At 44.9% G+C, this 235,095-nt stretch overlaps 1 protein-coding gene across 1 annotated transcript; it reads left to right on the top strand.

Moving 5' to 3' along the window:
- The first annotated feature begins 29,500 nt into the window (after positions 1–29,500).
- Positions 29,501–224,564, top strand: APBA1 (amyloid beta precursor protein binding family A member 1). The gene is made up of 13 exons (XM_081103992.1): positions 29,501–29,527; positions 159,952–161,217; positions 186,362–186,457; positions 190,868–190,907; positions 194,953–195,098; positions 204,318–204,350; positions 205,354–205,440; positions 205,997–206,182; positions 209,843–210,022; positions 211,128–211,340; positions 217,233–217,352; positions 219,725–219,865; positions 221,053–224,564. Exons 2-13 carry the CDS (start codon positions 160,021–160,023, stop codon positions 221,122–221,124), a joined length of 2,511 nt encoding a protein of 836 aa, XP_080960118.1. The 5' UTR covers positions 29,501–29,527; positions 159,952–160,020; the 3' UTR covers positions 221,125–224,564.
- The last annotated feature ends 10,531 nt before the right edge of the window (positions 224,565–235,095 follow it).

The following is a 235,095-nucleotide window of genomic DNA, read 5'->3' as shown; positions in this document are numbered from 1 at the left end:
TGGAAGAATAGTAGGCCGTAGTACATCCTGTGGATCATGTATACTACTGACATGCAGAAAGCAATAAGATTGTCAAGATCTTCATCACTACCACTAACCCACCTTTTTTTAATATACCTATTTTGATAATACAGTGTTTTCAAATTCTACTTGCACATTGTGAAGGTTTGATAAATATGTATTCAATTAATGAATGATTAACTGTTTGAAGAGGGGAAAGATTGATCATGAGTGATAGGGTGAGTTATGATTGAGAAATTAATGAATTAAAGCAATGGGCTGTGAATGGATGATATATTCTAGCTTCATGATTCTTCAGTGGAGCTATTGCATGTTGAATAAGTTGATTTTATACAGCTGCTTTGTTTATACATCCAAGAAGTATAGTTCTGTAATTACCAATTAATTGTAGTTTAATACATATTAAAAAATCATAGGACTAATGAAGCCTGCTTGCATTAAGAACACTATTTTCTGTTATGATGTTGCAGAAAAATCTTACCAGTACAGCCAGAGCCACTGAGGGGCATCTGAAGAAATTCTCTAATTTTAAAGACTTGTTGATCTGTACCATGAATGGATAGTCATTTTGTACTTCTCCTTTCCCCTCCCAAACCTGAACTGTGGACCTTTTAGATATTTCTTAAACCTCTGTAAGTCATTTTTTAAATTTAAGGATTTGATACTTCGTGTTCCCTTTTTCTTTTCTAGGTTTTAGCATTTTATTACCTTTTTGGAAACTATGGACACAGACTTTCAGTCATATTTCTTATTCTTATGGTACAGTTCTAATTTTAAGTTAAAGGCTTCATGATTAATAGGACTAAATGTACACAGAATGTCACTAAAAGCCACTTAAATTTTCAGATAAGGGCTTATGTAACAAGATGTGGAAACACAAGTTCTTGGATTTGTATGTGGCATTTTGTAGGAAAGCATATATGGGGGTAGACTGTGTGTCATTTAGTAGATATATTCAGGTCATATCAGCTCATGCTTGTTGAGACACACACACTGAGTGTGTGTGTGTGTGTGTGTGTGTGTGTGTGTGTAAAGAGAACTTTAAATATTGTTGAGAACAAGTTATCAGTCTAGTAATTTTATATAGCACAGATGGTATCTGACACAGGCGCTAAATACAATTTGGGAGTGCAACTACCACTTGTACAATAATCTGTCTCAACCTCAGTTCCCTGAATTACAAAAGATGCTAAAGATTCAGTTAACAAAGGAAGTAACATATAATCTTTTTTTCCCATAAAGCTTTTCTAAGCTTAGTTATTTTGTTACTAGAAAATTGTATTTTAAAACTTAAATATTTAAATTATGCTAGGAAATTTGAACAGCATTGTAACAACTGACCTTTTTGTCTTCTGAATAAATTTCTCAAATAAAACCATTGCAAATGCTGTCACTTCACAGACGTGCCGCTGCTTCCCGTGCTTGGTGAACTCTGTCCCGGGCTCCTGTTTAATGAAGTGATTGAGGCCCAGGGATCTTAGGCAGATTCAGTGTGATGAAGGCAGTAAGCAGGAAAAATCAGCCCTGAGAATTCTACTTAATGTCACACAGTGTCTTTCAAAAAATAACTATACATACTGTGTTAATCCGAGTGCCTTTCTTACTTTTGTGGGGAGCAAGATTATATTTTAAGTCTAATGTTTAGGTAGAAAACAGAGAACAGAAGTTTTATCAAACTGTTGATTGTGACTCATTCCAATTGCTAGGCATGGTTCCCATGGAGTATTTTATCTAATGAGATACTGATAATGAGCAGATGTTATGATTTCGTTTGCATTTCATTAGTTACCATGTTTAAGCACCCTACAAGAAGAATCATTCTTCTGCGGGGTTGAAGGCATCACATTTAAAGTATGGTATGTGCATAATGAAACATCAGCCTGGAACCCACACAGCCTGTGTTCAAAGGGAAACTGGCTCCCTCCGCTGAAAGAAATGCAATATGATTTTCCTAAATGAATCTTTGGCCTCACTTTAAGAACTTTTAAGAATTACCCCCCCAAATCCAGGCCTATGTTAAGATAATTGAAAGGAAAATAAATGGCAACTTTATCCTTTCAGATATCAGAGGAAAAGAAGAAAATACTGAGATGAAATTTCAATTGTGGCATTTTATGTACTTTGGGTATGGAAAGGGGAGGGATGGGAATTCCATATTTCAAAATAGCAAATAATTTTTAATTGTAGTTTTATAAAAATAGATAGCTAAGGATTCCAAAGTGCTTTTCAGAGGACTGTTGAACATATTCCAGTAATATCTGTCATGTTCATAGTTGAGACAGAAAACCATTGTGTCTGTTGGGATCTGTGGTCAGGGAAGCCTTTGGCTCCCAACTTTCCAGGCCATGTTAACGCTGTAAAACCAAACTCTTTGCTAGGAAAAAAAAGAGAGAGAGAGAGAAAGCAGCAGCTTCGTCTGCTCATGAAACCTTGTGCTTCCAAGAATATTCGCTATATATATATATATATATATATATATATATATATAGTTTGTGCTTTGGGGCAATAATATGGTCCACAAAACTAACCCTGGCATTTTTTTTAATTAGTCTATTATTATTCCTCAGGGTGTAGAAGATTTAGTAAATTTAGGACAAAATTTTATATTCAGTGGCAAAAAAGAAAAGGCAAAAATATACTAGATATATTACTACTTCTTGAAATTTTAGTGTACATAGTATTTTTTATGAACCACTACCAGTGCAGTAGCACGTAGATGCTTCGTGACTGCCTCATTGTTCATCGTGCTGCTTCAGTCCCTATGGCTCTATTATGAATGTTCTCATGTGTCTTCTCTGGAAACAGTTATTTTTCATGTTTGACAGAGATAGGGGTGTTTCAGTGGACCTTTTCAGTTTTTGAAAATCCTATTGAAGGAAACGATTACTGTTTTCAAACTAACTGACAACTATTTTGCTTCTTAAAACTTCAGGTTCCCTAAAAGAGTGTTTTTGTGCTGACCCTGTACCTGTTCAGTACATTGCATAGTACTCTGTACCTTGTAGGAATACAACAGGTCAGAATTGTTAAAGGCCAGAAAATTGAAACTAGCTTATCTCTGTCTTCTCACCATTGTCCATATTTTTAGTTTTAGGAGAAATAAAGTGCATAAGATACATAATCAGGTTCAAACATGCAAGGCAAAGATTGCAAATGAAACTTAGGTACTTTGAAAGCATATGTGTATGTGTGTATACATATATATGTATGTACATTTAAATGAGATTTGGAACTTGAATTTATATCGTGGTTTTACAAAGAATTTTATCTAAGGATTTTTATTTTCATATTTGCTTACAGTGCTCCTGTTTAAAGACTTTTTTTATTAGACCAACTCCCTCAAGCAAAGTTGGGACCCTAACACAAGTACCCATTTGCCAGAATTAATCAGATATTAGTGTACACGCTATTAAGTCTTTGGTTGCTCACAAACCATGATTTTCTGGCTTTTCTTCCATATCATTAGGGAATCAGCCTTAATTTTATGTATAGCAGTCATTTTCCTCAAAGTACTATGCACCATACTTCAGATGGCTGTTTTTGTCTTTACAAAGTAATCAATAATAAATTTGAGGTTTCTTAATGTCATAGGGATGAACAATTTTTCACGTCCAGATGTTGACTCATACAGCATTCTATAAAAAGTGCTCATACATTATCCTCCCTCCCAAATGTCATCTGGCATTTGGAGCAGGTCTTTTTTTCTTATTGGTTAAAGAATGGGAGTAAACAGTGCAGTCATCATAGGTGCTCGATAAATAGTCATTTATTGATCTATCAAAAGAACAGCTTTCAGAAAGGAGACTGTTGTCATCTTTCACTGAGGAGTATATTTGTAGAGTAATATATGTTTGAAACTGAAAAATTACATCATTGGACATGAATTTTCAGGCTTATTTAAGTTGGCGTTAGTAACGTAATGAAACTATTGTTCATGTACATTGGTCTGAAGTTAGGGGATGTGAAAAGTTTAAGTAGTTGTTTGTGCAAAGCACAAGAATAAATGCAGTTGTCTTCGTGGGCTGCTGAACTCTAGAGAGAACTGCTGTAGTCTTCTGCAGTCAGCGTCTATGTTGTTATATCCAGTATTACCTGGTTTAGATTCTGCTTATTTCTCCCTAAATCTTGGTTGCTTTCCAATATCTTAAAAGTGGTAATGGTAAGATATTAAATAATTGCTTGCTGCTTTTCTCAGAACATCTTTAAAATAAGGGAGACATTTTTATGAATGAGAGAGTAGCTTCAGAATCTGCTCATTGTGGCTTTCAGAGTGTTTTTGGAATGCTCTGTAATTCCAGTGGAAATTAGAAACAGATTTAAACAATTAAACATTCCAGCCTGAGCTGTGAGGAGCAGAGTGTGTAGCATAGTTGTAATTGGGTATTGGCTCCCGAAGAGGTTCCTGATGCATGACTGTGAGGCTGGCTTCTGACTGGGGTGACCACAGGCAGTATTGTGATTTGGTGTGTGTTGTTCCTAGGGGAATAATGGAATGTGCACTAGATTAACTTGTTTTTAAGTTGGACAGAATAAAAGTTGAGGTATTATAAGTATGCCAAATATTTATACACTCAGTTATAAACACTAAAAAATGAAAGAAGAAAATGAGGAAGGGTCAATTTTTTTTTATCGTTAGCTTCTAAATTTTTTTAAATGCAAGTCTCTTGAACACTAGGCAGTTGCTTAAACACTGGGAGACTTTAAGGGATAGTTCTCAGATACTATATTCTGCTATTAGCATTCACCATGCATATTAATTTTACATTGCTTGAATATTTTTTCCAAAAATGGAGTATTTAAATAAGGTGCAGTCAATATTGTGTTAAGATTCTGTTACAGGTTATGGTTAAATAGACAAGTTACATATAGGATCTGTGGTGCAAGGTCAGATCCTGGGCATTAAATAAATGTTTGGCTAATTTATTTTCCCGAAGATACTAATTGTCTTCATTCTGATTGCACTGCTGTTTAAGAAAATCTGCCCTTCTCCACCCTCTAAAAAAGTCATGGAATTTCCTTCAGTTCTCACCATATAATAATTGACACTTTTAAGGTTGTTTTATGAATTATTTTTACACTTGAACTGTATACCTTGCAGAAGGATAAAAATAAATTCTGCAGTAATGTGTGTGCAGAGGGTGCTTATGTGTTCTGGGAGTCGGTACTCCACAGGGTTTAAAGTATGCTGAGTTCTAAGGCTAATGTCATAATTAGATATTGCCTACATCAGCTCTGTCCAATAGAAATAAACGTGAGCCACATATGTAATTTTTAATTTTTTAAAAGGTGAAATTAATATTTTTATTTAATCCAATATATTAAGCATGTTATCATGTAAGTATGTAATCAATATACAAAATTATTGAGATATTTTACCTTTTTTTTTTTTTAAATTCAGCATTTGTACTCAGAGTGCATCTCAGTTCTGACTAGCTACATTTCAAGTGCTCCAATAGCCGCATGTGGCTAAGGGCTACTATATTGGACAGTGCAGACTCATAGGGTACAAAGTATGACTTTATTTTAAATGGGGAGATGGTAAGGTAGGCATGAAATTTTGGTACTTTATTTAGTATATGTAGAAAAGTATCTAATACAATTATCCACTCATTTTCCTTCATCATTTTATATTTGCTCTAGAAGTAGACTTGCCCTGTTTCAGTTTGCCAAGCATTACATAAGGAGGAAGAAATTCCATGCCATGTAAAATACCATGATATGCTACTTATAACAACACGTTATCAATAACACATTTTTCAATGTGTTCACTAAATTCTGTCCTGTTTCTTCAAAATAATGGCTTAAATTGCATGTTAATTGTATATCGGTACCTATTTTATTTTTATATTATTCTTACAATACAATAATGTGTATTAACAAACAGCCCTAGGATTCTGACCTTCCTATGCAGCTGTCTTCTAGTACTTCCTAGTATACTTACTAAGTTGTGATAAATGGCAGAAAAGTAGAATGAACCTTTTTTTTCTATTAGATTTGTTTTTATCATGTGATCACCATGTACCAAGCCAGCTATACATTACTGTATTTCTGTAGAATATGGAAAATAGTGTTTATGTCTTATCTTTGCTAAATGTTTGCAGTTTCTTAGTAAACTTCTCATCTCCTGAAATGAGTGTTGTGTGATTTTATTGTTATTTGCGGTGGTGGTTTAAACTCCACTCCCGTCCACCAGCCTGTCGTGTGGAACTGCTGTGATGGTGGAGTGGGGAGGCTCTGAGCTGTTGTCTAAGTGACCAGCGAGTTCATTACCAACATTTGCAGAAAGAATAAAAAATGTCATTTGTGTCTACGATATAACAGAAATGTCAAAGGCAAGTTAGAAAATTTGTCACCGTTTTTAGAGTGCATTAACAGTGACTAATTGACTTATGCAAGTCATTATAACTAGATATGCTCTTTCAATATTTCAAATGAAGTTACTAGCAGGGAATGAGTTAGTTATTTTAGTGTTACACCCCATGTACTTTTAATCTGGAGTCTCACTTCTATATACAGGGTGTTCCCCAAAAAATGTCTACACACTTTATTACAGCTGATAGCTCAGTTTTGAAAATGAAATATAGTTTAATAAACAATGCCTTTATAATTGTTCAAACTTTGTGTATACTTTATTGAGACACCCTATATTAGACGTTAGATACACAGCATTCAGAATTACTTAGGTGGTAGACTACATGAAGAGACTGAGAAGTATTTGATAAAGTTGACACTTATTTATTCAGTTTTTAAATGTTTTAAAAGGATGTTTTGTGGGAAAGACCTTTTATAACTTTGTCCCATGATTATTTACGATTATGTTACAAATAATGCACTACTATTATCTGCATCTGTTTTTGGTAGGAAACAGGATATAGAATGTATTTTGCATCATCTCAGAGTATCACAAACAATGTTTAAAACCACTATGTTTTTGCTTTGATCCTCGAGGAAAGGGAACTACCTTACTAAAGACAGTCTTGATAGTAACCAGATTATATAAGACGCTTGACTACAATTAATATTAGTCAAAGCTTCTCTAGGAAATGGGATGTTTTCTAAAATGAAAGATAAACAGTAATAACAGAGGCAGGATGATGCACTGGCCAATTAGCAGTTGTCTACAGTTAGTGCCACTTTCCTCATGTTGGAAGCTCAGGTTTTTCTTTTGATGCCTTTTTTTTTTTTTTAAGGTGAAGAAGTGGTGCTTTTTTTTTTTTCTTTTTTCTTTTTTTTCTTTTTAATGGCATGGCACCTATATTCTCCCACTCTAAAAATGGCTAGGTTGGGCATCAACTTCAGTTGAAGTTACAGTATGCTGTCTTTTTATGAAAAGTACAGTATCATTATATGTGTCTTGTGTCAAACTAGAAGTTGAAAATAGAAGCAATAATGTCTGTAGTATCATTTCATAGATTCCTAGCTGACAGGAAGAATTTTTTACCACTCCTTAATTATACGAACAACAGACAAATAATATTTTTGAATTTACACTTTGATTAGAATCCTCTGATATAAAAAATTTTGTATTCAATTTCTTATATACCTCTCACAGTAATTACAGTCTGCTTTCAGTGTAGGGGAGCTAACTGGGCTGAAATGGCCATCCATCATATTTTTACAGTCTCATATTTCTTAAATTGCCAGTGATCTCCCTAGACACGCTGTTGAGAACATCTGAAGGGGGTAAATAAATGGGATTAGTGCAGCATCAGTCACCCCATTTGTTTTATTTTCAAGGAAATTTTGTAATCCTACCATCTAGGAAGGTCCCCTGAAGCAAAGTTAATCACCAGTTCTCTTTTGTTTGTGAGTGGGGACACCTAACTTGTGGCATTGACCTCATATGTGTCTTACGTTATTCCATGTAAAGAAAAACTTTAAAGCAGTTTGTGTAGCACTTATAGGGATAAAAATCAAAATAAGAGATTTGGTAAATTGGAATTTTCCTACAATGATACACTATGAAGTCATAAAAACAATATAAGTACATGTAAAAAGCAAATTAATTTTTATTTATTTTTTAATCCTCACCTGTGGATATTTTTCCATTGATTTTTTTAGAGAGAGGGAAAGACAGAAACATCAGTGTGAGAGAAACACATTGATTGGTTGCCTCCTGCAGGAGCCCCATCCAGGGCCTATGCTGGGGAGGAGCCTGCAATCCAGTGCCCTTGACTGGAATTGAACCTGGGACCTTTTGGTCTGCAGGCCTACGCTCTATCCAATGAGCAAAACTGACAAGGGTGCAAATTAGTTTTTTAAAGCAATTTATAGAGGACTATGTAAAGTAAAATTCTAATTTTAAATTTTTAAATTCCCATTTCCAATATGTCATGACCAACACACCTACTGAATACAACTAAAAATGTTGGAAAAACTACTAGATATAATCAAAGTTTCTACTGAAATTGCATAACACCAATAGAAAAAGTCTTAAAAGTAACGGGAGATAAAGGACATTAAACCAATAGCTGACTTCTTGTAAGCAACATTTAAAATTAGAAGACAGTGAGAATGATACATTCAGTGTGCTAGAATTGTGTAACTGCCATTAGAGAATTCTAAATACAGTGAAAAAAATTCTTTGAGGAAAATAAACACATATATACCTATATATGATGTCGTTGATGTAAAGTGTTAAAAATGGTAAAATCTATGAAGAAAGCAAGAACATGATTATTGTAAAGATCCGGACAGTGGCTGCATCTAGTTGAGAAATGACACCATGATTAAGGATGGGCATAAGACAGAATTTCTGGGATGCTGTCAGGGTTCTCTTCTTGAACTAAGCCATGGGTGCTTGTTTTACCTATACATTTTATCTCACTGTTATAGTCGCAATAAAAAACATGTTTTAATTTAGGGTATAGAGTTATTTTTAAATTAAGTTACCATATTTATGGACTAGACAGCATATAAAATATTTCTCCCGAATTGATACATAGTCAACATAATCACGATTTCAGTGAAATTGATAAACTATAAAATTTATATGGAAGTGAAAAGGATTTAAAATAACCAAAACAATCTTGAAAGATGGTTTTCAATAAAAGTATAGTAATCAAGATTGGTTTGTTATAAGAATAGACAGACAAATGGGACAGAATAGACTTTAAAACAGTGATTTTAAATATGTGCAAAGAGCTAAGGACCATGTTTAAAAAACTGAAAGAAAATGAGAACTATGTATCACAAAATAGAGGATATCCAGAGATACTTTAAAAGGAATGAAGTAGAAATTCTGGAAAGCTGTGTTGAATAATTGTACAGTTGTACTAAAAAAAAAAAAAAGCATGCAACCTACCAATTAAGCTTCTTGGTATTTGCCAAAAGGATTCAAAAACTTAATGTAAACACAAAAACCTGCACATAGATTTTTATAGCAGTTCTATACCATAACTGCCAAAACTTGGAAGCAATCAAAATGTCCTTCAGTAGGTGAATAGATAAGTAAACTGTGGTATATGCAGACAATGGAATATTTGTACTAGAAATGAGCTATCAAGCCATGAAAAAGCATGGAGGAAGCTTAAATGTGCATTGCTAAGTGAAAGAAGCCAATATGAAAAGGCCACAGAGTATAGCCTTTCAACTATATGTCCTTCTAAAAATGGCAAAGAGACAGTAAAAAGATCGGGGGTTAGGAAGGATAGAGGGATGAATAGGCAGAGCACAGAAGATTTTTAGAGCATTGAAGCTATTCTGTATGATAATATAATGGTGAATACATATCACTATACATTTGTCAAAACCTGCAGAATGAACACCACCAAGAGCGAACTCACTATAGACTTTGGGTGATTATGATGTGTTAGTGTAGGTTCAACAACTGTAACAACTGTACCACTCTGTTAGGGGATGTTGATAATGGGAAAGGATATGCATGTGTGGGGGCAGGAAAATCCCTTAATTTTTATTTTTTCTCCTTTCCCCCATTGACCCCCTCCAGCCCGCCCCTGCGCTCCCCTCCCCCACCACCACAGGCCTTCAGCATCCTATTGTCTGTCCATAGGTTATGCATATATGCATACAAGGTCTTTGGTTGATTATCTCCCACCCACTCACCCTCCCCTACCTTCCCTCTGAGATTCCGCACTCTGTTCCATGCTTCGAGTCTCTGGATCCATCCACTCTGTTTATCAGTTTATTTTGTTTCTTAGATTCCACATATGAGTGCAATCATATGATACTTGTCTTTCTCTGACTGACTTACTTCACTTCGCATGATAGTATCCAGATCCCTTCATGCTCTCTCAAAGGGTAATAGATTCTAAGGCATCCAAATTGGAAAGGAGGAAGTAAAACTCTCATTATTTGCAGATGACATGATAATGTACATAGAAAACCCTAAAGACTCCACCAAAAAACTAGATTTAATAGATGAATTTGGCAATGTAGCAAGATACAAAATCAACACCCAAAAATCGATGGTTTTTTTATACACCAATAATGAATTCTCAGAAAGAGAAACAATCCCATTTACCATTGCAACAAAAAAAATTAAGATACTTAGGCATGAACTTAACCAAAGAGGCAAGAGACCTATACTCAGAAAACTACAGGACATTGAAAAAAGAGATTGAAGAAGATAAAAACAAGTAGAAGACTATACCATGTTCATGGATTGGTAGAATCAACATTAAAATGTCCATAGTACCCAAGGCAATCTGCAGGTTAAAATACCAGTGGCATATTTCACAGAGCTAGAACAAATACTCCAAAAATTTATATGGAATCAAAAAAGGCCTGGAATAGCTGCAGCAATTTTGAGAAAGAAAAACAAAGTTGGAGGAACCACAATACCAGATTTCAAGTTACACTACAAAGCCACCGTAATCAAAACAGCCTGGTACTGTCATAAGAACAGGCATATAGATCAAGGGAACAGAACATAGAACCCAGAAATAGACCCAAGCCATGATGCTCAATTAATATTTGACAAAGGAGGCAAGAGCATACAATGGAGTCAAGAGAGTCTCTTCAGTAAATGGTGCTGGGAAAATTGGGCAGATACATGTAAAAAAATGAAACTAGACCACCAATTTACACCATACACAAGAATAAACTCAAAATGGGTAAAAGACTTAAATGTAAGTTGTGAAACCATAAAAACCCTTCATTTCCTTAAAGGTGATTTTTAAAAGTACACATGTTTCTGGATTATATTTGGCTATTAAATATACCGTTTTTGTAAAAAAAAAAAAAAAAAAAAGACATGGTCCAACTATATGCTGTTACAAGAGACACTTTAGATTCAAAGACAGATATAAATAGGTTGAAAATAAAAGGACAGAGGAAGATGTACCATGCAAACCATAATCAAAAGACAGCAGCAGTGGCTAAGCCAGTATCAGTCAAAATACACCTCAAGACAGAATTTGTCACTAGAGACGATATTTTTTTAGGGATAAAAGGTTTAATCCCTCAAGATGATATATCAGGTTTAAACATATCACCAAAATATGTGAAGCAAAGCTGACAGAACTGAAAGGAAATACACAATTTAACATTAGTAGTTAGAGACCTTAAAACCCCACCATTCATTATAGATAGAACAACGGGACAGAATATCAGCAAGGAAATAGGAAAATTTAGTCACACTTCAAACCACTCATACCTAACAAACATCTGTAGAATACTTTACCCAACAACATCAAAATACACATTCTTCTCAAGACCACATGGAACATTCTCCAGAGCAGGTCATATGGTATGTCACGAAACAAATCTTAATAGATTTTAAAAGTTAAAATCATGAAAAATATGTTCTCTGACCTTCATGAAATGTTTTAGAAATCAGTACAGGAAGACATTTGGAAACTCAAATATGTGGAAATTGACACACTCATAAATAACTAGTGGGTTAAAGACAAAATTATGAGGGAAAATAAACTCTTTGACACAATGGCACACACACACACACACACACACACACACCATACTAAAACTTAACGGGATGCATCTAAAACAGCACCCAAAGGGGAATTTTTATCTGTAAATGCCTATTTAAAAAGAAGGAAGATGTTACCCTGGCCGGTGTGGCTGTTAGTTGGGCATCATCCTGCATACTGAAAGGTTGCTGGTTAGAGTCTCAGTCAGGGCACATGCCCAGGTCACAGGTTACCCCATCGTGGGCGTGTGCAAGAGGCAGCCGATGGGTGTTACGCTCTCACAGAGTTGTTTTTCTCTCCTCCTTTTCCTCTCTCTAAAAATCAATAAACTATTACTAAAAAAAAAAAACAAAACACACACACACACACACACACACAGAAGGAAGATGTCAAATCAACAGCCTAACTTTCCACCTTAGTAAACTAGAAAAAAGAATAAATTGAAACCAAAGCAAGCAGAAGAAACAATAAAATTACAGTGGAAATAGAGAAAAGAAAACAATAGCAAAAATGAATGAAAAGTTGTTACTTTGGAAAGATAAAAAATAATGAAAAATCTTTAATCTGACTGGCCATGAAAAAATGAATAGAATCTCAGAAATGAAAGAAGGGACACCATTACCAACCTTATAGAAATATAAAGGATGTAAGAAATACTATGAAAAACAAATTAGATAACCTAGATGAAATGGACAAATTCTTTAAAGGACACACACAAACTCCTGAATCTGACTCAAGAAATAGAAAATCTAAATGGATTTTCTATTTCCTTGCTGATATTCTGTCCCGTTGTTCTATGAACCATGCAAACCATAATCAAAAGACAGCAGATTGAATGAGTAATAAAAAATTTTCCCACAAAGAAAAGCCAACCATCAGAGTACTGGTGAGTTCTACCAAATGTTTAATAAGGAATCTTTCATAAAATATTTCCAAAAATAGAAGAGGAGAGAATACTTCCTAATTCATTCTAAAATGCCAATGGTACTAGTACCAAAACTAAACACTCAACATCTCATGAAAAGAAAATCAGACCAATGTCCCTTATGAATATAGATACAAAAAAATACCCTATAAAATGTAAGTAATTCAAATCTAGCAGTATATAAACAGGATTATATACCATGACCAAGTAGGATTTGTCCTAGGAATGAAAGGTTGGTTCAACATACAAAAATCAATGTAATACATCATGTGAATATAACGAATGGGGGGACAGTACACAATCATCTCAATAGATGCAGAAAAATTGTTTGACAAGACCCCAAATCCTTTTCGGTTAAAAAAAACACCCTAACAATCAGCAAACTGGGACTAGAGGGAAACTTTCTTAAGCTGATGAAGGGCATCTATGAAAAATGTACAGCTAACTTCATACTTAATGATGAAAGATTGAAATCTTTCTCCCTAAGATCAGGAACAAGACATGCTGTCCCCTCTTGCCACTTCTTTTCAACATTGTACTAAAATTTCAAGCCAGAGCAAATAGACAAGAAAAGGGAAAGACATCCAAATTCGAAAAGAAGAATAAAACTATCACTCTTGCCCTTACCCATTTGGCTCAGTGGATAGAACGTCGGCCTGCGGACTGAAGGGTCCCAGGTTCGATTCCGGTCAAGGGCATGTACCTTGGTTACAGGCACATCCCCAGTAGTGGGTGTGCAGGAGGCAGCTGATTGATGTTTCTCATCGATGTTTGTAGCTCTCTAACTCTTTCCCTTCCTCTCTGTAAAAAATCAATAAAATATATTTTTTTTAAAAAAACTATCACTCTTCACAGATGAGAAGCTTTTGTGTGTAGAAAATCCTAAGGACTCACTTTAAAAAACAAAACTGTTGAAAGGAAAAAACCGAGTTCAGTAACGTTGCAGGATACAAATCAATTGTATTTTTATACTTGCAATGAAAAATATAAAAGTAAAGTTAGGAAAACAATTCCATTCGCAGTAGCACCAAAAAGAATAAATACATAGGCATGAATTTAATAAGTATAAGCATATGCTCTGAAAATTATAAAACAGTGTTCAAATAAAGAAAATCTAACTAAATGGAAAGTCGTCCTATGTTCATGGGTCAAAACACCTAGCATTATTAAGATGGCAATACTCTTCAAACTGATCTACAGATTCAGCATACCCCCTATCAGAATCCCATCCGACTTTCTTTTTAGAAGTTGACAAGTGGATTATAAAATTTACATGGAATTGTAAGGGATCAAAAATAGTTAACACAATTATGAAAAAGATCAAAGTAGGAGGAATCACAGTTCCCAATTTTAAAAATTGACTCCAAATCAAGACAATGTGGTGCTGACCTAAGGATTGATATAGAGATCCATGGAATAGAATTGAAAGTCCAGGAGGAAAAGTACAAGTATGGTCAATTGTTACATGACAAAGGTGCCACAACCTTCAGTGAGGGGTGGGGAAACAGTCTTGTCAACAAATAATTTTGGGACAGCTGAACATTGACATGCATGCAAAAGAATTAATTTGGATCCCTACCTCACACCAATCACAAAAATTAACTTAAAAAAGATTAAAGGCCTAAACCACAAAATTTTCAGAAGAAAACATACGTGTAATTCTTTGTGGCCTTTTATTGGGACTTTTTTTTTTTAAGATGTGACATCAAAAGCACAAATAATGAAAAAGTAGGTAAGTTGGACTTCTAAATTAAAAACTTTTGTACTTTAGCCCTAACCGGTTTGGCTCAGTGGATAGAGTGTCAGCCTGCGGACTGAAGAGTCCCAGGTTCGATTCTGGTCAAGGGCATGTACCTTGGTTGCGGGCACATCCCCAGTAGGGAGTGTGCAGGAGGCAGCTGATCGATGTTTCTCGCTCATTGATGTTTCTAACTCTCTATTCCCTCTCCTTTCCTCTCTGTAAAAAAATCAATAAAGTATATTTAAAAAAATATTTAAAACTTTTGTACTTCAAATGATACTATCAAGAAAGTTAAAAGGAAAACCACAGAACAGGAAAGAATATTTACAAATAATATATCTGATAAGAGATTAGTCTCCAGAATATATTTTTAAAAAGCCCTTACAACTCAACAATAAAAAGCAAATGATCTAGTAAGTAATGGGCAAAGGATTTGAACATTTCTTCATGAAAGACTACAAATGTCCAATAAGCACAAGAAAAGAAGCTTAACATGATTAGTCATTAGAAAATGTAAATCAAAGCCACCCTGTGATATAATTTCATATTTACATGTACACCTATAATTTAAAAAATGTTGGTGAGTAGGTGGAATTCTGACTTTAATTTTCTATTTTACCTTTCTTATGATGTTTATGTTCTTAGATGAGTGAGTGTTTAAATAATTTTTTGAATACTCTAATTTTGGGTTGTGGGAGAGAGGGAAGACTCACAGTCCAGCAGAGTTTGCTACTAGCCAATTAAAGGTTCATATGTTAGGCCACCTGAAAACGCAGCGTTATTTCTCTAAATAAGATACTCAGATAGCTATTGTGTATCCAAATTAGGAATCAGGGAGAATGATGGCTAGACCCAGGAAACACATCACAAGTTGAAAATATAACTAAATAGGAACAAATATGCTTTGGGATTTGTTGAGTTGCTTAAGTCTATATCAGAGTAGACAGAATATATATATCAAAGCAGAACAAAGGATCAGAAGGAAAAAAATCGAAGTTAATATAGCAAAACCACATATCTGGCTTGTGTGTTGGTCTAACCTTGAGCAATGTCATAATTTCAAATGACTGCAAGAGTGTACAGTCAGAGTAAATGTGTAAAGCTGGCTGCATGTAAAACACATGCTGAGCTCCTCATATTTAAAACACGGTGATAGCTGGCCAGCAGGGTTCAGTGGTTGAGCATCCACCTATGAACCAGGAGGTCAAGGTTCGATTCCTGGTCTGGGCATATGCCTGGGTTGCGGTCTCAAACCCCAGTGCGGGGTGCGCAGGAGGCAGCCCATCAATGTTTCTCATCATTGATGTTTCTAGGTCTCTCTCCCTCTCCCTCCCTTTCTGAAATCAATAAAAATATATTTTTAAAAAACTGTAAATCTGACTTTTCCAGGTGGTATATGATGAATCTTCTAGGACACAGATGGCTTTTTGTATAACTATTTCACCCCAAATCTTTGTTACACTCTTTACTACCATGTGAAGAAGTCTCTAGGGACAACATTAGACTATCCAGTGGTTGGCAAACTGCAGCTCGAGAGCCACATGTGGCTCTTTGGCCCCTTGAGTGTGGCTCTTCCTAAGCCTTAGGAGCACCCTAATGAAGTTAATAACAACATACCTACCTATATAGTTTAAGTTTAAAAAAATTGGCTCTCAAAAGAAATTTCAATCGTTGTACTGTTGATATTTGGCTCTGTTGACTAATGAGTTTGCCGACCACTGGACTAGACCATTTATTTTCATGCCCTGACTTATGATTCCACAGACAGGAATTGGTTCTAGGCCAGCTGCACTCACATATCACAGGCCCACTGAAGAGTCCACCCTGTTGATTACTTCAAGAGTCACATTCAAAAGAAATGGTCCCTTCACAAATTACTACATTTTTCCAACAGGATAAAATATGGTTGCCTTTTAACTTGTTTTTAATGTCTACCATTTGTGGATGAATTGAATGTAATAGATAAAAGAAAAAAGAGCATTCTTTGATGTGTAAACACTATGACTATGATTCGAGCTCAGACCAAAAGTGACTTTAAAGACAACTGACCCTACCCTACCCAGTTTGGCTCAGTGGATGGAGCGTCAGCCTGCCTGCAGATTGAAGGGTCCCAGGTTTGATTCCAGTCAAGGGCACGTACCTCAGTTGCAGGCTCAACCCCAGAGGCAAGCAATCAATGTGCCTCTCTCACATCGATGTTTCTCTCTCTGTGTCTCTCCCCGTCCCTTCCACTCTCTCTAAAAATCAATGGAAAATATCTTTGGGTGAGGATTAACAACAACAAAAAAATTAAAATTAAATAAATGAATAAGTACATAAAAACAACTGACCCTACTCCCTAATTATTGAAGGACTATAGATTAATTACTCTGGAACAAAGTTAGTAATTATGGAAGTCTAAGCCAACATTTACCAACTTTAAAATAATAATCCTGTTATTTTAAATAAGTTAACATATTCAGTTACCTGGAGGTTCATTATACAAGTTTGACCTTGAATAATTCACCCAAAATTAACATAGCTTAAAACTAGGTGTTCTCTCTGTATATTTTAAAGGATCAAAAAAACTTTTATTTTATTTTTTGGTATATTTGTTTCATGACTAAAGCAGGCACCTGGTTTTACTGCCTTAAAAATATTCAGACTGCCTTGGCCCAGTGGCTCAGTGGTTGGAGCGTTATCACATACACCAAAGGGTGGCTGGTTTGATTCCCAGTCAGGGCACAAACCCAGGTTGCAGGTTTGGTCCCTGTTCTAAAATCAATTAAAAAAAAAAACCTAAAAATATTCAGACTAAAAATATAGTAGCCATGAAATAAATAACAAAACCTGGGACCAACGGTCACCCTTTTATCACTGCCTTAAAGAGACCCAAAGCTCTATGTAAGCCAAAATTTATATGTATAAATAATCTATAGCCACACAATCCTCCACAGAAACAAATTCATTAAAATTAGAAACAAAATCAGTATATAACGCCCACCATTATTATTTAACATTGAATTACAATTGTGGCAATGCAGACAGTACACAGAAATGAGATCTAAATTTTGGAAAAGAGGAAACAATTACCATTACTTATGAATGATATTCTGCATGAGAAAAGCTATGATTATAAAATGAAATTTCTGGAATTATTTAAAGCTCAGTAAGGTAATAGACAGACATAAAATAGATATGCAACTGGCTTTCTGTTATTAGACAACATTTTTGCTTGTTCTTAATACAGCAGCAGTTACAAAACAATAAAATACAATGGAAAGATTCTATTTGCAATGTATTCTAACATCCTAGGAAATGTAAAGGGCTATATTTAAAAAACCCACAAAACTGCTGAAACATAAAAGGAGAGGTATGTTCTTTGATAGAGAGACCACATTTTGCAAATGTGTTAGTCTATCATATTTTATATGTATAATTCAATGCCAAATAAAGACACAATTTTTTTCTAAAAAATAATTATAAAGCTTGGGAAAATAAATGACTATATTAAAGGGGAATAGACTTACCCAAAGCTATAATTAATTAAGACATATAGTACAGGCAGGAATAGGTAGACACATGCACAAAAACAGACTCTACTTTATGCAAGAATTTAACATGTGATCAATAGAACATTGCAAGCCAATAACAAAAGGAAAGATTATTTAATAAATTGTTTGGAAAACACTCTAAGTATTTTGGGGAAAATCAGTTCAGATATTCACCTCATATTTTGGGCGAACTAAAGGATAAAAGTAAAGTAGATCAAACCATTTAAAAAAATCTTGACAAAAATAGAAGTCAATATTTAATTTCTCAAGCAGGGAAAGCTATCTACCTTAGAAAAGATTAAATAATTCAGATAAAAATTCCCAGTACACTCCAATTTTAAGCCTAAAATTAAAACTAAATCCTAATGAAAAGTTAAACTATGAACTGGAGGCAACATTTGCAGGAATGCCACAGGTTTAAAAAAAAAAAAAAGAATGTTGTTCTTTATACTGAACTTGCAAATATTCTGTAAGTTTATGATTATTTTAGAATTTAAAAATATTTATGAACACCCTTGACATATGAAGAATTATTGCAGCTTGGTAAGAAAACGACTAGAACGCAGTTGACGGGTGGGTAAAGGACTTACTAGGAAGGACACACACACACACACACAAAAGAACAAAAGGTGGCTAACAGACATCGCAGAAAGAAATTCAGCTTGAGCAGCAAAGAAATGCAAATGAAAAGAAGACTTCAGCTATGCCTATCAAAGTAGCAAAGGTTTTTGGTTTTGTTTTTAATAATAATATCAAATGTTTGCAAGAGCATAATAAGACATGAACTTTTTCTTAATTTCTGATGGGAGTGTAAGTAACAATAAGCAATTTAGTTGTTTGTATGAAGAGCCTTGACACCCTTGAATACAGTAATCCACTTCCAAGAATTACACTAATGGGAAAATCCTGAAGAAAAAGAAAAAAGAAAGGGCTTTATGCATAGAGATGTTCACTCATGAAAATTTAGAAACAACTTAAATGTTGAGCGATAAAGAAAATTATTAGAAAAATTATGAAATATTTTATAGCCATTAAAATAGTGTTTGCAAAGGAATTTTTTAAATGATGTGATAAGATTTGCTAAGCGAGGAAAGCCAAACACAAAATTATTTATAGAATATGATCTCATATTTGTAAAAAATAGAGAAAAAATAATTTTTTAAGTACACGCTAACAGTAGTGTCTTTGAGTGGAGGAGCTATGGGTGATTCTGTTCTTTCAACTTTTTTTATATTTACCCAACTTGCTGTAAGGAGAATATATTAGTTTATATTTTTATAATATACGAGAGGCCTGATGCATGAAATCGTGCAAGAGTAGGCCTTCTTTCCCCCGGCTGCTGGCACCAGCTTCCCTCTGGCACCCGGGACCGGGATTCCTTTGCAGCCCCAGCTTCGTCCGGAAGGACACCCGGTCTAATTAGCATATTACGCTTTTATTATTATAGATAGGCATGATTTTTCTCAGGGTTTCTTTTGACCTTTTGTTTTCAATTATTTGGTATAGAAATCCTTCAAATTTAAGGTAGTTATATGAATCAGTTTGTGTCATGCATAGAAAAGCCTTCTCCCTCCAAGATTATAAACAATATCCACTTATGTTTCTTTCAAGTATTCCTAAGATTTCATTCTATTAGATATTTGTTTTTGAAGCATCTGGAATTTACTTGGATGTAAGGGGTGAGATGGAGATCCAGTTTATTTTGGTCACAAATGGCTAGTCAGTGGCCTGGTGTCACTTATTAAATAATCCATCTTTTCTGCACTAACTTTAAATGCCGCTTTTATAATAAAGTGCTGTGTATTTCTAGGATCCGTGTAGCTTTGCTCCTGAGCCAGAAAGTGGCAATTTATTTTTGAGTAAAGATACTTCTAGTAGAAAAACAAAACACATGGTTCTGCAGCTGAACATCTCCAGACAATAGAGAAAATTCCCTTTACTAATTTATCTTTCTGGATGAATCACCAATCTTTGGTGAAGTCAAATTTGGTGTCATGCCCAAGTCACTGTGAGCCTTCCCCACAGCTCCTTACCCCAGTTTAGTTATCAAGAAAGTATTCATGCTGCTCATTTTTCATCCTCTCTGGCCAGTGAGGTCACCATGACAAAATAATAAAGCCACACATTAAAAATCATGTATATAATAAAGGTTGGTGACATCCAGCTAAACTATGGAACTTTTCCTCTCAAAGATGCCCTGAGTGTGAATGGGTAGCTAGATTCATAAATAGAAGTGAGTAACTAAGAATCTATTTTTTCCAGCTAGTTTATCTAACTCTATAGATTTATACTGAACGTGTAAAAATAGATAAGAGTATTTTAGTTTAAGGGAACATTTCTCAATGGATCGAGTTCACATAGAAGTAGTGACATGGAGGTTTGCCACAGTCGGCTCTCCTGCCATAGTGTGTGTGTGAGTGTGTGAGTGTGTGTGTGTGTGTGTGTGAGTGTGTGTGAGTGTGTGTGTGTGTGAGTGTGTGAGTGTGTGTGAGTGTGTGTGTGTGAGTGTGTGTGTGAGTGTGTGTGAGTGTGTGTGTGTGAGTGTGTGAGTGTGTGAGTGTGTGTGTGTGTGTGTGTGTCTTCTCTTTCATTTCTTCAGTTACAGTAGCATGAAGGAAAGGAATGGCCTTGCAGCAGCCATCTCAGCGCCTCTGATGGAATGCCATATTGTGTCTCTAGAGCCCCCTGGGTATGTTTTGTGCAGAGACTCACTCCTGTGTAAAACCTGTCCCCAGGTGTCACTTACCTATTACACACAGTAGGCACAATACCTAGAGTCCACAATGCTTTTAGGGGCTCACAAAGGTATTATAATTTCTGTTAAAGTTATAAGCAAAAACATGTTTAGGTAAGATAAAATGTTTTGTTATATAATATTCTTCTAAAATAATTTTTTATTGTTGAAAGTATTACATATGTCCCCCCTTTCCCCGCATTGACCCCTTCCTGCCCCCCCCATCCTATTGTCTGTGTCCATGGGTTATGCATATATGCATACAAGGCCTTTGTTGATCACCTGCCACCCACCCACCCTCCCCCACCTTCCCTCTTAGGTCAGATAAGATGTTTTGTTATATAATATTAATATATTCAGCTTTCTACCAATACAATTATAAAACAGAATTCTTAACACTTGCTTATGAAAGAAGGGAAGGGCACATGAAAGTCATAACACAGCCTTGCCTGTCCCTCAAAAGATGTCTTGTGAAGGGAACACTCAACATTTTAGATCTTCCATCTCTATTGTCCTCCTGGAAATTCATAATTAAAGATTCGTAGAAACCCTGCAACACATAAAAACAAAACAAAACAACAACAACCTATGAAACTCAGTTTGCTGCAGGGTTCTCCAGGCTCACTTGATCCTGGAACATTCCCCCCCACCCCATAATAGCCACCGTCTTCCCTCAGAACTAGTGGTCCATGGAGGCCTTTGGGAAATACTTAACTTTCTATTATATTAGGATTCACCATTGATCAAGAGAAGCTAAGCTGAAATCTCTCAACCATCTTTTCTTTTTAGAAGAGCCTAAAGGATTTTCTTTGTTTTATGCAAACGGAATTAAAATGCATCCCAGATGCTAGCAGCACAGCCTGTCCTAACCACTTAGCAAGATAATGTTATTGATGCCCAAGATTCAGATTTATGCAGCATAGCTCACTGAGACCCATTTCAATTCGGTTTACTTGTTCAGCTTGCAGCCACATGAGGATGAAAATAATTCCCCAATGGTAAGGATGGGCGAAAAGCTGCTTTCCTGGATCCTAGAACATGTTATTCCTGAACCTATCAGACCTTATTAAGAGTGACTTAAAACCTGTCAGCTCTCAAAAGGTTTCTCTAGTAACAGATTTCTTGGTTCCGTCTCAGTTCCTGTCGTTCCCATAACCACAGCCTATTCAATTCAGCCGTGCGCGGCTGCGTGGATGCTGAAATGAAAATGTGCTTTCGAAAGTCAGCCCACAGCAAAACTGACCTAGCTTAGCAGCATCTCCAGGGTCAGATTTAATTAAAAAAAGACACGAGTCGGAGGCAGAAGGCCGAAGGAGGATACATTTCTCTGAGGAATAAAATAAAAATAGACAATTTTTCTTTTTAAGTTTATGCCGACTAATGTTCCTAAAAGTCAGTTTTCTGTTTAACAGAAAAAGCCAAAGACCCTAAGGCCTCCCTCTTCAGCGTTCAGAAGGCTTGTTCATTGAAGAGATGACCTCTATTATTTTTCTGGGAGCAGACACCTTTGTCTACCCATAGTGCTTAAAAATACACATATTTCTCATCTCGGAGAAATTCACAAGCCTTTTGGTTAAAAGAAAATTATTGAATCTAGGTGTTCATAATTTTTCTTTTTTTACAATCAGGAAACAAAACTTAAGGAAAATGTCTGCTCATTTGCTCATTTAACTATAGACCTGACTCCTAGAGTAGAGAACCGACTTAATTCTCTGAACACATTGTACTTAGCCAAACAAACAACAACAGTAACAACAAAAACACCACTTGTACACCTTTTATTATAGCTAATGCACTTCACTAAAAATACTTGTTTGTGGATCTGTCTGCCTTTCTTAAAGCAGAAAAGACCTTGAAGATAGAGAATTTGTGATATTTGGCTCAGTCTTTCAAATGCCTACCACAGTGTCTAGCATACATTAGGAGCTTAATGTAGATTGTGGAATGAAGATCTAAAAATTTAGTGGCCTTTTGATAGTGCGAGCTATTGTAAATCTTCAATTTGGCCATGATTTAGTTATATAGTTATTGCTCATCCTGAATAACAATACTGAATCAGCATATATGGGGAAATCTCCCAATTTAGGCAAAATTGAATTTTACAAAATCTCACTTCTGTGTGTGTGTGTGAGAGAGAGAGAGAGAGAGAGAGAGAGAGAGAGAGAGAAGAGAAGAGAAGAGAAGAGAAGAGAAGAGAAGAGAAGAGAAGAGAAGAGAAGAGAAGAGAAGAGAAGAGAAGAGAAAGGGAGAGAGTAAGAGGAGGAGGGGAGGGAAGGGTAAGGAAGGGGAGGGGAGGGGGAAAGGAGGCAAGAAGGGGAGGGGAGGGGAGAAAAGGGAAGAGAAGGGAAAAGAGAAGAGAGACACTTTGGCTGGCAGAGAGGATGAAGGTCTGGTAAAATTGCTTACACTGATTTTATTTACTACTAGAGGCCGAGTGCACGAATTCGTGCACCAGTGGGGTCCCTCGGCCTGGCCTGTGGGATCAGGCCAAAACTGGCTCTCCGACATCCCCCGAGGGATCCCGGATTGCGAGAGGGTGCAGGCCAGGCTGAGGGACCCACCGGAGCACGATCAGGGCCCGGGACCGGATGACCGGACACTTAGCATATTAAGCTTTTATTATTTAGCATTAAAGCCTTACCTGGACTCCTTATTTTTGAGTCATCTATAACTTTTTCCCAAAGGCTATTTAATGCTAATAAAAGAATAACAAGACCAAAAGTTATTTGAAAGGCAAATCGCTTTGACAATCTTCTAGAACAACTTAACTGGGGTAATTGGAAGGATGGTTAATTTATATATAAACCAGCCAACAAATATTTAATGCGTGCTTCCTGGATACTCTACTATATACTAGGTGTTTGGAGGAGGGAGCACAAAGGTAACATAGTTAACATTTGGTCACTAGCCTTAAAGGGCTCATGAACTAGTTGGGGAGCTGATACTAACTAACATACCTGAAACAAAACACCTCACAGTAAACAGGAGTAGAGCAGTGATTTTCCCATAGTTCAGTGCTATTCTAGAAACAGCGCTGAGGAGCCTCCTGACAGAAATGAATAACGGCAGCCTATTTCTTGGTTTATGAACTGATAAAGAAAAAAATTGGTTATTAGAATTTTCTCTATTTTAGATTTTTATCCTATACATCTTCCTTAGCCATTGGTGCTTACTACCATTTATCTATTAAATAAGATGGCAAAAATATCTAAATCTGTACGAAATACATATGGAGGGAAAAATTTCTGAAGTTGGCGAGCCCTTAATTTCATAGTTTCTTCTTTTCAAGGACATATACTCCCGGTTGTAATGTTATGTTTGATATAGTGATTGTTTCTTCTGGTAAAACTGCTTCTAGTTTGTCGGGTGAATTAAATATATCAGCTTTTATGGTGTTCTTACCAGATGACCACAATTTTCAGTTCTTTTACTACCGAAATAAATTGGGAAACAACCAAGTATATAAGCACACGTTAAACAGAATGAGCAAACAATTTTATCAGTTCTGTCTAGTTATAGCCTGACGTTGCTTAGAGGCTGTAAGGCTGCTATGCTACAAACAAATGCTCAGACAATAGGTACATCAATGAGAGCAACACGGTATGAAAATGTTTTCCTGAAATAGCCTGGAAGGACAAACCAAATCTGGGAAAAGTACTTTGAAAATGCAATGGTGGCCATGTTAAATGTACAGCCATATTTTAAATAATTTTATTTTTTTCAAGTTGGTAAGGTCATCTCTATGTACCTTGCAAAAATGAATGAATAAATAACAAACTACTAAGACACAGAAAGAGGAAATAACCCTACTACTTGAGTGGAATACTACTAACATTTTGATGTATTTTTTTTCGTGCGCATTTTGTAACAGTTTTGATCAACTGCCTATATATAATTTGGTATCCAGGTTATTTTCAGTTAAGGTAAGAACTTAATTTTTTCTCACGTTAATAAAATCTGTGGATCTGATATCTTTAATGGCTGCATAATATACCACTGTAAAGATACAGCAATCTATATGCCAATTTCCTTATTACTGTACATTTAGGTACAAGTTTTTCATTTTTCACTATTATGAGCCTGAGATGAACAGGGTAGTGAAACAACTCTTTTTTAAAAAAAGTATATTTTTATTGATTTCAGAGAGGAAGGGAAAAGGAGAGAGAGATAGAAACATCAGTGATGAGAGATGATCATTGATCGGATGTACCCTGACTGGGAATCAAACCATGACCTCCTGGTTCATGGGTCAATGCTCAACCAATGAGCCATACCAGCCAGTCTGGAACCACTCTTTGTGGCTTCTAGGTCTTGACCTATCCTCGATTGGTTCTGTGGTCGGGGAGGCCTGACCCAGTGCCAGGAGTGGGAGCCATACCACTGGCCTTCAAGGTTGATTCAGGGATGGGCATATAACTGTTCAAAAAAGACAATATTTTCCCGTGACACTCTTAATTCAGAAATTTCCTTTCAGAGGTAGATTTACTATATGTGGCACCAGAATGCCTCCCAGTGTGACAGATAGACATAGCACAGTACAGCGTTCTGGTTGGAATCAGCAAAGGGCACAGGGAATGTGACTCAACACAAAGAGAGAGAGGGAGCCTGATCTGTTTGGAGAATGGAAATGAAAAGAAAAGATCTATCTGAAGCCAGGACAGAATGTATGTCTAGAGAAAAAGCTGGTAAAATAAGAATCAGCATAAAAAAATAAATGTATTGAGGTTTAGGATAGGAACATTTCATAACTGTTTATTTTGTTGAGACATTTTAAATCCTGTGATAAAAATGTTTATTCTATAGATTAGAACGGTTGCTGGATCACCAAATGTTGGCAGAACCGAAATCCTCAAGAAAAACCTCATTACCGGAAGGTTGTTGAGGCTTTGGCCTACATACAGCCTCTGCTCATACGTTTAAATGCAAGGACCAAGAGGGAAAGAAGGTCGTCTCTGAGGGATTTGAAATCAAGGAAAAGTATTTACTGCTATCAGAAGAGACAAGTCCAGTTTGGCTTGTCCAGAATCACGTGAAAGGCTGAAAGATAGGGTCACGTTCTCATGACGTTTGAATGAATTTAGTGAATCCCGGAATCTTCGGTTCTTTACGGGCAAAATTAAACCTAAATGAATAAAAGTTCATGGATCCCCTGCTATCTTACCAAGTGACAAACAGTGCTTGTACCAGTGAGATAAACTTAGAGGGACAGGACAGGCTGAAGGGATGTGGGACCCCAGAGATCACACTGAAGGAAATTCCCTCTGGGCCCGTGGGGGACAGACTTGGGTCTGCCTGTCATAGGAGGCTCTACACTGGAATGCACAGAGACTTCTGATGCACACGCAATGCTGAACCAGGCTTTAATTTAAAGCCAAGTCACTTGGCACCGTGCCTGTAGTATTGTTGCCTGCTACAATGGCTGGCAGGTTGCCCGTATTTTATAGACTGCTTCTGAAACACCAGAAAGTAGTTTGACCCTCATTAAAAATAAGCAAGTGGATACAAATATTTGAAGTGGCTATAAGAATACCTGCAATAAAATAAAATACCAATAACGCAGGTAGAGGAAAATTATAGATAGCAGAACAAGGTCAAAGGAAGAGCTAAGATATAGAAATGACTGCCATAGGGATCCACCCACTCCCTACAATGATCTGCAAATTTGGCTCTGAGTTTCCTGCCGGCCAAGGCACTAAAAGCAACATAAGCTTTTAAGACAACAATTCATACTGTTCATGAGGCACAGGCATATCTGGGGGTTTGTGGGAGGGCGGGGGAAGGAGGAAGGAGGGAATTTCCCAGATATGAATATTTAGTAACGAATTCATTTTGGATGTCTCTAAGCTGCTATTATAACAATTATTACTTTTCTTTATATGGCACTTAATACGTTGCAGAGTAATTTCACATACTTTCTTTAATCGGCACAAAATCCTATGCTGCAAGATTTGAGGGGAAGGTATTATTAAAGCAATAATGTAACTTTCATTCAGCGAGGAATGTTGCCTCGCTGGAAACACAGTGCAAAAGTAGAAAATAAGCAGAAAGGTCTCTGAGATAAATAACTCCAAGTGCATACACAGAAAAGCGCCTCTCTCTCAGAACCTATATTCCCTTTTGGAACCTGAAATTCTAACGAGGTTAAAAGACACAGCAGATTAAAAGTCACAGAATAGGGGTTATTACAGAGAAGCATTCGGAAAGCCCTCCAAACTAGTACGTACCGAAGCAGAGGCAAGAACTAAAAGAAAAGAAAAAAAAAGGCAAAGGAGCAGGTAATGTAGGAACTGAAAACGCTAAACACTCACCAACTAGCACAGGCAGGGATGTGTCCTGGGCTCAGTCGCTCCAGCCTAGACCCTGCCCTTCCTGAGTTTTTTATGTAGCTACCTCACCGACCTTTCAGAAACTGAAATGTGATCAGGACCACCCACCAGCTCCCAGCTCCTATGGCCTTCAGTAACCTTCCAAGGCTTATAACTAGTAAGAATTAAAAATCCCTATTTAAAATGGCCCACAAGGTCCTGCAGGTTCTGGCGGCTGCTGCCTACCTCTCCCGCCCATTGCACACTCGTTCTGACTTCAGCCCCACCTGGTGGGCTTCTGCACATTTCCTTCTCTCTCTCTGGGCGCAACTCGCTGCTGCCTCTCTGGGGCAACCTGAAATGGCACTTCCTTGGAAAGTCTTACCTAACCCTGGAGTCCAGATTAGGTTTCCCTGTGAACCCTTAGCCCCTTTGCAATTGGGAATTTATCATAGCTGCACTTAATTATTAGTCTGATAGGTTAATACCTGTTTCCTCCAGGGCACTGTGGGCTCTGGGAGAACAAGGACTGTCTCTGGAATACCTGCCTAGTAAATATTTACTGAAAAAAATGAATATGTAATGTCACAGGACAAGCATGATACATCTGCTTAAAATAGAATAGTTCAACTTTACTAAAATATCTTTTGGGACAAGGGGAAGCTGTGTTTTTGTTTTTGTTTTTCCTTATTAGAGCAAAAAACAAATAAGATTTATTATGGAGTAGAATGCAAAATTCATATGAATTTAAAAGCTAAAACACATTACTTTGAGAATGCTTCAGGCCACGCCCTCGATTTTTCTGGAGGCATTGTGCTTAAAGTAATATGGAAAGACGCGCCCTGGTTGGTTTGGCTCAGTGGATAGAGCACTGGCCTGTGGATTGAAGGGTCTCAGGTTGATTCCAGTCAACGGCACATGCCCAGGTTGCAGCTCGGTCCCCAGCAGGGGGCGTGCAGGAGGCAGCCAATCAGCGATTCTCTCTCGTCATTGATGTTTCTCTCTCTTCCTTTCCCTTCCTCTCTGAAATCAATAAAAATATATTTAAAAATATATATGGAAAGATGGTCTGGTAAAGATCCATTTCCAAAGAGATGTGGATATCAAGGCTCATCTTCGTTTTACTAAGTAAGAATAATTTGTGCATGAAGAGGGCTTTGCAAAGTATCAGGCTTTGTGTAAATATACTAGTAACTTATTATTACTGAGAAACCTGTGTCCCGACGAGGGGGGGGGGAGCGATTTGGCTCCTATTACCCCGCCAATTACAGGTGAGGCTGGCGCCAGAACCCAGGTCCCCCGTGGCCTGTCCAGCACACTGCTTTTCATTAAGGCACGGCACCTGCCACCCGGTCCCTGCGGCAAAGGTCCCCTCCCTCCCTCTCATCCACATGGAGGGCTGATGCCCTAAGCCAGGCTCACTTGCACGTTAAGTTCCGATCAACCTGAACTGAGAAGTGGGCAGAAAAATCAAGTCGAGCTTTTCCCGGCATCAGCATCCAGAGGCGCTCTGCTTTGCCTGCAAGACTGGGCAGTTCCCCTGGAAGGCTGAAAACGCTACCAGCGCTGCTGCGGCCCAAACCCAAGAGGCTCGCCCCCTGGCGGCGGAGACGCCCGACTGCAGCGTGTTCCAGGGAGCACGCCAACCCCCTTTCGGAGGGCACTCCCGGGCCGCCGGGCCGGGAGGTGCCGGCAGCATTTAAGGAGCCCGGGAGCGGGAAAGCTCCAAGTAACTACGGGCTGAGAACACACCGCCGGAGGCGACGCGGCCGCCCTGCTTCGTGGTCCTGCAGCGGGGTCTGTCCCTGTGCTCAGAGGTTGGCCACAGCTGCCGCTTCAGAAACCGGGGACCCCCTTAGGCTGCGGCCGAGGAGGGTGGAGGTCCCCGTCCATCCCCTCGGGGGCGCGGCCGCCTTTCCCGCCGCGTGCTCCCGGCCCCGAGCTGGAGGAGGGAGGAGGAGCTCAGGCACCAGGCGGGGTGCGAGGGGCGGCGAGAGGCCCCAGCGCCCCGGGCGCACGCCCACCCGCACCGGGGCTGGGGCTCTGCGGGCCGGCGCGCCGGGGAGGACACCGCCCCGCGGCCTCGGGCTCGCGCCGCGCGCGCACGCGGGTGGGCGTGGGAGGCAGGGGCGCTACTAGCGCCGGGCGTGTGCGCGCGCTCCCCCCGCGCGCCCTCCGGAGCAGGCGGGCCGGCTCGCCCGGGCGCGCGTCACGCGGGCGGGAGGGTGGGGAGAAGGGGGTGGGGCCGCGGCACCGGAGGGGCCGGAGCGGCGGCTGCGGAGCCGGAGCCGGAGCCGGAGCCGGAGCAGGGCGCGGGCGGCTGCGGTCCCGGCGGCGGCGGCGGCGGTGGCGGCGGGAGAAGATGGTGGTGCTGGAGGTAGGAGCGCCTGGAGCGGAGCTTTATTCCCAGGCTTGGCACCCGCGCTGTCAGTAGCGCCGCCTGCTCCCGCGGGCCCGCGGACCCAGCTGTCAGGCCAGGTACCACCGCCGGGGAGGGGTGGGTGAATGGGGGTGCCCGGCCGTGATGCCGCCCCCGACGGAGCCGGAGCCCTCTCTGAGAGCGCCCACGGGTGCAAGAGGGGCTACGTGGAACAATAGTGTCCGCGAGCGGGGACAGCCGGCGGCATCCAGGGGGCAGTTCCGTTAGCCACCGAGCCCGCCGGGCGGGGGGGGGGGGCGGGGAAGGGGGAGTTGGAGGTAGGAACGCCCGGGGTCCTGGAGTCGCGGGGCTTTGGGGGCAGCGGGCAGGCATGATGACAGACGTGGCCGGACTGTGTGTGTGTGTGTGTGTGTGTGTGTGTGTGTGTGTAAGGCTGGGGAGGGGGGACCGAAGGTGTTGGGGGATGGCGTTTCAGGCATCCCTGCTAGGATCCCTCCTCTCCCGCTGACTCTCCGGGAGCGAGAGTGTGCGGTGGCAAGGATGCAGCGGGCAGGATGCACTTGGCGTGCGAGTGCGGAGGCAGCCCGCAGGGCAGGGGCGGGTTTGTAAAATCCCGTGTGAGAGTGTGCGTACTCGTGTGGTTGCATCCACGCTCCCCAAACTGCGCTCCGAGCCTACCGAGCTGCGGGAGCCCTGACTTGCTGCCGCCGCCGCCGCCGCCGGCTGTGGGACAGCGTCTGCTATTCTGACCCTGCAACTCTGAGCCGGGTCTCGGTTCCGCTTCTGCGTGTGGGTGGCCGGGTGTAGGGATTCCCACTTCCCTTCGCTCTGGCCTCTGGGCGCGGGGATGTGGAAAGTGTGCATGTGGCGTTGGGCGCCTGGCTGGGAAATGGGTAATGGTTACCCCTTCTGGGCTGGCAGGTGTTGAAGGGAGCCTCCATCCTGTGACACTTCTCTCCATAAGGGTTTCAGCCGCCCTGACTCTGCAGTTTCTATTGTTTATCTTGTGTCTGAGCTGGAGGAGAAGGGTCTTGAATGGCCACAGTCCTCTCTCAGTCCTCACAACTTTCAATGTCAGCTAGACCTTCCCGTTCCACATTGAAATGCTGGAAACCTAATAATGTCTGAAGAATGGGTGGTCTTTCCGTTGGTTCTTGTAGCATGAACTCTGGAGGTTTGTAGAGACAGATTCGGTCAGGGTGGAGGTGTTAAAAAGAAGGAAAGGATCGTACTGAGCAATGTTTGGTACGCCCTCAGTCATCGTCACCTAGGCAGGGCAGTTTCCTCAGGAAAAGGGATACTTTATTTCTATTGCTTGAGACATACACTCTCCCAGCTTTCACAACGGCTAGGTGGTGCCATATATCATTGGAGAACTGAAATCCCCCAAGACCCAAGGTGATGGGGTCCCGGGTGGGTGACCCTGCTTTCCCATCCGTGTAGCCTGTGAATAGGGAATTTGGCAAATGGCAGGCCAGCAATAAGTCACCCAGTGGGAACCAGGACCAAGAATTGAACCTAGATCCTAACGCTGTTTAATTGTCTCTGCGTAATAAAGATAGGCTTGCGTGGGGTTGGGAGGTAGGAAGGCAGAGAGCATATGCATATGTGTGTCCACTGCAGTTTGACTTCCCAGCGCCTGTGTGTCTCCTGTGGTATTTGTGGGAACGAATGCACCTTTAATTTACTATATTGATACTTCCTTATTGAAATGCAGTGTGACTAGATTAACCTGTGTAGCACACATCTGAACTATAACATCTGAAATTCCACCGCATTGCTGTCAGAGTCCAAACTGGCTGCCCGGGTCCTCTTGGTAGCAGTCACAGCCACACAGATAAATACCCAGCACTTTGGTACCAGAGGTTCCTTTCTTTTTCTTTTAAAAAAATTTGTTTCATTTTAGCAAAAGTTACATGATATCATTCTTACCTTGAAAATAATAAAAGGAGGTCTATCCACATGTGTTTTTTTTCTTCCCAGTTATCTTCTCTTTATTAATGATGATGGATAGACCAGGTGCTCTTGAAACTGTGAACATTAAACTTCCCTATGTCCTTCAAGTCAAACCTTCTAAAATTTTAATGTGAGGTTGTTGGAGCTCATCCAGGATTTAAGGATAGATTTATAAAAATGAATGTTGAATCTTAGTTCTTTACTTTCTTATTTGTTCTGCCAATTTCTTTCTGAGAAAAGTACTTAAGGAATTTAAAGGCACTCTAAGAGGTTGGCTTTTTTTTTTTTAAGTTATTGTGTTTATATTTGCATGTAAATGTCTGACAAGAAAGCTTAAGAATATTAGAACTTGCCAAGGTAAATAAACTGTATAGAAAAAGAAGAATTATACAACAGCATAACCGATGACTCAGGAATTAGTGGTTTCCTTTCTAATGCAAATGTGATGATTGTAAAATGCAATGCCTGCCTTTCCTAAAGGTTGGACTAGTAAGGTTATTGCGGCAGCCTGCATCCTGTAATTCAGTCTAGTACACAGTCGTACCTTTTGCTGTGGCCCGCAGCCAGCCATTTGTTTGAGATGGATGTGTTCTCTTCACCTAAAGCAACTTTAATGCGTTTCTTTTTCATTATTGCACCTCTTAAAGAAGTTTGTGCTTCAGAAGACTTGGAAATAAAAGACATTAGAAAATTGACCTGTGGGGCCCAAAGGAATACACTATGGGGGAGATGGGGCTTGTATCCTATAAGGGAAAAGTGATTGTTGCTAAACTTGAGATAATTTCAAGCCTAAAAATCCATGGTTAACCCTTGGGGTTACCATCATGAACTTGCAAGTGTTTGCGAATTGCCTACTACATCTCAGGCACTGCATGCCTTTGGAAAGGGTTTGGGAAATGTTGGGAGAGCTGGAGATTTGAAGAATGAGGAAACTTAGATCCTGCCCAGAGGAAGTTCATGGTCTGGAAGGGGAGACAGGGCATGTTGCATATAACTATCTATGGAAATGTTGGAAAATGCTTAGAAAGCCATATTTCTGGAGTGCTGTGGGAGTTCACAAGGTACGCAATGTCTTCAAGTGGAAGAATCAGGGAAGGTTACATGGAAGAGATAGAAGCTGAGCTGGACTTATGCAAGTGGCATTTGGGGTGGCAGGGAAGGAGGGCATACTTGGGGAGGAACCTGTAGCACAGGCCTACTGGTGGAAGGTGTGTGCCTGCACAGAGAACAAAGAATGGTGTGCTTTGGCTGAGCCCAGGAAATATCAAGAGATGTAATGAGAGAGGTAATGAGGTGAGGAAGTGAGGTTCTTTCAAGATTGTGGAACAACTTGCATGCAGATTTTATTCAGTAAGTACCAGGGAGCCATGGCAGGTTTCTGAGGAGGAGAAGGAGGAGGAGGAGGAGGAGGAGGAGGAGGAGGAGGAGGAGGAGGAGGAGGAGGAGGAGGAGGAGGAGGGGGGTTGACAGGATCAGATCTGTGCTTTAGAGTGATGAGCTTATAGCATTGTGTTGGGTGTAATGAAATGGGAAAAGACTGACAGTGGCGAGACCAGATGGACTCCAGTCAACTAGGGATAAGAGGAAATGAGGCAGTGGGAGTAAAGAGGAAGAGACAGACAGACTCAAGAGACGGGGTGCAAGAATACTCTGAGCACTTAGCAGGGAAGTCAAAGGTCATTGTCAGGCTCAGCTGAGAGCATGATTGGGTCACCGTCCGAAGGTTCAAAGGAGGGTGAGAAAGAGAGGGGAAAAAGAAATTTCATTTTGGGCATGACAGGTTTGTCCAAATGAAGGGACTAGAATTCAGGTGTTGGTCTTTGGAGAGAGGTTAGAGTTACAAAGAGAGGTTAGTAAGTCATTACTTAAGAGCAATTTTGATGTCTCAGGAATGGCCAGAAAAGAAAATGGAGAAGAAGCAAAGGGTAAAGTTGGGGTCCTTGGGGGATGTCTATATGTTGGAGGGAAGAGAAGAAGCGGAGAACAATATTAAACATGGGGCAGTTAGGAAAAATGGTGGGAGTAGTATGTTGCCGTGGAAGCTGGGAAAGTGAGGGGAGCTACTGATAGGAGCAAAAGGGAGGCCAGGCATTATAGGCATGTCATTTGGGCAGCTTCACCAGGAAGCTGCAATTTTGCACTCCTCAGGGAACCATTGGCTGGTTCCCCAAAGATCACCAGAGGAAGGCGTCCAACAAAGGGAAGATATATGCAAGCACGGTGAGGTTGGGGTGACTAGGCAAGGTGCCTGTTGGTCAAATCTGGGAACAGAGCTCATTGGCGAGAGTAGGTGGAGCCACTGCAAGTGCATGAAAATTTGGGAATATGTAGTCCCCTAAACAAAGGAGTTCGAACTCTTGTTCCACTTGACTCTTGGCTCACGGGGCCCTTTTGTTCCTGCTTCCTTGCATTTTCCGATGTTTCCTCCATAGCCGTGTGGCCCTGCGGACCGACACGCAAGGGACTGGTGGACTGCGGTGGGGAACACAAACTGTGCTAGCCTGATGCTGGACTGGACACTGCTCCAGACTGGAACGGAAACTCTGGACACTAGCTTTTATTCCAGCCCCACTGAAGGCCCAGCTGCACTTCTTTCTTGGCAGAACTAGGGGAAATGGGACCTTGGAAATGCAGGGACATAATTCCACAGGAATAAAGCCGTCTACAACACCTCATCCTTCTGTGGGGTCCTCTGGAGATTCTTATTCCAGCGGTACACCAAGAACCCCACTCCCACCGGTAGCAGTACCATCATTCATCACTCATAGAGCAGGGGTGAGGTTGCAACAAGAGAAAAACCATTGGCTCTGATGCCTGGCTTTCCCTAATGATCTCTGAGGTAGGTGGAAGTGGCAGCCAGGCTATGAGAGGTGATGGACATGGACAACAGTGAAGACAGACTTCTTTTTAAATTAGTTCAATGGGATGGGGGAAGGAGAGTTTGATGTATCAAAGCAATGGCATATGGAGGGAAAGTAACGTTTGTAGTATAGGAAGACTTGAGTCTACATTAAAAGTAGAGGAGAAGAATCTGTTGCAGGGAAGAGAGATTGAAAATGTAAGGGAGAAGCTCAACTGATGAAATGGAATCTTCAAGGAGGTGGAAGAAGCACAGTGGATAAAGGCAAAGGAAAGACGTGTGAGACAGAAGCATGGGAATTTTGAGGTGGAGCTGAAGGAATTTGGCCATAGTATTCTAAGTATAACGTCAAAAGAAAGGTGGGCGGATGAGGAGAATCACAAAGACTGTGGAAATGCAGCAGTGAGTCAGTTAAGGGTGAATAAAAGATTATCAGCCAACAATGAGGATCTCCTGCACTTGGAGAGCATGGGTTTGTAGTCTGCGTAATTAGAGTTTGTCTCCTTCTTATGTAATTTCTGTGATAGTGAGCATTAAATGTTGTTCAGTACATTTGTGGCTCCTCCTTCCCTTAAATTTAACAAAAAGAAAAATATTTACCTTTAAAATTAGCCGAATAAAAGACTCTAGCTGTGGAGCATTCCCTGTGACTATTCTCTCTCAGGAGTTGCTGACCTAAATAAATAAAACTTATGGTAAAATAATGGAAAAAAGCAAAAAGATGAGCTTTCCCTACTTATAACAGCAGGTTATAGCTTTACAGTGAAGTATAAAATCTATTTTTCAAAAGAAAAAATCAAATATAATGCCTCATCCAACAACATATCTGTCAATAAATATTTTCACATAAATATATAAATAAATTCATTATTTTAGTAAGGTAGGTATAGTGTCTAAGATCTAAAATTTCAGGATTTCTTATTTACACTGTGGACATTAAATTAATTGCATCCTATGGCCTACACAAGTCTATGATAGGATTAAATGATTTTATTTTTTCATATTTATTTTACCCGCTATATATGTTGTAGTTTTGCCAAAACAAAACAATTGTGTGCACTTTAGACCCTCGAGTTAGGGGTTGTGTCATGATTCCAGATGAGTTTTTGGAACTTCAACTATGATGAGTGATGATTTTGAGGTTCTAATGATGAGATCATTTATTCATTCTTCCAACAAATGTTCACTCAACACCTTCTCTGGGCCAGATACCCTTTTAGGTGCAAGGGATGCAGCAAGGTGCAGGGGACATGCGAGGGAGGGTAAGTCCCTACTATTGCCAACCTCTTCGTGGGAGGAGATTTAAAAATAAATAAGCCAATATATGTATAATATGTCAGCTGGTGGTAAGTGCTCTGAAGAATAAAGCAGGGAAGGCAATAGAAGGTGAGAATGTAGGAGGCGATTCTACTTTACATGGGGTGATGAGGGAAGGCCTGGGGCAGAGCTGAAAGATCTGAAGGAGTGAGCCATGCGGGTAACTGGGGGGAGGGCCTTCTAGACAGAATATCAAGAGCCAAGGGCCTATGCACATGTATAAAGTACCCTCGATTATAGAGTGGTCCCCAATTTTCCCAGGAGAAGGTGTTTTAAAAGGTTTTGTATCAACTGGAATATATACATTTTCAGGAGGTAAACAGCAAAATGTCTACTTACATTTATTAATTTAGTAGCCTATTTTGAAAGTCACATTATATAAAATTAATTTAGAAATTTGGCATCCTTCTACTGTCACATTTTATGAAATCATTTATTCAAATGTTTCACACACTTCTTTGACTTAAGAGTCTTTTCATTATTAGGCTACTTTTGGCATATTTGTTTCTGTCTAACATTTGAAATATTTTTCTTCTTGAATTTCTGTATGATGCTGCTACTACAAACTTTATTCCAAGCCCTGTGTGCCCATTCACATAACATAAAAACATTTGGTGTGTTTTTTTCTTCTTATAGGTGTTTATTCATGATCTCCACAATCCAGTAGTTCTGTGTGACTTGTATAAGTATGTACAATGCAAGCAATTGGCAAAGAATGTTTACTTAAGCTGGTATTGAAATCTTGACCTTCCTTCCTTCCTTCTTTCCTTCCTTCCTTCTTTCCTTCCTTCCTTCCTTCCTTCCTTCCTTCCTTCCTTCCTTCCTTCCCCCTTTCCTTTCCTTTCCTTTCCTTTCCTTTCCTTTCCTTTCCTTTCCTTTCCTTTCCTTTCCTTTCCTTTCCCTTTCCCTTTCCCTTTCCCTTTCCTTTCCCCTTCCTTCCTTCCTTCCTTCCTTCCTTCCTTCCTTCCTTCCTTCCTTCCTTCCTTCCCCCTTTCCTTTCCTTTCCTTTCCTTTCCTTTCCTTTCCTTTCCTTTCCTTTCCTTTCCTTTCCTTTCCCTTTCCCTTTCCCTTTCCCTTTCCCTTTCCCTTTCCTTTCCCCTTCCTTCCTTCCTTCCTTCCTTCCTTCCTTCCTTCCTTCCTTCCTTCCTTCCTTCCTTCTTCCCTCCCTCCCTCCCTCCCTCCCTCTATCCTATTTCAATCATGTGACTTCCATAAGCATCGCTGTCTAGTACTGATTGAGTTTGTTTCAGGCTATCTTCTCCAAATAGTTCTCAGGTAACCTTTGAAACAGACATCCCCTCTTCATGAAATCTTCAGTCTTACCAGGTAATATGTTTTGACATGGTTTCTTTCTTTAAAAATAGTTGCCAAAAAAAAAAAAAAATTAGTTGCTATCACATCCAATGTCAATGACTTGCTTGATTTTAATTTCAGGTATCTTGGAGATAATAGGGTTTTTGCTTTTTGGCGTTCAGCAAAAGTAATTGAGAGAATGCCTCATAATATGGGAGACTTTATATGGATTAACATATAAGGCAACTTTTTTATGAAATATAATTTCGGGGGGAATAGAAATATCTTATTTTTATATATGCAAAGCGATCATGGAAGGTTGTTAAAGTGTGGTGGTGGTAAAAGCCATCGCTGCCCACTGTGTTTCCTCTACAGCCTCCTCCTCATCTACTCCAGGTGGACTAGTTAATGTGAAAAACACAGCAATGGTTTATTTCATAAAGAAAATGATTAGCTATCATTCTGAACACTGTAATTATTTCTGTTTCTGACTTTTGGTGAATTTTGTAACTGGAGATCAATTCTGTATTAATTAACAGGGACACATTATTTTAAAGAGGTGGCTTAGTCTGTTTTGGACATGGTTAGACTTCATGATCTCTAGTGAGAATGCAATTTTCACCATGTCCTAGCAATATGGATAAGTGTATGCAAACAAACACATGTGCACATACACGCATGCACAAATCACTGAAACAAACGTTATAAAAATACATGTCCTTCTATATGTAATACACTCTGATATTTTCTATTCTACTAGAGGCCTAATGCACAAAATTCGTGCAAGAGTAGGCCTTCCGTTCCCCGCCTGCCGGCACCCGCTTCCCTCTGGCACCCGGGACCCGGGCTTCCCTCGAAGCCCCAGCTTTATCTGAAAGGTGGTCCGGTCTAATTAGCATATTACGCTTTTATTATTATAGATGTGGTTGTCGATCCACTCAACTGATTTCAGCACTAATGAACGAGTCCTGACACGCAGTTTAAAAACACTGTTCTATTGTATTACCTCCACCAGAAGAGCGCTCATTTCCTTAGAGTGTGAAATAATTTCATGTCAGAAGGGACATCCCCCCCCCCATTTGTTTCAAATTGTTAGCACATTTGGATATTTGGTGGTGTGGGTGTACAATGTCACAATAATCCTAAAGGGAACGTTCTTTCAGAGTAAATATTTTCTTTCCAACAGAAGAAATTATCAGTGTGGAAAATGGAAAGCAGGGTAAGATGAATGGATCAGTTCTTAAATCTGGTGGCTTTGTTCCCAGAACCCCAGGGTTTTCCCTCGGGCCTGCCTGCCTGCACACACTGGCCCAAAGAAATGCGCAGGAGGGAGTTCGCAGTTTAGAAGGAAAAAATTAGTTTAGTACTAAATTGGCCAATATGGAGACCCGGAGCTTGTACTCTAAACAAACCGACTCCCTGACGGCGTGTAGCTTAGAGATGATATAGGGCAAAGTCACAAAATACCACGGGTTAGGGGTTTGGGGGTGAGCTGGGAGCTCACTGGTCAGCGGTGAGGGAAGGGTAATAAATCATTTCTTCAGGTCTTGAGGACAGCTCCGAGGGTTTTCCCAGTGTCCCTCTGTTGGTCTCATGGGAAAGTGGTCAGAGGGTCCTTTCACCTCAGGGCTCAGGAGCTAAAACATAACTTAGGTCGAGATGTGACCTTTCACCTGCCAGAGGTCTAAACTGTGTGACCGTTAGTCAGGTCGGGGTTACTGTCTTCTGCTGCCTTGGGGGTGGCTGATTATCTGGGGCAAGGCTAGGTCTCTGAGGGACGAGCGGGGGTGGGGTGGGGTGGGGGGGGGCGGAGAGAGAGAGAGAGAGAGAGAGAGAGAGAGAGAGATGGTTTCTAGAGCTAACATTTAAAACTAAATCTAACCAAAATCATAAGGTCCCTCAGTTTTAGTTTTAATTCCTTCCTTTCTTTTGCTCATTCCTCAATCTTGAGAGAGAAGGGGTGACGCCTGCTCTAGCTGCTTCTTGCTGAGAAGGGACACAGTTTGGGGGCTAGATGAATGAAACTATTTTACATGTAATTGAAAATTTACTGGGTCCAGGCCAAGGGTCTGAGGTTTGAATGATCATTGGGTTGGTAGTTTTAACTGCCCTCAGGCAGCACTTGTAAACATAGCAACACCCAGTTAGTATCCCAAAGAAGCCACAAAGAAGCAAAACTAATATGGACATTCCCCAGTGGCTGGGAAGGAAGAGAAGTGAGCCAGTGAGTGAATGCATCCACATAGGAAATGTTACCAACCTGGTCTATGGTTGCAGTCATATGGATTAACAGATCAATAATATTGGCCTCATAAGCAGGGATATATGTACAATATTCTTGTTGGATTAGGGGCGTGTGGTCTCCTGAAAGTGGAGTTGGGGAGAAGAACCCCAGCTTATCTTTGGTGACTTGCTCCATCCATTGTTGCCAGCCTGAGATGTTGAATGTGTGTCTGATCCAAGGCATCCCTTCCACACTAGACCCAGGCAATAGTCCACAGACCCAGCGTTAGACTGGTTATATACTAGTATTTCTGCATAGGTGGCAGCCCATGGCAGAGAGGCATCGCCTGTAACAGGTAGAAACTGAAACAAGAAAGTTAGAGATTAAAAAACAAACAATAATCTTGGATCTCAACCAGAGGGTTTTCTTCATTTTGGTGAAGTCTAGCTTGGGTTTTCAGATGTTTTCCTTCTGAAGAGTTTCCTACAGTCTGCAATGGGCTCGCAGGAATCCTCAGGTGGTTGAGTGGCAGTTTCTGATGATACGGTCGCTTGGGTGGTAGGTCTAAGTCTGGAGCCTGCCTACCTTGAGGGTGGTGAAGCCAGGGCTTGGCTCCCAGTTTCCCAGAAGAATGAGTGGTTAGTAAAATCTGATAAGGGCTCAACCACATAGGTTCAAGTTGGTCATTAGGACGTTTATTTTTCCAGGATTTTAGATACTCAATCTCTGGGGTTGAAATGTTGTAATGGGACATCTGTGGGGTACTTTATCCTGTCAGAAGAAAATTTATGAACAGCAGTTAAAGTTAAACCCAAGGATTACCGTAGAGTGTCTAATTCTTTAGTTGTTGGGTCATGAACATTTCTAAGATTTTCTCTAAGACAGGAAGGGCATTCCATATAATATTTCATAAGGACTCAGTTGAATCCTGCTCTTGGGGGCTACTCCAATCCTAAGCAGGGCAATAGCCAATACCATTTTAGGCCGGTCTCTTGGCAAAGTTTAGCAAAGGTTTAAAGTGTGGTGCATGTTCTCTGATTTTCCAGTACATTGTGGCCTCCAGGAAGCGTGAAATTTCTTTTGTATTCCTGAACGTTGAGAAACTTTCTGGGTCACGGTGACAATACAGGCACTTCCATTGTCACTTTGAATAGAGGAGGACAGTCCAAACCTAGGAATGATTTCTTTTAATAAGGCTTTTATTGCTTCCGAGGTCTTCTCTGACTTGCAGGGGAATGCTCCGACCCATCCTGTGAAAGCATCTGCGAAGACTAGCAGATACCGATAATTTACAGTTGTTTAGGGCATCAGAGTAAAGTCAGTTTGCCTACTGTCTTTCCCCAGAGCCTAATCCTGAGCTCTGGAACCCTCTGGGTGAGGTTCTGTCTTAAGGTTACTTCTGGCACACATAATGAATTTTTGAATTATCTGTTGAGGAGTTCTCTGCATATCTGGCCCAGTAACATATTTCTGAATCCATTGGCGTGTGGCATCCTGTCTGTAATGGGTGCTCTGGAGCTGTTTCCTCCATCAGGTGTTTTGGGATCAGAATGATTTCCTGTTCATTGCTAATCCATCCACCGTTCTGGTGAGTAGAAAAGCCCTATTCTTTTGCTCGTCCTGAGTTCTCTGAGGAGCATTCAGGCTGGTCTAGGTTTAAGTCCGTGTCAGGAAAGGGCTGCTGACACGGGCACGGGGAGTTTAGTCTGTGCCATCAGTTTGGCAGCAGCTTGATCTCCTTTATTATTTCCCTGGGAGATTGAGCCGTCGGCCTCCTGACGACCTGGCCGTGTCTGATGGCAACCTCATTAGGTTCCAAAACTGCCTTCAGGAGACCCACTGCCCCCACTTTTTGGTTTCCCATGTCCATGAAGCTGCTTCCCTCCTCAAACGTCTCGAGATCAGGATTCTTTCGGGATCAGCCAGTCAGAGCTGGGAAGCTAGGATTGACGTGTTCAATTGTTTGAATACAGTTATGTTTCAGGTCCCTCTGGCTCAGAGGGAAGCAGGGTGGCTGGATTTAGAGTAGAGATAGTCCTGAGAATGACATCAGGATTGCCTAAAAGAGCGTCCTGGTATTTTGTTCTAGTAAGGGCAACACGCAGGCACTGTGATGGGCTGTCCCAGGATGGGACAGGTGGAAGGTCACCTGTAGCTGCCATGGCCCGGCCCTTAGACAAACTGGCCATTGCTGAAACACGGCGTCCCGCTGTTTGGAGAAGTAGGTCACTGGCCTCGTAATGTTCTCTAGATTCTGGGTCAAGACCCCCAGTCCTGTTGCTTGGCTTTCATGTACAAGCAAGTCAAGCAGCTTTCTCAGGTCTGGGAGGGCTAGGGCAGGGGCCGTCAATAACTTTTCCTTAATAGTCTGGAAGGCCTTCTGGCATCCCCAGGCCAAATCAAAGGCTCTCGATCTGTCCCTCGCATAATGGTTTTGCAACCAAGCCAAAGTTTGGAACGCAGATCTTACAAAAGCCAGCCATTTCCTGGGAATCCCCTTAGCTGTTGGCAGATGGTGGCATTGCCACCCTAGCTACGGCTTCCCTCCTGTCTGGGAGCAAGTTTCTTTGTCCTGGAGATCATTCAAATCCAAAATCATCACAGAGGGCTAGGATATTTAGGCTTTCTTTTGGGAGATGTCATCTCTGTCCAACCAGAGAGTATAAGTATTTTTGTCAGAGGGTTCTTTGCTGAGACTGGCGATGCTCATCAACAGACTGGGGTGGCTTGTCATTATGCAGCTGAAGGGTAGGGGGGCTCTGAGAAGTGTTCAGCAGTACTGTCCTTACCTTTCAAGTCTGGGTCCTCCCATTCAAATGCAAACAGCTCCTGAGACTCAGGGCTCAGAGGTACCCGGAAGAAGGCATCTTCTAAAGCCAGCATAGAAACCAACAGAATTCCCCAGGCAAAGCGGTCAGCAGGGTGTAGGAGTTAGGGGCCACCAGGTGGATGACGCCCACTCTTTGGTTAATGGCCCACAAGTCCTGGACAAATCATTATGTATTAGTGCCTGGTTTCTGCACCAGTCAGATGGGAGCTAGAATTTAAAACTAAATATAATTAGTCGTAAAGACCCTCGGTTTCAGCTTTGCTGGGGCTGTGTGAACTGTGCCCGCTTGCAGGGCCCTTACCTCATGGCTGGGCTGATTAGTCACCGGCCTGGCTAATCTCTCCTCACATTCTTTCCCGTTCTTTTCCCTTCCTGCCTCTTTCCCAAGACGCCACCCCCAAAACCCTGCGAGTTCTAGATGTTCAGTTCAGTTACTTAATTCTCCGTGTTAACCTAATGCATTTCTCCCCAAATGTGAAAATAGTTTTTACACCCAATTAACAATGTTCATCCCAAATAACTTGAGCGTACAAGAATCTTTTTTCCTGAGCCTAACACACAGGGGAATTTTGTGCTAAAGGAGCTAGAATTTGTTCCACAGATGGAATGTCTTCATAGTATTAGTATGAACGTCTAACTAATCTTACGTTCAGGTATGAGTGCATCCTTTATGCCTTGCTGGTGGTCTAAGGTAAACACATATCAGTTCTCGTTTTAAAACCTCAGCAGGTTCCCGATCCGGTGAATGAAAACAAGTTAACGTCACAACCACAAAGCACCAGGCAGTTTGCTAAGTACCATACACAGCTAACTCATTTGCTTCTCATCATGATCCCATTTAGTCTTCAAAATCTTATCAGGAGCAGATATTGCAGACAGGACACTTTGAGGCTCTCAGCATCCTCTCAAGTGACTACAGGAAGCATAAGTGTGACTTGCCTCAGGCCCAGAAATAGGAACAGGCCAGACAGCTCCCAGCCTCAGTCTCCTTTGTCCTGGGCCCCGTAGCAGCCCCCACCCCACCTGCCCAGCTGGACTGGCTTGTTGGTGGTGCCCCTGTCCCGTGGGGGACGTCTGTCTGTGTGTGTTTCTGTTGCACTGACATCTTTCTAGTCTCTGCACCAGGAGGAGGTGCAGGCTCAGGACTGTTGTAATTGGGGGCTGCCATTGCTTAGCTGCCAGCCTTGAGCAAGCATCTGCATTGGGCAGAGCCTCAGTTTCCCGAGCTGTACAAGGGGGAATGATGAAACCTGCTCTTTCTCTCTCTTCCCACATAGAGCTGCTGAGAGGGTCAAATGAGCCGTAAAGGGTTACAGAGAAGTGAGATAGATGTGTCACGTCTTTACCGCGGGCCTGGGCAGAGGTGGCGTCCCCCTCCTCTCACCAGGAGTCAGCAAACTAGGTCCGCATCACACTCTGAGCTCTGCCCTTGTAGCGCAGAAACAGCCGTAGACATCACGTAAGCCAGTGAGGGTGGCTGCGTTTCAACAAAACTTTATTTATGGACGCTGAAATTTAAATTTCATAAGACTTTCTCATGTCACAAATTTTGATTCCTCTCTTGATCCTTCCCCCCAACCATCCTGTATAATAAAGAGCTAATATGCTAATTAGACTGAAGAGCAGAGTGGCTGCCTGAGGCTGTGAGGGCAGCCGAGGCAGCCAGGACTGAGAGGGCCAAGCCCCTTGCACAAATTTTGTGCGTCAGGCCCCTCAGTCTGTCTATGAAGGTAAAGCCGCTGCAAACTCCCAGGCAGCGTAAAACCAGGCGGTGGCCAGAGTTGTCTCACAGACCCGAGTTTGCGGACTCCTGGGGTAAATGCTCACAGCAGTCTGCACCACAGTGCACTTTGGACTACAGCAATGCTGCCCACTTTATTCCCTATCTCTCTTCCAAAATATACACCCCAGCTACATATTTTTTAAAAATCTCCTTTAGCACCAGGAAGGATAATAGCACAGAGCTAGTATCCACATGCACATGTATGTATATGTATATGTGAATACATATTTATTCAATTAATGGAGATAATGAAATCTGTTGCTTTCTATGTATCCTATTTCTCTATCATGAACAGAAATTCTGCCTTTTCTTCAGTAAACCTTTGGGGATAATTGGGTTAACATTTTGTAATTAAATTTAAGGGCTTTAAGATTTATGCTTTAAAGTCCCCCCCCCCCCTCCCGCCCCCACTCCCATCAACCCAACCTCAACCCCACCCACCCATTCACCACGAAAGGAAAAGAACTGCATGTAAGAAAGAAGGGGAAACAAAACCAACATCTCAGCATAAAAAAGGGTTATGAGAGAATAACTGAAGTGGCCAAACATTTAGCCTTGGCCCCGGGGCTTTCCGCAGCTGTAGGAGCTGAGAAGGCTGCGTGCTTTTCTGTCTCAGCTGCCCGCAGCCCTGCTATTTGCTGTGCTTTCCCCAACATTGAACTTGGGGGCAGAGCTCTGTGCATTTGGCTATAAAATACAGAGGACCTGGAATACTGTATTTTATCATTGCACCACCTCTTTTTACGTTGTTTTTAATCCTCACCGGAGGATATTTTTCCACTGATTTTTAGAGAAAGTGGAAGGGAGGGAGGGAGAGAGAGAGAGAAAGAAAAAACATCGATGTGAGAGAGACACATTGATTGGTTGCCTCCTGCATATGCCCCGACCAGGGTCGGAGATGGAGCCTGCAACTGAGGCATGTGCCTTTGACCAGAATCAAACCCAGGACCCTTCAATCAGAGGGCTGACGCTCTACCCACTGAGCAAAGCAGCCAGGGCTGCACATCTCATTACCTGTGATGCACGTATTTCGCCAACATGTATCAAGGAATCACATCTCTGAAAAGCAAAGCCTTGATCACAGCTCCTGTTTTACTTCTTAATAAATATATAAGCCAGGAATAGAATTACCAGGAAATATGTAAATTTAAAACGTTCTTCTCAAAACGAGGTGGACACAGTTGGATGGTGGAATCACAGCAGTGTGTGTGTGTGTGTGTGTTATTTTTCCAAACATTCTGTGACAAATATGTTTCTCTGTGTCCTATCACGCGGAAATTATATATGTGTATGCACATGTGTGTGTATCTAAGGGGTGGGAGGAAAGGAATATGCTAGAAAATTGGAACCAAAATCATTGTCAGCATATAATCCTTTTAAAAATTGTTAAGAAAGGGAACCATGCAGTCAGCTTTCGAATGAGCACTTGACTTTTTTAGCCTGCCAAAGTATATTAATTTGCTGTAACGTGGAAAAAAGATGCACAGCTGGTGTAAAATAAATTTATAAAGTGTGCTTTCGACTTGGCATAAATGGTTAGCGCTCTGGAAGATGCTGTCTAGCCTGGAAGATGGAGTGCTAAGCCCGTTTAGAAGTGCGTATTACAGTTAAGTCCTGTGAGGTCTTTGAGGCCCTCCTGGGGAGGCGTGAAGGCGGAGGGGCTCAGGATTTTATGCCTTATTATGTCTGAGCAGGTGAGACACAACACATTAGCTGGCGATGCAAAGGCTGTTTTCAAAATTGCCCTTAGTGGACGGAGGCAGAGAGAGTGGGATGGGGGCAGGCTTCACCCAGAAGCGCAAGGTGGTGGGAGGTAATGAACCATCTGTCTGCAGTTTCTCATGTGGAACCAGAGGCTCCCCTGAAGCGGAGAGGCTGTGCTTATGAAGGAGGAGGATTAAAGCTTCCTTCATTATGTTATCTGCGCGGTGAGTCTGATTTTTGCTTCTTTCTGTTGTAACTTTCCCCTTTCTTACCGCCCCCCCCCCCCGTGCTTTCTTGCACCTGGGGGGTTACAGTGGGCTTGTCCCATCGCGTGGCTTGGTGGGTCGCTCTCCCACGCTGGAGGTTTTCAGCAAACGCCTGGTCTCCGTCGGTTGTCCGTTGGCATGTAGGGCTGTGACACTGAGGCCACGCGCCCGGAGGTCTGCATCCGTTGGCACGGCTCCTAGAGGTCTGGTTGGGCTCGCTGAGCAGACGCTGGGTAGGGGGTTGGAGAGTAGGGCGCTGCTTTAGTAAGAAGGTGCTGCCAGGGCGTGTGGGAAGCCGTCAAACCTGGTGTGATCTCAAAGTCCTGAGTGGGAGCTCTGGGCTGTAAGTGGGCCTCAGGGTTGTCCCCACCTGAGTCAGTGGGTGGGGGTTTCATGCTCCCTGCCTGTCAGTTATTGGCTAAGGGCCTGGGGGTGAAAGGGACTGTGTGTGTGTGTGTGTGTGTGTGTGTGTGTTGGGGGGGATAAATTTGTAGGTGTCTGGCTCTTCACATGAAAACGCAAAGCTAGTGCTGGCTGTTGGCCCAGTGAGGCTCTGGGCAGGACCCTGACATTGTCCACAGCTGACCAGAGGCTTCTCTCTGGGGCGGTCAGGCAGAGAGCCATCCATTAGCTTCACTAGGAATCCCCAGATGCCAGCCTCCTTCCACCAACCCCCCCACGCCCCGCCCCACACCACCCCAGGAGGACTGCTGGCTCCTGGGGATATGTGTGTGTTGCATGGAGCAGAGGGCTGGGATCCAATTTTCTGGTTACAATGAAGCTCCTATTTCCAGAGCCTTCTCCACCCCATGGTGTGTTAGAGCTGCATGCCTGGGGTTTCACAGTCCAGTCAGTTCCAAAGAAATGTGTTGAAATCTCTAGTTGGTGGATCTTCTCTGTGTGGGTTTATACCCTAGCTTTGCCTTTTTATGCATTTAAGTGGGGTCTTGAGAGGAAAAGGATAAACATACATGTGGTCATTTTACCACCTTTAACCCCTCAAAACAAAAGCTAAAGGAGAATCTTGGAAGGAATTCATATATATATATATATATATATATATATATATATATATATAATTATTCCTGCAACTTCATGGAAATAGGCTAATAGTTGAGAATTAGCTAATCTAATCATTATCTAGCAAAGTGTTATATTAGCCAAAAGAGTTCCCATGTTATCACACAAGAATTAATCTGGACAGTTGACTAGTAAACAGAAACCTAAGCAATAACTTTGGCAAACTCCAAAAACGCTGTCTCATTCAGGGATCTCAAAATAAAGAAACTGCCCTCTGTGTGTAGCAGGCTTATTGACGGACTAGTCTCAGCCCTGGAAATAGCTCAGCAAATAGCACCCATCCCCAGTTCTTCTCACACCAAGTCTTCCTAACACTAAACAGTCTTGTCTTCCCTATTAGAATAAAAAATTCTTGGGCAAGTCTCTTAGATGTTTTAGGTACTCTTAAGTGGTGAAATGTTCAAGCCAGTCTATTAATCACCTAATACAGTCCAGAGTAATAATAAAAATTCCACACTCCCACCTAATTTTTGATTTTTCAAAATTATAACTTGAGCATAGTGAAGAGCAGAAATCTCAAGTGTACAGTTATTGGATTCTCATATATCTGAAAACCCAGACAGCTAGCATGTGGATCCAGGTATAGAACATTTCCTGCCCCTCCCTGTCCTCCACCCCCATGCTCCCGCAGGTCCCTTCCCAGCCACTGTGAACCAGCAAGCCCCCTGAGGGGTAACCACTACTCTGACCTCTAGCACCATACAGCAGTTTTCCTGGTTTTTAACTTTATAGAGATGGAATCATAGAGTATTTAACCTTTGTGTCAGACTTTGTTCAATATATTTTTTTAAAAATTTGTCTTTATTGTTCAAAGTATTTCAGATGTTCCCCCCCCCCCCCCCCCATTGACCACCTCCTCCCCAGTCCCTCCTCCTATCCAGGCCTTCACTGCACTACTATCTGTGCCCATGGGTTTTGCATATATTCATATAAATTCTTTGGTTATTCCCTTCCTGCCCCCCCCCCCCTTCCCTCTGAGAATGGTTAATCTGTTGCATGCTTCCATGTCTCTGGATCTATTTTGTTTGTCAGTTTATTTTGTTTGTTCAATACTATTTCAGAGATTCATCCATATTGTATTTATCAGTAGTTCATTCCTTCTTATTGCTGTTTTGGAATCCATTGTGTGACTATCCTGAGTTTATTTATCCACCCTTCTGTTGAAGGACATTTAGGTTGTTTCTCTGTGAACATTCTTGTACGTTTATTTTGGTGCACATATGCACTCATTTCTGTAGGAATGGAATTGCTGAGTCACAGAACAGGTGAATGGTTAGGATAGCAATACTGCCGAAGAGTGTTTCAAAGTAGTTTTACCAGCGTACACTCCCTACAGCAGGTTACAAGATGGTGGTGCTTCCACCTCCTTGTCAGCACCCGGTTTCATCCAGTCAGCTCAAGCCATTTTGGTGAGTGTATAGTGGTGTTAAACACATCTAATTTTAAACTTCACCTCCTTCCGCTCAAGCAGGCTGCCTCTGTGGGACCCACATTATGACCACAGGAAACACCCTCCCCATTCCATTGGCAGCAGAAGTGCCTTTTGCTGCAAACACATTCCCCCCTGTCTTTGACCTGTTAGCACTGACTAGCTTTTATATTTTTCGCAGTAAGATAGCAATACCCGGGCCCAATAAACTCCTGAGGACCTGTGTCAAGCTCCTGGAGTGTTGGCTGAAGACTTCTTTATTTGGCGTATTAGTTTGCTAAGGCAACCATACGAAATACACCCAGACTGAGTGGCTTATCCAACAGAAATTTATATTTTCACAGTTCTGGAGGCTGGAAGGCCAAGATCAAGGCATTGGCAGGTTTGATTTCTCCTGAGGCCTCTCTGGGGCTCTGTGTTCACATGGTCTCTTCTCATGGGTCCATGTTCTTGATGCCTCTTTCTCTTCTTAAAAGGACATCAATCATGTTGGATTAGGGTTCCATCTTTATGACCTCACTTAACCTTAATTACTTCATTAAAGGCCCTGTCTCCAGATACAGTCATGTTAGGGGTTAGGGCTCCAACATATGAATGGGGGTGGGGCAGAAGACTCACTATTCAGTCCATAACACTTGGTTTGGTGTGTGCCAACTCCCAACCACACATGAAGTACTCAAATGGTAATAAATTTTGTTAAATTGAAGTACTGTCAGTCACGTTTTAAACTACTAGCTGGGAAGATATTTTTTATAACAGTGGTAAAACATGTACAGTAAAGTACATCTTTGGTTTGAAAATTTTGCATATGTATATACCTGTGAAACCACCACCCAAATCAGGATATAGACCATCACCAGCACCCCATAGAGTCCCTCATACAATCCCTAGTCTAGAATGGTCTTCCCTGCAAAGAGGTAGCCACTGTTTTGAATTGTGTCCTCACTTACCAGGTTTGATGATATACACTGAGTAGCCAGATTATTATGACCACCCCATCAGTATAATGAAGTGAATTAGTTATGCAAATAATAATAATAAAACCTTGAGAGTATTCGCTTGGGAATTTTTCAATATTCAGTATTTTTGGAAGTGTCAATGAAGTACTGATGGGGTGGCCGAAACCGGTTTGGCTCAGTGGACAGAGCGTCGGCTTGCGGACTGAAAGGTCCCAAGTTCGATTCCGGTCAAGGGCATGTACCTGGGTTGCGGGCACATCCCCAGTAGGAGATGTGCAGGAGGCAGCTGATCGATGTTTCTCTCTCATCGATGTTTCTAACTCTCTACCTCTCTCCCTTCCTCTCTGTAAAAAAATCAATAAAATATATTTAAAAAAAAAAAAAAGAAGTACTGATGGGGTGGTCATAATAACCTGGCCGGTCATAATAATCTGCCCACTCAGTGTATATATGTAATATTTTTTATTTTTTATTATAGTTGACATACAATATTATATTGGCTTCAGGTGTGCAACATAGTGATTAAGCATTTATATAACTTACAAAGTGATCACTCCAGTAAGTCTAGTACCCATATAACATCATGCATAGTTATTACAATATTATTGACTACATTCCCTGTTGTACCTCACATCTCTGTGACTGTTTTCATAACGGGCAATTTGTGTATCTTTGTCCCTTCCCCATTTTCACCGTTCCTCCAAACCCCCTCCCATCTGGAAACGATCAAAATGTTCTCTGTATCTATGAGTTTATTTCTGCTTAGTTTATTTGTTTATTTTGAGTTTTAGCTTCCACATATAAGTGAGATAATATGATATTTGTCTTTGTATAACTTATTTCACTTCACATAATACCTTCTAGGTCCATCCATGTTATTGCAAATGGCAAGATTTCACTCTTTTTTATGGCTGAGTAATATTTCATTATATATATATATATACACACACACATACACACACACTTTTTTCATTTCCATTTGCATGAAATATCTCTTTCCATCCCTTTATTTTCAGTCTGTGTATGTCTTTTGATTTGAAGTGGGTCTTTTTTTTTTAGGCAGCATATGTATGGGTCTTGTTTTCTTATCTATTCAACCACCATGTGTCTTTTGATTAGTGCATTTAATCCATTTACCTTTAAAGTAATTATTGATAGGTATGTAGTTATTGCCATTTTATTCATATTTTAAAATATTTCTTCTTCTTCTTCTTCTTCTTCTTCTTCTTCTTCTTCTTCTTCTTCTTCTTCTTCAGGAAGACCCTTTTAACATTTCTTGTAATACTGGTTTGTTGGTGATAAACTCCTTTAGCTTTTTATTGTCTGGGACAGGTTTGATGATTCTTGAACTTAATATAAAGAGAATCACATATGTACTTTAAAAAATTCTTTTATTGGGCATAATATGTATGAGATATATCCATGTTATTGTATGAATCATACAATAATCATTGAGTTCTTCTCAATGCTGTGTAGTATTCAGTTGTATATGTACATGATGATTTGTTTATCCAGTCTCCTGTTCATTTTCAGTTCTTGGTTATATGAACAAAGCTGCTATGAACATTCTTGTAATGTCTTTCTGTCTTCATTAATGTTTCTTTTGTATATATTTAGGAGTGGAATTTCTTGTTCATTGGATAGTTTGTGTCTAGTTGAAAACATTTTAACCATTTTCATAAGTACCTTTCTGTTTGATGTAATCTTAATATATACCCTTGACAACTCAAGGATGGATATAGGTAAACATGTTCCACACAGAGGTAATTTTGTTGATTTTTTTCTGATTAATTTTATTGTCTAGGTCAGTTAATGGAATGTAATTTTGTTACTTTATATATCAAGAGTAAATGAGGCACATGCTTGTGAATGCACTGAATACGGAACAGATTATTCATGCATATTTGAGGCCTGTTTTTGTCACACTCTGTTAAGAAGCCAACAACCATCCAGTCGTAGGCATTTTGTTTTATCTGAATCAACAAGGTTATGCATTCAGAATATTTTCATTAAAATAGTTTGATGTACAACAAAACTGGCCAGTGCATATTTTAACTTTTAATGTCATCGTTTTAAACATTAATTTAGTCCCATTTTAACCAAAATATATCAGTTAATATATTAGCTAGAATACTGTAAAGCAGCTTTAAAAAAAACACCTAGTAATAATAAAATGGTGAACATTTATATATTGTTCATTATAAGTAATATAAAACATGGCCCAAAGCACTTAACATACATTCATTCATTTAATCCTCACAACCACACTCTAATGTATGCTAATAGCATCTTCGTTTCACAGATGAGGACATTGAGGCACACAGAGAGGTCCAGTGACTTAACTAAGATCACAAAGTCAGCAAAGAGCCAGGGTCCAGACTCTGTGCCCATCTCACTACTGTACCACATGCCTTTTACCTCTATCTCTCATCTTCCTATTTATTCATGGTGGGGACCTGTGGGAAGGAGCATTCCTGATTCTCAATGCCCAGACATTTCCTCAATTTAGATGGAGGCTGTAGTAGTTAAAATCCTTTCACAGATTCCACTAATCAGATGCCTAAAGGATGCTAACCTGTTGTCGCTGTCTTTAAAAAAAAAAATCACATTAAAAGTATACCTCGCTCCCCCCTTTTTATGCCCCGAGGTCATACTGGGGAGATCTGTTGGGGACTTGGGGGTCCTGTATGTCCCTCCATATCTTCTGAGGCCCTGAAACACTGACCCTTGTATGACACGAGAATGACCCTAAGTGAGACAGACCTTAACCATTGTGATCTGAGCACGAACTCCTTTCTCAGGGTTCACCCTCGGTTGTGTTCACTCTACACACACTTGCTAGGCACGGACAGTGTGCCAAGCCTGCGCAGGCCTGAGGGTGGATGGGGGCGGAGCCCTTGTCGCCCTTTCTTCAGGGACTCACACAAGCCACACAAATGTCATTACAGCTGGTACGTGCTGTGCAGGAAGTGAGGGGGCATGTGTGGGAGGGGGAACCCGATTCTGTCGGGGCCACTCAGGAGGGGCTTCTCCGTGTGAGGGATGATTGAGGTGAAATCACTCAGGGAAGAAAGGAGAGGGTGGACCTCAGGAGGGGAGGGCATGTCTGGAGGGGGCCGAGGGGGCCAGCTGGCTGACCACGGAGCCAGAGCCGGGCTGGGCAGGAGCTTTGGGCCACTGTTCATTCTGAGGACAATAGGAAGCCATTTAGTGTTTCCAATGTAGGAAAGACATGATCAGATTTGTGGTTTTCTATGGCAGCAGATTGGAGAGGGAGCAAAGGGAAAGCACATTTGTAATCATTTTGCAAATTGGAAGGTGATTCGCCTTCGAGGCCACTGCAGAGCTCCCAGTGGGAGGTGGGGAGTTGGAATACTGCTGGCAGGAGACCTGGGAGAAATGGATGGGCTGGGAACCTATTGAGCAGGTACAGCCATCAGTGGTAGGGTGGATTGCAGGTGGGGGAACAACAGGCATTGTCGCTGACTCTCAGGGTTCATTTTGTGCTGCTGGAGGGGTGGGGTTTCCGGTCACTGAAATAAGGGGTGGAAATGGACGATGACTCGGCCGGAGGTGACTGGGACAGAGGGGCGGGCAGTGAGTGGGGAAATCACTGACTTTAAGGTGCCTGGGAGACCTGTGTGTGAGGTGGGCACTTGGACATCGGCATTCAGAACTCTGCGGGGCGGTGTGGACTGGAGATGATGCTGACCAAGCATCACGGCTGTAGAACCCAGGCTCACTCATCCATAGGGACGGCTCCAGCGCTGGTCCATCGAAACCGTTCGAAAGGCAGCGTGGGTGAGGAATAGAGCAGGGAACCAGGAGTTAGGCCAGTTGAGAAGCTTTCTCAAAGCTTCAAACCCTCTCTGAACTGCCTCTGGAGCTCCTCTGCTGGGGTCTGAAAACCATACGGCTCGATGCTGCTAAATGGAAAACTTCCCTATGGCGTTAAAAATAATTTTTATCCACTGTGAAATGGGCACATCGGTTGAAAGAACGATGCCCAAACAGATATGGCTTACAAATTCCAAAGTATTTGATCAGTTTTTGTCTTTACTATGGATGCATAGTCTGTGGGGAAATGTTTGTAAATATGTTTACATGTAAACTTGGCTAATTAGTAAAGGTTACAGTCTCAGCGGCTGATGAATTGGAAGAGTTACTTCTGGCTCCTGAGCTTTCAGTGTATCAGGGCCGATTATTTACATGCTTCTTGTAACTTCATTGTGAAGCGAAAGCCATTTACATATTCTGACCCAGTCCCTGGCATAGCTTTGTTCCTGTCCTTGTCCTCAACTCCCTTTCGAGTTGCTCTTGGAGAGAAATGGTGAGGTCAGGGTTCTAGTGGCCAGACCACGAGGAACCAGCGAATAGAGGACTGTTAACCATGCTCTTCACTCCCTGGCAGGCGACTAGCCCTTCCTCTGTCCAGACACCGTAAACAAGGACCTCACGCGCTGCAGGATTCAGGCCCACACGGCAGGCGGCAAGGCGGCCCAGCCTGGGCAGCAGTAGCCGAAACCCACTGGCTACACAGCCCTGACCTTCAGGCCTTGTCCTTGTCATCTGCCTGCCCCAGCCCCCTGAGAGGCCAGCCACCAAAACCGCACTCAGCAGCCTGCCCGTTTTATTACAAAGGACTGAGCACGAGCCTCGTCGGTCCTGTAAGCACCTTTTGTTTGATTTCCTAGGAAACAATGCTGTTGGAAGCATTTTATCTGAAGATTTCTAGACACCCAGTCGTATTATTCTATTTTTGTCTATGTGTGTGCACTCAGATCTTTACATTTTGATAATGTATATTCTGGTGCATTAAGGAAGCACTCTGAAGGCAGGGTTAAGGGCGGTTTGCTTTTCTGTTCAATGACACGCATATCCGAAATTGCTTCTTTCATGACCTTGAATGATAACTGAAGCACAAATTTGAGGACAATATTGTCAGGAAAACTGGGAAGCGATCGACTCTGGCTGTTGTTTACCCTGAAAGCTGTCAGATAGAGATTACATGTAATAGTTGGAAGTTGGCTGGCTACTTTACTGGGACTTTTCATGAAAATGCACTTGCCATATCCAGCTACTTTGCAAAATGCTGATAAACTCGGGAAGATGGACATGTTTTTATGACTTGATTTTAAGAGTAATGACTTATGGAATTTAGGTATTTTATCTGAGGGAGGCAAGGAATAAAAAAATAGCCGAAGAAGAACTGTAGACTTGAGACTCCAGGACTTGCTTCCTTTCACATACTTTGTGAAGGAAACGGTTAAGATCGGTAGATAAGTTTCCAACAGAGCCAGCTTTCTGAACACAAAGAGCTGTAATCCCATTAAAATGTCTTGTTGCTAATGAAACCCCAGGACCCAGCTTCAGACATTTTATTTGATGACACAGGTTTTATCCTCCGTTACTAAGCCACTGAATCCTATCCGGGGTTCTGAATATTAAGTAATATTGCATTTCCCCGGTAAAGCAGCTGAGAGGGAGGCTGTAGGCCGGATTGGCAGTGCATCAGGGGTGGGGTGTGTTCCCCCCAGTTACAGGTGATTGACAGGAGCTGGCCACCTCCCTGTGTCCCAGGATTAGGGCATGGAAGGCACTGAGAAGCCTCGAGAATTGCATCACAGGGCCCTGGGTGCCTGGATGTAGCTGCAGCCACTAAATCACAGCCCTGCGTTCCCCTCCCACCTTGGGAAGCTGACAGAGAAGCAAAAGGCAGGAGACAAACGGAGCTCTGTTACTGATGAAGCTCATTGGAAACTGTGCCTTAGGTGTGTGGCTGCCAAGGACAGTCTGGAATCCGTCTCACTCACTCTCAGCCCCCACAGTAGGGGCAGGGAGCCTGGTAAGCTCACCTGAGGGCAGAGAGTAGACCAGGATGCACGCCCTGTGGGCACGCAGAGGGAGGGAGGAGTGGTGGAAGCTGGGCATGCTCAGGACTTCCTCCCAACTCCCTCCCACACCAGACACACTCCCTCCCAGGAGGAGGGCGTCAATGTTGAGGAGTGAGGTGGGGCCAGAGAGGCCAGGAGAGTGAACTGCAAATCCCGAATCCAGGAATCCTTGTGGGAATATCAGACCAAAGGAAGTTGTTCCTAGAACATTCCAACGGAGGTGGAAGGTAAAGACCTGCATTCCTGCAGAAAGTAAGCAGACATGTTTCTGTATGCTTTAAATAACTTTTTACTGTGCAAGAATTGCATATGCCTGGTGAAGAACTTACAAACTGTATATAAGCAAAATGAAGGAAATCAATAGCACCCATCCCACGAGCCCAAGATAATGGCGGTTAGTATTTTGGTGTAATCTTTTCTTGTGCGTGTAACAAAAACACAGCATCTGTACTATTTTATATTCTTCCTGTTTTCACTTAACAATATCATAAAGAAGTTTTAATAAGTCTAGAAAATGATGCCTAGAAGCACATCAAATAAAACTTTTCCTGTTTTCAGCTTGCTGATATGTTAGAGGACTTGCTTTCAACTGGTTGTAATATTGGTGAATGGATAGTAAAGTAAAATAAAACATTTACAGTATTAATGTGCATCGGTCAGGATTCTTAGATGCAAGCAACAGAAAGCGACTCTGGGTGACAGAAATGTTACTGGGTAGCTCATAGAGTTGTTGGGAGGACTGGGGAGCTGGGATGAAGGTTGAGCTTCCTGGAATGGTATCCAACAGCAAGCCTCAGAACTGGTCTGGCCAGAAAATGCCCCCTCTTCTCAGCTCCGATGACATGCGACTCCTAGGCCAGAATCTTTTTATTTTATTTTATTTTTATTGATTTCAGAGAGGAAGGGAGAGGGAGAGAGAGATAGAAACATCAATGATGAGAGAGAATCACTGATTGGCTGCCTCCTGCACACCTCACACTGGGGATCGTATCCGAAACCTGGGCACGTACCCTGACCAGGAATTGAACCTGACCTCCTGTTTCATAGGTCGATACTCAAACACTGAGCCGCGCTGGCCAGGCCAGATCTTTTTTTTTTTTTCATTTTATTTTTTAATCGTAGTTTAGATTTATTATTATTTTGTATTAGTGTCAGGTACTCAGCTTCCACCTCTCCTGCCACCACTGAAGAGAGAGTGAGCTTTCCTTCTTCCCCTTTAGCATAACGAGTGCCTGTGTCTGCAGGTTTGTTTGGTTGGCAGAGCCCAAGTCAGATGCCTTTTCTTGAGATACAAGAGAAACTGGCCAAGCAGGTCTCTAGTTTTTTCTCTGGTAGCAGGGGAGGCAATCTTGCCTTGTCTAACCTGAACTCAGAAAATAGCTAACTCATCAAACTCAGAATGAAGTTCAGGCAGTGTGTAGCCAATTGAAAGAAAAATGTTTTGCCTATGTCATGTTACTGTGAGCCCTTGCTTGAACTGGTGTTTTCAAATAATTAACCAACTTCCCATCCCAACCATGTTAGAGAAATTGACTTCCATTCTGTTGGCTCCTGTGGCTTAGAGAAGTTACAGTGTTTCTCGTTTGTTTATCCCACAGGTCAGTGAGGATCAAATACTGTGAAAAATGCTTTGGGAACAATAAAGAACATATAAACTATAGTTATTCCATCCCTTAACCAATTTCTTTATATTTCCTTTGCAATCCGATCTCCATCAGAAACTGTGGTCTTGACCATTACCATGCGTCTCCTAATACACAACCTAGTAACTTCTGGCTTGATTCTTTGGCAGCATCTGACTCCGTCCCCACCCTCACACCCAGCTCCATCCCCAAACTTCTAGTCACTTGCCAATCCACATAGATTCTCCCCCCACCCTTTGCCATGTTACTTTCTAGGGATCCATTTTTAGAGCTTTTTTTTTAGGCCCTCTCATCTTCTACCCCAACCAATCAGACATTATCATTCTACTTATTGCTGCCAGGTGTCTTCTTGAAGCACAGGTTTCATTACTTACCCCTGCTCCCTACTACTCACAGAATAAACTTTATTTCCAAGGGACTTCCCCATTAGGACCCTGACTCTCATTCAGCATTATTTCGTAATTCCCAAGAGACATCCCCAATGTCCGCTACTCAAACCAATTACTTGTGGTCTCCCAAACGTGCCCACCACTAGGCTTTATTCAGTGTGTCCTACTTCTGGAGTGCCTTCCCCCATCTCCATCTGTCAAAACTTGTCTACTCTTTTATTTCTAAATCTCTGTTGCTTCTGCAGTAATTTCTCCTTCTTCATTTTTTAAAATTTCTTATTGTCCTGGTCAGTCTTAGCAGATGTCTGTGTTATCAAATAGTTTTAAAAATAGCATCTTTTGGTTTTGTTAATTTTTTAATTTTGTTTTTGTACCTTAATTATTTCTGCCTTAATTATTTCATTCTTTTTGTTAATTGGTGTTTGATGTGGGTTTTTCCTCAACTTTTCAATTTGAATGCTTTGTTCATTTATTTTTAAACTTTGTTTCCTAATAAATGTATTTAAACCTATAAAATTTCCTCTAAATTCTCTTTTAGCCATCTCTCTCTCTCTCTCTCTCTCTCTCTCTCTCTCTCTCTCTCTCCATATATATATATATATATATATATATATATATATATATATATATATATTTTGCTTGTAATGTTTACATTCTAACTCAGTTTAAATATTTCTACTCTCCATTCTTCAGGCTTTTTTTTTTTTTACATGCTACCCCCCCCCCATTACACATCCAGAATCTGTTTTATTCTACATTCCTTGACGATATTTTCCCCCCTTAGGACCCTTCATATAATTTGCCTTATTAATGATCTGTGTGGATGTTTTAATCCCTACAATGAACAGTCTGTCCCTTGACAGTTCGTTACTTCTGGCTTCAGCCCCAGTGCAGTGCAACAATAGTATGTATTTATTATTATTAAATTGTCTGGTACAAAGGCTCTTATTGTTAGCTCCCATGCACTGAATGATCGTTCAGGAGTGCCAGTCCACACGTCCCTGTGACAAGTCCTATGGTGAGTTTAAACAAGGTTAAACTCTTGAGGTTCCATCTAAAACATATCCTAGGTGGGAAGAGAAGAACAGGATTTCTGGACCTCTAGAGACAGACTTCTGTAGTGACAGCAATATGATTAAATGGCTAAAGAGGAACTGAGTTGAGTCTCTGATTGGGAACTAACCACAGAATTTCTTTTTGTTGTTGTTGCCACTTTGCACTGGCTAGGACCCACAATACTGAATAAAAGTGGGGATAGAAGTGGCTTTCATCATTAACTGAAATGTTAGATGTAGGTTTTTCAGAGATGCCCTTTATCAAATTTCCTTCTATTTCTAGTTTGCTGAGAGGTTTTTTTTTTTGTTTGTTTGTTTTATTATGAATGGGAGTTTAATTTTGTGAAAAGCTTTTTCTGCATATAGTAAGATGATTATATAGCTTTGATTGGTTAGTCTATTGGTATGGTAAATTATGCAATTGATTTGTGAATGTTGAAACAGCCTTGCATTCTTGGGGATAAACCCTACTTGGTCATGATGCATTATCCTTCTTTTATATTGCTAGGTTTGATTTGATAATATTTTGTTTAGGATTTTTATATATGTTGATGAGGGACATTGGCCTGTCATTTTGTAGGTTTTCCTGTGTTGGTATAATATCTTTGTCTTGTTAACTATCGGGATAATGCCAGCTTCATATGAGTTCTACTCTTCTATTTTATGGAGAAGGTTGTATAGAATCAGTATTGCCTCTTCCGTAAAATGTTCAGTAAAATGAACCAGTGAAGTCACTTGGATCTAGAATTTTCTTGTAGGGAAGTTTATAACTATGACTTCAATTTCTTTAATAGCCAGAGGGATGCTCACGTTATCTATTTCTTCTTGAGTAAGTTTTGGCAGATTGTATGTCTTCCAAGTAATTTGTCTATTTTATTTACATTATCAAATTTATTGGCATAGAGTGTTGACAGTATTTCCTTATTACCTTTGTAATGTCTGTAGGATTTGTTTCATATCATTTCTGACAGTGGTAATTTGTGTTTTCTCTTTCTCTTTTTTGATCAGTTTAGCTAGTGTTAGTGAATTCTATTCATTTAAAAAAAACCTTTTGGTTTAATTGATTTTTCTCTATTTTCTTCTGGTAGGCTTTAATGCACTGTTTCCTCATCTCTTAAAATCTATGCTCTACCAAATCCTGGTTAAATAGAATATATATATTCTATCTACTTGTATACCCAGAATCCAACATAAGTTGATCCAGCTTTTCTTCAGGCAGATGGCGAGGTAGCTAAAAAAAAAATCACACAATTTTTGGAATCATGTATTGGATCTACCACTTACTAGCTATGTAGCCATGGGCAAGTTACTGCCTCTCTTCTGAGAAATAGGGATAATAATTTCTTTCTCATGGTTATTATGCAATATATACAAAGTGTTCAGCATGGAACCTGACATTTGTTAAGAAATCAATAAATAGTGACTCTTTATAATATTATAAACATTAAATATTTTCAATTTTCCAAATATAAAACTTACATTATTAATATAATTTGCAAGCACCCAGAGGGTGCTTGTGCCTCAGATGAGGATTACTTAAATTTGTCTTAAGTTTTCCAAATTTGTTTTATTTCCCAAGTGTGAGGGCTCACACTAAGTTTTATGGTTACCCAATTGAAAATACTATATTCTACAGTTATAATAGTTTCCTAGTAATTTTTAAAGCAAATTTTTGTTTATGTATGCATATAGGATATGTGTGTGTGTATATGTAATGGTTTTAGAAGTAGTACAAATACATACTGTACAAAATAGAGTGGCATCAAATCTGAAAAAAGCTTGCTATCATTAATATTTCCTGTCCTGTCTCTCTTCTCTTTGTTATTTACTTGTTGAAAAAACAATCAGGTGGATTTTCCTGTGAGATGTCCAGAGTCTGGAGTTTATTAACTGTCTCCTGTATCATTTAATATGCTCTTTAGTCAGAACTAGATGCTTCATTAAATTCAGTTTCAATTATTTTTTTCAAGACTGTTTCATGAATGGTTTTCCTAAATATATTAATCTATTGGGCATTGAAAAATGATGGCATTTTAATTTTACCATTCTCTCATTTATTAGGTGGATGTTCTCTATAAAGAGAAATTTCTCATCAACTGTCTGATTACTTTGATTGTCTATACTGACAAGGCTTGATTTTTTTCTTGTTTACCAGTTTTCAAAATAAGGAGTTGGTTTGTTCACACTCTCCAGGGATAACCAGTGAAGAGAAGTTTTTATTGTTCCTGTTGACTTTAGTGCCATGAATTTAAATACGTTTGATGTGTTTTAATTCATTACAGCTTGGCTAGTAGGAACCCATTCAAGTGGGCTCCTGAATTTTTTTCATATAATCCTAATGGTCTGATGGCTCCCTTGCTTCTGGTTTAATGAAATGTTCCAGGTTCATCTTTCATATTTTCTGCTCCAGACCTGAAATCATGATTTCTCCTAAGAATCCTGGCTTCTTTTAGTGAAAAACGGTAAAGATCACAATCTATTAGGGCTACTCATTGCTACTGGGTGGCTCAAGTTTTTAGGCCAATTTAATGGACAGAGTTGGGAACATATTTTTTAAAAGACAAAAGACATCATACATTCATGCTGATCCTTCCCATTCAAATTCACCACCACAGGATTACAACCCCCTTTTAAAAGAGAAATGGTTGCATAGAATCACTCAATTTCAGTGAGCTCCAAACCTCATCTAAGGATAGACAGATGAAAATACTATAAAAATGTCTTTTAATTACAAACTGTCAGTGCAAATTACAAACTTTAGTGCAAGTGACGGGAGAAGGAGATTGGATTATCATAGAAATTAAAACCTCTATAAATTCTCCTGCAGCTCTAGGGATCCTGAGAATAGGGCATGGGCCCTCCTGTTTGAGAATGCCTATCCTATGCCTAACGTAGAGAATATCTCTATGTTATTCTCTATGGCTTCATTAAAGGTTACACTTTTTATCTTTTTTCCATTAACCTGAAAGAGCACCGAGGCATCTGAAGTAAAAGATTTTTCATATCGTGGCTTAGACTGATTCTGAGATTATTTTTTCTAAGTAAACGTTTGATGGGACTTTTAATCATGTCAGAGTCTTTTGCGGACTTGAAACCTGGGATTTAAAGAAAACGATCTAAATATAGACACACACACACACCCACACAAGCCCATACACAAACCAACTTTTAACCTCAGACACATAAATGAAGAGTCAGCCATGGGCGAGGGCTTCACTCACCTTACCATGTATTCATTTGAGAGATTTGTCCCTACAGCCAGATCCCTGAGCTCATTTGAAAGATGATTCTCTGTGCAAAAGTCTGAATGGTACGCCACTCCTTGAGTTCCTAAAACTGCAGCTCATCAGTTGCGTTGTGTTTTGGAAGAAACAACAGCATCTTCAGAGGTTGCTAATGCTGCTTGGTGGTGGGTTTTGCAGGAAGGCATTCGTGGTGATGTCCTGACTCGTGAAATACATGCCACGTTCGAACAATGCGGTCAGCCTGCTTTTCCTGAATTTTCTTCCTTCTCTATCTCCTGTGTCCTGGCTCCCTTTCTCCTATGTTGAATACCTCTTCTCTGGTTCTGTTTTTAGACTCTTTACCTATTTTTTTCTAATAAAGTATAATTTTTTGGCATTACCTATTGGTTATAATGATGCTTTTTAAAATAATCATGATAGTATTGAAGGTCTTAAGGTTTTATTTATTTATTTATTTTTAAATATATTTCTTTATTGATTTTAGAGAGGAAGGAAGAAGGAGAGAGAGAGATAGAAACATCAGTGATGAGAGAGAATCATTGATTGGCTGCCTCCCACACGCCCCCTACTGGGGATCGAGTCCACAACCCAAGCATGTGCCCTTGATCGGAACCGAACTTGGGACTCTTCAGTCTGCAGGCCGATGCCCTATCAACTGAGCCAAGCTGGCTAGGGCCAGGTCTTAAGGTTTTAGATCACTTTTGCTCTTATGTGTTTCAGGTCCACCTAAAATTGACAGAAAGTGTCCCAAAACACAAACACAGATTCTCTGCATCGAAATGTCTTCCTATTACAACAGCCTCTTAGCCGGGGTCTGCTGCTCCAGGGGATTGAGACATCCTTTGCCCGTTTTATTTAGTTGGGCCAATGGTTTATCACTAAAGCAGCCTGTAACATTTACTGAGTGATTTTCTCATATAGTTTATGACCTTACGGTGAAATTACTGGTTAATTCATGTTGTGAAGCTGAAAACTGCTGCTGGTGTCACCTTCTAAACCTGAGCTTCTGGTTATAATGGAGAGCGGCAGCCCTGGTGCTCAGGGTTACTGCTGGCTCGGTTGTGACAGGGAGAGAGCTCCAGGATGTATTCTCTCTGCAAAAGTCCAATCGATACGCAGCTGCACTAGTGTGTTCCACCAGGCCAGCTTGGAGGAGGTAAGGGAGTGGTAGAGAAACTTGTATTTGAACTTGTTCTCAAGGGCATGGTAGCAGATGCCTCAGTGGACTGAATGTGGATGAAGAGGAAACTGACCATGTAAGAGGTGGAGTACCAGCAAGTCCTCTTCTCCTGAAATAACATTTACCTGAGCAGAAGGGAGGCCAGTAAATGCTGAGAGGGTTGGGGTGCCTCCCTTGGCCCTCCCAGCTGGAATGGCAGAAGAGTTTGGGGTGACATGCTTTGGGTGAGAACCTCAGCCTTCTGTGCTGTTTTTCTCACACTAATAAAGCATTCAAAATGCTACCTTTCCTTCATGCTCTGCATGGTCATATGTCCCAAAGCTTGACCTATGTGCCAGTCAGGTCCCAGTAGGAAACGATCAGGTAATTTATGAGAGTTTAACAAAGAGACTATTTGAGACCATATGTTCAGGGTTATGGAAAATAAGAGATGTTAAAACATCCTGGGGCTTGGAACCGTGGGGAGCCTTGACCCCTCCAGGCCTGAAGGGGCTGAGAGAAGGAAGATGATCAGACTCTGGAGAGAGGAGGTGTAGCTGAGAGAGGCCACCTGGCAGGAGCTGGGGCCCTTGGGAGAGGTCAGTGCTGGTGACCCAGCAGAGAGGGAGCTGGAGGAACAGACCCCAGATCTCTCTTTCCTTCATCTCTCCTACCTCCTGCCAGTGCCTCCCACTCGCTGAATCCAACCAAAGCCAGAGGGTCAGGAAGCCCATTGAGGCAGAAGGTCAGCTTTCTGGAACACAGAACAGAGGGAGAGTAGACCCAGAGAGGCAAATGGAAAATATCTAACAATAAATCTATTTCCTGTCATGCACTACTATACAAATGTGGACTGCTTTATACAGGAAAAATGACAATTATGGATGCGTAATACAGATACCTGATTTCAAATCACTGTGTGGGTTTGAAGTGAGAACTCCAATGATAGTTGGTCTGAAAATAGTAGTCGTCGTCGTCAGTGTGCTTATCTCAATATTTATTAGGAGCAGCTCACTTTGTGCCAGGCACTGTTCTAAATACGTTCTCTATACCAGTGATGGCGAACCTTTTGAGCTCAGCGTGTCAGCATTTTGAAAAACCCTAACTTAACTCTGGTGCCATGTCACATATAGAAATTTTTTGATATTTGCAACCATAGTAAAACAAAGACTTATATTTTTGATATTTATTTTATATATGTAAATGCCATTTAACAAAGAAAAATCAACCAAAAAAATGAGTTCACGTGTCACCTCTGACACGCATGTCATAGGTTCGCCATCACTGCTCTATATTAACTCATTTAATTTTCAAAACAATCCCCTGACATGCATACTGTAATTTGTCCCAGATTACAATTGAGGCAACTGAAGCGTAGGGAGCTTCAGGTATCTGGCCACAGTCTCAACCAGGATGTGAAGAGGAGCCTGCAATCCAGGCGCTCTGCCGGGAGCCGGTCCATCCTTGCTGTTTCAAGGGACCTGGCATATATGGCATACTGTTCTTAATATGTTTGCTCACCTTCTTGGCACTATGTGTTTTAACCAAGGTCGCCTCTCTGAGAAAGGTTGTTTCCCCAAGTAGGGATTTTCCCCTGAAGTTAGGGAGGGAATAAAATCCCTTAACTAAGTGCCAGGCGGGTAATTAATCACTTTAACTACGAATAATCATGCTTAAGCTACATAATCTTTACTCCCTGGAATGGAGATAAGAAACGCCCTAACCTTTGAAATAGAGATTGATAGGATTGGAATCAACTGGTATAAATACAGTTGAAACAAGACAACAGCAGACAGAACTTAGGAGAAAGAGAAGAGAGACAGAAATTGGCACAGAACCTACACAGAACGTTCTCTAGAGACAGAAGAACTTCGCTGGAGAGAACATGGCAAAAGATCCTGGACTGAACCTGACTACAGAAATTGGCAAGAGAACCTGACTAGAACCTGGTGACTGAACCTGGCTGGAGAACCTGGACAGAACCTGGCTGGAGAACCTAGCGAGGGAACATGGCTACAGTACCTGGCTGGAGATCCTAAACAGAACTTCGCTGGAGATCCAGACCAGAACTTTGCTGGAGATCCTGGCTAGGCTGCTGATCAACTGAACGCTGTTTCCGTGTCATTCCTTCTTCGCCGACTCCGTCCGCACCTTTGGGGACCCCTCGACCCGTTGGGGTTGGACCCCAGCAGCGCTCCTTGCGCTCCTGCCCCATGCTGCCCCTCACTCAGTAGCCAAAGTACATAAAGTAAATGCACCGGGGCGAGAGGTTGCAGTGTTCAGTAGTGATTAATATGTGCTTCCAGTTGATTAATATTGGGAACAGGCTAACATTAACATCAGCTGTTTAATCATAATATGTAGTGAAAACTCAACTAATTACTAAATATTCCAAATATTAGCCAGATAACCTTGTTATTAAAACCAAATACTTGACATTAAATAAGGGAAGGAGAGGAATCCTGATGGAAGCCTGAACGTATATTGGATATACTTAAGTGTGATGGGCACACAATGTAATAAACAAAGCATGTGTCATAGAAATGTACACTTGAAACCTATATGATCTTATGAACCAATGTCACCCCAATAAATTTAATTGAAAATTAAAATAAAATAGAGAAGAAAAAGTTATACATAATTAGTTTCCATTCAGACTTTAGCTGTACTTTTAGCATTTATGCGCCATATTCTGAAGTTACCTTGTACAGTTTTATATAAGCAACCTTATTGATTTGTTTTTGAAATTTTCATCCTATAAAAAAGGGGGGGAAGAGAGAAAAGCCAACACTAACATATTTGAGGTGGAGTCACTGCTAATGACCCACAAACTAATGAACTTTGCCTTATAAAACTATGAAGAAATTATTAAAAGTCTAAGAAATGTAATTAAAATGAACATAGGTAGAGATTAACACATGAAGTTTTACAGCCCTGTAAACACAAAGTAGAAGAGGGCCACATTAGGCACTCTTTCCTTATAATTCAATTTTATTCTAGAGCAATGATGTGAACTCACAGGTGTAGAGATCTAATGGAAACTTATTTGCAAAAACATGAGCTATAGGCAGATGAAGACAAATGGACTATGTCTCCGGTTCTGCATTTCTAGGAATTTTAAGTAAAGCTACTCAGAAACGCTCTATCTACACTAATAAAAGACAAAGATGGTAATTGACCATACCTTCACTACGCCCTAAGCCACACCCACCAGCCAGTCAGAGCAACTATATGCAAATTAACCCAACCAAGATGGCGGCCAGCAGCCATGGAGCTGGAGCAAGCAGGAGGCTTGGTTGCCCGAGCGATGGAGAAAGCCAAGCTTCCCGCCTGCCCTGAGCTGGCTGTGGCCTCTGCTCATGGCAACAAAGTTTCAATTATAGAGGATAAATAAATCCCAGATATCTGCTTCCAGCCAGCCTCCACTGGGAGCTGGGGTGGCTGGGGGCTGTGGCCAGCCTGCCAACAGCCATCAGCCCCTCACCCAGGCTGGCCACACCCTCATGGGGTGAGGGTCCCTGCTGGGGGGCTTAGCCAGCCTGAAAACGGCCCTCAGCCCCTCACCCAGACTGGCCAGGCACCCCAGCAGGACCCCCACCCTGAAGGGGCTGTGGCCAGCCTTCAAACAGCCATCAGCCCCTCACCCAGCCTGGTCAGGCACTCCTATATAATAAAAGGGTAATATGCAAATTGATCCCAACAGCAGAACGACTGGGAATGACTGGTCACTATGACACACACTGACCACCAGGGGGCAGATACTCAATGCAGGAGCTGCCCCCTGGTGGTCAGTGTGCTCCTGCAGGGGGAGCTCTGCTCAGCCACAAGCCAGGCTGACTGCTGCTAGTATAGCGGTGGTGGTGGGAGCCTCTCCCGCCTCCTCAGCAGCGCTAAGGATGTCTGACTGCAGCTTAGGCCTACTCCCCGCTACAAGTGGACATCCCCCGAGGGCTCCCGGGCTGCCAGAGGGGTTTCTGACTGCCAGCTTAGGCCCAATCCCACAGGGAGCAAGCTTAAGCCAGCAGGTGGTCATCCCCCAAGGCATCCCAGACTGCGAGAGGGTACAGACCGGGCTGAGGGAACCCCCCACTGAGTGCACAAATTTTTGTGCACTGGGCCTCTAGTATAATATAATAAGATTTTAGAACATGTCACAATACTCTTTTTTAATTTTTAAATTGTCTGCTTAAGAAGCTTCTCTGGTTAATAAGCTTTGCATTGTAGACCAAGAACATCTAAGAAGTTAATAGGCACCCTTTGGAGTAGTTGACATACATTTGGCTGGCTCTCTCTGGCACCGAATGTTGCTTCCTGTGATTGTCTGCAGAGAAGGTGCATTAACAGAAAGCTCTGGAGCCAGACTTAGAATGACCCTTATTCCTTTTCACGATGGACAGAAGAGGGCTTGTGGCCCTCATTTCTCATCTCAGTGAATTACTTTTCTATTTCTGACTAACAGATCACCATACACTTAGCAGCCTGAAGCAACACACATTTCTTATCTCATGGTTTCAACAGGTCAGGAGTCTGGGAATAGCCTTGCTTGGTCCTCTGTTCATGGTCTCTCAAAACAGCAATCAAGGGTCCACCAGACTGTGTTCTCATCTGGAGGACTGACCGGGGAAGAATGTGCTTCCCTGCCCCTTTAAGTCTTGGTAGAATTGATTTCCTTGGTGCTGCATGACTGAGGGCCCAACTTAGTTGCAAACTAGACATCTCCCCACAGCTCTTTGCCATGTGGATTTCTCATTGAGGCTGCTTCCTTCATCAAGCCAGCCAGGATAACCTCTCACTGTATAATGGAGTCCTGGGTGTGACTTTGCTGTGTTCGGTTGGTCAGGAGCAAGTCACGGGTCATGTCTGCACTCAGAGGGGGGGAATTACACAGAGGCATGAACGGGAGGAGGCAGGGTCGCTGGGGTCATTGCAGGCAGGGCCTGTCCACCATGCTCAGGTAGCTCATTATGACGTTGGTCCTTTTGCTTTTTAGCCATCGTGTCATGTCTTTTGCTGAAGTGAGCGGTGGCATAAAATGAAGGGATTTCGACTTTATTTTTCCTAGTTGTGGGACTAATTTGTGTTCCTTTCTCAAGCTTCTCCTGTGCTGTGGGATCTCTTAGTTACTTTGGAGTAAGGGGAGAGTCCCTGAGGATAATGGAAGGATAACAGAGAATTTGCTCCTGAGAAAGGGGAAGGTTGGTTCCAGAGGAGCTTTGGTGCCTCCATCATCCCTGTTTCACGTGGCATTAAGACAATTTTCACTTGGTTTTTCATTGCTTCACCCAGGAAAGTCCTTTGGGTTATAGCAATGACTTACCACCCTGATGGCACCTGCACCGTCAAAGGAATTCTCGCCAGGCTGGGAGCTGGTCCAGATGAACTCAGTGAGCATGTCCCACCCACAAAGACTCTGTATTTGCTATAAAATTAGAAAGTCTGCCCTTCCCGTGCAGGCCAGTTAAGAAAGGACATATTCCCCAGAGAGCTAGTTAGCAGAAGAAATGTTTTTCAAAATCTGACTGAGAGAGAAAGGAACAATAAAAACCCCAGGGTGAGTCTGACTGCATTGAACTATAATGAACCTAAAGACGGTGTGATCTGATAACAACAACAACAACTCTTCATAGTTTTTTTCAAAAAGAGTAATTTTGAGATATTTTAAAAAATTATCTCTCACATTGAAAGTGCCCATATTTTCGCTAATTATAATGCAGCTTATTTCTGTTTACATTTTTACTAATGACTTGCGTTTGAAGTGCTGTAAGAAAGACCCACGGAGTGCATTAGCTTGATTCAGAACAAAGACCAGGTCCGCAGTGTGCAGCACTGCATGGAGGGTTTGGAACAGTGACTTCAAGGCACTTTTAAGTACTAACAGCCAGAATTACTGAGGTAGAAATCTACGAAAGCAAAGGCACTATTTAAAATAATAATTCCGAATTCATCTAAGGTTTTTTATTTTTCCATTTCCCATAAGTGCTGTTTTTCTCCCACAATGCCCTCAGGGTTATAAACTTTCGGGACTTAATGGCTGACATTAGCAGGTAACTAAATATGAGACTAGAAGTCATTGGCTTTTATGGATATTGGTATGCCTTAGGACATGAACAGAAAATCTTAATATTTCTTTCTTTTCTTTCTTTTTTTTTTCTTAGGCTTTGAAAGTTTGTGTTTCTATTCTGTTCTCTCAAAGAGTTTGGCCAAGTCTTAAAGAGTAAATTCATGTAAATGGCCCAAAGTTCCAGGTGCTTCTCAGAAATCAGGTGATAGATAAAGAGGACAGCAGGTGTCATCTTTCCCAGGCCATATAGTTGAGGAGGTGCTTGTTTATGCAGTTTAGCTTACAGCACTTCCTTGCTCTCTTGCGTGTTATAATAAAATCTGTGGCTCCTAGTCCTTAATGGGGAGGGTAAGAACATATTAGAATGGAGAAATACTGATTTGAGTTTTATTTACTGGATCTCCACTGTTGCCTTTTATGTCATCCTTTAAAAGTACTAACAGCTCCTAATGTACATTGGTCAAAAAAACAGTTTGTTTCCATGCAACAGAAAGGCCTCCATGGCCAAAATCTGGGCCAGTACAGCTGCTCTTCACCTTTTGGTAGACACTGTGGCTGAAGCTCAATTTGTTACCCGCATAGGCACATACATCACCAGCATGCTTGCTGCCCTTCACTGACCTTACAAGCTTGTGAACTATATTTAGAATCTACCAATTGGTTCTAGAAAAATAGGATCATCATGTGAAGGCTTGAACAAAAACTCAACATAACCTGTACTTAACAAATTGCTTTTTACCTAGAATCACATTTAAATGGTAATGTCTGCATCCCCCCTAGTATCCGAGTTAATCCCTTTACCCAATAACTCAGATAAAACCTTTTGAGATGTATATGATTGGGATATACTGCCCCAATTATGTTTTTAAGAATTAATCTGCTGAATTTATTTACAGAGAGTAATTTAGGCTGTGATGAAATTCAAGCCCAGTGACATATGTTGCACTCTTGTATATTCAAGTTCATGGTTGTGCATTGAGTCAAAATCTCTTAGAGTTGTTGGGATATGCTTCAGACTTTCGTAGCACATCTCTAATAATAATTATGGTTAGCCGAAACCAGTTTGGCTCAGTGGACAGAGCGTCGGCTTGCGGACTGAAAGGTCCCAAGTTCGATTCCGGTCAAGGGCATGTACCTGGGTTGCGGGCACATCCCCAGTAGGAGATGTGCAGGAGGCAGCTGATCGATGTTTCTCTCTCATCGATGTTTCTAACTCTCTATCTCTCTCCCTTCCTCTCTGTAAAAAATCAATAAAATATATTTAAAAAAATAATAATAATAATTATGGTTAATATTAAATTTTACAAAGAACAAAAAAAATCTGAATTATGTTTTAACTAAATTAGTTCCAGCAGAGGATAGCAATTTAAACTAATTAGGTCTATGAGTGACACATCTTAAGTCCAGTTAATATGCTGAGCCCTAAAGTCAGGCAGCCTCGCCATTTCCCATATTTACTTATCCAAGAAATATCTGTGGGTCTACTCTGCCAGGAGTAGTTCTAGATAGTGGGCATGTCGTAGTGGTCAATACAGGCAAGATCCCTGCTCTTATCAAGCTTACATTCCATTGGAGGAAGAAGACAATAAGAGAAATGTTCCAGAAAAATATCAGCTGGAGAAAAGTACTTTGCAAAAAACTAAGTAATGCATCATGATAAAGAGTGATTGGACAGCCACATCACAATGGATGCTCATGGACGGTCTCACTGAAAAATACAGACTCTAAATGGTGATCCCGTGTCATAAAGGAGCGTCCTGGGAAAGACAGGGGAGAAAGCATTGAGGCAGAAGGAGCATCTGGTGCCAGCCTGGTGGGCTAAGGCTGGGGAAAGGCCTTTGTGGCAATAGCACAGCGTGGCCCGATATCACCGGGAGCAGACTGGACTGAGCCCGGCAAGGCAGAGAGAGGAATTTGAATTTATTTTAAGCACAGACAGAACCTAGAGATCCCTGGAATGTGGCCTCCACATGAAGGTTGTATGACGGCAAGAGGCCCACTAGGAGACGAGTGCTGTGATTTGGTTGTTAGCAATTACTTATCTGTAACAAGAGCTGGCCGTGACCTTTTTTCCTTTGAAAAATGGGAAGAAGAATTTGGAAAATTTTGTCCCAGTTTAATAGTCGAGAATTTGAAGCATTTTAAATTTATTGTTGATGTCTGTTTAAACTCAACTTCACATCCGTATTTCTCTACATGTATGAAAACTTAAACTGTGTAGATTTTGCTTCATTTTTTAAAAAAATCTATTTTTATTGATTTCAGAGAGGAAAGGAGAAGGAGAGAGGGGTTGAAACATCAACGATGAGAGAGAGTCCTTGATTGGCTGCCTCCTGTAGGCCCCCACTGGGGACCGAGCCCACAACCTGGGCATGTGCCCTGACTGGGAATCAAACCGTGGCTTCCTGGTTCATAGGTCAACACTCAACCACTGAGCCATGCTGAGTGGGTGATTATGCTTCATTTTAAAACCCTTGCTCAAGAACCAAGTTTTGGTCACACCTTTTAATTTTGTTGAGAAGATTAATGTAACTTCTTGGAAATCTGACTTCAGTGGGTCGCTCTGTAGAATTCAGAATACATGTATCCTTCCGCTGAGACAGGTCTAGTTCAAGTGAGAATGTGAGACCAAGTCTTTTGACCTGCTGGGCACTTCCCCTGAGCTCTGTGGGGTTGGGTGAGGGTCTACATTCCATTCCAGTGAGGACATCAGCAGGACTAGAGAAGAACCCTCCAGTTCTGAAAGGAAAATGCTGTTCTGTGGGTATTTTCCTTAATACTTAATGAGAAGAAAATTAAAGAAATTATTGGATCTATAAAAATTGTTTCAAAATTGAATGTGTCTTGACTCTGTCTGAGAAAATTGTTTGGTTCAGTAAGAATGAGCATTATTTGCTCAGTAAGAATGTGGGATGTTCCTCTCCATTCATCCTTATGCAGAGCGGATGCCATTTAAAATTCATTGTCTTGTAAATCTATGTTGCTCTTTATTTATATTTAGAGACCGTTTGCTTTTGATTTTTACTGAAAACTGGCTCAGACTACAGCACCCTAATTTGGGTCCCCAGGAGCTTTCTGTTTCGTATCTGGAATCCCTCAAAAGCAGTTTGCCAGCATGTTCCAAATATGGGCTATAAATGAGTGCGAATGAAAGAAATGGATTATGATGATTTATGTATTACATTTATGTTGCTTTACATTTCTAAAAATACATTCACAGCTACTTTATGTCATTTACAGGATATCACATGGGGGAGTATTACAACACATGAAGGGAGAACCAGAAACATTAAGGTGACCTATTCAAGGTCACAAAGCCAGCAACAACAACACTGTCCACCCGTTTTGCTTTTCACATTGTGAAGGGCGTCGGGCTGTGTTCCCCAGTGCTGGGGCCAACCATGTGTATACAAATGGCCAGGAGCCTCTTAGTATGCAGGTTCCTGGGCCCCACCCCAAATCTGAATCTGACTCTTTAGGTTTGGGGTCTGGGAATCTGCATTTTTAAAGCACGCCCCCCCCCCCCCCCCCGCCCAGTTTAATTTCATATGCAGTTAGCAGATCTAGCCAGGGTCAGCCCTTGGCAAAATACGAAATTGGGGAAGATTATCTTTGACCCATCTACTTACTGCTCTAAATCTTGGTCTTCCCTTCAGTACTTCAAACTTACTCCCTGTTTTTTTGATCAAACCTCTTCTGAGAAGATGTGTGAGAGCTACAAGCACCACTCCTTCATAGGATTTCTGTCTTTCAACATATACCAAGTCTTAAGCGGGGGGAGCAGTGGGGGAGAAAGAAAGAAAGAAGAAGAAAAACACACACCAACATCTATTGAAGAAGTGGAGGAAGCATGTGGGAATAAAGGAAAATGAGGCCCTCCTGGAACCCATGAGCCACCCCTATGTCATCTATTTCACTGCAGTCTCAGGACAGTTCTGAGTACAGCATGTACCTACAAGATGAACATTTCAAAACAACTGGAAATTGAAAATGTAGGTTTTGGGTGGGGTGCCTGTGAGCCTCTCTTGAACTTGTTGTTTTCTAACTCTTCAAATACCACTTGACTATTTGAGCCAAAGATCATGTCAAACATTGGCCCTTTAGTGTTAAAGCTTGGACCTTCTCTTTCTAGGGGGACCCCCTTGGGGAGTCTTCGGAGAGACCCCTGGCTCTGCCAAGGGTGTAGACACTTGAGTCATGAGGTCATTGTTTCAGAGTCTGTTGCTATGTGCTGGGGTTGCCAGAATCACAGCTGACCGTGAGCTACTTTCCAAACATTAGAGGGGTTGTCATGAGCAGTTAGGAAATAATGTCTTGACTCCCTTCTGAAGCTTGCAGAGAGAAGTCTTTAGCTTGGCAGGCGTTTAGTTCCTGGGCTGTGGATCGGTTGCTCCCACAGGTACAGAAGAACCTGCCTCAGGATGATTCCAAAAGGCCGCATGGTATAAAAAGGTATAAAAACAGGGTTTGGTTTCATTTGCACTGGCCTTAGATGCCATGGTTACTGAATGGCTTCATAGGCCAGAATCAACCATCGCTTGTACTTCTCTCTGCACATGGAAGACTCGTGAAACCTAGCCATACCTACCTCTCCTTGTAAAGAACTAGACACAGACATGCTTAATGACGTTTAGAGATTAAGCCTTCGGTGTATGATTCATTCCCTTGTTTCACTTTCTAGAGGTGTCTTGGCTGTGACACGTGCAAGCCTTGCTAACGCCTCTTACTCTGGGAGGTGGGATCAGTGGGCTAACTCTGCTGGGTCTTAGTTTCATCCGTGACAGGAAGGATGCGGCCTGATGTAGTGGATCCCCAGTGTGGATGACATCCCCAGATGCCTGGGACAGTCCCGGACCTGATGCAACAGTCTCAGCGTCTGAGCCATGGGAATATGTGCTTTTGGAAAGCTCCCCAGGTGGCTCCCTGCTCCTCAGGATGGGTAGTCCCTGTACCAGGTGATATTTAAGAACCCTCTGGCTCTGAGAGAGTAGGAGGCAACATCTATCCTATTTGTGAGGTTGCCATTTGGGACAGTAGAATATGGTTTAGTGCTCATCGTAGCCAACATTGGTGTTCCTGTTGCTTTGTTCCTGCCAAACACCATGGTTTATTCATTAGTAGAAAGCAGATTAAAGATCATAAAGCATTTGCCTGCAAAGCCTGTTGAGCCTAACTCACTAACATTTTCTTATTATATTCATGAAGAATAGTTGTAATGATGGCCAATACTCATTTGTGTGCCAGGTATGCTTCTAAATACTTGAGATATATAAACTCATTTGATCCTCACAACCACTCTCTACTGTGGGACGACTTTTATGCCTTTTTGCAGATGCGGAAACTGAGATGCAGAGAGAATAAATAACTTCCCATGGTCCTTCAGCTAATAAGCAGTGTGGCCAGGACTGGAACCTAAACAGTCTGACTCAATACCGTGGGCCACTGTGCTAGGCAGCCTCCCCTTGGATGCATGATCTTCACTGGCTTGTCTGCTTTTCTCAGGATGTCTAGGCTGTTTGACTGAAGGTTGGTCAGGTGTGACTCTAGATAGGGCAGCAGAGGGGTCACTGGTTTTCCTTGAAAGTTCTGTTTGGCAAATTGAGTTTGAGGAATGTCATGGACATTAGGCAGATTTGGGTCCCATGCTCAGAAGAGGAGACATGGCTCAAAAAACCAACTGGGAAAATACCAGAATAGGCACAGATGCCACAGGCAAGGAGCAGCGTACAGAGTGCCAGGAGGCCAGGGAGACAGCTAAGGGCAGAGGAGCAGTCAGCGTTAACAGGAGAACCAGGAGGCTGTGGGTCCAGAGAACCAAGAGAACAGATTTTCTCAAATTAAGGATAAACAGGGCCAAATGATGTAGCATCAAGTAAATGGAAAACTAGAGGGAGAGAGTAGTTTGGGCAACTAGGACCTCATTGGTAACCTTTCAGAAAGAAGTTTTAGTTGAAGACCAGACAAGGACATGCGACGTGAAGCAGTGTTAAATGTGCTGTATTTAATTGAACTAATTTGTGGAAACCTACACGAAGCTTTCCGTATCTGTAATGAAGCTCATGATGCTGGCCATGATGATAACTACCATTTGGTGAATGCTTACTCTGTGCCAAACACTGATCATTACCAAACATCCTACCCACCCCCTTTTCACAGATCAGCACACCGCAGCCTGAGGGGTTACCCTACATCTCATAAGTAGTACCAGGCAGAGTTCACATACCCGTGACACCCCAGCAATCCAACCTCATTCTGCCACCTGTGCCCTCCCGCTCCTTCAGCCTGCCTCTTCCTTTCTGGAACCTCGCTACTGTTTGCCTGTGCAGCTCCTTGGTGTGGGAGGGCACAGGTGGCAGAATGAGGTTGGATTGCTGGGGTGAGCAGATACACTTTAACCCCTCCCCTGGTCATTGCCCTGTGAAGATGGAGTGGGGATAAAGGACTGCACAGGGCCCCTCAGCCACTCTCTGACCCGGGGGTGTCTCCTGGCCAGCCCGAGAAGGGAGAGGTGGTATGTGGTCTCGCTTACAGTCTCTGGGGACAGCCTCTCAATCTCACCCATTTTCTCCACATAGCATGTACCTTACAGCCTCTCATTTTCTTCCTGAGGTCTGCTAGTACCGATTTACAGGGGGGAAGGGAACTAGAATTTATGCCAGGCTTTGCCCTGGCTTACAGAATCACTTTTTTAAAAACCCAATAGACCATCCTCAGGGAAGTTGCAAGCCACCAGTACTAACTGCCAGATCTAATTTGGGGAGAGAGAGGAGGAGGCCATGCTAGTGACTAGGACCTAATTTTGCAGAAGACAGACAGGGCTTTGAGACCAAGAAGTCAAAGGAAGACTGTTTTCAGTTCAGTATTTAATTGCTTGTTTTTCGAGTGTTGGGAATCTTTTTATTTTTTTTCCTAATGTTCTAGAAATTTCATGTCACTTTTGACACAGAAATCCAAAATAAGAATTTTTATTTTTGCCAGGGAATTTTGTGGGCTGTGCAAACAAGGAATAGAAAAATTGCTATTTGTGTTATTAAGCAGAACAGTGTGTGTGTGTGTGTGTGTGTGTGTGAGTGTGTGTGTGTGTGTGAGGTGTGTGTGAGTGTGTGTGTGTGAGTGTGTGTGTGTATGAATATGTGTGAGAGTGTGAGAGTGTGTGTGTGAGTGTGTGTGTCACACTGCAGGACAGTCCGAGTACCTCTGTCAGTGTAATTAGGTCAGAACACATCCATAAAAGCCCAGAATTTAAGAGAGCAGTGTGTGTCAGGCTCAAACTTTTTTTTAAAGCAGGTTTTTAGTATTTCGCAAGCAGGTAAGATTTCCTCTTGGCTTTTCTGTTTGTCCTCATCTAAGCACAGGGGAGCTGGGAGGAGGCCTGGGTTTTAATAGCTAAGAGATTGCATTGTGCTCTCTGAGATGATGGCAATAAAGACGCCGTGCCTTTGTGTGGCTCCTGATGGCCGGCAGGGCTTGCCCATGTACATTATTTTGTTTGAGTCTCATGACACCCGAGTGAGATAGGTAAGAGAGATATTAATCTGCCCTTCACGGTTGAGGGAATAGAGATTCAGAGAGGTTAAGCAATTTGTGTAAGGTCACCCAGCTAGTAAGCAGGAGGGCTGAAGTAGCAAATGTGTCTGCCATATTTATGAGCCTCCGATTTCCTTCCCTTATTTATAGAGCGCTCTCCAGTTCCTTCGCTGGTCCTCTCAGCCTCCACGAACAACTGCTGTGCAATCACTCAGAGCGTTTGTTTCTAAAGTAATGTATGGGCACCTTTTCATGACCGTCATTTCTTTTCTTACGGCTCCTTAAGATACACATTTCCTTTTCTTCACCAGTAGAGTGGGAACCTTCAAGACTTCACTTTCTTTTGAATTGCCTCAAAGCAACAAATACTGTGTTTGTTTCCATAAATGGCGACCCACACAGGTTTGAAGTCCAGTATGCTACTCAGAACGCTCAGATTCAAGGGAACCAAATGCATCCACCACCTGCCATGTGCTGAATACTTTGCCAGCTGCTCGACAAACTGCATCTCAGTCAACGTCCCACAGCCCATCAAGAGAGACACTGTTATCCCTGTTTTGTAGAAACGGTGTTCTGAGAAGTTTGAGGCCTCACCTAAGGTCCCCCAGCTAATAGGAAGAGGGTTAGGATTTGAACCCAGATCTTTCTGGCACCAACATGTTTATATCTTTTTGTCTATGTCGTATATCCTTAAAAACAAAGGCTGAAAATATTTGCTAGAAACTTCTGATGACAAATCTGGAGCCTTAGCCTCTCTTTGTGTCAGTGGATCTGCCCTCAGCCTAGGTCCTTTTCTGCCGGGAGCCATAGATCACACGTCTTCCTCCACCGAGTCTATCCGTCTCTCAGCCTGCCTGCTTCTACCTGCCCAGATCAGCCTCTGTCAAATATAACTGGCGATCTTGACCTCCTTCATACCTCCGTTTTTGTTTGTCTGTTTCCATGGAATGGGTCATATCCTTCCTCTCATAATAGTTATTCAAGCCCCTGCCTTAACCTCCTTCTACATTATAAGCTTTTAGGGGTTTGGAACATATCCCACTTCTTCATCATTACAGCATCTGGAACAGTGCCTCTCGCACACAGCAAGATTATACTATATCTTGAGTGAATTAAGTTAAATCAAGAGAAGCTCGGTGGTTCCTAGAGAAGAAGCTGGTGCCAGGCCAGCTGCTTTGCCGGCTGCTGTGGAAGAGGCTGAGCAGTGCTGGGGAGGCTGCACCGAGCTCAGATCTGGGGCTGTGTGCTGGTCAGAGCTGGAGCCCTGTGTTGCATTTTTCTGACCCTGTACTAAAATGGCCAGGCCAGGGACAATCAATATGTAGCATGCACGCTGCCATTCCTGCCTCCCACACATTCCAGCAGACACTACCAAGCAATGAAGATAGCATTTCAGAAAATATATTTGCTGCTTCTGTGTTGGTCTACATAGGTAAATGGGTGTGTGTCTCTATGTATTTAAGCTTGAGAGTAAAACATCTGGAGGTTAGAGCCCTAGCATTGCCTGTTTTAAGTATGTCAGCACACAAACCTAGATACAATCTTCTAATTGGCAAGAAAGCAGGACTGAAAAGGAAGGATAGTTGCACAATAGTGGAAATGTACTTAATACCACTGAATCACATACCCTGAAGTGGTTAAAATGATAAGTTTTATATTATATATTAGTAGAGGCCCGGTGCACGAAATTCGTGCACTGGGGGTGGTGTTGGGAGGGGGGTCCCTCAGCCTGGCCTGCACCCTCTCGCAGTCTGGGAGCCCTTGGGGGATGCCATGGAGGCAGGAGAGGCTCCTGTCACCACTGCTATGTTCACCAGCCTGTGAGCCTGGCTTCTGGCTGAGTGGTGTGCCCCCTGTGGGAGTGCACTAACCACCAGGGGGCAGCTCCTGCGTTGTGCCCCCTGGTAGTCAGTGCACATCATAGCAACCAGTTGTTCCGCTGTTTGGTCGATTTGCATATTATTATAGAGGATACCACAGTTAAAATAAAAAGACCCTAAGTCTCAAATATTTGGTGTTGATAGTTCCATGGCTGAGTAATAGGAGTGGGTAGAGTTTTGGGGAGAGTGGAGGTATAATCCCATTTCTTCTCCATTATACTCTCATATTCTCAACAATTCCCCAAGCCTACAGCAAATATGTATCATGATCTGGGTTGAGTTGATTATTAAACCATACTGCTGGCTCTTAAAGTGGGGCTGGGTATATAGGGAATAACCAACACGTATGTGTTGATAATAAATATTTGAATCTAGGAGGATATACACATGCTCACTAGATTAGATTCCGTTATTAATTATCAAGTGTGACTACAGTTCTCAGCCGGTTTCTCCAGTATGGCCTCGTGGTGGAGTGTCTTCTCCTCCTCCCGCAGCGTTGGGCTCTCTGCAGTCAGGATATGCCAACCGCTAGAATAAGAACCCAATGAGGCATGAATTATTGTTACTTCTATTCAGCATCATTTCTTTTCCCAGTCCTCAGTACAGTGCCCAGAAAGAAATAAGCATAAACATTAAAAAAACATACCAACAAAAAGATATTGTTGAATGAAAAAATAGAATTGACAGCTGGTTTGTTTTTGTATTCATTATAGTGCCTGGCCTAGTCTGTCACACATATAGTACATGCTTATAGGTTAAACTGGTGCTTTGATTACAAGCAGATTTCACCCTCGCTGGTGTGGTGCACTAGTGGAGCGTCGGCCCACACACCAAAGGGCTTCGGGTTTGATTTTCAGTCAAGGGCATGTACCAAAGTTGCAGGTTCATTCCCTGACCCCAGTCCCAACATGTGCAGAAGGCAACCCATCGATGTGTCTCTCTCACATCAATCTCTTTCTCTCCCCCTGCTCCCTCCCTCCTTTTCACTCTGTCTAAAAATCAGTGGAAAAGATATCCTCAGGTGAGGAGTAACCAAAAAAAAAAAAAAGTGGATTGCATACCAGAGTGGGTATCACCTATTTGCACATAAAAAGAGCTAAGTGGCTATTAGTTATTAGATTATATTGAGAAAATATTAAAACTAACAAAGTGGCACAGGGTACAGAAAAGCCACATGTATGGAGGAGAGACAAAAGAAGATGGAAACAATAGATAGTTGGGGCTCAGAGGTGGGAAAGTATACTTAATGGAAATATGACCAAAACCCAAGTTCTCAGTGTGGGTGCTCTTTAATTCAGTTTGGAAGGCGGCTATGCTCACCACTATACCACCAACGCAACCTAATTCAGTTTGCTCTAGGTAACTGCATGCAATTATCCTCTAGGTCTGTATTACTGCTCCTGAGAAGGAAAGGACCCAAGGGGGCCTCTTGAGGATCATGGCATTTACATGTTCCTTTGTGCCCTCTTTTCCTGCGTGTGACGAAGTAGCATGCTGGAAATACCATCGCTACGGAAACCAGTGCCTTAAATAGGGCTCGCCCAAGCAGTAGTCCACCTTCCGTTCTCAACCTGTCATCATTCTTCAACTCTGAATTTTCCGTTTAGCCCTTTTGATATCATGAAGTTAGCTGTGAATATTGGTTATAGTTCTCTCTCTGGTCCACCTTCCCACCTTTCCTTTTGAGTAATTTGGTGATGGTATAGATTCAAAAATTTCTATCAATTAAAAAATAAAAGAGAAAACAGGATGTATCTAATCTTCTGTGGGTGTAATAATTAAACACTGTAGCAGTTCCTGCATAGGTAAACATTTCTATTGTTTTTACTACCGAGCTTTTAGCCAACAGTGCAATTGTTGTAATTAAAAAGATTTTGTGATTTCTTTCCCAAACTCGGTACTAAGTATTCTTGGGGGAATACCAGTGAGTAGTGGGGTATTTTGTGGTATGACATACTTCCAATTAAGTGGTAATCTACTGTGGTCACAATAATCTAAAGAGAGTTGATGTGGCCCAGGCCAGGTGGCTCAGTTGGTTGGAACCTGGTCCCATGCACCAAAGGTTGTGAGTTCGATCCCTGTTCAGGGATCGTAGGGGAGGCAACCGATCAATGTTTCTCCTCTCTCGCTCTCTCTTTCTCTCTCTCTCTTCATCTCTCTCTAAAATCAATAAACATATCCTCTTGTGAGGATTAAAAATATATATAAAAATAAAAATAGTAGGCGTGGCTTATTTCTACCCTATACTACTTTGTTAGTGCCAAAATTTTCTAGGCACGACATAATAATGACTAATATTTATTTATTTCTTATTATGTGACAGGCATGGGACTAAGTGCTTTACATGTATGACTTCACAGCGGCTTTTGGAGGGAGCCATTGGTAATACTCCCATTTTACAGATAAGGAAATTGAGGCTTAACAACTCATGAAATTTATCCAAGGTCAAACAGTGGTAAGAGTCAATCCTGAGATTGGAGTCTGCCTCTGGAGGCATAGCTCTAACCACTAGTCAGCCCTGCCTTCCATGAGCCATTGGTTGGCACAAGGAGACCAAGTTTTGTCCCAAACAGACCAGACCAGACATCTCCACTCACCCAGTTTTGAAGCAAATAGCATTCTCACTGGGATTATTGGGGTTTCTTTTAAGAAGCTTCTACTGTGTTTCTTAGAAGCAAATGGGCCTGTATCGTTTCATATTTTAATTTATCCATGTGCCTCCAGGACAGGAAAGCTTCTCTTCCTCTGCTTCTCACCACTTGCTTCCTCGCCCCCTCATCGCCACGTGTCACTTCTTTGAGGAAGCAGCGTGGCCCGAGAACAGAGTGAGGACTTTAATTGGACGGACTTGGGCTCAAAACGCAATTTCCCACTCACTCACTCACTCACCGTGGGAACCTTGTTTAACTTCTCCGAGCACCCGTTCCTCTCTCTGTGAAAACGTCAGCGCTGCAATAAAGCTATCTCATGGAGCTCATGGGGTTTAAACTTTAAAGTAGGCAACATGTCAGGTTCCCAGCACAGTGTCCACTGGCCTGCAGTCGCCGCTAGCGCAGGGTGATCCAGGCCCCTTCTCCCCCTCCCCTGTCCTCCTCCATTGCACCACCAGGGACCCGTGTTGGATTGTGTTCGTTCAAAGCAATTACTTGCCATTTGCCAGACGGCAAGGAGCACTCTTTGCTGCACCGATATTCTTGAGGGAGACCAGTCCATTTGCTTATACACCAAGGTTTCCTTTCAGAGAGTTGGCTATACCAGTAAAATCTAGTGAGGATACCTGTGGACTCTTCCTGTGTATATTTGTAGTTGTTAATCCATTTGGTGGAACTCTTTGCCTGTTCTTCCTCAGGATCCAGGGGACTGAGGAACATGGGTGTGTTTCTTATGGCTACATGAGCCCCCCTTGAAAGATTTCCATTCACTCACTCATTCATTCATTGAATAGATATATGAGCGCTTTCTATGTACTCTGCTAAGTGCTGGGAACACACAGTCCACAAAGGACCCCCAAGCCCCTGGTCTCATGGAGCTTGCAATTCCAGTGAAATGCATTTTGATGATAATTTTAAAAAGGCTTAAGGTAAGCATGCTCTACACTCTGTGGGCGACCACCTTGCAACTAAATGCTGCTGGGCTGTCCCAGGGCCAACATAGGCGTGTGCGTTATTAGTGCCCTGGCATCAAGGGGTTTTTCTTTAATAGTGGCTCAAAGGATGGAGGTGAGTATAATTACAGATGATGCCCCCCCAGGCGCGGCAAGGCCAGGTGACAGCATGGGGCAGTGTTTGTGACAGTGAGAGCTGCACGAATAGGAAGCAGTGGTTGGAGAATTGAGTCATCACATAACTGACAATTTAACGGGGAGGCCAAACGTTAAAGAACCAGACCACAGCAGAGAAATATGATTTCAATAATATGTGTCAAGTTAGTTAATGTGATTCATTTGGATGTTATTAGCTTTGTGCATTTGTTTGTATTATCGGTTATACATTTGTTCTGATTTTATAGCTGTGTAAGAGCTTAAAACATAAGGAGTTTATAGCCTTATAATAATTTTTTTTTTTACTTAGCCTGAGGGAGGGCTGAGATAATGCTTTTATTGTAAAGGAGGTCAGTTCCATTATTCAGGTGCAGAAACATTGTTATGAGAAAAGCTTCTCTGCAGGTAAAATTCTTCAGAAATATGAACAGTTTAGAAAAACTAGTTATACCCTTGATTTATTTGAAAAAAAAAAATAAGAAAAGGGCTGTGAAGAAAGGTTATAGTTATTGTTTTTACCAAAAAACCCCCACATAAAACCCAAAACAACCCTTCTGTGTTCTGTTTTGCAATTGTGAGCTATTGTTTTATGTTAGTCATGACTGAGTTGTCATGCTTTTAAGTATTTCTCATTAATTCTTTTTGGAAAATACAATTTTTATTGATTTCAGTGAGGAAGGGAGAGGGAGAGAGAGAGAAACATCAATGATGAGAATCATGATCGGCTGCCTCCTGCATGCCCCCTGCTGGGGATGGAGCCTGCAGTCTGGGCTTGTGGCCTGACCAGGAATGGAACTGTGACCTTCTGGTTCATAGGTCTATGCTCAACCACTGAGCCACACCAGCTGGGCTCATTAATTCTTTTAAAAGAAAAAAAAAATCACACCAATGTCTTTCTTCCTTACTGTGCCCCGCCACTTACCTACTTACACACACAAATGTTGACCCGTAACATCTGACTGACCTATACTGATCACTTGTTTATGTTAGACCCCAGGGCAACTTGAGTCTCTCCGAGGAGCATGACAGAGCCATCATAAGAGGTTATCTCTTTATAATCATTAGCACTTTCTGACATGTAATATAGTGTGTCCGATCTTCCCTTCCAGAGCCGAGGCTTGGGGACAGGGCGGGGAGGTGGTTCTCAATTAGGACTGGCACGAAGCCCGCACACAGAGTGACTGCATGTCGATCTGCATTTGTGTGGCACTGTCCAGACTCACCCCGCTGTCTCAGCTTGTTAAACGTGCCCCTTTCACTCTCAAAAGTATTTCATTTGGATGATAAATTATGAGGTCACTCCAATTACACGAAACACTTTGGTCTCGTGGCCTGATTAGATCCAAACAAAAAGGCTGTTTCATAGACTCAACCTAGCCACTAATTCTCTTTCTTCACTTTCACTTAACTATGTTTGAGTTCACACAATTGGGGAGCGTTTATGTATAAAGAAATGGTGGTATGTGTGTACCTCTGGGGAATGTCTCTTTCGGGAATTACAGCATGTCTATGATGGAAATGCCAGGGATGGGTCAGTTTGGAGCAGCGTTTGAGCTCCAGCAAAACTTTTTGAAATGCGAGCTGGTCGGGACATTTCACATCCAGGCGGTCCAATCCTGCAAATCCAGTTCCTGTGAACTCCTGGGACCTAAGCACACTCTGCCTTCAGAAATTAAAAGTGAAATTGCTTCATTGTGTCCCGCCTGACACAGCTCTCATCGCCTGGGTGGGGTCCAGAAGTTCTGGTTGGAAACTGCTATTTTGGAGGATGATTTGGCCTTGGCCAGAAGCTTATTCTTTGGGGGTTCAAGCCGAGGTCTGAAGCCAGTGATTAGGCTCAGATGGTGGTTTGTGGAAGGAGGCACGTGAACTCAAAACCAGGAAAGAAGCTGTTTGACCATGGCCCAGGCCCTGCTTCAAGCCCTGCCTCTTGCTCTTCAGCTCTTGGGCCTGATTCTTGCAACCCCCCCAGAGGAACAGGAGCAGACAAGAAGGGGAAATTCTCATACATCCGTTTTCTAGAAAAAGTCATTGGATAAGGATGATGGTTGAATGGGTTTCGCTTATTGGATGGTGTGTGTGTTTGGGTTCTCCTATTTGCCAGACTAAGCATATTGCATTTTCTTGCATGTATTACCTCCTCGCTAAATATACAAGGTGGGGCAAATGCAGGTTTATGGCTGAGTACGCGAAACACAGAGTTTACTCTTGTATTATTCTTTATTAATGTTTGCATTATTTTCCATGGGAAGAACTGTTAACCTACTTTTGCCCCACCCTGTATATTATTTTTAATTCAGTGAAGTGCGTAGTCACTAGAAGAAAAGCTCCATCGGGGGAGACTCAGCCTGTTTTGTTCACCTGTCTGTCCCTCGTGCCTGCAAGGCCTGGTGCTGAGAAGGTGCCCAAAAGTAACAGGATGAATGAATGCCCCAGAGACAGACAGTCGGTTAGTTTGTGTCAGGGGCTGCGGGGGGTGGCGGGGGTGGGGAGGGGGGAGGGAAATGTGAGTGACTGCTAATGAGTACACAGTTTCTTTTGGGGACAATTAGATAGTGGTGATAGTTGTACAACTTTGTGAACATAAAAACCACCGAATTATTCATTAAAAGAAGATTAATTTTATGGAACATTACCCATATCTCATTTTTTATTAAAAAATAAAAAAATGAATAAATTATGTGTCTTATGAATAGTCATAGTTGGTGCTTAATCAGTGTAACTTTTGGATGAAGGAATGATTGTTTTCAATGCCAAAATAGGCTAAGTATTTCACTTCAAGTGTGGTGTGGGTGTAGTCTTAGGGCCTGGTAGTTACCAGCTAAAATCATCTGCGTTTAGGAAGTTTGCAGCTGACTGTGGCACCTGGGGATTAGGGGGAAATGGAACAAAGTTTGGAAAATGTAGTGGAGTCTCTCTGAAATGGAGTTTGGTTTGTGAGTCAGAGATCAGAGTAATTGCCTGTCTGTTGGCGGTGTTTTCATTCGAGCGCTGCCAAGGAAGGCTGCTGGTGATGGTTTTTTAATATTGTTTAATATTGGAGGAGAAAGACCTCTGTCAGAGGCACTTTCAGTTCAAATCTTTCCAACTCTTTCATTCTTTGTTCTTGTTAAGTCCGTTTAAGGTTCCTATGAATCTGCGACTCTTCGGAGAGGGAAATCGGTCAAAACAGATTCATGCCGTCACCCCCAAACATGTGGCTCTACGGTGACCGCTAATCTGGACGGACTGATCAGCATTGGTGTAATTCGGCCCCTTACTGGTTCCAGCAGGTGGGTATTGGGTCATTCAAGCCAGCAGATGCAGGTATGGAGGTGGGATGGTCGCAGATCCCCCTTAGCACAAGGTCATGGGGAATTCTAAAAATCACACCGGCCGTGCTTCAGGAGATGTCCTTGTGTTATCTTTTCTCTGAGGCAATAGATATGAAATTAGTTAAAAGAGTGTTTACTGTTATATGAATGTTAAATAGTATCCTTTATTCCGTCTGAAGAGCTATGTTCAGAGACTCCGACCTCCTTACCAAAAAAGGAGTCTGAGAAGCCTTGGGTTTGGAATATATGAATGTTTTGCGTTTGAAACTTTTTCTGAAGGTGAATATTCTCTCTTGTTCACATGAATGAGCTCAGCAGCTCGCATCTCTTTTGTTGTTAGAATATGTGACTCTGCTGCACATAGTTATCAATTTTCCTTTTCTTCGAGCTCTAAAATTATACTAAGGAGACCTGATGAGCTATAAGCTTTCCTGTTATTACTCCTATTCAACATTTTATGATTTTTTAAATGGTTTTTAGGAAATGCACTATGTCCTTTATTTAGATTACCTCATTTAATCCTCCCAACCGCCCTCTGAGATGGGAGATGGGTTGGCATCCCTATTTTAAAGTCGCACGGAGCTGATAGGTGGTAGAACTGGATTCTGACTGTTTTCTCAGTACGGCTGTCACTCACCTCTCTTTGGACCCCAACAAGAACCCAGCCGCCCCCGTGTTACAGGTGGGGGACCTAAGGCACACAGCTAGGAAGAGGACCCCCAAACCGGGGTCTCCCACCCCCAGAACCTGGCGCTGTCTCTACAGAGCCACGTTAACCACAGTCAGTGGCTATCATCGGCAGCCACGGCTGCACCCTCCGGCCCTCCTCTGAGTTTCCATGAAGATGGCAGTGGTGAAATATTCCCTTCCTTTGGTCCTGACCAGGAGTCAGCTCTCCTGAGGCAAACCAGCGGGTCAGTGGGGGGAGCTTTGGGCTTGTTTCCTGGGGGACACGAAGGCTGCCAACAGATGAGAGGTTGGCAGGAATGCCACAGGCAGAGCAAACCTTTAACTAGGAAGCCCTGGTGAAGTTCGCACTGGCACTCCGACTGCACTCACCTTCCTGTGAACACACTGGTTCTCAGTGTTTGGGAGGTCACAGACCCCTAAGAGCAGTGGTTCTCAAACATCAAGATCCCCTAAAGGACTTGAGATCCTACAGGCCAGGGGCCAGGCCCCCAGTGTCTGGTTCAGGAGGTCTGGGTGGGGCCTGAGAATCTGCATTGACAGCAGAGTCTCAGGCCATGCTCCTGCCGCTGCCCGCTGCCCGCTGCCCCAGGGACCTCACTCAGAGAACCCCTGAAAGCGCTGTACCTGCTCCTGGCGGCCGGGGAAGGGGGGGAGGGGGGGAGGGCGCGGTGTCCCAGGTTGACAGTGGGAGTTTACAAATGATCAGACTCCCATGAGCTGGTGTGAGAGCACCGATGAGCGGTTTGGAGTTTTGGAGGGAATATGTGAGGACGTAGGTTACTAAGTGGTTTGCAGTTGGTTTGGTGAATCCTTTAGAAACTGCGCTGAGGACACTGTGGGAGGCGCCTGTGGAGGGCCGGGAAGGGGCACTGCCTGTTGTCGGTGAAGTGTAAGAAATGCTGAAGAACCACTTGTAGTTTTTGCCAAGTTGCTTTAGGCTATAGTAAAAGCACTTTTTAAAATATTGACCTTAGGAATGAAGTGCAGCTCTCCAATATATGAGATTAATATTTAGGCGAACTTTTTTATTATAAAATATATATGACATAAAATTTACCACTGTAATCATTTTTAAAATATGTTTTTATTGCTTTCAGAGAGAGGAAGGGAGAGGGAGAGAGGGATAGAAACATCAGTAACGAGAGAGAATCATTGATCAACGGCCTCCTGCATGCCGCCTACTGGGGATCGAACCCACAACCCGGGCATGTGCCCTGACCAGGAATCAAATCATGACCTCCTGGTTCCTAGGTCGATGCTCAGCCACTGAGCCACGCCGGTTGGGTCCATTTTATTATGTTTAAGTGTACAGTTCAGTGGCATTAAGTCCATTCGCACTGCTGTGCAGCCATCGCCAGCATCCATCTCCAGGACCTGTTCGTCTTCCGCCACGGAAACTCTGTGGCCTTGGAACAGCGCCCCCCCCCGCCCCCCCCTCCCGAGCCCTTGGCAGCCACCTGCTACTTTCTGTCTCTATGGATGTGACTATTCTAGGGCCCTCATGTAAGTGGAATCATGTAACATGTGTCCTTTTGTGCCTGGTTTAGGCTACTTTTTGAAACAGTTAAAAAATTCAGTAACAGTAATCCTAATGATGAGAGGAATATAAGCTAAAACAATGCTTGGGGGAAGGAATCGTGGTAGAAAGCTTGAGCTTTGCACTTTTAAGAATCCTACTTCACTGTCCACTACGACTGGAAACCTATTCCTCAGTGCGCAATAGGCCCAATGTGAGCTCCCCCCGCCCCCCCTCCCCCCCGCCCCGGCGCCTCCTGCCAGGTGAATCTTGCTCTTTGCTCTTACAAGAATCCTGTCAGCTTTGAAAGCCCCCCTGGCAGAGCTGAGTGTCAGGCCCCCAAGCTGGTCCATTCATGCATTCAGCACACACAACGTGCCAGGCCCTATTCAAGGTGCAGGGACCTAGAGGGGAGCCAGATGCTCTCTGTTCCCCCCCCCCCCCCCGCACCCCTCCCCACCCCCAACACACACTAAAGCTTCCCTCAGAGGCCTGTAATGCTCAGAGAGTGAGATATGCTGCACCAGGCAGATTTCCCAGGTGGCCAAGCTCATGACTTTAAATATCTTTAAAGACTTTTAACCATGTTGATGGGACTCTTTCCATAGTGTATCCGTCCTTCCATGCCTTAAGTAGAATATGCCAAACATAATTTCACCTTCCCCCCATAACCCAGGTCCTTGTTGGCCTGTAAATATTGATTCGCTCCCCCGGTAAATGGCTCTGAGCTGCTGCATGTACTTCAGCAGCCACTGCTGTTTCAGCTGCCATTTTTCAAGCTGCCTTTATAGCCCTTTCTAATCCACTAGCTCTGGGGAGATCTAAGGAGAAAATCAGATATTCTAAGCTTTGAGCCCAGGCTAACTGGGCTGAAGATGGAGTGTAACAGAAGAGAAACTTTTGCCCTTCAATCTCTCTCTCTACTTCTAGAGGTTCTGAAGGCCCCATATTTAGCTGGGCGCACGGCCACCGGAAAGGGGGAGCCTCCTTTGCAGATCTGAGTAGCCACCATGACTGAGTGTTAGCCAATGAGATGTAAACAGAAAACAGCTTCTGGGGAGGGGGTGTTCTTAAGGGGTGGTGTGTACCCTTCCTTGTAACACGCTTGAGCACGGATGTGATAGCCATAGCTCCAGCTTGAACCATGAGGCAAAGGAAAATACATTTGGGAAGGTGGAGCGGGAAACTTGACGCTGTCCAGTCTCGAGTAACAGGTCCAGTCATGCTAGCCACAATCTGGATTTTACATGAAAGAGAAATAAACTTATATCTTGTTCATTCGCTCTTAGTTGGTGTCTCTGTTACGGGTAGCTAAACCCCATTGTATTGAATACACAGACACATTTAATGCAAGGATTTAGATGCCTGGAAAATAAAAAAGTTTCACGTTAGTGGTTAAAACGTTGCTGGCAGAGCCCCAACATATAAATAGATAAGAAGGAAGTGGTTCTGCCCGGGCGGAGGTATCCACAGTCCCACCGGCTTGGTTTTCCTTCCTCTCCACTGGGGCTCTGAGGCAATTCCGATCATGAGTTGCTGCAGAACACGGTTTGAAAACTGCTGTGCATGACATGAAGGTCTCTTCTCAAACTCAGATCCTGGGAGGGAAATAGAGCCATCCCCCAGACCACTGTGATCGTTGAACTCGACTTGAGATATCTCCCGAAGCGTCCCGGTATCATTAGTTACCACCAGCCTGCGGATCAACTCATGCGGATCGGACTAGATTTAGCCACAGGCTGGTGAACTTTCAGCAACTTCAACCATCTGGCAATAACGTGGGAACCTACGAATAAACCAAACGTACCCTTGAATATGAAGGGAAACGGTCATCATCCAGCCATACCCTTTATTGCATAAGAGTGAGGGAGCTACCCTCCGACTGCTGGCCATGGACATAGAGTGGCATTTGAATTCGAGAGCCACTGAAATATTTATTCAAAGAGTGACATAGCCCCAAGCCCTGGGGAACAGGTTGGACTAGACCAGTGGTCGGCAAACTCATTAGTCAACAGAGCCAAATATCAACAGTACAACGATTGAAATTTCTTTTGAGAGCCAAATTTTTAAAATTTAAACTATATAGGTAGGTACATTGTTATTAACTTAATTAGGGTACTCCTAAGGCTTAGGAAGAGCCACACTCAAGGGGCCAAAGAGCTGCATGTGGTTTGCCGACCACGGGACTAGACAGTCTCAGAGGTCTTTGCATGTTAACAAACCGTGATGCTATTAACAAGCAGGAAGGCAGAAGTCGGGACGAGGTGGACGTCCTTTAGCATGCTTCAAAGCTCCCCGCAGTACAGATTCCCATGGAAACCAGACCAGAAGGGAAGAGAAAGGAGAATTCAAATATTAAATATTTAACTATAAAAACATTCATGGAGGATATTTATTTAAATACGTCTTTAAACATATTAAATATTAGATAAGTGTTCCTTTGACTTACTGCCTGCTTGGTCTGTGTTAGAGCTCAGGCCAAAGGCAACATTACAGACCTTTCCTGGGCGCTCAGTGGCAGCTTTTGTACACAGGTTATGTGAGACTTCGTTTTCCGACTCCTCATCCAGATTATCACCTCAGGAGTGAACTGTAACAATGTCCGTAGAACCTATATTTTACTATTAATGGTGTTTATAATAGTTGTCGTGAACCATGTTTATGTTATGCCTGCTTTTGTATTCAGTACTTCATACCGTACTTCTCATTTAACTCTTCCAGTGAAACTGTAGGTGTGAATAGCCTGTTTGACAGGTGAGGAAATTTACGTGAAGAGAGGTGAGGTCACTTGCCTGACGAGTAGCAGCAAACATGATTCTGGCTTGTGCGACGCCAAGGCAGTGCTCTGAACCCCTGTGTCCGCGCCAGAAAGTATTACATGGTTGGTCTGGGTCCCACCTGGTCATCAGAAAAGAGCCAAAGTGTCAGGTGGGAGGCATCTCAGAACTCCTTGGGCTGTCAGTCCGAGGGGCCTGTCCTGTCGGTGTTTTGCTCAGCAACAATCCCCAACCATGTCATTTTAAAAAAATTATTGATTGATTGATTTGAGAGAGAGACAGAAATAATGATTTGTTGTTCCACTTAGTTATGTATTTATTGGTTGATTCTTGTATGTGCCCTGACGTAACCTTGGGCTGCCGGGGACGGTGCTATAACTAACTGAGCTACCCGACCAGGGCCTCTTTTTATATGTTATTATAAGCCCCAGTCATAGCATAATCATCTATTATTATCCCAATCATATTGCATTCACCACAACCACCCTCCCTTCGCAATCTCATCCAGATAACTGTCATTCTTCTTTCCTCCTCTCCCTCCTTAATCCCTCTGACAGTCCTTGGTGTGTCTTCCTCTGATTACCTCTTTCCTGGGAAATAATAATCCGGGGACATCAGGCCTGTTCATTCAAGGGCTGGCTTGACGTTGGCTCCCTAGGGGAGTGGGGGACTGGAGGCCTTGGCTGTGTGCCCAGGCTCCTGTGACTCCGTGTGGTTTGTGGGTCACAGCAGCAACAGCAGTACCTGGGCGCTTACTAGAAATGCAGACTCTTGGGCCCCACCCAAACCTACTGCATAAGAATGGGCATTTTATTTTTTCATATGTTTTTATTGACTTGAGAGAGAGAGGAAGGGAGAGGGATAGAGAGATAGAAACACCAATCCTACTGGGGATTGAGTCAGCAACCTGGGCATGTGCCCTGATGGGGAATCGAACTGGTGATCTCTGGTTTTATGGGTTGACTGACGCTCAGCCACGGAGCCACACCAACCAGGCAGAATGGACATTTTTATGACTACCCCCCACCCAGATAGTTTTAGGCAAGTTAAAGTGTGAGAAGCACTACCCTTACCCATTGCTGCAGCCATGATAGGACATAGATAATCCCAGAAGCTGTTTACAAGGGCAAAGAATAGGAAGAACCAATAGGAAAAAGACCCAAAGCCTGTGTGCCCCAGCTCAGGGGAAGAGAGAGCCGAGGCCTCCTCAGCAGAAAGAAGGAACATCAATGAATTTAATATGAGAAGAGCCAATACCTATATTTTGCACAAATGCACTAAAAACATTCAGCCCAACTCGGAACTACTGAGAACTATGTAAGAATTGAATGTTCAAGGTCATGGAAGTTATTCAAGAGAGCTTCACTGAACAAAATTTCTTTTGCTAAGTAATGAGTCCTTCAGGGATAAAAAGAGCTGATGAAACAAAGTATTTCCATTTTGAAAAGTAAGTGTATACTTTGTATATTTGCTTAATATGTTTTACTTTAATCCTTGCCCTCTTATCTACTTTGGCTTTTGTTGGAACCAATAGGAGTGTGAAAGAATTGACCTCATTTGAAATTTCCTTTCAGCAAATGGCCAAAGCTTTGTTTTGTATGCCATTGTTTTCTAAACTGGCGCATAAAAATAATGCTTGTGCTTCAGGCATGTGCTTGCAAGGTTAACTCCCTGTAATTTCCCAAAACACGTATTCCATCTATTCTCCGCTCACACATGAAGAACCTCGGCTCGTTACTGCTTCGGGGTCTCTTGAATGTTTTTTCTTTCACCCCCCTTGTTGGCGATTGTTGGACAGCTCTTATGTTTATCATTCTTTAAATATTTTTTGGTGATAATTGGATGAGATCTAAGAAGTTATTTATCACACATGCCATTTTTTCCTATCCAAGCAACTGCATATCATATATGCATGATAGTGTGGTTGCTGATTTAAAAACCAATTCTAGAAGGAAAGAAGAAACGCTTCCCACAGATTAAAAATGATGAAACAAAGATACGCACAGGTCTATTTACATCAACTTCCGAATGTTGTGGTAAGGACTTTCAGTGGGTAAATTTTAAACATGTAATGGAAATGCAGACTCTTGGCGTTGTATTTTAAATACTTTATTTTCAGAAAATATTATGCTACTATGAGGGGGTAGAGCAGGGGTGGGCAAACTTTTTGACTCGAGGGCCACAATGGGTTCTTAAACTGGACCGGAGGGCCGGAACAAAAGCATGGATGGAGTGTTTGTGTGAACTAATATAAATTCAAAGTAAACATCATTACATAAAAGGGTACGGTCTTTTTTTTTTTTTAGTTTTATTCATTACAATCGGGCCGGATCTGGCCCGCGGGCCATAGTTTGCCCACGGCTGGGGTAGAGACATTGCAGTGCCAAAGGTTAAGGTCTTCTGACAGTGATAATTACTCTGCAGTATTTGAATGACTAGTAAGCTTCATATATGGCATTTTGTAACACTTCTGGGTTGCAGGTAAAATGATATAACATTCCCATGTACTGGTATATAGAAACCTTCAGGCCCTACTCAGGACTACAGTCATATTTACAGTTTGGTTTTTGGGTTTAAGACAACTTTAGTCTTAACAATAAAAAGAAAATCTTCTTTAACTTCTTTCTTTGCCACAGAAATAGTAAGCTTTGTGGATTCCTATGAATGAAGCTATCATAAAACACTGTGACTGTAGGATATGGAGGGACTTTAGTTTCCTGTTCAGTATTCTAAAAGGGGTAATTTAGGTAAATGGATTTCTAATTATTGAAAATGATGAATGTATAAAAAAATCACTCCTACAAGCAAGAAAATATAAGCCAGTGAGAATTAATTCTGCAGACTTAATTTCAGCATTGATTCCGTAAGGTGAGGACTGGTCACTAGCACTAAACACCCCATCCCACCAAAGTCGGTTAGGAGACATGAGCGCACATTCAGACCAGGCTCATTGGCACTGGGCATGTGGTGTCGGTGGCAAGCATGGCCCTCAGCTTTGAGGAGTGCACTCAGTTAAAGAGACGGGGCGTCTTATACATGAAGACCTTTAAGAATGTTTGTGAGCCGAAACCGGTTTGGCTCGGTGGATAGAGCGTCGGCCTGCGGACTGAAAGGTCCCAGGTTCGATTCCGGTCAAGGGCATGTACCTGGGTTGCGGGCACATCCCCAGTAGGAGATGTGCAGGAGGCGGCTGATCGATGTTTCTCTCCCATCGATGTTTCTAACTCTCTATCCCTCTCCCTTCTTCTCTGTAAAAAAATCAATAAAATATATATATATATATTTTTAAAAAGAATGTTTGTGAGGCACCTACATTTGAAAGTATAAAATGCTATTTCTCTGGAATATCTTTGTATTAACTGTGGATTCAGGAGTCCACAGGAGAAGCCCGGAAGGAGAAAGGCAATCATAAAGAAAAGGAAGGAAGACCTGCACGTGGAGGGGAGGGGAAAGGCAGTCAACCAGGAGGCATCAGGACTTCAAACGGGATGCATTCTCTCCTCGCCTAGGCCTGGCTTGGCTGCAGGAGGGAAGCATCACATGAAAGTTGTCACCTCCTCTCAGTTTGGGACAGAGGTACAGGCACCCTCCTGGAGCCCTGGTAATGAGGGGGACCCGTTTTCTTCAAGGGTGTGTTCAGATTTGCTTTGGCAAAACACTTTCTGCTGAAACCCCTGGCATTCTTTAGGACGTTGGTCTTAATGCGGAGTTTAGAACCAGATTTGGAGATTAAAACGTGCAGAATACTCTCTGTGCTGTTTAGCTGTCTGCAGTGCATGCCAGGGACGAGGACCCCACTTCCCCCCAGCACCCAGGCATGTCCCCTGCCCACCGCACCTTGGAAAAGCGAGGGGGGTGGGGGTGGGCAGGGGAAGCCTGTGTATGCTCTTGGCTGCAAGAGGACGGGCACAATTAGTAGACATGAGAACACGGTTCTCTGTCTGGAAATTGAGGGTGATTATTTCTCCTTCATTGTGTGCAGCATCCTTTTGAGATCGTTTGGGGAGGGATTTTGTCAAACTGGAGAATTGTGATTAATGGTGAAGGCCTTGCAGAGCCAGCTGTGTGAATGCATTATCCTCACTTGCTTTCCCATCTGTGCACAAAACACCGCTCAGTTCCAGGGCTGCGAGGCCTTCAGAGCTGAGCCGGTTCAGCCCCATTGTTTTAGCTGATGAACGAAGACCCAGAGAGGGCACAGCGCTTACTCAGCAGCACACGGGGAGTCGGGCCAAAGCCAGGACTAGCACCAAGTTTCCTGTGTCCACGGATTCCTGTTCTCCTGGCAACACAATGCCAGTCTGTCCACCATTCAGAGCAACAGCTATCTCTGGCACCTCCCTGTATCCCACCGAACTGGACTAATTCCTGGGGTTTCTAAGGTGGGTGAGAAGTATGCCTCTCCATGAGGAGCTCATAGTCTGTGAGGGAGAGAAAAAGATTGATGGCATATCTCATCATTAAAAAAAAACACACCAAGACAGGAATGAACACAAGCACAAAAGCACAGTAGAGGAGCCCTTGAGCCATCCGTTTGAGCTGAGGCTTAAAGGATTGGCAAGACCGAGTCCATGGAAGGAAGGAGAGAGGCCCATCCAAGAAGAGAGCAGCATGAGCCTATCTGGGCTTCCCCACCAAACCACCTTTATTGAGAAGCAGTATGAACTTCATTTTGGATTCTGGAAACTCATTTCTCTTAAAATTGAAGGGGGAGCATACGGTGAGTGTGTTTGAATTACACTTTTCCTATTTCATCAAGTGGAAGATTGGCCTAAAGCGTTTGGCAGGAGAGAAATAGAAAAGCCAATCCCAGTTTGAATTGTTTGAGTCTGATCCAGTTAGGATCTCAGATTTTCTTGCTTATTTTTTTTTTTTAGCTCTTTTTGGAAACGATTTGAGTTTGGTGGGGGTGGGCACAGGATGAGTTTTAACTTTAATGAACTAAAGACTGTCCCAATAACCTGAAGGCCTGATTGAAAACCATTGGCTAAATGAGCTACGAAATGAAAGCTGTATGCTAAGGCCACCCCCACCTCCTTTTCTGATGACTTTGTTCCCTGAATCATATCATGTTGTACTTTACATACCCCTCTGTAGTGTGTCCTAAATGCCCGTGAAGAGGAGGGTGAACCAATGGGTTGGAATCCCCTTGTTACATTGAGCTAAGGAATAAGGAAGTGAAAGAGCAGAGAAAAGAAAACTAGAGTGGAAACCTTCTCTGTTTGGGTCTACTGAGCATTTTCTTCATACAAAGCATTGGGCTGAGTGCTTTGAGAATTTAAAAAGTGAAAAGATACTGCCCTTCCCTCAAGCATCTTATATTCTAGTTCAGGAGACATGACCCACTTTGTGACAAGGTCTCATGCCATATGAAGTAGAACTCTACTATTTATTTATTTAGTGGCCATGTTACTGTTGACAAGCTGTCTTACCCAATCTAAGCCTCAGCTTCCTCATCTGTGAAAATGGGCGTGCTAGCTTAGAGGGATGTGGTGAGATTACATGAGATGATCTATGTAAAGCACCTCACACAATGCCTGGCATATAATACAGGCTCGGTAAACAGTAGCTGCCCTCATCATCATCGTCTTCATGGTTTGAAGAACTAAGATCTGATGTCTACATTGGTCTTTCCACATAGATCTTTTTTGGTTAAATATGATTTTATTGATTTTTAGAGAGAGAGGGAGAGAGGAGAGACAGGAATGAGTACAAGCACAAAAATCAATTGGCTGCTTCCTGCACATCCCCTACTGGGGATTGAGCCTGCAACTCAGGCATGTGCCCTGATGGGAATTGAACCAATGACCTCTTGTTGCATGGGTCAAGAGTCCACACTCAACTGCTGAGCCACACTGGCTGGGCTCCACATAGATCAAACTTAACATGTCAAAAACATGTTAAGATCAAACTTAACAGTCAGATCAAACTTAACATGTCAAAAACACATACAACCTGGTTCTTTTCTCATCTCACAATCTGATTAAATGGCATCACCATCTAACCAGTTGTTCAAGCCAAAAACTTAGGAGGAGACATCATTGATTTTTCTCCCTTTTTGTCTTCCTTAATTTCCAACCAACTGGCATGTTTTGTCTGTAATACTTCCAAAAGTATCATGGATTTGCCAACTTTTCCCCATCTCCTTTGCTACCACTTTGGTCTAAAGCATCATTATTTCTTGCTTCAACTACTGGCCCCTCCTAAACCACAGAACCCTTTCATTCTCCTGCTGTCGATAAGCTCTAGTGACACTGGCTGCCTTTCTGTCCCTCCAGCATGCCCAGCCCTTCCTTTGCACTGTTTTTGTTTGTTTTTTTTCAATCTACTGGGAACGTCCTTTCTCCCTCCCTTCTCCCCAGTAGCCTTATTACTTGCTTACTTTTGCAAATTAGGCCTCTGTTCCAATGTCATTCCCCCAGAGGTCTTCCCTGATACTGCCTCCAGCTTCACCCCTCACCCAGATTCTTATATCACAATACTCTGTTTTGCACCTTCTGGGACATCTCCAAGAGTGCTATGGAAGGGTTGGGGGGGGGGGGCGGGGAATGGGGGGGGGAGTACTAGACAAACTAATAGGATGTTTTTAGGAAATGGCTTAAAAGTGGCTTCTATCATTTCTGCACATATTTCTTTGGCCTGAAGTTTGGTCTCATAGACCCCACAAGGGAGGCTGAGAAATGTAGCTTTCTTGTGTGCTCAGGAAGAGGAAACAGTGTGGGGACATATGTCACTGACTGTCACAGCTGACGTAACTGAGAGTCCACGTGTGCAGTTTCACGTAGACACCCAACAACACTGGGGTCCTTTTGTCCTCTCTCCATCACTGGATTCTTTGTCAGTTTGTCCACATTCTCAGGTAGGCTCTCCCTTACTGAAGTAAGATGCATGCAGAACCACCACATCTCGCCGACTACAGTGTTCAGCAGTGAGTCTTTCCTGGAAGCCCACCAGAAGTCTCACTGACTCTGACTGGGTCACCTTCCCATCACACTACCAATTATGATGATGAAGGGAATGTGGCCTCAGACCAATGATATGTTCTCCTTGCCTGGATTTGGGGGATCAGGGAGGCAGTTGAACCCCAGTGAGTCAAGACTAGAGTAGAGATGGTTATTGAAAGGTCTCTTATGGGACACAGGACGAATAGATGCCCTTGGCAAAAAAAATCAAGCATCCACTATAGCAGCTCATGAGATTTATCAACCAACACTTACAATTCTAAATGCTCCTCCAATGAATTAATCGCAGGATCAATGGACCACATTTTTTTTTAAAGATTTTTCTTCTTAAATTACCTCTGGCAGCAATGGCCTCTTCCAGAGGCATACTACACAGCCACAATTACTTGTGAAAGTACATGGAAACTCCTGGTTCTTTCATTTCTCTTACTGTAGCCTGAATTTTTTGTTGACTAAGGATTAACCTAAATGGTTTCATTCCAATTACGTAAGTATTTTTAATTGTTAGTCGTAAGAGGCAGCGGGGACTTCCCTTAAATCACCCACCTCGCTGAGTTCACAGAGAATGCAGTTATAACTCATGATGAGGTTGAAGGTGATACTGAGTGGATGGAGTGAGGCAAGAACCAGATCATCAGAGGACAGGAACTTGGAGTCACAGTGTTAGTAGGATTATCTACATACATATATATATTGAAACCATCCAGGATTATGATGACAAGGAAAGACCCAGAACCCAAGGAATGAAGCTCAGAGATTATTCAATGAGTGAAACAATGAGGTGTAATGGATAACATACAGTTAGTAAGATGAGTTTCAAAGCTGAGGGAGTTTAGGAGAATGGCCTGGAAGCAACTTGGAGAAGTAAAGATACCCACTGTTCCCCCTCGTCCAGGCAAATGAGGCTGCAGGAAAGAAAGCTAACCATATTTGAGAACCTTACAGGGAAAGCACCAGGTTTGACTAGAAAAAGAAAATAAAAAGGAATGTTTAGCAAGAGGTTGACACTGAGATCCTCTGCCCTGAAGCCAGTTTGTCATGATTTCAGCTCATGGATGGGCTGAATCAAGGCTGACCTTGAGTCAGTCAACCAGAAACCCCCTTCTGTTAATGATCCAATTCTCCACTTGATTCAGTAGATACAGTCTGAGCAAAGCAGATGCATCCCCTGCCTGCATGGAGTTTACAGTCAAGTAGAGGAGATAGACATTAGTCATATAATCATGTAATTATCAAAACATAAGCTTTGATAATAGAGATGTGCAAATGTTTGGAGCATAATACAGGGAGATCTGGTTCTCAGCTGATTCCATGCAGAGCGGGCAGGAAGGCTCTAGTTGTCAATCTAGACACAACGCCTCGGTGTTTGGTGTTAACCACTGCAGTAAAGCCCTAGAAGTGTACTGATCTGCCTTTTTCGTGGTTGTAATATGCAGGTGAGGTGTGGAGTGATGGTTCCCACTGCTTGCCCCAGGAGAAATCCTGTTGAGCAGCCACAATGAGATTTCAGGAGCTCCATGGCAACAGAGCAAAACTCATGGGCCACGCCATCAGTCATTGTGGAGGAAGGCAGTCAAGTAGTCAACCAGACTACAGGAAGGCAGGCATATTCCTCAGTAAGCAGTCCAGAAACTGGCCCAACTTGAAAAGGCTGGCAGCAGTTGCCTGTCAGTAGCATGGTCTAACCCAGGGTCTATGAGAGACTATGAAATGAGCATGAGTCCCCCAAGGGGACTAGAATGCTCAGCAGGTGACCAGAATCGGCTTCGGTATAGAGATTAAATCTATCACCAGACGTGTGTCCTTGGTTGGGAACCAAGTCTCATGAACAGGGAGGAAGCCCAATTTTCAGAGCATGAGTATATGTCAGAAATGGTCAAGAGGTCTGGGCACTGGGGCCTGGATGTCATATCAAAGCTCTAGAAATCCAACCACCACCAGGTCAGGACTGAGCTGTAGGGATCTGGTTGGGCTGTGCCTGCTGTCAGAGGTCAGGTGGTGTCACTAGGGCCTGGGGAGAGATGGGGAGGGGGTTGCGGGGGACGGGGGAGGAAGGACCAAAGCTAGGGCTGGTTCAGTCTCTGAAATGCTTCCTCTCTCTCCAGGGTTCTTGGCTAAGGCCAGCCTCCTGCCCTGGCAGGGATGGAGAAAACTGGCACACATTCCCTCCACTGTGCCCAAGGCCCTTCTCTTCACCTCTTCTGCTTTCATTCAGAGGATTCTGGCAGAGGATTGGGGTCAAGGAGCTGAGTTAGCGGATCTAATGTGTTATTATGGTCCAGCAACTGTTATAATCTTTTCCCTCGACTTTCAGTATTTTTTGGAGCGGGTACTTTTGCAAATGCAAATTTGCTAATTAGATATGGTATTATCACTACCTGACCTGACATGTTATGTGCTTATCTGCTTGCTGCCTACCTCACCTGAAAGAGTGCACACCCCCAAGAGCAGGGACTTTGTTTCGTTCGTGGTGGGTCCTCCAGTGCCATGAACAATGTGTGCCACAGAGTAGATGCTCCACATGTGTGTGGAGTGAACAAATGTGAATGCATTCCCTTCTAAGTGGCATGTCTAGCTCAATTCTATCCATAGACACGTTATACCCAAAGGAGATCATTCACAAGTTTGAGCTAGTTCTCAAAGGGTTCCCTGGATATCACAGGTGAATGATGACTAATTCATCCTAGACAACAAATGACCATTCCTTTGTTTACCTGGCTACTCCAACAGTAATTCAGGTTTTTAAGTGTCAATTCAAACTTTGACCCATTTTCCCCCCATTTTCCTACAAGAAAAGTGAGCTTTGCTTATTTGTATTTATAAGCAAAGAAATGGATTTTACTTCAGAGGATGGATATTATTTTATTTTTAAATGGACTCATGATAAATTTTGCTAAAATTTACTGAACGTGTACTGTGTGCTTGGCACTATTCTAGCCATTTACATGTGCCAGTTAATCTTTATAGTAGTTGCACATGTTGTTGTTATGATTCCTGTTTTGTATATGGAGAGTAACTTGCCTAAAGTCACACTCTTAATGAGGAGCCAGGAGTGTTCTTACCCACTAGACTATCCAACCCATAATGGTACATTGATAACCATCACTTACTGAGTGAATAGAGGTTAAAAAACACGTGGTGACTGGCTTCTTGCGGAGATAAAATGAGTTAGTACATGCAAAGCACTTAGAACAGTGACTGCCGCATGGTAAGCACTCAACGGATTTTAGTCATTATCATCCACCACCACCCTTTAGGGCAGCGGTTCCCAACCTGTGGGTCGCAACCATCGGAAAATACATATAGCATATCAGATATTTACATCACAATTCATAACAGTAGCAAAATTACAGTTATGAAGTAGCAACAAAAATAATTTTATGGTTGAGGGTCACCACAACATGAGGAACTGTATTGAAGGGCCGTGGCACTAGGAAGGCTGAGAACCACTGCTCTAGGGTCTCACAATATTGTAAAGGTCACAAGCATGAATATATTTTCTGTATATATATCTCTCTATGTGCATATTTTATATATATGAGATATAAAGAAGTAGGTTTACATAATACAAATAAATAATATAATAATAAATAATAGTACAAGAATAAACTCTTTCATGTACTCATAACTGTAAACCTACTTACTATATTTATATCTAATATGTATATGAATATATAATAAACTTTCATTTGGGGTTGGTTAGTATTTTCTTTCTCTGGCAGAAGTTGGAAGAGGAGAGCCAGTGACATTAAATGACGTTTATTTAGCAAACACACAAGAAGGGAATGTGACTCACTGCTGGAGAGATGACAAATCTTAGCCACTCTTCAAGTGACCTGATAGAGAAACATTTTACAGTGAAAAGAAAGTGGTTGACATTTATTCAATGCTCACTGTGCGCTGGGCACTGTGCAAAGCACTTTCTACATGGATCCTTCAAGTTAGCTATTATGCACATTTGGGAGATGAAGAGAGGGAAGCCTGGAGAGGCGAAGTACTTGCCTAACCCCCACTCTCACCCTCATCCCCAGCTGACTAGCACAGACTATGGAGCCGGTGCTTTTAATGATTCTGCAGCACCACACATTATAACATTGGGTGAGGAGAGGTCAGTGGTCATGAAAGCTGCCGCTATCTAAGGCTTTTTATGAAACTCAGGGCGTAGATGGGATGGAAACCCTGGTAATTTTTTTAAACTATGTAATTAGAAATCTCTTTAAAAATGATTTTTTTCCTTTTAAATCCCATTCATTTGCTGGGTAATTTTCTTGAGCTAGCTCTAATAACACCATTTTAGTATAATTACTTGAGATACAGGCGCTTAAGATAGAATTCTTCAGAACAGTGTCTGATTGATGAAGGGTAATTTTGTAGTGCAGTAATAGGTTTAAAATAAATCTCAGTTGTCAAAACCATTAACACCCAAGATTTCTATACAGGCTGGTTGTATGTATGTGTCTTCGTTCGTTTGCTTCATTCTTTCATTTATTCATTCATCCAGCTAATATATTATTGTGAGTCTACGTAGGATCTGTTCTAAGTGAACATGACAGATTCCCTTGCACAGATCTTAACTCACTTTTATTGCTAAAAGCTGAGGAAGCAATCTAAGGCAGGAAATTTGGGCATTGGGGGAGCTAAGTCCCCAGTTACAAGAAGGAGCCCCTAGAGGTAGGGCTGGTGAAATGAGGTCAAAATGGGAACAGCCTGCATAGGAAGAAAAAGCCAAGAGGGCAGAAATAGAGAGGGTTTCAGAGGAGAGAGTGGGACGCATCAGTAGTATTTGCCCCATTTTCCCAGGGGGGCAACTGGGTAGAGGAGACGGAGGAGGTGGGATGAGAAAGCAGCATGATCCAGAGGAGAGTAACAGGTGGCTTTCTTGAAATCTGCAAAAATCCCCAGTTTACATATTTATCTAAAGTCTGTGGTTTAGTTGATGGGCTGATGCTTTACCAACTCCTTGTCTGACTGTCCAGGGTGGAGAGCCACCAGTCCTGATTGTGGGAGGGCTGTTTCATTGCACTAGAAGCAGGTGGGAAAGTATAAGATTTCACTGCTGCATTGTACACTTCAAATTTGGTGAAGAAGGTAGGTGTCATGTTAAATGTTCTTACCACCATTACAACCACACATAAGATTTTCCTTCTTTGTTTGGACCAAGACAGTGGAATCTAAAAGCAGAGCCTCGTTATTGAAGAGCCTCACACAGTTGGTTTACCTTACCTTGTATCTGATACATTAAGTCAGGAAGCAGGGTGTGGTTCTCCTTGGTCTGTTAGGTTTTATAGCCGCCCAAGGACACTTATATCTGTTGCTAAAAATGTAGCTCCTCCATTTCCTCTTGTGCAAATAACTTGATAACCACGAAAGGAAGGGCCTCGCACCTTTTATAAGAGTCTCACAGAGGGACAGCACATTTTATCTGCAGTAAAGAACTCTTGCAGTCTAATGAGGACACCTAACATAGACCCTGAAGCCAGGACTCCTTTTATCAACCGACTAGACCCTGCCTGGTACATGCCCATGTCACAGACCACCGCCTGCGTTTCTGAGAAGCCAGGCTCTGTCCTTGCTCTCAAATTACCCTCAAGAAAACAGTCTCTGAGTAAGGTGACTTGCCCCCAGCAAGGCAGTAAGTGATGGCGTTTGCATTCAGATCTGCCGGTCCTCTCTCTACCCTGCTTATTTCCTAGGACACTGTCAGGAATATTCTTGCTGCAGAGGGCATCCTCCAGACATTTAATATTTATTGAGTGCCGACTGTGTGCTGGGAACTGTTCTAAGCCAGTCATGTCTCTGCCTTCTTGTTCAGAAACCAGACTCCAAAAGGCAAGCTATGAGAGTCTCAAAGTATGGAAGTTTCAGGCTGTCAGCCCTCGCTCCCACCCCTGAACACAGTCTATTTTCCTCACAAAATGATTTGCCCCTTTGCCTCCTGTAACTTCTTTGAAGGAATCAGGACTCTTTTCTTTTTTTCTGCCCTCATAGCAGTGTGGCAAGCTAAGCTTTCTGGAAGCACAAAGGTAAATGTCAGGGATGTTTTCTCAGGGAATCGGACTGGCTGATCGTATTTTTACTTGCAACAGAAATAATAACCATGGCCCTGCTAACATATAATCCCAAGGCGAGGAAATTGCAGGGCGGTGTGAGGGGGAAATGCATTTTGACACTCTTCCTTTGACTGATGCCATTTATGTGGCCTGTTGTGAGCCTGGATTTGATTTAGGTCCGATGTACCAGGAAATTACAATGCCAGAAATGGGGGCGCCTGGAGATGACGCCATTCACAGGGCGGTTCAGCGGTGTCACTGATTGGAGCCATCTTTGATCTCTGTCACCTGCTGCTCAGGAAATGAGTGATTATCAATTATGTAAGCTCTCAGAGGCATGTCAAAGAGGGACCCAGGTCAGAATGCCCATCAGGAGACTGGAAAAGCAACTCAGCTCTCCAGTTTAAGGACATCTGTTCAGCTCCTAACGGGTCTTCATTCTTATTAACTGTCTGAGAACAACCCCAGGCTGCTGCCAAGGTGACAGGGAGAGGGAGGTCCATGCGAAGCATAGGCAGTGAGAAGCTGAAGTACTTTATATAGCCCTCAGGATTCTGTAGGCTCAATCAGTATGTGTCATGTGGATCCAGTTCCGTGGAGTGAAAAGCATTTCACGCTTTTGGTTTTGAAAGGAGGCCTGTCAGCAAGTTTCCTAGGGCAGAAAATAACCGCCATCGGTGGACTTCGCTAAGAGTCCTACCCAATCAGGGAGTGTCGTACCACGATGAGGAGGAATTTAGGGCTTCGCTAGAATAATAGGATACTAATTGCTGCCAATAGGACTTGTTGACACAGGGTTGGTCTCGACCACTGGCATATAGATTTTCACCCACCAGGCAAAGTCCTTCTTCTTTTATCAAGACCTGTTATCTGTCCTCAGGTCTTTGTCTATCCGGAGACTGGTATACTGCCGGGTGAGGAAAACGTTGAGCTCTAGTACTCGGTGTTCTGGTCAACATGAAGGGCTTAATTCACAGTAAAGGAAACAATACTTGTTGAGTATACACTCAGTGTAGGCATTGCGCTAGAAGCTTCCCCACCAGACACCCTTGGTTGACATTGGTAACTGACAACACTCACCCATTCAGCCTGGATTCAGGCATAGAATCCACAGCAAAGGACTCTGGCAGCCACATCAATCAATGGGGTTTGGGCAGGCAAGATAAGTCCCTTGTGCCACCTGGGTATGAAAATTATTTTCTCAAGGTCAGAGACCCAAGCTTCCCATCTCCTTACTTGTGCTTGGCTCTATTTGCTGTCCAGTAAAGCTCTGTTGTTAAACAAGGACTTGCATTTTGAGGATAGTACCTACAGGTGGATGGGGTTCTGCGTTTTTTTTTTTTTTATGGAAGTGGGGGGAAACTCCCTTTAGGGCTACAGAAGCTGGGTCAGAGGCTACTGATGCAGTTGGGCTTACACAGCTATCAAAACCACTCTGTGGCTAATTGGCTTTTGAGAAATGGGTTCAAATGAGCAAGAATCAAATTGGCCTTTTTCTCTGTTTTTCTCCGTCCTTTCCTTCCTCCTTCCCTACCACTCACTTACCTCTCCCTTTCCATCTTATTCTAGTTATCTACAGGACTCAGGTAACATCATTGATAGAGACCTACAACTTAGCTGTGAGCGCGGTGACAGGTTTGGGGAGATGCTTAAGAGCATTGGCTTGAAAGTCATGTCTGAGTCCGATTCTCCACCCTCTTCTCTCATTAGTGGCATGACCTCGGCCAAATTAACTTCTCAGAACCTCAAAATCCTCAGCAGTCACACAGGGCTCATACCAGCATTATTTTATTGTGAGGAAGGAAGGTGATTTTACTATTACATAGGTGATTATAAAATATAGCCCTGGCTTTGGCTCTAATTGGGGAACTCGATTGGTAAAGAATAACTACATCAGGAAAATACAGATAGTCCTCCTACAGTTGGAGTCTCCAGAAAGCAAATTGATACATGAGAGGCCTTAATCTGGGAAACGTGGTGACCACCCCATGGCCTCTGTGAATGATGACCGAGTCTTCCTCAGAAATTAGTAAAATTCCCAGAAAAACATGCGGCTCCAGGTGCAGCCCCGTGGCACTCCTCATGTGGCGTCATACATTATCGCCACAGTGTGGAGATTATGCTGGGCTGACGGTCCCAGCACCATGGGTGGGAGTTAGTGGTGGTAATATTGAGCTGCATGTTAACAAAACACTGAATTTTCTTACTGAAGCTTGGGATTTCTCTTAGCTGTACCCTTTTATCTACAAAAAACTCACTGAAATTTCTGTAGGAAATAAAATTCCGTTATTGCTAGAACTCGGTTCTCAAAGCCTCTTTAACTCATTGAAAGAATGGCTTTCTATAAAGTACTTTGACAGCCAATGTTTCTCATTCATTCATTGATTCATTGATTCATCCATCTATCCATGCATTCATCTACTCATCCAACAAATAGTTAGTACCTACGATGTGCTAACCTGGTTCTAGGTGCTGGGTATAATCGCGTATACACAGACAGAGTCCCTATCCTCATGGAGCTGTATATTTTTTCTGAAGTTCTGATAAAATTGCATTTGTTAACATGAAAATATCCCATGGTAGCAGATCAGAGGAGGTGCCAGTGGTAACCAGGACCAGGGGCTCCCTGCTCCCACAAAATCCACCACATTTTCCACATAATAATATGGGCAGTTGTCAGAGACAATTATAGACAACTGATTTCTCAAGCTTTGTAAAGTAGGAATAAAAGCACTTTTAGAAACTTTGCAACTTTTTTAAAAAGCATATAAACTAAAAAAAAAAAAAAATCAATGTACTTACTTTCCAGAAAGCCCTTCTATCCAGAAATTCTGGGTAAAATTTAGATAACCGAGAAATCAATGAAGTGAGAAGACTCAGAAAACCTTGGGCAGGGGAGGGTCTGTGAAATGAACCTCAAGAGGTGATTAAAATCTTGACGCTAAATGCCCTAAGCTCCCCAGACATAATCAGCACTTGCTCCCAGAGAAAACCACCGTGTGGTCGGGTGTGCTCTGGCTTGGAGTGGCAGCGTCTGTGAGAACCTTGGAAACGTTGTGGGGTTGGATTCTGTGTTTCAGTGTAAGGGCCGACTCTGCTTCTCACGCTGTGCTGGGCCCTGCTGCGGGCTCCCTTGACGCTGCAGCTGGGATAGTCTAATTTTGCTCGGTTGATTTAATTTCTCACTCTAGAGGAAGAAAGTGCAATCGATGTTTTCTAATTTGCCTCTAGACTCCTTTAACAGTTACCTTCAGCACAGCAAATGGGAGGCACTTTACATCAGCTAAGAGATGCAGGGAGAGTGTTTGCACAGTCACTTGCGAGAAAAGGATTTCTCCAGCTGGGCCAGTTTTGGTGATTGCCTGGGTTGCTGCCACACAGGGATGTCATGGTGAACAAGCCAGAGACGTGGATTCCACTGTGTGACTGTGGGCAAGTCACTTAACCTTTAGACATTTTTTTTTTAAGTTTAACGATTTTCAGAGAGGGAGAGAGAGATAGAAACATCAATGATGAGAGACAATCATTGATCAGCTGCCTCCTGCATGCCCCGCACTGGGGATTGAGCCTGCAACCCAGGCATGTGCCCTTAACAAGAATCGAACCCAGGATCCTTCACTCAGCAGGCTGACACTCTGCCCACCGAGCCAAACCAGCCAGGGCAAGACCTTATTTTGATAATCTAAAATATGGACAGCTTAAATTCAAATTTCCTTAACTGTGATAATTTAAATGGCAAAAGGATGAGCATTGTTGACTATTCAGACATGTTCATGGTCTATTCCATTTCTGTTAAGTGGTACTAAGTTTTCATAATAATGATAATCATGTCTCCAAAATAACTTTATTTGGGAAACATTTTCCTCATGTTGGTCAAAGGGAACGAACTTCCAGTTGTAAGATGAGTGAGGTCTGGGGGTCTCGCATGGTGACTCGAGTCAACAATATTATGTCAACTTGAAAGTTGCTGTGAGAGTAATGCTCTCATGTTCTCACCATAACAATAAAAACAAAAACATAATGATGAGAGGTGATGAGTATTAACTCACCTTACTGTGGTGAACATTTGATAATATATACATGCATCAGATCATCACTTGGACACCTTAAACATATACAATGTCATATGTCATTGTATACATTGTCAATTATATGTCATTTATACCTCAGTAAAAGTAGGGGAGAAAATACAGACTCTTGTGCCTACTCATGAGATAGGTGTGGGCCAGGTGGTCCTTGTATAGGTCCAGGGAATGAACCATGTTTTGAAGTTCTCCTCCTGCAGATAAAAACTTACCATTTTAAGCATCTTTGGTGAGGGGAGAATTGTGTTTTATCACTAGGATAGTTATCAACACTAGGAACATGGGAAAATTTTAATGTAATATTTATAACTTTTTCCAGTGTAAAACTGATAGACGTTCATTGTAGAAATGGAATAATTCAGAACAGTGATAATAAAAAAACAAAAAAACCCACTAATCCTACCATCCCCAAGTAACCCCTGTTAACATCTTGGTACACTTCTTTCCACCTAGGTGTGTGAGTATGTGTACACCTATGCAAAGATTAGGGTTGTAGATTGTATCGTTTTGTATTTGTATTTATTATTTAACATTTCCCCATGCATGCCATCAAGTATTATCAGAAAAGCATAGATTTTAATGCCTGTATAATTCATTTTATAGACAAGTAATTATTTAAATGCATAAAAGACCAGAATACAAAATTGTACGGACTTGTGACTAGAGCTGTATAAAATGGGCCTAAGAAACAGATAAACAATGCTGGGAGTATGAGCTATTTCTCCTTTTATTTTCTCTAATGTGGTTATTTTTATGACTTAGTTTTAATTTTTTTTTTCAGTCCTTGGCATTAATGTATTCAACAGTGAAAATTTTTTCATCATTTTATAGTTGAAAAATTACCAATTAATAAAAAAAACAACTGTGCTTCTGCTTGACATCCAGTCCTGGGTCTGTGCTTGGGGAAAGAGAAAGCCTCAGCAATGCCCCTCAGTGCCACTGCTTTGGAAAGCGCAGTGTGACCGTGGCGCGGTGGCCACAGAGCGGGGGCAGCGTGCTCTCCCGTGTGCCCGAGGGCTGCCGACAGCGTCCATGGTCTCACTCCCACCTGGGAGTCAGAGGATTACTCTCTCAATACAAAAAAATAGTAAAGCCCAGAAGACACTTGTTTTATTAGGCTGCTATTGTTCGTGTTGATTTATTGTCTAATGGGTTTTTGGTTTTTTTTTTACCTCAGAACAAAGTTACAGACAAACCAAGAGGGAAAACTGCGATTCTAATCAGAGGCCCTGGCAAGCCGTAGCTCTGAGAGTGAAATGTTCTTTGATCGATCACCTGCTCGTGTTTGTATATGGCCCTACCACATTGTGTAGGGAGAGAAATACAAACTCCAGCCCAAAGCTTGCTCCCTGGGTGAGAGGGAATGGAAAAGGGGAAAAGGGCTGCTCTCTCAGAGCCTCTCTGGAAGTTCCCTGAGAGAGCTACACACTGATTGGAAGATAGGTTCCTTCCTATCACAAAGGAATTTACTTAGTGCCTTCAGGGAACCATTCTCTCACACATTATATCTGTTTATACATCTTTAAATGTCAGAAAAACAGAGATGTTTAAAGGGGCCAAGATATCTTTAGGAACTCACTTTGAATTTAAGTCAGAGGACAGATTATCTATATATATAAAAGCCTAAGCCACTGTTATGACTGGTCAACCAAATGACTGGACTACCAGTTGCTATGATGATGTACTGACAGCCAGGGGGCAGACACTCAATGTAGGAGCTGCCCCGTGGTGGTCAGTGCATTCCCACAGCCAACCTCCCTCGGTCCCTTCCCCTGGCCTGCCAGCCAGCCCTGATCTTGACTGGCCGAGATGGCACCCAATTGGCCCCGATTGCCGGCCAGGCTGAGGGACCCCACCTGTGCATGAATTCGTGCACTGGGCCTCTAGTAATACTATAAACTGCCTTAAAATCATCCTATATGACAATGAGAAAACTTTATACCATCAAAATTTCATATATTTGTTAGACTCCAGCCCACATTTCCAGCAACAACTCCCAAGTATCTCCTCCCCTCAGACCAGTGCACTCTTCCAGCTGCAGAGCACGCAGAGCCACTGGGCACCTCAGTGCCTTTGCACAGCCATTGTCCCCATGTGTCCCTGCCTCCCCCCATCAAATACATCTGGAAAAATATTCTTCATCCTTCACAACCCAAGGAAGATCGCCACTTTTCCAGGATGCCTTCCTTTTTTTTTAAAAAAAATATATTTTATTGATTTTTTACAGAGAGGAAGGGAGAGGGATAGAGAGTTAAGAAACATCGATGAGAGAGAAACATCGATCAGCTGCCTCCTGCACACCTCCTTCTGGGTATGTGCCCGTAACCAAGGTACATGCTCCCGACCGGAATCGAACATGGGACCCTTCAGTCCGCAGGCTGACGCTCTATCCACTGAGCCAAACCGGTTAGGGTGAGGATGCCTTCCTTTAACTACCCCAGGTAATAATCTTTTGCATTTCATCTGGGATTCTTTGAACTTTGAACTGTTGCCCTTGTGACATGACACTGTTGTTCTTTTTGTTCTTCTGTTGTGCCTCTCTCCATCGTGAGCCACTAGAGGTCAGGGCTTGGGCCTCCCTCTACTCTGTGTCCTCACTGCCTGGCACAGAGTAGGTACTCAAACATCTTATAGTAAATGCTTTCGCTTCCTACAGCAGGCGGCTCTTATTAGAATGTGCTAAGGAGCCTTTCAGTCCTGAAACTTAGGCCGGTTCCCACTGGTCTGAATGCCTGCCCCACCCCCTTCTTGCTAGAAGGAGAGGCAATGAGTTAAGTGCCTTCTCAGAACCCTGATTAATATCCGCGATTCTCTATCTGAGAATACATTTAAACCTCTCCCTCAGTTCTGACCTACCTGGCAGGGGAACAAGAATTTAGTGTCGCTCGCCCACAATGGAGATTGCACGCCTGGCAATGGGATTTAATTATTTCTGGAGCTTGATTCAGGCTGTTCTTATCTGCCTAGGAAGGAAAAAGGAGTCTGGTAGGTTTCTTGGGCACCTTTGAATCAGTGTTATCCCAGAAGAAAGCAGGCTAATTTCTTCTCCATTGTCAGCCTGGCATTCACCTCTGCAGCTGAGTTTTATTTCACGAGAAGACTGTTAAATCTGTGGACCAAGCTTTCTGTTTGTCCACGTTACTAGGATTTCTAGTGTTGCCTCAATCCCCCTCCATCCCCTCCATAAGGATAGAAAGAAACGTTAGTATTTGTTCAGGGTTTTTAAAATCTCGGCACTATTGGGATTTGGGGGCTGGATAACTCTTTGTATGGGGTCTGTCCTGTGCCTTGTAGGATGTTTGATAGCATCTCTGGCCTCTACCCACTAGATGCCAGTAATGCCCCAACACACATACTTACGACAGTCAAAAATGCCTCCATGTATTGACAAACGTCACAAGGAAACAGGGGAGGACAAAATCATCCCCAGTTAAGAACCGTGGACACACACACACACACACACACACACACACACACACAACACACTTTCTCACACTCTCATGTAGTCCTATCACTGGGCAAATTCTGCTTACCTTTCATTTCTTATATGAAAATCACTTTTTTAAGAAATGCTTCTCTGGTTTGGGTCTGTGAGGTGGAGCCATGGTCGTGGGTGGTGTGTTAAGCCACACCTGAATGAAAACCTTAGTCTCCATGGAAAGGTGGCCAGTTAGCTAACTTGCCTTTTCAGGAGAGAGCGCCACAGGAGGTAGAGAGAAACGCTGCAGGACGTCCATTTCATAGCTAAGTAATAGAGGAGGGGGCCGCTCAATGTTTGCTCTTTCCGGTTGGCTCTCTATGGCTGTGAGCCTTCTTTTCCGTGGCCAGACTTGGGGGACATAGCATGTTGTAGAGACCGAGCCTCCCTGGAAAGTCCAGTTCTTGGTCTGCACTGGCTCACACGCACCTCTCACCTGCTTTGCTGGACATGAGAGAGCTACTGCTATTGCACTGCTTGCTGCACGCCAGACTCGATCCTCAGCCCTCCACCCATATGATTAGTCCTTGCGATAATTCTATCACGTACTGCGGTGAGTATCACCATTGGATTCGTGAGGAAACTGGCATAGCACGTTGAACACTCACAGCTGTTAAATGGCAAAGCTCACTCTTGACCACTACACTGTGCTGCCTTCCAAAGGGTTCGTGGGTTTGCTTGTCAGGAAACTCAACTGACCACATCGTAAAGTATGTAGATAAATGCCTTTTGCACTCTCTATGTGACCTCTTCTGTTTCTGGTGGAAAACAAGAGGGGGTGGAGGAAGCGGGGATGCACTTAAAGTTCTGGTAGAAGTGGCCAGAAACGTGGTCGGAGGAGGCTGGTTCTCCTACTGACTACATGTGGTACAGTGCATGCATCCTGGCTGTATTTTTATATTAATAAGTAGAAGATGTCATTGGTTTTCTTCCATTTTGAGTATCACAGTGAAGGCCTAAAATTCAGAGCGCCTGGTAAGATTATTTCTCCTCCAATCTACCTTTTCAAAGGAGAGAGCAATTCACTCGAAGGCTGGGAGAGGGCTTTGCCGCCCCCCCTCCCCCCGGCAGAAGTGTTATCACAGGTCGACTCTGAAGCGGGGCTTTGAGAAATGAGCACTTTCTCTGGGGGCATGTGAGACATTCTCAGGGAATCCCAGTGACTTCTGCTGTTCCCGTGTCAGGCAGAAGCCCTCCTGTGCCATCTCCCACTCAGACAGTCTGGTCGCCCTCCCTGCAGGCATCATTCTCTTACTTAGTGTGGTGGTTAAACAATTTTGGCAAAAGGTATAAAACTACTATTAGGAGGGCGAGGGTGATTTTCTGAAGGAGATGAGGTGTGGAAAGGAGAAGGAGGCCAGCCCTCCCTGGATTCTCCACACAAGCCCAAGGTCACCATGAAGTCTCCGGCCTCCCTTCCCTGAGCGATGCATCTGCCCCTGCAGGCTCCTGGGGCAGAGCGGCTCACAGTGGAGGCGAACAGCTCATTCCTACAAGCCCGCCTGTTAGGAATCCCTGCATTAGTCAGACAGACTCCGGAGGATGGAGTTCAAACCCGGATTCCAAGTTAAGGAGGAATGTTGAAAACTCAAAGGTGAACCGTTCAAGTTAAATGAATGACTACGTGGGGGTGGGGCTGGAGGTGGCAGGAATTGCCTTAGTGTTGGAAGAAGCTTGGTCTTCCCCTTTGTGGGTGCAAGTTTCTCTGTGGGACCCTCTTCTCTATCTGGCAGAAGCCTGCTCATCCTTCCAGAGCCCACTCCAGTAATGTTTCTTCTGTGTGGCTGATCCCTCCTATGGGCTCGACTGCTGTGTACAGAATCCAATAAATGATTCTGTTGAATCAATGGATAATTCCATACAAGAATTTATACCTTGTTAATATTATAGCAAATGATCATTATAAAATAATTCAGAAAGTACTAGTGCATATAAGCCCTTCAGTACTGAGATTTATCCATTCATCATTCATTCAACAAATATTTCTTGTGCTCCTACTGGGTGCCAGGCATGGATCAAGCAGCTAGCAATACAGGCAGGAACAATATGGACCGTTTCAGCCCTCACCAACCTGACACTCCATACAGTGAGGCAGACAGAAAACACAGAGCAAATACCCGATGGCAGGTAATAACGTACCATGAAGAAGTAGTAAGGAGGGAAGGAAGGTTTCGAGTGATGGTGGGCGAGGTGGGCCTAGTGGTGTTTGAGCCAGGCTGGGCAGGGAGACATCTGAGCAGAGGCCTGAATGCAGCTGGGAGCCGGCCATAGGGTTATGGGGGTAATGGGTCCAGGTGGGAAGCAGCAGGGGCAAAGGCCCTGCGGTGAGAAGGAGAGTGGTGTGTTTGAGAAACAGAAAGGACAGTTTTAGATGAAGTCAGACAGGGAGTCAGGGCCACAATCATGCAAACCTTGACTGGCCATGAGGAGGACTGAAATTTCTTTCAAGCAAGATGTAAAGCTATTGGACAGGAAAGTGACATGATCAGATTTCTATTTCTAAGATTGCTTTCAGAGCGCGTTCATTCATGCAGCACATATCAATCACTAGTGTGTGCTAGGCACTACCCCCGGTACTGGGGAGGGGCAGGTACAGACACAGTATGTGCCTTCAAGAGTGTGCATTCTGGTGTGGAAACTACTACCAGTGGTTCTCAACCTTCCTAATGCCGCAACCCTTTAATACAGTTCCTCATGTTGTGGTGACCCCCAACCATAAAATTATTTTCGTTGCTACTTCATCATTACATAAAAGGGTACGGTCTTTTTTTTTTTTAGTTTTATTCATTTCAAACGGGCCGGATCCAGCCCGCAGGCCGTAGTTTGCCCACAGCTGGCCTAGAGATTATACAAACACATCGTGGCCTTCCACCCCAGCAGCCGAAGCAAAGTCAGTCCCACCGTATTGAAATGCACATCCGTAACCATTGAAACTGATGAGAAAATGGGCCTTTCACAATTCAGACATGTTGCTGTCGAACATGAAGGCATACTCTTTGTTTTTAAATATTAATCTTTGATCAGGGCATTAATATTCATAAAGTTCTTGAAAGGAGGTTGTCATTCGGTGTTAACATCATCTCAGTTGTTAGTGGGTTTCAAAGCGTTGCCACGGGGACAGAATTGTGTTTCCACTGCTCTTTTGATGAACTGCATTCGGGTCTGAGTTCCATCGTTCAGCCGCAGGACGTGCTCCAGAATGAGAGGAGGCTGTTAGAAGTACAGAAGCCAGGAGAGGGTGCTTATAAGGGAGACTCTGGAATCTAGAGCTTGGGGAGTTGCCTCTGATGTACACTCTGTGTGGATAATGTCACTGGGAATGGAACACCACCACCAGGAAACACTCCCTTGCTGTCCAGTGAATGCCACCACACACACTTTATTGAGACTTGACTTTGAGGCGAGGCTGTACTGTTTGTTTCCAAAGTGGGTAGCTTGTGTTTCTTGACATTTTATCCCGGTGACTTTTACATTCACAAAAGTCAGTGGGTGCTACGGAGATGGTCAGTCTCTGGCAAAGCTAGTGACCTGCTGTACTCTCAAACATCGCTGTCCTCCTGAGTGTCAGGAACCACAGGACCCCACGCTGTTCATGTAGAAGGCCTTGATCTCTTCAGAGAGATCCGAAAGCTGACAGATGGGTGGACAGACAAGTCTCTCTAGCAATTTTTTTTTTGAATTAGAACCAAATAATCCGTGAACTCAAAATGATAGGAGCCAGTATATTTCTACCAATATTAGTCAAGCAAAGTAGAAAAGGTTAATATATGGGTTGTTGAGTGTCTTATTTGCTACCTTGCAACTCAGATATTGACCAATATATTAACCTTTTCAATGTTTGGATTTAAGAATGTTTTTTTATTTCAGAAAAGAGAAAGTGGATCTTAAGTTGGCTCTTGATGAAAACTGTGCTAATACGGAGACAGCTCTTCACTTGGAATCATTTTAGAAGAGGACTTTTGATGATATCTCTTTTGCTGGTGATAGTGAAGGAGAAATTTAGTAGCAAAATCTTTTTAATTTCAAAGTCCATTTTGAGTGCTTGGGGAAAACAAGTAATTTCTAGCTGAAAATTGCTAGATAGAGATATACATTATCTTAAACGTATTAAGAATGGTTTGTAACCAAAGTGCAAGAATATGTAATTCAGGTTTTAAGAATCTTGCAAATTTACATGACTCATGCGTACAGGATAAGATAGGCTGGAGACTTGTGTGTGGAAAGGGTTCAACTGACAAATGGACTGGCCCAGACTATCGGCCCCACTGAAGCCCAGAGCAAAGAGCCGCTGAAGGCTTTTATGTCTAGTGAAGTGACTAAATTCTGTTCAAAATCTAAAAAATAATCACTTTCCAAGTAGCAAAAGAAACTTTGGGATTGACAGTGAATTTTAAAATAATTTTCTATGGTGTTCAAGTCTATTAAGACTGTTTTATCAGAGTAATTGCTTTTAATCTTATCATTTTTAATTCGGTGTTTTAAAAGATCATTATATTATATTTTTAAAGGCCAGAATTAAACTTTACTATTTGAGCAGATGTGGTGTATTCTATTTGCAATAGACCAGGCACACAAAATGTTGTTGGGGGTTTTTTGCAGTCCTTAAATTAATCTTCTAATGTTTTGGCTAAAGCAGAAATTCAAATAGAATCAACAAAATCTGGGATGTTTTTAGTGTCAGTAATATTTACACTGTAAGGTTTCATTTTCTTGCTGTACCATCTCAAGCCTTAAAAAACTGCTTCTGAATTAAATTTAATGCTCAATTTGACCTTACAGTAGCAAGCCAATTTCTTTTGACAATACATGGAAAATACTATTAGATCTACTTTGGAAGTACAAGAAATCAGTCCAACCACTGAATTTTGGGGGGAAATAAAAAAAAACACAACTAATTGAGAAAAATTATCACCTCCTACTGAAACAGTTGTTAGAGACCAAATAGCAGAAATAAAAATTGTGGTGATCATAGACCACAGCTGATAAATGAGCAGATCCACCTAGATCCCAAACTCAGCTATAGTCAAGACTCCAGTGTAACTCTGGACAACACAGCAGATGGTGATTGGTTCATTATAAACCAATAATAAACTTTATTTATTATGTAGCATCAAGTAGCTTTGTTCTCTACATGAGCTGATTGTTTAACTCAGGCTTCCAGCATCCTTTCATGAAGAAAAGGCACTTTCCTTCCTATGTAACAATAATTCTACTTTTAGGATAGTACTAACATGTCCCTAAAGCTGTGCTATTCAAAGTGTGATCCTCAGACCCAGTCAGTGGGCTGTTTTTTACTGGTCTGCAGCGAGTTAAAGGAGCTCACACATCTTCACTGTGTAAATCAGCCCCGTCACTAAGCACACTGCTCATCTGTTTGTCACGGCAGCTTCCTCCACAAAGGAAGCCAGAGCTCAGACATACATTCTGGGAGAGGCAAAGTGGCAGTGTTCTCTCTCAATGTTCTCTCTCTGACTTTCCAGGATTTTCTCTAAACTTTGGAAAGTTCTGCTCAGAATGTATAAAATGTGAGAATGTGGCATTTTTGCTGGGCAATATTTTTAAAGAGTAACATTATATCCCACCTATACAGAGTATATATATGCCTAAGTGACCGTTACCACCAGCAACCGAATGACTGGTTGACCGGTCGCTATGATGCTCACTGACCACCGGGGGTCAGAAGCTCAATGCAGGAGCTGCCCCCTGGTGGTCAGGGTGCTCCCACAGCCAACCTCCCATGGCCGGCCAACCTCCGGTGGTCCCTCCCCTTGGCCAGCCATGATCCACGTGGATCAGGACTGGGCAAGACGGCCCCAATTGACCCTGATCGCAGGCCAGGCTGAGGGACCCCACCTATGCATGAATTCGTGCACGGGGTCTCTAGTATTATCATATTTAGTTATTACTTAGTTTAGTTCTTTCTCGTGAAAGATACTTTCCTATTTCTATATAGCATCAAGATGTAGGCAAAATTAGTAAGTTTAATAACATCATTATGCAGTGCTTCATAATGTTAATGATTATTGATGAGTGCTTACTGAGATACTGTGCCAAGTGCTTTATACTTATTAGCATATTTTAACCTCACATAACCTTTTGCAGGAAGAATTTTTATCATCCTCTTTTTGGAGATGAGGAAACTGAGGCTTAGAGAAGTTAGACAACCTACCCAGTATCAAACAGTGAGTCAGTAGTTAAAGCAGTGATTCAAAATCAGATCCATTTCCTCCAGAGCCCTGGCTCTTAGCCACTCAAAAGCCCAAAAGAGCCAATCAGATAAATGATAAATAAGCAAATTACATTCAGATCCTGGCACCATGGTGGACAAACTCATACAGAGTTACCTTTAACCATAAATACATAGGAAGGTTGGCTAAAGTATGCTTTTTAACAATGTCATCATAATTGAAATCAAAAGAAAGAGAATCACCAGGTGTGGGAAAGGAAGTGGAAGCTCAAAGGAACCAGATAAGGCCCGGCTGGCATGGCTCAGTGGTTGAGCGTCGACCTGGGGTCATGGTTTGATTTCTGAGTGCCCAGATTGTGGGCTGATCCCCAGTTGGGGGCATGAGGGGATGTGAGGGAGGCAGCCGATCAGGGGTTCTCTCTCATCACTGATGTCTCTATCTCTCTCTTCCTCTCTGAAATCAATGAAAAAAAAAAATATATATATATATATATTTTTTTTTTAAAGGAGCCAGGTAAGAAAGCTGTGATTAGGGCCCAAGGAGCTACTGGATCTAGAAGGAGACCCTGAGCTAATTCCCATGCGTGCAGAGTTAGAGGATGGGATCAGTCAGACCTGTGCAAGCAGGGAGCTAAAACTTAAACCTCGTAGAAAGCTGAGCTCCTCAAAGGTCACCCTTTTTTCAAAAAGGAGACTTGAAAAACTTCATCCATCTAACCCAGCGGTTCTCAACCTGTGGGTCGCGACCCCTTTGGCGGTCGAACGACCCTTTCACAGGGGTCGCCTAAGACCATCCTGCATATCAGATATTTACATTACGATTCATAACAGTAGCAACATTACAGTTATGAAGTAGCAACAAAAATAATTTTATGGTTGGGTCACAACATGAGGAACTGTATTTAAAGGGCCAGAAGGTTGAGAACCACTGATAACCCATTTCATGTCCTGGAGTGGGTCCAGATCTGCCCCAGTGACGGGGAAGTCTAGGGACATCATCTAACCCGAAGCGCCATAGGCCTTCAGACCATCACTTTTGTCCATTCTCTTAGCATTGCCCAAAGCAAGTCCTCAACTCAATGAAAACATATGGAAATTTTAGAACAAAGGAAAAAGGAGCTTTTTAAACATAACTGGAAGAGGGAAAAGTAAATAACAGAGAAAAGGTCAAATTGCCACCAAAGAAAAAACTACTCACCTGGCAGCAAACTTCTTTCTGGCAACAATAAAGATGAAAAGACATTGAAATAACATCTTCAGAAGCTGAGAAAAAATAACTATCACCCTGGGATTCTGTCCCCTGTAAACCATCACTTAAGGTGATAATGGCACGGAGTACACAGCGAGAGGGAAAACTACTGATCCAAACAGTAATCTCACAAACATTATGTTGAGGGAAAGAAGCCAGACACAAAAGAGCACCTGCTGTATGACTTCCATTTGTGTGAAATTGAAAAAATAGGGAAAATTAATCAGGAGTGAAAATGTCTGAATAGTGGGGATGAGGGGCAGGGGAGAACCTTCTGGTGAGATAGATATATTACAGTTCTTGATCTAGGTCAGCGGTTCTCAACCTGTGGGTCGAGACCCCTTTGGGGGTCAAACGACCCTTTCACAGGGGTCGCCTCAGACCATCGGAAAACATATAATTGCATATTGTTTTTGTGATTAGTCACTATGCTTTAATTATGTTCAATTTGTAACAATTAAAATACATCCTGCATATCAGATATTTACATTATGATTCATAACAGTAGCAACTTTACAGTTACAAAGTAGCAACGAAAATAATTTTATGGTTGGGGGTCACCACAACATGAGGAACTGTATTAAAGGGTCGCGGCATTAGGAAGGTTGAGAACCACTGATCTAAGTGGTATTTGCATGGGTATCTGCAAAAATTCATCAAGCTAAACCCTTTGCATGCATGCACATTATGTACCTCACTGTATTATTTTGGTCCCCCAGAAAATAATACTAAAAACAAAAACAAAAAAACAGACGGCATAGCCCTGGCTGGTGTGTTCAGCGGTTAAAGTGTTTGCCTGAACACTGAAGGATTTCAGGTTTGATTCCCAGTCAAGGGCACATACCTGGGTTGCAGTTTCTATCCCTGGCCCTGGCCAAGAATTGTGCAGGAGGCAACCAATCGATGTGTCTTTCTCACACCGATGTTTCTTTCTCTCTCTTTCTCTCTTGCCCTCCCTCCCTTCCACTCTCTCTAAAAATCAATGGAAAAAATATCCTTGGGTGAATATTAACAACAAAAACCACACACACACACACACACACATACACACACACACACACACACGGGGCATAATAAAGATTCTTCAAGTTGGCTTTTAATAAATATTCACTACAGAATTTAGTTAGAACCCAGAGGATCAGAGTGGGTTGTAATAATGAACAGTGTGAAAAGAAAGTGGTAAATAAGAGGTTTCATTTAAACAAACATTGATTAACAACAATAATAATGTCTCTGGGATGTGGGGGTTAAAAGCAAGGTGGAATTAAAACACTAGATAACAACCAGTGAGGGTGGTAGGTGGTAATTGGAGTTAAAACATTCTAAGATCCTTGCTTTTTTTCTGAAGGAGGGTAGAAATGTTGATTATGTTTGAGTGAATCTTAACAATTTAATGTAGTCACGAAAATCATAAAAACAGGACATCTAACTTTCATATTAGTTGATTGTAAAATAAGAAGGTATTCAATGTAATAGTAAGCAAGAAAGGAGAACACCAAGACAAGATAGAAAAAATAATGGAAGAAATGGGTCCAATTAAATTAGTAATTCTATATAATAAAAGCCTTATATGCAAATTGTCCCCTTGACCAGGAGTTCGACCAGGAGTTCAACCAGGGGGTGGGGCCTGCTGGCCAACTGCTTAAGGCACCTCCCCCCAGCCAGCCCTGCCCCAGCCGCAGCGGTGGCAGGTGGCCGGGGGAAGGGAGGCCCCGGCCAGCAGCTGGCAGTCAGTAGGAACCTTACCCATGCACAAATTTTGTGCACTGGGCCTCTAGTTATAGTATAGATGTAGTTTGTTAACAACATACATTTTTAAAAAAATATATTTTTTATTGATTTCAGAGAGGAAGGGAGAGGGAGAGAGAGATAGAAACATTAATGATGAGAGAGAATCATTGACTGGCTGCCTCCTGCACACCCCTACTGGGTGTCGAGCCCACAACCCAGGCATGTGTCCTTGACCAGAATTGAACCTGGGACCTGCAGTCCATAGGCTGACACTCTATCCACTGAGCCAAACCAGCTAGGGCAACAACATACTTTTAACTGTTAAAAGATAAAGATTCTACCTATTGTATGTAAGAGGGACTCCCGAACCAAATTACACAAAGCCAAAGGGATATAAAATGATAAATCAGGAAGATATTTTTTAAATGAGAGCCAATATAACCACATTAATATCATGCAAAACAGACTTTAAGGCAAAACTATGTTTTTAGGAATAATTCATCAGGAAGATATAAAAATTCTGAGCCTGAACCCCCAAGGTAAATAAAGCCAAATTTGATTAAATGACAAGGAGAAATAGACAAATTCATAATTACAATGGGAGGTTTTAACACACATCCCTCAGAAAAATGATACCTTAGACCAGGGGTCCTCAAACTTTTTAAACAGGGGGCCAGTTCACTGTTCCTCAGACCGTTGGAGGGCCGGACTATAGTTTAAAAAAAAACTATGAACAAATTCCTATGCACACTGCACATATCTTATTTTGAAGTAAAAAAACAAAATGGGAACAAATACAATATTTGTATTTGCATGTGGCTGCGGGCCATAGTTTGAGGACCCCTGCCTTAGACAAACAAAAAAGACTGAAGATGTAGAAGAGTCGACCAATTCTATCAATAAATTTGATATTTTGAATATACAAAGAATATTAAAAAAAACAGGCTTCATTTAAACAAACATTGACTAACAATAATAGATAGGCAATAGTTAGGTAATATATAGTCTAAGCACGACACACTTCATTTCCAAAATTGCAATGTATTAAGCCACACAAGAATGACCAATAAAGGGTAAACCAGATAAAGTATAAGACAACTGGGAGTGTTGAGGCTGTGGCAAAAAAAAAAAAGAGAGACAGGAAACCATAAAAATTCTAGAAGAATCCAAAGGCAACAAAATCTCAGACATATGCCGAAGCAATTTCTTCACTGATACAGCTCCTAGGGCACTTGAAACTAAAAAGAAAATGAACAAATGGGACTACATCAAAATAAAAAGCTTTTGCATAGCAAAAGAAACCATCAACAAAACAACGAGAAAACCCACTGTGTGGGAAAACATATTTGCCAGTGTCATATCTGATAAGGGCCTAATCTCCAAAATTTATAGGGAACTCATACAACTTAACAAAAGGAAGATAAACAATCCAATCAAAAAATGGGCAAAGGACCTAAATAGACACCTTTCAAAAGAGGACATTCAGAAAGCCAAGAGACATATGAAAACATGCTCAAAGTCACTAATCATCTGAGAGATGCAAATCAAAACAACAATGAGGTACCATCTCACACCTGTCAGACTGGCTATCATCAACAAATCAACAAACGACAAGTGCTGGAGAGGATGTGGAGAAAAAGGAACACTTGTGCACTGCTGGTGGGAATGCAGACTGGTGCAGCCACTATGGAAGACAGTATGGAGTTTCCTCAAAAAACTGAAAATGGAACTCCCATTTGACCCTGTGATCCCACTTCTAGGAATATATCCCAAGAAACCAGAAACACCAGTCAGAAAGGATATATGCACCCCTATGTTCATAGCAGCACAATTCACCATAGCAAAGATCTGGAAACAGCCTAAGTGTCCATCAGTAGATGAATGGATTAGAAAACTGTGGTACATCTACACGATGGAATACTATGCTGCTCTAAAAAGGAAGGAACTCTTACCATTTGCAACGTCATGGATGGAACTGGAGAGCATTATGCTAAGTGACATAAGCCAGTCAATGAAGGAAAAACACCACATGATCTCACTCATTCATGGATAATAGAGACCATTATAAACTTTTGAACAATAATAGATACAGAGGCAGAGCTGCCTCAAACAGATTGTCAAACTGCAGCAGGAAGGCCGGGGAGGGTTGGGGGGCAGGAGGTAGGGGGGTAAGAGATCAACCGAAGGACTTGTATGCATGCATATAAGCATAACCAATGGACATAAGACACTGGGGGGTAGGGGAGGCCAGGGGACTGTCAAGGGCGGGGGGAAAAAAGGACACATATGTCATACCCTTTGTAATACTTTAAGCAATAAAAAAAAAAAGAAAAGAAAAGAAAAGAAAATGTGCCTTCTTAATAAAATAAAACAAAAGTGCTCCGCAGTTCATAGCCTCTGGTTTGAAACTGCTAAGTGACTGCACTGTTCTGAATCCATCCGAGCACAAACATCTGCTGCTGCCTTTCGGTCTGGGTGCCCACTGACTGATCTCTTACAATTCAAAGACAGTTGTACTCGTGGAAGGAATAGCTGTTATCAGTGAAAAAGACCGTCCCCTCATCCGTCATTTTTAGAGTTGTAAACACTTCTCATAGCGGATGACAGGGCATAGGGGCACTGGGGGGCAGGGGCGGCAATTGTCTTAAATTAGGTTTAAGGGTTTTGTGATGAATTTTGGGTTATTCATGGTTCCTTCTCCTCACAATACACTTTGGGTTGCACTGCTGGGTGGGATGAGCTTTTCCAGGTGATGTTCACCTCAAAGAGAGGTGAAATGAAGTCTTTCTCTGGAGATGTTGAAGAATGGACCAAATAATTTCCTCCCTGGATACAGTTAGGACTTGGCTTCTCTATTGAACGTGTTTGCTATGTGCTCACTCGTTGTTACGGCTGAGAGACCGTGGGAGCCTGAGGAGGCTTGGACACAGATTGTCCTAGCGAGTTGGGTGGGCACAGGACTGACCAGGAACATGAGAGGACTTCGCGGGCACATCTAGTTGTCTCACCTCCTTTTCCCGTGGTTTACAAATAATATTGTTCAATATCATGGACATAATATCCTAAGATTTTGTGTATCCTGCTAATTTGTTAGCATTGTTAACACTTCATAATTCCGAGGCATGCTTAGCCCTTCATAAATGATTCAGGATAGCCTCTCATTTTGTTAGATTTTAGCATCTCCTCTGCATCTTTTGCTGACCTAGAAATGCTACAGGCAGCTCCATTTTTAGGCAGTGATCCCTGAAGCGAGCTGTGCAGTCTCCCACAGGTAACCTCCTTCAAGCTTGAAATGATTCCGTTTATTACTGTGGATCCCTGCCCTGGAGAACATTTTAGCAGAATGTTTGCTAATCTCCTTCTCTGCTCAGCCCTTGCACACTAGCTATCAGTCTGTCTCCAAAAACCTTCTTAACATTTTTTTAAGTTAAGTCTCTGATCACCAAATGATATATCCCCTCGGTGTTTTGGGTTGGCACAAGGGGAATAAAACAACTTGTCACAGTTAACTTTACAGTGTAATTGGAGAACTAAGGCAACTATTGAGAGTGGCCATCACCCCTAGCGCCAAGGACTAAATAATACTCACGTTTGTATTGTTCTAAAAGTGCTAAGTATCGGTCCCTTTGCACAGAGTCGTAACCTACAAGTGCGCTTGGTCACAGGAACATCAGAATTCTCACCACAGTTGACTGCGTTTACATACAACCTGACAGGCTTTCCGTCACAGTCGTGCCCACAAACCCCTCATCTTGCCTCTGCGTCAGCATCTCTCTGGTTTCCCGTATTTACCACTAAGATTTCAGTCTTCAGGGTGTGGACTGAACAAAGATGTAAACGCTTCGGCTTGTTCTTGCCGACCAAAGGAGACCTGGTTTTGTTTCGGATCCAGATATATTTGAACCGATCTGGTATTTTCCACTTGCAACAGATTTCTGTGGATTGTGTGCGTGAATGGCTGTGCTTTGGGGGTTCCTATACAAGACTTCATTCACTTCATTCTTCCTTGCTGGAGAATTACGTATCTAAATGCTTTTCTGATTTAGGCTCAAGTGGCAATTTATGTTGAGCTATAAATATGAAAGTGATTTGGCTTTTCTGTTTTTCTTCTTCTTCTTTTTTCCTTTTTCCACTTGAGTGCTTCCTTGTTTTGGGTTCCTCCTTGAGTTTTAGATTGAAACAGGCACCCGAGTCATGAAGTTTGACAATTAAATGGGTAGTACCCTCATTGCATAAATAACTTATATAATTTTTTTAAAAAATAACACCAAGAACACACTAGATAATTGAGCAGCGGGCATGAACAATTTCCTAAAGAGAAAATCCAGATGGCCTGTATGCATTTTAAAAACTGGCCAGCTCATTAGTAATCACAGAAATGTCAATCAAAGCAACCATGAAGTATCCCTTCTCATCTTTGAAATTCTACTCTGGTAGGTTACTTAAGCTGTTTCTCAAAATGTTAATTATAAAAAGGCAAGAAAGACTTGGACGTTATCTTGTTAAATTTTGATACGTATTGCAAAGTGCTTGCTGTTGTTGCACCAATTATCTGCTCACATATGCCCGTGTAAGGGGGAGATGCCGGTCTCTCTGCACTCGTGGTTACACTCACATGATCCCTTCCTAAAGTGTTGCCGGCGACTGAACAAATCACTGCACGAATATAATGTCATACCTTCAGGCACGAGATGTATATTTTGCAGGTTTTACATAACACAGAAGAGCTGCTATGAAAAGGACAAGTGGCATGGTGAGTCGCCCCAGTCCCCACACTTCACGTAATCAAATAGGGTGTCAGGGAGAATGAAGGGGGTGTGGTATCTAGCACCCACCAACAGCCAGAGTGATCATCCATTTCTTCTATTTTCATTTCATACAGCCTAAGGAATCTTTACAACTTGGGTGAAACAGCCCAGTGGAATAGCTTGTTTTCTCCTGTACACTGGAAAATGGTTGTGCAAATATTAAAACTTGCATCCTTGCCCTGGCCAGTTTGGCTCAGTGGATAGAGCGTCAGCCTGCAGACTGAAGGGTCCTGGGTTTGATTCCGGCCAAGGGCATGTACCTTGGTCGCAGGCTTCATCTCCGGCCCAAGTCAGGGTGTGGGAGGGAGGCAACCAATCAATGTGTCTCTCTCACATCAACGTTTCTGTGTGTGTGTGTGTGTGTGTCTCTCCCCCCTCCTTTCCACTCTCTCTAAACATCAATGGGGGAAATGTTCTCAGGTGAGGATTAACAACAACAACAACAAAAAACTTGCATCTGTGGCCAGATCATCCACTACTGCTTGGAAGAAACCTGGATTGTCTCCAAGCACAATGAGTTTCTGATGTTGAAATGTTCTTGTCTGCAGTGGCTCACTTAGTTTTGAATATGTGTTTTGATTATGGAGATGTCTCCTCAGGGCGCATGCGAGGCATCAGAATCACCAGCAGTTCTTCAGATCTCTGGGCTCACCCTCTGTCCTAGCATCTGTTTATGCTTGTGACGAGTTCTTAAGAAACTGCCTTGGGAAGAGAAATAATTTTTCTGCAGGTGTCCTTACTACTGAATCAAGATGACTACAGCAAGCTGTCTTTGGAATCAGATATCACCGTGTGTGTGTGTGTGTGTGTGTGTGTGTGTGTACCTAAAAATGTCTGCTGTTCTCTGCTATTTTTAAAGGGTTTGCCTTATTTGAGAGGCAGTAGCAAAACCTCACAATTTCATTTTTAAGGTAGGAAAGAATTAGACATGATGAAATGTTTTGACTGCTGTGCACGGAAGCGCCGAGGAAAGCTGTTCCTATGAGCACAGCAGATACGTCTCTGCTGTATATTTACTAGTAAGCTCCCCGCAGGTGCTGGGTGCTGACGGGAGCTTTGGGTCCATTTCTGTGCCAGTGCCTTTGGTGAGATATAAGAGGTTTCGATTCCTCCTAATCAAAAATTATGGATGGATCACATGGGAGCCAGTTGCATCCACCAGTACATCTAATTCCTCAAGTTTCGAAGTTATGGTGCCTACGACTGTTATAAAGATGAGTGCGTGCAAAGGTGACTGAGTGTAAAGAGGGTGGGTGGGCTTTTAAATGTGACACGTTGGGATCAAGTTCTGGCTCTGTTAGATCCTCACCACATGGCCTGAATTTACTGAGTTTGTTTCTTCACCTGAAATGTGGGAAAAACAACAGTCACTGGGCGGAGTTGTGAGGATTAAAGATGAGCAAAAGTAGGTTTCAGTTGTGAGTATGTGAAACAGTTTATTCTTGTAGTATTATTTATCGATTATTTATTTGTGTTACAGCTGTTAACTTACTTTTGCCCACTCCTGTATATGTACTATATACGGATCAATATGTGTTAATTACCATGAATCCTCCCAGCATTTTATCAATGTTGGATAAGTAGGTATTTGAATAAGTTGCTTTTCAAAGGACTTTGTAATTCACCCAAGTTGACCACGATACACTTTGGGTTGCACTGCTGGGTGAGATGAGTTTTCCCAGGTGATGTACACGAACCTTCCCACTGCCTCTGGGCTCCATAGCATGCACCGGTGAGCAGCTCAGGGGTCCCTATTGTTTTCTGAGACCTGGGAATGGAGCTCTTTGCACCAGAAAAACTAACAACCTCACATAGGATTCATTCCACACTTTTGTATTCATTAGCAACACAATGAACCAAATATTTTTAATTGGATGCTTAATAAATCTGAGTCAGATACTTTATCGAGTGTGAGAAAGATATGTTCTTTTCTGCCAGGAACTTGCAATGTACAGTATCCAGAACAATCTATATTTAAAAAAATCTGTGCTTATAACTTAGAATTCTCAGTCAATTTTTATGCCTCTCTACTCAAGTCTTAAACCCCAGGAATATCTGGCAAAAACATTGTCCACGATGGAAACATCCAAAATACCCATCAATAAGAGAAGAGATGAACAAATTGTGGTATATTCATACAAATGAGTATATGCTGTGGGATTTCGTTTTTGTGAAATCCAAGCAGAGGCTAATCTAATCCATGATGGTAGAAGGCACAACAGCAGTTAATTCTGGGGATATTGTCTGGGAAGGGACAAAAAAGAAATTTCTAGGGTGATGAAAATGCCCTTTATGTTATAGAATGTTATAGATACAAGAAATGTATGTACACACACACACACATACACACAGTCATCATGCACTTAAAATCTGTGCATCTATAGTATGTAAGTTATACTTCCATTGAAAAAAACAAAGTGTCCACAATCGGGCACCATTTAGTTTGGGAAGAGTAAGTAAGGTGGAAGCAATAAGAGGTTAACTTTTAAAATATCAATGTTTCTAGGGTTCCACTTTTATAAGCTCTGTTTCTATAAAAATAAATCTACCATGGAACTCTGATTTTAAAACTAAATAAAATTTGTCAACTCCCGGTAGACAAATGAATTGGATCCCAACTTTTTAAAGTTTTAGCTCTGAAGCTGTTTATTATCTACTTATCCAGTGTTAACAAAATGCTGAGTGTATTCATGGTAATGAACACATATTGATTCTTTTTTTAAATTTTATTTTATTGTTTAAAGTATTACAAATAGTAGTATATATGTCTCCTTTTTTCCCCCATTGACTCTTATATATTACATATCCAGGCGTAAATAGCCCTTGCTTTAATAGCCCTAACACGCTGGGAAGTGTACCTGTTTTGAATGTAGACATGACATTGATTTTAAATGTCTCCTTGGATGTATCAATATTTCAGTTCAGGTAAAAGACCAAGTTGTGTTGTAAATTTATCTCCCCACCTTGGGTTTGTTAAACTCTTCCATGGGAAAGCAGCAGGATCCGTTAGTCAGAGTTGAATATGAGTGCGTGTTTGAACTCAATGTAAATTAATTTTCCTGCAGGACCTCCTCATTTTATGCATAAAGGATGAGGCATTTGTCGATTCTCTGTTTGCTCGGTGGTATGCTTTGTCCAGGACTAGAAGAGAAACAGTGAATCAGGCAAGGTGGGGGCTGGAGGAATATCTAGGTGTGGCCTAGTGAAGTAATAGAATAAACATCCAACTTATGAAAATCACCTGGAAGGCAAACACCAATTCTATCACTTCACTTTTTTCCTTAAAAACCTTCAGGAGAGTTGAATAGTTTGTAAACAATCTCCTCGGCTGTACTATTCATGGCCTTTCCTGATATTTTTTTTCTGAAACTTTCTAGACATTTTCTCCCACGTTTCTGCGGGAATCCCCACCCGGAGCTGTCTATCCACAATGAGCTATGTGATTTTCCTTCCTTCCTTCCTTACTTCCTTCCTTCCTTCCTTCCTTCCTTCCTTCCTTCCTTCCTTCTTTCCTTCCTTTCTTTCTTTTTTACATTTTTTTTTTCAGTTACAGTTTACATTCATTATTATTTCATATCAGTTTCAGCTGTGGGTGGTGGAAATATCAGGGGGAAGACTTTGCAAAATGCATGATTGTCTGAACTATGTGATATTTCTTTAAAATTCTCTGAACAGTTCCATATTGGCCTCTCAGCACAGATCGCTTCTCCTCATGCCCTCGCCTCCCCATCTCTCTTCCACAAAACCATGCCTTACACAGACCAGGCATTCATAGTTTACAGAATTAAGGCAAGTGACGAAAGAGAAAGTCGACATCTGTCTAAACAGCAAAGATTAAAAGAAAAATTGAAATGTTTAAAATTTACCATTTCATGGTACATAGGTTTTGCACTAGTAAAGATTTCATGGAATCTTTCAAAAGCCTTCTCTCTCCCTGCCTTCAAAATTTCATAATAGCACATAATTAAGATTTTTGTTCCAGGAACAAAAAGGTCACCCAGACTTATTTTTATAACAAAATAGTTTAATAGTTGGGGAAAAACACACACAAAAATTGATTCTGAAACTCTATAAGCTAAAATAGAAAAGTACACAGTTTATATTACATTATGTTTAAAATATTAATGCTCAGTTTGAAAGCCCCACGATCTGCTGGGAACCAGTGTGTGGCAGCATTACAAGCAGTTGTGACCTTGTCCCCTAAAATCTGTCACCAAGATCCAATAGCTGATTAGAGATCCAAAAGACATCCAGCGGATTATTTTTCCAAACATCTTTCTTTTCACAAAGCTGTATGTTTAATGAACATTATCTGAAGGCAGACTATGCAACACTATTCTTCTCATAGCTGAGGATTTAACATTACTTGTGATCAGGTTTTAAGATAGTCATGTACATAATTACATATATTTATACATATATGGGTGTGTAATATCCATAGAATACATGTATGTGCACATGTCTATTCCATAAATATTCACAGCAATAGAATCTAGCCACACGTCTGTGAGATGTCCAATAAATCATTGCCTCCTGGTGGGAGCAGGAAACCTTCCTCCTTCCTGCTACCTCAGCGCCTTTGAACTTGCTGTTGACTCTGTCTAGAATGCTTTTCCCCAGGTAACTGATGCCCACTTGCCTATCTCCTGTGTCTTCACTCTTGCTCCCTTTACGGCCCTTCACAGTGCTCACAGTACACATTGGACCGCTTGTCTTGTAAACTCCTCAAGAAGATCCACAAGGGCAAAGATCTTATCTCTTTTATTCCTGTTGTTTCCCTGGTGCTTACCACAATGCCGCACATATAACTGGAGTTCCATAAATATTTGCAAAATGAATGAATGAAGAATGACTTAAAGTTTTATCCAGTCCTCTACCATACACATGAATTTCCTTTGTATCATTTCCAATAAGAACCAACATTCATGAATTAATTGAAGGGCACTTGTGGCACAATATAGGGACAAAGTGAGTACAGAAGAGGTAAAAAAAAAAAATAAGAAGAAGAAGAAAAATGAATGATCCAAGGTGAATTGGAGAAAGAGGAGGAGGACAATTTCAGAGAACATTTGAAAGGAAGGGAAGAAGAAGAAATCAATCTGACCTGTAGGGAAAGATGGCTGGTGGCTAGATGCTGCATCATTTGCCATAGAGCTTATTATTTTTATGCCTTAATTCCTCAGAAATTAATATCTGTGTAGCACTTTTGTTCGTTTGTTTGTTTTAAATATTTTTATTGATTTTAGAGAGGAAGGAAGAGGGAGAGAAAGATAGAAACATCAATGATGAGAGGGAATCATTGATCAGCTGCCTCAGGCACACCCCACTCTAGGGATGGAGCCTGCAACCTGGGCATGTGCTCTGACCTGAAATTGAACCATGACACCTGGTTCATAGGTCAACACTCAACCACTGGCCACGTTGGCCGGGCTTTGTGCAGCACTTTTGGTTACAAGTACAGTGTATGACATTTTGAAATAACTAAATGGTTAAATTCATCAAAGCAGGCCATGTGGGGACGAATGACAAGACTGTACCATAACCCAAAGATTTTATTCAGTCCAATATAGACAACACCATACATGCCTCACCTAGTTTGTACCTTGTTACAACCATGTCAGCAGGACAGGTATAGTTACTATATTCCCATTTTTCAGATAGCAAGACTGAGTCTCAGAGCCTTTAAGTAACATGCCTCAAGTTCACACATCTTATGCATACCAGATTCCAGATTTGAATCCAAAGCCTATAATACATGATGGGAAAACTCAGTTCCAATTTTTGCAGCAATCCTGGGAAGCAAGTTACACAAAAGAAATTAGAAAATCTACCTCCTTTGTCCTAATGTAAGCCTCCTTTCCATGTTGATATCCTCGTCAAGGTGTTTCGTTCTTTTTAAAATTACAAACTTATTTGAAAAGTCCTCCTGGTCTCTCTTCTTCCCACAGATACTGTGTTTAGTGGTTGGATTGACATGAGCCTAACCAGGGGTCCTCAAACTTTTTAAACAGGGGGCCAGTTCACTGTCCCTCAGACCGTTGGAGGACCGGACTATAGTTTTAAAAAAAAACTATGAACAAATTCCTATGCACACTGCACACACCTTATTTTGAAGTTAAAAAAAAACAAAACGGGAACAAATACAGTATTTGTATTTGCATGTGGCCCGTGGGCCGTAATTTGAGGACCCCTGGCCCTAATTGTTTGTTGAAAGGTACTTAGCTCTGCATTTACGCCCTTTCACCACGAGGGGTCACTCACAGGCCGGGGCGGCTAAGACCGCTGAGGGACCTGAGAAGTAGAAGAGCTCAGGAATTAAAACGTATAGACCATGTCGTGTTGCCTGACAAGCATGGAGTTGATGACTCATGGGACCACAGTGGCAGGGAGAGAAAGATTTGTGGGGTTTAGACCCCCTTGGACAAGAGAGGGGCAGAATTCAAGAGGACAAACAGTGCAGAAGCCTCGCTGAGAGTCTGACTCTCCACAGAAGCATGTACTTCAGCTAACACTGCCCTACACACCGACAGGGCCCCGGGTACTGCACTGGGTGGTCGGACAACGACAGAAAGGGCCTAGCCCCTTCTTCCCCAAACCTGCCGCCATCTAGCAAGGCAGCTGACTGCTGCCTTCACTCATACCCTCTGTGCTCCGCCTTAGAGATGAGATTGCAAGCAGCCTGCCATGGCCTGCAGGGGGTTGGGTTGGTGTCGGCCTACAGGTTGCTCTGGAGCTTAGAATTTGCTTTTTTGTACACCTACCTGGGTAATTCAGACATTGGAGTCTTGTCCCTGTGATGCCCCTGTCTGCCCCCCTTCACCTTGCCCCTGTCTGTCTACTTCTGTGCTCCTGTTTTGAGAGCTCTGGTCACCCCCGCCCTGAGCGCTTTGGAGCTACAGCCACCGCTGTCCTGCCTCAGCAGCTCCTGTAACAAAGGAGACGTCAGCTACTTCTCCTCCCATGAGATCTGAAGTGACCTTGTTTGCCCCAGAGAAAAGAGCCAGCGGGCTTTGAGAAGGTTGGGGGTCCCAATGAGCAGGATGTTCTAACTGGAGCACCTCACGCAAGGCTGGCCAAATGGCGGTGGTGCCCGCAGGCTCATCAGCACACACCCCGTCCTTTCTCTGCCGGGGCTTCAGTTCCTCCCCCATCCTTCCCTTTGTCTTTCCTATTTCATCCGCTTTCCCATTTTACCCGTGTCTTCCCACGTTTTCTTCTCATTGTTTTCTGCACCCCCTGGTGGCCCTAACAGGAACTGGGGGGTGAGGTGGGGGCAGAATTCGGCCCTTAAGCAGATGTTGCTTGGCTGGTGCTTGTTTTAACGCCAATTGCATGCGAAGGTCTTTGGACGGGGCGTGCACTATTCAGTTCGTGCCGCGATCCCACCATCCCACCGCTGAGCAGTCGCACCTACAGCCGCATTCATCTACCTTGCCTGCCTGGCGCCTAGGCCGAGCTATCTTATGATTAAAACGTGGCTCTGCGAATCCCTGGGGGCTCAGGCATCCTGACCGCCTTTCCCCCTTTCATGGTTCCCGCCTGTTCCTTTGTCAGATGCAGCTCCTGTGCTGGTAAGCAGGCATTTCACTGATAAGCTTGCTTAAAGCCTGGAAAACAGGAAGAAGAGCTTGCAGCCTCTGTCAATCTACTTGCAGCAGTTCCCTGCTGCTGCGGTAACATCATCACAAATGTAGCAGCTGAAAACATCAAAACTTTATTCCCTTATGGGTCTATCCATCAGAAGCTGGCACGGGGCTCAGGAGCTGACAGGAAGGTGCGGGCCGGCCTCTGTCTCCTGGAGGCCCTGACGGAGGCCCGTTTCTTTGCTCATTCAAGTCGTGGGCAGAATCCAGTACCTTGCAGGTGTCGGACGCAGGTCCCCATCTCCACGCTGGCTGCCAGTGAGGCTGTTCCCAGGTTCCAGAGGCTACTTGTACTTCTTGGCTCATACACACACACACACACACACACACACACACACATACACACACACACACCTTCTTCAGGGTCAGCAATGGGGGGTCAATCCCTCCTGTGCTTTCCATCGCTCCTCCTCTTCCAGGCTCATCTCTGACACAGCTGGAAAAGATGCTCCACGCTTGAGGACTCATGGGATGAGGTTGGGCCTACTCAGATAATCCAGCGTCATCTCTCCCTCTCAAGGCCCATCCCTTACTCACATCTACAGCATTCCTTCATGTCAGGTAACATCTGCACAAGCCCAGGTTAGGGCATGGACACCTTTGGGGGCTGGTGCTCTGCCGACCACACCAGGGTCCCAGCCCTTGGATGAGTGTACCTGAAACCAGGCCTGGGGTGGCCCTCTGAGTAAAGCACCTGACAAGGGACAGGGAAAGCTTGGACCTCATTCCAGCCCTGCAGCCAGGACGCTGGCCACGGCTGGTGAGCTTTGGTGTTTGCTTATTTGTTTTGTTTTATTTTTTTATATTGCCAAGATGTCCAGCTTGAACCTATCTTAGAAATTGAAAATGACAAAAATTAATCAATATTCTAGTAATCAGGGACCTACTTATTATTCTTAATTACAAAGAGAAGCCAGGTTTTATGTGGGGTAGCAAGGTGTCAAGCCAAAAAACAAAATAGACAACAACCAAAGCAAACCGGTGGTTCTGGGCTTTCCTTACAGCGAGTGGTGGTCAGTGGGACACGGTTTTGGTTGAGGAGCTATAAGTGGAAGTCACCAGGCAGGAATTCTAGGAAAGCTCTTTGGAAGGAGCTGATTCAGTGGATACCTGCCCTTTCTTGCTCTCTGCCCTGCTCCCTCTGCTTGCCTGGAATACAGATGTGATGGCAGGTTCTCAGGCTGCCATTGGAAAGTGTGAGGATGAGGGTCAGGCCCTAAGCACGGCAGAGTGGAAAGCTGGAAAGAGCCAGCATTGTGGGTAGCCATACCAGCCCTGGACTACCCACTCCTGGATTTCTTTTCTAGGAGAGAAAAACATGCCACAGTGGGCTTGGAGAGGGGAGGGAGCAGGGGGCACTCTGTTGCTAAGCACCCGAATTTAATTCCCCACAGGTCTCTGTGCTCTAACGACTGATTCTTACTCTAGAGACTCACAAGATTCAGAAGTGTTTTCCGGGAAATGAATTTTGAAAAATAACTTTTACTTGATAATGAATTTCACTCTATCAAGTGATTTTAAAAAAAACCACACCCACTTTTAAATTGCAATCTCTTTCACATACTTCATATCGTTTTATAATCAGAATAACCCTGCGAAGCAAGTGGTCAGACATCGGCATTGCTTTCATTCATAGCTCAGGAAGCAGAGTCACAAACAGCTTTAGCAGCCTTCCTATGGGCCCCAAGTTCTTATTTATGTCTTTTGACTCTAAGCCATTTGCTCTCTCCTGATCCTCACTGTCAGGTTTATTCCTCAGTGTTATAGTTTAAAAGAACCAATGGTTTCTGATGCTTATTTTTTTTCTTTTGCCTATTATGGTGTGTATTTAATATGGAAAAACTCTAAGGTTATTCCTCTCAAGGCGCCCTCTCCCCAACCCACTGAAGCTAGTTCTCCTGAAGGAGGCACTGGTCATATCCACAGTGGAGCCGCTCACAAAGGAGGTGGCCATGCCCTGGGAATGACTGTAACCCGGAAGCCACCACTGAGCATTGCCCTCTGGGTTCTCCCCCTCCCCCAGCTCTCTCTCTCTCTCTCTCTCTCTCTCTCTCTCTCTCTCTCTCTCTCTCTCTCTCTTTCTCTCTCTCTCAGCTACTTCACAGCCCCAAAGTAGATGGACCCCTGACTAAGAATAACTCACTCTCATTCTACTAATGCAGTGAACCAGCTGGTCGGAAAGATTGCCGGGTCTATGGCTCGTGGGTTAACCTGAGCCAAAGGCAGAAGGATGGTTTTTATGATGATGACACAGAATCCAGGCCAAGTACAAATGACAGCTCAACACAAAGGACACCCTCGCATTCAGATTGCTTTGTCCGCCCGAAGGACGGAAGAATTCCCAGTCCAGATTGTGAACTTAGAAAGGCTCACAATTATCTTGTATGCCTTCAAAGATCATAATACTTTAGAAAATGTGCAGACTGCTGAGGAGGGAGGAAGAGAGTGTCCCACCAGCCGGAGCAGGAGAGCTCTTCAAACGCCTGCCTTTTCTTTGAAGCAGTGACAACTTTGACCGGAATCGTCCACGGCATTTAGAAGCCCCTTTGTTGAAGGTCATTCATTGGCAAATTGACTTAAATATCCCGTTTTCAAATTCGGTCCCTTTTAGCATTGAAAATAATTTTACTTCTCAGTCCAAATGGTAAGATTCAGGACATTGAAAAATCATCATCGTGCATGCAAATTGGCAGGGGGCTTCCTACCTTGTGCAAGGCACCCTGAGGGTCACCAACTGTAGTGGAGGCTCGGTCGCTGCCATTATTGTGTTTAGAATCTAAAGGGAGAGACAGATTAAACACCTAATATATAGTAAAAACAAAAAACGGCTCAGAGCTTTATGGCTCTTGGCAAGCATCTTATTTGAGTTAGCAGATGTCTCCTGCCCAACATGATCCTGTGTTCTTGTTTGGATTGGTTAGAATGATCAGTTGCAAGTAATAGAAACCACCTTAAGCTAGATTAAGGAGGGCAGAAAGTGGAGGCAAGAGGTAGTAACAGGATATGTAAGTGTCTTATGGATCCAAGAACATGCATCCAGTCAAAGAAGGGACCAGACTGCTGGCAAGCACCCAGGCCGGTGTGTGTTTGTTTTCGCCATACTCTCTCTCACCCGCCTTTCTCTGTGTCGGCCGCCCTGTGCCAGTGAGCCCATCTCCCCCCAAGCCCATTTGTGCGAGCTGGCTAGGGTGACTTTTGTTTCTCCACATGAAGCCAGCCCAGATTAGAATTGAAATCTTAGTCCTGTTGCTGAACTTCTGCAAAGAGAACTGTACCTTCTCATGGGTGAGGGGGGAAACCCTACGATCGTGTGCATGATAGAAAAGCAATTCCAAGGAAAGGAGAACTGTGAGAAGCCCACAGAGACCCCACAGGTGTCTTCAGTCTGACTGGGGGACAAACCGTTGGTCTCACTGTGGGCCAAGGCCCGGGGTGGGGAATGGCTGGTGGGAAAGGAGAGACTCCTACCTATGGAGGGTCCATCCTTGAAACCATCCACACAGATAACAAGCCTTCTCCACAGACGGAATGAATCGTATATCCTGAGCATACGGCCTTAGGTGTTTTCCAGCTGTGTGTAGCTGCTCGTATAATTAAAACAATTTCATTTTTTTAATGTGTTACTGAATTAATTCTATCTTTTAGGAATCATGTATCTTTTGCCATCACTGGGCACTGCTAGTAAAGCTACCCCGTGTGAGAGTTCCCTTCACGCACAGTAACGGAGGACCCTGAGTGTATGTCAGGGGTGGACTGGGAGCCCAGGTGTGAGGGTTGGCTGGGATGTTCAACAGGGGACTCTACACATGACTTTTCCCTTATTAGTCCCTGCTCCGTTTTTTCTTGTAATATCATCCATTTTTCTACAGCTGCCTTACTGCATGGAAGTATATGTATAAATATAATAAATTGGTAGAAAGCCAACTTATTATATTTATATTACTTTCAACTCCATTTAATGACAGGAACTGAGCCAACAAAGAGTTGATAAGGTCCTTTGCAGGGTGCCATAAGGAACTGTAATGCATGACTTGTAATTTGCATGGTGATTATTGACACATGAACAAATGCTTTTAAAGTATTTAAAATATCCCTTAAAGGTACCCTAAGTACTGAAAGTACTGTTTGCACCATTTTACAAATTCGTCATGGATATTGCAAAGGGAAAGTTCCATTCCAGCCTAAAAATAACAGTAACAATAAAATAATAGTAGTAGAAGCTAGTATTATCATGGCAGTTTCTTGATACAAAGACACCACACTTTATCACATCTTTTATTCTTGCAACAAATGTCGATACTGTATCCACCCCTGTTCTAGGGAAGGAAATTGAGTTTGAGAGGCCTGCAATTTATGTCAAGTTATTTAGATCCAAATTAATGTGCTTTGACTGTTTGTAAAATGCTTCCTTAAATGGGAGAAATGATGACAGAGAGATCCAATGAACCCATTAGCTTCACTGGGGAAAATTCAGACATTGCTGGCCCGTTGAAAGACCAGATCCACAGCTTCGTCATTCAGACCAGATCCTGGGGAAAACAGACTGCACGTTCCAATCCCAGCCCCTCCGCGTACCTGCTTTGTGACCCTGGGAAAGGCCCTCGACTTACCTGTTCCCTGGTTTCCCCCACTTAACGTTGGAGACAACTACTTCCATAGCATTGGCATAGGGATTAAATAATCTTTAAGTGAGCAGAGAGCCCCTGGAACATAGGAAATGCCATCTCAGTGCTTTGGATTGGCCGGGGGCCTGTGTACTTGGTGTGTTCGCCACGGGATGTTGCCAGTGCTAATTCTGTGAGGCCGCCGCCACACCCGTGGGCAGCCTGGAAAGGCAGCAGGGTACAGCATCAAGTGCTTCCTCAGCCCCATCATCATCACTCTCTAATGCAGCGGTTCTCAACCTGTGGGTCGTGACCCCTTTGGCGGTCGAACGACCCTTTCACAGGGGTCACCTAAGACCATCCTGCATATCAGATATTTACATTACGATTCATAACAGCAGCAACATGACAGTTATGAAGTAGCAACGAAAATAACTTTATGGTTGGGGGTCACCACAACATGAGGAACTGTATTTAAAGGGCCAGAAGGTTGAGAACCACTGCCCTAATGCTTTCCAGACCTCTTGAGTGGGGAACCAACACAGCTGCTAGGACCCCAGGCACGGTGCAGGCTGGGGAGGGCAGGCCAGATGGGGAACCCCTGCACAGCCCAGGCTGTGACGACTGTCAGGGGCATCCCTCCAATTAGCTGCCACAACCCCTCTCAGGACGCTTCCATTTTAAATCCATTCTTGAAAACTAAAGAGCCCTAACTAATTGGACAATACAAGAAGATTTTGTTCCAGGGACAGCGGCACGTTCAATGGAGTTTGCAGAGATTTGATTGCACCCCGCTGTGCAGTGGGCTGCCGGGGGCCTGCAGAGCCTCCTAACCTCGTTGTGCTGATTTCCCTGCAAGGACGAGGCGAGCCGGCTCACTTGCCCTCTCCTTCTGGCCCAGCAGTCCTCACAAGCTCAGTGCTATTTGTGATTCATTGTGATTTCGTTCAAAGAAATACAACTACAGAATTGCCAGGGTGACATACTGCTTTTCTGTAATTCAGGAGAGATTATCTGTCTTAAGTAGAGTGACCATTCCATCTATCACCCAAACGTGGATGCTTTTGAGCACAAAAGGAAACACTACACCTATTAAAATTATACCAATTGCCTGGCCCCTGCATGGCTCAGTGGTTGAGCGTTTGACCTATGAACCAAGAGGTCACATTTCGATTCCTGGTCAGGTCACATGCCCAAGTTACAAGCTTGGTCCCCAGTGGGGGAGGGAGTGTGTGCAGGAGGCAGCCAATCGATGATTCTCTCTCATCATTGATGTTTCTGTCTCTCTCTCCCTCTCCCTGCCTCTCTGAAATCAATAAAAATGTATTTTAAAATTATATAAAATTTCTTGGAAGACAGCTTAGCAGTTTCTTAACAAAACTAAACATACTCTTTCCAAACATATGATACAGCAATTGTGTTCCCTGATATTTACTGAAAGAGGTTTAAAACTTGTGTCTGCACAAAAACAGGAACATGGATGTCTGTAGCAACTTTATTCATAATTGCCACAACCTGGAAGCAATGGATAAATAAACTGTGTTACATTCAGACAATGGAATATTATTTAGCACTAAAAAAAAGAGCTATCAAGCCATGAAAGGCTATGGAGGAAACGTAAATACATACTGCTAAGTGGAAGAAGCCAATCTGAAAAAGCCACATACCGTATGATTCCAGTTCTCTGCCGTTCCACAAAAGGCGAAACTGTGGGGACAGTGATAAGATCAGTGGTTGCTAAGCGTTAGGGGAGAGAAGAAGATGAAAAGGTAGAACACAAGGGAATTTTAGGGCAGTGAAACTATCCTGTATGGGAGATACAAGTCATTATACATTTATCAAAATAAGTACATCAAAATGTACAACACAAAAAATAAACCCTAACGTAAACTATGGCCTTTGATGACAAGGATGTCTCAATGTAGATTCATCTACTGTAACAAAAGTAGCACTCTGGTGGGAGATGTCATAGTGGGGCAGGGGAGGAGGGAGGTTTATTTACTCTACTTTCTGCTCAATTTTGCTGTGAACCTAAGACTGTTTTAAAAAATACAGCCTACTTTTTAAAATTATATAATTTTCGGGCATATTTATTTATTAATCAGTTTTATTATGAATAGATATATTTTGTAACTATTTCAAAAATAAAATTAGTTTTTATAAAAGTAAAAAATATTTTAAATATAAATTGGGATTGTCCCAGAAATCAGGTATCGCATTAGTTTCAAGCAACATACTCTGATTTGAAACTAAAAAGAAAAAATTAGCATGTTTATTAGTAAAGTAGAGGCCCAGTGCACAAAATTCAGGCACCTCAGCCCGGCCTGCACCCTCTCACAATCCGGGACCCCTTAGGGGCCTAAACCAGCAGTCAGACATCCCCCAAGGGGTCCCGGATTGCTAGATGGATGACCGACTGCTGGTTTAGGCCTGATCCCTGCAGGCCTGTGGGATTGCACTGACTACCAGGAGGCAGCTCCTGCCTTGAACATCTGCCCCCTGGTGGTCAGTGCGCATCATAGCAACTGGTCAACCGGTCGTTCTGGTCATTCTGTTGTAAAGATCACTTAGGCTTTTATATATGTAGATTGCTTTTCTATCATATATTTCTCTTTCTTTGGGGCACGTATGTTATCAAGCTTCCCCCCCCCTTTTTCCCCTAGGGTTTTATTACTAATTTATTGAGTAACTCATACTGTACCCATACTCTGCTAAGTGCTTTACATACTTCAAGTTAGTCCATACTAAGTAGAGGCTTGCTCATCCATTCATTCAAACATCTGTATAGGACACAGCAGTGGTGAGGGAGGAAGGCAATAAACAAATAGGTAATATGTCAGGTGAAAAGTGCTATGAAGAAATAAGAAAAAAGAAAGCTAGAAATACTAAATAAAATGAAGAAAAAGAAAATAGAAAGGTAAACAGGTGGTGATGGGGGACTGCTATTTTAGATTGTCAGAGAGGACTGCTCTTCAAGGTGATGCTGAGGAGAAACATGAGGAAATGACAGGAATAAGCCATGTGACCATCTGAGGGAAGATCATTCTAGACAGAGGGAACAGAGACTGCAAAGGCATTTTTGGAAGAGCAAGGGCACTAGTGCGGCTGAGCAAAGGTTAGCTGAGGGGCGCGTGGGATTCGAGGTCAGGGTGGCAATGGTCAGGGTGAGGCCTATAGATCATTGTAAGCATTTGGGGTTTTGCTTAGCGGGAGACAGGAAACCACTGGAGGAGTTACATGATGTAATTTGCATTTTGGCAAGATTGTGGAGCCTGGAGACAGGTGAGGAAGCTGTTGAAATAGTCCAGGTAAGACTGGCAGGGGTTGCAGCGGAGAGTGTAAGAAGTGCTTGGTTGGTTCTTATCTGTTTTGAAAGCAGAAAGGACAAGAGTTGATCTGATATAGGATCTGAGAGAAAGGATTTAGGGGTGGCACCAAGGTTTTGCATGAGCAACTGCAAGAAGGGCAGTGAGGAAGACGGTGGAGGGAGCAGGTTTAGAAGAAAATGTCAGAAGTTCACCCTTAGACACAATATTGAGGTGCCTGGCAGGCACCCAGGATAAGAAGGTAAGGAGGCAGGTGTCGACAATAGTTCAGGGGAGGGCTCTGACCTGGGACTGTAAATGGGAGGACTGTCATTGTGTAGGGCATGTGTAAGCCGGGCGTCTGCCTGAGATCACCTGAGGGGACAGGGTAGACGTGAAAAGAAGGGTCGGAGGACTGAGCTCTCCAATGGGAAGAGACCTGGGAGATGAAGAGGAGCAGCAGGGCGGGGAACCAGAGGAAGTGGCGTCCTGAAGCCAGGAGAGAGAGAGAGGGTGTGATCAGCAGTATCAAATCTGCCCACAGTCAAAGCCAATGACTGCCACATTTTGCAATATGGCACTTGTTGGTGACCTGGACAAAACCTGATTCAGTGGAGTGGTCGGGGTGAGAGCCCAACTGGAATGGCCTTCAGGCATAACAGCAGAGAAAGGAGAAACCAAGAGACAGGCTGAGGCGGGTTGATAACCTTGCGTGTGGGAGCCCGTCTTGTATGCAGCAGAGCCCGGATTCTAACTCCGATCTTTCCTACCCAAAGTCTGGGCAGTTTACAGTAGAGGAGAGAGTCCTGGGTCAGGAGTCAGTGCATCTTTGACACTAAGTAGCTATGTAACCGTGAGAAACTCATCATTCAACAAATGTATCTGAGGTCCTACTGGGTGCCAGGCACCGTGCTGGGCGTGAGGTCTGGGTAACCCAGACCCCTGACCCAGACTAGGGGGTGGGAAAGGAAGTTAAGGATGGCGCTGAGAAAGGTGAAGCGCTCTAGTTCTTCTCCTCATAAACAAATGGGCAGGTTGGGTCAAGAAAGCCCTACGTTCTTTCTTTTTATTATTTATGATGTTTTTATTGTTGATGGTCTACATGCTTTTTTTAATCCTTCAATTCCATAGATGAGGGATATAAATGAGTCCTTTCACCTACAGATTAGGAAAGGAAAACCGGCATAGACTTCCCAGCCTCTCCGGGGTGTACCGCCGAGGTATTTTCAAGATGCCATCAGCTAATTAGAATTTCGAATCGAGAGAAACGTGTGCAGGCACTTAGAGCAGCAGATTAAAAGCATTAGAAGTGGCCTCATTCACTTCCCAAACTGCTCACATTGATTTTATAATTTTCTGCCCATGTAAGTGGCCAGGTCCCATACGGAGAGGCTGGGGAACTACTGGTAGATTTGAATGAGATTACCCTTGTCAACCAAGGAAAAAGGTAAAAAAACCTTTCATAGAAAAATATAACCGTGGCTACATGTAGAGAAATAGAAATTCCTTGGAGTTGAAGGGAATTACTAAGATTGGTGGGGAGGCACCTGGAAGTAGCTACTGAAATTTGAACTTGTGTTAGTTTGGATGACATGACTTGGGGTCTGGCATCTGCTTTAACATAATCCAAGAGGAGGGCGCATTTGTTTATGTCGGGGCATGGAGGCTCAGGACTGGCCTTTAATTGCGTCCATAGGGATTGCAGCCTCTCTGTCACATGAAGAGAATAATGACTCTATTCCCTTTTGCTCTCCATATGTTTGATATTTTCCATAATAAAAATTGTTTTATCATGTGTATTTCTTTCAACCAGCCATCTAAACTTTTAGGAATTTATTCCATAGAAATAATTGTATCAACCCATATGGGTGTGTATCTATGAGGGTGTTTATTGAAGCACTGTATTGAAAAATATGGAAATAACCTAATAATCGTTAATGCGAAAATGGTTATGTAAACCATATATATGTTGACATCATTAAACAGAGTAAATTACGGGAAACAATCTTATACAACATCAAGGAAAACTCACACCATCTACCTAATCTTTTATTCTTAAGTATGGACAGGAATCACCAAATATGTGGAGGAAACTTGCAGCACAAAAGAGAAAGGCCAAGATAAAGAGAAAAAGCCAGCCCAGAGGAACCAAAGACCATTGAGGAAACTTCGGACAAACAGTAGCTCTCAGTAGTAGTATGTTCAGAGAGATCCATGAATTCATAAGGTCCATTTTTAAATGACATGAAATCAGATAATAAAAAAGAACGAGTTCTTAGAGATTAAAGATAGACTATCCAAAAATTCAACAGAAGGACTTGAGGAGAATAAGCTGAGGCTATTTAATAGAACATAAAACGAGAAGAGAAGGAGGTGGAAACAGTAGAGAAAAGATAAGAGAAGTGGAGGACCAACCCAAAAGCTTTAATACAGTCACTAGGGAAAACAGAATGGAAGTTCCTCAAAAAATAAAAAATAGAACTACCATGACCCAGCAATTCCACTTCTGGGTATTTATCCAAAGAAAATTACAACAGGATCTCGAGGAGGTAGCTGTACTCCCGTGTTTATTGCAGCATTATTCACAACAGCAAAAAGATGGAAACAGGCTAAGTGTCCATCAGTGGACTAATGGACCAAGAAAATATTATAGACTAGAGGCCTGTTGCAGGAGGATTCCTGCAAGAATAGGGCTTTGCTCCTGTCTCTGCAGCTCCTACCCCACCCATCTCTGCCGCTTCTCTCCTGCCTGTCTCCGCTACCTTGGCTCCGTTGCCTGGCTTCCTTCTATGATGTCTTGAGTCTTCACTCCCAGCCGGTATATGCAAATTAGCCACCATCTTTGTTGGCGGTTAATTTGCATATTGCGCTGATTAGCCAATGGGAGGTGTAGCAAAGGTACGGTCAATTACCATGTTTGTCTGTTATTAGATAGGATATGTTGTGTGTGTTTTCCAGCCATGAGAAAGGAGGAAATCCTGCCATTTGTGACAACATGGATGGAACTTGAGGGCATTATGCTAAGTGAAATAAGTCGGACAGAAAAGATATACTGTGTGATTTCACTTTCATGTAGAATCTAAAATATCTTAACTCATAGAAGCAGAGAGTAGAATGGTGGTTACCAGTGGCTGGGGAGTGTGGAAAATGAAGAGATATTGGTCAAAGGAAACAAACTTCCAGTTATAAGGTGAATGAATTCTGGAATCTAATGTGCAGCAAGGTATTATAGTTAATAATCCTACCTAATAAAAGGGTGATATGCAAATTGATCCTAACAGCTGAACGACCAGGAATGACTGGTCGCTATGACACGAACTGACCACCAGAGGGAAGACGCTCAATGCAGGAGCTGCCCCCTGGTGGTCAATGCGCTCCCACAGGGGGAGCTCTGCTCAGCCACAAGCTGGGCTGAAGGCTATGAGCGCAGCGACAGTGGCGGGAGCCTCTCCCGCCTCCTAGGCAGCACTAAGGATGTTCAACTGCAGCTTAGGCCCGCTCCTGGACTGCCAGAAGGATGTCTGACTGCCAGCTTAGGCCCCATCCCCCAGGCAGCAGGCCTAAGCTAGCAGATGGACATCCCCTGAGGGGTCCCAGACTGTGAGAGGGCGCAGGCCAGGCTGAGAGACCCCCCACCCCACCCCTGAGTGCATGAATTTTTGTGTACCAGGCCTCTAGTACTGTATTATATACTTTAAACTTGCCAGAGAGTAGATCTTACATGTTCTCATCGCACACACAAAAAGAAACAGTAATAATATGACATAATGGAGGTATTAGCTAACACTAAGGTGGGAATCATTTTGCAGTATATAACTGGGTCAAATCAACAGGTTGTACACCTAAAACTTATACAAAGTTATATGTCAATTATATCTCAGTAAAGCTGGGAAAAGAAAAGACTCCAGCATATGAGCAACAGGAGTCTCAGGAAGTAAAGCCAAAGGAAATGGCAGGGGAAGAGGAAGGAAATTATCAAGGAGATAATAGAACATTCCAAAAACTGAAGAGGGACACAAACCTTCAGATGGAAATGGCCTACCAAGTGCAGAAGACAATGATTAATTAAAGAGTTAAAGCCTCATTCTCCTGAAATTTCCAAACATTAAGGACAGGAGCAATATGTTGAAAGATACCAGAGAGAAGAAAACTACAGGAGGATGTGAATTAGGCGAACAGCAGACTTCTCAGCAGCAGCCTTGGATGCTGGAAACACGACTCCAGCATGGTCCTCAGACCAGCGGCAGGATCATCATCCGGGGCCTCTTAGCCATGCAGAGTCTCAGGCACCACCCCCGGCCCGCCAGTGAGAATCTGCCTTTTAGTAAGATCTCCAGGTGACTCCTATGCACACAAACAGGCTAGAACACAAAGGATGATGACTTCATCGTATGAAAAAAAAAATGATGAACATAGAATTCTGTGCCCAGTGATCAACTGAGTATAAAGGCAGAATCAAAGCACTTTAAGGCAAAATACAAAATACAAAAAATTTACCATTCGGGTGGGTGGTGTTGGTATGGGGGAGGCCATGCATGTGTGGGGACAGGGCATATAGGGGACACCTCTGTACCTCCCTCTCAATTTTATTATAAAGTTAAAAATACTGGAAAGATGGTATTTAAAAAAAAAAGGCTAGTATTTAAAATTACAAATGTAACCAATAAAAAGTGTAATTTTTAAACATTGGGAGACAGAAGGAAAGGAAAGACTAAGTGAACTAAATGCTACATTTTCATCTTTCATCATCTTTCACAGCAGGAAGCCAATAGATATTGCCTAAATTAGCTCAGTGAATTGTGGTGTATGATGTAGATATGGAGCGAAAAGCAGAAACAGGATATGTTTTCACCGGATCCGCAGTGATTCTTTTCTAGAGCGGAGCGTTAATGACTTGTTTTGAGGCCCCACTGAAATGTTCCCTGCGCTGATTGATGAGAATAACATAAACAAGTCCACATCGTTATTGTAGTGACACATTAAAGGTTCACTTACCGGCAGTGGCAGTCCAGTGCAGTGTATTTCTGGTCCGTAGGCAGTTTTCCTTCCCTTGGTTGAATCAGAGATTCGGGCCATTGGTTTTCTTGTGATTCTGGTATCCTGCAGGTCCCAGACTCTTACTTGGCCAGTGGAAGGGACAGGCGAGCAGGGAAAAGGCAAACTCCCTTCTTCAGTGTCCCAGCCCAGAAAGGGCTGCTCACTTCCACTCTCATCCCGTGGAGAGAACTGGCCCTGGCCCCGCCCGAATAAGGAGGGCTTGGAATCTTACTCTTGGTGACAGTCTTACCTTACAGAGAGTGAGCTCACATTTTTGGTGGCAACAAACCATTTCTGCCACATCCTATTCACATCCAAATAGCCATGTAGAGATGGCACGCACCCCTTGCCCTCTCCTCAGAAAGGACATGTGGATGCTGGACCCTGGACAGTCAGGTGTCCTGTGGCTAGAAAGGATGGCGTGTTGATCAGATCTGCTTCGAGTTGTTTGAATGTTTTTAATTCCTTTCCCTTGCTCTGGTGTCATTGAACCATGCATCGTTTTGTAATTGTTTTCTGTCATTTAGGAGATCTGCCTTTTGTACCATAACTAGATAGCCTGTCCTCTTTGTAACTTAATACATTGGCATCTTGGTGGAAGGAGGTGTGACAAGAGAAGAGGCAGCATCCTGCTCCCTCCTGGCAGCTTCCTCACCTGGGGGACTTAGAACAGCCCTCTATCCTCTCCACTCAGTGGTGTCCTGACCTGGAAGATGAGGGACTTGTTGGGCTTTACCAGCCCTTTCAGTTTCAAATTTTTGTTACCTTTATAATTCCTTCCATCAGTGAACTGATAACAGTTGAGTTTCTGGAATGCAAAGGAGAGGCCACAGCCTGAGTTATAAGCATAGTGACTCTTCCAGTCCTTTCCCTCCCCTGCAGTCTGTCAACAGAAACCTCACTCTTGAATAGCGAGCCTCACAGAGAAACAGAGGTTGAGTAACAGCGTGGTAGCAAGAAGGCTGGTGAGAAATTTCCATCAGTGGCAGAAGAGAAAGGTTTTATGGGATTCGGCTCGTCAGCCCCACCACAAAGCCCTCCGCGGCTAGAAAGGTGATAGAGTCCCAGGCACTTCACAGTTCCCCAAGCAGCCACCTTCCCCATGAGGGAGGCAGAACTGGTTATTATTTTCATGGCTTTCTTAGTTTTTTTAAAATATAGGTTCATGGTTCAAACATCAAAAAGTACAAAAAGGTAGAGGCTGAAAAGCTTTCGCCCCACCCTAGTCCCCCATCTGCCCAATTCTCCTTCCTCAACCTCCCCCCAAAAGAAATAACTACTGGTATTAGGTCATTTCAGAGAGGTTTACACATATACATTCTTTCCCCCTCTTCTGCCTTTGTGATGATTCTTGTTACTCTCTGTTCGGACCTTGTGTTAATTTACTATACCAGGGAGTTCGCTCTATTATCTGTACAGAAAGCTCACCCTTTTATGTTTCATAGAATTATATGTATAACATATTTTACCAGTTTCCTAATATGGACATTTTAGCTGTTTCAGGTCTTTTGTGATCACAAGCTACGCTTTAGTAATTTAAAGTTGTACGAAAGGCATTTCACACACTATGTATGAATATATACATAAATTCCTCAGAGTGGCAATTTTGATACTTTCAAATTACCCTTCATTTGCCCGTTTTCTACATGAGGACAGGTGCTAAGAATGTGATTGCGAATCCAGGAATGTAAACAGCTTGCCTGCGCACGGGTGTCATTTTCCTGCGTTGGAGCTGGCTGGGGGTGGGTAACGCCAGGTCAGACAGGTTGGTACTAGAAGCTGAAGCGGGCACCCATGTGGTGGACAATCGGAGCAGCACCTCACCCAAGCGCAAGCTGCAAGAGCGAGGCTCGGTCGCAGCACAGCGTGCTGGGCAGCCACAGTGGCAGATGTGAGCTGAGCGGCGCCAGTGTCTGCACAGGCACTTTGTGAGCCAGAGCCCAGGGCCTGGACACCAGCTTGTCAGAGGCTCCGGAAATAGCAGTTACACACGCATCACAAAATAGCCTGTGAGCCAGACTCCCTGCGCCCGTGGGATTCCTGCCATCCAACCTGCATTCACAGGGCCTTAGGATTGGGACAATGTCATTTAAGCTCTAGTGAGGGGAAGGGGGTAGTTTTTAAAAGTGGAACAGCCTTGCTAGCCTATTTTAAGTAAGGAAATATATATATTTAAATATAATATATAATTTATGTACAGGATGTCCCCCCAAAAATATATACACGCTTTAACAGCTGATAGCTCAATTTTGAGAATGAAATGTATTTTAATCAACACCGCCTTTATAATTATTCAAAGTGTGTGTATACATTTTTGGGGGGACACCCTATATTTATGTTACATAGGATATATTTAAATATAGCACATTTACATTATTTATGTGTATAATATTTATATAATATATGCCTATATATCTATACTTAACATATACATGGGAGTGGGCAAAAGTAGGCTTACAGTTATAGTACAAATAAATTAAATTAATAAATAATAATACAAGAATAAACTCTGGGTTTTGCATACTAACAACCGTAAACCTACTTTTGTCCACCCCTGTATATTATATTAACATGCATAATATAAAGTATGCTTTAATATATAAATATATATTTAAATAAGGACATATATTTATATATACATTATTTCCTAGAGCAGTTTTAGGTTCACGGCAAAATTGAGCTGAAACTTCCACCCCCATCCACACATGCGGTCTCCTCACTGTCGACATGCTGCACCCGAGGGCGCATTTGTTACAACTGATGAGCTACATTGACACGCCATCATCACCCAAAGTCCATAGTTCACATTAGGGTTCATTCTCGGCGTGGCACATTCTAAGGGTGGACGAGTACATTTTTTATTCTTGAATAACTCTATGCGGTGGATGCTATTGCTACCCCCATTTAGGAGAGAGGAAACTGAGGCACAGTAAAGTGAAGTGACTTGTCCAAGGTCCCATAGCTAGTAGTGTTGGAACTGAATTTGAAGCCGGCAGTCTGATTCAGTGTGTTTTTAACCACTCAGTTCCCGGCTCTTACTAGTACATTCTCTTTCCCCTCCCCACCCCTCCTCCAGGTGGCAGTAGAGGGCTCTCTGTGTTCTTACTCTGCAGGGCTTCCCCGTAGCCTCATTGCCGCTGGAGGAATCTTTGAGAGACTCTGCTGTTCTCTGCAGCAGAAGCCTTGGGTGCCAAAGGGCAGCAGCTGTGGGTTGGCTGTAGCCGTGAGCACGAGAGTTACTGGTCGGGGACAGAGGGAAAAGGGAGGGTGAGGCTGGGAGTAACTGAGAGGGGAAAGGGGCAGGGACAGTGACTCTGGACTCCAGGTCCAAAGACGCCTGAGATTAAAGGACAAGGGTGAAGACTGCAGGAGGGATGAACATGGGACCAATCCCCTTGGCAAACGGCTGACCAGACAGTATACTACTTAGTTCTGGGTCACAGCAACAACCAGCATTTTCACTCATTCATTTCTTTGTTATCCATTATCTCCTGTTATTTGGAGAGAAATTTCTGATAACATGAGAGAAGTCCTGTGGCTGACGACTGGAAAGGACCACGTGGGAAAAGTCAACCGATTAGGTAATTGTGTGGTGAGCCATGCAATCTCTCACCTCAGTCATCGCTATGAAATCATCGGTAAAATCGACACTATTTTTGTTTGATTTTTGTTAATCCTCACCTGAGGATATTTTTTCTACTGATTTTTAGAGAAAGTGGAAAGGAGGGAAGAGAGAGAGAGGTGAGAGAGAGACACACATGGATTGGTTGCCTCCTGTATGTAGCCCAACTGGGGCTGGGGATAGAATCAGCAGCCTAGGTACATGCCCTTGACCAGGAATTGAATCCATAACCCTTCATTGTGTGGGCCAGTATTCTACTTAGCCACATCAGCCAGGGCCACACTATTTTTTTTAAAATATACATATTTTTTTTTATTGATTTCAGAGAGAAAGGGAGAGGGAGAGAGAGATGGAAACATCAATGATGAGAGAGAATCATCAATTGGCTGCCTCCTGCATTCCCCACACTGGGGATCGAGCCCACAACCCAGGCATAGGCCCTGACGGGAATTGAGCCCTGACCTCCTGGTTCTGTAGGTCTATGCTCAACCACTGAGCCACGCTGGCCCATCTATGCTATTTTCTTTTTTTAACAAATCAAATTAAAAAGAACTTTCTTTGGAGAAGCTTGTGTCTTCCCTCAAGGTGACGGAGGAGTTCTGGGTCCTAGAAAATCAGGTTTGAATTTCACTGATCTGTACATATTAGGGCCTAAATGAGATCAGTTAACTAGAACAAGAGTGTAGAGTGCAGATGCCCTATCTCTTTACATTCTAGTCAGCAGGCCCAATGAACTCTTAAGAGTGTCCAGACGATCCATGAATAATTTTAAGAGAAAGTCGTTTCCTTCTTTCCCCACATTGTGTTTCTTTCCCTGATAACTTTTTGTAATGTGACTAAATTGAGAGAGTTGATTATTGTGGGAGGCTTGAAATCAACATGGGGTTTCTGGCTCATCAAATTCAAATTTAAGTCATCACCAACATTGCTACCTAATAGTTGCTTAATAGATTTGGGGAGTTATGAAGCCATATTGTCAGGGAGCAAATCTTTTGGGATTCAGCTCTTTTTAATCATCTCATTTATATCAGATTTGGGGCATAACTGAAAAAATGTTTGAGGACTATGCCAGCACACTGCTGCTTTCTTGACCTGTGAATAAAAAAAGAAGCTTGGAAACAAAAATTTAATTTGAAGCTTCATAATTAGGATCGTGGCTGGCATTCTGGTGTGAATTTTAAAAGAAAATGCTAGAGAGAGCTACAGCAAACTTGAGGGAATAGAAAGAAGCAAGTTAACTGACTTTCTAATGAGCCAAATAATTTGTAAAAGTAACAATAGCAGTAAATTTGAGGTGATGTGGTCTCAAAGGAACAAGTACACTTTAATGAATTACTGTTCAATTCATCCTTGGCCTGATATTCACGTTCCCATCAGCGTGAAGCACTGAACCTCTGACAACTTACAGCTGACCTGATTTTAGAGATTTACTGTCTTTACCACTATAGTATTGTGTCTATGGCTCTCTGTGTAATAGCAGAAATATCAGAACAATGGCTGAAATTGATTATAACTGGTGATTTAATAGCCCTGAACTGAAGGTAATGTAGCAACAAAGATAATAAACGTGGTGGTGTGAGGAAGAAAAGTTGTGCAGGGGCGTCAAGAAAGGGATTTAACAGGGGGAAAATGACAAAAAGGAAGAGAAAAAAGTGCCAAGTTTTTGCAACCCTCAATAAATATGGGTTATGTAGATATGTTTGACTTATACCAGGGGCATTTCATAAAAACTCAGATAGCTCTTTAATTGGTTTTGATTTCCAGAGAATACCCTTTGAGTTTTCCATAAAATTTGTAAGAGTTCCCCTCTGAGTTTCCATGATTGCCTTAAGCTTATTTCATGCATCTTATTGGAACCAGAATAATAAATAAATGATTTGATTGTTAAAGTGCTAGACAGAGGGCCAGACAATAGGAAGTCTGCATACATTCAGAACTTTCTCTTTAATCAAAGGCTGGGTTGTGATCAGAGCCTTCGGGTTGGCCCGTCTGAATGAATCCAAGTGGAGGAATTAATTTTCCGGCCTGGTTAAGTGGTAGCCACAATGACACAGATTTCAAGGTGGATGAAAGTACCCAGCCTGATTTTGTATTAATCACAGAAGAATGTGTTCGTCCAAACGACCTCCTGTCCCCCTGTTCACTCTGCAAGAATAAAGGCCTGTGTTAAAGATGTGGCCATTGGCCAAACCATTGTTAAAGCCCTGTTTTGGATTTGACTTCGGTGCTTGAACCAGAGCCTTTTCAGTAATCTTGGCTGCTGCACATCTTCAACCTTTAGGGGTGGGTGTGACATTTGGGGAGCAGCAAACAGCATTCCCAGCAAAATCTTGTTAACAAGGTGGGTGATAAAACTGGGTGATACCCTTTGAGGTTAAAAATCAAATATGACTAAATATGACTGTAGAATATTAAAAATGATTAACTGGTAGCTTCAAAGCCCTTCAATTAACTTGGAAATCCATTCCAATATAGGAGTGGCCAGAGTGTTTTGAGCAAAGGCAGTGCCCTTGGAACCTGTTAGTATAGAGTCTGCCAAGGTGACCAATCTAAAAGGGATTACACCAATGTAGATGTTTGTTTAAAAAAATCAATTGAATCACTTTATGGGCTTAGTGAAATGTAATAGGAAGAACATGAGCAATGAGAGCCAGATGGGTCTACCTCCACCCCTTTCAGCTCTGAGTGACCTTGGACAATTTGTTTAAGCTGTCTGAGCTTCTGCTTCGAAATTAGCAAGTGGAGATCATAATTTCCATTGGGACTGTTGTCAGGGTTAGGAATATAGCATGTAAAGCGCCGTATATACTGGCCTACACATAGTACAGGGTATGTGGTTATTGGTTGATGGATTTATTTATACCCAACCTTATTTCAAAATGGATTAAGTGCTTGTTTTCTGTCCCTACATGGCCTTATTCAGGAAAGGGTAGCATTAATAAATAGACCATGTTCTCAAGTTATTTATATTAACATTGTTTTAATTTTTTCTTTTTAAATACTATGTTAACTATATCTGCTAAGTAATAATTATGATATGGACAAAAAATGCACTAGTTACTGTTAAATAGCACTTATACTAGTGAAGTGTCAGATACTATTCTAAGTATTTTATATATAAACGTATCACATAATCCTGTGATGTAGGTAATATTACTATCCCCATTTTAGAAATGATAAAATTGGAGCATTTGCTATGAGTAAGTTATCTAAAGTGAAAGAGCTAGTAAATGATGAAACCAGGAAGCAAATTCAGGCAGTCTGTTGCCCACACCTGTCCCCTTAACCATTGTCATGCTTCACTAAGTATCATTGGATGATCCTTTAAGGATCTATTTGATATCTGAAGACTACCAAGCACCATTCATGGCTAACGCTTATAAATATGGAGGGGGCTAACCTTTGAGGTAAAAAAATCAAATATGACTATGGAATACTGACAATGATTCACTGGTAATTTAAAATCCCACAAGTTAACTTTGAAAGCTGTTCCAATAAGGGCGTGGCCAATGCGTTTTGAGCAAAGGCCTTGAAACACGTGTAGAGTCTACCAAGCCTGTGAGAAGAATCAGGACCCACTCACCTGTGTTGAGCAGGTGCTAGAAGGCAAATTCAGTTGCACGAATGGACAAAGGTTCTATTCAGCAAGCTAGTCACTATCTTTAAGGGATATGGCAACCATCAACAAGTGGCCATCCAGACAAGCTGTTGGCATTCTTGATCCAGAAAAGGGGTATCCAAGGTGATGAGGCAGCGAAAATTGGGGCAATCTGTCCACGGGGGGACAACTCAAATCACAGGATGGAAGATCAGGGTCCAGATCCTAATTCTTGGGGGAGGAACAAAGCTAGGCCTAAATTGGGATTGCATAGAGACTGGGAATGGGCTAAGCCCATAGTTGATGGACAGTAGAAGGTTAAGTAGCCTCACTGTGGGAAGAAAGGTGTAGAGCAAGCATGTCAAACTCACGGCCTGAAGGCCACATGCCTTGTTTATTTGATCCATAGAGGCTGCAACACAGAATCAGGCTGGCTTTTATGCCTATTATGCTTCCTGTGTGGATTTCCTCCATCAATTCCCTGAATGCTGAGTAGCCTGGGGAGAGGCAGTGCAGTGCATCTAGGAAGACACAGCAGAGTCTGGTGCAGTATTTCTTCTTAGGGTGCCACCTTCATGATTTTTACTATAGCTATACTGTTTCTTGTTTTACACTTTTATTTACTTGAAATAGTTATTGATTTATTTTTTTGTCATATACCAACACGAGTATTACACTTTTGGTATCAGCTAGGATCCCAGTAGGAAATAGATAGGGCACTCAAATTAGGTAACATGCAGGGAGACCAAGAGATGAATAGAAGGACTATTTACAAAGGGGTGGACTTGTGGGATCCCACTACCCCTACTACCCATAAGCCCGAAGGGGAGGGGAGGGAGCCATCGAGTGAAACCATGTGGAGAGGGACCATTTGACAGGGGCTATGCCTTCCAGACTAGGGGCATTTCCAGCTGAGATAATATTGTAGGGAGGGAACTGGGAGAATAAATATCCCAGCCTCAGTCTCCACCCTTTCTTTGATGTCCCATCAGAGCTCCCCATTGGCCAAACCCAGACAGAAGCCAGAGGAACTGGGAGCTCTTGAGGCAGCCCAAAGAGGCACAGAGCAGGGTGGAGAAGGTACCAAGTGGATCTGGAGGGGGAAACTGAAGATGACCAGCTCACACATCTTCATCAAAGTGGGCTAGGGTCAAGGACACAGCCCTGAGGTCCAACCACAGAGACCTCCCTCAGGTTGGCATCTAGCCATTCAGCAACATTCCTTGGGTTCAGGTACTCAACTTACTCTGAAACCATTACCAATACTATCTGTCAAGCCATGCTTTACAGTTTCAGGCACAAACGATATTAGGGGAAATGAAATTCCATTTTGCTGAGGCAAGACATTCTGTGTGAGGAGGGTTTTTCTGACTACGTGAGCCAATTTAAACGAAAAATGATTTTAAGGAGGAGCAATGTGTGTTCTGTATCCACCTTGGGTCCCATCCAGTATCACTAAATTTAACTTCCAAATGAATCAAAGGAGGTTAAGCTTTAATGAACTGTGTTATTCTTTCTTGTTAATGGATGCACTATGTTTAGAAGAGCTGATGATTTGCGTGGGCCTCCTGGTGTCCTCTGGATTCCCTGTAGATCTTTCACAATTGATCTACCTCCTGGAAAGAACACGTATTTATAGGGTAGGGGAGATAGATAAGAATATCTGGATATTCTTATGCTGTCATCCTTTTTTTTTTTTTTTTAATAAAACAAGAATCATTAATCTTTCAGCCTATGCAGATTGTGTGTGTGTGTGTGTGTGTGTGTATGTGTGTGTACACTACATCCAGGGTATAATCTTATTTGGCAACCCCAACTGTTTGTTGCTATGGAAACTAACATATCACCCCAGTCTCTGTGTCATTGGCAGCCCCTCCGATGGCTTGGTGGCAGGCGTCCTGTTGACTGGAACAGTATGTGTGCAGGTGGAATAGAATAGGCTGCAGTCCCAAGAAATAGGACTTTCCTTCCAACTCCACTGGGGGGAGATGAGGACCATTCATTAAGTCCATGGGAAGTAATTGTACTTCTTAAATATATGCAAAAGAATGAGTACTTATATAAATGGAGTCATGTTCATCCAAGTTTTTTCAGGAGAGAGGAAAGCTGGGAGTCTTCTTTTCCCACTTCTCCACCCTCTACCTTCATGTTTTTCCCTACACCTGCATTACTACCACCCCGCAACTCCCCATACCCACCAACACAATACCCTTCGGTGTAACCACCTGGTATAATTCATTTTGTTCTTTTTTTTACATTACATTTTGTCTTCAGTATGCTCCTTCTTCTACTTCTCGATGTGTTAAAAGGGAGAATTTAGTGGAAATTCTTATCAGTGACTACTGAAGGACAGATCAACCAAAGTAATTTACAGCCTTCACTCCTATTAGTCCCAAACCAACATGAACCTCAGCTAACATTATGAGATACCTGGATTCAACTGCTGAATCATTAAACGTTTTATTTCTAAATGGTGCACCGCAGTGGCGTTCCCTCCCTTTGTTCCCCTTTTCCAGTCTGGCTGTGGAGTCTCCCAGAACCAGGGGTCAGAAAGCCACCTGAGCTTCACTCCTGGCAGCCTGGATTCCCTCACTCCTGCAGCCACGATGCCACAGCCTCACCTCTCCGTGTTGTGAGGGGCTCCTGCTGAGGGGACTGCCTTGCCTGTGTATTCCAGGTCAGCCGGCCTTTGTAGAGGCAGAGGAATCTTCTTTGACCAGCTGCTCCTTGTCCTGCTCTCTCAGCCTCCAGAGGTACATGGGTCATCCTAAGGACATTGATCGGATGATGGCACCCCTCTCTTTGGCTGTAGGCCCTAGGATGCTTGTGAGCTCATGAGTTGCAGAACCTGTGTGAACAGCAGGACTTACATGACTCACAAAGGTGATGCAGTTGCTGTTGTTGTTGTAGCTCTAGGCTCCTTTTGTAGCTTGAACCTATTTCTACTTTGCACTGATCACCAGGTATTATAATCACTGAAGAGTCTGCCCTGGAGAGCTGGGACCATGAGTTAGAAACTTTTGTAGCCCCTTTGCCTTGCATGGTGCATGGCACATGTCCAATAAATGCCAACTGGATCAACGCATTTGAATGCAGGGAAATGTTGAATTACTACAATTCTTCGGGCACTTAGAGCATCAGAAGGTGGATGAGGCTGTATGGGTGAATGAGGCAGTAGAGGTTTGAGATGGAGAGACAAACTGAGTGCTTCTCCAGAGGCTGAGCATGCCAATGTCTAGAAGGCCCCAGATACTGGGGGGGGAATTATTTTCTTTTTAATCATGAAAAATGCATTAACTACTTTCTATGTACCCTCTGTGCGTGGCACTGGGAAATCTATAATAATAAAAGGGTAATATACCAATTAGACCGGATGTCATTCCAGACATCCTTCGGGACAAAGCCGGGCCGGAGGGAAGCCAGTGCCGGCAGCCAGGGGAAGGAAGGCCTACTCTTGCACGAATTTTTGTGCATTGGGCCTCTAGTCAAAGATAAATTACAGGTCCTCTTTTCCCAAGGACTTCATGTTTATAAAGAATTGTTACTCAGAATGACAGGTCCTATAATAATGACATATATGATAGACAAGTACCTTGGGGAAAAGGGAGGGGTGAATCAGGCCTTATCACCGCTCTGCCTTATCACCGCATGCCACTGCGCTTGAAATAAAATCCAAATTCTCTACCCTGATGTACCAGGCTCTGTCCCACCCAGCCCCTTCCTCTCTGTGTCCTCATCACCCACCACACCACCCCTTGCTCACTCCCCAAACATTATTTCTGTCCTTGAACAGACCAAGTCCTTTCTCTCCTCAAGGCTTGCCCTCAAATCTTTCTGCTTGGCTGCCTCTGTCTTTAGCATTCAGGCCTCTGCTCCATTATCACCTCCTTTGGCCACAGTCTACATAACCTCCTCTACTACCCTGTTTTATTTTCTTCCCAAACCTTTTCACTGAAGTTATCTTGTTCATTTATTAACATAATTGTTGTCTATTTTCCTCTCCTTTCCGTTCACCATCCCTGCCCCATGCACTACGATGGTGGGTCCTGAGAGCAGAGAGGCCTGTCTGGCTTGGTCCCTGCTCTGCCCCAGTGCCTGGAACATTGCCTGGAGGCCAGCACATAATAGAAACACATCAAGTATGAATTTGCTCTGGGAAAGAGAAGAAAGATTCACCGAAGAAAAGTTGTAGGTAAAAAACAGCTGAGGATAGGAAAGGTGTGAGGGCCACTGTCAGGACTCTGGGAATTAGAATACAGGGTGCAAGTGAAATGTGGAGGTGAGGCCTGAGGAGCAACATGGCCTGAGGGCTTTGTTTGCCAGGAGCCTAGAGCTAGAGAGCGGGTCAGACGGAAAATTCACCAGTTCTATCCCTTCCCAGGTGTGTGACCCAGACAATCACCTAACCCTGCAGTGCCCCCATATCCTCATTTTTAAATGAGCTTATAATACTTTCTATAAGGAGAATATAAGAGTACTCTCTCTGTAGGCTTGTGTGAGGATTTGATGACTCAGTATGTAGAAAATGCCTAGTAGTGCCTGGTATATAGTTGGCTAAGCATTTGCACTAGAGTGGAGTCGCTGAAGAGTTTGAGAAATAGGTTTATAGGATTGAGGTTTGTATTTTAGAAAGATCAGCAGGCTGGCAGAGGGGAGCATGGACTGCAGGGGGCTGAGAAATTAGTCAAAGAAACAATTGTGTGGGCAAGACAGACCAAGACTGGGCAACAGTGAGGATGGTACAAGACTTATTAAGACAATGGACTCAGTCATCAGTTTGGGGAAGGAGATGAGGCAAAGGGACAAATAGGTAATGATTCCTGGACATGAGCTTGGGTAACTGTGTGGCGGGGAGTGCCATTCACCCACACAGGAAATACAGGATGTGGGCCAGGCAATCACCTAACCCCAGGTTTGGGAGCCTGCGGCAGGTTGATTTTGAGTGCTGTGGGAACTCAGGGGGAAGGGGGAGATGCTACTCAGCAAGAAAACTCACCTCTCCCTACATGGCAATATAATATTCACATGCAAGCATTGTACTTATTGGTACTTAATCAATGTTAGCGCTTAATATTTTGTGTTTATAATTTTTGCTTTTAAAGCAAATACTATGAGAAATTTCTTTGTCCACATCTGAGGGTTGGGTTTTTTGTTTGTTTTGTTTCTGAGATTTCTATAAGTAGAATTAGTGGAGCAAATATATGTTGGAGATTTTAACTCATCTTGCCAAATTCCTTTTCAAAAAGGTTATATATATATATATATATATATATATTCTCCAGATATTTTGGGATTCTTTAAAATCAGCTTTAATATTCTTTTATAAATACCGTCCCCAAAATTGCCAGGATATGGGGAACAGTTCTCTTGTGTGCTACCTATGGACGTGATCACCAGTGTCAGCTCCGTCTTTAAGCGTTGCTAGTTGCGTTTGTCCTAGGGAAGTTCCTCAAATAAATACCTGATATTAATTAACATGTTGGCAATACCACAGCCCAAACTTTGTTCTTGAAACCATGGCAACAAGTGAAATATAAGCACTCCATGCATAAATACTCCCTTGAGGCTTGGGAGGGGATATAAGGAAAATGTACTCAGTGAATATAAAGCTCCACGTTACCAGCCTGCATTGTTATAACAGTAGTTTCCCCCAAAGGACGGGTTTCTTGCAACTTTCCGTGCTATGATGTAGTGTATGCACTTGCGTAGAAATTTCGTTTCCTTTGAATTAATACACGTGCTATGTATGAGAGGGCACCATTCATCGGCCGAATAAAATTATAATGTAGAATAAATTAAAATTTCTTTCTCATGCATGTAAGAGAGAAAAATCTATTTTCACTGAAGACAGTGACTTGGTCAGTTCTACAAGTGATTATCATGAACTGTTGGCCACCCGGGTGCTTCGGATGGTTGTTACTGTATTTCTAACTCTGACCACACAGAGCTGACACACTGCAGAGGAACAGTCCCCGGGAGGAGTGTTTGGATGCTTAGCATCCCTCTGTGGACCCTTGTTTTGTGTCTATCAGACTTAGTTTGTACATAATAGAGTTTTTAATCGGTTGTCTTTTTCAGAGAGTCCTTATAAAGGAAGCATGGGTAGAGTGTTCTTGCCCGTGTGTTGTACTGAATATTTGTTTTGTATTTTCCATGACCCACTCACTGGAGGCCACTTAACCAAGGGGCCCCCCAGCACTAATACTTGCCTCTTCTGTTCAGAACATTAGCCATCCATCAGAGTGTGAATGGAGACTCAGACTTGCTTTCGGAACGCACTCTTATACCTAGCCCCTAGTCCCTGTTCTCTGGTGGAAATGGGTAAAGAGATTGGCCTTGTTATCCAGTTCTGGCTATAATAGTAATTCATGGAATTTTAGATCCAGTGTATGGGGGAAGTGAGCTAGTCAGTGTCTCTTTAAGTGTATTTGTCAGAACTCTGGCCTCTAGGGGTAGAAAATGTTTCCTAGTCGAATAAGTTTGGGAAATGCTGAATCCTGTGTCTCCATCCCCATGAATATTCACAACGAAACGGCAACTCTAAGTCAGCATTTCCCAAACTTATTTGACCAGGGAGCCTCTTTTCCCTGCGTAATAGCCCTTAACATCCTGCTGTAGGAAATGAGTCCAGTCTCCTAGTGGATGGAGGACCAGAGAATGAAGCCACTGGTGGGAGTAACCGCCGGGAATAGCAGGAGAACCCGCTGGTGGCGGACGCCTCCCTCAGAATGGGCTACCTATTTGTGCTGATAGCAATGGCTTCAAAACATGTTGAGATTTTTTTCCTTTGAAATTTATTTAAAGAACCGTTTCTAAGGTTATTTAGGATGCTAGTTGATAGAGAATTATTCCCTAGCACAGTGGTTCTCAACCTTGGCTACACATTAGAATCACCTGGGAATCTTTTTAAAATCCTGATTGCTGGGCCTCATCCTCCGGAAATTCTGTTTCTTTGTGATGGGGTGGAGCCACAACATGAGTAACAAAGAAACAGAATTTCCGGAGGATGAGGCCCAGAAATCAGGATTTTATAAAGATTCCCAGGTGATTCTAATGTGCAGCCAAGGTTGAGAACCACTGCCCTAGCAGAGAGAAAATGTGTCAATCAGCCCATTCCATTTAGTAGCACTCCTTATTCACCTGCATCAGAAATGGAACCTGAATAGTAAGCACCCTGGAGAACAAAGGCGCAGGAGGCCCTCCCGTCGCAGGGGTGGGGCAGGGAGAAAGCCAGTAAGCAATTAAACAAGTACATGTGTAATTAGAAATTACGGGAAACCAAGACAATGAACTAGGTGCTGTCAGATGGAGCTTGCATTTGCAATCATTTTTTAAATTGGCCCAGATTCAGAAGGGGTCGATAGCAGCTGCTTTCCTGGCCATCTTGGTGCTGCGCTAGGACCACAGCCTGAACCACTTAACGCCCCCTCCTCTCCCTCTTGTCTCTCCAGGCGGGCGAAGCAAAATGAGCGCGCAGTGAGCCGGCCCAGCCTCTCTCGCAGCCGTCCCCGACGCCCACCATGAACCCCTTGGAGGGGGCCGCGGAGGTGGAGGTGACCGACGAGGCGGCAGGCGGGGAGGTGAACGAGTCGGTGGAGGCCGACCTGGAGCGCCCCGAGGTGGAGGAGGAGCAGCAGCAGCGGCAGCAGCACCATGCGGGCCGGCCCCCGCGCGCGCTCGCCGCCGTCGAGGACCCCCGCGCCCAGCCCGCGCCGCCGGAGGAAGAGGAGCGCGGGGAGTGCCTGGCGCGCTCGGCCAGCACGGAGAGCGGCTTCCACAACCACACGGACACGGCCGAGGGCGACGTGATCGCGGCGGCGCGCGACGGCGACGACCCGGAGCGCACGCAGGACCCCGAGGACGAGAGCGCGTACGCCGTGCAGTACCGGCCCGAGGCCGAGGAGTACACGGAGCAGGCGGAGGCCGAGCACGCCGAGGCCACGCACCGCCTCGCGCTGCCCAACCACCTGCACTTCCACTCGCTGGAGCAGGAGGAGGCCATGACCGCGGCCTACTCGGGCTACGTGTACACGCACCGGCTGTTCCACCGCGGCGAGGACGAGCCCTACGCCGAGCCCTACGCCGACTACGGCGGCCTCCAGGAGCACGTGTACGAGGAGATCGGGGACGCGCCCGAGCTGGACGCGCGCGACGGGCTGCGGCTGTACGAGCAGGAGCGCGACGAGGAGGCCGCGTACCGCCAGGAGGCCCTGGGCGCGCGGCTGCACCACTACGACGAGCGCTCGGACGGCGAGTCCGACAGCCCCGAAAAGGAGGCCGAGTTCGCTCCCTACCCGCGGATGGACAGCTACGAGCAGGAGGAGGACATCGACCAGATCGTGGCCGAGGTCAAGCAGAGCATGAGCTCGCAGAGCCTCGACAAGGCGGCCGAGGACATGCCGGAGGCCGAGCAGGACCTGGAGCGCGCCCCCACCCCGGGCGGAGGCCACCCCGACAGCCCTGGGCCGCCAGCCCCGGCTGGGCAGCAGCGGGCGGCGGGCACCGTGGTGGGCGAGGCGGTGCAGCGGTACAGCAAGGAGAAGAGGGATGCCATCTCGCTGGCCATCAAGGATATTAAGGAGGCCATCGAGGAGGTGAAAACCAGGACCATCCGTTCGCCTTACACCCCCGACGAGCCCAAAGAGCCCATCTGGGTCATGCGCCAGGACATCAGCCCCACCAGAGATTGCGATGACCAGAGGCCCGGGGATGGAGACGTAAGTACGCGCGGCCAGGAGAGGAGACGAGTGCGGTGTGGCCTTGTTTGTCATTGGGAAGTGACCAGGAGATAGATGGTCTGTGGGAATGCTAACCATGTGTCCACCCTAAGCCTCAAAAATAGCTTGCACGTAAGCGTGAGTGAAACACAGGTGGTTGGGAGTTAACGTGTTAAATGAGCTTATCAGACCATAGAGCAGTGGTTCTCAACCTTGGCTGCACATTAGAATCACCTGGGAATCTTTTCAAAATCCCGATTTCTGGGCCTCATCCTCCGAGGCCCAGCTACCCTCATCCGAGGATGAGGCCCAGAAATCGGGATTTTAAAAAGATTCCCAGGTGATTCTAATGTGCAGCCAAGGTTGAGAACCACTGTCTTAGAGGGATTGCTGTGAATCAGTGGTTCTCAGGCTGCTCCTAGAACACTTGTTTAGAAATGGATTTCCAGGTGCACCCCGCCCCCACCCACGCCCTCCCGCCTTTCTTTCCCATTTAAAACGTTTGGGATGGGGCCTGAGAATTTGTAGTCCTGCTTGAATGAGGAAAGCCTTTATTGGAAAGGACTATTGCCAAGGGGAGAAAGGTGCTATTGTAATGGGGGACGTGGGAGGGAGGACTGGCAATAGGGTAATCTCGGACTCTGAGATCTGCAGGAGTCCCTAGGGTTTGGCAGAAAGGGGTTTCTTTTATAGGGAAGAGTAAGCCAGGCGGGAAAGGAGGGGTATGAGGACGTGGGCAGAAAGCATGGCAGATGAGAAAATGTTTTAACCTGAGACCAGCCTGTTGTCCTGAGAGGTTGTTGAGGAGGGGTTGTTGACTAGCCAGCGTTCAAGGACCTGGAGAAAGGAGAGGAGCTTAACCAAAGATTGGTTTACAAGCATTTTGCTCTGATTAATCCAAAGTTCAGCTGATCATTTGTCAGGTAACGAATGGGAACTTGGAAATCTGTGTCTGGCTTTGTCATAGGTACCAGTAAGCAGGGAGTCTTATCTAAGTCATATGGGGGGTTCTTTGTAGTAAGCTGTTTCCGAAACACTTTGGTGGGGGACCCTTAACGTTTGCCGTTCACGGGGCCCAGGTGAAGTTCGACATTGTCACTAACAAGTTCCCAGGTGATGCTGATCTGCTGGTCCCAGAACCACAATTTGGGAACCACTGATGTAAAACAACCTCTGACAGGTTTGGGACAGATAGTGTGGCCTCCTCACAGGAAAGATTGTGGAGCCCTTATCCTGCCAGAGTTTCTGCAGTTTTCCACCCACCTGTTCCTCACTGTGGCTTTCAGCAGGTGCTTAATTTAAGGTACCAGGGTGTCCTTCTCATGTCACAAAAGACATGTTTTTGGTTTTAAACTGAATCGTGCTTCTTTGTGAAGAGCTACCAATAGCTATTGCTGTCCATGTTGACATTTTACTTTTCATTTTTGAAATACCTAAGAAATTTGATAACGTGACAAGCTTGGGTGTCACAGTCTATTCAAAATACACCAAGAAGACTAACCTTTGCCCCACTACCTCGCTATAAAGATCCTCTTTCTGCTCTGGCTCTCACTTTCTATTCTCCTGAAAATGTTTTAAGCAATTTCATTTAAAATGGGAGCTTGGAGTAAAAGAAAGGTCAGGAGGTTGAATTCAATTTCATTTAATTCGTTACTTTATGAGTGCACTAGGCTATTTCTCAGTATACCTTTTGGAGTGAGAAACCATTATTGGAAGCTGTTCATTTTACTTATACGGAAAGGGCTGTGCAGGTCAGAGAGGTATGGCTCGCCACCTCTTTTAGTAACAGTCAACATTTGCTGTTGGCTGATTAAATCTCCTGCACCTTTAAGGAAAGGCTGGAAACCTGTAGGAAAAGATCTTCGTGCTCCCTCACAGCAAGGGGGCAGCATTGGGTCAGTTAGTTCCAGGATGTCCTGTATCTCTCTCTCCTGTTTTCCAGACTTCACAACCAAAAGGTTCAAAACAGGTGTGCTCACCTGTAGACTACCCCTTGACCTCCAGCATTTCCAGGTTCCTCTTGGCTAGGAGGGAGGGACTGCAGCAAGCATTTTGCAAATGAAGTGGAAATGGAGCAGGTTTTCCAAGGTGGGGAGCTGGCAAGAAGCTGGGTTCTACATTCTTTTAGAAACTTGGGAAGAGCTGCAGGAGCGTTACATCCAGATGTGGGCCTCCTCCTTCAGCTTTCCCACATGTACCAGCTCCTGAAAATGACCAGCAAAACCATGTTGTCCATGCAGCCTCATGATGAACCCCAGCACAGCCTGCACTAGGGCAGGGCTGGGGCAGGGGGCGTCTTCCTTCTGTTCATTTATACTAAGACTAGAGGCTCGATGCACAAAAATCGTGCAAGGCCTCGGCCCCCAACACCGTGGCTTCATCTGGAAGGTCACCTGGAAGGTCATCCTTCGTCTGGTCTGATTAGCATATCATACTTTTATTATTATAGATACCCACTTAATCCTCTCCTTCATTCCAAAGGTAGAATTAATTATAGAATATCAGGTGATGCTTTAGAAACCCACACTGTCAGAAATTAGGCTTGATGCTAAGAAATAGGTAAGTAAGGCTTAGGAATAGTTAATACCAAGCAAACCCCAAAACCTGTGCCTTAAAATATCCCACCAGTCAGTTGTAAGCCATTTAAATTTGTGTATTGTGCTTCATCTGTCATGTGCTTTTATGGGAAAGACCTTTATTTGCTACTTCTTTGATGGTATTATTGGGGGGTGGGGGTGGGGGGGAAGTATATAAATATACACATTCTGTTGATTTACACCTCAGCATCAAAAAATATTTACTGCATACTCATTCCAGTAGAAAATGGGAAGCACTATTAAAAGCAGTGTGGTCTGAAGTCTGTCCAGGAGGTACTTGTTCAAAATACAAGTTACTACTGCCTTTCCCTTCCAAACCGTCCTAAGTGGAGCCCAGTGAGCTGGGATTTGGGGTTTTTGTTTGTTTGTTTTCTGACTTTGTGTTATGTTGTTTTGTAAATTCTCCCTGCGATTCTTAAGCATATAAAAGATTAAGAATCATTTATTTAAATTTAAAGAAAAGTATTCTCTGGACAGTTTCTCCATATAATAGCGATGGGTTTGAGACTTGTAGCTTTTATTAGCACAGGTACGGTTTTTACCAAAAAGGGCTGCCCTGCTGTGGTTATGGTCAGCAGACCTGGGGAATTCTTTTTCCAAAAGCAGTGCATTCTCAAATTGGCATGACCAGAAGCTATAGTGAAGTACATGAAAACCGCCTGTATTACCACTTGCCAGAGATAACTGCTGATAGCTCAGTCTGCTTTTAACATGACTTTTAATTCCCTTGGAACTTGAGCATTTTCCTCTTCACTTGGCGCAAGCTGGCATTTGCTTGCTGATGTCCTGTACAGATGCAAAGATAGGTTGCTCATTAGCGAGAACTTACTGAACACATAGGAGATGCTCAGCATGGAGGGAAAATAATTGTTTTCTGAAAATTTAAAAAATACTTATTAATCCTTTGCTTCTAGTAAAGACTTTCTCTTTTTCAGATATGTGTTTGAAAACTGCCTCCCAACCCCTTCTTGAAAAATATCGCTAATGAATGCCCAGTTCTGAAAAGTTCCACCCCCTAGCAACCTCTTTTTAGGCAACAAAGTGCAGAACAGAGTCCTGGTAGGATCAGAGAGATGGAGGGTAGCAGCACACAGCATTCATTGGGTGGTGTTGGCTTCTTTGGTGTGTTCTGCAGCTTGAAATGGTGTTCAACTCCTCTCCCTCTTAAAGCTACACTAAAATGATAGTAAAATAAAAAAAACATGTAAAACCACAAGCACGAGACAGAGGAAACAGCAGCAGCTGAGAACAACAAAATTTGGGGACATTGGTGCTCCCCAATATTTCCAGTTGTCCTCTTCCGCTGAGCACAGGGAGGACTGTACTGTCCTTCCTCGTTCCCTAGACGTCAGGCCTGGCCCTTGAAATAGTAGCAGTGAGCAGCGTTCTCCCCCTGAAGCCTCAGGTCACAAGACTGAGAGCCTCCGTCAGCCTGGGTCCCGAGTGACCCTGACGAGCCGGGCTCCCTGCTGACCCCGTGGAGGTGCAGTGTGAGAGAGGAATCAACGTGGGGGTTGGTGGTTTGTTACCATAGCAGAGCCTGATCCATCCAGACAAATAACTGATAGGTTTCTGTTTCCTCTGCTGAGTGGCCCTAAGGATTTGTGCTCTGGACCCTAAGAAAGGCTTGGGAATTCGGGACACCAGACAGATGGCAGGAGTATGGCTGGGAAAACAGCAGTGTTTGAAAGTCTGTCATTAGGAGAGGTTAGATCCGTTGTCCAGCTCGTGTGGGCAGGTCACCTCTCCTCCCCCCGCCCACAGAAGACGGGAGGTACTGTGAGGAGACGGTGAGTCAGAGAAGCTCTGGAAGTGGGGGCGCTAGCCGAAGCTGGAAATGGGATGAAGTGCCTGACAGAACACAGGGCTGCTGAGCTGCGCGACTCAGACGCCTCAGAGTTCTTAGCCGTCAAGCTTAGAACCCACCGGCCCCACACCCAGCAGGAGACTAGAATATTCCTCTCTGAGGAAACAGACCCAGGAGAAGATACCTACAGACACTCATGTTTGGGGGTTCCCAAACATAGCACCTGGGTCCCTACCAGATCACTCCACAGTAAAGGTTTCTGCCATGCATGAGCTTTTTTTTGACACACAGTGAAATAGACATAGACATGCAAGGATGACCAGGCATTCAGAGAACGTCTCTAACATGAAAGACAAAGATACAGAAAAGCAAATGAAGAAAGGAACTTGGAGAAATAAAGGCAGTGCTCAGAGCTGAAGAAAACTATAAAACACATCCATATCCTCAGAAAGGAAAGAGAAGATAAGGGAGCCACTAAATTAGAATGCCTTTTTTTAAAATAAAAAAAATTTAATTAAAATATATGACAGCCGAAATTTAAAATTAACATTTAAGAAATCCTTCAGTAGGAAGGTCAGAAGACAAAATAGAGGAAATCTTCAAGAAAGTAGAACAATTAGGGCAAAAGGAATGAAAGTAGTAGGAATATATATATATATATATATATATATATATATATATATATATATATATAAAAGCCTAAGCAACAGTTGACAGAATGACTGGTGAACCAGTCACTCTGATGCACACTGACCACCAGGGGGCAGACGCTCAATGCAGGAGCTGCCCCCTAGTGGTCAGTGCACTCCCACGGGGGAGCGCAGTTCAGTCAGGAGCTGGGCTCATGGCCTGCGAGTGCAGCTACCACAGCAGGAGCCTCTCCTGACTCTGTGGCTGCTTGGGCAGCGCTACCAAGCAGCGGCAATAGGCACAGTGGGCCAGGATGAGTGCAAGCAGTGCAGTGCCCGGCCCCAATTCTGGCTCCTCCCTGGGGATTGGGCCTAAACTGGCAGTCTGACATCCCCTGAAGGGTCCCGAATTGAGAGAGGACACAGGCTGAGCTAAGAGACACCCCACCCTCCCCCAGTGCATGATTTTCATGCACCAAGCCTCTAGTACAGTGGCTCTCAACCTGTGGGTCGCGACCCCTTTGGCGGTCAAATGACCCTTTCACAGGGGTCGCCTAAGGCCATCGGAAAACCCATATATAATTACATATTGTTTTTGTGATTAATCACTGTGCTTTAATTATGTTCAACTTGTAACAATGAAATTGGGGGTCACCACAACATGAGGAACTGTATTAAAGGGTTGTGGCATTAGGAAGGTTGAGAACCACTGCAGTAGATAAATAAAATGGAGGCATTATGAAAGATTATTTCCTAGAACCAAATGACATGAGATTTCCCCGATTAAAAGGTTCCACTGGGTACCTAGAACAATGAAATAAAAAGACCCACAGACATTTCAGAAAACTGTGGAAAAAGAGAAGATCCTGCAGGTTTACAAATGATCAGGAATCACAATGGTGTTGGGCTTCTCAAAAAACTGGAGACCTACACACAGTAATTTCCAGTTCAGTGTGAAGGTGGAATACAGATGTTTTTAGATATTCAGGGTCCCAGAAAATATCCCTCCCCTACACCCTTTCTCAGGAAGCTACTAGGCAATTGCTCCCTCCAAATGGGAGCATAAATCAAGGCAGAAGATGCAAGATCTGAGAAATGGGATCCAACATGGGAAAGGGACAAAGGGACTCCCCGGGGTGATGAGGTCAGAGATCACACATGACAGCTGAAAGGCAGGCCAAGGCAGCAGCCAATCCAGTGTGGCCCAGAGCTCGGAGGGCTCCACATAGGAGGTTTCCAGAAAGAATGGAAATGAAAGATTTCCTAATATGATTATACTGAGGGGAACCTTAGATTGTTTTAGGAGAGTTTGGCATGAATTATTGATTAATAAACAGAAAACTAAATGAATGGAAAACAATTCAGTTCATTTTCTCACTAAAAACAATTGTTATACAGGCAAGAAATGCAATAAAAGAATGCATGTGTCTCCACAGGGAAGAGCATATGCATAGTCTTCAGAGTACAAACACTGAATATTGACTAACCAAAAATTGTAATATTGAGAGGGTTAGGAAAGATGCATTAGAAAAGCGGTAAATCCTAGTCTTTTATAGTAGAAGGCAAGTCTAAAATGGAAAAATTGAGGTGAGTCAGTGTAAACACAATGTTTATGACTATCATACATAGTAAATACTGGAAGAAATGCTAAAAGACTAAGGGTGGAAAGAAATAGGGAAAAGGACCTCCATGTTTGCCATAAACTAGACAGTATTGTTTGACTTTTAAAACTATATTCATGTACTCGAGGCCTGGTGCACTGATTTGTGCACCAGTGGGGTCCCTCGACCTGGCCTGCAGGATCGGGCCAAAACCAGCTCTCTGACATCCCCTGAGGGGTCCCGGATTGTGAGAGGGTGCAGGCCAGGCCGAGGGACCCCACTGGTGCATGATGGGGGCCGGGGAGGGCTCCAGGGTGTGTCCCGCCCATCTCGCTTAGTCCCGATCGGCTGGACCCCAGCAGCAAGCTAACTTACTGGTGGGATCATCTGCCCCCTGGTGGTCAGTGCACGTCATAGCGAGCGGTTGTGCGACCTTAGCATATCATTAGCATATTACGCTTTGATTGGTTGAATGGCTGACCTGTCCACCAGACACTTAGCATATTTGGCTTTTATTATATAGGATTTCTTTGCCTTAAATTAAAAATATAAAAGAGTTGGGATCATTATTCAGAGATCATGCACTCAAAAGAGGGATCCTTTCATTGTTACTGTCTGTTTTCTTGAAAAAATAGAAAAAGGCAAACACTTCTGTATATTATATGTGCCCTTTTTAGAAAATACTGTTTTAGTAACTGTTATATGGTAAGGTAAACGTTCTGAGTTTTCCATTTTAATTTCATGGCTCACATTACACACATCAGAGTAAAGAAGTAAAAAGTAGGTCGAGGGCTGTGGCTGTTCTACTTAAGGTGAAGAACCCTAATTGGAAAGTGGGTTTGCACTTTGACAATGCAAAGCCTCGTGCATTTGAGAGCTGTGGGCTTGAAAATGGGCTGGAGTTTGGAAACCACTGAACACAGGTGGGAAGGGAGCAGGAAGAATACTGACAACTGCAGAGGTCACATGTGGGTGCATGCACCGCTCCTCAAGTTTGTATACGTATTTAGGTTCATGGTTTTCGCTTTAAAATGAAATGTTTTGAGATGCTTCCTTTACCGGGGTACATTTAGTGGCCCATCCTACAATTTAGGATCAGCAGTGAATTGCCGTATCTCTGCCAATGGAAAGGAATGCTCGGCGGAAGAGAATTTAGTTGTAACAAAAACAAAATGAGCCATTTTTCTATGAACTGTGAGGACCTGATGTGACCAGGGGAGGTAACTTCTTAAGGATGTAATGATCTTCCTGTTACAACTTCAAAAGGAGAAAGTGTGACCTTGAAATCTCTCTTGGAGAGCAAATAATTCATTTCAATCATGAGAAAACAAGAGGGAATTGGAGCATGTGTGCTTCTGCTCTCTCCTCCTGGATATGAAGTATTGGCTCTGATTCCTTTAACTTACCTTTATAGTTTCACCTGTGGGTTCAACTCCAGGCAGGCCCTGTTTCCAGGGCTGGGCAGGAGCCTCCCCGCTGACATCCGGCCATGCTGGAATCAGCAGAGCAAGCCTGTCCAATGATCTGCACAGCAGACGGCCAGGGCGCAAATTACTCTGCTCCGTGGCATGAAAGTACGTGATGGGAAAGATTGGTTTTTTTAAACCCCCAGGCTCCAATCTTTTTCGCTTCACCTGACTCCACTCCCAAGAGGAATCTTTCTCAACTTCGTAATGGATTGTCTCACTAGTCAGTGTCTATGTGAAACTGTGCCAAGAAGTGACAGGGCAAGCAGCAGGGAAGAGAATGGACGATTTCGCTGGAGAGAATTTTGCTATCACTTTCCAGATAGAAATGCAGCCCACAGGGCCGCAGTTCGGGTGTCTGACATGCTCTCTTAATAAGTTGGGGCTCAAGAAACTTCCCAGGAGTTTTTAGAAGAATTATGTCAGCTCCCCCGAACTGTGCACACAGGACATTTCCTCTGCTAAGTGCACTGGAAGGAAGGGGAGGAAGGGAAGGGGCAGGGAGAGGAACAGATATGTCAGAGATAATTGAATTCCATATGTAGCCCAATTAAATTCCGGGCCTGTGTTGTCCCGGGGAAATCTGAAATGTGATTTAATCCATAAACGTGATTATCTTCAAAATTAGGAGAGATGCTCCCACTGCAAGTGCAGCTGGCAACATGTTCTTACTACAAAGAAATGTCGTTTCTCCGTCCCCTTTCTCTGGAACACAGGTTTCACTGACCAGTTTCCTGAGCAGCCACAGAGAGGGTGTTGTTTTATTTCACCGAAGGCCACCTCACCCTCCTGAAGAGTCCCACTGTAGTTTCTCTCTCCTGCTTGTCCCCAGTGGAGAAGCAGGCTCTTACTGCCTGCTGGGCCTGCCTGGTAGGCCTCTTGAGTTGGCCAGTCCCTGCCAGTGGGACGCCAGAAACGGATTGAATCAGGCTCAGAATGCATCAAAGCAGGTTTGGGGCCCACCTGGAATGGCTAAAAATAGCTGGGTCCTGTGACCTAGTCGCCTTGGACTGCCAGTCACTGTCTTTGACACATTTCACCGAGCTTTAGAGGACAAATCATCCTGGATGTCCAATGCCCTTTGTCGTAGGCAAAGTTAAGGAGATCCCCCCCCCCAAGGAAGTAATTTCCTGGTGTAAATTCCCAGTATGACTAGGCAGATCCCACTGGACTGAGACCATATGGCTCCTTGGGCATGTAAGGATCACACTCGCATAGCTTACTCACTAACCTTGTCCTTACAGACTCACAATCTGCTTCTGCTTATCCACACTTGCCTCCGTACCACACTTCTTGCCACAGTGGCTCTCACCTCCATCCAGACCGCATTTCCCCGTTCAACACAGCATTTGGAGGTTGGATCTTGGCCTCAGTGTTTCCGAGGCCCAGTCGGAATTGGTAACCAGCAACTTAAACTGTGGACTCCAGCTGAACACTTGATTCTTTACTATGTTATCTACTTGTCCTACATGCATTAGCCTGTTGCCTCTGGAATTCACCGTCAGGCTTTGGAGGATAGTGTCTTATCCTCCTCTGTATTCGAGTAAGTCGCACAGCGTTGATTATATGCTATTATTCGTTAAGATTTGCCCTGCAGTTGACCTGCTGCAGTCACCTTGAGTTGATCACCTGCTTTCTTCCTTGGCTTCAGTTTCCTCATCAGTAAAATGAGTTATTCGATTTATCTTCCAGGATGACTATGGGAGAAAAGGGTTTTTGCAGCTATTGAGTTCTCTATGGAAATGTGGAATAAGAACCACAAGTTTGGTGCATTAGTTGCCTCAGTAAGTCAGAGCTCACGTAACATGTAGGGTTGGTCAGTGGCAAGCTGAGTTAGGAGGAGTTGGCTGTTAGCACCCCTTCCTCACCCTCTCCAGGCTGGTGTTTGCTTTCTGCTTTCCCCCGAGCTCAGATCCCTCCCAGGCCTTTACTGTCCTGCCAGTCCCCGTCATGTACTCCGAATGACCTGAGCTCGCCGCTTCCCCCTTAAGCAGTAATATATCGTCAGCCTTCTTCCAGAGCTGTTCTCATTAAGTAAAACTAAACTGCTAATTAGTGGTAATGGCAACATGCATGGCCCCCTTCAGATAACATTTACCTTTTATTGGCATCTTCAGTTCCAAAGGCCAATTGGAGAAAGTACTTTGAGGCAGGAAACCAGTACAGCACTAACACTTCTTACTCAGAAACCAGCCACTCTCTTGCTGAGAAGGAGATGTTGTCAAAACCCTGGGAAGTGAGGGCTGATGTTAACACCTGCCTCACTGATCCTGTGCACTTTTGTGTCCACCGTTTTTTTCTTTTTTAATTTTGAGAAAGGTGACGTAAAGAGGGTGGAGGAGCATCCTGGCTTCTCTGGGCCTTGATTTCCTTGACATCACCTCCTCCCAGCCCTCTCTCCCTTCCCCTCTGCCCTGAAGTCAGCATCAGCCTACGTGGATTTTTTCTTCTTACTGTTGCTAAGAAACTATTGACCAAGGTCAAGTGCACATGCTAATTCATTAAGGCTTGTTAGCAACATATTATCCTGTTGACCTTGCGGTTGTATTGTCAGGCTCACAAGGGCGAGTAAAAAGAACTGTTTTACCGCTGGAGGATTCTGTGCTCCTGAAGGATTCCTGTTCAGCTGTTCTGAGTTGAGAAATTTCTTCTTGCAAATCCACACCTCCTCAGGGAGTTCCAGCCAGCCAGTTTTTCTAGTGTCTGGATAGCAAGGGGTGGAGCTGAGATGGGATCAAAAGTCAAGCATATAGACTTTAGGATGAATTTATGTTGTGTTGGGGCCTGATTTCCCCAGGTGGGTCAATTCCTAGCTGGAATATGATGTTCTCTTCACACGTAGGGGCGAGGGTGAGGGGAGAGGTCTAGGATAGTTAGCGTCAGTCTGTGTCCACCTGTGGCCTGAACAGGACTAGACTCCATGCATCCTTATCTCAGACTGCTCTCTTGGCCTCCTATGAAGAGTAGGCATCCCAGGCTTGGCTCTAAAACCAACTTGGTTCTTTTATATGGTTCAGACGTTTTAGAAAATAGTTGGCTGCCCTACCCAATGTGGCTTAGTAGGTGAAGCATCATCCCCTGCAACAAAAGGTTGCGTGTTTAATTCCCAGTCAGGGCATATGCCCAGGTTGTGGGCTTGATCCCCAGGTGGGGGTGTGCAGGAGGCAGCCAATCAATGTTGCGCTCTCACATCGATGTTTCTCTCTCCCTCCCCTCCCCCCTTCTCTAAAAATCGATAAAAATATAAATTGGAAAAAAAAAAAGGTGGCTGGCAGACCTTCCAGGTCGGCATAACCTTAGAACCAAAGGATGTGCACTCAGGACAGCAGCAAGGGGCCCCAGTGTGTTTTACCAAGTAGACCTCAGAAACCGGTAGGACACCTCTCCTTAGACAAGTGAATGGTATCAAAGGAATACGATGCTGCTCTCAATCACCCACCGTGCAAAGTGCCGTAGAGTCATTGAGTTGAGTTATTATAATTGTTATAGATGCTCCCTGCCAACACGTTTGGGATTAATCAAGCACTATTGACATGTAGGACATTGTCTGTGAGTAAGAAATAGGGTGTGGCCACCAAGCTCTGCTGTTTGTCATTTGTCAGCGAGCCAGAGGGAATTGTGACTACTGTCCCTAGTCACACACTGAGAGTCCGTCTCACAATTTGTCATCCACTCACTCAACAAATATTTTCAAGTTCACCCTATAAATCAGGCACTGTGCAGGACACCAGGATACAGCAGCAACTGCGACTCAGGCTCTGGCTAGCGTAGACACAAGCCCTGCCTGTGCAGAGTCTGTAATCTACTTTAGTTGTGCCCTCAGCCAGACCTCCAACCTTCCCCTTCGCTTGAGGCTTGAAGCCTTATTTGGTGTTTTTGCTATAGCTATCCACTGCTGTGTAACACATTGTGCAGAACTTGGTAGCATACAGCAAGCCACATTGATTTTGTCACAGTTCCTATGGTCCAGAATCTGGCATGGCCTGGCTGGCTCTCTGCTTGTGGTTCTCTCAGAGGCGGCAATCAAGGTGTCAGTGGCCTGTGGTCATCTTAAGGCTCTCCTGGGGAAAGACCTGCTCCCAAGCGCATGTGCTTGTTCAGATCCTCCTGGGCTGTTGGACTAAGGGTCTCAGTTCCCAGCTGACCAATGGCCAGAGGCATCCCTGGTTCTTTGCCATGTGGGCCCTCTCCTATGTGGCAGCTCACTTTAAAAAGTATGCAAGACAAGATGACCATAGCGTCTTAGAGCAAGATGGAAGTCACAGTCTTTTGCACAGGGGTGTGAATACCTGGAGGTGTGGGGATTGTTGGAGGCCATTGAGAAGCCTGCCTAACATGTTTGGTATCTGTCATTACCTTTTGCCAGCAAAGAGCTTCTGGGCTTAAAACCTGAGGACACAGCAGCTGCTGGCCTTGTCCGCCATTCTCAACTCAGGGGCTGTATTTATTTGTCTGGCTGATGAGAATAGGCAGATCTGCAGATTCTGAAATGATAGAACAAAGCTAAAGTGGTGAAAAAGGGAACAGTTGTGTGAGCCAGCACAGAGATGAGGCAGGTGGCCATGCCAGCGAAAGTTGAGGCTCAGTAGCGCCGGTGGAAATGGGAAAGAGGAGGGATTGTCTTGAAGGAATAAGCATGTCCATGTGGATTCTTCATAAGGAGATGGATTTTAACTTTATTCTCAAGGGACTGCCGGGGTCAAAAGAATTCGCTGTCGAGACTCATTTGAAAGTTAAGGCAGAGGTTTTCAACCAGCGTGCGGATGATCCCCTGAATTTTGGGGGTGGGGTGAACTGGGCCACCAGGTACATTGCCTTCACCCCCAGCAGCTTCATCTGGGGCTCCAGCGCTTCTCTAGTTGACATGTGTCATGATGCAAAACAAGTCGAGAGGCAGAGTTAAGGGGTCTTGATGGTGCAGAAAAACAGAAGAGGACAGACCTTGAGGCTGGCTGTCATCTTGGTGCCTTGGTTTCTCCCTCGGGTGTGGCGTGTGGATCCTGTTCTTTATGATCCCATCTCAACCACCTCCTTGTGGCGGGTGAAGTTTTCCATCCTGGGTGTGATCCATTATTGATGAGGCATGGAGAAGGCAGTGGTGAATAATTAAACAGGTTTCAGGTGCAGATTGAACATTAAAGGGAAGGAAAGAATGAAAATAAGAGAGCCAGGAAAAGCATTCTGAATCCTGTCACACCAACAGGACACTATATGTAGACACTTTCTATAACTTTCCAGAAAGCCTAGCAGGGGTTTTTGCAGTCTGTCTGGTGATTTTAATCTTGTGTGTGATGGTAGCTCTCTTAGTTAATAACTGAAAAAATTGTAAGCTTTCCACAGCAGCAGTGAAGATTATAACAGCTTTAGCCTGTCTTGAGTGGTTCATGAATCCAAACCACATTTTAAGTGATAGAGGGGGAAATGGCTTCACCGATGAGCTGGGGAGAAATAAATGATAGGGATGTTCAATCTGGGAATCAAGAAATTTTTCTATCATTTAAATAATAAATGGAAAGATGAAAGTGTTTTTGAGAGATGCCAAGTACTGTAAATTAGGAAGGAATACCTCCTGCCCTGCTCACCATTCTTGAATGGGGGCATCACACTGACCTGGATTATAGTAGGTATAGTCCAGCTGCCAGCAAGAGCAGTCAGAAACAGTAGATCAGGTCAAAAGGGAGGGTGAAGGGCCCAAGGACACCCTTCCTCCGATCTTGTTTCCCACTCTGGCCTGCAGAGTTGTCCATAGCAGAGGACCCTGTCCACCAGCACCGGTGGGTTGTCCAGCTGTCAGTTGTTCAAGTCCTTTGCTTCTCTTTTTTCTACCTTATGACCCTATCACAACCCGTTAGCTAAGCAGGTGGACTCAGAGAGACCTGTCAGCATGCTTGATTAAGAGTTTGGTGAGGGCCGAAACCGGTTTGGCTCAGTAGATAGAGTGTCGGCCTGCGGACTGAAAGGTCCCAGGTTCGATTCCGGTCAAGGGCATGTACCTGGGTTGTGGGCACATCCCCAGTGGGGAGTGTGCAGGAGGCAGCTGGTCGATGTTTCTCTCTCATCGATGTTTCTAACTCTCTATCTCTCTCCTTTCCTCTCTGTAAAAACTCAATAAAATATATTTAAAAAAAAAAAAAAGAGTTTGGTGAGGGAGAAGGCAGAATCCGTGGGTTAGGACAAGTCTCTTGGATGCTCGGTGCCTTTCCTCTTTCATGCATCCACACAATTCCCCGTTGGCACGGATCTTTTTTATGAAGTAGATTGGCTCTGGGAGATCTCTCTGTCTGCCTCCTGTCTTCTGCCTCCAGAACCACCCTGCCCACCTCTGTTGCCATGAGGTCCCCCCAGCCCAGCTTCACCCTTATTTCTTGACCTTCCTCTAGTCGGCTGAGGAACAGCAGATATGGTCCAGCTCTTGAACCCAACTTGGGCTTACTCATTGGTTTGGGTCACACCATGCTTGCTTTGGGGGCAGCTTTCTTTTCTGTGTTTACAAGCTGGTTTGCTACACCCCCTCGTTTAGACTACAGTGCAAGGATGTTGAAGGCACACAGGAAGAGGTGGTGAGGGGCTACTCCCAGCATCCCATGTCCCCAGAAGCCCAGGCCCTGGCTGGCCACAGCGTTCTCTTAGAATTCCCAGGTGTGTTCTAACGCAGGTTCGGAGAGATCCTTTTTCTCAGCTCCCACCCCTTCCTTTCCCCAAAGCACAGGGTGCTTTTCTCACAAGTTCTGTAAATTTTCACAAGTTTAAAGTGTGTGAAAGTTTCTGGTAACACCTTGGAACCTAGTTTATCTCCCCCAGAAATAGTAGGTGTCACTGCCAGAGGGGGTGGGCCAGCCCCTCCAGAGAAACATCAGGTGATGATGCTCGACCAGTGATGCATGGCTGCCTGCGCCGTTTGGGCGGGGAGGGGTTCGTGTGCGTGGGTCAGGCTCCCGGGGAGGTGGTCACGGCTCCTGTTACAAGTTGCATTATTGACTGGGGCATCTAACACCACTGGAAACAACCTACCGGACGGGCACGGAGGTCAGGAGTCAGTCTCAGCTCCCAAGTGGATGCACCGGCGCTGGCCCTGCTGCCCAGAAAGCACCCGTGAAGATGGAGAATTTTTGGATGTACCAGTTTGAGTGTTACGAAGATGAGGTAGGTGGATCCCCAGGCTTCGGCACGATGTTTATTGCTTTGCTTTTGCTTTTCTCCTCCTAGTCCTGTCAGAGTGTAAGTTGTTCTCTGTGTTTCTCTCAATAGTAGCAGTAAATGGACAGAGCAGGAATAGATCAGGAGAGTGGGCTGTATCCAGGCCCGGAGAAATGGAATCAGGTTTGCCTGTTGCCTGGAAGTCCCAGATAACCTGCCGAGAGAAAAGGCTGTTTGATCACTTAGAAAGATGCCATGCCCTTTGCTTTCCCCATCAGCGGTGGGCGGTTCCTCTCTGTATTCCAATAGAAGACTAACGTTGGGCACTGTAGCCTCCGGTTCCTTGCTCTGTGTTGTGTCTTTTGCTTCCATGATGCTAATGAAAATGCATGGAGATCAGTGCCTTGCACATTAGGAACTGCTTTGTTGGTAAATGAGGTACTGGGCGTAATGCCCCTGGTACAGTGCCTGGCACACAGACAGCCCTCCTTAATTATCCTTAATTAGCTGGTAATGCGTTATTACAGCAAATCGTTTGCATCTCTTAATACAAACTGAGTGACTTGGGCTTTTCCTCTGACTGGTCTCAGGTCAGGTGGCCTGGGAATGAAAGTGCAGGCAGACCATCAAGAATGGAATGGACGTAGAGGGGGAAATGAATAACAGGCTCCCTCGTTTGTTCATCCTAAGTTGTAAGGCATTTAAAACAAATACCGTGAGGCTGTTTCAAAGGGGACAAGACAACCTTTGTTTATAGATCAGCTTTATCAAATGGTAAGTTACCTCACTTTACAAGGATGACTCTGGTTCATAGTTAACTGGTCGGTTGTGTTTGTTTTTGCCTTTGAGAACATGGCTTCAGAAGCCAGGAGCCCCTGTGATGGTTATAAAATGAATTATTTGTGTGGCACCCCAATGAAAGCACCCTCTATTTGAGGACATTGCTGCAGTGCAAGGCTCTCTGTGAGGTTCAAGGTGGCCCAGGTCTTCACCCAACAGCCCTTCCACGGGTCTAAGGGGCAGGGGCCTGGGTACAGGACCACTCTCCCTATGGGGAAAGCGAGAATGGAAATAGCTAGAATATTTTAACTGACAGTGATCTCAAAATGTTCTGTTGGTATTAATTGAATTCATTATGAATGTGTATATAAAACACTTCATTAGGCCCAGGCCATTATCATTTTAATGACATAGTTATGCCCCTAGAATGCCTGTGCTCACCACATTCAGGAAATACAAATGTGCATTGATAATATAGTTTGAATTGAGGATGAAAAATTATGGATTTCTTCACCAGTTTCAATTTTTAGAAGCACAAACATATCTTGGAGCAAGGAAAAACCAATCATATATTTTTAATAATTCTAAGATGGAATAAAGTTAATTTAAAACAGATCAGTGAGGAAAGCAATGCATATTTAATTGAGAAAAGAGATAAAGCTGGATGATCCAATACTCATAGTGGAAAAGCTATATGAAGACATGGGAACTAGAGAAGCCCCACGTGTTCCCTGAGATGGAAGTTACCAAAAGAACGAACGTGTGTGCCATGGGCTGCCCTGGCTGACTCACCTGCCATATGTAGAAGGGGATGGAGCCAGAGTGATAGGCTGGAAAGGAATTGAATGACCAGGTGTTGATTACAGCCCTTATGAAATGCCACCTTTGAGAACACCTGTTCTGGCTATGTCTGCATTACTTACCATCATATGCGGATGCATGATTTGTAAGCAGTGTCTGCCAAAGAAGGGAGACAGACCACGATCAGGAACCAGTGAAGAGAACCATGCTGTCGCCATGGACCAAGAGGGTATTATGCTCAGTGAAATAAATCAATCCGAGAAAGAAAAATACCATATGACTTCACTTATATGTGGAATCTAAGGAACAAACAAACAAGCAGAATTCAAACGGACTCATAGATACAGAGAGAGAACTAGTGATTGCCAGAGGGGAGAGGGGCTGGGGGGCTGGGTGAAAGAGGTGAAGGGACTAAGAAGCACAAATTGGGCCCTGGCCAGTGTGGCTCAGTTGGTTGGGTGTCATCCCGTACACTGAAAGGTTGCTGGTTCGATCCCTGGTAGGGGGTGTGCAGGAGGCAGCTGATCAATGTCCCACTCTCACAGTAATGTTTCCCTCTTTCTCTCCTCTCGTCCTCTGTTTCTAAAAATCAATTCAAAAATCTTTAAAAAAAAAAGAAGCACAAATTGACAAATTGGTAGTTACAAAATAGTCGCTGGTATGTAGAGTGTAGGGAACATGATCAATAATATTGTGATAACTGTATGGTGCCATTTGGGGTACTGAAAATATCGGGGCGAGGGCCCCTGTGTAAAGTATATGCTTGTCTAACTACTGTGCTGTACACCTGAAACCAATATAAAATAAAATTGAAATAAAAATGCATTAATACCTAAAAAATGAAATCATGCTGTTATTGAACATTCACATTAAAAATAAAAACCAGCGAAGAGAACCCTGAGTTGCGGGTGGGTATGAACATCTAGGTGAGTACATAACGACAACGTGCTCAGAACCTACTCTGTACAGAAGCTGATTCTGTGTTTCCTTTTCCTGTGGCGCAGAAGGATTGGTGCCAGGCATCCTCCCATATCTTCAACACGTTCATTGAACTCCTGTTGCATATTTTATGGGAAATCCTGTATAAAGCACTTGGAGAAGAAAGCACGTAAATTATTTATAAACCCTGCCTTTAATGGTGCTTATTAAAATATTTGTAATTAAAATATATTATAAATATTATATAGTATTATGATATTTTTATAAAATACAAAGGGAAACATGATGCATCATAAGAATGGCACATAAAATACAAGCAATTCTCATAGGAGATGGATTGCTCTCACTTAAGGATTGGGAAGACTTCATGAAAGAAGTAACATTTGAAATGGGCTTATGGAGGCTCCTGGACCTGTGGAGTGCAAAGGAGTGTAAACAAAAGCATTGAGCGGAAACTCACAGGTGGGTGAGGGAACAGAAAGTAGTCCCGTTTGGCTTGACAACAGACAGTAAGAACTAGAGGCGGGAAATGGCCAAGAAACTAAGGCCACACCCTGGAGTGCCTTTGGTGCCAAGGTAAAGAGTCGATGATTTTTTCTGCAAGCAGAAAGGAACCACTGACATTAAATGGGGGAATGACTTGCTCAGAGCTTGTTAAAACTGTGTTTAAAATGAGAGTCAATAGGTACCTAATGTGATGTCTGTGGCCGTCAGTTCGGGCTGCTGCAATAAGATACTACAGGGTGGATGACTTAAACAACAGGAGTTTCTTCCTCACAGCTCTGGTGCCTGGGAGGTCTGAGATGCGGGCCCAGCATGGTCCCTGGGAAGACCCTCTTCCTGGTTTGCAGATGGCCGTCTTCCTGCTGTGTCCTCGCGTGGCAGAGAGCAGAGAGAGGGGAAGCCAGCTCTCTCATTTCTCTTCTGATAAGGGCACTAATCCCATCATGAGAGCCCCACCCTCTTAACCCAGTTACCTCCCAAGGCCCCATCTCCAAACACCATCCCATTGAGGGCTAGGGGTTCAACATATGAATCTGAAGGGGACACAAACATGTAGTTGATAACACTGGTGAAGAAAGTTCAGAGCTCTTGGTTGCTCAGGTCTCATATAGTATGTTGAGGCAGTTTGGTGACTTAAAAACAAACAAAAAAACAAAGCACCCTATTCAGGTTCTGAGTCCACATAGGTGAAATTACTACAAGTAATGCAGTCCCAGATAGACTTGGTAAAATGGTGTAATTTTTAAAGAATTATTTTCTCCTAGCCTTTATTGGAGTGAAAGTGTTGATTCTCTTTTGTAAATCGATCACCATAACACCGTCACTCTCACCACCCATTTTCCTGAATGCCGTCTTGAGTGGCAGACAGTCATTGTCCAGTCTTAGCTAGTAATGAGCTGCTCTTACCAATATACCAGTTAGGGTCTTGGGACTTACAAATTACTTTAGCATCTTTGTGGTATGACTTTATAGAGCCCTTTGTGTGCTTTTTAATTTTATCCATGAATAAAATTTTAATAAGAAAGGAAACAAGAAAAGGAGATAAAGAATACATCCCCATGGGTGTGAGTTTTCCTTGTAAGCATTCTCCCAAAGGGGTGAAATAATTTTTGTAACCATGGGAACCATAAAACACTTGTTGAATATTGGTTGAGGGCTTGGTATGTGCTCAGGCACTGAGCTGATCCCATGTGCATGTTGTCACCAACGAATCCTCATGTCAGCCCCAGGAGGTGGGTAATGACTGTTTTCCCCAGTTCTCAAGAACCAACGCCTCGATTATCTGTCACTGCTCTGAGCCACTCTTCAGCTTGGCCTTCTTCAGCTTATCAGATTCTGCTTTATATTTATTTTTTGCAGTATTTGCACTTCTCTGCAATAAGTGTGCTGTTTGGGGAGTATTTTTGGTTTTGCCTTTTAATGCCAGATGGTCCCCACAGTCAACAGAGACCAGCTGACGAAGATATGCACCAGGTAGATGCTGGTGTTTGGGGAGGAGGACTGTGGCGATGGGCACTGACACTGTGAGCAGCTGGCTCTGTGGCAGCTGTTTTTGTGCTATTGTGACTTTTGCTTTCCTCAAGGACTCAGACACTGAGTACTGGCTGCAGAGGACAACCTGGGTGCGTTTCTAGGTCTTTCTCCTTTGCTGGACCAGGAGGTCTTGGGCACAGGCAGGGATCTGGGCTCCCTCAGACCCTGTCTGCACTTCTGTGTTAAATAAATGAATGAGTGGGCCCCGTAGAACTCATATGTTTTGTGCCTTTTGACGAAAATTCCTCCAAAAGGCTTCCAAGCTCTCCGTACACCTTTCTCGATCACAGCTTTGATCTCAGTCCCGCCTTGGTCCTTCCGTCGCCCTGACAAGAACACTGTCCGCTTGGGAAGAGCCAGGGGCCCTCTGCCTCTCCTTCTGAGAGTTTCTCATTCTCAAACCATCGACGTTTCCAGATTGCTCTCTTCTCTTCAGCAGATGTCCACGGGTGACAGAGGATTCAGGGAGAGGAGAGCGTGAGAGCGACCACTCAGTCCCTCGACCCTTTACCTCTTCCCGTGCAGCAGAAATGGCTGGGGTGTACCTGGATTGTGCTTCTTCAGGCCAATGACTCACAAAGAAAACACCCTCTGGGCAGAGCAGGTGCTGCTTGCCATCAGGCGGGCTCCAGTCACTGGTCCCGGCCCTCCTCTTCCGCTCGTTTCTCACTTCCCTGCAGAGCTGTGCCCCCTCATCCCTATTTCTGTTTCCAGTACCTTCCCCTTCCTCCCTGTCCCTTCCCACCCTACTTCTTGAAGACTGCGGGTTCCAGGATTCAGCTAAACCCATCACCGTTCCCACGAAGCACTGCCTGATACACACCTCTCCCCTCCCGCAGAATTGCTCCCTCCCAACCCCATGGACAGGTTAACATCCTAGCCACCTGCCTTCCCATGTCTGACTCCCCCCATTGTCTTGGAAGGGGTGAAGGGCAGGACCACAACATCGCTTTCCTCTCTGTTCCTGGCCCAGTGTTAGGAACACAGATAGGATCTGAAATTCTCTGCAAGGAATAAGTGGAAAATAGTGACTCGTGTGATGCTCTTCCCCCTCTAAGTATAGCCTGAAAGTTCCTTCAGCTGCTGGTCCCAGGCCTGCCACCGGTAATGGAGTACTGGGCCCCAGGTGACGTTCCGTCGGAATTTAAATGAATAATCAATCACCTCTCCCTCTGGATGCTTCCACATCCTTAGGCTTCCTCTGACCAAAGAACTATCCATCTCTCGTCCTGGTATAGACAATCCCAAGTCTTAAGGGAGGGAGCGCTGCTTGGGGAGACCCCAGAGCTGCTACAGTGAACTTAGGCCATAGTTGGAGAGAATCCTCTGGAACGCAATCTGCAGAAGAAAAGTTGCTGAGCTTCAGGAGGCTCCTGTACTGACTCAGAACAGGGAGCTGTTGAGTTGTCTTTGAACACGACCTCGTGTAGCTGTCCATGTGGCACTTCCCTTTGTGAATTGCTGAGCCCGCGTTTGCTTCTCACAACTGGTCCCATTTGCCTAAAATTGAATATCGACCGAGTAACCCAGAAGGCCTGAGGCTCCAGACAGAGCAATGTGTAGTAATAATGTTTACTTTTATATCATATTTCAGTGGTTAAAATTTGCCTCTAATACATTCTTTGGGGGTAAAGAGCATTATCCAATTTCTGGTTTTCTCTCCACTTTTGAGAGTAGCAAGGCAGAAGTTGGAGGTAAGGGGCAAAGGGCTTTCCAAGCAGATATTTGAGCTGCTTTGATACTAGCATCTTTGTTTCGGCTCCGTGGAGGCCGTGTCTGCTCCAAAGCGTGTGTCCACCGTGGCTTTGTGGGCAGTGGTGTGGTGAGCAGAAGGCTTCCCCTGGTGGGGTCCCCTCTCGTGTTGGGACTAAGGTCAGGACCGTCTCAGGCAAAGACTGTTTCTCTAACTCAAAATGCAGATACCATTCTACACAGAACAGCGTAGGGGTGCTGTAGCAGAAAGGGCTTACCGTTGACCATTTAAAAATAAGGAAAGGGTGGTGTCTGATCTGCATTCTGTGCAAGTCAGAAAACATGCGGACTACATTGAAGTCATTTATTCATTGAAGTCATAAGTGTTTGCTGAGTGCCTACTGTTTATGCGACCGAGGCTAGGCACTTGAATTACAGTGATGAATAAGACAATATCCCTGTCCAAGAGCTCCTGTTACTTGGTTTCTTCTGTTTCTTTGTTCCTAATGTTGTGGCCCCACCCCATAACAAAGAAACAGAATTTCTGGAGGATGAGGCCCAGGAATCAGGATTTTAAGAAGATTCCCAGGTGATTCTAGTGTGCAGCCAAGGTTGAGAACCACTGCTCTAGATGGAAGTAATGAACTGCACTTGCAAATGGGAGACATGAGTGAGCTCATCTGTGTGCCGAAGGCTGGAGCATTGAGTGTCTGAGGGGCTGTGGGCCCTGATGAAGGTTGGTGTGGGGCCTGTGAGAACTTCAGGGAGGGCAGTGTCCACCACAGTTGCCTTTGTGCCTCTTCTCCGGGTACTGTGATGGGCGCCCAGGGGTCTGACCTGCTCCCCCCCCCCCCACCCCCCGCGTACTGTTTGGATAAGCTGTCCACTCAAATCACCCTGAGATGATCCAGTTCCACGACGTTGCAAAGAACCCATTTTTAGAAGATTTGCAACAGGAAATAATCAAAGAGATAGGAACTGTGGGACTCTTTGGGAGGGTTGCTGTGTTTTTAATGAAGGTGACACACTGCCTTTCAAACCAAGTAATTAAAGAAAAACCAGCTGCACTGGCTTTCCCAGGGATCACTAGACCCTTAAAATTCTTGTGACAGAGGAAAGTGCTTGGGGGGAAATAGAGACACATAAATATCTAAGGAAGCCCTTCAAATTTGAAAAATTGGGAAATTTTAAAGGCATTAAATTCTTATGAAGACTTTACTACATTAATTTCGAGTAGGCTAAACATAGAGCTAACTCAGCAAGTACCCACCACTCTCCTGGGTGCCGAGGGAAAAATGCTGTGTTCCTTTTTAAAGGCACGCAAGGCTGTTTCCTTGCACCCGTGCCTCAGGGCCTGGCGTGCTTTATGTCTGCTGTTTCCCTTGGCTTTTCTGCACAGCAGCTGCTTTCTGCATGTGCATGTCTCAGAGACTCAGTGGTCCTCACCTCCCTGCTCAGAATCAGGAACACGGGCTCATGGGAAATAAATCCACGTCTCATAGCAATAGGCTGGGACCGTACAACATCTCAGTGTGAAGAATTCTGCATTTCATCGCATCCTCTTTCAACCCATTTGGTGCCTCTGTGTTTTTTGTAATTCAGACTTTTGGGAAAAGATTTCGTATTTTTATGATTTCCCATACTGCTTGCTCACCGAGGCCCCTCTTACTTTTTAATGTGTCCCCTCCCCTCCTCAGCACTACTGCTTTATGGAACATTCTCGCTTTTCACACAGAGGTACTTTACTGCTGTCTGTGCCTCGGCTTCCCCTAGGGAGCCAGTGCCATGATATCGGGTGAGATTCAAGCAACCATTGCTTCCTTTTCCCAGGACTTACCTCCCCTGTCCACATCCCCACGGTTCCTCAGAGGATAGATGTTGTGTGGGTTCCGTTTTATGTCCTCTATCAAACATCACCAACAAACTGTGAAGCAGAGCATTCTTGCTCTCAGAGGACCGTCGCTACAGAATTCATAAGCATCTGTGGCTCACCTGGAGATGCCCTTCATCTCCCAAGGTTTCGGGAGCAGACAGAAAGGTTCAAGGATCGGCTAGGGAGGAACTTCAGAGCCTGGGTTAGCCCGTTCCTGCTTGCTTGCTTCGGTCATTTATTCAGCACGTCTGTATGGAGCACGTGCTGTGTGTCAGGCTTCCAGGAGGGTCTGCCTGTGTCAGGAGGCCGAGGCCGTCACACACGATGGAGGCCATGCTCCCTGATCCTGTTTTCAAGCCTTATTTTGTTCATTAAAGATTTTTAAAAATTTTAAATCATTGTTGACATAGAATGTTATCTTAGTTTTGGTGTCTAACGTAACGATGCAACGTTTATATACTTTCCGAAGTGATCACCACAGTAAGCCTAGTAACCATCTGTAGACATACATAGTTCTTACAATATTACTGATGACACTCCCAGTGCTGTACACTCTATCCCAGTGACTTATTTTATAAATGAAAGTTTGTATTTCTTAATCCCCTTTCCCTTTTCCACCCGTCACCCTACCTTCCTCCCCTCTGGCAACATCAGTTTGTTCTCTATCTGTGAGTTTGTTTCTGTTTCATTTTGTTTGTTCATTTGTTTTGTTTTTTAGACTTCACATGTAAGTGAAATCATATATAGGGTATTTGTCTTTCTCTGTCTGACCTTTCATTTAGCCTCATACCCTCTAGGCTCATTAATTTTGTCACAAATACCAACATTTCATTCTTTTTTATGGCTATCATATCATTGTGTGTATGTATATGTATGTGTATATGTATGTATATATGTATATGTATGTGTATGTGTATATATATGTATGTGTGTATATGTATATGTATGTGGATGTGTATATATGTGTATATGTATATGTATGTGTATAAGTATTTGTATGTGTATATGTATCACATCGTCTTGAGCCACTCGTCTATGGATGACACTCCGTTGCTGCCATACCTTGGCTACTATAATCAGTGCTGCAGTGAACATGGGGGTGCAGATATCTTTATGAATTTATGTTGTTGTTTTTTTCCCTTGGATAAATACTAGAAGTGGAATTGCTTTAAATATATCACTTAACAGACTGTTTGGACTTTTCTAAGGATAGCCAAGATAATGCTGTTTGGATGCTGAAATTTCTCTGAATTTTCAGTGGTTTAAGTCACAAAAGATATTTGAAATCTGAACTGACTAGGAAAATACAGGTGGTGCAGTTTCCGGTCATCAAAGTCAATCCCAGCTGCCTCTTTAAAAATACATGCTCTAATTTTCCTTTTTTTCACTCAAATCTTCTTGAGCAGGTGATCTATCCGACGTGTAGTACCCAAAGTCTTCCTGTCCTTCAGTAAGAAAAAATTTTAAAGCACAAACATGTGTGTATTAGCTTTTTCATCTAGAACTTCAAGTTTGCCTTTCAAATCTTGCTGTGTTTAATTAACACTTGGCCTGAAGGGGCTGGGGGAGCTGAGCTCTAAGGGCCCCTTTGAAAACATGGCAGGAATTTAAAGGAAAGCCGGGCAAACCCAGGCCTGTTACATACATTTGGCAAGTCCTTTCCAAAGCTTTCTCCCCACCCGAATGCTGGGTGGGTTGTGCGCAGCTGTCTCCCCGTCCCTCCCTGCAGGCCGGGCGCTCCCAGCCCCCCGGGTTCTCACGGTGCTGTTCCCTTGCCTCTTCCAGTCTCCCTCTCCGGGCAGCTCCTCGCCCCTGGGCGCAGAGTCTTCAAGCACACCCCTTCATCCCAGTGACCCCGCGGAAGGCTCCGCCAGCAAAGAGGTAGGGTGCCGCTTCCTTTCAAAAGCCTCCAGCCTTTGTCCTCCATCCTGATTCTGGCCTGTGCCTTCTCCAGCCTCCCGCAGAGCTCCTGTCCCCAGGAATCCTGGGGAGAAACTCTATTTTCTCCTCTCCAGTGTGGGGTGGGGCTACCAGCTGGGTAGCCAGTAGCCACGGCTGTCTGTTTTCACTGAGAAATGAAATAAACCCGCTCCCCAGGCACACTAGCCATAGTGCAAGTGCTCAGTAGCCACCGTGACTAGTGGCCACCGTGTGGGACCGGGGAGATGGTGGGACGTTCCCACCAATGGACAGTGCTGGGCACCCGCGAGTCTCTGCGGCAGCATCCTCCCTCGTGGCGCACAGGCCTCGGGCACCGTGGGCTGACAGCACTCGGTGGTTTGGGACGTGGGTTGATTTTTTTTTTTTTTTAAATATCCCGTGATTTCCGGCCCAAGTGAAATATCTTTCATGACGACAGGGTGACCCCTTGTCCCGGTTTAGCTGCGGTGGTTCCAGTTCACACCTGCTGCCCCACTGCTCACCTGGTGAGCACCCTTCTCACTCCCGAAAGCAGTGCCGTTCAGAGACCTGGCCGCAGCCCCGGGAATGTTCACTCTGTCCTGTCCTCCGGGGGAGCCACCAGCCATGTGTGACTAGCAAGCCCTTGGCACATGGCTGGCGGGGCTGAGGACCTGGCTTTTTCCTTTTATTCCGTTTCAGTGAACTCACATAGCCACGTGCGGTGAGGGGCTCCTGGACACCGCAACCTCTAGTATCCCTTTAGACAATAAATCATACTGTCGCCTGCTGAGGGAGGCCAAACGGAGCTCTGGTGGGGAACATGTAAGCAAGACGATGTTGCTTGCTCCCACTGAGGTTCCTAGGGCTGAAAGGGCAGGTGTTTCCCGGAGGGGCACCACTGCCTTCCCCAGCACCGTCATCTTTTGACACCCAGCTGACTGCCACCCCCACCTCCTGGGAAGCCAGCATCAGGTGACTACTGGCCTGCGTCACAGTCTGTGTGTGGGCCCAGCTGGCTCTAACTATAGAGGCTGCCTCGTCCACCGAGGGTATGCATTAGGGAGGTTAAACCACAGAATGAATGGTTGTTTCCCTTTCCCTCCTCTTGCTATCATTTTATGTTAAATTTTAACGTGAGTGGCAGATCACTTCCAAAGGGAACCTTAGTTGAAATTTACCTTTAAAGTATCATCAAATACATATGCATTTTCCATTAAATATTCATTCAGGGGAGAAATATGTTTTTTATTAATCTGTTTATATAAACAGGGGCGGGGAACCTTTTTTTTTTTCTGCCAGGGGCCATTTGGATATTTATAGCATCATTTGAAGGCCATACAAAATTATCAACTTAAAAATTAGCTGCTATATTTGGTCAAACACTTAATTAACTCACCCCTAATGCCCTGGCAGGGCCAGACCAAATGATTTCACCAGCCTTATATGGCCCGCGGGCTAGACGTTCCCCACCCCGATATAAATGAAACAAACATTAGAATTTAGATTTGAAATATCTTTTGTCCTCCTCTGGTCTTGATCCTTAGCCCATAAGGCCTGAGGACTAAAGGGACAGTTTCTGCTGCCCCTACATAAGGCCCATAAGGCTTGAGGACTAAAGGGACAGTTTCTGCTGCCCCTACATCTCATAGCTTTGCCTTATATTTTATTCAGAGCACACGCAGAGGTGAGAACAAATGGCAAAAGGAAAGAGTGACAGTCACAATGATAATAAAAACAGCATGAGCATTTAGTGTTCAGGTACCAGGCCAAGCAATCACAGATAGCATCTCATTTAATCCTTAAAATAATTCCGTGAGGCAGGAATTGCTGTCCTTTTGTGTTAGTTAAGGAAGCTAAGAGGTTGGATAGTTTACCTGAGGTCCCAGGGCTCACAGCTGGTGGGACCAGGATTTGAACCCAGGTTCCTAACATCAGGATCTGCTGTCCTTGGGGAGAAAAGTGCCTGCAGGTCGCACACTGCATGGAAAGGTGGCTCGGATGCCATGATTCCAGTTGTCAGGCCTCCAGGCTCTGCACATGGTTAGTGTGGCCTGGAAAACCCCAGAGAGTTTGGCCTTTATCTTCTTGACTGTGGTTTTATTAATTTTTGCATGTTAAGGATTAACTAATGTTCATCTCTGCCCCCATATGAGAAAATAAAGGGCTAATCAGACTTCTGAATAGTCAGTATTTGATTATTCATCAGCTAGAATAAGCAAGGCAAATTTGTTAGTTTCTCGGTTCCTATAGGACTTGGCACATGTTTCTACAGAGCCTTAGGAATAATGATGAAAATGCTCTTTGTGTGCCATAATTAGAGATTCTTTCATTTCACAAAACTCTTTTAAAAAAATTACTACCCCCGAGACTAAAGAAAGCCAGTCATGAGCTCATGAATAGAGAATAAGCAAATGTACCAAATGCCCTCCATTGTGGCTCTAAATAAAACGGCAGTTTTTAGAGCTTTGGACTGAAGTCATTCTTCTGTAGTTTCTATTAAAATCTGGACACTGTCCTTGAGATTGGCATTCAGTAAAGTACTCTGAATAGCCCAAGAAAATCTGAATTGGCTTCTTGGAGCTACCTGGAGGCTTAAGCATTTTGATTAAACAAAATAAACCTTTATTACCCCCAGACCCTTAGCAGCTGAAGACAAGGACAGGGAGATGGTTGGGGAATAATAATTTGGAAATCTTTGGCCCTTCTGAAGATGCCAGCTTTCATCTGCATGCCCCAAAGTTAAGGATTGTGTTTCTTTAAACCATAGAAATAGATAGACGTGGCTGTCGGCACTCACCTGGGCTTGTCTCACTTGGATAAATAGGAAGTAAAAGTCACATAAAGCACTATTGAACTTGGATTTCCCTTTCCTCCTGTCCCGATTCCTTGGCTCTCACTTGATATGCATTTTTCCATAAATGTGTTAGCAGCCAATTACCTTTTATTCCTGGTGGACTTGTGACTTTAGTGTCTTTAAAGGTGATCCTTTCTGAAACCAGAAACCCACCTTCTTTGGGGTGAGGAAGCATTTCATCCCAGTGGGCACATCAGCAGATTGCTCTTCGCAGTGTATTGCGTGATTAGTGTTAAATTCTTGTCATTGTTCTGAATTGAGTTAGATCCCTAAAATTAAGTGTCTTCAATTGCCCGCAGTTTTCCACATAACAAATAACACTACTACTTTGTAGAATTTTGTGCAAATCAACTAATCATTTCTTTGCCGTTCCTGAAATCTTTCAAGTGAAGATCACTGTATACAGTCCCGTGATATGGAACTGTTTCCCGTGACATCCCAGTCCCCATGCAGGCCCTTCACCCTTCCAGCCCACCAGGCACCGCATAGTATACCCTCAATTAACTCAACCTGTTAAGCACCTATGCTCTACTAGACACCCTTTTCCTAAAATGTACATATTTAAAAGGTCACCCAACAACTGGTAGAGTCTTAGCAATGAAAACCTTTAGGTTTTCTGAGCTTAACCCTTGGCCATGCAAACCCTACTTTCTGCCCGTTTTAGGGACTCTTGCCTTTGACATTAGCTCTCCACTCTCCTGCAATGCTCACCTCATCCTGCCCCAGACAGATCAGGGATGAATTTCCTACTCTCGTGCCACTCCGAGTTCTCTCTAGGACATTCCCTTATGCAAGGAACCAAAGGGTAAGTAACGCTCCCCTGAGAGCCAGCATTTACACTGCTGTCCAGTCAGGTTCTGGAAGGTTTCTGGTTGAAACAAGGGTGCTATCGGAAAACTGACCTTTGCTCCGAGTTGTCACTTCATATACAAAATTCCAAGGCCTTTAATTTACTCCTTTGTTTGTTGTGTGCTTATTTTAAAGTAACACATGATAATGACATATATAGTGAAATTTTTAGACTAAATAAATCAGTAAGAGATGAAAGGAAGAGATAAAAACTCTAGCAAATGTTTTTAGACAAGGAGAGATCCCTGCAGCAAAGACCTAACATGAAATAAAATTCTCCAAGGAAATTTTTAATTTCAGCATATAATGATGTTGTTCTTTCATTAACCAGCAGTTCTTACTTAGAAGCCGAGATTCTTAAGAATACAAATCAAGCCCTTTTTATTGCGATTGTGGATTATAAATTTTGGTTTGTGGGATATTTTTTAAGCTGACAGACATCTGATTGTGGAATGTAGGATTTTCAAATGATCTAATTAATATATGAGTGGATGGTTCTGGAGTCTGGGTAACCTTTAATAAGAAATATGTGTGTTTGTTTACACTTTCTGTAACCAAGAATGGTTGACAACTGGTTAATATCTGACACTGATGATGTATTTGTATTTTATGCTACATGGATGGTTGTATTAATGCATTTTTCATCATGCTTTGCCCTTTTTGAAACTTCTTTGTCTTAATTACAGTCAAGAAAAAGCTTGGCTTCATTCCCAACCTACGTTGAAGGTAAGAGCTAAAAGGAGATATTGAGCACTGAGTCGTTCATGAATCTTTTAGCACTTGGGGCATTGGAAGCACTGGGCTGGAAGACGATAGTGGAGGAGAAAGCCCACAGAGCCAGTTAACTCACAGTCTTCACAGCCTTAGAATCTTAGACTAAAAGCACAGTAGCTGTGAGCCTCTCAGACCTCCCCCTCCCTGCCTTTGCTGATTCTGTCCATGGAACCTGAACCAGGGGGTTGGGGCTTTGCCCAGCTTAGTAATGATCACATTGGATCTGAAACCCAAGTCTTCCCACCTCTATTCCAGTACACCTTACACCCACCAAGGGCTATTCAAGTGGGAATAAGCTTTAACTAACGGGGAGAAATTTTGTCCTCTTAAGAAAAAACACAAAAACAATCCAGAAAACCTGCCTAATAATTCCCACCTCTTGCTTGGATGAGTTAGTAAAAGAAACGTGAAGGGCTTACTCTTTTCCAGGTGCTGTTCTAAGCACTTTCCATGTAATAACTCATTGAATCCTCACACTGATCTTGTGCAGAGGGTTTTATCATTATCCCCGTGTTATGTATGAGGACTGAGGCATCGAAGGGGGGTGGGGGGACAACTTTCCCGAGATCACACCGTTAGCAAGTAGCAGAGCCAGGCCGTCAGCCAGCATCTGACTGCACAGTCCTCCCTGTACTCTCCGCAGCTGCCACGCGTGGTTGTGCCGGCTATTCACTGCACACGCGGCCTAGTAGGGCCCAAACTCTGCCCAGCCTGGCCACCCCAGGTTGAGGTCAGGCCACACATAGAGTGCCCATTTCTTATCCACACAAAGACACCCCAAGTGGGAGGTGACACTGACCTGGACCGGGAGGAGGGCGGGTGCTTTCTCGGGTAGGGTGGGTTGTCATTTCCTTGAGGGAGGATTTTCTGGGGCCCGAGCATGCTCAGGCATCACTTTGGGGTCATGGCTGGTCTCTGAATCCTGCGAGTAAAGAACCAGTGTGTTCTATTGCCTGGGCACGAAACCGCTCTGAACCTTCAGGTCTGACGCCCAGAACGTGCTCCTGGGATAGGGTCAGTGACCCAGGTCCCATTCCCAAGTAACCTGTAAGTTCTCTGTGCCGTTGTTGTCAAGCTCCACAATTCTAGGAGAGCAGCTTGGGGAGGGATAGGAAGTTTGGAAACTCCTTTCTTCTTCATCGCCTGTGCTCGGGCTTAGCATTAACATGAGGTGAGGAGATATATATACACCGAGTGGCCAGATTATTATGACCACCTGACGTTTGTAGCCAAATTAGCTACATTTCGCACTGAAGTTGCTAGAGGGCCAGACCATTATAAATGTCTGAATAGCACAACATACCTAAGTATCGTTGCTGATCAGGTTCATCCTATCATGTTGATGGTGTGTCCCAGTGGAGATGGCTTCTTCCAACAAGACAATGCGCCATGCCATGGTGCTCGTATTGTGCAGGCCTGGTTTCAAGAACATGAGGGAGACTTTACCTTGCTGAGGTGGCCCCCACAATCACCAGATCTCAATCCAATTGAGCATTTGTGGGGCGAAGTTAAAAGAGCCATCAGGCAGCTGGTTCCACAACCATCAAATCTCACAGAACTGGACAGTGCTATTCATCAGGCATGGTGTCGGATTCCTCGCATCACCTTTCAACATCTCGTGGAGTCAGTGCCAAGAATTGCCGCAGTATTGAAGGCAAAAGGTGGCCCAACAAAGTACTAATGGGGTGGTCACAATAATCTGGCCACTCAGTGTATAGTGTGTGTGTGTGTGTGTGTGTGTGTGTGTAGTGTGTGCTTGCTCACCCCCAGAGCAACACAAAGGCATCACTGAAAAGAAAAACACATTCCAAAAAACCAAAATGAACCCTGTGATTCTTTGACGTAGGAACATTATAACTTTTGTTTTTTAATAACACACTAAGCCTAAAATGAACTTATGAAATTAGGATGCTTTTTTTGCAGAGTATGATAGAGTGACAGTGGCATTTGATTATAATCAGTTTCCCTGGAGAATAAAAGGCATGAGATTATATCTGGAATGCATAATTTGTTTAGACCCAATATTTCTGTCTCCTGGCTGCTTGACATTTACACAGTCATTTAAATATTATTTGGATTGCTCTTAAACACATCTGCATATCCACACTTACGAGGCCTCAAGAGGAAGCCTTTCAGTGAGTAGAGCTAAGACAGAGACGACTATAGGATGGCATTGGGAGTCCCATAGAGAGGTGGTTCATTTTTCTTTTTCTTTGACATTCGTTATTTTCACAAGTGAGTATTTTTAAAAGTGACTATCCCAGATGAGATCTTTTTTCTCAGTGCCTCGTTGACAAAAGTGACTGTGTTTCAGGAACGTCGTACATGCATCACAGGAGTTTGTCATGGAAGACTGATCATCTTCTACATTTTACAAAACACAGTGTGGGTCCAAACTTGTCCTTACGTTATTTTAGTTAGACTTCTGCTTCCCCGCTGTACAACTCAACTGTATATTGTAAATAACCTGAATTCGTCCCACATCCATCAAAGTTTCAGGGTGAGGAGCATATGTTTGTTGAGAAGAATGGAAATTACCAGTAGGGCTGGGTACCACCCAGTGTTTGCCTAGAAGTCTTTCCCAGAAAGATCGAGAATAAGACAAATAACAGGTTTCCTTATTTAATTACTACACAGATACTTTGTGAAGGCATTTCCTGAAACATTGTTAATTCCTTTGTTTCAACCACCACCTTGGTTTTAGAAAAAATGAATACATTATTTTAGGCCTGCCCCCTGATAAGTAGCTTATCATGGGAAGTGGCTGTTTAAGCTCAAGATGAGCTTCATCTTGAAGGATAAAAATTAAAACCATCTCAGATTAGCTCTCCAAACAGAAAGAGCAAATTGTTTCCATTTCAAGCTATCTAATTTAAGACCTGGAGGTTTTAACTGTGGGTTACGATGTATATTTTAGTCTCCCCAAATACAGCCTTCAAGCCAAAGAAAATACATGTTTTCATTGCAGAATTAGAATGCCTTGTTAGTGCATCTGTTATAGAGTTCGTTATATATTAGTCCCAGACGTGTTTTAACTTCAAATAACGTTTACAGCAGATTATGGTTAGAGTCAGATACCTCCATTTTAATTATTTAAAACTAAGGTTGGGTTTTTTTTTTCTAAAATATAGTTTTATTGATTCCAGAGAGAGGAAAGGGAGAGGAAGAGAGAGAAACATCAATGATGAGAGAGAACCATTGATTGGCTGCCTTCTGCACACCCCCTACTGGGGATTGAGCCCACAACCCAAGCATGTGCCCTGACCAGGACTCGAACCCTGAGCTCCTGGTTCATGGGTCAATGCTTAACCCCTAAGCAACACTGGCCGGGCTAAGGTTTGATTTAAAAGGCTGATCAATGAAACAAATTCCCATTTTCCCTGGAACTGATCTGTATGCAGATGCAGGCCAGGAACTTATGGCCTATAAGGCAGCATGAGATGGCAGCTTCGGAGTAATGTTAGCTGCGTCCCAAAATTGGGGTTAGAGGCTATTATGGGAACCAAACATTCTGAAACAAATATCTCAGTTTTTTTATTTATAAAATTTACTTCCCCCATTATAGATAAAATGGAGAGGGGAGATATGAATCAGTAGCAAGTCAAGGAACTGCTTATTTATTTGATAACCCCTGGGTAACAGGTGCTGGCCAGACACAAGAGAGCCAAGATGACATAGCCCCTGTCCCCAAAGAGCTCACAGTGTGACAGGAGAAACAATAGCCTTCATGAAACGTTCCATGTCCTGTGTTTACATAAATCTGCACATCATTTCTCACAGTAAATGGTCTGGGTGAAGTAAGTGACTATAAGAAAAAATTGTTCCCGTTATTTGAAGATGAGGGGTGAGTGGAGGCAGATATGGGTCCCGTAGACTGCTCAGGGCCCTCAGGACCGGCCCTCTGGGCCAGAGGTGAGCGGTGGGGAGGGTTGTATGCAGGGGTTGGGCAGGCCCACCCCAGTGGCTTCACTCACCAAAGTGGCTCTGTGTGTTACAGTTCCCGGACCTTGTGACCCTGAAGACTTAATCGATGGAATCATTTTTGCTGCCAATTACCTTGGCTCTACCCAGCTGCTCTCCGACAAAACTCCCTCCAAAAACGTGCGCATGATGCAGGCCCAGGAAGCGGTGAGCAGGATCAAGGTGAGGGGGGCCATGTGCTCCGCGGGGGCGGGGGGCGGCGGCTGGTACCTGAGCCGTCCACAGTGGTCACCCCAAACCTCACTGACTAGTCCTGAGGGTAGAGGAGAGTGGATTGGGGTGATGCTGCAGGCAGTGCTTACACATGTTCCTGCTACAGTTCTAAGCAGAAAAAATGATTTCTGAAGTGGACTGCAGTCCTTACATGGAAGCACTGTATATTTGGGTTGTTCTTAATGGCCACTCTGGAGAAAAAGCATACATATGATCCTGAACTTTCAGAAGTTGACTTGACGAGGACAGATATCGTGCCGAGTGTTACCTCTAACGTGAGGGTTCTATTCCTGTACTTCCACCGACAGCGGGGTTCAAACTAGGTCCTTTGCCTTGGAACCTGCTGATCCTGCTCAAGCTCAGTTGAACTGGTTTGCTTCAAGGGAAATGAACCCTTTGATCAGATCTAGCCTGGCCAGCCTGAGCAAGTCTGAGCAAGGCCAGCCCTGTTTAAACTCGTCTGAGTCCGTCATAACCTGCTTGAATCTGTTCCACCGAGGTGGACAAGGAGCGAGCCTGTGTTGTTCAGGAAGGACCACTTTCATCCGGTTTAAATCGTTCACAACCGGTTTGAACCAGCCAAACTGGTGTGAGCCCATGGAAACACAGAGCTCTCAAATCTCCACCCGAGGCCACACACACCTCAGGTCTACGGAGACACTTACCGTGTCTTCACGTCACTCCAGTGTCCTCAGGGGCCGCCCGCACCCAGAGCCGCTGGGCAGCCACGCTGGCGCCACAGGGAGGGCCTCCCTGTGGACACCAGAGCCAGGCATGTCAAGCAAGAGGGCATAGGTTAGGGTGCTCCAGGGCTGGTGGTGTCCAGTTCCAACTGGTCAAAATCCATTCTCACCTCAAGGAGCCATTCACGTTTTTATATCTTCTCGCTCACACACTCACAGGTCTCACCCTGGTGTTGGTGTGACAGCATGGAATGAGAACGCATGGGGAGAAGGCAGGCGCTGAGAGTCCTTGATTCTCACTTAAGGACAAAATACTTCTGGAGCATCCGGGTGTTCAAGGCTGTGCAGGGGCTCCGGAGAGAGGGAAATGGCCATTTAGACAGTGAGCGTCTGACCCTCAAACTCAGCAGCACAAGTGAGAAATGAACTGAGTCAGCGATGAGGCCCTGCCCTTAAGGATCCGTCGTTGTAGAGGAAACCCTTGCTGCAGCTTTGGATAATATTACTCGGGTTTGGGGAATTGGGATGTATAAACGAGGGAGTAATTTACAGTAGCCCAGTGTCAAAGTCACTGACAGTTTCACCCGTGTGTCAGGGACCCACTTCACCACTTTGTCTGGGCAGCCCAGACCTTGTCTGTGTCCTAGATACCCTGCGACCACCAGGCCCACTTCCGAGGTTTCCTTTTTTTCTCCCATAATCAGCCTTTCCCAGGATGATTGACAGTAGGAAGGTCCACTGCCTTCAAAGGAAGTCCCACCTCCCACCCACAGAGGTGTCTCTTGCCCCAGGATTCCCAGCAGGACAGCTCCATGAAAACGCGTCTGCCTGACCTTCAGACCATCATAGGCTTTCAGACTCAGTAATTCTATCAGTAGAACATTGGGTTCCTGTTGAGCTGCCCAGCCAGGCCTGGCCTGATTTCTTCCCACTGTCACCCCTTCTCTTAGAGGGGTGACATCAATACTGCCCGATCCTCCCACAGTTCTTAATCTAGGATCTCCCAGGCACAGCCTTCAAAGCAAGAACACAAAGCTCTCTGAGAGAACATGCTGCGTGTCAGGCTTATTTCACCCAGAGCAGTGAATTTGGAAAACTAAATCTTCGGGGTCATAGTTCTGACTCCTCATGTCCCACAGTCTCCAGGCACAGCATGTTATGATTTTATTGAATTAACACTTGTTAAGTAGAGCCCTGGGGTGCCAGATGGTGAGCAGAATACCACAAGAGAAATTAAAATCGAGGAGTTATTGCTCACAGGCCCTGGAGGAAGGCCTAGAGGGGCCGTGTAGGGAGGTCACGGCAAGGAGAGGCGGAGAGGGAGAGAGGAACATGCCTGGGAACATGCCTAGGCCAGGACCTGGGAGCTTGGCCTTATTAGGATCCGTGGGTGGGGTGCTTAGGGTTCCTGAGCTAGGATGAGATTGGTCAATTCACACCAGAGGAGTCAGGATTCGGTAAGCTCCTCGGGGGTCTTATCTAAGGGGACAGACAGACGGGGAGGGCCCTGGAGGTGAGGAAGACTGTTGATCAAGGGCTGTTGGGGGAGTCATGTTAGGAGCTGACTTTTGCTCGCGCCTGTGTGGGCTGTTATGATCTAGGGGATGTGCCTGCATGAGGGGACTAGTGTCCTTTCAAAGTCACTGCAGACCGCTTGGCCAAACAAAAGAGATGCTGAGGCAGCAGGACCACCGAGTGGCGTAGCTAAGCTCTCAACACAACACTTAGTTCCCCAGCCTAACAGTGCTGCCAGCCTCCGGGTCCATGGGAGGTCAGAGGCCTGGTGCGCCTTGCTCAGTGGTTCCAGACAGACAGGGACCGCCTCCCACAGCCGCGTTGGAGATGGGCGGGGCGCTTGGATTGCCACTGTGTCGGGGGCATTTCTACTGGCTCTTGTGGGTCAGAGGCAGGGATGCTTGATGCCCTGCGGTGTCCAGGATGGGGCCACACGCCGAAAGTGTATCTCCTCCAAAACGCCAGCTTGCCTCCCCCAGAACTCCCTGTCGGGGAACACTCCCAGGGCCCACTCAGTGAATCTTCCAGAACAAAGCTGCCGTCCATCCCCAAACTAGTACCAAAGACCCCTGAGACCGGAAGCTGTGTGTTGCTTTGAGATTCGTTTTTTCCTGGGTTCTGTCCATCAAGGTTTAAAACCTGTGACGGGTCAGGTTTCATTCTGGGCACGTTGTTTATTGGCCTCCTGGACTGATAGTCCTTGACTCCTACCGATAGGGTTTCTGTCTTTCCACTGTGAGACAGACATCGTACTCGATGACCTGGAGGGGGAGCAGGCACAGGCACATCTCCCAGACATAAAGCAGGGCCCCGGGTAGACTGCGGCATCCGGTACCAGATCCCACCCAGCGCCACACCTGCTATGAACCACAGACGCACCTCGTTTTATTGCACTTTGCTTCAAGTTTCACTGTTCATTTGCTTTAAAAGTTAGGTGGCTTTGTCCATCGGAACAATCAGGATAGAGGCTGTCTGGTTATAAATCCACTTTAGACCTGCCTGGAGTAGCGTAGGCATCTAAAGGGCAGACATTGATTTCTCCAGCAAGTGACTCTAGTGTGAGGAAGTCATCCCCGAGGGGTGAGGGTCGATGGTTACATTTCATGTATAGGTATCACTTCACAGTGTGCTGCCGTGCCTCTGAAGCAGTGGTTCTCAACCTTCTGGCCCTTTCAGTACAGTTCCTCATGTTGTGACCCAACCATAAAATTATTTTCGTTGCTACTTCATAACTGTAATGTTGCTACTGTTATGAATTGTAATGTAAATATCTGATATGCAGGATGGTCTTAGGCGACCCCTGTGAAAGGGTCGTTCGACCGCCAGAGGGGTCGCGACCCACAGGTTGAGAGCCGCTGCTCTGAAGGAACTGTTGCCTCTCGTTTGTATCGTCTGCTCTGTGTGCCTTCTACATCCATTTAAATGCCCATCGGATTGCTTGCCTTTGCACCAAGCCTGACTCTTTCTCAGATTGTCAATGAAGACGATTGCGTTCAGACCCATAGTTTATTTCTGTACCCTGCGGAAAGTTACTCCGTGGGGGGCGTGCCCTGTGCTGCTCACACGTGCCCAGGAGACACTTTGTCTAAGGCAAGTGGTGCCATGCTTTCTCCTAAAGAGAGGCTGGCGTTTTGGGGACGGGTTTTGCTAGGCTACTTCGAGAGAAACAGCAGAGCAAGGCTGCAGATTTTACAGTGTCCATCCAGGAAGGGAGGGAGGAAGGAGAGCTCTGTGGATTTCTTTGGAAACCTATTTAGCAATATCCTCACCAGAAACCACAAAAAGTGATTTCAGCTTTGGTGCTCTCCCCTAAACAGAGGCAGCGGACTTCTGTCCTCTGGTTTCCAGCTCCTTTTCCCTCCCTTCCTCCCTTCCTCCCAGGGGAATCCCATTGTCCCCTCTCTTTCCTCTGCCCATGTTCTCTCTTTGACCTGATGGATGTTTGTGGCACTTTGTTGAGCAAAATACTGGACCTGAAGCGTAGGCTCCCATTTTGAACCAGTTTTAATTTCTGACTGTTCATCGATTGTGGTGTCTAGGTCACTCACCTAGCACCAGCTGCACTAGTATACCAGCACTGAATGCTGATACTGGATTTGCACCTGGAGACATAAGAATTACGGTTTTCTTAATTTAACAAAGAATTTACAGATGTGTTTGCCAAATGGGGAGAGAATTTGGAATTGTGGTTTAGTCGGGAATTTCCTACTTAATGTGAAGAGAGAACAGAGAAATTTGGCTAAAAAGCAAACTGTTCCAATGCAGACCCCTGTGGTAGACTCGTAGGAGATAAAGTCAACCAAGATCCAGGCCTCGGCCCGGGGAAACGTGCGGTCTAAAGGGAGTAAAGAAGAGTGTCACAGTAACAACAATGCCAGGCAGGCCGAGGACTGGGAAACTGAAAGGCTTTTCCACCCACCGAAATATGCGAAGTGAGGTGCACCCTATGCAATAGCAGAATCAGAAGACGTCTACCATTCTCCTTACTTTTATTTTTATCATCTTTAGAATCTCCCTAATGTATCCGTTCTGTCTGTTGTTCATCATTTTCGAGAGGAACTAATATCTTGGCAAGAAGCCCCCCTATAACTTAGGAATGCATTACAGCAATGATTCTCAAAGTGGGGCCCCTGGCCCAGCAGTACTTGTTGCAAATGCAGATTCTCAGGCTCCGCCTTAGTCAGAAGCTGGTGAGGGTAGGGCCCAGGAGTCTGTATTTCCATAAGCCCTTCGGGAGGTCCTGATGTCCACTGACCGTCCAGGGTTTCAGAGCATCTGTGTCCACCTGAGCTCTGTGGTGTCCCAGTCAAGCCGAGCGCTTCTCATTGACACGGTTCTGTTGGCAAATAAGCTCAAGAAATGCTGCAAAGTAGATCTCGTTAGAGATTTGCCACATCTGTTTTCCTATTGAAGGCTCTGAGAAGTCCTGTACCAAGGAGATTTAGTTCACTTTCCTTAACCAGAAGCTCCCATAGTTATTTGAACAGAGATGCAGTATCACTGTGTGGTGCCTGTTAAATTAGTCTTGTTGCTAGGATTCTCTGGAACGCATTTTGGGAGAAACTTCTGGAAAGAACTTTGCTCTTTATGCTGTCTGTATCTAACGTGCACTAAGTGGAGACCCTATACACACACACACACACACACACACACACACAGACACACACACACACACACGGTGTGGGAATCATGCCTGAACCCTGTCCAGTGTAGCCAGCTCCCTTGTCTTCCTCTCTCTCCACTCCATCTCCATGCCTCATTCCACTCTCATGCCCACTTTATTCTCTGCTCAACGGAAGATGGGGGAGGGGGGCTACTGACCCCTGCTGAGCCCCAGTAACGGCTCCGTGTCCACGAAGAGTACGGTGTATATGTTTTCAGTCTTTCTACTTTTGTGAAGCTCATGTGACTAAGTCACAAGTGGTATTTTGACTTTTTTTTTTTTTTGGCCCATGCATTTTTCTAAGGATCATTCATTATCAGTTACCCCTATACCTGTAAAGACTAGCCTGTCCCCAAAGATCCGATTTTTCCATTGTTTTATAAAAAGATTTTCTTTAAATGTCAAAAATTGATGATTTAATTGTATAATTAAAATTTCTGCCCATCTAGCTTTGTCCCAACCATGTGGTTCCCCATCTAACTTGAAGAAGCCTATGCATACATTATTTCATTTACTCCTCAAAATGGAGGGGGGTGGGGAATCCTGGGAGGTAGGTATTATTTAACCTCATTATTTTCCCCAGACAAACAGAGGAGTTTATAGATGGAAAAACCTGCCCAGATCACACAACTAGCAATTTGGAGTGTATAGTGAGACTTCCAGGTTTGAATCTGTTTTGCCACTTAACAGCTGTGTGACCTTAGGCAGGTTAATTAGCCTCTCTGTGCCTCAGTTTCCTCTTCTGGAAGATGAGGATAATGTTGTGCCTACCTCACAGGGCTGCTGGCAGCTTTTACATTAATAGTCCTGTAGCACTTAGAAGGGTACTGTCAGCAGGGGGGGCGGGGGGGAAGCTTCAGTAGTTGGGAGGAACCCTGGTATGAATAAGTTAAAGGGGCTTAACAACAGCTGACATTCCATCCCCATGGTGGATTGAGTGACTGAATGGACGGTGCCACTGTTTGTGTCCTTGCACACACCCTGCTGGGTGGTAAGCCACAGTCAGTCCCAGAAACACAAGGATTTAAATGGATGCTGCCACTCTTGCTCTAAGATGCATGCTGGCCTTGTGGTTCTCTTAGACCTCTCTCTGCTGCTCCAGTTTCTCTTTCTGGCTCCAACCGCATCTGCCATTTCCACTGTTATGTCTAAATTTTACATTATAATTTGTTCCAGGGCACTTGAATATCATAAGTGATTTAAAGATGGCATTCCTCTAATAAGTGCATAAAATATTTTTTAATTTCACAAACCTTATTTCGGCGTGCCTTTCATGAAACTCAGTCTGCCATTTGGATCCTCTTCCTTATCACCAGTTCTAGCAAAAAAAACACACTCCCAAAACAGAATTTGGGCATTCCATTGGTGGCAGACTTAATATCCTTTGAAAGGGCCCTTTCAGATCACTATTCTCTAGAGTTAAGCATTTTGACCAATAACTGTTAGGTTTTGGTATCAAAAAATAAGGGGAATGCTTATGTTACTGCCATTTCATTTCATTCCATACCCTATTATTTTCAGGGGAAGTGGTAGAAAACAGACAAACATTAGGATCTCACTGTAGTCGTTTATCATTGCATTATAATTGGTGCAGGTCAGAACTTCCTGATTCCACAAAAGAAGCTGTGGTGTGACGTAGCATCAGTATTTCTACACTTGTCATGAGCGTCAGTTAGGGTAACACTTGAAGCTGCTGCCTTTAGACTTTTCCATAGCAGGCTCTTCACCAGGACCACCAGTAAGAGCTTGGGTAGCTGTGCAGCGTGGGCTGCCCTAGACTCCTGGGTGTGGCACAGATGAGCTATTTGGTGCTGGGATGGCTGACTCATCCAGTTTTCCACAATGAGTTAGTACAGACAAGGCACCTTAGTCATTAATGAAATAAATTTGTGCTGCTGAGAGCAAAAGAGCTTTCTACCAGGTGAGTACCAAGAATGTGAGAGAGCAGACCTTCTTCCACCCCACCCCATCACCACAGCAGCATTCTGGTTTGGCCATTGACTCACCATTATTCGTACAGGATCTTCGTGTGTATAGCAAGCCCTATTGAAAGCCAAGAAATTGCATCCAGATATAGGTGAATTATAGTCATGTGACAGCAAACACAAATATCCTATATAATAAAAGGCCCATATGCAAATTGACTGAATGGCAGAATGACTGGTCATTATGACATGCACTGACCACCAGGGGGCAGACGCTCAACACAGGAGCTGCCCCTTGGTGGTCAGTGCACTCCCATGCGGGGAGCACCGCTCAGCCAGAAGCCCTGAGCTGGGCTCAGGGCTGGCTAGCACAGCGGCTGTGGTGGGAGCCTCTCCCGCCTCTGAGGCAGCACTAAGGATGTCTGACTGCCGGCTTAGGCTGACATCCCTGGAGGGTTCCCAGACTGTGAGAGGATGCAGGCTGGGCTGAGGGAACCCTTCCTCCCCCTGAGTGCATGAATTTCGTGCACTGTGCCTCTAGTAGTGCTTATAGTACACCAGGCATTGTTCTAAGAGCTTTGCATGTATTTATCCTCAGAACAGCCCTATAAGGTCAATACTGTTTTTATCCTCATTTGACAGATGAGTAAACTGAGGCACAGAGATGTTAAGTTGCTCACTCCAAGTCACACAACTAGTTAGGTAGCGGAGCCAAGATTCAGTTTCAAGAAACTCGACCCCAGAGTCTGCTTTTATCAACTATGCTTTTATTTATGAGAAAAGAGGGGAATATTACATTCATTTCTAGTTAGGTGTAGGCTATAAAATATTCACAAATTTAAGGCAAGAAGTATTATTAATGAGGGAAAACAATAAAAGATCAAGTCAATAGGAAGACATAAACATCTTAAATATGTATGCACCTTATAGCTATGAAATGGAAAAAGCAAAGATTGACAGAAGTAGACATGGACAAATTCACAGTAACAGCTGGCGATCTAAACACACTTCTCTTAATACATATTAGAATCAGCAGACAAAAAGTCAGCAAGTACATACAAGAGTTGAACCATACTCTTAAGTCAACATATTTAACCTAATTGACATTCATAGAATACTATCCTCAACAACTGCAGAATGCATCTTTTGAAGTCCCCATGACACGTTCACCAACGTCAGTCACATTTGGGGCCATACTGGCTAAGATTCAACACATTTCAAAGGATTGAAACCAGGGTATATTCTCTGTCCCAGTGGAATTAAGACATGAATAACAAAAAGATAGGAAAATCTCCAAATGTATTATTACTAATACAGTTCTAAGTAACCCAAAGTTCAAAAGAGAAATCATAGTGGAAATCAGAAAATGTTTTAAATGAAATGATAATTAAATTGCAACAAATCAAAAAGTGTGGGATATAGCTAAAGCAGTGCTTGGAGGGAGAGTCATAGCAAGTATATCAGGAAAAAAAGTTTGAAAATCCATCATTTAAGTTTTCATCTCAAGAAGCTGGGGAAAAATCAGCAAATTCAGCTCAGAGAAAGTTAAAAAAAAAAAGATGTAGGCTGAAATCAATGAAATAGAAAACAGGCATATAATAAAGAAAATCAACAGAAACAGAAGTTGATTCTTTGAAGGCATTGATTGCAGCTAAGTATAAGATTGCAACTCAATAAATTTCTTTCCTCCTACTTTCCCTGCCATCTACTAAATTCTGATTAGGAAATCCATTGTCTGCAGAGTGGGACTTTTTTTAAGTCCTCCCACAGCAATACTTTATACCACTATCAGTATTAGTTTGTCAATTCCCTTTTCAACTTTGAGTCTCTGCAAATTCTTTTCTAACTGTTCTCCTGTCTCTGTTTGTTCCATGCTAAGCAGATGGCCCAGAAATTAGCCAAAAGCAGGAAGAAGGTGCAGTACAAACAACTTCATCAGCTTGGTGTTATGCCTGTTCTTTCCATTTATTTATGTTTTCCCTTTTTATTATTTCGTGTTTTTGTTTTCTGCATCCAGCAAGTTTTTGTTCAGATTTCTTTTTGAACCGCCCCATAAGCCAACGTTTCTCAAAACTCAGTTGCCTAAAGTGGCTGTTTTCTGTTGCTCATGAGTCATTTCATGTGAGAGGAACGGCAGGGAGCAGATTGGAGATGCTACATGAGTCCTACACTCGTGTGAAAGTTCCCACCATTCAGGCATTAATGTGGCAGGGACTTGGGTCTGTCCAATGATAGTCATGTTTGATTTGCGGACTTGTCAGATTGCTGGATGCAAAAAAGAAAACTCGCTAATAACCACGCGTGCGGAGTTAAGCCTTAAATGAGGCAGACGGGTGCGCTTTTTATGGCTGTGGAGCTTCTGGATGCTTATGAGCTACCCATGGGACATGGACGCATTGGGCTCTTTCTGAATGGGGTGGGTTCAGGGTGCTGCTTCTGTGTTGCTGTGTTGGGTTGTGAACACAAAGACCCTCTGACCAGAACTGCATTCAGATGACTTCCTTTGCACCTGCTGTAAACATCGTCCCCGTCCCGTGAGCAGGGGCAGACTGATTTTGCCACGTTCCTCGGGTGGCAAGTCAGTGGCTCTCTTCCTTTGATATGTTGGGCTCCAGCAGCCTTGCAGAAAGGGCCACTGGCAACCCTCGTTCCCAGAGCCAAACCCGCTGCAGGACGTCACTGCTTCTAGAGCGGAAGCAGCAAAGGGGATTCTATGTTCTTCCTTGGAACCTACAAATGCTAACTCTCACTCTCGTGCCCATCCTCTGAGGTAACTTCAGCTCTGACAACCTAATTCTGGAGTCTGCACTGCTGTTCTGGTGACTGTGTCTCGATGCCTGTGTATGAGCTCCCCTTGCTTCCATCTCCGGGGCCAGAGGAATGCTCTAAGCTCTCTCTCGGTGCATGTTTCTTCTCAGGCTCCGGAAGGCGAATCTCAGCCAATGACCGAAGTGGATCTCTTCATTTCTACGCAGAGAATCAAAGTATTGAATGCTGACACACAGGTATTAGCTCGCTCCCCCCTTTCCCGGGGGTCAAGCTTAGCAGCATGGCAACGCAGAGACCGTACCCCTGTCCTTAGAGCAGCCGTCCCCAGACGCTGGCTTCTATACACGCTAGAAGGTTGTGTCTGCAATGCCTGCTTGGGGTGGGGTGCGCTGCGCAGGGAGCCTTGGGACTGTTTTCTTAAAGACAAAATGAAAAAAGAAACTGAATATTGTTTGATAATAGTTCTCATAAGTTTTTATCAGGAGATTTGTGACCTTGAACAGATTAGCTTTTTAAAAATCTTTTTTTTCATTTTTACCTTCCCCACCAGAGAGTCTAGTGGTTGTAAAATGATGGAAATTTCTCACCTGCCTCAGGCCTCCTGGGTTATTCTTAGCCCAGGGAATTGGCCCCAGGCCAGGTGGGTGCACATACATCTGCTCGCAGGGTCTTTGCTGTGAGCACCAGAACCCCCTGCATGTGGAGTCCACGTGGCTGGGTTGTGGGGAGACAGACTTTCCCAGGGGTCATTGCATGCTGCCCCAATTTACCGCCCTCTCCCTTCCCATCCAGGAGACGATGATGGACCACCCTCTGAGGACCATTTCCTACATCGCAGACATCGGGAACATCGTCGTGCTGATGGCCCGCAGGCGGATGCCACGCTCCAACTCCCAGGAGAACGTGGAAGCCTCGCACCCGTCCCAGGATGGGAAAAGGCAGTACAAGATGATCTGCCACGTCTTCGAATCTGAGGACGTAAGGGTGCTTCCCCCATCTCCCTCCAGGGACCTGAACTGCCTTTGGGGGGCCAGATTCTCTATTTCTCAGGACCTGATCACATGTGTAAACATATTGAGTACCTACTGTGCGTTACTCAGCCTTCTACCCCCATTCTAGCGCTAGGCACAGAAGGCTGGGTAAAACAGACTAGGTACTCCTGAGGGGTGTAGGGAGACAGAAGATAAATAGATAAATATACCTAATACAAAAGTAGGTAGCGGGAAGTTTGATAAAGAAAAATTAAAACTAGGTCAGGATAGAGGGCCAGGGGCTGTTTCAGATAGAATGATCAACCAAGTTCTCCCTGAGTGGGGAGATCGGACAGAGATCTGAATAACGAGAGTGAGGAGAGAGCACGTGCAGAGGCCTGAGGCAGGGGCCTGCTGAGGCAGCTTGAAGAAATGCAAGGAGCCCAAATTACACGAGAGACGCGAGGGAGGTGTTCAGCCCGACCCATGGAGGCCTGAGCGGGTCTCACCGGGCAACAGGGCATTCGGGAGTAAAGTTCTTGGCCGTGTGGGCCACCCTGGAGGCTACTGGAACATTAGATCCCTGCTCACCGCAGTCCAGCTGATGCAGTAAACAGAGAGAACGAATGTTCAACAGAGATGGGGCCCATCCTCCCATTCAGTCCTCTTCCCCGGGTGTGACTGGAAGCGCTGGTGAGGCCACCAGCTTCCAGCTGCATTAGCATCCAAGTGTCTCCAAGGCTGGGCAGGCCTTGGGAGCTGCCCCCGGGCCGGCCACAGCCCCACCGTGGTTTTGAACTGCAGAGACCTAAGCCGGCCATGATGGTGCCGCTGACTGCTGATGTTTTACTTCCTGCCTCAGTGAAGCAGGCTCTGTGTCTCCTGTTGAGCAGAGAGAGCCGTTTCTACTTAAAGAAAACCTCTGGCAGCCTTGGCTCCTTAAGGAAGCCGTTTTTCCTCCATGAACGTGCTCCTCTACTGCAGTAATTTGCCTTCCTCCAGCAAGCTGGCAGAAGCGAGCTGCTTTCCCCGGGGAATCGGAGCTGCCCAGCTGCAGCCCCGGGAGGAGGAGCCCTCACACTTTCTGCACCATCTTCACTGTCTGGTTCTCTGGACAAGCCGCCCACAGGCAGCGAGCTTGCAGCGCGTGTCCCTGCCATTCTCCCTGCTATGCCTTTCACACTGAGGCCAGACTTGCACACTGGGAGACAGTGAGCTTCGGCAGGTTCTCAGAAGGTGCCCGAAGCGTCCGGTTTAGAACCGTAAGCCTCGTGTGTCCTGCAGGCCAGTGAAAAGGTGGGTTAGCTCTGCTCACCGGTCCGAAGGCCCCCTGTACGCACATACTGGTACGTACGTGTGAGGAGCCCTCTGCCACCTTCATCTGGCTGGGAGCCCCCAGGCTTTCTTTCCCTTGGGCTTCCTGTCAGGGATGGTGATGACAGGGAAGAATGTGAGCAGGAGTTAGGACAAGCGCGGACCTGGGAACCTTACCTGTGGCTTTTTAGCACAGGACCTGGGAGAGCTCGAGGGCGAATCCTGCCTCCAGGTACCGGCTGTGTGGCCGCTGAGCTTCTGCAGGAGACTGTGTCCCCTCACCAGGCTGCTGTGTGATGGTGGTGGATGCTGCAGAAATACCGCAGCCCGTGTGTTCGCACGTGCATCCGTGCATGGAGGTCAGCACGCCGGCTGGCCGTGTTCCCAGGCACACAGTGCTCAGTGCATCTGTCCGCGTGCCTCTGAGCCTGAGGCGGTGCCCGCTGCCTTCGCTTTGACAGCAGAATGCAGGGCGGAGGTCCTTGATGGGCTGTGGCACGAAGCAACTAGATTCTCATAGTGAGAAAAGCCAAGCATTTCTTCCCCACGGCCAGCCACACAGAAGACACTGCCATCTCTGTTAAGTAGCTGCTTTTAAGCAAAAACTGGGGAAGGTAGGGAAAGGAGTAGAGGTTAGAATTGTGTGTGTGTGTGTGTGTGTGTGTGTGTGTGTTTAAAACATCACTCTAAAGACTTGGTGGTGGTTTTCTACCCATTCAGATTTCACTGAGAGGCAGGCCCATGTGGTGGGCGGAGGGTGGACTCTGAAATCAGTCTGCCAGAATCCAGCCTCTCCCACCTTCCACTGCACCCCCTTCCCAGGCTGTGGACAACTTAACCTCTCAACCTTCGTCTCCTGATGTGTCTGAAGGGGACAGTAACACAGAGCCACAGTTCCAACGTCTAAAGAGCTCTGACAGACAGAGGGGTTTGGGGAGTCACTTTGCTGATAAACCTGCCCTGACCCACCATGAAATCACTGATAGGGTTTGCCCAGCTGACTGTGAATCTTGTACGTTTGCTGCAGGAATATTACTGTGTTCATTATAGGACACTTCCCCAGGCCCTAAGAGGGCTATCACACAATGTAGGATACATCATCCTGTTACTTTTCTAAAATCCCGAATTTTCTAATTCTGAAGCACAGAGCTGAGGAGGAGGGCCTGTGGACCAGTCACACTCCCACCAGCCGTAGGCTTGCCGTGAGGATTTCTGTAATGATCCTCGTGAAGAACTGAGTGCGGGCAGGCATGTAGGCAGTGCTCGGTTGCTACTGGCTACCCTGAGTCAAAATATGGATGAACTGATGCAGGGAAAGGCTGTCACAGCTCAGTGCAGGAGAAGGAGCAGTGGAAGCAGCGTCCCCTGCCGTGAGCTGTGTGACCTGCAGCAGGTCCCTTTATGTCTCTGAACCGCAGTCTCCTCGCCTGGAAAACGCAGCATTGGACTAGATCAGGGTTCTCAACAAACGTTTAGGTGCCCAGATACTATCCATCCTGAAATGAAATGCAGAGATGATGTAACCTCTCCTTTTGAAAACGTTTTTACAAAGTAAAAGTATGGCTATCAGTGTAACACCACGGAGAAGTGAAAGGACCCAGGCTCAATTAGCATTGCACTTACGACAATATGTGAATGCCTGGCTCCAGCCGTTCCAGAAGGAATAGTGGGTCATGAGGTGCTTGCACCTACGTGATCAGTAAGTTTGGGTGTGAGAGCACAGTCCTCAGCTGAATATCGTAAACACTCTGTATCTGACATTTTGAATTAAAGTAACTAAGAAAATAGGTAAGTGGACAGACACAGACACACGGGCAGGCAGAGTTACCCCCAGGCCAGCCTGTGTGCAGCCGACAGGGACGTGATTCATTGGCCGTCCAGATACCATGAGCAGTATTAATGCTGGTGAGTTTCCAAAGTCGTGACGCTGACTCCTTGTAAAGTGCTGGCCAAACGCAATCTCACTCTCAGTTTACAGAGTGGTGGTGTTCTTGGAACATTCAGTGTGTGTAATTGAGGTCTTTGGTTTTTATATAACGTTGAGTTGAGTGCTGACGTCAGACGATTAGACACAGGGTTACATGTCACGAACATCCAGTGGGATATTTGAAAATCATGTAAGAGGTCAGATGACTCATCCGTGTGTAGGACTGTCCTTTCCACAGTTGTAAGTCCAGTGTCTCTGACTCCCGTCTCCCCATTGCCCGTAGCTCCCTTGTGACTGTTGTCAAAACCAAAAATGTCCCCACTGGCCTAGTGGATGCCTTGGGCTCTGTAGTCCTGATGGGGCCCAGGCTGTGCCCCAACAGGGCTGCCCTACTGAGCTCATCTTCCCTCTCTGGCTGCTGTCTAGGCCCAGCTGATCGCACAGTCCATAGGGCAGGCGTTCAGCGTGGCTTACCAGGAATTCCTCAGGGCCAACGGGATTAACCCTGAGGACCTCAGCCAGAAGGAGTACAGCGACCTGCTCAACACCCAGGACATGTACAACGACGACCTGATCCACTTCTCCAAGTCGGAAAACTGCAAAGATGTAGGTACTTTCCTGGTCGAAGCTCCAGGGGGTGGGGGTGGGGGTGGGGGCGGGGGCGGGATAGAGAGCGAGCTGTCAGCAGGACATGGCATGAGGCTCTGTGATGAAAGACTAGCAGAGGGCTGTCACTATGAGCCAGGGCCTCCCGCAGTCCTGAGCTGAATTTGGGGTGGGTTCCAGGGGCAGACAGGACCCGCACTGTACCTTACCCAGCCCACAGGCCATATTCCGAAGCACTGGGTGTTGGGACACAATTCAGCCGGTACCCGGGGTGTCTCCCGTTTGGCTCAGGGCAGTTCTCCAGAGAAGGGGCCAGCTGCGAGCTTCAGCTGAGGGGGTAGGGGACACCAGTCTGTGAGGGGGGCTCTGTCGGGCCCCGACCGCCACCGCTACTGAGCAGGTTTGAGCATGTGGGTGTCTGTGAATAGGAATTCATAAATTCGCACACACTCTGGTGAGTCTTCCACGAAGTGTCCCAGCCCTTTTTGTGTGTCTGCAAACCTCGCCAGCCAGCAGAGCTCCCAAACGAACTTCCCCTCCGCCCTGCAGACAGTGGCACACCTACAGCACGGTCTTCCTGTTTGCTCTCCCAACCATTTGGTAGTGATAACTTCAGCATCTTTTCTTTTTCTTTCTCTTCAGCTTTCTCCTTGCAGAGAAGTGTCTCTGTAATGTATATGTATTTACTTTTAACTCAAGAATCTTAAATGTTGGAGGGAATTTGTGAAGCGCTGTGGAATAGAGGAACCGGCGCATAGAACCCAAAAGCTATTTCTGGAAGCCATAACGCACCCCCAAAGCTCTCACCTACACAGTCTCCCCCATCCCGGTCTCCCCAGGGACTATAGGAGAAAAAAAAACTCCGTGCCCCCGTGGTTGTATTGCCAAGTAGAAATTGCTAATGTGGAATGGGAATAACAAAGACGGGTGTGGGCCGGTGTTAAGTTGTTTCTCGCACACTCCGATGCCGTGGGATACGGAGAAGACGGGACCTGTAGGGCTGGGGTCTCGGGGAAATGTCTTTCCGCTTTAGCCACGGCAGGAAGAGGGCCAGTGCCCTGGAGGGTTGCCGATTCAGGCTTTCTAAGTGCCTCTCTCCTTTCAGGTCTTCATAGAGAAGCAGAAAGGAGAGATCCTGGGTGTGGTGATCGTGGAGTCCGGCTGGGGCTCCATCCTGCCGACCGTGATCATAGCCAACATGATGCATGGCGGGCCTGCCGAGAAGTCGGGGAAGCTGAATATCGGGGACCAGATCATGTCCATCAACGGCACCAGCCTGGTGGGCCTGCCTCTGTCCACCTGCCAGAGCATCATTAAGGTACCTGGGGATGGGGTGGGGGAAGTCCACTTCTGTGGCAGGCCTGAAGCATGCCTGCAACTCAGTCATTAATATTCATGAACATAGTCCCAGCGTCGGGCACTGAGGACACACAGAGACCAAAGGCATGGGCTTGCATTCGGCTGTTTACCATCAAGTTACTATTTATAGATTCCTCCCTGAAATCGTTTTTACATCAAAGATGGGATTGTTGGCCCAGATAACACCAGTCTCTGATACTGTGCCCATGAACAGGCGTCACTAATCAGTCACAGCGCTCTCTCCACTGTCTCAGAATTGTCCTCAGCTCAGCCACCTAGTCACACCCCCCCTCCCCCGGCAGTGGTTCTCAGTGGGGGGCTCTCAAATCCCATCCCTGGGAGACATACAGCAAAGTCTAGAGATAGTTGGGGTTGTCACAACTAGGGAGGAGGACATGCTGCTGGCCCCCAGTGGGCAGAGGCCAGGGTTGCTGCCAGGCACCCTTCAATGCAGGGACAGCCCCACAGCAAAGGTCCACCCAGCCCACATGCCCACAGTGCCGAGGGTGAGAGGGCTGACAGGCGGGTAGGAGTTCAGATGGGGAAAGAGAAGTCAGGAGAGAGGGAGGTCGGTGGGTGGAGGTGGGGGGTGGGGGGGAGGTTTGGGGAGGAGGAGCAGGAAGTGAGGATAACCTGAGTGAGGTGGGGCTGGGGCCTGGGTGGGAATAAGCAGGACCTCGTGAGGACTGGGGGGCTGCATGCCAGTGCCCATGACGCACCATCCAGGCAGTGCCAGGCCCTTCAGAGTCACCCCCTCTCCCTGCTCATGATAGACAGCCCATTAGGGAGGGGACAGCAAACACCTGGTTTGCAGATGAGTCATCAGAAACTCTGAAGGTGACTTGCCCTGGACCCCCGCCCCCCCCCCCCACACACACACACAAGTCCAGATCCCCTCCGCCCCTCCCTGCCCCTGCAGGAAGGAGACAGGTGAGATGGGGCAGGCTGAGGCCCATGCGGGCAGCGCGGACTTCCCCTGGTACCACACGGGCACTCACCCTCTGCCCGGTGGACCACACAGCGAGGCGGAAGGGAAGCTCGCTCAGAGTAGTCAGCACTGTCTGAGCAGTTTCCTCCGGGAAAGGGTTTGTTTGCGTGAATAGCTGACCTTTGATGTCTGTACATGGAGCGTCTGTGAAATCAGCAAATTAAAAGGCCGTGTGGTGATGAAAGAGGTGTCACTGGTGAAGATGGTGAGGACACCCGTGCCTCCGTGCAGCCCTCAGCAGAGAAGAACCCGGTGGGCAGCCCCATTAGGACACAGCTGCCCTCCCAGGTGCCCCAGGCACCGCTCTGTGGAAGGGAAAAGTGTGACCGGCTCGGCCACAGCGCCCCCTGGCTGGGAAAATGTTACCACTGCTTCCAGCTGGATTGCCATAACGGAAGGAAAAGGTTTCGTGGATTGTCGTATTGTTTTTGAATTCTAGACAACACACCCTTTTGCCTGCACCTGAGCAGATGCTCGCTCTCCCTCCCCCACCACCTGGGGGCGCTGCAGGGAATGCGCTGGGCCTCCTGGGGGCTTCCTGTTAGCATTGCTTATTTCTGTGTGTGTCAGGGCTCCCTGGATGGGTTTAACGAGAGCGGCTCTCATCCTGCCAAATCGTGCTTCACAGGCTTTGATTGCAGTCACCCGGGAACTCGTTTAAAATGCAGGTTCCGGTTCAGCAGGTCGGGGGTGGGGTTCTGGCTCCCGGGTGGTGATCACCAATCCCAGGCTGTGCTTTAGGAAAAGCCTTGTAGTCCGTGTCTGGCCACTTCCATGCATGCTGACCTTCTCCCCCTAATTATAGGAAATAGAATACATTTCTAGGATGGAGTTACAGGTAATGAATTTTTTAAATTGCTTTCTTCCCTGGCTCTTATTTTTCCCGTCATAATTCCCAAAGCATAATACTTGGTAGGCTAAGCATGTTAGCGGTGGGCCTGCTCACTGCCTCCATGGTCCTGCCCTCCTGATTGTTTTCTTTTTCTTTCTTAAACTAGAGCACTGCTCCCCCTTCCTTCCACAAGATCACCTGGTTCTGCTTGCCTGTTGCCATAGAGACCACTCTGGCTTCTCTCTTCTCCCCTCCCCACTTTCCTACCCTTACCCTCCCACCAGATTTCTTAATGTGCTGTACCATTCCGCCGTTGTCATGGGGACGGAATGACCATTCATTTCATTGGCACCTCTAATAAAATGGCAGCTCAGAAATGCAAGCTAATGGGGCCCAACTTGAAGCATTGATTAGGAACGGCCAAGCAAACACATGGTCTGGTGGTTTCAAATTGCCACCTAGCTAAGCCTCACCACACAGACCCATCCCCATCTAGAAATCTGTTCGCTGGGCGACAAGTAGGCCTCTTAAATCGGTTCACGCCGAAGGGAGCCCACCGGAGCACTGTAAACTCCTTAGGTGGCATTGGGGAAACAGTCCTTCTCTTGCTTTTCGTATGCTCTGCGAGGCCCTGAGAGGCGCTCCTGCACCTCACAGGCACACCTGAATAGCAGGTGTAAACATTCAAAGCAGGTGGCTTTGTCTGAGGGGCTGCGGTTCTAATGCGCTGCTCTGTTTCAGCATTCTTTGCTCTTGCTTCCCACAAATTCCTGGTGTCATGGGGTGTGATTGTGGAGAGAGAGAGAGAGAGAGAGAGAGAGAGAGAAAGGAATGAAGGGACTCAAGCCCTCTAGCTGCTCAGCCATGTGCCCTGAAGCCCTGTCCTGAGCTCCTAAGGCCCTGCTCCAGCCACTCCCAGTGCCTAACACATTTCTTGGCACATTGCAAACGGTCTTTAATATTTATTAAGTAAATGAGAAAAAGGAAGTACTCAAAGGGAAAAGAAATACACGCATGAATGATGTCTGAGCAAAACCCTCTGCCTACCTGTTTTTAATTTTAGAAATAGGTGTTGCTAAGCACAGTGTGGTGTCGGCAAACATATTTAAGAAAGAAGAAAAAGCACAGGGAGGGGTGAAATCAGAAATGAGACCTGGAAGAGACGTTAGTGGGTGGCCCCGGATGTTTTGCCAATGAGGAGACTGAGGGGAGGAAGGGCGCAGAGCGTCCGAGGCCCAGGCCCATGCAGCAGACAGACAGCTTGAGCCAGGTCTCCGGACACAGCAGAGTCCTCTGCACCAAGCCCTGCTGTCCGCAGCAAAAGCCAGAGCTCGGCGTGGACGGTGGGCCTGCTGACCTGCAGAAGGCCAGGGAGACTCCCGCTCAGCTCATCCGCTGCTGCGCTCCGAAATCGTCATGTCTCCAACCAGAGCGGTTTCCCAGAGATGCTCCAGAAGCCGCGGGAGACGCTGGGAGCTGCTGCCTGCGTGTGTGCACCGAGTCACCGGAAGCCAGATTACAGCCGGTGGGAGGCTCACATCCCACAGAACACAGCAGTTCAGGAAACAGGCCGCGACGCTGGAGGTGGGAGCCTGAATGGAGCCCCTCTACATGCATGAGTTGAGGGGACAAACCGGAACCGATTAAAGGCGGTGGGAAGCCCCAGCGGGGCCCTTGAAGAACCCTCGCCAGGTAGGAAAGCCAGCTGAAAATACGGCCCACGCGAGGCTGGAACGAAAGGCGTGGGGCACACGTTCAATCCTCTGTGGCTCTCCCTGGCTCCTGGGTGGAGCAAGCCTGACTCGTGAATGACAGGGGCCTTCCTTGGTCTGTGGAGGATCAGGGCGGAGGAGAAACGCCGTGGGTTTGAACCCAGACAGACCTGGGGTTGAATGTTGATGTGGGTGAACTTGGGTTTGTTGTTTGGTAGCTCTGAGCCTGTTTCTTTTATAAAATAGGCCTAATTATAGCTGCCATTTTATCAAGGACATGAGAGGAGACAGCTCCTGCGAGCCTCCAGGTCAGGGCCTGGAAGGAGTCAGGGTTTAGGGACAGGTGGCTCGGCAGATTCAACATCAGCATGAGTGTTGAGGGACAGCAGTCTCAGGGGCACTCATACATGGTCAGACATACAGATGGCCGACCGGACATCTGGCCAACCAACTCGCCCACAAGCCTCACCACACCCAACACTGCTGGCCCCTGTCCCACAGAGCACCCTGGCTGGTCCCTGCCCCTCCTCAGGGGCTGGTCCTGGACACCTGTGCCTGCTCTGGTGGCTGGTCCTGGACACCTGTCCCTCAGTGGCTGGTCCTGGACACCTGTCCCTCCTTGGTGGCTGGTCCGGGACACCTGTCCCTCCTCAGTGGCTGGTCCTGGACACCTGTCCCTCAGTGGCTGGTCCTGGACACCTGTCCCTCCTTGGTGCCTGGTCCTGGACACCTGTCCCTCCTCAGTGCCTGGTCCTGGACACCTGTCCCTCCTCAGTGGCTGGTCGTGGACACCTGTCCCTCCTTGGTGCCTGGTCCTGGACACCTGTCCCTCCTCAGTGCCTGGTCCTGGACACCTGTCCCTCCTCAGTGGCTGGTCGTGGACACCTGTCCCTCCTCAGTGGCTGGTCCTGGACACCTGTCCCTCCTCAGTGGCTGGTCCTGGACACCTGGCTTGCTCGGTGGCTGCTGGAGGAGAAGCTGCCCACCCACCCACAGGCCCCTCGTTTAGGAACAGCTTCCCTTCCCCCCTGACCCTTAGGAGGGTAGGCACTGGGACTGACCTTGAGCCTTTCCCGTCAGCTGGCCACCTCAGATGGAAGTCAGTGGGGCAGGCATGCTGAGATCTGCCCGCCTCAACACTTGGAGCAGGGCCTGGGCAGCAGCGCCTCCAGCCAAAGGGTGCAAATCCATGTCTTTTTCTCTGTGTACATGACTGGAAACAGGTTGGGAAATGCCTGCTGTCGGCCATTTGGTCTGGACCCTCAGGCAGTGCAGGCGCTCTCAGGGCAGGGCAGGCGCTCACAGGGCAGCGCAGGCGCTCACAGGGCAGGGCAGGCGCTCACAGGGCAGGGCAGGCGCTCACAGGGCAGGGCAGGTGCTCTCAGGGCAGGGCAGGCGCTCACAGGGCAGGGCAGGTGGTCTCAAGATCTGGGAGGTGGACCTTGATTCTGGGGCTGCACTAGTTGTGTCTGGCGCCTCCTTTTAAGAGGAAGCTCACAGTTGGTGGTAGGACCTGGAGGAGCCAAACTGCCCCCCACTGAGGTGACTTCCTGAGCAGGCCAGGTCATAGCCGGGCGTGGCCAGGGGACAGGAGTGTGGGCCTGAGCTCAGGGTAGCGGAGAGTGGGCGGAGGAAGCTCTGTAAACGGGCTCTGAAACCAGGCCAGGTCCCCTTTTATCTTTAAAAACCACCCTCCCCTCTCACTCCATCCTTAGAGGGTGGGAGTGTCAGCAAGATCCTGTAACCTGACAACCCCCAGCCTCCCTCTCTCCTCCCCATCTTCCCAGCAGCGCCCTGTTCCTTCTCCCCGGAGACCTCGGGAGAGCCCTGCCGCCCTGCTTTCCCAGCGCCCGGGGGACCTTGGTGAACTCCGACAGGCACAGGGGGTGGGGAAGCAGGAGCATTCGAGCGGGAGGGAAAACAAGCCTGGCGCATCGGGCCAGCTGCTGGGATTGGATGTCCTTTGCTTGAGTGTGCCTTTCGGAGAGAAAGCGTTTCCCACTGTCTGCCTCCTGACCAGGGGACACATGTGCCTCCCTCACCCTCCAAGCCGAGAGAGAGCACACGACGACCCCTTTCTTCAGGTCTCTGAACAGCCCACCTCCCAGAGTGAAGACAGCGCCCTGGTCGCTGGTCTCTGCACAGGACGCAAGGGCTCCATGTGAGGCAGGCGGTTTCTCCCGAGCAGTGGACGGCGGGAACCTGGGGAGTCCACGGAGTGACAGACCCTCACTGGGGCTCCTTTGCCTCCGGGGCTGTCTGCTGCCTGCCTGCCTGCCTGCGTGGTCGCCACACCCACGGTGCTTTGCTCATTTTCAGGGCCTGAAGAACCAGGCCCGGGTGAAGCTGAACATTGTGAGGTGCCCGCCGGTGACCACCGTGCTGATCCGGAGGCCGGACCTTCGCTACCAGCTGGGTTTCAGCGTCCAGAACGGAATTGTAAGTACAAGTCCACGCCCTTTTCCAAGAGCCAGACGCAAACGTGACACAGTTTGGTATTTTAGTTTTAATTTTTAAAGCAGGTCCATTCCCTGAAAGAATCCAGCGAGGAAGGGGATGAATGGGTGAAGGCAGGCTCGGCTTCCTCTTTGGACGGAGAATCTGTGCCTTTCAATGTGAGCAGAGGGAGGCCCTGCTCAGAGCCCCGGCCTCAGAGCCCAAGGCGTGGTGGCCTCCCAGCTGCTAACGCGAGGTAGCTTGGGATGTACCAGCTCGGGCTTCCTTCCCCTCTAGCCTTGGGACTGCCCCCTGTCCCTACCCTTGGCTGCTGCTGTCCCCATGCCAGGGTGTGGAGCACTAGGGGCGGGGGACACTTCAAAACTGCCTGTGATTCCAGCTCACGGCTCAGGCTGGCAGCCCTGCCCCATGTGCAGGACTAGTCTGTGCTTATATATATGCATATATTGATTTCAGAGAGGAAGGGAGAGAGAGAAACAATGAGACAGAGCCCACAACCCGGGCATGTGCCCTGACCAGGAATCCAACTGTGACCTCTTAGTTCATAGGTCGACGCTCAACCACTGAGCCACACCAGCCGGGCTGTGCTTTGCCTTTTTAACCTCAGCTGGCACTTTGGGAATACAGAGTATTTGTATCCCTTGGATGTCGACCTTAAAATACTTCCCTTTCTCCTCGTGGTAAAACACACACCTTAAATTGACCACTTAAACAATTTTGAAGCATAAAATTCAAGGGCATGAAGCACCTTCAGCAAGTGATATGGCCATCACCCTTTCTAGACCTTCCCTCCATCGCAGACAGAAACTCCCCCACTCAGTACCCCCTCCTCTTGCCCAGCATGCCTTTCTGCTCTCGTCCTCATTCTGGGCTTGGGTGGCCAATCTGTCCTCTGTAACCTCTTGATGTTCATCCTCCCAGATTAAAAACAAAATTATATTCTTTTTTCCTCCTTACATTTCAGTTAAGAGTTGTAGGTAATCAAAATGTTTTTTCCAGTATGTTTTAAGGTTTGGAAATACCCATTTGAAGTTCCCCGTGGGAGGTGAGACACCCAGCCCACGTTATCTGACCTCTGGGCCTGTGCAGCCTTGTTTGCTTTTCGGAGAGGAGCTCAGTGACCCCTTATCGGTTCAGTCTGACATCCTGTTTCTATCCGTTTGTACTCCCGTCTGTTTTGTTCCTGTTTGAATAATATGAAAAGTTCAAATAGGATCCAAAGTTTCGTTCTTAGTAGAGGTGGGTCTGTCGGGCCTCATTCTCATTGAAGTGTGGTCTGCACCTAAGGAACTTCTGACCAAGGGTACCTGGGGGGCTGCAGGCCTCCACGTGCTCACAGAGCAGGAGGTGTGTTGTCGCAAGAGTCTCATCTGTGTAGGCTTTTATTATTTTTTAAAATATATTTTATTGATTTCAGAGAAGAAGGGAGAGAGAGAGATAGAAACATCAATGATGAGAGAGAATCATTGATCAGCTGCCTCCTGCACACCCCCTACTGGGGATCGAGCCTGCAACCTGGGCATGTGCCCTTGACCAGACTCGAACCTGGGACCGCAGGCTGACACTCTATTCACTGAGCCAAACCAGCTAGGGCTGTGTAGGCTTTTAAATAGCGGCTCACCGTCTCAGTGAAAAGTCAACTTTGTAAATTCAGAACATATCCTTCTGGGGAAACTCCGACTGTTTTGGGTGTGAGGTGGCGGTGGCTATCCCCTGCGGTGCCCAGCCCAGAACCCTCCAAACGAGGAAGTGCAGCCTCTGCCCTCCTGGATACAGCCCCGCCGCTGTCATTTCTGGGAGAAGGGCGTTTGATCGGGGCACTGAGCTGGGAAGGCCGGAAGGAGCAGCTCCCCTCCAGCTGGCCGCACCCTGGAACATGGAGTGAGGTTCCAGCCCCAGTTTGGCTCATGTCACTGTGACCCTAAAAAGTGGCTGCTGCCCCCCTCTGCACTCTGTCCCGAAAAAAAAAAAAGTGGCTGCTAGCATTATGTTTTGGCATTTGAGCCCCTGGTGATTGTGGGAAATAAAACTCACCTGAGTTACACAGGCTGACAGTTTGAAAACGGCAGCTCAGTGACAGCCCCCAACAGCTTTTTACGGAGACTCGGCTGAGATGAAAAGTAGGCAGGATTCCGCGTGCGTGAAACCCAGCGCCGTGCCACGCTCCCTGTGCCACGTACACGAAGGAGCTGGCCACGTGGGCGCACAGAACCCTGTTTCCTGTGAAGAGCAACAAGGAGATTTAAATGCATGAAGCCTCTCGAGGGCGAGGAGCAGGGCCTCCAGAAAGGACAGGCTCTGTCCCCACCCAGCTCCCCGCCCTCGAAGGCTAACCTGGCCTTTGTCTCCGACAGATCTGCAGCCTCATGCGAGGGGGAATAGCCGAGAGGGGAGGCGTCCGCGTGGGGCACCGGATCATCGAGATCAACGGGCAGAGCGTGGTCGCCACCCCGCATGAGAAGATCGTCCACATCCTCTCCAACGCTGTGGGGGAGGTAGGCGAAGGGGCCAGGACTGGGGTCCTCTGATGCCTGGCGCCTCGGGCCAGCCCTGACCAAGCTTGAGCGCTCAGCAGCCAGAGCAGTCTGTCTGTCTCAGACCAGATTGGAGAGTCAGTGATGAAAGAGGTCTGAGAGCATCTCCCTGAGACAAGATCAAGTCCCCTGGAGGGTGATGTGCTCACTTCCTCTTTTTTTAAATTCAGTACAGCATCATAATTGAATATCTGTATGCATGACAAACTGATCACCCCAAAAAGTCTAGTCCCGTGGTCGGCAAACTGTGGCTCGCGAGCCACATGCGGCTCTTTTGCCCCTTGAGTGTGGCTCTTCCTAAGCCTTAATAACAATGTACCTACCTATATAGTTTAAGTTTAAAAAATTTGGCTCTCAAAAGAAATTTCGATCGTTGTACTGTTGATATTTAGCTCTGTTGACTAATGAGTTTGCCGACCACTGCTCTAGTCCATTCGTCACCGTGGGTTGACGCCTGCCCCTTTGGTAACCACCTCTCTGTCCTCCGAATCTGCGTTTGTTGGGACCTTGAGGGTAGAGTGCTAAGTGAATAGAGTCAAAAGGAGAGAGACAAACAGCATTCGATCTCCCTTCTATGTGCAATTTGAAAGGAAACAAAGCAAAACAAAACCACCTCAACGCCTCCTATTGGCTCTGATTTGTGCAGCTTCTCTCCTCTCCTGGGCTGCCCAACTCTATTTCTCCCCAGCGAACCTCACCAAAGGGGCCTGGGAGATTTAAGTCTTAGAGTCAAGGCTCATGGGCAGAGCAGGTCTCCAGCGGGGGGGTCCCTGGCAGGGGCTGGGCCCGGGTCAGAAGGGCTGTTCCCAACTCATTTCCTGCACCACGCAGCTGGCGGGGAGGGCAGCGGCAGGAGCAGTCAGCACCCGCAGGCGCTTACTTCCATTTTAAGAATTCTCTCCTTTTTCCACAAAGGCCCGATGAGAACAAAAGCACTTGGCTGGGAAATAAGCCTGACCCGGTCTTCATGGCTATCCTGTCCCGCCTCCCCCTAGCTTTCTGGAAAGCCTGTGGATGCAGCTTTTCCTGGAGGCAGGTTCCTGCTAGCAGTGGGGTTGGGAGAATCTTCACACCCACCCGTGGTGGGAGGTACCGCTCTCCCCCAGCCCTGGGCCTCCGCCCCTACCAACGTCCGCCTCTGCCCTCAGATTCACATGAAGACGATGCCGGCTGCCATGTACAGACTGCTGACGGCCCAGGAGCAGCCCGTGTACATCTGAGGCCGCGCCCAGCGCCCGGCGCTTGCATGGAGGACTCTCCTCGATCGTGGTTGTGTTTCTCGTGCTGCATCTGTGTGCCCACTGAGACTTCCCCTCGTGCCCAGCGTTCGGTCTACGCAGGAAGGAAGGAATCCGTCAAGACTTTGCTCTCTGTCTCTCTCCTGTTTACTTTTTGTTTTTTTAATACCAGGGAAGTTTTGTATGCACTCCCCTGAGGATGGAGAGCAGCCAGTATCCACCTGGTATCTGCCCAGGACTGGACTGTCCTGAGGGCCCTCGGGAGCAGGCACCGCCCATGGGGGAATGCTCCCTTCCCAGGAGGGGCCGGCCTCTTAGAGGAGCTCGGAGGACAGCAAGCAGCTGACTCAGCAGTGCCTACAAGCCCATCACTGATCTCTGCTCTCCTCGAGTAAGTGTGTGGGAATACGGTGGTGACAGACCAGCCCACCATGTACATGGGGCACCATACATTATTTCTGCCCAGAATTTCTGAGCCAGCCTAAGGCTCCTTTTATAGCTTCAGTTTCAACACAATTGTTTTCTAATAGGAGCCCCTCCCCCAAGGATGTCACCATGTGTTGGCAATTCCTAGGACATCATAGCTTCTGGGTTGTCTTGAGGTTACACACTATTAGATGAACGTGGGCAGGTGCTGCCTGCCTCCATCCATGTCACCCACCTGTATGTACACACAGTCTCACATATATATCACCCTTCCCTCCTCCCTTCCACCCAGGAGGCACACGGAGCCCCTGGAGAACCCCCATTACCTCTGTATGAGCCCCCCTCCCCTGGCTGCTGAGACCCTGGGGCTGGTCAGCTCTGTCCTGGGAGAGATGCCCTTCTGTGGCTCAGGCCCAGCCCTGCCAGCACCATCTGGGCTCAGCGTTCTGGTGGCTGCCCTTCCCCGCTCACACACACACACACACAGGGAGCCTGGGAAGGCAGGACTGCTCACCTGTAAGACGGGGATGCAGGTGCGTTTGTGTGACATTTGCTCCTCTGCTCAGGGCCACTAGGCAGTATTCAGCCTGTGAACAGCCAGGAGAGCACATAAACCACAGAACTAAGGGGACAATCGTGACCTCAAGCTATGCCCGAGTCCCCAGCGTGCTCCCGAACTTCCCCTTGCTGCCTCGTGGGTCTGAGCATTTAATCGGCGTGGAGTGTTACGTGTTTTTTTTAATCAGGTGCCTCATGTGTATGAGTCCTGTCTCAGTTCGGTGAAAATATTTTACTCGGTGAAATGAATTTTATTCTGAGCCAGTTTTTACTTATTCTTTGGCCCAAAGAGCATTTTGTTTTCATGTGGATGGGGTGTGGCTTGGTTTTTGTTGTGTTTTGTTCATGACCTCCGCAGAGACGGGGAAGAGAGAAACTAATATATTTTATAATATTAATATAGTCCCTGTTCTCTGCACGTGGGATATTTATGTTGTGCTTGTGGGAGCGGGAAGTCGGTGAGCACATGTTGGGTGGTATGTATTTATAGATCAAATGTGGAGGGGCTTCGGGGAGGGAGAAAAGCGAATATAAAGATGAGGAGCAGGAGACTTGGCCCAGACAGCTGTGTCCGTCTGTTCTCTGGGGATCTCTGTGCCTTCTGAGTCAGGAAAGCCGAATGTTTCAGAGCCGTCAGCGGCGATGGCTCACTGTCGCTTGGTGTGTGGTCAGCGAGCTCTGGGGAGGAGGGGTGGCGCCTCCTCCAGGGGAGCCGGTGGGCAGTCAGGAACCCTGGGTCCCGGTCCCCACTTTCCAACTGTAGAGTGGCTGGTGCTGTAATGAAATATACAGAGTCATAGTTCCACGTTCCTCTGCCAGAAAGCGAGAGTGGTGAAACATGAATGCAGCAGCATGGGTGGTATTTCAGGCCTCAGGAGCCCAGGGAATCCTCAGAGGGCTCACCCTGTCTGCCCCTGGGGTGACCACGGGGCCACCTGCCCAAGCGCCTGTTCGGAAGCCGCCGAGATGGGCCAGGGAAGGGAACTCCGCTAGCTTGTCCCTCTGCAGCCTCCCAGTAATTACAGTGGCGTGTCTCCACCCAAAGAGGGAGGCGAGAGAACCCCCTTTCTATGCTGCTGCACGGAAAACTTAGAAAGTTTGCCAGGGGCTGGAAAAGCCAACTTGATATGCTTGCCTAGAGGAGTGACATGGCCTTGCCTACGAGGAGGATCGTTCCCCACCACCCTCCTTCCTGCTATGAGTGGCCCCGCACACACAGCGAGCGCATGTTTATGAGCTCGGCACATGGTCACCCACCGAGGGAGGAAGCGCAGCTCCCTTTGGTTAACCAGGAGGCAGGACCCTACATGTTAGCAGCTCTGGTTTTGGAAGCCCCGTGGGAAGTGGTAGTCAATGTCCCCTGACATTCCAGTATGAACAGTTGTACATGTGAACATCTGGATACCCATGTGATGGGCAAGACCATGTACCGAGCACCCCAAACATGGCCTGGGCGCAGAGCCGCTCGGTGAGGCATGCTGATGACTCCCAGCTTCCCCACTACCCCCGCCCTGTGCTCCCTCCTGGTCCAGCCAGGATGCACCGGAACCCACCCCGCTCGCCTTCTCAGATGCGAACATTTCAGGGAGCCACCATCAGCCTCGGGTTCCCAAGTGGAGGAAACCCCCAAGATTGATGCCGGGAGCCCCCTCCCCTCACTGGAGGAGGCTCTGCGGGGCCTGGGGCCCCCAGGGGGCTGGACTCCGAGGCCCTGCAGACGGCTCTGCTTCGTGAACATGACCCATGCACACCGGCCTCTGAGGGTCCCAGAGTAACCTACTACCTCCCCCATGGCTCCCGTCACCCCCACGCCCCATCCGCACACTGAGGACACCATCCACGAGCCAGGGGTGTGGCTGTCACCAATGTTTACAACCAAGGGCCACCTCCTCGTACACCTGTTCACTCTCCCACTCACATGCCACTTGTTTTGAGATTATCTGTCTGCTCCTTTCCTGGTTTGGCCGACATACACACACACACACACACACACACACACACGCCCTCAAGGCAGCGCAGAAGGAGGTGTGGGAAGGAGGTTTTGTGTACATACCCAGCACAGCCCCTTCCAGGACGAACCTGTACTATTGTTCTGTAAAGAGGGTAAAATAGAGCTTATTGTAAAGCAGTGGGAGAATATAGTATTGTATTTGTACCGATATCGTTCTTTGTATACACAGAACCCAATGATCTCTATATATAAATATAAATAAATATATAAATAAAGTATATATACACGTGAGCCTGGAATGTGGACGCCGCACACCCACTGAATGTACTTCCTCCGACAGTCTGGTCACTGGGGCCCGCCCGCCCTCCCCTCCTCCGTGGTGTGTTGGGGGTTGTGATGTATTTAATGTGTTCTCTTCCTTTATTTAACTGAACGCTAATGTCTGTAAGAGTTGCTGCAACAATAAACAGGAACTTCACCTCTTGGACCTGGCTGAGTGTCTTACTGCTTTGCGGGTGGGGCAGGGCGGGACCCAGGTAACAGGCAGATTTTGTCTTTTCCCCAACAGGCCACCTCCCACCCATCCTGTGGAGCCTGCTTGCCCCAGGCCCAGGCATTTTACTAAATGGTCGCATTCTGTGAAACCTACTTGGTTTTAAACACGGTTTATCACCTGATACAACTATCCCAGTCTCCTCAGCTCCTCACATCACGGGAGGGGGACCTCCGGGTTCCCAATGAGGAGGGAAGCAGGCGTTAGTTACCTCCCCCAAGAAATGGCGGCCTTGGTTAAGGGGCTGGCTGCAGGGAACTGTACCTGGAGGTGCTGAGGAACTGGGGAAGGTGCTGATGCTCCTGCAGGCCGTGTGGGAACCTGCTGTCAGGACCCCGTGCTGCCGGGCCTGCTGGGGACACCGGACCCCAACACAGAGTCCAGCCCTGTTCCAAAAGCAAAACGTCCTTGGGGCTTTTTCTCCCTGGCTTCCCCGCGAAGCCCATCAGCCCTGAGGGTCCCGCAGCTGAGCTGCTGCTGTGAAATGCTCCCCGGCTAAGGCAGGGCTTCCCGCAGGGTTCCCAGTTGTCACCAGCACATCTTAATGCTAACTGCACAGGCCCTATGGAGCCGGCATTGAGATGAATTGAAGCTGCCTCAAGTACCTGCACCCACCCAGCCAAGAGGACCTGAGAAAGGGTCTGGCAACTCCAGAGTTTGTTAGGAAACTGACAGATGCAGAGTTTGGGGGCAGTGGGCTTCTGCAGGGAAAGGACAGCGGCCGGATATACGCAGCCACATGGCACAGGCTAACACGGGCTGGTGGCCAGGAGGTGCGGGCTTGGTAGGAGCTGTATCATCCAAGGCAGTAAGCAGTGGACCCACTAACCTGCGCAGGAACATTCCTTTCAGGTGATATGCCCCCTCCTAGCCCCTGGTGGTCAGCTCGCTTCATAAGATGGCAGCGGTCACACGAAGTACCAGGAATCATTTCTCCTAACTCCGTCCCTCCTGGCTTGCTCTTATAATGGCATGCGACCCCCTCTTCCACGATGGTCTCTGGGGCGGAGGAACAGAGATGTCCCTTTTGTGACATCAGTTGTCCACACGAGAGACCAGGGGTGGGGAACGCCCCACCTGAGGGCTGTAGAAGGCCTGTGGAATCATTTGGTCTGGCTCTGCAAGGCATGAGGGTGAGTTACTTACGTGTTTGCCCAAATATAGGCTGATTTTTAAGTTGATAATTTGGTATGGCCCAAGAATGATGTTATAAATACCAAATGGCCTTCGGCAGGAAAAGGTCCCCCACCCGAGAAGGCCGCAGCAGTAACATAAGCACATGAGAGGCGGGCAGGGGGTTGGGGGGTGGGGTGGAGAGGTAATAATTGCAAGGATGACAAAAGGAACAAAGAGAGGCCATTTCCAGCAGGATGCCCAAGAGCCAACCCAACGTGAGAGCAGGTCTCCAGGACAAAGCAAGGTACTTAGCCACACTCCCCGCAGGAGGGAGTGGGAGCATATGAATGAGCCACAGGAACAGGTAACATTGGGTAGGTCACCTGAAGGGAACGCATGAACATCAAGAAGCTAGGAGCAGAGACATAGAAGCATCAAACAGACAGTCAGACCTCAGAGGCAAGGCAGGGGAGGGGGCGGGTGGTGAAGGGGTAAGTGATCAACCACAGGACTTGTACGCATGCATATAAGCATAACCCATGGACACAGACACTAGGGGGGTGAGGGCATGTGCTAGGGGGTGGGAGCGACTGGGGAGCAGTCAATGGGGGGAAAAGGAGACATATGTAATACTTTAAAGTCCAGCAGTTCTCAACCTGTGGGTCGCGACCCCTTTGGGCGTCGAACGACCCTTTCACAGGGGTCGCCTAAGACCGTCGTCGGAAAACACATACATAATTACATATTGTTTTTGTGATTAATCACTATGCTTTATGTTCAATTTGTAACAATGAAATTGGGGGTCACCACAATATGAGGAACTGTATTAAAGGGTCGCGGCGTTAGGAAGGTTGAGAACCACTGCTTTAAACAATAAAGAATAAAAAAAAGAGCAGCAGCAGCTAGGGGCAAACAAAAAGGTGTTCAGTTGGAACCTGTAGGGAGGTCATCTTTTAACATAATGCTGGTGGCCTCACCTGTGGGCACAGCTGCTGCTGCTGCAGGCTTCTGAAAGGGAGGGGCATACAGACATGACCCAGGGGGCACCTGAGCCAACTGAAGGGTCCCTATGGGGGTACTGTGCCAGGTTAGGGTTGATACTGGTACCTCTAGGTATCTCTCTGGCCACCTGGAATGCACAGCATCTCTTTAGAGGGCCAGCTCCCAGGAGAACAGGAGTCTAAGTAGGACTGAGGATGCCTCGTTCATGACAAAAAATACCCCCGCCAGCCAGCTGGCACCTTCCATATTAAAGCAATTATGCCGTGTGCGGGCATCAGTGACAACGGAGTCCGATATCCTGGGGCTCATTGTCCGGCCAGAACCTCGGGCGTGATTGCACAATTACAAGAGGCGCCTCCCTCCCTCCCTGTGTAGCCAGGGCTTCCCCAGCTGTGCCCCATTGTCATCGCACAACAGGCCTATGGGGTTAGCATTCAGCTGAGCGAGAGCTGCCTCCAGTCCCTTCATCTACCCAGCCAGGAGGCTCTTCCTCACAGTCGTGTCTGCTGTTTCCGCGAAGTCATTTTCCCTTTCTGTTCCTCCTGCGGCCTGAGGGTTACCTGGCGAACAGAACCTCCATCCAGTGTCACTATCTGGTACCCACTGTTGGACGTCACGTCCCTGAAATGAGGTCCCTCCTGGCCTCAATGTTAATCACCCTTTTGCAGTTGCCTTTCGAGTTGCCCGTCTCCAAGGAGAAGCCTGTAACAGGCAGCAGCTGTCGCTACACCGGTGAGAGCATATTCCGAGCCTTCCTAGTCGGCAAAGGGCCAATATATTTCATCTATTTGCCAATCTTTCACTGGGTTGTTGGCTTTGTGCACGTGCCCAGGTGGGCGAGGCAGCTTTCTTAGTTGTAAACGGGAGCAACCCTGGCCATCTTTATTGCTGCTAAAACATCGCCGTACTTTCTAGGCAACCCTGCCCCCCTTGCAATATTCCATCCTGCTTCTGCCCCTCGATCCACTCTTCTAATGGGGCCCAGGGGGCTAAATCTGCAGCTAGTGTCGGCACCAAGGTTTTAATCTGGGCCAAAGCACCCGCTTCCAGATTGCTGGGGGCGACACTTCAGAAGGGGCAGGGACCCGAAACCCAGCGAGATCCGCTCTGGGGCCTGCGGTCCGCCCCAGATCTCTTCCCGGAGTTGCTGGCCCCACGAGGGTTTTCCCAATACAGTCCACTCTTTCCATGTTCGGGAATAGGAGCTGCTGGTATTTTATCCACCACAACCCCAGCACCAGGCACGCCTCACCCACCAAACCACAGCAGGGAACTAGACAGAATCCTGGGCCTTGTACCTGTGCGGACACATTGCCCATCCTCTGTCTCGGAGGTGACGGCATAAGGGACCGAGGTTCCTGCGAAAGGAAATCGTCACCTGTTCACATGATGCCATCAACATAATGAGCTCCTTTCAGAGGTCAGGCAGGGAAGTGATGCGGCACCTGGAGGCGCTGAGGACACAGCCTGGAGGGAGCAGGAGGAAGTCCCCTGTAGTCTCCCCCAGGTCCCAGGTTCTTCGCATCCCATCCCAGCTCTGTGGCTACTGCCTGTGTCTGTGGCCGCTGTTAACTTTCTTCCTCCCAGTTTTACAAAGCGGCAGGGACAGGCTTCGGTTTCTATTTCGGTATCTTGTTCCTCAACTTTCTCAGCTGAGTTAGTAGTCAAGAGGGAGGTGAGAAAACATTCATCCTTTTCCCCTTCTGGTTTCCTAACTTCCACCTTGAAAAGGCGTTGGTTACCAGCCCAGCTGCCCTTAAAGCGCCGGCCTCCTGGAGTGTCCATTCCCGGCCCTTCCTTGCACAGTGGGCCAAGGACACCCAGCAAACAGGCTCCAGCCCGGCGGCACTTTCTGGGGCCCGACACGCACACAGTGGGACAGCCCGGGGGTGCTTTCCGGGGCCCCACACTCACACAATGGGACAGCAGGGCAGCATTTTCCAGGGCCCCACTCACAGAGTGGGACACAGGCATCCAGCACACGAGCCGCCAGTCCCCACACGGAATCTCCCTCTCAGAGGCTTTTTTTCCCCTTTCCCGTTTCTCCAGCCTCCTGGCTGGCTCCCCAATTGTGAAAATTTCCAGGGCCAGCCAGACACCCCAAAAGGAGGCTGACAGCTCCAAAATTACATCAAGAATTTGTTAAGGAGACTTACCGACAGAAGCAGAGCCTTAGGCAGCAAGGAGCTGGTGGATTTCCGAGGGAAGGGAAGGCAAGGCCTCGGTAGCCACGTGCTTGTTAAGCTGTGTGTGATCAAGGCAGTAAATAGCTTAACGGCCACTTACCTAGGCCAGAACATTCCCTTCAGGTGACACGGCCCCTCCTCGCCCCTCCTCAGGGGAGAGGGAGGTCTGCTGCTTCATAATACGGTGACAGTCACATCAAATACGGGAACTCATCCTGCCCAAGCACTGCTCAAAGCCCAGGAAGCAGAGCTTGTACCTCGAACCCCAGGGACCCTGTCCTTCCTTTGCCCCCTCTCACAGAAAGACCTCACCACACAGCTGTCCGCTGTTGAGTAAAGTGGAAAGAAAACACATTTCACCGATGTAGGGAGAAGTCCCAACTTGGAGACGAATAGCCGGCCTTCAGAGCACCTCACACGTGCCGGGCACTGTTCCCGGATTAACTGAATTAACCCCCAGAGCCGCTCTAAGAGGTAGAAGCCACTATTACACCCATTTTATAGAGGAGGAACCGAGGCACAGAGCGTTCAAGGACTTTTATTTATGTTTCCAAGTGCCCGTTCCATCACTGATGACTCAGCATCATACTTTTCTTTCTTGGCTCTTACAGTGCCTTCCCCCCAATTCTTCCCTTTGGCAAACTGCATTCATTCAAAGCCGCCCCACCCCAGGCTACACTGGCGGGCTTTGCTTTCCCACCCTCTCTGCTCGTCCCCTTGAAGGCTGGGGTGGGGTGGATGGAGAGCCCCCCTCCAGGAGTTGCCTTTGGAAAGGTCACAGGCCTCCCTTTGTCTGGGTCCTTCGGCCAATCCAGTGCATTCAGTAGGGGCTCGATATTGACAGTGAGTGACCCCCGGGCACTGGGTTTCCTCAAACCCTCGCCCCCTCCTCCCAATGATCCATCCCTTGGGACACAGCTCTCTAAAAAGCATCCTTCTTCAACCCCCGTGCTGTCCCCAGCAGGTCTCACCAGCCTGAGCTCCTGCGGGGTCCACCTTCCCGGCCCCTCAGAGGGAAAGGCGAGGTGTCCTTGCCCCTCTCACTTGGCTGTACCATGAGCCATCTGTCGCCACCGACAACAGTGCTGCGCTTTCCCCCCACCCGGCCAGGCCCTCAGCCATGTTTGCATAAGACGGTCCCCAGTGACGAATGAATTTCGTACAGGGTGGGCGCAGGCTCCCCAACTTCACAAGTGGTTCTCTTGGGGCTCCCCTCCCATGGCTTGCAGTAAGAGAACGACTTCTCTTTGGTTACCCCATGGGGAGGAGGGGGAGTGAAGGGCTCCTTCCCTGAGTTCTACACTCCCCCGGAGGGCAGCACCCCTCTGGGGTCCCCCTATGTCACCAGGATGAAGGGGGATCTGCGGCTGGTGGCACCTCTCAGCAGGCTCCCTGGGGGTTCGCTGTCCCCTGTGGGTGGTGTCTGCCCCCTTGGGTGAAACCGCCCTCACGTAGGGGGGGAGGGGAGGTGAAAGGTGTGGGTGATGATAAGAACTCTGAGCCTGTGCTCATGTGTGCACACACACACACACACACACACAGAGGAGTTCATCACGCTCAGCTCACACTCATCCCCTCCTCTAAGCTCCCATCGCTAAACCACCCCTTTTCAAGGAGAAACCAATTTGGCAGGAGCTAGGATTTGGCGCCCTCTGCTGGAGTGACATGAGAAATGGCAAGTCCAGATAACCGCCTAGAATCCCAGAAGGTGAGCCGGGGAAGGAGGAACCTTAGCCACCAACCTCAGGTCCTTTGTTTCCTGGATAAGAAAAATAAAGCCCTAACAATGGTAGGGCTTCCCCAAAGCCACACTGTACGCAGCAGCCTGACTGCTCTCGCTCCGCGATCAAAGCCAAACAGAGAAGGAAATGGAAGTGGAGAGGAGGGCGCTCAGTCCGGGCCTGGCCACAGAACGCTTGGGGAAGCCTCCGACTGCTCTTAGCTGAGAACGCACAGTCCCCGGAGTGCAGCCTCTGCCCCTGATGGTGCCACAGCAAGGGCCTGGCACCGCTGGGCGGCTGGAGGTGGGCAAGTACGTGAGTTTGGTTCCCGTGCTGCCTCACGAGCACCGAGGCATGGGGTAAATTACTTAATTTCCTCACTGCGCTCCAGTATCCGCATCTGAAAAATGGGGGCAATCACAGTGCTGACTCAGAGGCTGGCCCTGAACAGTGAACGAGAGAAAGGGGACTGGGACTTAGAACAGAGCCTGGCTGTGGTGTCAGTGCCCGTGGGTGTTAGCCATGGTTATCTGAGGAGAGTCTCGGTGGCCGGCAGCAGAGTCAGGGTCCCCGTAGGGATACATACTCAGAGCGCCTGCTTGCGTGGAGGTGGCCAGGCATCTCTGCAGGGTGCCCAGGTTGGCCCTCCTGGCATTCTCCAGCCCTGGTCCCGATGGCCCGGCCAGCCTGTGACAGTCTACAGCCACCTGGTGGGCTGTATGGGAATAGAGCAACTCAGTCTCATTTAGAGAAACCCCTGGGTCCTAGAGGCTGCCCTGGTCTAGATTCTCTCCCCGGGGGCTGCTCCGGGCCTGCATTATCCTCATCTCTCCTTAGTAAAAGAGAAACTAGTTAACTGGCACTCCTTGGCTTATCCACAGTGGGTGAGGGTGGGTGTGCAATAAAGCCTTCCCCTTCTGCTGCTTTGCTCAGATTTTTTAAAAAATCTAAGGGGAAGAATTCATAAAAAAAAAAAAATTGGGTAGGTGGACAGGACACATCAGCCTGGAGCCAGGAGGGGAGACATGGGTCTCCACTGACCCCACCCCGAGTTCCTGACCCTTCCACCCAGTGGCTCTCACTGGGTTCTGGGGGTTAGAGGGTCACAACCAATCCAGCTCGAGCTGGCCTGTTTCCTGGGCTGGGCTTCTATACCTTGGACCCCAGAAGCAAGGGAGTGCACAGGGAGCCACAGCACAGCTCACCTGGTGATCTGTTGACATCAGCCAGGAGTTGCCTTGTTAATGGATGTTAGGTATGATGCCAAAACCCAGTAAGCAGAAATGGCCAACGCTGCCCTTGGACTGGCACTTCCCCAGCCAGACCCAGACCCGCAAGTCTACGAGTGTCCTGGGCACCGCACACCAGGGGCAGTGCTTTCACGCACCCCCGGAGGCATCAGCACCAGTGAGCCCACCCCCTCTTCTTCTGGAGGCCCAGCCTCAGTGGTCCACTGCCACGCCCAATCTCTAAGCCACAGATAGTTATGTTGTTCCTGAAGACGAAGAAACTAACAAAACATCATGTGGAAATAGAATTCTTAAAAATGGACTCTAAATCTACCAAGACAGCGGTTCTCAACCTGTGGGTCGCGACCCCTTTGGCGGTCGAACGACCCTTTCACACGGGTCGCCTCAGATCATCCTGCATATCAGATATTTACATTACGATTCATAACAGTAGCAACATTACAGTTGTGAAGTAGCAACAAAAATAATTTTATGGTTGGGTCACAACATGAGGAGCTGTATTTAAAGGGTGAGAAGGTTGAGAACCACTGTACCAAGAGAACGAACTCCCTATTGAGAGAAAAGACTAGCCATCAAATGCCTTTTACTAACCAAAGGCAAATTCGATGGTCTTTGGTGGCAATGGAATATTCACTTCCTTTAGGTTATGGTTGTTTGGTCAGACAAGCATTTATTTAGCCTCAATTCTGTGCCTGGAGCTGGGAATACTACAATGAACAATGACAAAATCCTGCCCTCCTGCAATTTATATTCTAATAGAAGAGACAAAAAGCAAACAAGTAAATTGCAAGTTTCTATTAAGTCATGATGCATGCTGGGGAGAAAAATTAAGCAGAGAATATCAACAAACAACAAATCTAACATTACATTAAGAAAATAACGCACCATGAATAAATGAGATTTATTCAATAATGCAAGGCTGGTTCATTATTAGAAATCCATTAATAGCATAGTTGACTTTTAAAATCTAAGGGGGAAAAGCATGATTATATCTATTATGCTGAGAAAAATTCAACACCTTTTCACACAAACCCCCAATAAAACAACACACTTAAGAACTCAGGAACTCAGGTATACTTTTTAACATGATAAAATATAGATTCTTTCATCCTAAAGAAGAAGCATCAAAGGCATTTCTTCTATGTTCAAGAATAAAGCAAGGATGTCCACTAATTCTACTACTCTTCAACATTGTACTAGAGATATCAGCCAATGCAATTAGACAAGAGAAATCATGTCAAGTCATAAGAACTGGTGAATTGTGAAGGTTATTGTGAAGATTTCCTGAACTAAGTTAATAAGACAGCTCTGGAAGGACTCACAACACATGTTGGTCATTATTATAATTTTTAAGTGTCACATTGGTGTCAATGTCCCCATTCCTTAAGAGTCCCTGTGGTGGGTTTCCTTTACCTTCCCATAGTCCCATGCTGCCACAGTCCAGGGGAGAGTAAGCAGTCTGTTATGACTGATGGCAGAAGACATAGGTGAAGTTCGAGCATTCTGACATTTGCAGGTTGTGCGACCATAGGCAAGTTGGTCTACCTCTCTTGACACTGAGCTCCTCATCTACAAAACAAGGAGACAGGCCTCCGAGCTTTAGGATTATTGTTGAAAACCTCCACCAAGCAGATATGGTGCAGTGGGAGAGAGAGCTCCTCCCAGAGCAAACGACTTCCAGCAACTCTCTTTGCTAGTCCTTTCCTGCCTGGCATGTCTCTCCACCCCCATCATGAAATGCTCCTTTGGGACCAGAATTTATGCACAGTATCTAAAGATGCTGGAAAAGCCTGCCCACACCTGGGACCTACAGCCCCCCTGCAAGAGAGGAACGATGACTCATTCTGAATGAGTGAAGGTTCCTGCAGAGACGGAGCTGGAAGAGTTGTGGTGCCTTTGGCCCCAGACCTGGCTTCTCTGGCGGAGGCCCCAGGGAGGAGAACCTGGTAAACAAAGATGCCCTTGTCCAGGCCCCTTGCCTCCCCGTCCCCCTCATTGTTCTGTCCTGCATCCTGCCGCCTGGGGGAGGTGGCCATGTGCTCCTTTGTTCTGCTTCCTGATTTCCTCTCTGCTGGGTGGAGGTGCAGGTGCCTCTTCCCCTGGCCATTCTCCTCATCCCAAGGGACTCACCAGAAAAAGCCTGTGAGGGGAGCCATGGGTGCAGAGGAAAGCATGTCTGTCTGCCTGTCCCTCCTCCCTCTCCCAGTCCTCTTCTCCCTGTCGCCAGGCCTCGCACACACAACGGGCTCCGGTGAAACTGGGACGCTCAGGCCAGAGTAGGTCCCCGACCATCGGAGTGTGGGTCCCAGACCTGGCCAAGGCCAAGTTCAGATTAGGACGGGGCTCTGCCACAGTAACTTGACAGAGTACCGTTATGCCTGTTGAATCCAATAATTTTTAAAGGGGTTTGAATGAACGATCAAGTCATGAAAAGACCTGGAGGAAATTTAAGTGCATACGCATTACTCAGTGAAAGAAGCCAAGCTGAAAAGGGTACGTGCTGCATGATGCTCACTGCTACGTGGCATTCTGGTAAGTGCAACCCCATGGAGGCAGCAACAAGTCCAGTGGTTGCCAAGAGCGAGGGGGGAGGGAGGGAGGAATAGGTGGAGCACAGAGGACTTGGGGGGCAGAGAACTACTCTGTATGATACTACAAGGATGGACACGTAGTATACATTTGTCCAAACCACTAGAATGTGCGGCACCCAGAGTGAAGCCTAATGTAAACTTTCAGTGATACTGACATGTCAATGCAGTTTATCAATTGTAACTAATGTACCACTGTGGTGGGGGATATTGATCGTTGGGGAGACCGTGCATGTGTGGGGGGTACATGGGAAACCTCTATGCTTTGTTTTGCTGTGAACTTAAAACTGCTCTAAAAATAAAATCTCTTTAATAAATAGTATTACTAATATTATTACTAATATTTCATTTTCCTGGTAAATCAGTGCTATGCACCTTACAATCCATATGTTAAAGCCCTAATTCCCAATGTGATGGTATCTGGCCGGTAGCCATGACGTGCACTGGCCACCAGGGGGCAGATGCTCAATGCAGGAGTGGAAACCACAGGCATGGAAACATGGAACAGACTGATGAATCTCAGAGGGAAGGGGGATGGGGGAGGGCGGGAAGAGATTAGCCAAAGATCTTACATGCATACCAGAGGCCTGGTGCACAGATTC

This window comes from Myotis nattereri (genome assembly GCF_964212035.1).
Source record: "Myotis nattereri genome assembly, chromosome: 12".
NCBI lineage: Eukaryota > Metazoa > Chordata > Mammalia > Chiroptera > Vespertilionidae > Myotis > Myotis nattereri.
This window is presented reverse-complemented; position numbering and strand designations above follow the sequence as displayed.

Excerpts from the sequence above, each read along its gene's own strand:
- APBA1 (XM_081103992.1), top strand. The coding sequence starts at position 160,021 with ATGAACCCCTTGGAGGGGGCCGCGGAGGTGGAGGTGACCGACGAGGCG. Across the intron at positions 195,099-204,317 it reads AAGCGGTGAGCAGGATCAAG|ATGGCCCAGAAATTAGCCAA; the intron begins GTGAGGGGGGCC and ends CATGCTAAGCAG. Across the intron at positions 217,353-219,724 it reads TCAGCGTCCAGAACGGAATT|ATCTGCAGCCTCATGCGAGG; the intron begins GTAAGTACAAGT and ends TGTCTCCGACAG.